Below are 288,358 nucleotides of genomic sequence, written 5' to 3' on the forward strand. Positions count from 1 at the left end.
CACATGAACTTTTCCATAAATCAGTGGCCTCATTATTAAAAAAAATGATTAGGTAATTCTTATTCTAGAATTTTGGGATATAGTAATCTTAAATAAACTCATTAATTTTGATAAATTGGGGTATTTTTCCTGAGCTAGAGTAGCTGCCACAACATACATCATCTTCCTCTAAGGTTTTTTTCTTTATTATTTTTTCCAGAGTCTGTACACATTGGAACCCAGCCGGCTTGTTTTGCACACAGCATTGGGAGCCACATTTACCCCTGGAGTAGTTCCATTCAAGCAGAGGGAATTACAGGAGGCTGAAACTGGTTCCAGCATGTTAGATGGTTAAAACATTCCTGGTGTTGATCGACTGGCATTTCTAGATCCACATGGAAACGACAGTCCCCGGAGTGTGGCTGGTCTCCATGCCTCTGGGGTTTTTTTTCCTGCTGCTCTCAGCTCATTAGTGGAAAAGGGAATTCAGGAAAAGTTTGTCAATCCCTTTACAAAAAAAAAAAACAACCACACACAGCAATATACTAGTCTAATTTACACTAATAGAAGTCTTGGTCTCCATAACCACTGATTATAGCTTCAGCTGGAGTGGAAAGAGAACAGTGGGTACTAAGAATCTCTACTGTAAATGAAGTGAAGCCATAGGGCTTGGCTGTATTCAAAGGTGACCTAAGGCACACAGAATTCATGCTAAAGGTCTGCTGGTTTTGCTACAACCAGGACATTCAGGGAGTGAAGTCTTAGAGCTGAAACATAGTCATGCACTTTTCTACATGAAAAACAATAAAAATTCTGAATCTGGAAGTTGTTAGAAGCGCTTTCAATAGTTATCAGCTCTGGACATTGATTACTTGAAATGGATCCCATTTGGTGATCTCAGGCCTAAATAGTGATGTTACTATGCCAGCCCTGCCTCTGTTATGCGAGCAGGATATTTTTTTCCTGAATAAGAAATAAAGTACTGGGTTTACAAGCAAGAAAGAGGTGTTTTCAATATATTTGTAATTCAGGCAAAACCAATCCCTCTTTCACAGCTAAAGGAGCTTATATCGCATCTGTTGAAGATGAGAGTTTAATGTAACTTTAAGTTATATCTGACAATTTCTCAGAAGAAAAACCAAAGCTATTTGGAAACCTGAGGTTTTCTCAGTGGAAATGTAAAGTGAAAAATGTCAAATGAAGCATCTTTTTTTCTTCAGGAAATTAAGAATGAATTCAAACAGGGGAAAAAATATTTCAACTATAGGATCTTCTTTTTCTTTTTCTCCTGAGCTGAAAATGCTCAATGCTGTAAATGTTTAAAATTATGCTATTATTAAGATTTTCCATAGAAAATCTAGATATTTTCACCTGAATCAGCATCTTCCAGTGAAAATTAAAAAATAACAATACATGGGATATTTTAATAGGAAAGCTTTCTCTGGAAGAAGTTGCAGCCAACTTTAAGTGGAAGCCATAGAAAGGAGCTCCTAGATTAATTCAGAAAACTGGAGGAGAACTTGGGCTGGGCTTGCATGGGGCATTGTCCCATGGCCATGTCTCTCCATACTCGTTAACGCACAGCATATTGCCCAGCACCAGTTTTGGCCATGTCAACAAATGGACACTTTCCTGGCCCCTGCCCAGTCAGCACTCCAGGGATTAGTGAGTGCCAAGGACCACTGCCAAAATGTTCCTGTCATGGGGTGAGGTGGGTAGAGCCCACTCATGCCAATGAACAGTTCCCTGCTCCCCTGTCTGCAGGGCTACCCAATGGATCTAGACAGCTCTGTTCAGGACAGATGTAGCCTACAAGCCTGAGGGCTGCAGGGAGAAAAAAATGTTATCAGATACAATGGAGTGTTGAAATTACACAAAACTAACCTGTAGGTTTCCTGGAGTAACACTGTTTAAATAAGCTGACTGTTGCCAAAATGCCCCCTTAAGCCTCTAACACATTTGCTTTCCTGCAAGGAGTTTTTCCTGCTGATCCTCTGGAGCACGGGTGAGCAAATGTGACCCAGGCTGTGCATCTGCCTTGCTGGATGTGGGATGCTGAGCTGGTTTATGGTGGTGTATGAACTGCTTGGGCCCAGCATGCAGCTCTGGAGCACTTCTACGACCTGTTTGTGCAGTGCAGCTGGAGTAGAAACACAGGAGATGTGATGGACACTTGGGACACTGATGGCTGCCCTGTGCACATGGTAATTGCAGCAAAAATGAAAGCTTCCTAAAAAACACTGGGCCATAAACCTTGCCTATAAGCAAATACACTTCAAACAGAGCACAGGCATATTCTCCCTCCTTTTGTTCCCCCTAAGGTGGCAGCCATGTCCCTTATTTGGGTGGAATTTTGTGTTACTGCAGTGCTGAAGTCATTAAAGCAGCTGCTGACCTGTGGAGAGAGCTGGGACAAGGCTGGGAGAGGGGCAAGAGAGAGGCCAGAGGAGTATGCAGCTGCTGGGGAAGCAGAGGGTGGTGCATGTGATGGAGGAGACACATGCATCCTACATACAACTGCAAAGCCATTTTTCTCCTCTTGAAAAGGAAGGGGTTAGAGCAATATGTACAGCATGAGGAGAGGGTCCCTCCCAGGGCTGCCCCTCTGCCTTCTTCATACATGGACCTTCAGCCCATCCCATTACTCCCTACTAGACCAGGTAGAAAGCATATGCTCCGCAGCCATCTGAGCTTCTGACCCAAATTCCAGAGCAACCACCGATTATCTTGGGGTGGGTCAGCAGGCCATGTCACATGGATGTTTGCATACCATTGGCAACCATGCACATCATCAAGGCAATTTGCCACAGCTGCTGTATGAGAAGCAACATATCACTTCTCAGCTCTGATGGACAGTGCTCTACCATATTAGTGGGTTGCTTCCAGCAATGTTTTGAACCTTAGCCTGAAACGGAAGAATGCTATTTGTGGAGATGAGCTCCAGAAAAGAAAAGGCAGAAGTGGGTTCAATATCATAGCACTATCAAGGTGCACTTGTACGTTCAAAGAACATAAAAGGAATTTTAAGCCGTAGCCTATCCTAAGGAGAAGTCTCAGTATATTGCTGCTTATTCCACACTCAACTGTGAGCACGCACAAGAAAAAATGCCTTTTTGTATGAAGAGATAACATTCTGTAGTTTAGAAAGTCAAATACTGCTTTTGGATTAAATCTCAAGGAGATGCCAAGGGAAGCTTTGCCAAAAGCATAGTTGTCTGACCTGGGAGGCAAATCACATGAGTTGCCAGACACAAGCATGTCACAGCCGTTCTCTGAACTTTTGCTGCCGGATACCTTTTTACATTGGGTTCAGCATCTCATTCCTTAAGGAATTAAAACTAAAGAGGCCCAAAGGAGATTCAGATTTAGAGATAATGATGACAGGGAAAACAGGGAGCATTGATACAGATGAGGGTATTTGAAAAGCACATAATTCAACACGAGTAAAGGTGTCCAGGTGTTGTGTGGCCTCACACAGTCCATCGGTGGCTGTGCTGTGCCTGCGAATGCCCGCATCTCCCCAGGCTGCTGCTTCTCTGCTGCTCAGGGGCAGGCAGCACAACACTCCGAACATCTGATGACTGAACTTTCAACCTGTGGGGCTTGCAGGACCAAGCCAGGCCTGATTAGTGAAGCTTAGATTATAATAAGCACTGTCCCACCTAGGAAGACTGAAATGACAGATAATCACCGAAGAGAGGAAGACAACTCCTTCAGAGGAACTGTCCAGGCTCATTCCACTTCTGGGTTAATTCCCAGGCAAATCCAGGAGATGTCTGGAGCTTTCTGCCAAAAGCAGCCCTTGTCGACATTATCTCCCAAAGCACACCCTTGGGAAGAGAGATAGAGCACACTGTGTCCTGCAACCACACAGAGAAAGCCAAGCATGCTGATAAGAAACCGGAGCATATGCCTTGTTTATGTTCATACTCCCTTCTCTCTATCAGAACTTCTGAGCTGTTACAACTACACTAATCAAGTCAATGTTGAACAGCCCCACAGTTAAGAGATTATTTAAATGAGCAAATTAATAGATTTAGGATGCTGTAACACTTAAATGGCCACTCAGTGAAATCATATGGGATTTAACCTATTGTTGGTAGCAGCTCACATAACTGATGTTCAGTCCTACCTGCGAGTGAGAGAAGAACACATTTACAAAGTGTAAATATAAATACGTTGTACTGAAAATTGGCTGTGATTTCCAACAGGAAAAATGCCAATTAAGCTCCAGCTGCAATCACATCACTAGCATGAGTCATCCCTGCATCTTGAGAGAGCAGCAGAAAGGCCAGTTTCTGCTTCTTCAGAGCCTGGCTCAGTAGCACGAATACGGCCTATTTTGTGACCTAGTCTCCATAGCTAACACAAAACTTTCTCTTCAGATGCTACCAGGTTCTCACTTTGATTTCATTAACTATAGAGAATAACACAGAAAGAGAAACATGGGTTATAAAAGAAATCCATCAGACAAGAGAGGCACAAGAGAGAGAGCTGTGTGTCCATGTGTGCATGTCATTTGCTAGGTGTAATCACATTTGCTAAAACAAAAGAAAACCACACTCATCTTTTCAGAAGAGTGTTCAGCTAAACACATATCACCTAGCAACTGGACACTGATTTCTCCTCATGCCCTGAAACCCATCACTAACCTCCCACCGGCTTTTCAGCTTTATCAACATTTTTACCCATCACTAGGCAGAATTCATCCATGGCTGCTGAACCATGGAGTTATATCAAGAACTGATTCGCCCTCCAATCTGGGTCCTGAAAATTACCTATTAACCCTCCTTTTCCCTTCCTCAAATTAAACAGCAAAGTAAGTGGCTTTCTGTTTAAATTTTCATATTTTTGTGTATTGACTTAACCCAGATAAGGGCCCCTGGCAAGTTTGGGGAAATCAGATGAGCAAATATGTGCAAATTATTTTGCTGGGGAAAGATAAGTGGGGAAAGATTAAAGCTGCAAAGGAACTCTACAGCTGATTATTGCCAATATCACTGTAGAATAAAAACCTAACCAAGCAGCACAGGGTGACATGTCAACTGTTATCTAACCACCTAGAAGGCATCATCCTTTTAAGACCCAATGAGTAGGGTGAAGGTTGCCATTCAGCTGTTGAGTAATCCCACCAGCCCGAGTGACACTGAAGCAAAAAGCCAGGGAAAGCAGAGCCGATGCATCTCATTGTCATTCTGCAAGCACGGTGTAAGGCTGTCACATCCCACCTAGGAGGCAAGTGTCTACCTGTACCACTGCTAGATAACAACCACCTTTCTGCCTGCAGAGCCAGGCCAGCAGACCTTCAGCTAGCTCTTGCAGCCAGCTCCGATGAGGCAGGCAGGACTTGCCTGGCATGACAGATGAAGCTGGCGTTTACCAGTCTATCCACACTGCTATTTAGAGCTCACAAAATGCTGTAGAGTGGTCAGGCCCAAAAAGGGAGTGCCCTCTCCTGTGTGATAACCACAGGATAACATCTCAAAGGCAGCACTGCTCCGGGACATACCCCAAGACCCCTTCCTGGTGCAAGGAGAGAGGACCTCTCTGTGAGCTTGCCCTCACCCTGCAAGCTTCACTCTGCTTGTGGGCAGGGCAAAGTGATGAGAGTACTAAGCAGGCTGCATACCAACCTGAGGAAGTGCAAGCTCACTTCTGGGGTCCCCCACTGCCTCCCTGAATACTCTCTGACCTGCTATGGGCAGGAGTGGGCCCCACCATTACAGAGAACATCTGCAAGCCACTGATGGCTCTCACCAGGAGAATTCAGCTTGGCTGACAGATTCCAGAGTGAATAGCTGTGAAAAAGCAACCAAGAGACTGCAAACGATGGGCTATTCAACCACTGTGAATATATTTGTCCAAGTCTCCTCTGTATTGCTGTTTCTACTTGAATCTTAACATTATCTAGCGGAGTCAGGAAGCTACCCGAGTTGACCAGCTCAGAGATGGAGTTTGATTTATAACCACAGGAGTCCCACATCCTTGTCAGCTTTACCTATGACATGAAGTTGTTTCTCATAGCTAAAACAGACAAAAAATCATGTCTATTCAGTCCCTCTCTGGTCTCAGAACCCTCTGATTCAGCTCTTAATCAAAAGAAACATTACTTTTCTAAAATCTTGTTACAGCTTTCAGTATGGGTTACTGCAGAGCTTGCATCCCTTTGGGGTAGCACGTTATTCCTTCCTCCTGCTCAGCCACTGCATCCAGCCACTTTCTAAGCTACTTCTCAACCTGAGCAGAACTCACCAATTCCTTTTAACAGACACCAAAACAACTTCTTCAGCTGAGACTGATAATAGAATATTTCCAGTTCCTAGCACACACACAGCTAGTGTTTAATCACTGGTCTGGGGCATGAACACTCAGGCTGACATGTGATTTTCAGTTACTGGAAATGTCATGTAGGTTTTGTAGCAAAGGGGTAGAGCTGGGCAAAAGGATGATTCCAGCCTGGGTACTGCTCCTTTGCAGGGGTTGCCTTGAATACCTGATGTCACTGAACAACGCTCAGCTCTCTAGATGTGCTTTTTCAAACAGTTCTCTCTCGCAGCAAAGCATCAATAAAGCAAACACATGTAATTGTTTTTAACAAGGAAAGACCATAAACAAAGGCTTTTCTTGCTGTGAATGATACACTTTCATTTTCATGATTTAGAGAAATATGTCACCATCTATGTATATTGCTCCTGGTGTTCTGTCGTTTCATCACCAGAAATAAGTAGCTAGCTTAGTAGGCTGAGGTTTCAAATATGCGGTATAGTACATAGAAAGCATACCAAAAATATCTCACAAAAATATAGCATTTGTTAATATGCATCAGGAAAATTAACAAAAGATTAGATCATCATTTGATAAGCCCAGATGTATTAGGCTATATTTCTGCCACAATCTTGCTAAATTAAATTGATTTACATCACTAGATAAATCTGAACTCCATAAAGTAGCTATTTTTAACTTAATTTATTCCCTTTTACAACTTGGTTAGTTCTCTACATTTTATTTGAGATATTTGCTTTGCTGCAAATAGCATTGGTGGTAAGGCTTTATTACTGGGATTCTGTTTGCAAATAAATTCCAGTACTACTGAAGCCCTGGAGGAAGGAAGGTATTTGGAACATTTGAGAAATAGGATATTTGGATCACTGAGAGATGAGGGCTTCTATCAGCTCTTCCCCTCAGTTAAGTGTATGATCAGGTAGTACGATGCTGAGGGATAGCGCTGCTCTTTGTGTAATCAGGAGGTAGAGTACTGAGTTTACTTTTAAGTAGAAAGACCACAGTATGCTTGCTCAGTCATTCACTGGTGTACCACTAGACTATTTACAGTCACCAGCCTGCTCACTTTAAATTAGATGTGGGTCCACCCTAGAAAGCCTTTTGCTAGAAATTCCAGTTTGAATTTTGGAATGAATAGCAGCCCCACAGTTTCCAGGGTTTGTATCTATTGATCAAGATATTAGTCTAGCAAGTTGTCAAAGATTAATGTCAGCAGACTGAGAAGTCACAAAGGCATCCCTTCATGTGCCTTACAAACTTGTTCTGAACTCCTTTCTCTTCAACCATACCCAAAAGCCAAGTACCAATCAAGGGCTTCATAGTGAGAAGTGCATTTTGTGATAAAGCAAAGTTGTTCTTCCTGCTTGGTGTCATTTCAGTCTACAGAAGATGTATAGAATTAATACAGACAGATGTCAGCTGTCCTAGCAAGACCTATGAGGAGGACCTACAAGAAGCTTAAGCCTGAAATAAAGGTGTCAGAGATGCTCAGAACACATTTGGGGTCTGGTCCTGCTTTGTTCTGAAAACACATTTGATACAGACAAACTCAAAAGCTGTTGCTACCTGCCCAGTAAACTCAGCTGCAAAGATGTATATTTAACATCACCAGGAAGTCTTTGTATTTATTGCATGAGAGATCCTACAGGTAATTTGAACTTTGTACCAAAACCCTGTTGTAAAGTATTTCTGATTAAACAGTCACTCACACACGAGATGACAGAAATCTTGACCAAGTACAGCTGATCAAGTTTTGGTGCAGAAACAAGGCAAGGGATTTTAAATCACATCAGATCATCTTATAGGACAGTTACAGATGCTGTTATATTAAATGTGTTTTTGCTGCTCCCAGTGGAACAACAAGAAAGCAACACTTTAAAAATAAGTGTTATGCTTTAAATTTTTTGGGGTTATTTTCCTTATACTATTATACCTTGGTTTTATTACAAATCTAGCACTGTCTGATAGCAGGACACTACATGTTCTCCTTGGAAGGCCACTTTCAGCCTTTACAAAATGCTTTACAGAACCACAGAATGGTCGGGGTTGGAAGAGGCCTCTGGAGATCATCTAGTCCAAGCCCCTGCTCAAGCAGGTTCACCTACAGCAGGTTGCACAGAGTCACGTCCAGACGGGTTTTGAGATCCCAAGGAGGCAGGGGAGAGTTTTTTCTTCTCCAGAGAAGAGGGCTCCACACCCTCTCTGGGAAGCCTGTTCCAATGCTCTGCCACCCTCAAAGGAAAGTTTTTCCTCACATTCAGGTGGAACCTCCTGAGTTGCAGTTTGTGCCTGTGTCCTGTCGCTGGGCACCACTGAAAAGAGCCCGCCCCTTCTCCAGTCCCCAAATCATCTTCATAGCCCCCCGCTGGGCCCTCTCCAGCAGTTCAGTCTCTCCTGAACCGGGGAGCCCAGACCTGGACACAGCAACCCAGATGCAGCCTCACCAGGGCAGAGCAGAGAGGGAAGATCACCTCCTTCAACCTGCTGGCCATGCTCCTCCTGATGCACCCCAGGATCCAGTTGGGCTTCCTGGCCAGCAGGACACACTGCTGGCTCATGGGCACCTTGCTGTCCCCCAGAACTCCCAGGCCTTCCTCTGCAGAGCTGCTTCGCAGCAGGTCAGCCCCAGCCTGTGCTGGTGTGTGGGGCTGCTCCTCCCCAGGTGCAGTTCAACACTTGCTTTTGTTGAACTTGGTTCAACAAGTTCAACTGTGTTGAACCTGGAGGTTCCTCTCCACCAAACTCTCCAGCCTGCCCAGGTCTCACTGAATGGCAGTATAGCCTTCTGGTGTATCAGAAACAACAAGGCTGCAACAAGGCTTTTACCATCCCATACCAGGTTAACGTCTGTAAGTAGTTCCCTATGCCTTGCCCTGGCACGGCCACCAATCCCCACAAGGCTTCATCAGTTCACCTACTGTTCATGCGGTTTCTTCATCCTCTTCAGGCCAGTCCACCCTGTGTCTTGCCTCTGCTGCCCCTCCTACACCCAGGGCACTCTCTCTCCTCCCCCTGCTTCTTCCTGGTCTCTCTTCACCCAGGGCTCCCCTTCCATACCCCTTGGAGCTATTTAACTAATTAGCAGGAACCAGCCACAGCTGCACATCATCCACATCAGCCAACCCACCGCCCCTGAAGCCAGCCCACAGCTGTATATTATCAATGCTAATTAACCTGCCTTCATTCCTCTATAATTCCTCTACAAACATCCACTGCTCTCTCCTTGTCTACCCAGCCAGCCATTCTATTGCAGAAGGCTGTCAGGTTGGTCAGGCACAACTTCCCCTTGATGAATCCATGTTGACTACTCCTGATAACCTTATTTTCCTCCACAAGTTTGGAGATGACAAAGCCTTACAAAAGTATTACAAAGTAATAATACAAAGTATCAATACAAAGCATTACAAAAATATTTAAATGAATCAACAAACTTTTTATAGTAAAGCATCTTTTCCTTCAAAAGTAAGGCAATGCTTCATCTATACACCCTTTAACTTCAGATTAACAGCTCCTTTGGACCACATCATTCTCTTAAATCCCAGACTAGGACTAGGTATAAATCTGAAACAGTTTAATAGCACTGCTGCCTTAGGTCTTCATTGAAACATGTTTTGTTTGCTTTAGTTCATTTCAACTAGAGAACAAGTACTCTCTTCTAAACATGAGAAAAGACATTTTCAATTTTAGCATCTATTTGTAAAAGCAGTAAATTCTATCACTGCACAGAAATAAGTCAGGATGTTTATGGCGGAGTGGCTGCTGTTCGTTTCTCCTAGTTTTCCACCTTCAAGGCTCAAGCCTAGAGTGAATCTTTCTTCTCGTCTGAAATATGTTGCTTTTCACCCACTATGCTCCTGGTACTATTTGAATTACTTCAGACCCTCCAATGCAATTAGCCCACAGGAGCTGAAATAAAAAAGACAAACAAAATGAGTTTTCTCTCCCCTACCTTCTTGGAATCAAACCTAGGATTTAATAAATTACAAATTAAAATTACATTTAAAATTAAATTTAATGAATTACCTGTTCTTGTAAAATGTGGTTTGCATACAGAAGTAGACATCAGTCTTCATTGACCCTTCTCCTTTCTAAAAAATAACAGAGCAGAAGTTGTTTCCAGCCACCCAAGGCTCATGGAAAAGGGAGTGCTTATTCAAGCTTTTATTCCAGCATGAGTTCTCATGCTGTTACATTTAATTTGGTTCCAAAATTCACTATCCTTTTATTCTTCATTCAAGTAATAAGATGGAGACTTTTGTACTAAGTAGTGTGGAGCTGACTTCTGCAAGTGTTTCTGAAAAAAACCCTGAACAGTAGAGCTGAAGCTTTCTAGAGCTCAGGTGATTTTTTCACCATCACCACTGACTTTAACAAAATGTAGAACTTGGCCAAGACAGTACACATGTATTGCAAGCTCTGCTGTTTCCATTAACCACAACCCAAGGTCTTTGCAGAAAGGACTGTACTCTGGTATGTTTGACTTTCTGACTCTGGGCCCCCTGAAGAATCACATATCATAGCTTAAAACCTGTTAAAATATGTCTTGGTTTCAGAGATTAAAGCTGATAAGACATAACTCGGGATCTGAAAACACACTTATTAGCAAAAAGGAGCGATCCATAAAGATGGCAGATGAATGATGAAAGGTATTTTATTTATATGGCTGAGATCTGCTCACATCCTCTCCAACAGCAATGCTCTCACTGCTGTGGGTAGATTCAGGCTCTGCTTCTTTATCCCCTTACAGTAAGACTCTAATACTTTCTTAAGAGTGTTACAGAGCTTTAAAACTTGGCTTTTCACAGAAGCTCGGTATACCAACGCACAGCAAAACAGTCACAACACATGCTGACACACAGCCCTCTATTGCCCTACATGATGTTCTTGAGCAAGCTCCTTCCAATTTGTCATATTGCAATAAGAGGATTGGAAGTTCAGGCAGGCAGAGCTACATTTTTCACTTTAGCAGTAAGTTTGTGTAACACGTGTCTCATAGAAAGAGAGACTACTTTAAGGGTAAGACTGAAACAAAAGGAAAAAAACACAAAGACTAGACAGATGTCTCTCCCTCCGAGGCTGGGAGGGGTTGTTGCATGTGCACAAAGCAGCCCTTGGAGTTATTCCTCAGTAGATCATCTGGTAAGCCTTCCACTTGTATTGCAATGCTGAAGACCCCAAATCCAGAGTGGTTCTGGGCTTTCTTAATGGCTCTGTAGTTGTGCTAGGTAGGAAATCATTTTGCATGATGTCAAACGAAAGACGGACCTTACCTCTACCATCACAGGTCCACACTGCAAAATGTGTGTGGCCGGAGGAGGTGTCCTGGGGATCCCGAAGTGTCGTCCCCCCCCTAGAATGGGTGCACCACAGGAACGTGCACCCTGGGTGTAGGGGGGTCACTTCCCAGGGTGGGGTACTCACCTCCATCTGGGGTGGCAGGGGTGTGGGACACAGAGGGGCTGCACAGAGCTGGGACACCCACACCTCCCACAGCAGGGGTGTGCGGGCAGGCGGTCCTGCACACCTGGACAAAGGGGTAGGTGTTGTGATCCCCACCACTTGGGAGGGGGATGCGTGTGTACACACATCTGTGTGCATGTGGCACATGCTGGGATCAGTTACAAAAGGTGATTTAGGAATTTGTAGTTGCATGTTACCATGTGTGGCTGGTATTGTGGTTATCTGTTGTATGGCTGATGTATTGTGATTGCCAGTTTATTACATATCATTAATAAATCGATGCGCCACTTCAGCTCTGATTTGGCTTAAACTGTGTAAATCAATCGGGATTCGCTGCAGTGTTTAGTCAGTGAGAGGAGCAATGAGCTGATTTTTGTCCGATCCTTCTCAATTTGTTTGGATGACCAGGCTGATCAGCAATGAGAAATGAGTTTCTAATGCATCCATGGTGCCATGAGAAAGACCACTACCTTTTTCCTCCTGTCTTAGTCCTCCCTACGTGTCCCGTTGCAGCACACCCCTGAAGGCAGCATTGCAGGGTTTCACTGCATGAGCACAGTTGATCCTCTGCACAGGCAGCATGTGGGTATTTCAGTCTGAGAGCAGCTGGCCAATTAACGTGACAGCAATTAACACAAACATCGTTCTGCCAAAGTCATTGACCATGATATCTGAACTACTTGCCTTAGACTTGCTCAATTTCTCCGTTTGGTGTTGTTTTCCACTTCTTTCCCCTCCAGTGAAGCAGGGTAGAGTGCAGTAACCCGTGTGCTGCGGCGGAGCTATGGGCACGCCACGCAGCGCTCTGTGTGCGCCAGCAAGTGCTGCTCACGGCGCTGCAGCCATTTGTTTGCAGCAGTGGGTTTGAATACAGTCTCTGTTGAGCTGTGCCAGTAGGGGGGATGTAGAGGAAGCTCTCATTGCCATATCAGCATTCAACACTGACTGTAAGTTACCTGCAGTCATTTTGCCCAGAAAAGGGGACATTTTTATCATTTGCATATTTACGCTCAGCAGTAACCATCTTACAGAGAAATGGGAAGCAGTTTAACTTTGATGGCTGATTTTAAGTTTTCCCACTCTACCCTATGAAAATACAGTTGGCAGAGTGTGTTCTCAGAGAGCACATTAGCGCTGAATTCATTCAAAGCTCCCCGCGTGGGCAGGAAAAGGACTGGAGCTATTCTTACATTATTCATGATAAGCTTTGGCAGCTCATTTGGTGTCAGCATTCACAGCTTCTGCTCTGTAGTAATTCCATTGTCCCACACATCTCCCATGCTCAGGCTCAGCATTTCTAAGAGTAATAAATATGTTACAGGCTTCCGGTGCCATTATGCAAAGGCAGGGAGGAAAGCACTAAGGCGGCCTGCATGCCGAAAGGATGACATCTCCTCCATCTCCTTCTTTTGCTCGTGATCCTGCACCTCTTTTTCTGTCCTTTTGGCAGAATTGGACATATTTAAACTCTCTCTGATTCTTTCACTTTCTTTTGCGCCATTAAGCAGCTGCCCTTGAACTTGTCTCAGCTGGGCAGGATCGTGCAAGGAAAAGACTTGGGGCAGGGCAAGAAATGACAACAAACAGACCTGGGAGCAGTAAACAAAGGTGTGTGAATGCCCATTTCAAAATTTTTCCATAGGTTCCTCGTTTTGTCAACTCATTGTTACTCCAGATCATCCTCTGTTCACCCCTTATCATGTATAACTCATAGTTGTTACTTTTTTGGTTGGCATATGTATGATAATTAAAAACTCCCCAGCCATTGAAGCATAATAATATATCGATCCACCAACAGTACCCAGCTGAAACAGCAAGTTATTAAAAAATATATTTATTTAGGAATGCCTTTTCTGGGCTGACACATGATATTTCTGGTACCAGCTGGATTCCTTTGAGAATAAGGTACAGAGTACAGATTGACTTTTGAAGAAAAGGCATATTGGTAGGTGGTCCGCAGGCTCTGGTTTCGGGTGAGACGTTGCCCCTCTCTAGGAAAACAGACATTTTCTTCGCTGCCTCCTGCTTCCCCCCTGCTGGCTCTGGTGCTGCATCTGTCTTCAGGGAAGCTTTGTGAGGGCAATCTTCCCACTTTTCCTTGAATATCTCCTAGTCTGGAGTGATGGAGAAATATCCACACAAAATTATATGGTTAACATTTCCAAAAGCCACAAAGTGGCTGTAAAGGACAGGTCCCCAGCATGGTGTTGGACTCCAGCATCATTTTTTGGATGATTTTGAAAATGTTTCCTTTTGTATCACACAGCTTTTCTCCAAAGCACGTGATTGAACTGAACTTCAATGGCTTTGTCTGGGTCCCTGTTCACAAGTTTTCCTCGTACTGCACTTGAGATGAAATAAAACTGCCAAGGCTCCTTTAAAGTTGCAGAAGTCTGAGACTGTTGCCCTGGGGTTTGGTGTGGAAGAAAGACAAATGGAAAATATAATTTTCCTTAAATCCCTGCTGTCCTTTGTATGAGCATTTGACTCTAATCCTCCTTATTGTAAGAAGTTTGTTATTTAACGTTCCTTTTGAGCCTCTGAAGATAACAGAATTAGGAGAAACAGGATGATTAATAGCTGCTCATAGAAATAATAAAGGAAACTGACAGCTCCTTCCCATCAGCGTGGTGCTCAGACCAGCTGCACAGGGAGGCCATGGGGACGGGGATGCTGTAAAGCCATGGCACAGGGAGCTCATGCCCATCTTTGCCCCAAAGACCACAGCCACAGCACTAGGGACAACTGCAGCTGCCTGAGGCTTGCACCCTAGTTCAGACCTAATTCAGACTCAAGCCTCACTGCCATGGCCAGGAGACCACCAGTGCTTATTCTCGGGGAGGAGTGAGGGCCTAAGTGCAGTGATTCCCAAACAGAGGGCTCCAGGATCACCACCTGCGGAGATGAGTTTATTTCACGTCCTGCTGGCTCTCCTCCGGTTTGTTCAATGGCTGTCTGAGGTCTTCATTTAATGAAGCTAGTGGCCTGTGATGGCAACTGAAAACACATATTGCTGTCTTCTCTGTGGCCACCAATCTACCAACAAGTAGAATCCAATTTTATATTTAGTGGGTGTCCCAGAGGAAAAAGCAAGATCTAATAGACTTCTTTCATTCCTAACTGCTCTAATGCTGTTCTCCTTCTTCATATCCACTTGGAGAGCAAATTCAATTAAAACGTCCTTGCCAATTTACAAAATGATTAACATGTTAATGATTTTGCAGTTTTACAGAAGGGGAACAAGGAGAGAGGAAATAGCTTAGCAAATCCGTCTACGCCGTTGCAGAGGGCTGTGGGCACTGGGTTGCTATCAGAAGTCTCATCCCCAGGCCAGAGCTGCCTCCAACTCTCCCCTTGCCTGGGGCAGAACCATCTCTTCCACCACTAAAACCAAACCCAAGCAGTGCTAGGACAGCAGGGAGGTCACGAGGCAGAAGTAGATGAGGACAGACAAACATGGGGTAATTCTTGTCAGCAGATGCATGAGAAGAGCAAGTACAGTGGCACTACACCCACAGCAGCTCAAGTGAACATCTTTCCCTCACACTGAGAAAGAAGAAGATTTATTGCACCGAGTCCAGCAATGCTGCACTTCTTTGAAACCCATGTTCGTAAGAGCTGGCCTGGGCTCCAATTTCTGCACACATTTTAGTAACACCTTACAAGCAGGGCTCCAGCCCATTGCTGTGGGTGACAGTCCAGTGTTGGCAAGGAGTGGGAGACTTGTTTCAGATGACACCAACTTCAGCAAATTATTAAAAATGAGCAGAAAAAAAGCCCCAAGCCCAAGTCTGGTGACTGCACAGCTCCCTGAAGTGTTTTGGGAGTGCCTGGCAGCTGCTTAGCAGTGGCACACTGTGAACCTGTGGTGTAAGAAGTGGCAGGTTTCATCTCCCCCTCCCCGTGTTGGCTTTGCCTCTGGTATCCAGGGCTGCAAAGGGCCAAAAGTGATCCCTAGCACACCTCTATGGGCTGATGTCATGGTGGTTCCTCCAAAACATCAGGGGTTTCTCAAAGTACCCCATGGCTCAGTGAGTGAAGCACCAACTACCCCCTGTTTTGGAAAAGAAAGATTTCTGGTTTGTTGGTTTGTTTTGGGTGGTTTTCTTGTTGTTTTGTTTTGTTTGTTTTTGTTTTTTAATTAACTCCTTGTTAAGTTTCCACTTGAACACCAGTGGTGGTAGTGGGGTGAGCTGTCATTTCAAAACCTTCCCCCTCATCAACTGCCCTTACTATTGCCCAGAAAAACATTACAGATTTGGGAATGGTGGGAGCATGCTGTTTCCTTTTTATTTTTTCTGAAAGGAAATACTAACAGTACTGCCAAACCTCAAATCTAACGTGCTATTATTTATGCCTTATGCAAGGAAAATGTAGGAGAGTAGAGCTGGAAACAATGTCCGCTGATGATCCCCCCATACTTTGGCAGTGGGAGCAAGTTGGGTGAGGATCTGCCTGGTATGTTTAAGTTGTGGTGCAAGAAAAAGGAAAGAAAAAAGGAAAGAAAAAGAGAGGAAGAAAGAAAAGAAAAGAAAAGAAAGAAGAGAAGAAAAAAAAAGAGAAGAAAGAAAATTCAAAGAAAAGAGAAGCTCCTATAAAAAATGACAACATGAAGAGCAAAGACATTTGTGCCTGCATGATGTTGCTGAGATCGTGGCAGCAGAACACATGTTCTTGAGCCTCTTTTTTGGAAGAGCAGAGGGGGGGAGCTCTGAGGGCCTTGGCTGAGCTCAGCTGCTTGGGATATCACTGTGTCTCGGCTCTCCCTAGATTTGTACAAGAGCACACTTGTACGAGCCTTGGCACTTCACACAGGGGCTATTTGTGAAAACAGTGGCCAGTCTGGAGAGCACCAAATGCACATTAAACTGATAATTTTCCCTTGCTTAGGACTTTCTATGAAAATGTCCTACATATTCCAGATTACACAGTTTGTGTAAATTAATGGCAGCTGACGGATTAACCCAAAGGCCAGATTCAGCAAACTAAGCAAGACTGTAACACTAAACCATAAGTACTCTGTTAGGAGACATTATAATCCATCAGGTTTTTTAAAAAAAGCAAGCGCGCGCACACACACACACATACCATTTTTAAGCTTTGTAAAATTGGCTAATTAGAGTATATTTTACAAGGACTTTTGGCAGCAGCATGGACTTGCTAGCCAGATTAATGTGACAGAGCGTGACAATGGCTTCTCTCTGAAGTTCGCCAGACCCCACAGCTAGATCAGGGCTGTACAGTTTATCTTGGGCAGATGCAGCTTCAGCACCAACAAAACAGTTCAAAGAAGTGGGAGGTGATTCCGAAGACACGGATGTCTGAGGATATTAATGGCAATGCTTGGCTGCTCCAGCTTGCAAGCCTGCCTTCCTTCTGTGTCTCCAAGAGCTCTGCTCGGCATGGCTGCGCTTTCCTGAAAGGCCTGACAGGCTTCAGATGGAGCTCTTTCTTTTGGTTGGAGAAATTACTTGGGACATAAAGATGGCTTTTTTTAACCCACCTGCCTGCTGGGATGTCGTTAGAGACCACAGCTGAGGCTGCCACCGATTATGCTGAAAGCACACATGGAGAGATGCAACCCCTACCCCAATGGGTGCACTCATTCTGCTGGTCCACAGTTTTCTTTCTTTTAGAGAGGAATCACATTTTGAACACAAGGGACTCAACGCTTGGAGAATTTAGGGCAGAAGGCCTGGATTTGGATTACTCCTTTGCAGAGAACAAAACGCTCACCTGTTGGGAAGATGGACAGCCCTGGCATACCAGGCCTGTGCTGGCTGTCCCAGATAAGCTTCTCTGTCCTTCAGAAACCTCCTGTGACTGTGGGTTTCTCTTCAAAAGGGCACAGGTAGGAAGGGATGGCTGAAGAGACGGACTCAATATCACTAAAAGGATGATAGCAGAGGCGGGGCTTCTCCCCACTAGCAGAACAGCCTTCTTCCCCTTTCCATACTGAAGGTGCTTTTCAGTTATATAGCCCTTTAGCTATCATTTATGGACAAGAAATAGAAATGCATGCCTGCATCTGGAATTAATTATGAACCACGCATCTGCAGAATGCAGAATAAAGTAGGAAAATAAATTTGAATGAGTTGGGATTTCCCCCGCACCCTTCCTTCAAGCTGGAGGAGCTGGGCTGTGGGATTTTGAAGAAGCCCCAGCCACCCCAAAGAACTGATGGCAGCCTGGCCATGTTCTGCAGGTGTTCCCTGAAATGGCCAGAAAACAACTGTCCTCTCCTGGTGTGCTCTGAGGAGCCAGTCTGCCTCAGAGACCACATCCCTCTGGTGCTGTTTGAATGAGCTGTGGTACGTGGGTACCAGACTTGCTGGGCCAAGGCTCACGGGTGACTTAACCAGGGAAGAGTAAAACCACACACAGAGATGCATTTTAAGACAGTGACTGTTTTTTTCTGGCTTAAATTACAAATGAAATTGTAGATGTTACCTTGCTTGGGAAGATGCTCATTTTTTAAACACCAGTGAGCTGACTGTACTTCTACAAAGATTTTCTGAGCTCTCTGAATGAGTAATAAGAACAGAAAGAAAGAGAAATGGTGCACTTTAAAATAGACCTTTCTGCCAGTAAAATGTATATGATGAATGCAAGTAAAACACAACTGAAGGGGAAATTTTTCCCTATGAGAAATTTTACATCAAAAGCAAATATAGGTCATTCCACTGGAAGAGAAGAACAAATGTGTTAGTCATAGAAGTCCTTTGTGAAATAATAGGGTTTATTGCTTTCTGGTTTATTCCAGGTAAAGCCTTGAATCTGGAGTAAGAATTGACCTGGGGTCAGGCAGCCACATTAACCAATGCCCCTTCAACTTAAAAAAAATAGATTCTTACATCAGATCTGCCCTTCTATTCCAGTATAACCTGCTCCTTCCCAGGAAGCTCGTGTTGGCTGACAGACTTCAGGATTACTGGCATAACTCAGTTGGCCACAGTTTCTTGCCTGCAGCCCATTCAGTGGGGTCTGGCATTTGTGTCAAGAGAGATAAACGCTAGTTTGAATGATGTGAAACTACAGGTGCTGCCTGGTCCTGCAATTCATAAGCTGAGCTGAATAATTTTACTTACTTTTGCTCAGAACAGAGTGAAAAAGGGGACAAGATGTCAGGATGGTGTCATCTACTGCAGCAATGTTACACAGGACTTTACCCTAGTTTAAATCACGCTGATGCGAGGGACAGTGCTGTCTCTGGTGCAGGTGAATGTGGAAAGCCTCTCAGAGCTTCCTAAAATGCTCTGCTTCATGTGGATGCTCTCCTTGGGACAGCACAGAGGAACCTTCTCTTTCCCATGGCATACCATTCAGTACAAAACCACTCCAAAGAAAACCGGCAAAACTCCACCCCAAACCAAATGCCTCTCGCTTCATCAAACGGTATTTCAAGAGGGCAATGTCTTTAAATAATGAGGACAGATGTCCTTCCCTTCCACCTCCTTCAGCATGCACCATGGGCTGAGGCAAAAAGTGCAAAGGGAGCTGCTGCCCCCCCTGCTGCATTTGCTGCAGGAGCCAGGGGTGCAGAGTTTCAGCACTGTGCGGTACAGCCAGCCAAGGCCATGCATTGAACTCTGCAGATAAAAATACATATTGAACAGCTGCTCTTTCAGGCAGCATTACTCACTCTGCACAGCAAAGGAGGCAGGGACCCAGAGGAGAGAGAGTCTGTGGTTGTGGCAGCGATGCATAGAGGATGCTGCAGGTGTGGAAGGGGAGATGCTGTGGGTCCATCTCCTGGCTTTTCTTCGCTTCAGGTGCCTGTCTCATACCCTTAACGTGCTCTGAATGTGAAATGTGGTTGGAACTGAAAAAAAAAGTTCTCTCTGGTGTGTCTTTGTCACTGCTAAAATAGAGTATAGTGCTGCTAAAAGCCCTGATTTCATCACTCTGCCATTTCACGTTGGTGTGCCACATTTTTCTTTCTGAGCTGTGTGACTCCACTCTGTCTTCCCACAGCTTGTGCTGATTTCCAGATCTTATGCTATTGCATGAACCCCTGACATATTCCCATCCTTACCTGCTTGATACTAGCAGCCCTAAAAGACTTGCCAGGGCTTTTAAATGCCTCATTCCTTCATGTACAAGTGTTGTGCTGAACTGTTCAAGCCATCCTTTTATAAACACTCTCCACAGACCAGGGTACACCAGCGCTTCTCAGGCAAGCTGAAGCAAAGAGTAAAACAAATGAGGGATAGGGAAACTGTCGGTCTACCTTTTCCCTCTCCTGCTCATCCTTCTGCCAGTATCAGAGGGGAAATGGCCAAGGCTTGATGCTTTTTAATGTGAATGAGGCACTTTGATATTGCTGGAGAGGGAGCTGATCAGACAAGCTCTGCTATTCTTAATTCTGGTGAACAACGGAGCAGTATGTTATCGACCCCTGCCTCAGGCAAGGCCAGCTTAGATCAAGCAGGAAACCAAATGTTGATTTTTCAGAGATTTCTTAGCTCTGAGGTACTCTAACACACTGAGATATTTGTGCCATAGAAATGAGATTCAATGCACACACTATTTTCTTACACCGTTTGAACACCCACGAGGGGTTCCCATGAATGCCTGCCTGAAAACAGGCAGGGGGGTGCTGATGCCGTAACTGTCTTGAAATGGTTGCATTGCTTTTTTATTGGATTAGCATTAAAAGCCCAAATATGAGCTTTCTGTGGGATGCTTCAGTGTAATTAGATGTTAGAAGACATAGAAATGTATATATGCCAGGGCAGAATCCAACTAAATCCATCGCTTATGAGCAGGCAACAGCGTCACTTTGTCACCTCTGGATTGCGTAGTCACTATGTGACCCCTAAGCTGGAGTTTGGGGTTGCCAGTGAGCACGAGTCTATTTAAGGTCACTTAGGACAGGAGCTGAACAACCGATTAATATGAGTTTGACAAAAATAATGTTTGAAAATGTATTTATTCTGTCAGATTCCATGAGTGGTAGCTATTGCTCCATTCAAGTTGAATGATAGCGTTCAGCGTGTGCACTTACTCATCCTGACAGCTAACAAGATAAACATGTCAGCATGTGATTTGCCAAATATTTTCCTGTGGAATTCAGGCAGGAGTTGCCAGTGGAACTGGCTTTTGAGCGGAGGGACCCAGACATTCGAGTACGCGCACACGCGCCACGCATAGCAAGCAAAACCCACACCCAGCCTGCGAGGGACCTTTTCCACCACACCGGCCATAACTTAGGTTCGATGGTGCTCTTCAGCTCTGCCCAGCGTGATGCTCTCTCCTGACGGTTTAGTAAATCTCCCCAAATCCTGTTTTTGTGGCACATGATAATGGCAAGCGCAAGATCCGGTATTCATGCAAGCTCAACAGATGCAAGGAGCTGGGCAATGTTCATCCGGCCTTGGCAGCAGCGGATGAAAGGGCAGTACTGGCAAGCCCCAAATTGGCTTTACCTTTCATTGCGGCGTAATTCTTCCCAGAGACTGAGCTCATGACCTTTATCATAGTGAGTTTTATTTACAGATTGGGAAATGGCAGGGTGTCCTTTAAGATGAAAGGAATCAAAACACAAGGGAAAAAGAAAGGTTTTGCAGAAGCAAAAGATCTGACTGGAGAACTGTTTAGAGAAGTCTGTATAAACAGACCTGTTAGGCTGATATCTCACGTTTTAGCCACAGCTTTCTGGAGCCTTTAACTAGATAATTAAGGGATTTTTAGGCTTTGGACTTGTCGGTGCATCTGTCTTTTAATAACAACACACCTATTACCTCATGCGTTTGCAGCTGACTCTGATTTTCCCCTGCCTCTCCTGTTTTATGTTCCCTCTCTGTCCTCTTACCAGTTACCAGCAGGTAACAGCCACTGCTTTAACAGTTTCTGTCTTGAAGGTGTTCAAAAGCATTTTGCAGCCTCCTGGCCTCCTTCAGGTGTCAATCCCCATCTATGAAAAAGGATTAATTGCTACGATGCTAATAATGGCCCCTGTGTAATGGGTAGGGATCATCTCCAAGCTAAATGATTCTATGATTCTGTGTCACGCCAGAGAAATGAATCCACGCTCAGCAAGAGGCAGGTGACCATCACAGGCACCGAGCAGAGATGTTCCCTGCTAGCCCCAGCCCTGCTGCATGGCGCACGGCATGGAACGAAGAGCAGACCCATGCCGGGCAGCCGGCCAGGACCGTGATAGCCTGGCCCATTGCTAGAAGTCCTCCTGGTAACCCAAAGTGGGACCTTGGACTCCAGGCTGGGCACCACCATGCTGCAGTTCCTGGCAAAACCCAGAGGGAAGGAGCCACTGCCCGCCCCTGCCAGTTCAGGGGATGCTCAGGAGAGCAGGGTCCCCTCCTCTCCATTCCTCAGGAGACAACACATCAGCACGGAGTTTGTGGCAACGGCTGAAGTGTCTCCAGAAATGCACAAGTCAAGGGCTGATCTGAGGAGACCTCCTGCTGCCTCAGGCTGTGCTGGAGAAAGGGGATCTCCTCTCTCAAGCTGCCTCCTAAGGACAGCACTGGGATGATGGGCAAGCCGCTGGCTTTCTCCTTCATGGCTTGACCTCACAGCAACTGGCTGTTTTAAACTGAATCCACTGCACCATTAATTTTACTGAAAGAAGACTTTAAATAGCAACAAACAGCTATGCATTATACCAAATAAGAACTAGGAGGATAAATCATGATTTACTTAATGCTCCACTCAAAGGTGCAAATCTCTCATAAACGCTGCTGGTGGTTAACAACAAACCTACCTTTCAGGCAGCCCAGCGTAGCCACCATCAGTACTGTTCACAGAGCAGTGAAGGTTCCTGGCATCCTACAGACATGGAAGAAAAATAGTTTGCATTTCTACAAGTAGGAAAGACGTGAGCTGATAACCCTGCTGTGAGGTGTCCCCAGCTGAGGGAGGAGGGGACCCTGTCCATAAGGATCTCGTTGTTCCCAGCAGGTTTTGGCTTAGCTTGCTTCTGAAATACTTCATCAGCGTTTTAGTGGAAGATGCCTTTCATAGAAGCTCACCCTCTTCAGCTTTCTAACAGTCCTAAAAAGACAACGGCTCTTGTTCCTCACTTGTACAGCCTCCCTCCAACCCATGATGTATCGCTCCCACAATTTCAAGTGTTCACCATCCTACCCCAAAGCCACATCCCACACCCTAGCCCAGCTTTCTGTGCTGTAAGAGTGCCCCAGAGGCCAAACCAAACACATTGTCTTCACCATGCTCTTGAGGGTGTCACAACAGAGTCTGCCCTTCCAGCCTCCCCTCTGCCTACTGCCTGCAAGAAAAATGCCTCCTCCACCACCATACAGGAGGCCCAGGTGATGCAGGCTCCACAGAAGTGTCGTGTCAGCTACCTCAGTGAATCTATGTCTGCAAACCAGAAAATGCTGAAACTGGCCAGCTCTGCAAGACTGCCCAGCACCCCCTATTTTTGATCTTGATTAACCAGAAGACAGCATGCAGAAGTACTCCAACAGCAGCTAGGTTTGCATATGGACCATCCTTCTGGCTGTACTGGCACATCTGCCTTCTATTGATACATCCTGGCCTCCCCTTCCCATTCCTCTGACCAGCTCAAATGCTGATAAACTGCAGCGGTGTGTAGATATATGGTCTCATACAACAAATAAAAAGCGCTACCTTACCTCACAACCAGGCACCAGTTAGCCTGGTCTCCGGTACACATCAGAAATCCACTTCAGAACAAGTGGTCTCATCTCAAAACGCCACATTTGCTTCTCTCTGGTGGACAGAATGGTGCCTGTGAGTGGCAGTTTCTGTACATTTGGCATGCCCTTGCTCTACAGATCTCCTTTTCCAGCCCTCCTGCGACTGACCGCTGGTGAAGCCATCATGCTGAAGGAGCAAGGCTTCCCCCCAGCTCCTCGTGGCCTGCTGCTGGCTGGAGAGGGGTGAGGGCTAAAGCCTTGAGCATTGTCTTTGGTCAGTTGGTGGAAACCAAAGGTCCTAGGGGTGACTGAACCCCTCAGGCCCTGCTTTGGACCAGCCATAAGACCAACTTCAGTAGAAAATTAACACAAGATCCCAGTAACCCAACCAAGGGAAAGACTTTGGGGTATAGGCAGAGGCAAGCGACTTCCCTACAAGCCCTAAGGTGTGCTTTGGATGTGCTTTTATTTGGGTGTTTCTATCGACTGGGAATTCCTTCATTTGGAAAATGACCTGGAAGTCCCAGAAGGACTGTGGGAGACCTAATGGCCCTGAGGATCCTGGGACCTTCTGATGGCCACTATGCTCCTGTGCTTGCCTGCATGCTGCTCTCTCAGAGCTGGTGCGAGTGCCTTTCCTTTGCGCCCGGGGAGCGCTGGGGCATTTTGTACGGTGCAGATGTCTGGGCAAACCTGCAGGAAGTGCAGGCAGTGTCGGGGAGAGGCATGCAGAGGGTGTTGGCTGAGACACAACTAACAACTGTCTTTAAGGTCCAGACAAGTGTGTGCTGCTGATGTCCTGCTTTCACTCCCTGTGCCAAGAGAGGCTCAGGAAGGGGAGTGCGGAGGAGAAGGGCTTTGCAGGGAGATTGGGGGCTTCGTGGTACCCTGAAGGGGCAGTGTGGGCACTGCACACCCTCACTTGGGTATGGATTTGCTCAGTCTTCTGGCTGCAATCCCACCTCATAGATTTGTTCCTTAGCTTGCTCCCAGAGCAGCTGCAGCTGAAGGCTTTGCCTCTGCTGGTGGCAGTGGTGTTCAGATCAGCCCTTTGGGCTCAGAGAGGTTGTGCTCAGTGCCTCTGCAGAGGATGGGGAGGCTGCTTGTGTCCCTTCCCTGTTTTTCCCGTAGGATAAATAAACACTCTGGCTTTTCATTTGATCCAGTGGTATTTCTGGAGGAATTTACACAGCCTTTAATGTGGGTTGTTTCCCTGAGTTAAACTGAAAAGGGCTATAAACCGAGGTTATGCTTACAGCAGAAATCAATAAGCTGCAATGGAGATTTATGGAAATACACTGTGCTACATGCAAAGGGCACAGACTTGTAAAAAAAAAAATCCTTGAATTGGTTTGCGCCAGCATGGTTTTGGATTGACCTGAGGACACAGGTATTTACTCCCAGAACGGTCCAGGAGGGTGCAGGGCTCTCCACCAGTGCTTGCACAGAGAGGCAGTCCCAGGGGGAGAGGACAGGCTGTGCAGAGGGTTTTGACAGTGTTTTTGATCTGGTCATAATAGATGATGAATTGGATACTGCGCAAAGTTAACAGGAATAGCTTGAAGTTTGTGACTGCTCAGGCACTGGAGAACCAGCCATCAGCTCCCATTGCGCTGCGCTCGGATCCACCCCACCGCTCAGCGAGCCAGACAGTAACATACCTTGTAATTACGGGCTACAAACAAGCAGTACAAGATGACAAACAGGGAAAAGTATAGCCTATCAGAAGCAACTCAAATCACAGCTGTAAGTATGATTGAAATGTAGTTTAAAATTCAGAGATTTCCTGTAACTCTAAATGCACTGGTAATGTGTTGTATTATATTTGCAATTTTACCATAATGTAATTTAATACTAGGCTATTTTTCAATGTTTCAAGACATTGTCAAAAGGGTGAGCTGAATAAAGGAAGAAAACGATATAGTGGAAAATTTCAAAGAAATACAACACCTAAAGAGAAAACTTGATACACGAATATATATAAAAAAAGAAGTTTGAAATTTAATTTGTGAGCCTGAATGCATTAGAATAGATAATATCAGAGGAATTTTACCTTTCAACTTCATCTTCTACTTCCACATTGTTTGAAAAGTTAGTGAGAGGGGAATAAAAGAGAGCAGAATCTCATAATCCAAAGATTTACTGTGTCACGTTCAATGACAGAAGAAAGGGGGAAAATGGAAAGAATAAAAACCATTTAAGTCTCAAATTTGAAAACATCCAAGTGTCTGCTTGGGGGGATTCCCCTTCCCTCCCAAACTTTAGAAGGAAATGAATTCTTTTCATAAATGTCACTCCTTCTTTGTGGAAAAAAAGAAAATGATTCATGCAGAAAATTTCCACCAGGTCCAGTTGTAACATCTTTGCTATTCGAAGTGGTATGTAATCAAACTGCATTCTCACATCCATTTAGGGATATTTATGTCATACAGGGTATGCAACCTTGACCTTAGCCATTCACATACAAGAATATGAGCTGATACTTTGTTTATTGATTTTACATCATCTTGTAAGGATATTTCACTAACAGGCCATTTAAAAAAAAAAAAAAAAAAAAAAGAAGTATCTTGACAAGTAAAACTAGAACCAGTTATGGAGATCCCACTGAAATTACAAATTGAAAAGGATTCATATGGGTGGAAAGTAACACAGCCCAGGAAGAGGAGATGAACATTACAAAGTATGAAAATGGAGCTATTTTGCAGGAAAGTCATTCCACAGCAATTTCTCTTTATAGGCATGTACCGTACAAGTCAGGAAGTACACAGTGTGAAGCTTGCACTGCAATTTTTTTCCACTCATCATTCCCAAAACAGTGTTCAAATCGATGGCATTTTAGATTTCTAATCCGTATTCCTTGTGTGTTAATTTAAAAAAAAACACAAATGGTCAGCGGATGTTTAACTATACATTCAATTATGGAGTTTCAGTTCTAAATCCCAAGGCCTGATGCTGAGGCTGGGCTAAGGTCCCACAGAAATTAATGAAATGTCTGTCTAAGGAAAAACCCAGGGCTAGCTCTGGAGGTCAGGTGCAAATTGGGAGCTTAGCTTGTATCACATCTGCTTACTTACAGCTACGGCCAACAGTATATTCAATTCCTGTTTGGACAGGGGATTGCCTGATATAGCGAGCACACAAAGCACAGGTCCAGAATGATCATTTCAGTTTAAAAGGTGTTTTCTTGCTTTCACAACTTTAATACTGATGGTGCTGGTTTTTCTGCATGCACATACTTACACAGACTTACTGTACCAGAGAAAGTCTTACTGGTGACTCACAGGTATCTACATGAATTACAGCTTATTACAATAATTAGGACCTGCAGATCTACTCTAATTTTGAATGAAGGTGTGGGAAGGCAATGGAAGTGTATTATTTCAAAATACTGTAACTTTCAATGCATTTTGGTAGGAGAGGTATGAAAAGGCAAGACTGGGTTAATCCCACCAAGATTTTTAATACCCTCCCTGATGCAATTAATATGTTAGAGCTATGAAAAATAAACAAATAAAAAATGTTGTCAAAAGTGGAGAGGGTGAGGGGGGAAAGAAACCTTTACCAAGTCAGTCTCTTGGTGTTCCTATCTGCAAAATAAGTGATAGCCAGTCAACCAAAAATATCCAGTCTGTACACCAGATTCCAGCTAATTTTTAACATTTGGCATTATTGACACACTCTGATCCATTTACTTATCCTAATTAATACTACTTGTTTCGTCTTTAAAGAATTTGTCATTAATTCAGCAGTTACTGCCTAGATTCGGGTGCACATGTAAAACATCACGCTTTACACATCTCCAGTAAGATCTGCCTGTATTTCCAGCTGCTACACTGGTCAAGCAAAGTTTTGCTGTACATTCAGTTACTTCTTCAATAAATTAAAACCTCGGAATCATTTTTAAACGGGTATGCAATCCAAAAGACACCACCTGAATTCTAGGAGATTGCACTAAGGAACACTTCTTTGCTTGAGCATCATTACCAGTTGCTGCCGATGCCAATTCTCAGGCGAGGCGGTGAGATTTAGCCCTTTCTCAGGAAAGGGCCGCCAAGCTGCACAGAGGGGTCTGCCCTGGGCCTTCTCTGAAGTGCCACAAAAGAAACTGAAAGAAGGCAAAAACTCTTAAATTTTCACAGCATCTTTTGGGAGCAAGCATTATAAGAATGAAAAATCGAGGAGTAACTTGTATTAAACACCATGATCAGCTCCTGTTGCAGCCTGGTTTTCTCTTTGCTGGCAGTGACCAATTGTCCTTCAGGCTGATGCATACACATCCCTTAATGACTTCGATATGCGAAAAAGCCAAACACAGAAGGTGGAAGGGAAATTCTCTCCTCATTTCTATATGAAAAAACACCCAAACATGGTGCTGGCCCAGCTGAACACAGGGATGTGGCCAAAGGGCCTGCCATGCTCTGTGGCTCTTTCCTGCTCACATGGGGACAAAACAAAGACAGACAGGCTCCTGAGGCAGAGCTCCATTTACCCGAAACCAGGATTCTGCAGCTGGGGGGAGCTAAATGAATAGGCAAGTAAACTCGGTTCTGTCTCCCCATTATTTAGACTCCTTTTCACAACGCTTGTCCCCACCAGTTTGCCTCTTCCAAGGACTTTTCTGTTTGTTATCTACACCGCCTTGTACACATGGAAAAAAGTTCACTAGGTCAATCGAAACAGTTGCTACTTACCTTCAACTACTTCTCTCCTATACATTAAAGAACGGGTAACCCTATTTTGATTTGCTATTGAAAAACTGGTTTTTGAATGCATTTAAATTAAAGCAAGTTGTGCAATTCATAATTTCTAAAATTGTGTGATCTCATTTTTCTGAGACTTCACAACCCCTCTACATGTGTACCAGTAAGTCAAGAACGTGTCTCCAGGTACCGCCTTTGTACATCTAATGACTTTTATCACAGGATCAAAAACATGATGATCTTTGTAGTATTCATTTGCAAGCAAAATCTGCGTTTTCCATTTAACATGTCTGATACAACAAACCCACATCTTACATTATCTTACAGAGTACTTTTATACTTCGCTATAGACTTCATCAACATTGAGGTAACCAAGCTAAATAAGTTTCCCTCTGCATGGCTCTCAACAACTGCCTGTTCTCCCAGCCTGGTACGGCCTGTGAAATGCTCTCACAGCCATGTCTTTTTATTGTGGTGGCAGAGAAGCTTTATTTGCTTTAGTATCATGAGTGTTGTTCCTAAAGACCATGTGTAACTGTTTTCTATTAAAAAAGCAAAGCAGTAAATAAAGATTAACCTTAAGTAACCAATTTGCTTTCATTTCTCTGTGTACAAAACTGCATGGGGTCCCCTACCAGCGCTGGACAAGGAACTATGCCGAGGAATAGTTCGGAATAGTTTTCAGATTACAAACGGGTAGATTGGGGTGGTCCTTCACAGGAGCGCACTTTAATGCTTTACCAGTTGACATGTCGCAACAATGACACAGGTTATCTCAGGGTGAGAGGAAGGGCTGACTGCTGTCACTACACCCTTGTGCTGAGCCCAAGCAGCAGCAGCAGCAGCAGCAGCTCATCAGCTGGAAAACAAGTCCTTGGGGCAGAAGCCCGTAAACTCATGTACAGCAGCCCTTAACGGCAGTTGGCCCTTTTCTGGCAAACTGCATTTACACACTCTCTGTGGGCTCTTAGGAGAGTTTTCCCTCCCAGCACTGCCCAGGCACTGCAAGGAGGAGAGCACAAATGCCAAGCCCCTGCTTCACCACAGCCGTGCTGTCAAACAAGTCACTTGGCTGCTGTTGACGTCCAGGATGCCCAGACAACACACTTGGAAATGATTCCCTCTTCCCAATCATTTGTTTGTTGGGACAGACATTAGATTAATTGGGTGAAGAAATAATGTTGGAATCAATTTTTCTCATTTCAGAAACAACCCAGGCCACGGGTGCCCACACCAGAAGTCCTTTTCCAGCACTGCCAGGGACAGTTTCAGATTGCTTTTTGCCCATAGTATAAGTTTTTCAGCCTTATTAAACAGTGTTTGCAGATCAAACACAAGCACACCAGCAGTGGGTTGCCTTAGGTCTTATCAGCAACAGAAAGCTGCACCACTAACCTAAAATTTGCTTTGCAAATAAGCGCAAAATCTTGGGTAAACACTGTTCGGTTATGAGTGGCTGCTTTCACTGGTGTAAACTGTGTGCTACAGCTCACTTAGGTTTCGACTTCAGAGATGCTACTACGATTTTGCACCACTTTCTGTAAGTCAGTGCAACTTTGAGTGTTACAGCACACTGGTGCAAGATCTTGTGTGGAGAAGATATAATAGGGTACATATTTGGATTTGGGAATGAGTGGAGCCAGCCTACCTGTCTGCGTTCAGGATCTATGTCTAGTTTTATTACATCGTCAGCTTTGCGCACTCCATAAAATACATTATAGGACCTTCGTAATAAAACCTGAAATCATACTGAGTGTAACTGGCTTTGTGCCTTAACATATATTTCATTATCAGGTTTCCTAAGCTTCCTATGCCTTTACATGAAACCAGGTCTATATATAGTGACAACCTACATTCACTGAGGAACTTAGGTTTTCCACTGTATCTTCTCCGTGAAGCCAAGAGAAAAGCACACTTGTCTATAGGGAAATCTCAAGGGACAGGCTCTTCTCTGGTTTTTGTTTTATTTCTTTTTAACATTTAATTTTCTTTCCTAAGACACAATCAGGATTAAAGGGATGTTTTCCGGCTGTCACCATTCAAACCTAAAGGGATCAACATGGAGGAGAAAAACTTGCAAAAACCTTCTGAAAAAGGAACCTTCAAGAGCTTTGCCAGTTGCTAGTGAAACCATGTTATGTTGCACCAGAACAAAACACTACAGAGCTGCATAAATACGTTACAGTTGATCTCAAGTGTTCAGAAGGCTTTACTGGAAGATGGGGATGGAGAGGAGCCTCCTGATATAAACAGCTTGAATCACAGAGACTGCTTGTATTTGAAAGCAAATAGCTCTTTGAATGAGGAGAGAAAAATATTTCAAAACCTTAAAATACAGTTGGGCTTTTCTTGTTGTTGTTGTGTTAAACACTTGTTGGTTTGAGGTCTTGTTGGGCTTTGGTAGCCAGGTCTAGGAAATAGGGAGACACTGGAAATAAAAGACTTTTAACAACACAACGAAAAACAATCTGTAGTATTCACAGGAGGGCTTGTCTTTGTGCCAGGCACAGTCTTTTCATTTCACGTATTACAAAGGAAAGACAGTAGTGGGTTTTTCTCAAGACCGAATGAAACAGCCTGTCCCTCTGCAGCCAGTCAGAGAGAGAATGCAACTTTTTGTGAAACAGTGCCAAGGATATAGTTACATTGAGGGAATGATTTTCAATTTCTTGTGAAAGCTCCTGTTTGGCAGAAATTAGTGTTGTAACATGTTGCTTTGCTTCACAGAAGTTTTGATCATCTTTTTCCCCAGACACAAAGTGCCCAGGATGTGAATGCTTGAATGCTTGCAGGCATAAGAGCTTACATTATATTGCTCCCGATTTAATGACTTTACATTAGCTTCCAGGAAAGTCATGTATTGATTTTGAAGTTCTCTTTATTAACTGCCACTAAGAGACTTTCAGAGGACTTGCTACATAACAGCTCTCTGATCTTTTTGCTATTTATTAACCACACCATTATTTAAAATGCAGATTGGCTGGCTATGTAATTTGACCTAAATTTATGGATCCTCACAATGTTAAGGGGAGATTTGTTATAAGATGTATCTTCAGAAAAATTCAATAGTGAGAAAACATATACCTTCCTTTTATCTCACAGAACCACACCTTCCTCCTGATGGGAGATGTCTCACTTCATCTGTGCAGTATCTCTTGCTTTAATCATGTACGAAAATGTGCAATCAGTTTTTCTAAAGATTAAAGTGTAAAAACAATCTTTGGTGGACTTTTATTACTGTTGTTTACATTAACGTATTAGGTAGTAACCTATTGTATTAGATAGCAACCTTACATAAAACCCTTTGTGGGGAAGGGACGCAAGTCTGGATATTTCAGAACATCCTTTGTAAAGAAAGGTGAGGCATAAATGCCCTTTGGATTTTGTAAGCCTTCTCTGGATGTGATGCTAAGATATTGAATTTGTAGTGACATACTGAAGGCAAATAGCACAGCAATCGGATGACCAACAAGCCCTGTTTACGCTCTCCCAGGCAGCAGTTTTCTTTTCACCTGTTATTCCCAGGCTGCTGCTGAGAATCCACAAAGATGATGACCTCAGAAGGATGGAGAAGCAGTGAAACAGTTAGGGTTTGCTTACTCTTTTTTTCGTTTTCTTTTTTCTTTTCTTTTCATTCCTCTTTTCTTTTTTATTTTCTTCTTTCTTCTTTTCTTCTTCTTTCCTCTTTTCTTTTTCCCTTCCCCTCCCTTCCCTTCCTTCCCTGTTCCTATTCCATCTGCAGTTGGATGAACATGAACATTATTTTCTCCTAGACAACAAATTGTAGGGCAGGTTTTTCATGCCTGAAAATTGTGCAAGGACATTGAATGCCAGTGTTATCCCACTGGTAAGTTGCAAGCTCCAAGGAAGTTTGTAGAGTAGATTCATTGCAAAGAAAACTTGCTCAGGGGAAATTGTGGGAAACCCATCAATTTCAAATGTTAAAGTAAACCTTGAAAAAAGACACATCATTGACTGCATGAAACAATCCTCAGCAAAAGGAAAAAGAATGATGAAAAGCCCTGCTACAGCAGTGTTACACGCTGCAGTTTCCAACCTCAGCTTCACACAACAATTCTTTTAGTGAGCACTGTTGTTCCAGACTTCACTTGAACCAGAATTGTACTAAAAGTGCACTGAGATGAGCCAGTTTTCCCCTACTTGGGTGATGAAGGCTAATGAACCCATAAGTTATACATTTCTTCCACCCAGCTGGCTCAGGAAGTTTAAAGCAGCTTTAAGCTTCCAAGCCTGTCATCAGCCTGGCCCAACTCGTGGTCCTGTAACAACATCTGAGGCAATTGCAGTGTTTCCTGGATTATAAATTCCTTACTTTTTATATAGTCGTGCTGAATAAAGGCATTTTGCTCTTCAGTTTCTTTTTTCTTTTTTTTCCAGCTACCAGAACAGTTGAGTGCTTCAGGTATCTTGGCTTTGTGTTACTTTACTTGGGCAAAATAGAAACTTCTTATCTTCCCATTTGTACTTCTTGATATTTTACCTTATACATCCAGTTTCCCTAAAGATGTTAAGTTTTCTTCCACCCTAAATACAATAAAAGAATGTTTTTCATGACTCGAATGGCAGCATCTCTGGCTTATTGTACATAATTGCTGGTTCTGCTTTTTAACCACTATTTTTTTTGTTATGTTGGTGCCTGCAAGAATTAAGTCCTCCCCGTGATGCTTTCTTTTGGCTGTGGGAATTGTGAATATCTGTACTAGCAGTGACAGAAATTGAAACTGACTTGAAAAAAAAAGTATTTGGAGAAAATATTTGAGGGTAATGAATAATATAAAGACAGTTTTAGTTTCACCTTAAAGTACAAAGAAAAACAGTTTTACACAACTAAGTTCTGTTGTAATTTCCTTTAGCAAAGGGATACAGTTAATACCACGTATCAAATCTAGATGTGGGGTTGGCAGGTGAAAAAGCGAGTAATTGATGTACTGGGCAGTTTGAAGACTGAGCTATCAGTAAACTGTCTTTTTATGCCACTGGCATCATTTCAAATTCTAACAATAATTTATACCCTGAGAAGCCTTCAATGTCATTAACTGTATCCACTAAGAAAACTGAAAGGATGGCAGATAAAGTTGTAATAAAACCAAACACAGAGGGAAATCCTTTGACATTTCACTAACTTGTAAGTGCCTTATGAGGGATGACTCCTAATTGTTTGTACTGAAGTACTCAGTAAGCACCACGAACAGAAGCAGAATATGTGAGATTCGTGCAGATTTCCATTCAGGGTAATGAAGAAGGGTGGGACTTTATTTCTGTTTGTTGCATTTTTTCTGAATTGACTTCCATACGGCTTATTTCCTACAGCCAAAAGAAAATTACTTTGGATTAAGAATAGACAATTTATTGAACTGACTCTGCAGTTTTATTATCCTGACTCTTATTTTTGAAAAAAATAAACAAATCCCAACACTTCAAATCTGGAATATACTCCCTCTTTCCAGGCTCATGCTATTACTACACATGATGGTTTTTATACTAAGCATTTCTATTTTTTCCCCTCAATGTTATTTTCTAGAAGCCTCTGTGCAGAACTTTGAAGGGAAGCACCTACAATTTCACATGCAGAGGGTCCCATTTTTTTAACGAACAGAAAATACTCCACAACTCCCAAGGGTTCATCTGTTTTGAGGTCAAAACCCCCACCAAATTCTGACGTCTTTTCCATTCCAAACTGTGAATCAGCCACAGTGAAGATGGATGGCAACAGTATTCGAATTTCAGCCAAGGTGGAGTACTATTCAGCTGCAAGGTTAATTTACCTCTTTTTACAGAGTGTAAATTAGAAGATGCCCAAACCTCAGCTGTTCAGAGGTTATGACTGAAGAGAAAAGATACCCTATTAGAACAAACAGTGCCCCACACCTCTGGCTTCATCCAGGCTTGGAAACAGACATATTTGGTTTTTTTTTTTTTTTTAGTTTTTGACAAATTAAATCTGCACAGAAGGCATACCTTTAGGGTGTGCCAAGACCACCCAGCAAGACAGTTACCAAGGCAGAATTAGAACTTGGGAGTTCCTGGTTTATTGTCTTAAGTTAAAACCACTAGACTGAGCTTATTCTAAGGGGGAAAAAAAAGTGGCGAGAAAGTAAACCTTTACAGCATGGTAGTAAATGTAGAGCTTGTTAGAATGTTGGAGATTAATGGCAATAGGGGGATTTTTGTAAAAATCAGGATAACTTTGGTGAAAAGAAAGAGTCTAATGTAACTGCTTGCTCTGTTACAGTCCAGAACACCCGACGCCATCTGCCCACATTTGTAAATGTTTTTAAAGAAATTCCTACTTAGTTGACCAATGTTTATCTGAAGCTGCAACTTTTGTTTCTTCATATTTTAAGCCAGTGTAACTCAAAGGAACTCTGGAAGCTCTTCCTAAAGTTATTTTAAACTGGGCCGATGTTTTGGGTTTTTTTTCCATAGAGGAATCTAAAAGTGGTACATTAAAAAAAGTATTCATTTCCCTGGTTAGTTTACAACAATAAAGTAACAGAGGTCTTTCAGAGCCTTAGCTGGTCAGCAAAATGTTTCTGCAAATACTGCAAAACTCTTATACTTGTGTTTCAAAGGATGATCCACTACTGTGTCAATAAACACTGAGCCATAAACAACGTTGCCACATTTGCAACTTCTCTGAGGTTTGCCAGATCCTGATGTCTCATATAATCTTACACCTCAAACCAATTTAGAAGTATTGTAGCAGCAACTCTAAGACTAACTGCTGCAAAAACACAGGGCAGTAATGTTTTCCCCATCCATCGCTTCACAGATGAGGAAGGGAGGGATAAAACTTTCATTGACACCTAATAGAGCACACACAGCAAATGTTTACTCAGTTCTTCTGCTTTGAAGATACTGTCAAGCACTCCGCTGACAGCCATTACTGTTCCTGCTTGTTTAGACACAGCTCTGAAATGTAGAGATATGGAACATGAGAAGTATTAGACTTCAGTGATTTCACAGTGTGATGACAATGTTATATATCACAAATCCATTGCAAATCCAAGCCTAAAAGACATACAAGTACTGCAGCAGTTTGAACTGCAATTCAGGCTATTTGGGAGGAAAAAAAAGAGTCTGTGACCCTGAGCTCTTCCTGAACTTCTAGCATTTGAAATGAAAAAAAAAAAGAAAAAAAAAAAAAGTATTCACCTCCACACCATCACCAGGCATGAAAACTCCTCATTCCAGCTCTATGGGAGCAAAGATGCAAAGGACCTCTGCACCCAGGGGATGAGCAGAAAGATTCTCCGTGGCAATTCTACATTAGGTGTACAGAAAGAGGTCAACAAAACTCCTGGAATCTGGTTAGTGATCTTCAGTTCCCCTTCCTTTAGATGAAGCCTGGAGTGACTACCCTTTCCACAGGACCACAAGGCAACCACCCAGGCTGAGGTGAGTGGCTGAGCTACCAACAGCCGGTTTATTATTTGTCACATGAAGATGTGGTATCAAGAACAGCTGCGTCACACACTTCTTGCAGAATGTGCCCAACAAAGGCTTCTGGTCCTCACCCTATAAATTCAAACTCACATAGTTAGTTCTGGGAATACAGCGCACCCAGTGTGTTATCAAACATGTAGGGCATGGAGAACCCCTAACCAGAGAGCTTCCGATGTGCAGCAGCCTTTACTGATGCTAGCAAGCACTGTCGGGATTTTGCTCAACAGAGAGACATACGCACATTTTCTCTAACCTCTCCTTTCAGTTCAATCAAACTCATGATGTGAAACACCAGAAATGAATTTTTGCTCAACTGAAAGCAGAAGTGTACACTTCCTTCTATCACATCTGCTTCCTTCTAACAACTTGGAAATTAATCCTCTCTTCATATTTAAAGATTTGTTCCTGTTGATAAATGGATTCATTTTTTGTAACTTAGATAGGTTGTTGTTTAATACATGCGGTACTTATACAGTTTACTGAATTATGTCATTTATTATCTTCTCATACATATGGAGACACTGCTGTTTATTAGAGAAATGAGAAGAGGCTTCTACAACTGTACATGCCAAAACCTAAGTTCAGCTATTTCTGCATTAAAAAACCACCACTTTCATCATTTTATGAAGATCTAACGAGACCAGATTTTTAAGTAATTTCTTCTACTGCTCGTACTTATCCTTCCAATAAGCTTGCCATATAGCCAGAAGGGACCCCTGCTTGGAGGGACAGCAATACCAAAGCTAGGCTGAGTTACCAATAGAGCTGTTCCCTGTCTTCCGTGACAAAAAAAGCATACAGGCATTCAAAACTAGTGTGCATTTGCTTTTTGAGGTTTCATGTTAAAGGTTCAGCCTACATTATAAAGGCTTAAAATAACTACTGCACAGAACTCAGCATTGGGAATCACTGCTGAAAAGAAGCATGCATTTTCTTGTGGATATTTATAGCTTTCTCTGTTTCTATGATAAGCAATTTGGAGGGTAAAGCTGTCAACATTTTATTTCCATTCAGAAACCATGCAGTGATTTATGCCTGTTAAACTTTCCATGGTTAAATGTCTCATGACTCACTTTCTAGTAATTCCTCTTATTAAACTCATGTTACTGATGAGCTAAAGCTTGATAATAGCTACAGGAAGAACAGCATGGCAGACTTATGTAAAAATGTGGATATTTTGTTACCTGCTTTTGAACAATCATTAGCCTCTACATTGTGTATTACATTAAAAGCATTTAGAGCAAAACAAAAAATGATGACTTGAAGTGCAAAAGAACTGGGGAAGTTGCTTTTAAGTACAGGCAATGATATGAATTCTCTGTAGCTATACCACTGCCATAACATCCCTGGAAAAAGCAAAAGATACAGACAATCCAAGATAAGTAACATATTGAATAATCACATTCACAAAGGTGAAGTCAAAATATCCCAGAAATTATAACACAAGCCACAAAGAACCTCAATGAAATCACAGTTTCAAAGACTTTCCCAAAGATTCAGTCCACGCACAGGACATCAGTCTTATCAAGATGCTTGCTGCACTATTACCTGAATTCCTACTGAGACTAAGAATATAGTTGCTACTCTGTAAATCCAGATATTTTTTGGCAACTTCTGCTTATAAAGTACACACCCTGATAAAAAGAAGAAATGAAATAATCATTGATAAGAAAGATTTTCCGTATTATGCATAGAGGGAGAAATGTGTGTAGGTGTGTGTTAATATGTTTTAAGGTCAATATAAATCACTAGCTTGGTTAACTGAGAGAAAAACCACAAAAATAATTTTCTCATTTCTCTCTCTTGAATTTGCAGTCCAGTGTTGCACATGCTCAGTCAAAAATGTCACTTTTGCACTAAATGTTATACTTCAGCTTCAAAATCACCTCAGTGGTATAAAAACAAACTAGTAACTCATTTATGGGCAGCACAGTTTGGCTGAGGTAGGAACTTCTGTATCTGAAACTTAACTTCAGGACTGACAGGCTGCATGGCTATTTGAAAACCATTTAACCTATTCCCTTTGCCCATACTGCCCCACTGTACGGCCACTGATTTTGTGAAACAGACTTAGCATGTGTGTGATGGTCCAAAGCTGTGAAATTATATATATAGATGGCATTGTGTGCGACCATTTTGCATACATCATACCACACCATTCCTGGATGCAAAGTACTATTAGTTTAAAATGGATATGCCTAATGTCCAAATTCTGTTTTGAAATGGCAGTATCTGAAGGAGGAATATTTCTTTTTGTTTGTCATGACAAATAGTAAATGCAATTAGCAAATGTAAATACAAATAATGCAAGTAATGTAAATGCAAACGGTAATTAGTAAAAGACACATTTTACAGATGAATTCTCATGCAGCTAAAAGGCATTAACCCCTTACTCCTCTCCTCCAATAGAACCTCACTTCTGCTATGAACTTATGTTTTACACGCATCTATGTTTTAACACACTGTTGTTAAATCAGACTACATCAAACATGAGCAGCAAACACCACCACCACCATTTAGCAGTGAAACTCGGGCAGGTTTAGGTAGAGCTCCCGAACTCATCCAGCAAAGCAAAGTAAAACATCGGTACTTGAAGCCACAGCCCCTGCCTCAGTGTTACCTTGCTCTAATTTTTGTGGTCTGTCCTCCAGAGCTTCCCTCTTTGCTTTCTATAAACCTGATTTTCATGGAGTTATATAGAAAATCATGACTAGTGATGAAAACTCATTGCACTGATCACAAAGCTCTGTCTGCCAGTAACACAGGCCAGTGGTAATGGCAAGTGGTGGCCCTGATGGAGCTCTCACCCATGTGCTTATGTGTTGCTCTTCAGAGTCATCTCAATTGCGTCTTGCAGTTCCTGAGCCCCAAGGCACAAAATACGCAGATTTTTTCAGTCGCATACTCATTCCTGATATCCATATCACAGTACAGGTGCTGCAAATGACAGTGAAAGACCAAAAAAACACCCCCAAAATAAAAACTTAACATAAACTAAAGGTGTTTAATCTGTCCTGAAGTGAAATCAAACTGCAAGCTAGACACAGAGCTGGATATAAACTTGTCATTGATGTCCCTCCTCCAAAGGCAAAGAGGATTATTAAGAAGAGAGGAGCCTAAAGACCTTAATCAGGTGCTAACACAATGTATTTATTGAACAATTGTAACTATAAATCACAGCTCCATAGCTGGTCAAACCTTTGGGCAAAAGGGCTAGAGCTTCCAGAATCAATGGCCATGAAAGACTATGGTGTGCGTTGGACAGTGCTTCCATGCATCTGCTATGCACAGAAGATTACAAAAGGTGTAAGTTAAAACATTTCTGTAAGTGTGGTGCAAAGATAAAATGGACTGTGCACAAAATAATATTCCCTTCTACTACATATGATCCATCTCCCCTATGATTTAGCAGAAAAAAAGAAGAAAAAACCCCCAAAGATGCTCCTTTTCCAGAAAGTCTTGAATTTTCCCATTCAAGAGCTGTGATGCATGCATCATTAATTTCTATGCAGAAAACATTGTTCACTTCAACCAGCAATTAGTGGTAACATTTCTATCCTGTGCAGTGATGAGATTTTTATGCTAATCATTACACAGCAGTAAATTAATCATTTGGGCACATTTAGATGGTATGTATATTTCATGAGACAGATATAGATATCAAGATCAGTTTGATATTTACTTATGGTAAATGGAAGTGTCTTAAACTGTTACGGGGGAAGCATGCTAACTAAATATACAGCCAAGGATATTTGCAGTGTAGCAGCAGCAGAAGCATCACTTCATCTCTTGTTCCAGGAAACAGCTCTCTTTCTTTGTTTCTAATTATTTTAAAAGGAAGTAAAGATCTTGTGGGATCACCTAGAACTGAATCATTCAAAGAGACAGTGAAACTCCAATAATGTCTTGACACATGAAGGACAAAAGCGCCAACTCGGTTTCCTATCCTGCAATTCTTTTACTACTCAGAAAATTACCTATGTTACATTATACAGTATTGAAAAGAGACTTTTCATCAGCATTTGTGTTATAGTCTAGTTGGGTAAATGAATTATGTATTGGCCCTGTCCTTCTTTAACTATGTCTGAAACCTTCGAGCTGCAGCAGAAAGGAAGGCTACCCAGGGGCCTCCCTTCCCAGCAGATGCAAGAGATTTGTAATACCGTGAGGAAAATGTTTATTTGAAATTTAAATTTTTAACATATATTTAAATGCTGCTGCTGTTTTTTCAACTCTCGGCTCACACATCTATGCAGGCAAAAAGCAATCTAGTCAAAGATAGCATTTTATTTTAGTGGAGGGAAATGTACACATGGACCCTTTACCTTAGAATGTCATCAAAATACTTATGAAAAGCACAGATTTATGGCAGCTGACCCTGACAATCATAATAATAAAAATGGTATCTTCAGCTATTACTTTCTCAAGTAAAGTTGAGAAACATCCTCCAAGATCAAAGGGGGCATGCCAGTGGAAAGCAAAGTTATGTTTTCTGGATCGCTTTAGAAGTGCTCTTGAACTGAAAATTGACCAGCCAATATATGTTTAATTGCCACTAATTGAAACAGTATAATTGCTACACTGAGCAGGGATAAAGATGAGCTACTGCACAGAAGGTAAAAAATCCCACTGGGAAAGGAAAGAAATGTATTAGCATCTCTTCATTTATGGAAATTTTTGAGAGAGGTACATCTGAACAGACAGGTTATGAGGAGAGCACTGTGAATAGTTGGACTTTTAGGTCTGAGAACTATTACAGATGAGAGGAATCAAAAAGCCAATGTCTTATTTTAATGGAACCTGGTTTTACATGTAAAAAATTCTTTGTCAATTTGAAAACTAAAATGTTTTAAATTTCACTATTTCACCATTTCTATAAAAATAAGTTGGCAATTTTTTGATTTTTGAACATTTTTTTCCAAACCCACTCTGTAAAGCTTCTCTCCAGAGAAGTGTATCTGAAGTTGACATGAAGGTTAGATTTTCTTCAGGGGCATCACAAGTTTTAATCTTTGAGGCTTATCTTATGGATCATAGGAGCCAACAAGTACATCTTGGGATGTGCTGTGGTGCCACATGCATAACGCAGTGTTCTTCTCCTCTGCAGAAGTATTCTTGACACCAGAGATTCTCCATTTGACTTGAGGCAATGGAGAAAACCACAAATAAACTCTGTTTCCATGTGAGCAGAGGTTAAGATTTGTAACAATAAATGTAACTTCATGGAAAACCCTTCTGAATCTCTGATGTACAAAGTGGCATACCTTGAGAGTGAAAGACGTGGAATGTAGTTCAGGAAATAGTAATATCCCATGAAGGTCAAAAAGCTGGATTTAGAGACAGCTGAGGACACGTCAGTGGTGAGCACCACCAGCTGTGCTCTTGTCTAGCAAACCAGGAAAAAGAAGCATAAACATCATGCCTTGGAAGCAGAGGAAATTTTGCTAACTTTATATCAATACTAATTCTTTAAAAAGAAAGAGCAGAGTATCTCCAGGCAGCCTTTATGTTCCTGAAGTGATTTGGAGGGAAAATTGAAATATTTAATAAATTTGATGTAAAACAGCTATTATCATGGTAAACAGATATCATGGTTATTAATTCTATAAAAATGAATGGCTCATCACTCAGCTACTGCTCAACGACAGAACTGATTAACAGCACCAGGGACTGCCTGCCATTTGGTTTAATACTCCATATTGTTCGTTACATTAGTTGTTTGGTGTTGATTATATTGCAGCAGTTATTCACATCAGTAAGCTTGCTCATTGTAAAATTTAAAAGCAGAAACAAGCGCCATGTCGCAAAGAAATGAACAGAAATCATACAGCTGAAAATATTCCCCAACACCAGTTATATCTTCTCTATAGATAGCCCTGAAGTTATCTGAATGGTCATAATTTTTGAGCAGGAAAAATACCAAAACCCAACAAAGTATACAAGAATGAAATTCCCAGGTTAATTCCTCCATCAAAGTGCATATGTACCAGTGTCCTCTCACCCAGCTTCCAGCAGGAGAGCATCTCTGCAAGAGAGGGGCAGTTGGGAACGGCTTCAGAAGTCGGAATCAAAATCTGCTCTTATGCTTCGTTTGGATATCAGCTGGCAGGTAGTGAAGGTCACAAATCACAGCTGTGATGCCGTTTCTGAAACATCATGGCATTTCAGAGAAAAACTGCCACATGAAATTCTCTGCATGTCACTATGGTGAGTCTTCCATCAGAAAGAAAAGGACATGCACAGCTTTCTCCTGAAGAAACACAGGAGACCTGGGAGTCCTGTGGCTGGCTTCTTGTCCTCTACGCTGTGTTTTATCTGAGCCTCACATCAAGTGACCTTTAGTAAAATTTAACAGCAGGAGCTGAACAAACTATTAAAAGCCCTATTATTTTAGCATTTTGACCATTATTTGACCATTTTACCATATATTACCATTAAAACAGCCAAGATGAATTTGTCCAATAACCTGAAAACTGTATAGAAACTACAGTATTATCTTATGAGAGTAAAAAGGGCTGCTTCATTAATAGTATTTCATTCTAATGCATAGAGTGAAAGACAGAGAACAAAATCATAAATGTGTACACTAACTCAATACATTAATTATTCTGATGCAACTAATTTATTTGGTATATTTTTACTGCAGCACAGGACCACTCTGCATACAAATGGTTATTATGTCATAGTCAAAGAGGTATTATACCTGCATCAGAAATTCAAAAAGTACTTAATAGAAGAAATTTTAAGTAAAAATCACAAATGGAAGATATCAAAACAGCAAAAAGGAACAGGAATGTGTAAAAGAGCACATGAGTTTTGAGGAAAACTGACATCATAATACACAAAATCAGGGTAAAAAGCGGAATTTCCCACAGCTGTAAACCACATGCATTAGTGGACTCACAGTCTTTGCTGAAGAACAGAAATCTTCTTTCTTGCTGTTTTATTACCTTGGCAACATCTCCTCCATGTCAGCAATTACATAGGAGACAACAGTCCAAACAGCAGCACACAGATTCATCTGGTTTGGATCCTGAACTGTCATCGTGTCCCCGTGAGAATGATGAAACCAGAAGTATTTACTGAGGTCATCACGCAAGCTGGCACCTACAGAGAAAAATGGGCAATATTCCTTTATAGGAACACAAATATTTGAAGAGGAATATAAACTTAAATCCATTCCTGGGTTTATGATTAAAACCACATGCAACCGTATAAAGTTCCATATAATAACTGCACAGAGCTGTGGCATCTGCAGTTTGCAGGGTTTTTGTTAATTGACTTGAGTGAGCTTGAGGCAGCAAAAATTCACACTGGGGAAAAGCCGACCTTCCCCTGGGAGACTCACTTCCTCAGCAACAGTATACATCTGTTTTCCTCTAGGACTACCAAAGTCCAAGCAGGAAAATCCCTACAAACCCACATGTGGTGGCGCTTCCTCCATTCCTCTTCCCACTGCTCTGACGATGAGTTACGACTGAGTTACAGATCCTTTCCTTGCTGTTATTTGTGTTGTGGAACACTTTGGAATTTGCTTCTACTTTTGAGCCCCTGTTCGTCACAAGGATGTGCGGTTTCAAAGCAGTTTTCTAGACAATCTAGGGTAACCCAGGTAGCCCCCAACTACATAACCCTTGCAGTCATGACTCCTCATCGGCTGGGGCAGAAGCACCTGGGGTGAAACCGCAGATCTTCCCATTTGGGAACAACTGACTGCCTCTGGGAGCACACGGGCAGGGAAAGGACTACTCTTTTGCAAGCCAGGTGGGCTCAGGGAGCACAACTAATGCCAGTGAGGCATCACTCAAGGCCGCAAGGCAGACCAAAACCAACAGGAGCAGGAGAAAGTGCCACCCCACCGGGCACAGCAGCAGAGACACTGGTGGGGGATTTGCACCCCGGCCGTTTTCTGCCTGGTCCAGTCCCCACTGATCCCCTCTATCCCCTTGCAACTTCTCTCCCAGTTCATTACTCTGCCTCTTCTCTGGTTCTATCAGCCTCCATCTGCTTTGTTTTAATCTCATTAACCCTGCCATCGTTAACAGAATTCCACCCCACATTTCGAAAATAAGTAGATGTGATATTTTCCCACACCACACAGATCCACTGCTTGCAATTCCTTTGTGTAGATTCCCTTGGCCTCCTGCTGACTGGGGCTAGGAGGTGCACAGCTCCCAGGGTAGGACCCACCTAGCACAACAGACCCCTTCCTCGCTTGGTCATCAATCCCAGAGAACAAGCACTGATGTGAATTCACCAGTAAGAGCTATGGGCCCCAGGCGGAAACAAACAGAGGCTAAGCCTACTATGCCAAGGAAGACAGAAAAAACCCAGGACTGTTTGATTATAAAGACGATGTAAATAAATTATTCATATACTTATTTACACTCAGTGGAAATCAGTATCAGATGATGAAGGCTCTGATAAACTCATGTGTGCTCGTAAGACTTAGTTATGATTTTTCTTGGGTTTCCCTGAGATGCCTGAAGCCTTTGAAGAGAATGAAAGCAAAATTTCTGACAGCATAACTGTACATTCCTATAATACGTATCTTTTGATCACTTGTACAGTCATTCAGGACAGAGTCCAGCTCTCACTGTGGTTAACAGGCATGTTTCTATTGCTCTAATGGGGACTGACTTGGATGGCTTGTTTCACTGCCATTTCAGAAAGAAGGAATGGAAAGGTAATGCATTTTATAATTCTATCCAAGATGAAGATCCCTTCGTAAGATAATACGCAGAAGGCCAAATGCTGTAGCATATGGTTATATGGTATCGTGATTGATTTAATTTTAAGAGGCTCTTCTTGCTTTTAAGACTTGTTTGCTACTGAGTTGGAGCAAGACAGGAGTCACTGGGTAGGTTACAGGTGCTGAATTATGGTCCAATAATTTTAGCATTGAATTTATGTCAACTCGTATTCACTTTTAAAATTTGATTCTGAATTATTTAAAATATATACAATGATAAAAGGGCTGAACAACAATAAATTCTTTAACTGACAGACTTCTGCACTAAGGACACATTACAAGTTAAGCCACTGAGGCAAACCCATTGCAATTTTTGGACACTTTTGTACGACTCAAGACAAAAATTGGTTGCCTGGAATTTGTTGCAAACATTTTGCTATTCACATTAACTACGGATTTACAGAGTAGTGTTTTATCTCTGTGAATGGAACAAGGATAAACACCCTTTGCTTTGAAATGTTTAAATCCCTGAAATGCTGAAACAGATTTATTTCTCTAAATTGACTTTAAAAATCAGAAAATTATCTGACTTTGGCATCAAGCAATTAATGCACAAGAAACATCAGAGTGTGAGTACACAGAGTATCAAAGGGTTCGTAAACTGGCTGTGCTGTCTCTTTCATGTCTTGGGCTAGCATTAAAGTCAGTGAGCTGTAAATATCTTGTGAGACTAAGGAAAAGACCCTAAGAAAGCAGTTTTAGCCTATATAATTAGAAACAAAAGTGAAAATCCATGTTCTTGGCTTTGAGCACAAGAGCAGTTTACAGCCGAGGGCCTCACGCAAGCCTCTAGACATGAAACACCCTGTGGCACAGATACGACTGCAAGCAATTTTTATGTCTCCTGCTCCAAACCTGAGACTTCTCCATGTTGATGTTAGCTGCCTGGAGATATTTATGGCTTCCAGAGGTCGCCAGGCTGTGGGCAAGACACTGGCTAGTGCCATTTCACTGGTAAATGCATCTAGGACTGAGATCAATCCCTGCAGATGACCGTAAAGAGGGAAGTTCTGTGGAGCTCCATGGTCTGTGGTCATGCTGGGTCACCTGAGTAAAGTCCGTCGGATCCTACAGCCCCTTTTCAAAAAAACTAACAGAAGCAGCAATGCTGAGAGCACAAGCAGCCATCCTACAGAAGGCAGGGACAGGGAGAGAAGGATTCTGCATCACACTTCAAACAGTGAGGTTTCAAAGCACATCAGCTGGCTGACTGTACTGTATCCTCGATAGCCACTGAATTGTTAACCCTTCTCAAACAAAATCTTCCTGAAAGCCAGAAATGCCACTTCCAGAAGCTTGAAAGAAACTGGAAAACTCACCTAGATATAAGTTTTAAAACTCCAATTACTAGTAATTTTGTTCTTTCACCTAAAACTGATCTTAGCTTTTGTTTTATTGCTATTACCTAATATTTACCTCAGGAACAACAGCCAGCAACAAATGGAGGTTTATTTTTACCAGCTACATAAGCCAGCAGTCGAGTAAAATAGATGAGTAGCCATGTTTCATAGACCTATGAATTATTCACCCATCTCCATGCCAGCCACCGAGAAAGGGGATAGCATACAGCCTTACAAGAGTCTGAAAGGTCTAATTAAGTACTTAAAAATCCTCAGATGGGAGGTGTTACACAGGTAGAATCATAGAATGGTTTGGGTTGGAAGGGACCTTTAAAGGTCATCTAGTCCCACCTCCCTGCCAAGGGCAGGGACACCTTTTACTAGACCAGGGTGGTCAAATCCCCTCCCCAGCTTCCCTTAGGCCCCCTTCAGGTACTGCAAGGCCACTGTCAGGTCTCCCCGGAGCCTTCTCTTCTGTAGGGTGAACAACCCCAACTCCCAGCCTGTCCTCACAGCAGAGGGGCTCCAGCCCTCTGACCATCGTCATGGCCCTCCTCTGGGCTCGCGCCAGCAGGTCCTTTTTATGTTGGGGGCCCCAGAGCTGAACGCAGGACACTGGAGGGGTCTCACAAGAGCAGACCAGAGGGGGAGAATCACCTCCCTCAACTTGCTGGCCATGCTGCTTTTGATGCACCTCACGATATCATTTGCTTTCTGGGCTGCAAGCGCACATCGCTGGGTCACGCTGAGCTTCTTGTCAAGCGATACCCCAAGTCCTTCTCCACAGGGCTGCTCTCAATTCATTCTCCACCCAGCCTGTATTTGTGCTTGGGGTTGCCCCGACCCACGTGCAGGACCTTGCATTTGGCCTTGCTGAACTTCATGAAGTTTACACAGGGCCACCTCTCAAGCCTGTCAAGATCTCTGTGGATGGCATCCCTTCCCTCCAGTGTGTCAACTCCACTACACAGCTTGGTGTAATCAGCAAACTTGCTGAGGGTGCTGTCGATCCCACTCGTCCATGTCGCCAACAGAGACATTAAACAGCGATGGTCCCCCAGTACCAATGTCTGAGAAGCGCCACTCATCACTGTTCTTGGTGGAACCAATACTCAAACAGAAAAGCAATAGATAGGCTGGGTGCTCCACTGTCACATCTTATGCACTTTGCTGCTTTCCTTTGTTTGCAGAGCACTGATTTAAAAAAAAGATGTTTGCCAGACAACCCTCTTTAATTGTCCTTTTTCAGTCTGCTCACATTTACAGTGATGTGAATCACTGAGGAACACTGCTGGCCAGTTAAGGCAATCAGTGAGAAACTGCTTCTAGCTGGATGTAGTAGGTGTTGTGGCATGAAAACAAGGAATGTTAAAAACCACTGCCAAAAATGCTGTACTTATTATTTGAATGCATCGAAGACGCTGGAAATGAAAACCTGAAAATAATAATTTACAACTTTAATAAGGTAATAAACAGATAATTCATAGTCCCATTACAAAGTGGCAGGAAACCCTCTTTAGTACAGGGGTGCTTTTCAGATACTTAGCAGCAATCTAGTGCCACTTGTGATCCCTCAGGTGCCTGGTGGGACTCATTGACATGGGTCTGATGGAGGGACCAGAGAACTTATGTCTCATGTTTGGAGCAGCTGCTGGGGCCAAGCAGTCCACTATTTGGTAGCACAATGTGTGTGTTCCGGGAACTTAAAGCAGGGTTCTCCTTGGCACACCAAGGCACGACCTTACTTGCCCTTTGTGGGAAAGAGTTGCATAAGTAGGGTCAGAGGCAAACACTCAGTAATGCCTCTAACATCTCAGGTTGGGCTTTCTGGTTTCTTTGTTGTGGAGGTTGTGGGTTTTTATTTTGTTTTGGTTTTCTGCTTTCAACTCCTTCTGAGCTCGTTTCCTTATACTTGACCTGTTAGTGAGTCTGTGTGCTGAGCAGGCTGCAGATGAAACAAATTTTGTCATCAGGTTATAGAGCAGGGCCGAACTTGCCAAACAGATCAATTTACTCCATAAATGTAATAATTTTAAAAACATGCACAACCAGCATATGCTCTTGTGTGATCAAATGCCTGTTGAAAGCCCACACTGCACTGGGGGGTTTGGGGTGATACTGATGTCATCTGAGCTGACAAAATCATTGATCACAGGGGTACCCTTAGCACAGCAGGCAGGTGTCCTGTGATCAAATCCAGCTCCTAGGAAACATTAATCCTAGGTATTGCAGGTCTGCTACACACAGTTCAAATAAATATACAGTTTACCTCTTCTCCCTTCCCCAAGTGCTGCACCTTCTTTTAAGACTTGCCATCTTCCAAGCTTTGCCATCAAGTGCAAGTGATTCTTCATGAGTTGATTCACTGTCATGCAGTTGTAAGAAAAACAAGGCAATGGTATAAACCTGCACCAAAGCAGTCCATTGCTTTTTTGGTTTATTAATGTGAATTACCAGAAGCAACAACCAAACACAACAACTGTTGCCTTCCAAACTTTTGCTGCTACTGTTGCCAACACTGCCACCCCCTCCATCTGCCCTGTTTATGACTTGCCCAAGGTACTGTCACGAACATGGCATCAGGACCTTGTTTCCTAGCCCCAGGTTGTGGCTACCTCATGGAGCAGGAGTAAGATACGCTACCTCTTGTGCCACTCCACTGGGGGCACCATCTCGAGAAACGGCATCTCTCCATCTACCCATCTGGAGCTCCTTACTGGAGTCCAGCACAGGGATTAAGGGACTGAAGCATCTTTCATATGAAGAAAGACTGACAGAGCTGGGGATGTCCAGCCTGGAGAAGAGGTCTGTATAATACCAGATGGGAGGGAATAAAGAAGAAGGAGCCAGGCTCTCCTCAGCCTTATACACTGACTGGACAAGAGACAATCACCATGAATCAAAATACATTAAAACACACCTGAACACCAGAAAACACTTTTTAATGAGAGGGTGGTCAAACACTGGGACAGGTTACCCAGAAAGGCTGTGAAGTCTCCATCTTTGGGGATATTCAAAACCTGACTGGACATGGTCCTGGGCAACCTGCACAGCTGACCCTGCTTGAGCAGGGGGGTGGACTTAGGAGCTCAAGAGGTGCCTGCCAACCTCAACCATTCTGTGGGACTCACTAACCCATGCTGCTGTCTCCTTGGCTCATTCAGACATCTCTTATAATTGACACACCATAAACAGATTCTTCAATTCAAGCTCATTCATGTCTTGAACTCATTTCATGAGCCTCTGAATAACCAGCTGAATCATACACAGTGTGATGCACTGCATAAGGCAGGTAAAAGCAGCTGCTTTGGTAGTCGATACTGACAATGTATTTTCAGCGATCAGCTGTGTAAGAGTATCTTGATGAAAACACACACACATACGTTAAGGAATTGCGAAAACGAGCTCATCTTATCTAGCTTCTGATCTCAGCATGAAATGCACTATGTGAATATTAATTAGCTGATGATCAGAATATTTACCTGCCCTACACTACCACATTAGACACCAGTTCTTCGTATGTCAATAAACTGTCTACCACATTTTTTTCTTGCCAACTTCAGAAGACACGTTGCTGCTATTGAGGTAAAAGGACGAATGAACCACAAAATGAATGATGAGCATGTCAGTGATGACCACTGCTTCTTGTCAATTACTGTCAGGCACCACTGCCTTCATACACACTGCCTTCATATATATCATTAGAATTAAACTTTATTGCCAGATATTTAAGCATTAAAATTATTGTCACTTGTGCAAACAATGACTGGAAAAGTAGTTATTGATTATCAGAATGATTAAAAAGGCAGTTTCCATAAAACACATATCTTCAAGAGGGAAAGTGTATAGTAACTCCAGAGTATTTTTTCAGTGTAAAACATTTTGCATTACATTCCTCCCTACATTTTCTTTCTTCTCTTTTTTATATCCCAAATAGCATTTAATTGCCAAAGCCAAATGCGAGTCTTGAAGTCAATACATGTTTGCTGTACAGTCCTATCAACAGCTTGCCAGTTGTCTTCACTTTCAAGTAAATCTCACAAGACAATGATTCCATGAAATTTTCAAATATGATGGGAAATTCCCCACTGTTTGTATAACCTCTCTTGGGTGTGGTGGGTCTTCAGTATTACAGTTAGATCCTTGAGATACTGACTTCTACATGTACATTGCCATATATAGTGAAGTTAATATGGTAATGAATTACAACAATGTGTAACTTTTTTAGGTTTCATTTTACAGTAATCCCTAGAGGAGCTGACAGAATTGCCACTCCACTATTTTACACAGTATATATACCGCTCCAAATAGAAAAGACACCAGCTCAGAAGAACATACACTCTAAACAGACAAGAGGGACTGCAGGATGAGAGAGGCATGCAGAGATGAAACAGCACATTCATTTTCTCACAGCATCTCAGAAAGGAATAGATGCCATGTATCCAAGCCTAGGCCAGTGCACCGTTGAGCAAGCTGTACTACCTCCTACACAGCAAAGTTGGAAATGCCTTAATAAGGGGTATTTTTCTCAGTATTTCCAAAAGTTTATGAAGCTAAAACAAAGGCTTTGCAAGGTAACGCATGTATTTCTTGCATCTTCCAAGCGCCTACGTGTTTGAGCTTCATCTCCCTGTCAAGACAAATCTGCATACTATCAAAGGTACTGCTTGTAGTACGATGTCAGCACAAACACCTGATCTAAAACTTTTATTTCTGCAGTGATTTTTCTGCATACAAAAGACAGATTCCCCCAACCCCCCTTAAATATTGCTTTTGTTTCCTGCTTTTTCCTCAGGAAACAAGAAAAAGTCCTTTAATTCATTACCAAGTTTATTGCAAACTTGGACTTTTTAATACCAACGACACTGTTCAGGAATGTGCTAAAAAACTGCAATGCATTGGAAATAGAAAGACTTGATGAAATATATGTCCTTTTCCTTTACAACGACTACTTAGAAATAGGAAAAAAAGAGGCAAAGGGACACATCACAGTCTTCACGCAGTTAAAAACTGCTGTGTACCATGAAAGCGTAAATACTGATGATAAAAGCATTCTCCTCCTCACACCAGAGTGCTAACTCAGCTTTGTACTCCTACACACCCTATGAAATGGGGGTGTGGGGTTACACATACATCCATACACTAACAGAATCAACAGCCTCTCACTTCTCATAGCTGGAGCATTGCTGCCCTAAATGTTTTGAAAGGTCAAAACTGGAAGGCTCCCCCCACCCCCACCCCTCCCCCCGTGCCACAGCATCCCTGTTGCTGCAAGCCCTGTGGCGTGCTTGGCTGCCTGTGCTAGGTGTTGCACAGACGTTGTGTCAGCTGCCCTCACTTAACTGCAGTCTTTATACTACTACTGTAATGAAAACACAACTATTGCAGACATGCGTTGCATGTATTTTGGCACACACATTAACCTCTTTTGTGGGATAACCTGTAGTTGATAGCTGGCTTTAATGCCAATTATTTCATTAACCATTTTTCATGTAAGCAGAGGCAATGGAGAATGCTAATGGTGTTTAGTGGGGCGCTGACAGCATTAGTTCTCCTGTCATTTAGTCTCAAATGATGAAATTACAAACTAAGTTGCTTGAGTTTCATGGCTACAGACACTGAAATAGTTTCCAGTACAGAGCTTATAAATTTACACCAGAAGCCCTGCTGTTTCACCTCCTGAGTCATTCTCTCAAAAGTCTTTAAAATTCATGATTCAAACAACAAGGCAGAGGGGAAAGCTTTCAGTCAGTTGTTTCAGTGGCTAATTATATGAGACTAGAGTGTAATGGAGACAGTATGAAGTGTGCATTATTTCTTGTTTTGCTTAATGCATTTGAGAATTAATCCTCTGGATACAGTAAACAGACTAAATTACAGCTCAGGATTATCACAGTTACTTTTGCAATGCATTAACCTTTCACTCATTGCAGCAGAGGACTGGTGACAGCTGGGGATTCAATCTAAACTCACACGAAATCCTGAGAAATGAGGTCTCAGGGAAGGAAGCAGTTCTAGTCTACAGAGCACAGGTTGACTAGACTCTAAAATAATATCCTAAACAGTCCTTGACTGGAGAAGAAAAAACCCCAAACTGATGAAGCTTCAACAGCGAAAGGCGAAAGGCACTGGAAGCATTTCCTCCACTTATCTTCTCTGGGTCTTAAATCAGTAAGGCTCTTTTTTGAAGGGGGAAAAAAAAAAAAAGAAAAAAAAAAGAGAAGAAAAAAAAAGGGTGAGTCTTGCTAGCTGGTGCTGCCCAAACATGACCCCACACTTGCAGGCTGGCTACCTAGGATGGAGAGATCCTCCACAGGCTCACTAATCTCATTTTTGAACCTATTCACACCTCTGCCTGCCACAGCCCCCTGTGGCAATGCATGGAGTGCCTGAGCATTTCATGTGGGCACCCTACAGTTCCTGCTTTGTGAGCTGTAGTAGTAGCACCCTGCCTTTCCCCGTTCACCTTCTTTGTACCATTGATGGCTTAATACACTTTTATCACATCCTAACTCAGCAGCTTTTTCCCAAGCTGAAGAGTACTCTTCATACAGAAACTTTCATACCTCTGAGAAGGCCAGGCTGCTGGTGACTCTTCTTCTTCCTTTTTCTAATGGTATTTCAATGTTCCTGAGATGAGAAGCCCAGCACTGTCTGCAAACACCAGCGTGTGAATGCACTTGTGACATGACTGTAGCATACCACAACACATTACCTATGGATGCTTTCTGATTCTTCTTTCTTCCTTCCCCAGCTGCACAAAACACTGTGGTTTTTATAATCCCTGGACACTGAATTGACAATTTCAGACAATTACCCACAGTGATTCCCAATCATTCTTCCTGAAAATAACTTATGGGGATCCTGTTGTTGCATTTGCATAGCACCTATACTGCATTACCCTGCATTTATTGACACAAAAATGTCACTGGTTGTTGTATTGCTTAGGCATTTTCTGCTATAAGATTCCTGTCACATTTTCACAGTCAGCATCAGTTTTGATATGAAATATTTGAAGTAGTCATCAGCAAACTTTGCCAACTTGCTATCCTTGCTATTTACTCCCTTTGCAGCCTAACAGGGAGTTTTCTGAACATCCAAAGTGCCAAAAAAAAGGTGGCTGGGCAGCCTAATAAAGCCTTTCTCCATTATGAAGACTGACAATTTATTTCTCCCTTCTTTTAATCAGGTATTACTCTGCAAGAGGAAAACACCTCTTATCTCACAGTAGCTTATTTCTCTAAAGGTCTTTGATCAGGAGCTTTTGAAGACTCAACCGTACTTTGCTGAACAGACCCAGTTGCAAAAATGGTTATAAACTCCTCTGAAAAAGCCCTGCTAGATTGGTGAGGCCTGACTCCTTTCTCAAAAGCTACACAGCCTCTTCCATTACTTTTGTATTTTCTGTCTTTGCAGCCCTTCTCTTGCCTCTGTGACCACCACATCCCTATTTAGGGGATTCCCTACTTAGGGCATTTCAATTTAGAAGGCTTATATAGCCGTATTAGATGTCTGTATAAGTATGTACATCACAGAATCACAGAATCTAAATTCTGTATATTTTAATACCGTTTATTTAATTTGTGCATTCTTCAAAATGAAGTATATGACTACATACATTAAGCAAAGACAACAAAGTTGATAGTTTTAAAATTGGTTGTTGGATTTATAAATCCTTTACATTTTGCATTCTCTTTTAAATGCTGTGTATGAGGGATGAAAATCAGCAATTTCTCTAATTTAGAATTCTTTCTCATGTGTTTGTTTATGCCTCAGCTCAGCAAAGCAGTTAAAGTTTAAGCATGTGATTTATTTTAATGCTATTAAGGTTTAAATGTCACACATGAGGGTCAAGTGAAGACTGGGACCCAGGCAAACCATCTTTCCTAATCAAATGCATTTCTGTATGTCTTTGTACTCTCTGTATAACTGCAACATGTAGCTGATGTTATAAAGCTGCTTAGAAACCCAAAGTATTGAAGTACTTTCTTCAACGTCCCCTGCTAGCCGAAAAGCTTCCTGGCAATGCCCAGGGGTAGACCCTTGCTCCATCCTGTGCCAACAGCTTCCAAACCACCCCAGAAATTCAGTGGAAGCAGGCACCCCTGGATGGTTTGAACGTCGGATGTGGGGAGTGGGAACTGTGAAAATAAGCCACATTATTGGGGTTTTGAGCAGCATTTCTGTTTGCAGGATCTGTTCGCATTTATTTACATTTTCAATCTGTTCAAGAAGCTTCCTTGTATTTTACAATCAATGGAGCTATTTCCTACGGTAAACTTGCAATCCAGTTTAATGCAAGCCTTTAGGTTTGCTTCCCCAGAGGACACTGGAGATAGACAGAAAACATACAGGTTTCCATTGAAGTTCCCTTCGAGCCCTAACCTCCCCTCCTAGATACAATCACAACTGGATGTTTAATGACAAAATTCCTGTAGGGCCCTCCATAGCAAGTAGCTGACTCCTAGAAATGCCAATATTCATAGGACCCAACCAAGCAGAGCTCACTTCTGCCCAAATGGTGAACAAAGCCTGTTAATGACCATGATGGTGTTTAACTAGTTGTCTGTTGTATTTTATATCACATAAACAGAAACTGCATTTATACAACCACATCGACAGGATGAGCAATGGTGTTTACTGTCTCTTTACTGTCATACCCCATTGAGACTACCAAACTCTTCAAGGTCATGGTGGATTTTAGTTGTAGGACCGTTATAAAAGGCTGGAAGAATACTACGGCTATGAGCTACAACAACAAAATATCCTTCGAAATACCTGTGGTTATTTTGATTAATGCATACTTGAGTTTTAAACAAATATATGTTATTTCCTAATAGATGTTAGATGCTCCAGATACTGGTGGTGCAATACCTCTTTCATTTGATCTACAAACTAGTGTATATTTAGCTAGTTCATTATTAATAGAAAAAACGAGAGGTACTTGAAACAAAGTTCAGATCTGATTCTATTGCAAGGTTCAGGGCTGTTCAGATCTGGGAGCTTTGAGTAATTTCTAAACCAAAGCTGTAATAATCATCCCCATTCTGGTTTACAGATCACATTGTCCTACAGGCTGTGAACACAAAGTAGCAGGAAGGAAAATAAGCAAGGCTAACAATTCAATTTCTTAAGCAATAAATGGCTTATCTTTGTCAACAAAGCTGCAAAGAAAAAACATATTTTAACCAAAAACAATTTTAAAATTAGGGTACAGTGAAGACACCTGCTGCAACACTGTTGTCCATAATCTCAGATTTTTTCTGTTCTAATATTTTATGAAATTACATGGGGCCCCATTTGGAAAAGAAAAGGGGTAATTAAAGAAAGGATTTCTGTCCTTTAAGGGAGGGAAGGACAGAAATTCCTCAAACCTGCTCTGACTCTGCAGTGTATCACTAACTGTATGCGGGCTACAGCTAATCCACACAGCAGAACTAATCCTAGAAGAAGACACAGTAAATAAAGCAATGTCCCTAACTGGCATGATTCTTCCAATCTGTAAATTTGAGTCGCTGTGATAGCTGTTTCGCCACGGTCTAAACACAGTGAGTGACTTGTCAAAATGCAAAAATAGTAAGAGTGAAACAGAAGTGATATAAGCTTAGAAAGAACACTAAGAGAAGCTGACAACTGATTTTAAGTTGAAAGGTTAATCTGCTTGCTTTCAGTGACAGAGCCTCCATCCTACCAGTAAGTGTAAATAGCATTTGCTTTAGAGACAGGCTTACTGCATTCTCTGTATTACCGTGCACTGAAGATGCTATTTTCTTATGAATCTGAAGGGGGTTTGTGTTCATTCGAATTATATCTGTATGGGCGAAAGCCCCATTTAAAACATGGAAAGCAGACTGGTTGGGTGAAACTTGACAGAAGCAGAACAAGGCACCAGTGTGTCCAGCTGCCCTGAACGCCAAAGTGTGAGTGTAGCTTTGAAAATCCTCCTCCAGATGCCATCTGACTACCTCCATCACAATCATATTTTTGCACAAATCAAGGATCAATATGTATTTTTCACCATTTGGAAATAAAAATGCCCAACGCCCCATTTTCAACTATATGGCCCTGTTGCTTAGTGCAGCTTTTGCAGAAATTTCACAAGCAGCTCCAAATGGCACAGTTTTACATATGATGCAACAAATGCAGATAATTTGATAACAGTGACCAGACTCTACACAATACAAAGTAAACAAACCTTGATTAAACACTCCCTACCACCCTTCTGATACATTGTGCTCACACTAAAATATACAGCAGTGTTTACAGCTGTATAAATCGGAGCCATTTCAATTTGGATTTAGTCAAAGAAATCAAGTGTAAGCACCCTCTTGCAAAGCTGTTAATGGTGCTACATTCAAACACTACCTATAGACTAATGCAAAAGGGAAAAAGAGCCAGTGATGATCGTTAGCAGCCTAGAGCAAGATTATTACCAAATGATTGTAATTATTTTAATATAGAGATGTTAAAATTGAATACATTCCTTCAAAAAAAATCTTAATCCCTGCATTGCTACGCTTGCCTTTTGTAGGAAAAAGATATGCTTCCCAAATACAAGTTTTCATATCCAGAAGCCCACTTGACAGGCATTCAGGGCATTAAATCCAGAATAGATGGATTTAGAGCTCTATGCTCATCAACCTGCCTTCCTTTTGATTACTGTACTAATATTCACTTCTCAAATCAATTAAAATGTTTCCTATACTGTCCATCACTAAATGAAGTCTGAGAATACAGATTAATTTTATAGCCTATCAAAAAGTTCAAAATACTCAGTTTTCATTGGAAAAGAGCAGATATGACCATTGGTTCCTTTCACATATATGCATATACATATACCAACCCACACATAATTCACAACCTTTCAGGAGCTAAATGTGCACTTGCTAAACAGCATGCATGCAATAAACTCAGAGAACTGCAATGACTAGTCAGTCCAACTGGATTTAAAAGCCTTACCTAAAAATAAGATCTGCATGAAAAATTTTTACACTTTGGCCAATGTTTATTTTACTTTTAGATCCTCACTTTACTTTCACATGCTCACTTTAAAACTGACAGGCATTTGATGGTAAAAAAAGAAAAAGAGGATGATTTTTCTCTCTTTAAGATCTATTGCTGCAAAATACTCTTGCATGATTATTGGTTGAATAGTTTCCATTCCCCACTCCTACAAGGACTGACACCGAGGGATTAAAACTGGCAGGTCTCATTAGTCCCGGGTAGCCCAACCTTAGCCTTAGCTAGTATCAGATTCCTCAGAAGAGGTGAAAAGAAGCACCACCTTTACAGAAATGCAGCCACTGAAATCAGAATGCATTGAATGAAGAAGGGAAAATTTCCTCTGTCACATATTCTTTTCAGGGTCAAAAAATAGACAAGTGAGATTTTAAATAAGTAACTCCTTCCAGGTAAGTACAGTCAAATTGTTCCCCAGCTGACAGACTGCCATCACATCCCACTGCTGCCAGCAGGGTCCACAGCTGTGACTCCAAAGGTGGCTCTGGGTTTGGAAAAACACGGTGTAGCAGAGAAGGCAATAATAATTACTTCAATAATTAGATTCAGTCTTGTGCTGTGTATCAAGAGCTTATCTGGAATTAGATGAGGCACCCAGGAGTGCCTTTACAGCTAGCTATTTTAGTGAATGGAGCAGCCAAATATCCTCTTCTTGAAACAGTGGAAGAGCAATCACACTTTTTCCTGTCTCAATGAATTTAAAATGCACTGCAAATCAAGAAGAAAAAGAGAACGACCGAAGAAAAGCAGCAAAAGGGATGGAATAACAGTATCCATCACGGGGACACGTGTTCAATACTGCCCAATTTTTTTGCCGCAGAAAGGATGCTCTATACCTTAATAAGGGAGGCAGATTTTTTGCCCAGGTAAGCCATAAGGAGGGCTGAGACAGGGGCCCCTGACCTGCACAGCTTGAGGAAGTGAAGCCAAGACACGGCTGGTTGGGGAAGACCGACACAAGACAGAGGTGACACAGCAATCCTGCCCATTTCCATAGAGGCAGAAGAACTGGCTTGGCAGGCAGGAGCTCTCACACCTTTTAAATTATTACAAGACTGTTTCTTAGCACTCTCATAGCTCAGTCCCCAGGGACCATGCACAGTCCCTTCCCTCTTGCTCTCTTATTAGAAACATAAAGTCACTACTTGAGACAAAGGACAGTGAAATGAAATTGTCACTAGGTTGAGTATACCGAGTGAAAAAGTTTTTAAAGATAACAAGACAATGTTCCCAAAAACATTGCACCATGTCTCAAAATTATTTTACCATTAATCAATTTCCTGGCAGCCACTTGTCTGAGCGAAAGAGAGGAGCTGCATGGACAAGAAGAAAGCAAGCAAATGGCATTTTTAACTGTGTGATGATCCCTTCTTTCCCCCAAGCATCTTGAAATAAAAGACACAAATACAGAGCACTTGGAGGCTTCAACAGCATCCAATGCATGTGCTTTTAATCATGACTGCACATGAACATCTGCCCTGAAATCTAGCCAGCAGGTTTTGGTGGACAAGAAAAGTACACATAGTAATTAGGAACTTAAGGAAGAGGCAGGCAGACTAATTAACTTTCCCCCATGCTTCCCATGTAGCACACCTTAGGGATTTAAAATTAGAGACCTGTATAATATGGGATGTTTTCAAGATTAAGAAGTCTGAAACTTGATTAGTTTTAGCTGCACAATGAAATCTGCTTCTTAGCTACAAGTTAGAAGGACTAAAATTGTTCAGTCCAAGAAAACAAGCTGCTGCAGCAGTGTCAAAGCCCTGACGTGTTCAGCCTGTGGTTCTCACATTCCTGTACAGCAAGAGAGCAAAAGCTGCCCTGTTAGACCCAACCTCCTTCATACTGCTGGCAGTTACAAGCTTGAGAGCAGTGGTGGATGGAGAGCTAGTAACGGTTTCAAGGCTGGCAGTGGCTACTTCCCTGAAAACAGCTTAGGAACCTCCCTAGTACTTCTGCATGGCGAAAAAACCCCCAAGAATTAACCTAGCCTTTGACAAAACTAGGGATTTTAGCTATTAGTGGCCATCTATTTCTGCAGCTTTCTGTGCACAGGCTGTGAACAGAGACAACAAAAAGAGAATGCACTACGGCTTACCTGAAACTAATACAGACTGTGTAGGTGCATACTGCAGCCTACAAGACTGCTGCCTGTTTCTCCAGGGGCTGCTATTAACGTAAGGGCCCAGGTCAGTCTGCAAGATGCACTGGTTAAAGCCTGAGTGCAAGAAAAACAACTGCCCAGCCTCCTGCAGTATTTTTCTAAACACTTCTTTTGGTGACATCTGTAGCATGTACAGGGGCCCTTATTTCTGCCCTGAAAAACAAATGAAAAGACACTTTTCAAAGTTTTTTTTAAATTTCAGATCGATTCAGCTGATTTCAGAGCCTCTGTAATTTGGAAGCGAAGTGCTGCCGCTGCAAGTCTCACCTGCCTGCAGATTCAGTTAGCATTTTTAAAGTACAGAACAGCTGTTACACACAAGGAGTCAATAGTGATTGTTGGTATCAGTAACGTTTCCTGCTTATCTCCGGCCTAAATCTGCAAATCAACTAAAAGATGCTTTCATTGGAGAGCAGCTACCCTGGAAGGCCGAAAGCCTAAGGCTCCACACAGCTCTGCCCCAGCCATTTCACCTTCCCTCTCCCCTTTCCCCTCCCACTGGCATTACACTGCCTTTCAGCTCAGGAAGACACAGGCACCTGGCTTCAGGATGAGGTCCTTGGATTTATATTATAGGGAGACAAAAGCTCGAAGGAAGGACTGCATCATAATTTACATTTAACACTTTAAATAACACACACAACACTCCTGCATCTAAAAGGCCACTGACTGTATGCGGATTATTTAGCACTATGCAGAGTAGCACTGCTTAGAACATGAGAACAGCTGAACTGGGGAAAAAAAAACCAACAAGGTTCAGTCAGCCTGCTGCCCTCTCTGGTAGCAGCCAATGTTGTGAGAAAGAATGGGAGAAACAGGGTCTCCTCCTTCACTGTACCTTCAGTACAGACATCAACAGACAAGGACTTTCTGAATACAACTTGCATTCGTATCACTGTTGGACAGCCTTTGCCAGACCTTTCTCCCATGCAGCAGTCCATCCTTTTTAAGTTTGTATTTGACCCTTGTCTCCAAAACATCTTGTGGTGCTGATTTCTTTTTATCTACTGTCCAGAAAAGTGTGTCTTTTTGTCTGAACCTGTTCTCTGGTTAGTGTTGATGCTCTGATACTCTGGTTATGCTATAAAAGCTGAATTGTTATTCTCTATAACATAATAGAGCATTATCTATAATGTAATATTATGGAGGAGAACTGTTCATCCTTTTTGTGCTGTTCATATATGTCTCTCATACTTTTCATTTTTCTTTCTAGAGACGACGATAGTTTTGTTGGTGGCTTCCACTTTAAATCACGACGGGACAATCTGATAAAACCTGGAACTAGCCTGGTTTGTGTCTGCATCGAATTCCAGAGAGTAGCTTGTACAGCATAAAGATTGGTTTCCTTTGATTAAACCAGTACTTTGTAACCCATATTACCTTGATACAGTAATACATGATGCAAAGACCTGCAGTTTCATGGAATCCTAAGACAGGCAAGATAACAAAAGGCAGAGCTGGAAAAGCAATGACACAACTCTGCTCTTCTCTTTTCCCAATTCAAATGAAAGCAAAAGGCACCCACAATTTTTCTCACAAAGTGAAATAAAATAGTAAAACAAAATACTCCAATCATTCACATTTTCTTGACTTTCTTGATATAAAAACCTTAAAAAACTAGTTTCTATCATTGCTTTAAATTTTAACTAAATGTTTATTCTTAATAGAACTCACCATTCTGTTATTTTCTATTCTAATTTCATCAAAATAAATCTTGTTTATACAAATCAACATTTCTCAATATCTTTCTTTCCTTAAATACTTGAAGAGCTAATTTACCTATAGAAACTCTTCTGCAATGCATTCTAAGTAAGAAAAAAACTCAAAACACACCCAAGATCAATACTTCTAATGTCAGAAGCAAAAGCACTGTGATCTCCAGATGCTACCAGAATATAGTATGCTCCAGCACCTGAGTCTGTGTCCTCAGTATACATGATAGCTCCTTTTGGACTAACTCTCTGATCCTATAAAACATGTTTAACAGTTCAAAATTATGTTAATCACTAAGGACCAGAAGAGACAAATAAAAGTATGTATATTAAAAGGGTAATCTAAACTGGATGGACAGGGTACTCAGGGAGTAAAACTGGAGGGATGTATAGAGTGAGGAACTACAGGGGTCTAAGGTTATTTGGTATTTCCATTATAGACCCAAACAATGGAGGAGAGACTTCCTCAGCCAAGAGATGTCACTAACCAGGGACATATAGCAGGGACACTGAGAACACAATAAGAATTTGTTAAGTGATCTTCACTGAGATACTTGAAAAAAACCCCAAGATGATCATCAGTAGGGGTAAGTATAAACTGCTACACCAAGAAAGGAAAAACCGAACTTCAGAGAAAAACCTGCTCCAAGAGGAAAGAAATAACCATGTCTCTGGGTTTATAACGGAAAGAAAAGAGAGTTAATGCACTTAAATTTCAGCAGGAAAGACGCAGGTTACATACTAGAAAAACCTCCCTAAGTACTCAGAATAGCACTGGGACAGACTGGCTGGTCTATAATGTTTCCATTATAGTAAGTCTTCAAGAACAGCACAAACAAACGTGAAAGAAATGACACAGGCATTGGCTAGACCATGTTGGAACCGAGGATGTTTAGAGGCTCTCTAGAGACCTTCTTGCCAGCTCTGTGGTTCTTTGAAATCTCGTCTGTTTGTATGCATTTCTGAAATAGCTCCTTAACAGACTACAGATCTTCTTTCTCTGGCGCTTGACTTGACCCGTGGTTACAGCCAAGTTCAGCCTGTGAGGCAAAGGGAAATTCAGGATCACTATTCCAAGTGATCCTTGCATGCACACATTAAACTAGACATCGAACTTTTGGAGTAATCTTGTTGCATTTCACAAACAGTCTAGAAGTAAGAAATTTACATCAGAAAAATGTCCTGCTCCTGAATATTTCGCATGAACAGCAATGTGTGTGTGCATGTGTAAAATACTGCTGAAAGTCCTTTCTCTAGAAACTTCCCATTTCGGGAGTACAAGGCATAAAGAATTTTCAAAAAATCACTTCTGTGACTCCACCGGTGCTAAGTTTGGTTTTCATTTCTTCATGTCTGCTCAGAGATGGGCAACTAAGCACTGAGGTTTCTCAGACTGCTCCCAGTACCTTCCACTGTCCTTTAGATGTTGTTGCTGTTGGTTTGGATTTGGGGAGGGGGAGAAGCTGGCAGGCAATCCAGACAACTCTTTTTTAGTTAAAACCACTTTAGGATTCTTCACAACAACCTCTGTTCTCAGATAATTTTAGTTTTTCTGTCTCATATCTCTAATTTACTTTCGTAAATTGCTTCAATAGCTTCCAGCCAGTGAGGTGTCTGTATGTTACACATCCCTGAGGGAATCTGGGATAGCTATAAAATGCCAATAGTCTGAACTCTTATGTTTTCGCTTGTAGGGATGGAGAATCTACCTTTTGAGAAACCAGGCTGCTCTACCTCTTTCCCCTGCACAATGCCACATTAATGGTTTTCAACTTCTTCCAATTTTAAAATCCAATAACATTTTCAAACACATGGATGATCCCAACCAACAACAGATGGATAATTAAGCTCACTGACAACAAACCTGCTCTCTTCTTAGTAGCAGATGAAGTTGTACATTTTTAGGACTAATCCACAATCCTTCAGGAGCCTGGAGACAAGAGTCTGAAAATCCCTGCTTTCAGCTATTTCTTTACTTTTAACTTTCTTTAAAAACAGCAGCAACAACTGCACAAATTCTGCTGTCCCAGAAGGTCATTGCTCAGGTTAAATATAGTTAATAGAACTGAACTGTTTTAAAATCCAGTTTAGCCAGCTAAGCAACAGGAAAACTGCCCATTTTCTTTGGTGGATTTCCAAGCCCTACATGGTGATTGAGACAGCACTCTGTCACAGGCACTGCAAACAGTCGAGAGCTGTGGACAGGCTGGCCCTGATGGATAGTAATTCCTAATTCAGTTTTCTGGCTCTTTGGATGGAGAATTTGAATAAACTGCTGCTCATGTTGAGGTGCATGCTTTGTCCTTGCAGACAGATTTGTTTACATGTCCCTAAAATATATCTGTAGAAAGCTTTTTCCACATACACTGCTATTTTCTTTACATGCATCCATAACATTTGATCAAGTAAAGCTGCTCTTGTGCTAAATTAATGCAACGTGTCTGATGATTTCAGCAGAAGATGGCCCAGCTTAATTGGGAAGGTATTGAAGACTCCTCTTTATTGCACCTTACAGACAAAAAGTAGCTCCTCAGCATCCCTCAGGTAACTTCTATCGTTAGTGAAACCAAGGAAACATGAATTGTTCAGTGAGGATGGCAGCTGGTGTCAGAGCCACAGCAGTAACCCCGCAGTTTCTCTCTTGCATTTCTGTGCAGCCCACGACCCTTTCTTGAGGATGTGGCACTACAAAATACAAATGTATATTTGGTTTCTTTCACAGTTAGGTGTTTTTCTGTTGTCATGGCTGAACTGACTGGAATTATTGCATGAAAACACATATAATGTCACTGGAAAAACAGATATCTGGCAAAAAAAACTGGTGAAAAGAAACTGCCACTGAAACAATTTTGAACTTGCTCCTTTGAGGAAGATGTCTCTATAAATGATTTCCGAGCTTTGTATTTATTCAGCTATGTCTACATCAAAAGCATTCTTCAGAAACCTCAGACATTTACACCTAAAATGTCACCTGCAAACGAAAGCGTGATGTGTTTGCTGCTTAAGGAAGGGGCAAGTTTTCCGAGTAATAGCTAAAGCTCTGTCACTAAAAAGCTTTCCAATCCTGGATCAAAACCATACTTGGTTCAAACCTCCAGTGTGCCCTGTGCAGTTAAGCTGTTTTTACAGCCTCCTTTCCACGTAAAACTTTAGACTGCTTGGGAAAAAGTGCTGTGGAAGTGCTATATTATTCACTATATTGCCTTTAATGAGTAATGAAAAAATAGTAAGAAAGTAATTGCTACGGTTTAAAAGTAACTCAGGTTTCTGGCTGGCAGCAGAGTCGGTGTGAAGGGGAACAAGTACTACTTATGGTATAGGAAGATGAAATTGAGGGTCATTTAAGTAAATGGGCCAAATACAAATTAATGGTACTGGATGGGCTGCATGAGTGAGCTGGCCAATGCCACTTAGAGGTTGCTTTCCATCATCTCAGAAAAGCTGTGGCCATCAGGGGAAGTCCCCAGTGAGTGGAAAAAGGCAAATGTTATGCCCGTTGTAAAATAAAAAGCAGCAGGATCCAGAGAACTGTAAGGCAGACAAACTAACCTCAGTCCCCAGGAAAATTACGGACTGGAGGGGTGGAATAAAAGTAGGTGGAAAACCGTTACAGAGTGTTGGGCTCAAAGGGCGCCATCAACAGCTAGATGTCTAACTGGTGGCTGATTATGAGTGGTGTGACCATCAAGGGTCAATGCCAGGCCAGCACCCTTTGCATCTTCAGCAATGACCCGGATGACAGAGAGGGCACATGTCCTCATTAACTTTGTGGAAGGAGCAGTTGTGGATGCTGGAAGGCAAAGATGCTGGAGCTCAAAATCTAGGACTGGCCTGACAAGGACCTCAGAAAATTTCAGCAAAGGCAAAACCAAAGTCCAGTACTGGAACTGGACAACTCACTGCAGCAGCATGGGCTGGAGGTGCACTGGCAGGGTAGCAACTCTGCAGAACAGGTCCTGAAGGCCCTTCTGGGCAAGGGACACCAGAGAGACCTTGTGGCAATGAAGGTAATGTATGGATTACGTTAACAACAGGGTAGCCAACAGGTCCAAGGAAGTGATTTTTTCTAAATCTTGCATCTTCTTTTGGGATTCCAGTTCGAGAAAGGCGTAAACAAGGTGGACAGAGTAGACTCACACTAACATAATCACCCTGGCCAGATGATCAGCTTGTTCTCATCGTTCTTCATCATTCCAATAGCAATTACATCAGCTGTGTTTTGTTGTAGTTTTAAACTTGATTCCAAACCACCAATGGAAACTCTGAATAGTTGAGGATGTACCAAGCCCTGAAGAATCCTATTAGAAACAGTCATCGTATGACTTCATGTAGGAAACTACTTGGAGAGCTGCAAGCCAGATCTTAAATCCATTTAACCTGTGTCCCTCCCATCAAGAGCAGCTTATGCATGGTCTTCCTGGAATGCTACAGAATGGTTTATTTTTTTATTCAGTTTTTAACACTGATGCCATTAGAGTTTGTTTTCCAGGAATGAAATCCACGAATCCAAACATATTTCAGCTGTTGTTCCTGATTGTTCTGGATCATTACACATTTGGTGAGACATTTCCCAACATTTCTGCACTATGAATGTGTCTTATTTTTCATACAGTCAAATTTAAAAAAGGTAAAAAAAAAAAGAAAAAAAGTGGAAAGAATCACATTTAACTTTCACACTTCCCCATTGGCAAACACTTTCCACTTCCAACTTCCTTACACAAATTAAACTCTCTATATTTTTTTCTGTTTACTTCATTATTTGCATGAGCTTCAGTGATGTCGGGGACAGTTCTAGGAATGAGGCTTAACTAACTTGTAGTTCCAAACTACATATTTAACATGTTAACACTGAGCTCTGTGTATTAATGTAGGACACTTGGTTTTTTAGGATCAACAAATGGCAAATGCTTCCATATGAAAATGCATATTCCCACCCACAGAAACAAAATTCAGCTTTCCTACACAGCAAACAATAGAGAATTAGTATTCCTCTCAGAGGCACAGCCAGAATAAAAACAACCACACCCCAAATCCCAATGAGATTCTCAGTTAGATATTTTCAGTGTTTCTTCTCTGAGACGGAACATATTCTCCTACTAACAAGGTGAGTGACAGGAGATATTTTATTGATGGTTTTTGATATGTTTAGGATTTTTGTGTGCTTACAGAAGGAACCTATTTAATAACAGAGTCTTTTACACCAATCTACCTCATAATTTTTTGAAGAGTAAGCATCCAAAAGTAAGGAAAAAATTCAACCTTACTGATATTCACAGAATGAACAGTGACAAAGTATCTTTAAGGGAAAGAAATCCACTAGACAAAAAGGGCAAGAATCATTAGAATTTGTGATTTTATTTTAAACATCTTAATTTAAGTTTTCATTACTAGATTAATAAGTTTATTTAGTATTTGTGCAGTGTTGAATGCACTTCAACAATTTTACTTCTTCTAGGATTCTAATAGCCAATCAGAATGTCAGTGCATCAAACTAATTTATTACAATATTAATACAAGATTATTCTAAATCTGCCTTGCGTCAGGTTTTTGAAAGACAAATTTAAGCGCTATGTAGTATCAGCTGCTTAATCCATGTGCTGTGATTCTTAGCTTGTGACCACTTAGCTCGTGACCACCAACAAAACATTGTCAAATAAACTGCATGAGATACTGAAGAAAAGAGAAAAACCAGGAATACAACAAGAAATTCAAGCTGCTCAGCAATGTATGATAGTGTTTTGCAAATATTTTTGGTTTCACAGTTCAAATTTCCTCTGGGATTGGCAAGTTAACGATAGTTCTGGTTTTTTAATTGTCATTAGGATTATCTAAATGTTGTAAAAACCAAAGACATGAGCTTTTGATAGTCAAAAACCTAGGCTGTTTGAAATGGGTGAGTCTTAAATGGGGAAGGAGACATTTCATTACGGAAAATGCTTGTAATATTTACTGGCAGATTCACAGATGTTTTAAGGCCAGCAAGATCCATTACCATCTAATCACACCTTCTGAATAACACATGGCAAAAACCCCTCACCTTTTATCTATTGCATATTGCCCAGCCCTCCTGCTTGAATTACCATTTACTTTTTGGAGGACACCCAAGTGCTGTTTTGCACATTCAAAATTATGGAGAATCCACCAAGTCTGCAAGGTGTTTCTGTAGCTCACTAACCTTATTGGAAGAAGGTGTTTGCTTTCTTCCACTTTGCATTTGTTTAGACTCAGGTAGACTCAATTGTTAATGGACTATTTTTTAAAACAATGAGAAATGTGCTGTAATTAGACAAATCTCTTCCCAGCCTAATATGTATGCTGCAGTTGAGTCAACACTTAACACAGTTTTGCATAAACGGAGAGAGATTTAACATCTCCCATTTCTCACTGTAAGGTATGATGATTTCTAGACTTTCAAGTCTTCCTGCAGTATTAAAACATACTACCAAAGAGTGGGTGCCCATAGTGAAGGCAGACTTCAGCAAGTTCATTCAGAAGTAGTCTTCATTTTTATCAAAATAATGTGGATGAGCACTTATGAAGTATTTGCTACAGTCATGAATTATTTTGCCCCAAAGATAACACATTCTTCTTGCCTTGACAAAACCACCCTGTCCCCTTGCATTAGACATGTACATGTCCTAATGAGAATTATATTACAGAAGCCCTCTTATTAAGCTACCAGTAAAATTTGCATTCAGGCACTGTGTCTAATCACCCAACTCCATCCCTCTCCCCAACAGTACTATCCTAGCTCAATATTTACATGATCTGTGTCTAGTCTAAATGAAATAAAAAAATCTGCAGTTCTGGTGTTTCCTGTTGATTATTAGAAGTAGCCCCATACTCTAATATGCCAAAACAAGACTCCAGCCCAAGTAGAACAAAGGCGAAAGGAATTTTATGTAAAGCATGGTCAAACTTGTCTGGTAGTCAAATATCACAATTAATAAGAAAACATACCATAATTTACAGACTACTCCTTTCATTAAATGATTAGTCTCAAAGACTTTAACAACTTTATTAAAAGCAAAAGAGTTCATATGAAAGGCTAATAAAAGATATTATGTTAAACTATGAGCCTTTTAAGGCATCCACCTTCATAAAAAGTTGCAGCATATTAGATTTATTACTCTAGAATAATTTCTAGTTTCAAAAGCCTATTTTTATGGAACAATGATAAATTAGTGCATAGATGAATTATTTTACAGATTAATACACACAGTTCCTTCTGCAATCAAGATTTTAAATGTTTCTAATAGCTGTAGCACTTACAGCAGGTTCTCTAAGTGCTAAGCAATTATAACTGTTCTCTTAGCATACTGGTTTAATTTAATACCTCCCAAGTTGCAGAAAATTTGACTTCTGCAGTGGAACATACTCATTCACTATATTTACTTTGGAATGATGAGATATTTAAAAGGAAAGGAATTACTTGGAAAAAACAATACAATACAAATCCTAATTATCACACAACAGTGCTGGTATTATCTCAGATCTATTGAGATCAAGACTCAGGCAAGACATAGGTGTATACCATAAGGCCCTTACACCTCACATCCACAAAAAACATAAATCAGCCCCATATTGGCTGGTGCTGGCAGTGTGCTTCAACGTATGTCCACAGCAGTGAGAACTCAGAAAGTACAAAAATGTAGCACCTCGGGAGTAACTAAAATTATCGAAGTACTTATAACACGATCTATAAAGGTAGTTCTGTCAGTAGTGTTCAGAAGTTTTGTCCAACTTTCTGCTCCATGGGTGAGCAGGAGATATTTCACTTGTGTTAGTCAGTCAAATAACTAAGGCTCTCCACATGATACCGTACACTAATAGTCTGAGATCACAAATCACACAAATGTGACATATTAAAGTGAGAAAATCAAGTTTAATGTCTATTTTTAAGGAAAACTTTTTCTCTCTCCCTCATCTTGTGAGAAGGTCTTTGTCAAGTGCAATATCCCTTACCTGTGCGCAATCAAGGCAAAGCCTTTTCAGCTTCGGCCTGTGAAGTCCTAAACCATGTGAATCTGATTTTTCCTCTTTTTCTTTACAGTTTTTATTCTTTTGGCAATAAAAAGAGGCTTAGAAACTAGATCCAAAGAGTCTGCCCAAGCCTGTGGACAGTATAAAACAGGTACACTGAGGTGCAATGCCTCATGCATCACAGTGGAGTATCACGAGTATCACTTCCGAACAGATGACCCACTTATGGGAAATAGAGTTTTTATCCAATTCTTCATGCCCAGGTGGCAACCTCAAGTCAGGGAGTTTTCCCATTTCACACTTGCTCAAAAATGCCCCTGGCTGACACTGAGCAGAGGACCAGGCTTGGCTCAAGCATGCTGGCAGGCTCATACTGGACTTTGGTGCTACAAAGGATGATGGGGACAGAGGGATAAGGGGGGAGCATGCACCAGAAAAGGAATGGAACTGAAGGATTTAACTTCTTTTGTAATAAGAAAGGAAATAATGCATGTCAAAGCCTGGTGTCTAAGGCCAAAATACATCTTATTTTAAAGGAAGGTAATAAATAAGCACTATGAAAATATAAAAATGAGAGAAATGATATATGATAGTATTTGTTTGCCACCTCTGAGAAAATTACTAATAGATTGGGTTAGCAAATGAATTTTTGATTTCTGAAGAAACATTAAAGTTAGATGAACTACTGGTTTATTAGTTTCTGGAAGAATAATTCCTCCTCTTGTCTAATGTAACAAAAAAGCAAGACACCATCAGTGTGGAGACAGAAAGACACAACCAACCATCAAGGTTCAGAGTGACACTGTAAAAAAGGAGTTTCACCTTTAGGTCACTGGTTGAATTTTAAATAAGAGTTGCCACATGCCTTTGGGGAGTTGTTTGATGTCCTGGGTCAGCTTGATCTCAAATACAGCTCAGTTCCTAACAGAAAGTGTTCCCATCATAAGCACTGCAGCAACAGATAACCTCCCTGACGAATGCAGCAGAAAGGAGCATCCCTGAACCATCTCTCCTGGAAATAACTGTCTCCAAGCAGCCTTCCCTCTGCAAAAATAGGACAGCACCTGTTTTCCTCTTCCCTAACATCTAAAGCTGAATTAATGTTCACTGGATACCATAATACAAATATAATCACTTTGTTTGCCTTTTTTACTTTCTGAAGGTTTGCAGGGAAGGCTGACTCGACCCCCGGTGCTATTACCTTAGGTACTAGTTTAAATCATGTTCAAAGCATCCTTGTGATCATCAGATACCTTGCTTTTTCAACAAAAATACCTGAGTGCTGGTATAACAGGGCTTGCTTAAGGGTTTTTTTAACCCTTTCAGATACTGAAGAAGCCTGTTGTGGAAAAGCACGCAAAGAAAGCAAACAAACCCAACCAACCTGTATTTGCAAATCTTGGCCAAACTTGACTAGAACTTACTGTTGAAAAGGAACAAATTTATGTGACACAGTTTAGATGTATCCCTAACTAAAAACAAATACGTAATTGAACGCTTAAAAAGAAAGCTGAGGAAGATAATTGCATAATTAATAAAGGAGCAGTCTTACGACCAATGGTCACCTCAAACTATAAAACCACAGGATAAAATACGACACCACAAAAACCTCATTTCACTTGATTTATGCTTCATGAAAAAGCAAACCGAATGTTACACAAATATTTTCAGTAGCTGAAAACTGGCTATCACTAGAAAAACACAGCTACAGACATTCCTCACTGCTGGGCTGAACTGTTCTCAAAATAATCCAATGTAAAGGCCACTGATGAAAATATTTCTAATACTTGGCAATCACAAAGCACTAAACTCCTGTTTGGTGCAGATCACTTTGCTCGTGTTTAGAGTTATTAGTTAAGCTTCAGTCAATGGTTCACAAAGCACTCTGAACTCTCCTGGCCTCCCTCATCCTAAAATCTCAGAATAGTCACTGCTGTTTTCTTGCAGATATGTTTAAGTAACTTTACAAATAGCATGTAATTGCCTGCCCATTAAAAATAAACATACTGGAAACAGCAGAGAATAAGGAGCCTGAGACATTTCGCCTGTCTCAGGAGCAGCTATGAACAGCTCTGAGAACACACATGCCGTTGCCCTCTGTGGACCTTTCAGACCGAAAGGAGCAGGAGGAACAGAATTTTAATAGCATCTAAAAAGGTGAATCCCAGAATCTGTTTAACACTAAAAAGGAGAAAAATTCTAGAGAAATTATGTCAGAAACCATTCTTACTGTTCAAGAAGTAAACCCTATTTTCTCTCACTGTTGCAGAAACAAAGCCACCAAGTGTATTTTCAAGAAAATATTTAAATAAAATTGATGAAGTGTCAACACTTGACTGCTTGTTTAAATTGGACCAAATTATAAAAGCTGTTACAGTGTGTTCAATTTGTTCCAATGTTATTATATACCATAAGGGCTCATTCGAGCAGTGAGGATACTGGGGACAAGGCATGAAGATTACAAGATGTCTCAGACTTCTCCCTGGTACAGCCAAAATTCTTTTAGTGGAGCTAATTCCTTCCCACTGGGGCTCAATGGGGAAAAAAAGAATCGCTGTTCCTTTATGCTGCAAGAACACTTTGTTATTTGCTTAACGGGAAGTTAAATGAACCAAAGCTTCAGACAGAAAAAAACCCCCACCATCAATTAATGTGCCAAATTTTTAATAGGAAAGCAGATCAGACTTATTTAAAAACTGAGGTCTCAGTTCTTGTGTATTTATGTTTTCCCAAGGTTGAGCTTGTAGTTTATGATACTTTTCATAGTTTATGGCTTCTGAGGAGTATGGGTGGCTATGGGAGAGGGCTCCCATTTCTGCCTTCTTCTTCTGAGTGTACTTTACACATGTAGTCCTGGTGAATCAAGAGGACCACGGCAAGCTGTAGCTGTTTATGTTCCAGGTGCACCTCAGCTGATGAAAACTGGTGTACAAGAGCTCATTACACACTGCCATCACAAGCACCACTCACGTATCAACTGAAAACAAGACATTTGAGTGTTAAATTTTTCCCTCTTCCATAGTCTGTCACACCAAGATGGGAAGCACAATGGAAGCCCCTGAGGATCATCTGTAAGTGCTCCCAACACTTTACCTAGGAAATAATTCTGATACATTCACATTTTCTAAACACAGGCTGAGTGGTGAGTTCTCATATTCCAGCTACAAAACAGATATGTTGGTCTGAAATTCTGAAGGATGATGCACGGCTACAGTCTCTCAACAGTTCTTATGGTCTCTCAACTCAACTGAGCACACGGCCCTAACACTCATGTAAGATGCACCCACAGAAAGATGCACCTGCAGACACCTAGGTACCTGAGTGCACCCAATGTCACAGCTGTATGACATTGCACTGAACCACACGCACCTCACCCAGAAAGCAGCACACCAGCTGTAGATGAATCCCTGGCTGTTTAACAACATCCATTCATCCATACTTCTTGCCCAGCACAGATATTTTGCTTTGAAAATTAGACACCCATTTATTTATCTAGGCAGGCAACTTTATAGTAACTTTGTACACCCAGGTGAGTGAGAATCAAAGGGTTCTGACCATAAATAAGAAGCATATATTCTGTGACTCACTGCATCTTCCACAAGACCAGGTAAAAGACAAGGCAGTTAATAAAATAGTAAGAGATTCTAAGCATATAGTAGCTACTAGTAAAACTAGCATGAGCGATGCGCCAGTCTACTCCAGTCATAAAACACCAGAGAAAAAGAACCTTAAAATTTTAAAACCGATCATAATTTTTTAAATATCAGTGTTATGAAACTTTTATTTCTACTATTATTCAAGTGTGGAAACTACCATGGAAATTAACTAAGGCTTCACCCAAGCTGGCCTTTAACTGGGACTCTTGTGCTCTGCAAGCCCCCGTGCTAGTGTGGGGTCTCCTGCACCAGAGGGCTGCCAGCAGTGGATCTCTCTTGCAGCCTGCAATCCTCTTTGCCAACAAGCTGCTCCTCACTGGGAGCCAAATACAATATGCAAAAACCCCTCTCAAATAATTTCAAACTTTGCATAATTTTCCCCCTTTAGCACACGTTAATGCCCCATAACCTTTTAAATGTTATGCCTCTAAAAACATTGTTTCTTCAGCATATAAAACAGAAAGAAAAAGCCCTGTATTTCAAAGTAAAAATAATAATAATAATAAAAATAAAAAAATACTTCTTTTACATTGGAGAATTCTTCTCTGCCTTAGTTTACTATTTATAAACCACCAGTCTGGGATTAATTATTATAAATCCTTAAAGCTGAAAAGACGATTTTAGGCATGTTATGCTACGTATAATCTATACCATTATTAAACCGCAGCTCAAACGCACATTATGTCCTATTTCTGTTGGTCACCTTTTAGCACTTCCACATTTCACCTACAGTGAATGTTACTCCTTGAGGGAAAGCATTTCTCACTGTTTTCAAAACACCAGACCACCCATCTGATGTGCCACTGCATGGAAGGAGCAGTGTCATCTGTAAAGCATGCTCACCGGGCACCCCGTCTCTCATCCAGTAGTCAATGTCTGTTCCATCTGCGCTGTCATAAACATCTGTAACATTGATGGGCTGCAGCAGAGTCATGATCTCTTTCACAATGTCCCGAGCTTTAGCACTGCCAGTAAATCCCAGTCCAGATGGCTTGAAGGTGCCCTCATCAGACTCCATGACGATATCAAAGTTGGATATATTTTCCTAAACGTGTAAGGAAAGAAGATACTGTTTTGTGATTGATATTTTTGGCACCATATACTGGATTCTAGATGTCAGTGTGAGCAAACTGTAACAAATCTGTTAAGAAGCAGAGAAATGCTTTCTGTGGTTGTATGTGTATAAGCATAAATGAAGTGACCTAATCTTTCTGTATGAGAACACTGAAATAGTTCAAGTTCAGTTCTGAGGCGTGAATATTCCATAGGAGTCACAACATGACTGGCCTGCTGTCCCCAAATACTTGCTTTAAGAATTCTGAAGTGTCACCCAGAAAGGCAAGCTATTACCACCGTATTTCAGTTTTTACTTGTAGCTCTCACTTTCTTCTCAGACCTGAAACTCAGAAATTCTGTCGCTGGGGGGAGGGTATGCAGCCTGGTTGACTTTAAAATTAGAGGTATTCAAAGCTCGCTTAGATTGTGAAGGCCATTCCCTTTAAAAAAACAGCTGCTGCCTCTTCAGAAACACATTATTTTCAATATACCATGTAGTCAACCCTGACTTTGGTTGGTCTGAAATACCAAGGTTGCTCCTGACCTGAAGGAATAATGTCTGTTTTAAGGGAGGTTGTACTTCCAAGGTAAGCCCTTACAGGAAACATGAAATTTTAAGATTTTGTGTACAAATGGCATAATAATAATGTGCTTTTCAAGTGCACTAAAGATTCTTTTTTGCTAAAAGAATAAAAAATTAGAATCCAGAGCCATTTATTTGCTTCCCATATGCCCCAAACACTCAGTCACAAAGGTTTAATTGGAATAAAATACTTAGGGACTTTACATGAAGGGAAGTCTCACTTTTTTTGAGAGGCACACAACTTTTTCACAACACAAAACAGTTCATGGACAGGTCAGGCAGAAAAAAACCCTGTATTTCAGACTCTTGAACGTGACTAAGAGAAGTCCATGCAGTTTTTACTCCTATACCCAGATCTCATTCCAGAATATTATGGCTGTCATGGGTTATTACACGAAAATCATTACAAGAGATATGTGATATTGGTGAGTAACAGATCCATGTCACTAACAGCTTATATAAGCCCACAAATCAGTAAAGAATTCTTTCACATTTTTCTGGATGTAAAACTAAATATCAACTACAGGTGGCTGTGAATGTGATATTCACATAAGTTTTCAGAAATTCTTTAAAGAATTTGCCAAGAACTGCATTTTATACTCTAATTTCCCAAAACTTTTCTCTTTGGGTGAAACAAGTTCTAACATACCAGAGGGTATTCATTTCTAACTTAGAAATACATCCAGCATTTAAAAAATTCCATACAAAATCTTTGCATACAATGAAGTAACCTTAAAATAACCAATCTACCTATCCACCCATCCAACTACTGGAAATCAAGGTGGAAATAACCAATATTGTCACCAAATTGGCAATTGCTATTTTTATACAATGAAAATAATCTTCAGTTTATAAAAGACTAAATGTAAATAATTAGGATATATGTGGTGTCTAGGCCTATCATCAAAAGCAGTATTACAGGTCATGAGTCTTAACATGAAATTGTGTCCATGGATCCTCTGAACACAGTGGGAGAGAAGCAGATCAAGAAAAGCATACTGCATGGTAAAAGGGACCAATGATGCTTCAAAGTCACAGCTACAACAGTAAGTGTCTCAAATGTAAATCTTTACATCACAAGCTCAGGGAGCAAGACTTAGGGAAGACAATACACATTTTGGTGGTGAATTGCCAATGAAAGCTAACTTAAGTTATGGTGAGCTCTGCATAAATACCACAATAGAAAACACTCAGAAACGGCCCCTTTGGCTGAGTCTTCAAAGCAGGACTTCTGCTCATTTTTAGAGAAGCTGCAGTAAGTAGGAGTGATAAGGCAAGTGGAAAGGACTATTCAGGGCAACAAGGTGAGAAGAGCAAGCACGGAAACAGTACAGATACTGAGAAGATATCTCACCTACCGCCCTGAAGAACAGAATTCCTAAGTTCCAAAACTTCATAAACTGCTAGTATAGCAGCATTACTGCAGTCTTCAGCTGTGTTTTCTCACATAAATGTTTGCATGTGTTTTTAATATGAAACTGAGGAAACAAACCACCCACGATACATTACACCATATTTTTGCTCTGTAAGAAAGCTGTTCAGCTCTGAGAACGTGCTAGAGTGGCATGAAAACAGGATGCCCTGGGGAGAGAAATTAGACTCATTGGGGGACAAAAAAGAAATAGGTCCCAACTACTTGAAGTACCATCTGTCCTTGAGAAAGCTTTTTCCCTATTTTGTCCACTAGAAGATAGGATTAATTATAAAACATTCACTGTCAAGTTTGGAAGTTGCAATCTTAAAAAAGGGAGTTAGGTTGGTTTCACCACACCCATTTTTATACATATATATTGGTGTTTCTACTTACACAGAAAGAAGTATGTACTGGAAAATATGCTATAGGGAAGGTGCTGTGTTGTCCTTTGATCTCTATGGTGCAGGAATAGCTGCCACTTAGCAAGGTGAGGTGAGACCATACATTGATCCCTTGACTAATTCAAGGGAACAGCACAACAAACCAGTACGATTTCATTAAGTAACTGCAGTCTCAGCTGTTTCCTCCATTTTCCCTCATTCATTCCTCACAGTGAATTTATCATTTAGAGAAGTATTTTAAATGCAGTACGCAATTTTTTCAGAAAGGAATCCCATTTGCTGTGCCACTTCTCTTAGTACATACCAGAAAATTAAAACTTGTTGATGTTAACCTGCTGCCTAATTCTCTGAGCATCACAATGGGCTTTTATCCTTTATCCTCCTATGACTCAGCCGCAGAAGAGGTCACGTCTCTTTATCTTATCATGTTCAGCTGTTCAACTGCACTTTTAAAATGAAATATTGCAATAAATACTGCATGGGAAAATTGGCTTTCTATAGCTTGCTATTTTCACTGAATATGCAAATAGGCACAATCCTTGCCAATACTTCTGGGTTTAATTTCTTTATTTTAATTCCTTTTATTTCTGTTTTCTCTATAAACAATCTATTTTTATCTCTTCTAAGCAAAACTAAAAATATGTGCTTCTCATCTCTAAGGCAAACACTTGAAAACATGAAATTACAGCAAAATCTTTTCATTCAAGAAAACAAACCCTTGCAACATGCACGACTGGTACTCCTATTGACAGGACACCTGTCCCATCTAGCGCAGACAAAGGAATTCCAAGGAGGTACACCCTACCCTACAGGTAGCTACTTAGTCAAAATCCCAACTGTTAATTCTTACCAAATGTTAAACTAGTGCACTCAAATTCATCAGACTCCACTTAGATTCTGGTGTGGAGCTGCAAAGCAAAGAATTTTAAGATTATTTTCAAAATTACGGGAATTTTCAACATCTCATGACTAATCTATTGAGTTGCTGATGGCTGATGGCAATTCCTCTTACCCAGCAAAAGCTGTGAGATACCTGAAAGGACAAGGGAGAGAACAGCTGTCCTAAAAGCCTTCAGCAATTTGGTGCTATTTAAAATAGAATGTTATTACTTGTCCAATAGCTCATTTACTGATTTGGGTTTTTTTTATTCCACTGAGAAAAATCGCCACTTTACATGGAAAATACTGAAGTTTATAATGGCAAAGCACTGTTCTTGACTAACGGTTAATTTGTTCCAGTGATAAGGGACATTAGTTAATCTGACAGTGCATTTTCAGCTTTCTGTTTGTGATTTACAGTTAACTTTAGGAAACACCAATACTTATATTCTTGCATTCCAGTATTTGACTCAGAGCAGTTGGGATTCAAGTATATGACGGTGACAGCCATGTTGCAGAACTTAAGGTGAAATGATGGTCATCCCACTTGCAGTACAAGAAGTGTATTTAAATCAACACCCAGCTTTGTCATGGTGGCACCTGAGACTACAGGAAAGACAAGAGAAAACACCAGAAACACCTAAGTGCATGTGACAGCTGGAAAAGAAAAAAATAAATCATATCCTCTAAGCATTTAATAATATATAAACATGGGGTAGTGTAATTTTGAGTTGCTGTTTAGGTTCAAGATTATTTAATGAAGCAAAACAGCATAAATGGAAACTAGAGAAAAACCACCAAAACAGCTGTTAGGAAGCAGAGATGCGCCAGCATCAAGTCATAATAACCACCAGCCACAAGCATGATCATACGGCTCACACTCTTTTCAAATGAACACAGGGAAAATCAGGAACACCGAGTTATACATTTCTGTAAATTACCCCATCATTATATGGGATAAAGCTGCTGTAAAGCTGAAGATTAGCACAATTTTTGATAGATGAAAAGGTATGGGTAAAGGGCTCATGCTTTTGTCAAAAGATGAAATATTTTTCTGCCACATTTTGTAGGAAAGCGGTCTGTAAAAAAGTCCAGATTTTATGTCTTGTTCTCTATCAGAGCTATAGAGTTCTGACCTCTGAGAAGCCAATGACAAAAACCCCAGCAACTTCAATAGTCCTGGAGCAGGATTTGGTCATGTATTTTTTCACATTTCACATAGTAAAAACATACTACTAGCATGTCCTGTCTTGTACAATACCGCTACTGTTTCCTCTGCAACCACTGGCCAGCACTCACAGAGATGACCATTCAGTATTGTAAGTTCTCTGGGATGACAGACAAGAAAAAGCAGACCGCTCTGAAGACAGCAGCAGGCTAAGGAAGGTATGCACCAGGTTACCTGAAGCCTTGTCTTGGGAGGTATTTTTTTTGACAAAAAGGAATACCAAAAAGAAGCGTTCTTCCTGGAAAATGTTCCATAACTTAAGCTTTTGCTGCTCAAATACAAGAGTATCAAAACGTTATGACTCTGAATGACTATCCCACTGCTGTCCTTTTTTGAAAGATTGCAGGTTTTCATCTGAAAACAGGCAACTGCCAAAATTAAAAATTGTGGTTTACATCTTTCACTCTTTCTATAAGCAAATGAGTACTTTTGTAACTTTCAGTTAAAAATAGATGAAAATAAATTGGCCACACCTTAGAAATTATCACAGCACAAACATTGTTAATATTTCCTGGTTTTAAGCAGAATGCTTTTAGGTTCTCAGCTGGGTAAGATGTGAAATGTTAACATGAAAAGAAGTCAATGAGGAGAAAGTTCATCATGGTGAGTAAACAAGAGACAACAGTTTTCTGTGTCTTGCACAGCTGTGGAGAGTTTGGTTAGAAGGAGCCCAGCTTTCTTACATTAGAACATCCCAAAGCACCAAGGACCTGCGGTTGAGTGCATCTGCCTGGAGCAGCTGTCCTCAGAAGATGTTTCCATTATTTCACGTTTCAGACAACAGCTCTGCTACTTGCATGAGGGGAAGGGAGGAAAGATGCAAAGACAAAAGCTCTCCTAACACTAGACGTGTATGAAATTGGCCCACATGAAACAAAGACTAGTGGGCCAGGAGACATGCTGTCACAACTGATCCTGGATCTTCCCTGCTTCAGGCAAGGAAAGGAATCAACCTTGGTCAACTTATTTTGCTGAGATAAAAGAACCGACATTTAAATCCTTGATGTGTTTGCTTCAAATCAGACACAAATCCATGTCTTATATTTCACCAGAGTAATTGGTACCTTGGGGAAATAAACAGGATGCTGAAATACATGAGTTTTCTGAAAACTCTGGTTTTGAGGAGCCAGTATTTTCTGGGGAAGAATCATTTCACCTGAAAGTGACAAGAAATTTTTTAGATATTTGCTTCTTGGAGAAAGTAACTCATTAGAAAATCATGTAGAAACCTCACGTGAGCATCAACAAAAGTACTTAAGTTAGCAACAATGAGATAACCAGCATGTCAGAAAGTCCTGTTTTCATGCAGTCCCAGTTTGGGCAAAGTATCAAATCTTCTTTGTAATAAACACAAAAAGGAAACAACAGCAAACACTGGTGATTGATATTTTTCATAAAATTAAATCTTTACTAAAAAGTTAAAACAATGTGTGGCATTTGCACCAGAAATTTAGGTAAGTACTGTAAACATCATTAAGATAGGAAATGCAGAACTAAAAAGAATGCTTTCTCTAATGTGGTTTGAATTAAATTGGTAACACATTAGTGTCTCCAATGATCACAACAGAATTACTAAAGTAAATTTGAATGTGGCCTAGGATCTCTTAGTCCTCTAATTAGAAAATGTATTTGCTTTCCCAGGAGACTGTACGCAATACTTCTATTCCAAAATAAATACCATCAGCCATTCATAGTCCCTTAATTCAGCTGAGTAAATAACTGTAACCTTGTCTTCATGGTACACAGATCTCTCACAGAAACTAGTCCAAAGCAACAAAAAGGAGGCCAGACACTTCATTACATATACTTCTCTCTGCCCTCATGAAGACAGCATAAGACTAAACACAAAAAAACTTCAAAACCCTTTTGGGGGGCATTCAGGTACCATTGTTAAAGGTAGGAGAATCTGTACTGAATAGCTGCAGCATGAGGTCCTCCAGAATTACTTAAACTATGCTCCTCCTGCTGCTTCCATTCAGTTTGGAAAGGAACACAGCAGTTGCAATGTTTCATATTTTTGAAGTTATTTACTGTATTTTCTGTACCTAAGAGCCCTACTCAGCAACTGGGTCACACAACACTAACCACTTGGCAAACACTTCAGACGTAGTGTTGAACCCCAAGATCTGGAGCCTGATTTATAGTTAGATCCTTTAATTTCATTACCCTTCATCAAAGTAAACAGTCTTAACTGTAAAAGAAAATGAAGATTTTTTCCAGTCTGGGATTAAATCTAATTATTGCCTAACAGTTAAAATCACTTCAGAAGGTACCTTCTTTGGAAGCAAAGGTGTTGGTGATTTGCCTGGGAGGCTTCTACCCCATAGTCAAAACTGAGCAGGTGCTCTGTGATGTACTGGGGTGGCAGGTACCCCTGCACTAAATGGAGGCATTGAAATTGCTGGATGATACTTGGCTTTCAACTCTTGAAATGTCTTAGAAAAACCGTATTGTGAGGACCATGAGATGCTCTCTAGAAAAATACTAGATAAAATGAAAGCATGGTTGTGTAATCTATGTGTCTGACCTTATTGTGACTGTAGCTGTGCAAATATGCTTTCCCTAAGCATCTATTTACTAGATGCTATCAGAAATGGGAGACAATAGTGCCAGACTGAGCTTTTGGTCAACCCAATATGGCAGCTCTTACATTCTCATAAAGCTCTGAACAGCCAATATACCCTATTGCTAGTTTTAATAATCAGAAACTGTAATACTGGGCTTTATAGAAAGACTTATGTGATATAAATAATGCTATTACGCAGGGGTGTGAGTTAATTATTGGCACCACAGTAAAGCCACTATGCTGCTGCTATCTCAGTTATTTCTGCAGTAACTCATCCACTTTCTAGCAGTGGCAACGTGCAATGACAGATGAGGAAGAAAGACCTAAAATTAAATTGAAAGAAATAATAAATAAGCTACAAAAGGAAAAGTATTTGTACTTGTCCAGTACTATATTGTCTTCATTCCTTCTCCCTTGCCACATTTCTGCTGACATAAGGAGGTAATTTACAATGTCAAGGAAATCCATGTCTGCCTGTGCCGAATTACTGCATTTGTATTTCTACTTGTTTGTAGTGAACTAAAGTCATAAGCCCAGGTATGTAGATGAGTCATACAAGCCATCTTTCATTTAACAAGGCATCTTTAAATACCACTTTTATTTAACTTGTACTCATTACCATCAGCAAGCAATGTTTCTGCCATACTATCCTAATTGCCAGAAATTTGCACAAGTAAATCATTAAAAGGTTAAGCTATTTTTCATGCTAAATATAATGTACAGTATTAATCTGCTTTATTTTGTTATTATGAGTAATGAGGTGTCCTATAGTTGTATCAATTTATAATTATGCCAGATCACATGGCAGGAGGGAAAGAAGAACAACAAACAACAGACGGATGTCATTTCTGCTTAAATTCTCCATGTAAATTGCAAACTGTTAAGTTAGACTGGGCTTTCTTTGTGGAGCACACCATCCAGATGGAATCACACCAGTAGAGCAACAATTGAGAGGCACCTTTGTGTCAATTTTTTTAAAAGCAAAGTAACCAAATATCTTTCAAACAACACCCAGCCTGCTTTATATTTCCCTATTTGATCCTTAAGCCTGCTTTTTTATATTACTTCAGAATATAAATCCTAGAGACAACAGTTAAATGCAGACACTTTGGCAAAAGATGAGATGTGCATGAGACAATTTCATGTGTTGCTGACAACACTACCATAGAACGGACCTTATTACCCAACATGGAAATCTACGGAGAAGATGATACATTTCTCATGAGTGGTGTGCATTAGGCACAGAGCACCCCTCCAGCTCCTCCAAAATGAACTGTACATGAGAAGCATCTCGTTCCTGTGCTATATAATCCAGAGCATTTCATTCTAGTTTAATCCTGCTGAACAGCAGAGTGCCAGTGGTAAATCCAGACGACTCATTATATACTAAACTGCAACATGTCACCTCCCTGAAGCTGAGAAGGCAATCCCTTAGGTACCTCTTCCACATGAGAGAGCTGAGCTATCTCTATACTTTGGAGAAATTAAGGAGGGACTACAGTATATATGGGTAGTTAAATACACTGCTTAGTAAGTGGGAAGTTGGTGGGAAATGACTGTTCATCATTTAGACAGAAAACCATAACCACTGTAAGGCTATCTCTCACAATTCTATTACAGATGCAAATTGATTTAGTTTTTTCAGCACAATGAATTTAATTAAAAATGAAATTTCCATTTATTTGTTCTGATAGGTTGCTTACCATTAAAAACATACTCTTAGGAATTGCTTGCAAGTCTGCTTTCATACTACTGTACAGCAAGTCACTTCCTAAACACATTTGCATTCATCTTGTCTCTGCCTTGGATATATTAACCATTGCTGAGAGTAACACTACTAAATCAGGGAAAAGAACAAAAGATAGCTACTTTAACTTAGTTATACAGATACAGCATAATTTTTTTGGGAAAAAACTCCACACACATATTCCATAAAATAGTTTTATGCAACTACCCTTGATGTCATGATGTACTTTGAAAAGGCAGTCAGCAGGAGAGATGGATGTGACAATACACAATATTTTTAACTTGATAACCAGTCAGAGTTTGTGTGTTCCTTGGATCATCAGAAATCAACCATTTAAAATGTTCCAGAACCCATAACATCGATGATTGGCAAAGAGCATTTTAGATTACACACTACTAAGGTAAGATAGCAAAGATTTTTCTCCGTATTATTTTATATTTTACATTGTAAAATATTATGGGAAAAAACAACTAAGCAGAAATATGTAAGGCAAACAAAATTTATTTATATTGCAAACATATGTGGACCATTCATCATTCATTCTCAGAAAGTTAGCTATGTTTGAAAGCTATGGCAGGTATCATCATGAAATACCTGTTTCAGAACAGTTTTGTGACAGAATATCTTAGGTCAAGCAGAACATGTATACTTGTGGTCGCATCACTTTCTGTTAAACGTAAAATTAAGTTTACATTTATGATTAAAAGCAGAAAATACACTTTCAGGCAGAATTGGAATCACTATTTTCAGTTAGTTATTAAGCTGAACATTTTGACAAAAATCATATGCAAGTCTCGAGACAAGGGAGAAAAGTGCTGCCAAGAAAATAATCTGAAGACATCATTTACCTTGTGCAACTGATAGTATTGCTCAGCACCTATTCCTCCTTGCTCTTCTGCTGTCCATAGCACCAAGCGCAGAGTCCTTTTTGGCCGAAGTCCTAAAACATAATTTTAAATACTGTTTTTAGTATTAAATACCCATATATTTGAGCATTTTTTGCTTTGGTCTCTGCCCTCAAGTAGGTGAAAAGCCTGGGTTTCCCTTCATTCATCTCTACCTTCACCAAACGCAAGCCATTTCAGGGAGAGAGACCATGTGAGGAAGGAGTGGGCTGTTGTGGTACTGCTACCAGTTGCAGGGGCACAGTAGAAGCACATTTCAGGGACATACTGTAGGTGTCTGAAAACCACACAACATAAAATAGCTACCTTGATAGATTTCTGAGACATATGCTAACTGACATTCTGGTGGTCTGCAGTAAGTAATGCGCATCCACCTTCAGCAGATCCAAATCAAATTTTCATGAAAATTAGAATTGTTTTGTCATGGTTAATTTATTACAATTAATTGAAAATGAGCTGCTGGATTTTTCTGAGAAATGTTTACCCATTTCAAGAACCGAGGGGCCCTGCAATATTATTTTGCTTTTTATCAGAGAAATGAAAAGCAACAATCTGTACTTAGGAATCTGAAATACAATCAACTGCTGAAAGCATGACTTTTAAAATACGGCAAACGCAAGGCCGTTTTCTATTTTGCTACGGTAGCTGAGTAAGAAAGATAAGTTCTTAGATACATTTCGAAACTGTTTCTGCCACAGCAGAACTGAACAGATAGAAGTTGTTGCCCTTTATTTATTTGATTGATTCTATTCATAAACAAATACATTTGAGACATCAAACCTGACAGCATGGAAGAGCAAACAGATCAAGAACAAAAAGTGTTCTCTGTGCAGTGTAATGCTAATTATATTCAAGCACAAATAAAGCCCCCAAAACTATTAAAAAAAACTAAAAGAAAAACCAGTGAGGAGACTATCACAAGTGATAAAGCATAAATTACCACACACTATTCTGTGCTGAGGAGAAATAATATCAGTATCACTGTCCAAACTTATTTAATTTCCTAGCTGAAATGGATGAAGTTTACAAATAGACTTGACCTTCATTTTTGTTTTCTCTCCACACAATGTAAATCAACTGAAAGATTTCTTTCCTGAAACTATACACTAGCAATCCTCATAACTGAAGGCAGCATATACAAGGAGTACTCAAAAACTGAAGAAAACACCTTGGAATTCCCAGTATTTCATAATGAAGGAAGTGCAAACCAGTGGTTTAAAGGCGTATTTTCTAAATGTTGATTTGCTGGCTGTAACCAGAAAGGTTGTCAAACCTCATCACTTTAAAAACAACCGTCCCACACACATCCCAGTAGATGCCCTGCTCTTCTCCTAAATCATGACAGTACAGGATTAGCCTCCTTTGCTTTTCAAATTAGCCAGCTGGCCAACGAGGTAAAATTAAGGTAATAAAATAGCGCTTGGGTTAATGTTAGGAAGATTTTAGACCCAAAATAACCAGTGCTTTGGTTAGAAGAGGTGGATCTAAAGAAGAAAAGGTGCTGGGTGTAAAGCACAGAGCAGCTGGTCCTGTAGAATGCTCCAATGGCACTGCGGTTTAAGCATAAATAGAGGCGTTTGTCATACCACCAACTACAAAGTACTGAAGCCCAGTCTCCAGCCCACCACACCAAGGCTGCGAAAGCAGCTTTGGTAGGAGATGCTTGAGACAGGGGAGCAGCATCTCCTCCCTCCTCCCAGGCAAAAATCAAGGTGATTTAGTCTGCCACTACTTCCTTAAGGGGGACTCAGGTCAGCGATCAGGGACATCGGGTTCGGCTCAGACAGGCTGTAACCCCAGCTGATCTCTCCTGCTCTGCAGGAGCTTGAGTCGGTCTCAGCTCACTGGCGGAGAAGAAGTTTGAGATTCTTGTGGCCCCTTCCCAGCCCATCATTGCATCTGCCCATTAAAGCTTGGGAAATAAAAAACCCTGCTAAGCTTTGCTCTTTCCAGTCCCAGAGGTGCTGTATCGGTTCTTCCAGTCTCACAGATTTCTCTCACTGCTGACAGAAATACTTATGTGTTCTACTGAAATTCAAGGGACAAGCTAAAAAAAATAATAATAAAAAAATATATATATAAGCTATGGAGGCAGTTATTTTAAATACAAAACAAAGTCTACAGAGGAAAATTTAATTTCCTCATTACCTTAATCTGAAAGTGATAAGTATTTATCTACCTGTTATTAGAAACACAGCTATTCTGATCAAAGAATATCAGACTAATCCAATATTCACAAGTAAAATTGCTAAGAATATTCTCAATACACACTGTTATTAAAATATATGAAGTACTATACTTAAGTTACGGTATTTTTTTTTCATTAAGTTTACTATTTTGGCTCGCTTCTTACAAACTACCAGTTCCTAAGCAAGGTATCAGCTTCACAAAATCAGAAGTCTTGTAGATCACAGCCCAAATACATATTGAAAAGGCATGATAAAATAGCACTCAGACCAGAAAACCATGTTCTGTGATGGCTGTACTGTGTAGAGGAGTAGGTAGAAAATTTTACAATGAAGGAAAACTTTCACAAATAAAATAGTGTCTCTTTCCTTTCTACCTATATAAATGACATATCACATAGTCTAGGAAAAAAGGTATCAGAAGAAAAAAAGAATTTTACCCAGACCATTTATGCAGATCATTTTGGCAATGTGCAGCAGGTTATAACGGCATTCACTGATGCATCAGTGCAGGAATACTACCATGTCCTCCCTGGGTCACTGGGATCTGAGATGACGTAACTCAAATGAAACTTGCAGAGCTCAGTACCTGCTCAAAACCACTGTAATCCCAGCTTCCATCCTACCCCTGCATCTCAATAAAGAGAATAGCAGCTCTATTACAGGAGGATAACACCAAAAAGGTGATAGGTGGTACTCAAATAAATTGTTCTTTCTAAGCTCACATAACTAAAACAAAACCAACCATAGATTCTGCTGCAGCTACAGATTAGCTTACAAATCTCCAATGTTTTAGAAAAACGAAGTTGCTTTTTTTCCCTGACTACCTTACTCTTAACTGGGAAACATAACCATAGTTCACCACAAAGGCACGTTTTATTGATCAGCCTCCACATGGTTATACTTTATCCTAAGCATAAAAAATACTAAAGGGTGCCTAGACTTCTAAGATAGAGAATGAAACAAAAACATTGATATGGTTGATCTCTGACTAAGGAAATGTGTGTAGTGAGTACCACAGGACACTCGATGTATTATACTCCCTCTGTGCTGTAGTAGCTACTAGTCTTTTTGTTGTCCTTGGGTACCACACAGTTCAGTCATACTAAGATGCTGCTCTTACTAACGCTATTCTGTGTTTCTTTTAAATTGTCACAGAGCACTCACACTTGCAGATGCCAGCAGCAAGCCTAGATTAGCCAAAATACAAAATGCCTGAGAAGAAAAAATTTGTAACTAAGTGGTATTAAGTAACCAGTTTGACTTCAACCTCAACTACAATGAAGTATTTTATCAAAAGCTTTTCTTCCATAATGTATGTAAAAAATAACTGTCAGCAACTAATATGGTATTACACACACACATGCACATATATATTCATATATACACATTTTATATTAATTTAAAATCTAAAATCAACACTTTCTAGACATGATGCGTATTAGATCCACACACTTTTTACACATGTGGATGATCTCCTTGTGAAAAGACACTTAATAGGATGCTACAAAAGAATTTTATGTCCTACATGTTTTGCTCATGCTTGATAGATTTGAGACATTCCCACACAGTGAAAGTGAAATGTATGGCTTGCTACAAGCACAGACAAGTTATGCTCATCTGTCACATGTAATGTAAAAAAAATAAACCTGCTTTACCCTCAAGACAGCACATAAGCCAGGAGGGGGACTTGAATTGTGACCCTTTTTAATCAAAATAGAGATCAGTTGTGTAAATACTAAATTTCCTTCAGTAAATATTTTCCCACTTTATAAACATAAATTCTTACTGATGGAGAGGATTAAATACAAAGACACAGTATTTCCTAAGAAGACAGTTAGCAGATGGCTAATCAGACTTCTTCAAGAGAAGTCATCATGCTGTTATAAGACTGATCAGGTCTTGAAAATTTAAAAAAATTCCATCTTTGTGAAAAAGGATTCTCTCCCCTTCAAGCCAAGGCAGTGGGATCACCCACAAGCAAACCACATAGCTGTTCAGCTTACATGAGGCATATAAACAAACCGCAAATGGCTCTAAGTAGATTAACAGATAAAGTATTTTAACTTGCATTTATAGTGCAATCAGTGGTAAAATACTATCTTCTTGGTTTTAATTTCTAAAGTCTATTTCTATTCCTTCAGTCTGAAAGCTGCATTTATTTCCCACCCCTCCTGATTTTTAAGAACATTCATAAGAAGTTGCATTAGCTGAAGAGAGGAAAAGCTCCTTAGCAGTGCAAAGATGGGGCTAAAGCTAATCTGTACCCAATAAAAAGGAAAATTACTGCAGACCCCCACCATGCACTCTGAAACTGTGAAAATCATGAGGTTTCTTAGAGCTTTGCCAGCTTCACCTTCCCAAGACCCTGCACAGATGGCCCAGCAAAGCCTCGAAATAAGCATTAACACAGAATAAGTTGCACTACCAGTTGAGGGAGGCGATTCTGCCCCTCAGCTCTGATGAGAACCCACCTGGAGCACTGCCTTCAGCTTTGGGGTCCTCAGCACAGGAAAGACATGGACCTGATGGGAAGCGTCTAGAAGAGGGCCACAAAAATGATCAGAGGGATGGAACACCTCTCCTATGAGAAAAGGCTGAGACAGTTGGGGTTGTTCAAAATGGAGAAGGCTTCAGGGCGACCGAATTCTTAAAGGGGGCTTATAAGAAAGAAGGAGACAAACTTTTCAGTACGCCTTGTTGCAACAGGACAAGGGGTAATGGTTTTAAATTAAAGAAGGGCATAAGAAAGAATTTTTTTACAGTGAGGGTGGTGAAACACTGGAACAGGTTGCCCAGAGGGGTGGTAGATGTCCCATCCCTGGAAACATTCAAAGTCAGGCTGGATGGGGCTCTGAGCAACCTGATCTAGTTGAAGCTGTCCTTGTTCATTGCAGGTGGTGTTGGACTGGATGACCTTTAATGGTCCCTTCCAACTCAAACTATTCTATGATCACTTACTCTGTAATACTGCTTAAGTCACTGATTTATTTGCTTCAGTAGCTACTGGAGAGTTATATACAGATATATCATTCTCAAGTCTTCTCCACTGCTGCATTTAACATCGTAAGCTAGACATTTTTCTGCATTATTACCCTGTGGCCTGAAATTTCTGCAAAAGGGTATTTATACAGAAAGTGATAAGATACATGATGATGATGCTGAAAATCATTAAATTTCTAATACACTCCCTACCTTTTCCAGGTTTGCAGTTTATTAGACATAGGGGATTTACTGGGTGACATTAGATGAGCTATTTCTATCATGCAAGCATTTCTCATAAAATGCCTGGAATTTTTAAAACCTCTGCCACAGCATAAAATAAAAATAAAGTTAGTATTCCACATTTTGCAGAAGAAGAAAAGAATTTATCATCAAACACAGTAGTACAATTTGCTTTCATTTCAAGCAACTATTACCTAATTTATGTACTCTGTGGCATGGGCAAGCACTGTTCTAGACACCCCTAGCACCCCGTTTCTCTGGCTAATTTCAAAGAATACACATATAGCAATAAAATGCAATTTATAGAATGACAGTAGTAATGCAATTAATCAAAGATGTCCAGACCTTTTCCTCTGAAGACCAAGAAGAAGCCTCCATTCTAAACCAGCAGGATTTTAGCTTTTCATGCTATTAGAAATACAATCCTCTATTCAGACAACTAATTTCACTACTTGTGCAGAAAAGTGTCTGTCTAGTTAGTCACTTACTTAAGAAGAGAAGTTTTTTTATTTGAGTGAAAAATAATGATTTAACAGAGAAAATCTAAGGCTATTAAAGCTGTAAGCTTCAAGAAGTAAGGCAAAGCACACCTCAAAAAAACCTTTTAATATTAATTAAACCCTGACTACAGTATATTTCTAATTCTGTAGTGAAGTTCAAATTAGACATGGGAAACAGCTTTTTGCTTGAGAAACTGTCTTTGCTTTCTTCTTAAAATAGTCTAATGCAACGCCATCACCTTGATTTTTTCTCTGTTGATAGGGGTTGTTTGCAGCACTAAGGATGAAGCGAGTCATGAAGGTCTGGAGTAGAGAAATGAGGTCTCCTGGAGTAGAGATGTGGCATCACAGGAAAAAAGACAGAAAATGGGCAGGTCAGGGGCTGGAGAGCAGGAAATGAAAGTGCAGGCAGGAGCCATGCTGGGCACTGCAGCTTGACCTCACCTGAGGCTGGCAGCATGCCCAGAGCCAAGTTTTGGGTGGTAAGGGGAGACGACACCGCCACAGCCACAGAGCATGAGCAGCTTTGTGGACAGGTCCTTGCAAAGAGGACACAGGGAGACAGCAAGGCCTGAGCTGGGCTTGGGAAGGATTGGGGCTTGCAGAGCTCCAGCGGCGGGCCACTGGCGTCAATGGCAGTGCAGCGACACACTGAGATGCATCCAAGCAAACTTTTTTTCCTGTTTTTTAGGGAGGCTGACGAGATTATGACAGAATAGGAAGGGAAGATTTACAGAAGAGCAGAGGTGGGAAACATGAGAGGTTTTAGGTAGATTTAGGCAATGGAATATCCATGAGGAAATGTCCAGGAAGAAGCTGGGTATACAAGACCGAAGGGGAATGATTTGCAAAGCAAAGTAACAAAAGCTGTGAATGATTTGCAAGTCTAGTAACTAAAAATAATGTGGATTAAGCCTTTTGGCTGGGGAGATGGGAGGAGAAGAGGGAAGCCAAGCCCAGAGCCTGGTGGAATGGGCTGCAATCCAGCCAGGTGGCAACGCTGCCAGAGTAAGGGTTTCTCTGGGGGACACATCATTGCCACCTGGCAGCATAGATCAGGGACACGCTCAGATGAGAAAAACTGACAAATGTGCTCTTCTGCGCATGGGGTTTTAAACAAAGAACCAGTTACTGCAGTGTCATGAAGTCAATACAAGTCATGTCTACAAAATAAAAAAAGAAAACCTGCTACTTATGTGTCTAAAACAGCAAAGTACCAAGTCAGCAGAGGACTCCTCCACCCCCTGCCCTGCTATAATCCTGTTGCCATGTTGTCCAAAGTCCCACAAAAGGAAAAGGACATTGTCCACCCTTAAAATGCACCTTATCCCTCTTTAGAAACACCTCCTTCCTTAAACGTATTTAGAGATCTCATCAAATTTTGGAGCAGAAAAGGCCCCGCAGGGCCCCGCTCTCCAACTCTTTGGCATTATAAGCATCAACCATGGTTTGATCTTACTGGGTGGTGGCTCTGCCTTCTGCCTCTGCTGCCCCACTCTTTGTATCAGAGAAATCCCAAATCTGACTGTCCTCAGAGCTGATGAGTCAGAAAATACACTAGCCATACTTGTGTCTCCATATTGAAAAGATACACCTTAAAAACCCCGACAGTATAGACAAGATGGCCCTGACTTCATCTGGGATGGATTTCAGCATTTCACCATGTCAGCCACATTACAGATTTTAAAAAGAAAACACCATAGCCTCTGTTACCAGGTTTTTAAGATTTTTACAGATAGACAAAGCACATATTTTATCTTGAATTTCCTGGGTAAATTAAAGCTTGCAGAGAAGCAGCAGTCCACAGGACACAGAGCAACATTGTTATGGAGGGCCGTATGCCTAAATTTACTGCCAGATTAACAACTTTGTATGTCTGCAGTCACCCCTCTGCTATGGCAAGCTAGTGTGGAAATTGAAGATTTAATTATTTGCCAAATATGCATTCAACCAAATGTTGAACTGAAGCAATAAATGCAGTTGTAGTGTAACAGCATATGCAGATATTTCATACCAAGTAGATTTAATAGATTTGCAAAAGGTGAAGGTCAGAATAAAATATGCAACTTTGGGGAAGTGGAAAGAATGTAAGAATAAGAAGTTAATATCAGCCATGTTTAATTAAAAAAGCCCCAACCCTACAGCAAAAGCAGTCATTTAACTGTGTTTCACAACATATGTCCTGCACAGCAAACAACTACACCACCACAGCTAGAGGAAATTCAGAAAAATGTTTAACAAATTTTTTGGCAAGTAGGTTAAAATTTCAGTTATATGACTTCAATTAAACTAGCAGAAAAGGAATGGCTCCAGTGATCATTTTTTTAATAAAACGTATCTTTAGTCCTCATATATTAGGCAGTGAATTTGGACTTGAGAAATGTAACTTCATACAAAGACTACAGTGAACTGCATAAAAATCTGTCTTATGGTTTTCCAGTCACATTAGTCACAGGTATAATTCAGATGAGAGTTAAAATTTCATTTTTAAATAAGTTTTAAGGGAAAAAACTGTCTAATCAACTCCTTATGAGTTACATAAAATGTACTTCAGGTAGTACCTTAAAATTCTTATGTGCATTGCTTTAAAAACATTTCTGTAGTTTTCTGTGCCTTTGTCCTGTGAAACAGAAATTTGGTTGTGCCAGATCCATGTCTACACCTATAGGAAAGTTGACCCATGAAACTCCATACCCCGTAACAGTGGCAAAGAGAAGAGGGGGAACTATGCATGGCACCTATCACCATACATTTCTCTCTTTCTCATGTGCATATAGGTCATCTTCTAGGAATGTAGGAAAGCCATGTAAAAGGTGTGATGGCTGGGATTAGCCTTTGTCAACAGTCATCCTTCCTTCATCAGGCTGCTCCAACAGCAACGGCAACAGGCATCCTGCCCTGAGTGCAGAAGAGGAAAGCGTGCCCTGTTCATCTACTTGACTCCTGGTATTCACTGGCTCTGGCAGCTCCCCATAGCAAATATTTTTTCACATGGAAGAACAAGGGTTCCCAGAAGCACTTGGAGGCACAGTCCGAGCAGGAGACTTCCTGGTCTAATGTGGAATGCAGACATGACTGCACATGAGCTCAGTGAACAAGACAACAGCAAATGCAGGGAAACATTTACTCAGTACCACAATCCATCATTATAGTGGTCTTTGGAGTGCAGCCTTCCCTAAAGTCTACGCTGACTACTTCAACACAGGCAGGAGTTCAGATAGCAATAACTGGCGATGCCTTACACTGCTGTGGTTCAAGCTGTTCTAGAGAAAGAGGGTAAGTTTGTGATTCGGCCAATTCACAGCACTGCCACTGGGCTTCTTCAGAAGATGCACCCTGTAAACACACAGACTGGGCAGTAGCTGGTGGACATGTGTGCACCTCTGGGCTTGGCAGGGCACCAAGAGCTGACTAGCGATGAGGCAAGCAAGACCCAGACACAGCCAGGGAAAGGTAGAAAACACATTTCTGGACAAGGAGAGCAAGCTTGTGGGTAAATGTTGCTGAAAGAAACCTGGGATGTGAACAAAGGACCTGTTGACTATTTGATTTCTCCTGTGCTAGACAAGATGAGACTCTGAAAATGAACTAGACTGTAGTTTCAAGTAGCAGCCCCTATCAACTTCTCAACAGGAAAAAAAAATGGCTCCAGCTGTTTTAATTAAGAGACTCAACCCAACAATTATCATATCTAAAGTTTTTCAGAAGAAAGCAGTGAAATTTATCCGTCAAAATTGACTGCATCTCTAACTCCAATGGGCTGCAAGTTAGGAGGCTTAAAATATTATGCTTAGAAAGCCGACACTGCCATACAACCACCTTCTAAAGAGCATTCTCTATTATTGTCATTATTCAGTTCCCTCAAGCTCCCTTTAAGGATAAAAGTCCCATGTTTCTAGCACTGGAGCATGAGGTAGCTTTGGCAGGGTGCTCCCCAGGGTGGGAGAAGGGCAGAGTGCCTGTGGCCTCGGCTGGGAAATGCCCCTCAGCCAAGCGATGCAGGAACACAGCTGGATTAGGAGCAAAAAGACAGCACTGACTAAAGCTCTGAAATCACTGGGTACATGCTGCCTACTTCTTGCTCAAATATACTGTAGACAAGTTATTAGTCTTGAGCAAGGCCAGTATGGCAGCAGCCGCAGGCTTGAAATGGTGGGAGAGGAACACAAATACCACCTTCACAGAAACTGGCAACCAACATCCAGAGCTGGATTGAGTCCCACAGGCCGTCTGTCCAACTTGTTTAGCCAACTAAAGGCAAAATATTGCATCAAAATAAATTCTGGGTAATTTTATGGTGATTATTTTTTTTTTAGTAGCTGCTTAACTAGTCTTTCACCTCACCTGGAAAGGCAGATTCTTTTGTAAATCTCACGTGACATGGGGACAAGAGGAACTGTGTTTCAAATTCCAGTAGAGTATTAACCCAACAAACACGAAAATGCTGAGGCAAATGGTGTCAGCCATCTCCAGAGATGCCCTTTTTTGCACACAAGCTAATAAAAGTAAAATTTGAGAATTGTAAATGCAACCTGAAAACAAGTTGAGTTTGAGGTTTCTATACTGTAATTAGCAACACAGCTGGTTCAGTTTGCTTGAGTGCTGTCTCTTCTACAGCTTCCAAATGTCCTCACACCGCTTCACAGCTCATGCAACACCCTATGGGTTTCCTCAGCTTACAGATGGGAACCCCTCAGCCCTTCCCCCCTAAAACACCCCTAGTGCCTTCCCATGATCTCTGAATTAACCCAGACAACATTCTCACTACTACTGGAGCAATATTTGCTACCGATCACATAGAGACTGCAAACAGATTAAAAAGAAAGAGGCTCCAGTGCTTACACCAAAGCTACATGCGTGCTGATTAACCAGCATTTGTCATCAGAGGGAAAGGATAAAAGCTGAGTTCCTTCCTGCCTCTCCCTCAGCCGGGACATCAATGCACTTGCCCATCTCTCCTCAATCACCCATTTGCAAAGAACATATCAGAACTTCATATTCTAAATATTTCTATGCCTCTATCAAATTTAGTTAAAATTGATCAAAAGGTTAAAGACTGCAGAGGGCTGGGGAGGGCAGCAGCTGCCAGACACAGCTGCAGGCAAGCTGCACATTGCACAAGCTTACTGCCTCGGACACCCTGCCTGCAGTTATGATTGGTAATTTCTTAAGCATCGGAAATCCTCAGCTAATTGCAACAGCCCTGGCTCCACTGAATGAAAGGGAGTTTACCAGTTCATACCAGCCCATAAATGCCTCTAAAGACATCTTCATTTCCAGAAAAAGGAACAAAGAACAAGGACCAGATGAGACTTTAGTCTTTCTTCTCATAAACAACTTCTGCGGAAACACTTTCAGTTTTTCGTTTTTTAACCACATAAGCCATAAAGCAGTTCACCACAGATCTTGCTGATCATCAGCATGTATAAGCTTCAAGGGTTCCAGGGAAAAAACCCTGGTTTTCTTTCCTTTGTGCTTCATTAAACTTCAGCGTTAACTGGGAGGAAAGACTCCTTTGGATAACATTAGTCAATATGGCCACCAGTTGGTGAATTTTTCTGAAAATGAGTTACCGGCAAAGCAAGCAGCTGCGAGAGTATAATTGATACAGAGAATGTGATATGGGTGCACTAAGGAAACCACTTCTGTTTACTCTGGTCAGGAGATGTCTACAACCAGGGCTGTGACCAACAGGTGCACAAGCTGGTGCTGGCATTTAACTGTACACTGCTGGAAGGGATGTTTCACAAGTGAAGCTCCAGCTGCTTCAGAAGAGACAGAGTTGAGTTTTCTGCACAGGGTGGCTGTGGAAAAGCCATTTGGAGTAAGATTCACCTTGCTGAAAGGTAACCATCTAAAAGCTGGTGTTTGCTCTAAATTTGATGCCTGGACTTCCTCCCTGGAAAAGGTGGAGAGGGAACCGCACCCCCAGCAGCTGCCCCCCTCCCGTCACCCTGCTGTGGAAGATGGGCAGAGAGACAGTACCACTATTAGAAGCAAAGTATTCCGCCAAACTTGAAACTTTCCACTTTTTAGCTCTTCTATTTTCCAGGGCTAACTGAATCATTATCTCTCTAAACCATATTCAGAAACTACAGTAGTTTTTAAATGTATTTTTTATGTTTATATTATAAAAAGCCTATGTTTTTAAGGTAGTGCTCTTTTGAAATGTATACATGGGGATTTTATATGAATTAAATCTTTTTATTCCACTCTTTGGCAATATAATACAAAAATATTTCAGTGCAACCTAGTTTTCATGTAATTCCCTTTCTCTCAAAATGAAACAGCATTCACATGAAGTCAGAAAGTGAAATGGGAAAAAAAAATCCTACCAAAAGTTTGAAGTTTTGAAGACTTCAAATTGTGCTACTACTTCAGATTGTGCTATTGTCATGTGTCCTTGTAGGGAACATGTAACTATTACAGTGTCTGAAATTCTACAAAAAATAAAACAACCACAAAAAAAAAAAAAAACAGGAAGAAAAAAGATAAAAATACAGTACAGAAACTGCCAGTTCAATTAAAAATAAAGGCCAACACTGAAGATTCAGGAAATATAAAGGCTTACACATTAAGTAAGTGATTTACTTAGAAATAAAAGCAAAAACTGTTTAATTTTTTTCTTGAGGCAAGAAAACAAACTGCACTGCTTAAAATAAAATGCAACAATTTTAAACTCTAATTTTAATTTTTCAATTAATTTCATGTATTTAGTCCTAAGCCAATAGCTATTAAATGGTTTCAGGAGAACATTATGTTGAAAGTATGGAATGTTACTTAAACTGTAGTAATTCTCCAAGTACTACGTGGAATTATCAAAATCTTAATTAACAGGCGTAACTTGGGTCCACCAGCCACATCCAAGGGTCAAAGTGATACCATGATGAAGGGCTATTAGATCAGCATGGAAAAAACCTGTTTAAATAGTGTAGTAATATCTTGCTTTCATGGAACCAATGGACCATGACAGAAGTAGTGGCAGTATTTCTCACTACACAATGCAAACTTCGTATTCTAGAATTCATATTTCAGAAGCTTGCTTCAGCTTTAAGATCATATCATCATAGCTGTAAGGCTGTAAGATCAGTTACACTTTGGTAAATGCAGACATAGTATTTATGGCTAGACAATGCACCATGGCTTTAAGACTCCCAGTACACAGTACAAAAATTCCACGTGTGCATACAGATGAGCCAGTTGAGTTGACTTATCCCCATGTCAAATGTATTTGGTGGGCTAGTCTAAGATTAAATTCATCAGGGTCCACAAGGATATTAAACCAAATCTCCACAGTTCAAAATATAATGCTTACTCAAAAACCACAATCTGTGGAATTGATTTTAAATAAAACTCACTAATTTCTCTCACAATCTGCACATCTGTTACTTTGCTGTCCTTTTTGTCACATTTCATGTGTACCGTAAAATATAAAATCTGCATTAACCGATCTGCTACGGCAGACAGGTTATGAAAGGCCTCATCCCCCGTGCTTATCTACAGGTTACATGTAATGACTCACAAGTCCTCTCCCAGCCTTACGTTCCTGTAGAACACTGGTATAACAAGAAGAGCTGAACACAACAGCTGGCCAGAACAAAGGGCATCAGCAAAGGCTCCGGCATTTCCCAGCTGAGAAAACAGCATTTCACCACAGGTCGTATACCAAACACACCGGCTACTACCAGAGGAAATCAAATATTTGAACAAGCAGAAAGTGATGCATTTCAGTCATGCGTGAAGGGAAACCCAGTGAATAAGAATTATACAATGCCACCATGAACTTGCCCTTAAGAGACACAAACCAGTTTATTGTGAATGGAATAGAGTCAGCAAACGCAGAAGCATAATTTTTTTTTCCTCAAGGTGGAGAGAACATAGACAATTTTCCAAGAATTACAAAAGAAATGTAAAAACACTAAAAGAAGGAGTAGGCTTTAGTTTACTTTTAAAAGACTAAAAATTACAACAGATACTACTTGGTTTTGGTTACAGACTGATACTTCATTCATTCTGAGGGTGGGAAAGTGAGATGTAAGAGGTTCAATTAATGCAAAACAAAGGAACAGGAATTCACAGGGATGTCTGATGTTTACCACTGCAGTATGAGAGTGGCTGATCACATAACAGAGCTTGTCTACAAAGCGCCCTTCAAGAAACACTGAGATTGTTCAAGTGCACAAATCCTTCTTATTGGAAGCAGGGAAAGCTAGTTTATTATTTAAACTCTGCCAGAGCTAACAGCAGGAGTAGCAGCAGATTTCAGCTTTTAATGAATATGTGATGCATTCGTCTTGACCACAGGTTACAGTTCTGGAAAAAGGGAATGATGAGGAAAAATAGATTCCATCTAACGAAGGGGGGAAAGCATCCTTGGATATCAACTTCACAATCTAAGTAGTCTGTTTTGAACTAGTTTAGAGAGTGACAAAAGCCCATATGGAAGTAAGACCAGCAAAAAACTACAGATCAAGCAGTAAGACTGGAATTTGCAGTTTGGAGACCAGAAATCAGACTAGGCCAAGGCAGACTGGGAACAGCAGGACAGCAGGCCAAACTTTGAGAGGCTGGGTGTTGAGAGAACACAGGCAGATGACTGTGCAACCATAGCTCCCTCTTGCCCATGCACTGGCCCTATCTCATCTTACCTTGTGGACCATCTCTTCTACCAAACACACCCTATGTGGGCATATGTAGACCATGCCCTTCCATAATAACACTCTGTTTGCAGCCCAGTTCTACCCGCAAGTCAGATGAAGCCCAAAAGCAGAAGAAATTGGCCTTTCGGATCCCACACATAGGGTCTATGCAAACCAGGAGGCAACAGGCTGAGCAATTCCACTCTGTATTTTAACCATAGCACTACTAGAACAGACATATCCACACTAGAAGCCACCTTTTCCTCTTTCTCTCCTTCTTTGTTTACCTTTAGCATTGTCAGCGTGGGAGTTCAATTCAACTTGTACTTCTGCTGCACAGAAATTCTGCAGGAGGGAGACTAGCAAGTCCAGTGTCAACAGCCTGTGTGCTAGAGTATCAGCTTCAGAAGAGCCCAGCTGATCTGCAGCCTGAATTCCAGAACCCAGTCACCTTGTCACCCTGCTGATTACCCAGGATTATTCAAAGACGTGATCACTGGAATCAGAACATTGCTCTGCATGCCACAAAACTATTGTAGCAGGATACTACAGTGTGCAAGCCCTCAGTGTCAAATGTTGCTTGACAAGACACATGAGCTCACAACATCTGACAGGTCATCATGGTTAAGCTAAATTTGGCAGAAGTGTATCCCTATAGTGATGAGACTCAAGTGTGTGCTTGCTCTGACCTGGATTACCTTTGTGTGGGAAACTGGACCGATGAGACCCACCATCGCCACAGCAGATGTATTATCTTGACATTGCTATGGCAGGAAACTCATGCAATCACCACTGTGAATGACTACTGCCAGAGAAGAGATTTAAGGCAGGAAGATAACACCACTGCCACCGCAGCGACTTACCTATACATTGTTAAAGGAGGAAACCGACCGATGCCATGGAGCAACAGGGCAGGCTGATCCTGCAAAACTTGACCAAGCCCCTGTGCATGTATCCAGACTTGGGGTCAGGGGGGTCAAGGTGCCTGGAGGCCCCTTGATGTTGGGCACGTACACCATTGTCAAGTGGAGGTGTGGTTGAGCAGAACGGCTTGTAACAACCCTATAAAAAACGGAACCAACTAAGATTGGACAGGACGTTCCCCCACCGGACTTGGAAACAAATCGGACTGTCAGGATACCCCAGCTCCAGGGTGGTAGCTATTGCCCTGAACTCTTCCCTTTTCTTTCCTTCTTTCTTTCCTTCTTTTCTCTCTCTTTATCTTTTGCTCTCTCTCCCTTTGCATTCGCAGATTTATTGTTGGGAAAATAAAGTTCCTTGGCTCTTGACTCCGTTTTGAGTCTTAATTCTGTTCCCGAGAATACAAACAGAACCACGCTCCGGTCTCAGACCGGCATGCGACACTTTGCCAGGGAAATCAGCTGTCACAGTCCAAAGCAGAGCCCAAGTGCACAGCAAGATAAAAGCACCATACTCAGGAAATCAGCTCTCTAGTACAAAGCTGAGAACACACCAGTTTGATGGTATAGATGTATCTATCCATCAAACTGGTGTAACAACTCCAGACAGGATATAAACTTATTTAGGAAGAACATTCAAGGAAAAAACCAAAACCACCAGAATATGTACGTTGGATTTCTGTGAAGTTCAGAATAATTTTTGCTGAATACCTTTACATGCAGATGAAAGGGAGAAGACCAGAGGCAGGATCATTGTCCAGATCCAGTCCTACTTATGGGCTCTTGAGAGGGACTTAGATGAAATTACCTTGAGAAGTCATCATGAGCAAGGTAAAGGACTGGGAATTAGATTAACTGAGTAACCAATGTAAAAGCAACATGTAGGACAGTGAAAGAATTAGGAACATGTTGAATGACAATGTTTGCTTAAAAGGCAGAGAACAATATCAGAAGGCTATGGCTATCTGTGACTTCATGAAGCTTCATCTTCATTAATAGGGAGGAACTCATTAAGACAATATGAAAAAGACTGACTTCATTCTACAGTACCTAGACAGTATATCTCACACTGAATTTTCATTCTGTGATGACGGTGACCATGCAGGCTCAAAGCACTTTCTAGATCACTGATTGATGTGTTGCTTTTGGATGACCCCTGTAATGCAAGAAGGACTTTAACAGACAAACCTGCAAATACTTATACTAAGTATGAATACTTGTGCTCAGAGGAATGGATAAAATAGAAAATCCAGTTTTGACAACATACAAAATGTCATGGAAATGTAATGCATTAAAAATATTTAAAAATTATGTATTTACCCAGATCCTTAATGAGTGATAATGCTTCCCATGATATGAATGCTCCACCACCATCATCCATAGCTCCCTGCCCAACGTCCCAGCTGTCCAGATGTCCACTGACCAATACAATCTGGAAAAGATTAAAAAAAAATTAAGAGAAAACGTATCTACATGAAAACACTGAATTAGAAAAGTCAGTTCAGTATTTAAGCATTTTAATGATTTTGTCATAAATTTGGCTGTTTAATTTAGAATGGGAAGAAGGAAACATTTCAAATAAAACTAAAACATTGTTCTCCAGTCACTAAATATAAATCTGGGATGACCAAATCCATCCTATTGCTTCAAACCACTGCCTAAATCAAACTAGATACTCTGTGAGAAATACTTAACTGAAAGGTTTTGGCTTGAACCTTAACAAAGTGCATACTTTCCAGAGAAAGAAGACTACTGCACTGTAGAATGGTGAAAATTTCTTTCATATTCCAGTTGTTTAAGCCCTTAGGCATGAAATTTGATTAACCCTATTTTTGGGTGCATAATGAAGAAATATAAACTTAGACTGAAGTGTTCCCAGACAAAGATTGTTGGTTTTTATTATATATCTATGGTACTTGTCACAGAGGACCTCTAATTCATTACTGGATCCCCTATGTGCTACAACAGTGACAACGTATTTTATAGTTCCATTAGTCATAAGGATATTTGAAATTTAAAATGACATGGTAGCAAGTCCCAGATGGGTTTTCTGCAAAGAAAGTTTTGTGGCCACAGTAGAGTATAGCAGTATACGTATCTCCAGAAACACCTGCTTTCAGATCTGAACTCTTCAGAAGTCCACAAGCAGCATCAGACCAATAACAGAAGCAAGACCGTTCCCTAACTGGACCTGAAGCTGAAGGGCTGATAAATCTATGATTGCGATGGAAAGGTCAAGGAGGGACAAGAACTCTGAGCTGAGCAGGCAGTGTGGTAAAATGATGGAATAGCATAAAAACAAGAGCAGTGCCCTAGAAATCTTTAAAAACTGGTACCAGTAAAGAGTGCCCTTAGGACAGGGTGGAAGTGGAAGTGTCCAACCTATGACAGCTCAGCACTGTGGAAAAACTGAAGGAGACCCTGGACCATCCACCTGTGCCCTGCCCAGAACTGGTCATACTGGTTATCATGAAGGCATGCTTCCCCCTCTCTGGTTGGCTGACGTCAAACAGGTCTCACAGTTATGGGATCTAGAAAAAGATGAAAAATGCTCATTCCTTCTGCCACCTTCTTCTCCCTAAGGGATAAGGATCTCCCTGGCATATCATCTCAGCTTTCACTCATTGCAGGACAACTACTCTAGCACTGAAAAAGTGAACATAATGGGTTTCTTTCCTATTATTAACCCTGGAGGGTGAAAGCCTGTGCTGTCAAGTGTGCAGGTAACATTGCAAGAAACTGTTGCACAGTACTGGGGTGCAAATACTAAGACCTCTATTTTTCCCTTTACATAAGAGACATCTTAGTACGTTTCACCAGTTATTAAAAATAATGGACAAACAGATCATGGAAAGACAAAAAGCATCAACTGCTCATCAAACAACCACGTTTTTTCATCCAATCAAATAAAAACTCAGGTAACAAAACTAAAAGGCCCCTTTGTATTAAACAAGGGCCATGATAGATTATTAGTCATATCCATTGTATTGCCATGTGTCCAACCACGATGCACCAAACCCCTTTAAATTTAGCAAATACACCATGAAATGTTATAAATGTGTGTATTATAAAAAACAGAAGTGTCATGCCTTAGAAGCTGGAAAAGCTTGTGATCAAAATCTGAAGAGCAGCTTAGTCTCTCCTTCTCAGATGTTTCAACTCTCTTTATTCCTTACCAAGCCTTAACTCAACATGTGCTTGCTTTCCAGCACAGACTGATTTTCTTGGTAGTAGAGATATACTGCAGCCTTTATTCCAAAACCTCCCCTCTTTCAAAAGCACTTAAATTTAGATGGCAGGCCCCTCTGTAAAAGCCTCAGATTTACACAGGAGATATTTCTGCAATTTAATGTCATGATCCTCCCAGGCCCGGCATGAAAGACTGCAAACAGCATGTTTTCCAGGGATGCTGCCCTGCAGTACAAGTACATAATCTGTGGCAGCCCTCTGCTACAATAGCAATATAGCTTAAAACCAGGCAATCTAAGAAAAGCTATGCTTTGGAGGTAGAAACCTTTCTGAAATGAGAACAGGAAAAAAGTGTTCATTGCAGTACTCCTTGCTCATTTTTGTTTTCTTATAAGGGAGGACTAAGCACAAACACACACACATGCTCAGTCAGTGAAGGCAACGCACGAATGAACTCTGCTTTGAGTTCATTCATGCATGTGCAGACCCTCTGCAACCCACCTGTGGAGGACAGAGCTCAAACACCACCACACTTTGCAGCTGACTGATGCAGACTCATTACTGTCCTCTCAGTAAGGAATTTGTAAATAATAGTATTTTTAAAAAAGAATAGAAAAGGCTCCAAGTGAAAGCACAACTGTCTGCTGCATAAAGGACGTCTGTTCCACCACTTCAAAACCACCATGTGGTTGGTTTGTTCTTAAAGCAAAAATTGGTTTAAAGAAGATAACTATTCACTCTCCTGGGAAACAGCTTCAAGCTGAAGTGAATTATTTAGAACAAGCTTGTAAACTCATTGAGAGATAACTAAGTTTACAACAGAAGCAACACCTTGTCTTTAGCAGTGAAAGAATACTTCGCTAACTCTGTTCCCTGACAGCGATCTCAACAGGAGTGTCTGAGAGGGAATTACTCCTCATTTCTTTGAAACAACACACACTGTAACAGCAGGAAATTCTGAATCAGAAGAAGGTGGTGTAATCCCATTTGGGATTACAGACTCCATTCATAAAGCATCTTTACCAACTCCAGAACATTACACCAAAACAGATCAAGGTTCAAGTGGATTAAGAAAACCAGATAATTTTATGGATGACCTTTTACTTAAATTTACTTAAGCTAATGCCAATAGCAATTACATGAACACAACCAATGTACTTCTATGTGAAATTTTTTTCACAACAGTTGCTTTTTTAAACTATCATACTTTTGTAGCAGCTGCTAAAATGAAAGTTTCAGTGATCCTGCTGACAGCTAGCCATAGACATTCTTAAAATAAGACACAGTCATAAGTAACAATACCACTATGTTTATCTTGGTCTTTAAGTATATATAATGTGTCTGGGTAATGAATGAAAATATTTCTGCAATTCACTCTAAACCACTATATTATTTAATACAATATTATAAAATAATAATATGATAATTCTCTGCACAGGTAGGCTAATAACAAAGGCAGTTAAAGCTATCAAGGACATATGATTATTGCATTTCCCACATTGCTTTCAAATCTGTTATGCGGTTCTCAGCTTCAAATCTACACATAGACTAATCACATTCGCACAAAACATCCCTATAGAAATGTCAGTACATGCTAACAGAATATAAGCATTGCAAAGCAATGTAAGTGAGTGTATGTAAGTATAAGTATTTGTTTTAAATATACAGAGAAACCACAAGCAACTGTATAGGACACTACAAACACAGCAATATACATTTGTCAAATTGACAGGAATAAATAAGACAGCTTGCATGCAACATGACACCTTAAGATTCGGCTGTCCTGCAGTGACACAGCTGAGAAATGCTACTCTAGACACTGTCCTGAGACAATACAAGAGAAGTGAAACTGCAGGAAACATTTCAAATAGAAGATGACATTTATGACATTATTATTATATATGACATCTATTTCCTTCTGCACCAGCTTTATGACCTCTATTGGATGTCTTTCAGTTATAACCAGCATTTCAATTGCATATTGAAATATTTTGAAATTTATATTACATTTTACATACTTATATAAATGTATATGTATACATTTTATGTTTTAAAACCGAGAAGATTAGGAAGAGGAACCACCCTGTCCTGGTTTCCGCTGGGATTGAGTTAATTTTCTTTTCAATAGCTGGTACAAGGCTGCGTTTTGGATTTAGTATGACAATAACATAGTTGATAACACACTGATATTTTTAGCTGTTGCTAAGTAATGCTTATACTAAGTCAAGGGCTTTTCAGTCTGCATACATTTGCATATGTCATGGAGTTATCCTTTTCTAAGCAGGATAGTTTTTGCCACTAAAAATAATCTCCCGTTCCATATGTAGTCACACATGCCTATTGCATTTGTCATGCAGTAACTTCAGAAAATGTAGGTGAGCTACCTTCTGCTTGGTTAGAGGGAATTTTAAGAAGAGTTTATTCCGCTTTTAGTCTCCACAATCTCACTTGCTCCTGTAGAGGTACAAGGCAAAGTCTTCTTTCCATGCAACATTAGAAATCATAAATAATCACATTAGGCAAGAACTGCAAGTAACATTTTCAATCACAGAATTTAATCTATAATAATATTTGTATCAAGTTGTGAACATCAGCATGCAAAATTATTTCATGTCACTGAGGTAGACGTAACAGAAGAGTAACAAAGTCATCATTCATCTTTGCTCTTTATGGATGAAGAAGACTTGGATGGAGGTTAGGGTCCACAAAGCAGGACCTTTATTGATGGAATGTGGCTACCAACACATTCTCTTAGAAAAGCTTAGCAATAACTTTCATTATCCAAACAACTGAAAAGCACTTTTCCTTATATCTTCCTCCAGCAGACAGGGAAGATAAGGAATACCTTAACTTGCATGGAGAGGACACAAAACTAAATAAGAATCCCGTACACAGAGAACGGCATGACAAAGATCTAAACAGGGTATTAGAACCAGATCAAGCATGTTTAACCAAAACACATTCAAACTCCAAGTGTCTGTATGCCGAAACTTTAAGCTAAAATGGTGAAGTCCTCTAGACTGTAACAAGTTCTTTTCAACTGCTCATCCAGATTTTCAGCCAAATACTGCTAAGTCATTTGCTCAAGCAGTACAGGTCTACAGTGTGCCAACTCAGTTCCCAGTTAGCTGGAAACTCATGAAAAGCATTTCTATTCAAATTTTGCAGTTCTTTTTTCTCCAGGTTGCTTCTAAATAGGTCCATCTTAAGCTCTAGGTACCACAATAAGGTCTTACATTATTTGGATATTTTTTCTACATTAATTTCCTCCCAGTGCATAGGATATTTATACAATAAATTTACAGAAATGAACACCACATACAGTTATTTATGTTTGGACCAAAATTAGAGGAAAACAGAAGTCAGACAAGAATTAGGATCTCCTAATCCAATAAAAAAGTTGCCTATAAATTCTCTGCTTCCCCAGATACTCATTATTCTTTACTCACACAAACACTCTCCCACTTGCCAATTTCCTGTTTTCCTCAGCCCCAAGCAAAATTTTTGATGCTAACCAAACCATGACCGAAAAACTCTTAATCCCCACTTCTCAGACAGATGAACCCAGCACCAAATTCAGGCCTGCTCTCCTAAGCTTAGGGACTACGTTTTGAGTAATCTGCCCATTTGGATAGCATGGCAACTGTGAAATGCCAGATGGCTTCAGTTTATAAGGATCTAAAGATTTTCTTCATTTCACTGTGTAACAGCATGAGAACAAGGGAAAAGAGAAAGGCAGCATATCATGTACCTAACTAGTGGGCAAATAAAACAGCTGGCAGGACTAAATTTAAGCCCATCATGCTTAACTTGCCTTCAAAACTATGATTAAATAAAGTCTTCAAATACACAGATTTGTTTAATTAAGAGTAGTAAATCTGGCACGGCAGTTTTAGGATGTAATAGCATCATCAATACATTCTGGAAAATGGCAACACCAAGCAATATGCTTTTCTACTGCTTACCCACACAGCAAAGCTGGCACTAGTGTCCACAGTAATCTTCCTCTTCTAAAGTAATTCTTAGCCTGCAGGCTGTACTCTCTTTCCCCTTTTTTAGGAAAAGCTCTGTCATCTTAATGGAATAAAATGTTGGCATGTAATTAGGCTTTTTGCTCTGACCCATTCTCTTCCCTGCTTCACCTCAAACATTTTTCTCTTCAACTCACACAGCAAAACAAATGACAAATTAAGAGTTACCAGCTCTTCCTACTTGGTACTTCATGTAAAGGCAGAACCACATTCCTGTATACAAACCAACATTCCTCAAGTTTTAAAATATTTACAATAGTTATTTGTTTGTATCAGGCAGTAAGATTCTGTAAATCAGTCCCTTGGCTTTTCCATCAAAGGCCATCTGAAATCTAAACAATCAGAACTTGTAATCCTATGTGCTGTAGCAGCGCACAGACTGCAGCAAATGTATCACACATCATCTTCCTTTCTGGAATCCAACCCAGCTCTTCCAACAGCTGGACAAAGAGTCGAAGGAAACTTCTCAATCACTGCATAATAAAGACAACCACCTAAATAGCTCCTGCAGGGACACTGCATTTTGTATGTATACTACCATTATTTCAAACCCAGCATCTCAGCATCTGGGGAAGACAAAACTGACAAAGTGGAGTTCCCATCAGCGACATAGCATTATATAGCATGGGATTAGAATTAGACTTAAATGCAAGCTTAGTTACATTATATATATATATATATATATGAATATAAATTCTCTTGTATTTAAAAATGTGCAGTTCATTACTACCAGAAAAAAATACTTTGTCCAGTTACATTTAAACACAGATCTACTCTATAGTTTGTCATTCCATCAACTTCAACAGCTAAATTCAAGCACGGAGATATATCAGAGATATTCAGTTGTAAAAAACACTTACTTGGTAAAAACTCTTCCTGAAAGTCTACCCTGACCATTTCCCAAATATTTGTTTTGGGCCACAAATATGTGAAAAAAATTTGTGAGTTTCTGCACTTGCCTTTAAGAAAACACTAACTGCCTCCAGTTAAACTGCAATTGGATTAAATCATGCCCTAAATGTAAATCAGGAACATTACCACATTTAGTGGATTTTATTTTGTATATATAAGAATATTTCCTCAAATTAGTTTTTAGCTTTGGTGTCCAAATAATATGACTTCACTGTACAGCTCCTTTTATTAGATTTCACGCACATTAGAAATGGTTCTTAAATAATCAGTCTAGCTGTCTCAACTAATTTACAGTCCTAAAGATACACTGAAGTTCAGAAAGAAAAAAAATATTAAAACAAAAACTGTCTTTTCTACTTAATATGCAGTGTAGCAAGTCTTCCAGGCTTCCGATTAAATGATAGATCTGCACAAGAAACTGTAGTAACTCACTTAGTCACACAAGAATCCAACCCTATTACTGCTAAAAAGCTGATTAACCTTCAAAGACCCTCCGGGTCACAATATACAGTAAACTCTTCAAAGCTGAATCTCTGCTTTGTAAGGGTGATTGAAAATAAAGTGTCCTCGGAAAGTATTGCAACGAAACCTCCCTGTTTGCAGTGAATCTCAAAACCACTGAGGAGTTAAATAGCATGGGCTGATATCATTTATGGCATATATGACAGTGAAGGAGAAAATTAGTCTGAAGATGAATTATTACTGATAAGGGAATTGTAGTAAAGGTAATGAGACATAGAAACTATATGAGCATTCAAAAGATAACCAAGTCTTGAAATGACTATCATTTTTGTATTAAATGTTAGATTTTAAGACATAGTATTTCCATATTTAAGTTCCCTCGAATCTTTCATTTTTTATTTCCTGAGCTGCAACATTTCAGAAATAATACCACTCTTCATAATACTGTATTCTGAAAACAAGGATTTTAATTTATGTATTTCAGCCTACTTCTAGAGGGGTTTTAAGAGGAAAAACCGTAACGATAACTACCTCTAAACAAAAGCAGGTATCACTGAAATATCACTTACCCTTCAATAAAGATGATATTGTAGCTGCTATTTTTCTAGTTCAAAGATTAGCAAAGAATCTCTGCAATACTCCTGTAGAAAAGCTGAAATGGCGTCTGACCTGATGTGCAGAGAGAAACAATCCTTTTTCTGCCCTTACCAAAGGAAGACTTCCCTTACACATGCAGTAGATGATTTGTGTACAAAGAAAGGGATTATTTAATAATCTAGAGGCTTTGTATTTATATATTTTTCACTTTAGAGTTCTATGATTCCACATTACTACAGATCTAACAACATTACCAAATGTTTTAGCTTTGAAATTTCTTTTATCAGATACCAAAATTCATCTCAGCTAAAATAAACACTAATGTGTAGTGGTACTTCTTTCACCAAAGCATTTACAAAAACGGTCCTTCTTGTACACTGTGATACTATGCACTATTGGCAAGCATACCTTTCCAAAACTGTAAAAATTCTAGTTTTCTCCAAAAAATTATAAAACTATTGTTTCCTCCTGAGAACACTAGAACCCTTAAACAAGACCCATGCCCCACTAGCACTGCCTTAGTGCAGTCTGATAATCTTGAAAGCCATCCTGAGTAGCCACCTCGGAACTGTCCTCAAGAAAACAGGCTTCATTTTAAAAATCCCCCAAGAGGACTGCTGATGGAAACAAGTCAAAACAACCCTTAGATGGCTGTTAATAACATCAGAGGACACAAGAGAGGAGGCTTCAAAACATAACACTTAAATCCCCATGCCAAACACCAAGCATCAGAGAATACTTGAGGTTGGAAGGGACCTCTGGGTGCTCAACAACTTCCAGACCCTGCTCACAGCAGGCTCAACTTAGATCTGAACGCTCAAGAGTTTTCTCCAGTTGAGTTCTGAAAATTTCCAAAGATGGAGATGCCACAACCTCTCTGGACAAACTGTTTCAGTGTTTACTCTTCAGAAAATATTTTTCCTAATACCTTATTATAACAAGCTTTTTCAAAATGTGCCCTAACTAGCCCTCACTGCAGCATTCAGAAGTCAAACTGGATCCTGAATGCTGTCAGCTCACAAGCCTGCCTCATAGTTTTACATCTCCAGAAGCTTTTACTTAATTCATCAACACCAGCTGAACACAATGGAAATTAAATTCTTGCCTTTTCCCACACCACTGTCCCTCACCATCAGACATACTAAAAGCAGTGCTGATCCTGTAATCAGTTCACCCAAAACTGTCTCATCATCCCACTTCTATAGTCACAATGATCTATCAGAACTGGTGATGCCTCTTGTCCTCACTGCTCTACAGTGGGAGGTGGCTCCATGCCTTTCTGCTGTGATGGCAAAAAATCCCTCCTCTCAGGGTCACAGATTCACAGGCCTGCATTTCACAGCTCTAACTGCAGCCTGCGACAGAGGCTCTTCTGATCAGAGGCTTTTCTGACAGAGGCTCCTCTTGCTCCACAAATCCACACGTAGGCCAGGTTCTTGCCATTTCTACCACTGCTACTTAAAGGATTTCATTGTATAGTATGCTAAAACACTCAATCTTTCATTTGATTACTGTAACCCTTTTTTATCTCTATGGCTTATTCTACTTCCCTGGCACCTGCACAAGTTTTCTCAGAATTTTGCTAAGATTATCCTTCTATTTGTCAGAAGGGGCTTTTAAGATCCTTTTACTCCTCACTAATTTTTTTTAATGTGTACATAACATTTTTATTTCTCTTTCTCATACACACATTGCTTCTCTCTTAATCTGCACAACAAACTACTCAGTGCATCGCTCATTTCATGCATTTCCAGAAAGGCAGCAACCCACCGTGGGGGTAGGAAGTTACTACAAAGTGATGACTGAAACACCTGCACACGGAGCACATGGAGGGAACAGGCAGGAGGAACTGAAGTCTGTGTGCAGCTACAGGGCTGCCATCTCCTTGGGGTCCCAGAGGCATGGCGGGATGGCTCCCATGACCAGAGGGCTGCAAATGATGTGTGCAGGCTCTTTGGGAAGGACAGGCTGGGAGGGTGATGGGGGGAGTTGCCCTTTGTGTGAGAGCAGTGGGATCTTCTGGAGCTCTGCCTGGGGCTGGATGATGAATCAGCTTGGAGGTTGTGGGTCAGGATTAGAAGGCAGACCGATGTGGGTGACACTGCATCTGCTACAGATAGCCTGAAGAGGAAAAGGAAGAAGTAGATGAGGCCTTCTTCAGACAAATGCAAGAAGTCCCACATTTGCAGGCCCTGGTCCTCATGGGGCACTTTAACCACCATGGTATCTGCTGGAGGGCAGAAGCACACAGCAGGGCACAGGCAGTCCAGGAGGTCTCTGGAGTATACAGAAAAACAACTTCCTCACAGAGGTGACTGAAGAACCCATGAGGGAGATGCTCTGCTGGACCTCATACTTACAAACAAGGAAGACGAAGACTGACTGGGCATGTGAAGGTCTGCAGTGAATGTAAGATGGTGGAGCTCAGGATCCTGAGAGGAAGGAGCAAGGCAAACAGCAGGATTTCAGCCCTGGACTTCAGGAAAGTGGAGTTTAGGCTGTTCAAGGACCTGCTTGTAAGAATCCTATGGGAGACAGAGCTGGAGAGAAAAAGGGTCCGGGAGAGCTGGCTGACTTTTAAGGATCATTCTGGGACTGACCAGCTGGAAAGCAGCTTGGCACAGAAGGAGCTTGGGGTCCTGATGGACTCGCTGACTATGAGCCAGCAATGTGCCTGTGCCATAAGCAAGGCCAACAGCACCTGGGCTGCATCAGGCTGAGCGCTGCCAGCGGGTCAAAGGAGGTGATCCCTCCCCTCCACTCAGCACTGGAGAGATACATCTGGGTGCTGTGTCCAGCTCTAAGCTCCCCAGAACCAGGCAGACATGAATATACTCGAATAAGTCCAACCAAGAGCCACTGAGATGATGAAGGGACTGGAGTATCTGACAGAGCTGGCACTGGAGAAGGCTTGGGGATCTCATCGACATGTATAAATACTTGACAAGGGATGTAAAGAAAGTGGAGCCAGACTCTTCTCAGTAGTGCTCAATGACAGATGACAGAACAAGGGGCAACAGGCAGAAACTGAAACAGAAGAAATTCCATGTAAAAATAAGAAAAAAACCTTTTTTCCTGCAAGCGTTGTAGAACACTGGAACTGCTACTCAGAGAGGCTGTCAGGTCTCCATCCTTGGAGACGTTAAAAACCCAAACCCTACACAACATGCTCTAGTTGTCCTGCCTTTGAGCACAAGATTAAACTACATGACCTCCCAGGGGTCTCTTCTTGTAATTATGACACTGATTCCAGAACGAATAATTCACGTTTTCTTCTGGCTCTGTAAATAATCCACATTTCTTCTGGCTCTATAAATTTTGTTAGAGACACAAAAAGCAGAATACAACTTGGAAATAATTTCTGCCAAACCCAAGTATGTCTTTCCAGATCCAGACAGCTAAAGTACAATTGTAATCTTCAATATAGTATTTTACTGGCACAAGACAAAAGATGTCTTTTCTACTTAGGGCCATCAAAATCATGGTAAAAACTAAAGTTCCTATTAAATCCATTTTATGGAATCATTTACAATTTTTGCCTAATAGTTTTATGAACTGATGCATGAACCCACAGAAACAGGACACTACTTGGCTTGCAACATGAAAATAAGGTCTTTATCCTACACTGACCCTAAAAGAGTTGCTTTACATATTGTATGAGGCATGTCTTCAAAGTTGCAACATCACTTTCAAATTATGAGTCTCTAACCAATTACAGTCCCTTCAGTTTCTTTTAGTTTCTGATAATTAAAACAACACTTCTATTGAGGCTTAAATGTGGACTTAGAAAATCAATAATTTCTCATTTATATATTCAAATTAATTATATTGTGTTGATCAGTAAAATAGGACTAAACAACTGTTTATTATGTAGGGTTACAGTGAAAATTAACATTTGTTCTTGCATTTACAAAAGCATTCATGGAAAACACTAAGAAGTGGAGACTTACAGCCCCTGCCTTACGTTGAAATTATTGAAGCTGTATCTCCTTACGCAAATCAAAATTAAGTCCACAATTTCTAGTACCTGTCAACAGCCCCATAGAAACCAGTCGTATTCACAGAGACACAGCCAAGTACTTGCAAGTAACACTGACAGATTTCCCTACTCAGTTCCCATTAGTTTATCTCAAAAACCCAGAATTTTGATACAAAAGGATAGCTTACCCTTCACATTCATCTGTCCTTAGTTTCTTTGTTTATATACTATTGTGAAATCTAAAGTGTGTTTGACACAACCCTTTCACCAAGATGAAGAAGAGGCTGATTTTTCACACTCAAACAATTTCTGTAAAAGAGCAGGTAAGACAATTCTTGTCAGGATAATTCCCACAGCAGAATTTCTGCTCAAAAGGGATTCACTTTATTGGAACCCATAACACAAGGGCTCTGGAATGCATATGGAGTGCAGGGAACTTCAGAAAACCTGGTGCAAAGTACAGCTGTGACAAAGCAGGAAAAAACAGTGGTAACATGCACTTCAAGTCATTTGGCATACCAAAGGCTGGAAAACCGTTCAAGTGCATGAGTTGTCTGGACACTGTGTGGCTACTGCCCCTTGCCATCTTGTAATGCATGCACGTGTGTGTCCAAAGAAGGGCAAGGGAAGCTGGGGAAGGGTCTAGAGAACAAGCCTTGTGAGGAGCACCTGAGGGAACTGGGGTTGTTTATCCTGGAGAGAAGGAGGCTCAGGGGGGACCTTCTCACCTCTCTAAAGCTACCTGAAAGGAGGCTGTAGACAGATGCAGCTTGATCTTTTCTCCCCAGTAACAAGTGATAGGACAAGAGGATATGGCCTCAAGTTGTGCCAGAGGAGGTTTAGATTGGATATTAGGAAAAATTTCTTCACTGAAAGGGGGGTGAAGCATTGGAACAGGCTGCCCAGGAAGGTGGTGGAGCCACCACCCCTGGAGGTATTTGAAAGACGTGTAGATGTGGTGCTTAGGGACATGGTTTCTTGGTGGACTTCACAGTGCTAGGTTAATGGTTGGACTCAACAATCTTAGAAGTCCTTCCAACTTAAATGATTCTATGCCAGGCACAAACCAGTGCTTCCCTTGCACAGAACAGACAGCAGATGGGTAACTCATAGCTTTGGACAAACCCTGGAGAAGGATGAAAAAGCAAGTCAACTGCACTAAGAGAAAGGGAGGAGATACACAAGGCCCTTGTCCTGTCTCTTTCCAAAATCATGGTGTGATTACCACAGGTGGGGTACCAGAAAATGGAAGTTATCTCATTTGGAACTGGTCCAGCTTGTGTGAAACATTTGAGTTTTCATTGGAAGGGACACGCAGAGTGATTACAGCACTCATCCCAAAAGCAGGAGAGGTGTCCTCTCATGGCCACACTCTGTAATCAAGCTAAGCCATGCCTTGCACATGGGCCTTCATCTCCCCTCTATCAAGCCCCTAAGGAATGGTTGCATGTTGGTATCATTTCTGACATTCTCAGAGGCACAAACTTCTTCATGTCCTCCACAGCAAGGGAAACTTTTTGAGCCTGTGAAAATGTTCACAGCAGAATTTGTTTTCCCCATATCCAGCTACAGAGAGGAAATCAGAAAGAAAAACACCAGAAATGCCAGCTAGTTCCGGGTTATATAGACAGGTTTGTGTGATGTGGGTTTCTGTCTACTTGGACTTAACATCAAATTTATGTCCCTAGGCCACTCAAAATCTGCCAGTGCTAAATAATACTGCCTGTCACTTCACCCTAGATTTGAATCCCCGACCTTCATCTGAAAGGTTGTGTGTCTCATTGCCAGTGCCATCTCCCTCTAGTTTCTCTTCCTACTGCTGCAAATTAAAATAACGTAGTTACTTAACTATCCCTGCACCCCTCAATTTCACACATGACAGAGGAATGCATGTTCATAGAAATTTTGACATCTATACAGCACTGGCTAACCAGCTGGCAAGCACCCCTGACCGCTATTAGACATCAGTCTTCAATCACCTCCAAAATATGCATTAAAAACACCCTATATTCATTCAGTCTCCACATCCCTGGCATCGAATGCAATACAGGTTGTTGGATTTTTTTTTAATGAAGCCTTGTGTCATACTAAAATTATTACTGCTGTTCTATTTGTACTTCATTTCATATCTGTTTGTGTTGAAATGAATTTAATTTCTCCTTCAGGCACTCTTCTCAGAGGCTCCTAATCCAATTTTATTAGGCTTTGTGCCTTTAACTTCCAAAATTAAACACAATGGTTATCACAGTAGTACACAAAACTGATTATATGTCCTGGGTTAATAAGCTTGAAAGGCATTTTTAGTTAAGATTATATCAGGGCTGTACCTGCTTAAATACTTTAATGTTTGAATCTTAACAGAAACTTATTCTACCCTTTAAATAAACTTCTGACAAAATTGCACATAGAGAATTAGGGGCATGAGGAACAAGATTCTCCTAATGCATCCACTCTAGTCCTTGTTATCAGATGTAACTGCATGAAAAATCTGATTCATATGCTTATCATTTTATTACATTCAGCAATTTTTATTCCCACATTAGTGGATTTAATAACACAACAATTTCAAAATAACTGATAGGAATCTGTCATTCTCTCTAAACACTTCCCCTCCCACTGATGTCTTATAAAATTTACTACTGACTTTCCAAGCCATTGCTGGATGCTTCATTCCTGTTGAAAGAAGAAAAGATGCTCAAAGTTTGGCCAGCATTTCTTATGTCTACCACATTCTTCTCAAGAGACCAAAGCCTTTATGCAGACGGTTCCCTTTTCATCCACATATGGCAGGGACAGACTGAAGGGAATGTGAGCCGCTGGTTGGCAGAAAGATGGTACCATTGGAGAACATTTTAATTATGCCTTTGAAAAATGCTGATTGCAAAATAAGGTCAGGACAAGCAGGAAACTTGAATAGTTGTTAGACCGGTCTTCCTGAACAACAGTAAGCAAGAGTGTTCACCTGGATTTTGCATCTTACAAATGAAACAAAATGCAAATTAACTTGTTCCATTACTAAGAGAAAAAAGGGCAAAACTACTCAGCTAGTGGTCTGCTACTCCTATCACACGGAAACCCCTCAGCCTGGCAGGATAACTGACTTGAACCAACAGGTGTCAAAAACCCTCTTGGAAAAAGCTGCTCCAAATAACAAGTCCTCTGCAATGCATATATCCCCAAAACAAGTAAGCTGCATACTCATTTTCTGAAACCACCTACATTCACATAACCCAGATCTCACTCTAGTAATTAACACTTTCTCTTCCCAGCTGCAGGACACTCAATACTAACACTGCTACATTAACTACAACATTATAATTGCAACTGAGCCACACACAAAGCAAAAAGACACAGAACCAAAATATTTCTAGGACTTTGCCTACAAACTTTGCAATCTAACAAATTACTTACAGTTACTTTCTATTCCACAACTGATTCAGAGTTATTCTACATTCTCCAGTAAACATGCCTTTCCAAAGAAAGCTGGCTAATGTTTCATTTCTTTACAAAGACACAAGGATAGAAGTTAGTAGAAACAGTAAAGAAGTCAAATGAGGTAAAGAGAAAGCTGCAGATAAAAAGTTTCCACAATTCTGTAGAAAGGGCTGACTCCAATTCAAGTATGTCATCAGAATTAACCATGACTTGTTGCCAGTATCCTCCAATCAGCATAGGTTTGAGGAGAAGAAATTTATATAAACTGCTGCCTGGGAACAGATATTAGCTGGTGGTGTTGTAATGTATCCTTTGTTCCAAGCATGTCACCAGTGAAAGCACGAGTGAGTATCAGAAGATCAGGAAACATACACAAACACACACAAAAAGTGTGCTAGATTGCCTCAGCAGTGGTCTCTGTCTATTGAGCTACAACAGATTCTTGTACTAAGAACACAATCTCCAAATTACCCCAAGGAAACACTAAGAAACAAACCCGGGTCTGAAAACCAGGCTGTAAATGTATTGCAGAAAAACTTTTAAGTGCTTATGAGAGACTTGAGTTTCCTCTGGGGAAAAGGACAAAGCCTAAAAAAAGCTCAAGGTACATTCAGCAGGATCCACACTGGCAAAGGATGGGTGTTAAAAGAGACGTTTTATGTAATAACAAAAGTTGTGCTAGAGATGCCAATGATTTTCCATCACAGGGTCATCTTGGTGTCCCCACACACCACCTTCACCATAGCTGCCATAGCAGCACCTGGAGAAATTCTTTTGCTTGCTCTCCAGACCATCTTGATTGGCAGTTGCACCCATGTGTCCACACTGGCTTTCACAAGTAAAAAAAAAAGCTTAAGTATCAGGTTGCAACCAGGATCTCCCTTCCATCCTCCTTACTCCTATTTTTTAAACTCCAGGGTAGAATCTGACAGGGTTTCCCTCACAGGTGTGAGGGGTCAGCCACCTTTGGTGTGTCACTGTGGCTACCAGGCAAATCAGGAAGAACATTTCTCTCCTTTCCCACTGCCCAGCTCAGGCTGAGTCAGGGCAACTTTACCTGAAAGATAGGAAAATGAATACTTATAGTAAGGACAGAGGGCAACCTTCATTTGGCAACCAGATGGTGAAAATGAGATATGCAGGGATTTCTTCACATTCCTGGAAAGCTACTTTATCAACCAATTTCAGTCTCTTCTGCCTGTCCGATATACAACTCCAATTCTCTCTCAATTAATTGAGCCCTGAGAGCCTATTTATTTACAGCTTGACCACCATGGAGGACACAGAGAAGAAAACCAGAAAACACCTTATAAAGCACCATTCATCTCCAGAACTTCGTAACGTGCCATACATCAGGGAAAGTGTTGCTCTGCTGTTGGGCAGGAGGCTCTGCAGAGGGATCTGGGCAGGCTGGACCGATGGGCCGAGCCCAGTTGTAGGAGGTTCAACCAGGCTCAGTGCCGGGCCCTGCCCTTGGGTCACAGCAGCCCCAGGCAGCGCTGCAGGCTGGGGCAGAGCGGCTGGGAAGCTGCCTGGGGGAAAAGGGCCTGGGGGAGCTGGCTGACGGCCGGCTGGGCATGAGCCAGCAGTGTGCCCGGGGGGGGCAAGGGGGCCCACAGCATCCTGGCCTGTATCAGAAACAGTGTGGCCAGCAGGACCAGGGCGGTGATCGTCCCCCTGTACTCAGCACTAATGAGGCTGCACCTCGAATGCTGGGTTCCCTTTTGGGCCCCTCGCTTCAGGAGGGACGTTGAGGTGCTGGAGCGTGTCCAGAGAAGGGCAACGGAGCTGGTGAAGGGTCTGGAGCACAGGTCTTGTGAGGAGGGGCTGAGGGAGCTGGGGGTGTTTAGTCTGGAGAGCAGGAGGGTCAGGGGAGGCCTGATCTCTCTCTACAGCTGCCTGAAAAGAGGCTGTAGGCAGGTGGGGATCAGTCTTTTCTCCCAGGTAACAAGTGACAGGACAAAAGGAAACGGCCTCAAGTTGAGCCAGGGGAGGTTTACATTGGAACAGTTTCCAGTTGAAGTTTCACTGAAAAGGTGGTGAAGCACTGGAACAGGCTGCCCATTGGAACAGGGTGGAATCACCATCCCTGGAGGTATTCAATGTAGACATGGTACTTAAGGACATGATTTAGTGATGGACTTGGCAGTCGTGGGTGAACGGTTGGACTTGATGATCTCAAAGGTCTTTTCCAACATAAATGATTCTGTGATTCTTCAGATATGATGTCTGCACACATTCTAACCAGAACATGTAACATTTCAAGTACCCTATAATGGTCCGCAAGTTACTGAAGTTTTAGTTTTCAGAATCTAATTTCAGATCATCAAAGACTTAAAACAACAACAGTTTATAAATAAAATGAGATGCACACGGTTTTCAATATGAGAAAGTTCATGCACATACAATAGTGTTACAAGATTAAAGTTCAGTTAGCATGACGTTTGTAGCAAATGCCTTTTCTGAAATAACATTGCAGAACCCAGAATTACACTAAAAGCAGAGAAGTACATTTTCTTGTACTTGAGGGAAAATACTGATGGTAAGATGATCTAGGCCAATAGTAACAATGTATTGGAGTAAAAAAAAAAATATCTGCCCTCAATGCTTCTGCATCTTGTTTTTGCAAAGTGTTTTCCTTTGCCCTAAATCCAGGACGTTACACACAAATTTTCATAAACCCACAATATACCACATACTATATCATATTTCTTGACTGCAGACTACTAATATATGATTTTAATGGTATTTTCTTCATGCCAATCAGCCATAGCAAGAAAACTGCTTTTCCAAGGCTCTCGGTAGAAGGGAAATTACTAAGTATATTACTGTCACATTAGGAATATTTAACAGTGACCGTATGACCAGTGGTAGAAATGCCAGTGAAAGTATACCCAGGTTTTGTTTAGATGTAGGTGACAAAAGACCTTCTGAACACAAATGTTTTTAATCCAGACAACACACAACACCAAAGATAATCAAACAATGTGAGCTAAAAATACGTTACTCCCAGTTCTGCCTCCCACATGATCCTCAGTGTCTGGACTGTATGCTGAGTGTGGTTTGGTTTGTTGTTTTTTGGTTTTGTTTTTGTTTTTTTTTTTCTAATTGAACCTATGACCAAGGACTACATTATTTCATGGAGTTTCCCAGAATCCATCACATCTGAATAACTTCCACGGTGTTTAGTGATGTGTCCATCATCCCTGTGTATTCCCTCCCTCTCCCTATCACAGTGGGAAATCATTTGTTGATTAAAAAGCACTGTTTGCATATGTTACGCTTATTTTAGGCAATGTAATAGATGTGTGCTTTACATCTGCAGGTGACGATTGGATTTGATGCAGTATGGAGTTTGATTCCCAAGAAAGCTGTTCCCTGCATATACTGACAATATGCTCATTTCTCTCAAAATGAAGATGCCTACCATGACATACTGCAAGTTTCACCAGAGAAACATGAGTTTCTACAGAGAATGAGTCCAAGAAATATCCCGTGCGCAGCAGGTTAGTAAACAAGGAACATGGTCACATTTTACTAATTAGACTGTAATTTTTTGTATTTTTTTGGATATATTTACTGAAAAAAAAAATAGAGTTTTCAGTGTCAAGGGCTTTTGCAATGTATCCTTTACAAATGAAAGTACTAGTTAGGTTTATTTATGTTAACCACAGGCCAGAGACGCCATTGTGTATGCCTGGTGGTTTGGTCTTAAGTTTCTTGTCTCCCAGTGCTTGCTGGAAGGATGGTTCTCTTATAGTATTTGAAGGAACTGAGCATTAGCCACATATCTAAATTGTAGACTAGATAGCATGTTAAATAACATCTTCTATACCAAAACAAGAAAATGTAGTTTTTGGCAGATTTAATATAATTTTGACAGATAAACAAATAAAAGTACAAAGGAAGCAGGGGGCAGTGCTAACAGATGACAAAATCAACATTTGAGTAAAAGATGTACAATAACCTAAAACATTTTTTTCTGGACTAGCATGCCTAAGGGTAGGAGCCCCTTCATTTTTAAGAAAGAAGAACGCATACGATAACTAGCAAACAATGTATTCAGGACATCAGTACAAGTAATAACATTCATATCAACAGAGCAGGAAAGCAGAGAAGGACACAGGTTTTTTCTCATGGCTTTTATAGAAGGGACATATAAAGAAACTCTGACCCTGTGCAAAAGCCTTTGAAACTGGATATAAGCCTTCTCTCCAGCAGTCAATAAACAATTTGTTAGATCTTGTCTAAACACTTCCAGTTAACACAGTTTAAATATAGTTTTGATTAGTCTGGCTGCATCCATCTGAACCAATCAATGTTTACAGTATTTCTTATTTCTTTTGGTTTATATAACATGCTCCATGCATTAACTTTCCATGTAAATAATCAGCAATTAAGACCAACATCCAGAAAATGTCCTGAAATTTCCAGTATCCTCATGATCTAACACTTCCTAGGCCGCAGATAGTCAATTCATCTCTCTTTTCCGTAAGACGCTTAGATGTAAATACAGCTAGATCCCACTTTATCCCCAAGTTGGACAAACTGTCTTTAGAAGAATTTCATTGTAGCTTTCACATAACTCAGCAAAATGCATACAGTTTGTACGAGTCACTCTTAACATTGCCCTAAAATGCAGAATACCTTGCCTTGACTTGGATTTTACTACACCACTGAAGCATTTGAAGGAGTCCTAGAAACAGCTCACCAAAATGTATATTGGGAGAAGATGGATTATTTCAGAAGGTGGAAGACATCATCTCCAAAAAGCTGCTGAAAAGGGTCCAGGCTAGTTTCAATTGCCATCAGAACAGAAGAGATCAAAAGATTGGATGAGCAAGAGGAAAACACACTAACTACACATTGTGAATACCAAAGCAGCATCAAAGATGTACAAGGCTGTAAGTGCAAGGCCAGCAGAAGTTCAGCAAGTTCCAAAGTGTCTTATAAAGATAACTGCACTGGACTCTTCTCCTAACAGCTGTATAATTTCTGTCACCGCTAACTTTGGCTCGTTCACTATCTACTATGTGGATGGGCAATTATCAAATAAAAATCATCATTCTTTTGCAGGCTTCACATAAAGATATTTTAGAAACACTTTTGTTTCTTCTCTGTGCTTTTCTCCCAAACCTTCCAGGTCATAGAAACAATCCCACATTAAATAGACAAAAACCTCCCTCACTAGCTCTGACATGCTTCTGTAATGTTCACTGACTGCAAATAAACCAAAACCACTGGGGTAAGAAAAAAAAAGAAAATTCAGCTTTGAGTACAAGCAGCAGTTCCCAACTGCAAGCGATTTGGATACGACAGCCCACAATCCTGTACCCTTTCTCCTCTTTCGACCGGGCATATCCCAAGGCCTCTCTGATAAGATGACAGCTGTGCAAAAGTTATTTATTCATACACTGGAATTTGTTTTGCTTTAAATAGAAGTTTGTTTAATAAGATAGTGGAAATACCAAAACCAGACTAAAAACTAGAGGCAGAAGAGATGGAAAATGACAACAAACTTTTCTCCTTGTCAGTATTTTGCAGCACCTGAAACATTTAAAACACGAACCATGGAAGCTCAGGGAGCTAAGTGATTGGCCATTCTGTAGACAGCTGAATGTCTCTCTCAGGAAGCTTTTCATGATATTCCATCTAAATATTCCCTGCTTAGTTTACCTCAAGCAATTATTCACACTATATGCAGACATTTTGTCCCCCTCCCCACTAACCCACTCACTTCAGAAATACCTAATTATTCTACAGTCATTCTCCCCTGTCATTCCCCATCCTGTGCCTACATTTTGTGTTCTTTCCACTGAATTCCTTTAATCAATACTATTCCTTTGCAGGACTGAAAATTGAAAGCTAAAGATGGACTTCCAAATTAAGTCCCATTGAAAATACCTAAATTGCAACAAATCCTTGCAACTGCATTATGTGGTGATGTGGCAGCTCCAGTAAATTCTGTTTCAGAAAGCCTCTGTATTAATTGGGAAAAAAGCGATTAAAAGGAAGTACCTGTTCTTGAAACTGTTAGTCATGGAAAGGGCTGAAAAAATACTACGTATAGAGAATTTAAATCTAGATGCAACCATCAAGAACAAAGTATCTGAAGAGGAGTTAGTGAGAGCACAAGGACAACTGGCAGACACCTCTAGGATCTACATAAGCCTGCAAGAAATCCTAGCTATGAGAATAGACTTTGGTTTCAGAAGGCTGAGTAGTTAGAGATACTCAAATTTACTATCTTCCATTTCTTATAATTTCTCTGTCAGGATTTAAAAAACTTAGGTCTCTTCTGTCTCACTATCCTCTGAAGTTGTTCTTGTTTTAATTCCCTGTGTGTGTGATTCACACCTCTCTCCACCCTTTTTTGTTACCCCCCCTTTGTAACCTCCTTTTCTCTGACATTCCTAATTCCTCAGTTAAACATGAGTAAAAGGATTTCTCTTTCTACTGACCAACCATATCACTCTCCATGCCTCAAAATCCTCTTAGTGAGTTTAATCGCTCAGCTTCCCCCACTTCCATCAAACACCTTTCTGTATTTGCTCTGAACTTCCGGAACTTTTATTTCAAAACCTGTACTTCCAAACTTTTACAAAGCAGTATTTTAATTGCTCCCTATGTGTCATCCACTTAACTCTTCTCTCATTCCCAGTTTCAGCTGTAAAAATCTTTGGGAGAGTAACTACTCTGTTGTTCTATTTAAGTGTCCTGAAAACCAGGGAGACTACGGACATAACTACAGCTACCTGAATACAGCAAAATTAGGAGAAATATCATATTACTTATTCTAGATAAGAACACCACTCAGTCTCCTGTTATTGCTGGACCATAAGTTTAGCAAGTACCAAATACACAGACAGTAACTGCATGCGGATAACTGTATCTGGGTTGCAAGAACTGGATACGTGACCCCAGAGTTTTCAGTGCCCGTGAAATTCTACCCTTCTACCAGCACAGATGGCACCTTTTCAGCAACACAGACTAAAGCCAAAGCACTACATCCATTTCATTCATTCCTCTAGAACATCTACTCAGCTTCAGACTATCAGTCCTTATTGCAAGATGCCTAGTGATCTGAACGTAAAAACTGGCAAGAATGGCTGTGACGCAGCTGCAGCTGGTGTAGCTTAGGAACCAACAGAACAGTTGAGGTCGCAGATGTGGTCACTGCCAACATTCAGTGTGATGGAACATTTACACAGTACTGGTTAAAATACAACTAACTTCTATCCCCTTTAATAAGACTGAAAGTTGCCCAGGTTAACAGGACCACTTTCAGAAAAAATCCTTTCTCCCAGAGAGTCTGAGTGCCTGACCCAACACATGCAAAGCAGTTTTGGTTCCCACATTTTGATTTTAAAGTAGCAATGGGTGCTAAGGCTTTTTATTACTAACTCCTGCAACACACTAGTTTGATTGAACCTTTCGTAAGTTCATAATCAAAAATTAATTACTTTTGTAGCTCAGCAATGATAATTATGAACTAATAACATTGACTATTTCAGCACAATTTTTAACATATTTCAACAATGTTGAAAGTAACAGTTCATTCCTACTCTCCCTCCTTAAGTCTCCTAAGTAGTTTTACAAGCACAACATGCTGGAAATTCTTTTGGGATGAAAAGTAGTTTCCTCAGTGGTTATTTGTAAGGATATTTGCTAATAATTCGGTAGTCCAAAGTTATATTCCATCACAGTTTCTTTCAAATGCTCAGAAAACTGAAAAACAAAATAAAATGCATTTTTTCCCTAAAATCATTCTGCTTTGCCCACTTCATATCATGGCATCTGCATTTCTGTCACTTTGTTTTTAATTCTTTATAAACAATTTATAGAAGCAGAGCTGTTTCCATGATCAGATTTTTAGATATAGGTACAATCTTTTGCCCTCTGCTTAAGCCCTATGTTATACAAACTGCAATCTTCCCACCCAGTTTTTAAAGCATGATTGTTGTCCATTATAAGACATAACAGAAAGAAGCCAGGACCATTCAGATGATAAAGTTCCTGCACTGAGGACAGAATGAAAGCTACACCAGATTCTTCTGCCTGTTTTTTGCTTATAAAAATATCACACTTAATTAAGGGGCGCTTTTAAATTTTCTGACCAAGCATAATATTGGCAAAAACAGACCAGGCACCAGTCAAAACAAAGCCTTTGATTTACTCCTCTGATGACTCTAACTGGTTGAGTGTAATTCATTCTTGAAAGAATTCTGCCCCCAAATCCCACACTGTGAGTGGCTTTCAGCCCCATGAACAAAGTGAAGCGGTCTCTGGTTTTCACAGGGAGGCTCAGTGATGTGGAGAACTTTGGCAGGGCTACAAAGGCTCAGCAGAATGGAGGCAGTCTAAACAGATACGGCTGTTTGGTTTCTCTGCCGGAACTGCTGAATGCAGAAGTAAACCGTATGAACTGTTTGCTCACTTGAAGTATCAGAAAAACTACAGTTTACAATTAAGTCTGCTTTCTACTGACAAAAATGTGCAATAAAACCCCTTCAACAGGCATGTATATATGTTAAGTATTCTGTACATACAAAAGAACTTAAGCTGAGATTGCTAAAAGCTTAGAGGAAATGTGATCAGCACAAAGGAGACAAGCCAAGTCAAGAAATTAAAACACAGAATGTCTCTGGTTGTTCTGCCTGGAAAATACAGGCAGAAGGACCATTCTAGATTAGACGCTTACTAGGAATCTTGAAACACTTGATCTATATCTTTTCACTGAAACTTTGCACTTTATTTCAGGGAGGAAAAACAAATAAGGATCAAAAGACTCTTCAAATAAAACCAGTCTGATGCTCCAGGTATAAAACCGTCATGAAGTAAGCTAACTGCTGCTTCCTGAGCATCTGCCTCAGTTTTCCCAGCTTCATGGAGACACTGCCAGCACTGTGAACTAAAACTGGAGCAGACTGGGTAAAACCACACTGGTGCAACTGTGTCGTGATGCCTTTCCACTTGGTCTCATTCCCCTCACTGGTCAGCTTCACAGAGCACAGGTTTAACTTCACTGAGCTGATCCTGCAGCCTTGCTATCACAGCATGGCAGGATGGGTAAGAGCTTACTAAGGTGATTCCAGTACTAAAACTGCATTGAAAATGAAAGGGGATGCAATTCTCCAGCACAATCACTTGTGGCATCTTGATAAATCTAGTGCTCCACAATATTCTAATTCGGTATGATATCCCAAGCCTCCCCCTCCTAAGCCACAGTAACATGATTTTAATCCATTAAAAAAGGTACATTAGCTTGTCAAGTACCAAAAGCACCATTCAAAATATTTAATTTCACTGTAAAAACCTCTTATTGTTGTTGCATGAATTTTCTAGTAATTCAGTTACAGCTAAAGTGATTCGCTCCAATTTACTAAACCAGTAATTTATTAATCATTCTGTCTAGCCTAGTAACTGCTGCACAAAATGCTCTAAACAAAAGTCACAAACTCTTTTTTCCTTTGAGCAAGTTTCCCTGGATACACAGCAATCCATTACAGCATACAGAAATTAGCTAGTGAAAGGATTATAACAATTTCCTTTATCTTTAGAAGAGTTCCTGAGTGTAGCATCACTGGGAACTTCTTTAACATACACTTTCAAATGAGATGGTAAATCATCTACCTTCAATTGCAGTATTTTTCATTCTTAAAAAGACACAGCAAAAACCTGAAAACAGTGTGACTGGTTTCAAAAGAATTCTCTATACAGTTAAATACTGAGAGTATGTTCATTGAACATAGAATAATGCAGAAAACACACTGCATGGGTTACCAATGTCAGAGGCAAGGGAGAAAAAATATACCCCAACAAACAACAAGTGAATCTGTCAGATTTAGTCACTGCACCTTGTCCTCCACACAGCCCCTTGCGTAAATAGCTTTAGAAGCCTTAATCAAAACAGAATTTTCACATATTATTTTGGTTATTAGATATAATTTAAATAAAAATCTCTACTAAGAAACTCAGTGGATTAGAATTTCAAGAAAAAGTGAGTTGCTCTTAAGTTATTGTTTCATATATGTCCTCTGGTCCATTCCCAGCTCTGACAACATTCACTGAATATCTTCCTGGTTAGATCACAAAGAACAATATAACTCAATACCCAAATATGTCAGATATATATTATTTGTGCGCCATCACACCCAGAAGCAAAGCATCTTATGCAGCAAAAATTTCTCCCAAAGTTTTCCTACTGTTCTTGGAATAAGCAGGTTTAAGTGAGCAAAAATATTCCTAATTCAGTGCAGAACATGTATTTCCAGACTACGATTATTCTCAAAAGTATGCAAGACAGGCTGTGCAACACAAAACTTTCAGCAACCAAAAGAGGACTCAGCACATACCACTTCTGTTTTTTGTTAATAATAATAAATTTAGAATACATTTTCCTTGGTACTTCAGAACCCCCTCATTGTTGAACCAATGCATTCCCATGAATGTAAAAATAGAAATCTCTTCCTCCTAACCCTCTTCCTGAGATTGGAAGTAAAGAAAAAAACCACATTCACTCAGAGACATGCTTGGTTGGGAAAAAGAAGATGCAAGCAGAAGGGAAAGTTAAAATTCTAATAAATGGATATGAAGTCTGATTTTTTTCCTTGAGAAAATCCACTTCATCATCTATATTCATTTCCCCTGGTAGTTGTCTCCTACCTGTCCACAGTCCGACAGACTAACTGTAGATATTTTGAAGAGTACATTTTAAAATGGACAGTGGAGTCATGTAGAGCATTAAAATTAAGGTGCTATAACATCAGATCTTGATTTTGCATTCAGCAGAAAACTACTGCAGTCAGCAGAACACTGCGATAGGATCTCAGCACATAGGCTGCTCCTATTTGGTATTCGCTGAGTCTTTGAAAAGCTGGTTAATTTCCAGCAAATGAAAGAAAGAAAAGGAAGAAGAAGAAAAAAAAAAAAAAAAGATAACACTCATCATGAGTCATGGATCTGGCCTACTGCATCTTTTGGCAAACTAAGCTTAAGCCAGTGTTTACTAGCATCGTTAATATTTGGGCATCCACAAGGACTATGAAATCCAAGAGAATCCCCAGGCAAAATAATGATGTCATCCAAGAGCAGAACTTAAGAACACTTGGACTGGGACCTTGGGTTTCTTTTACTTGATGGTTCCCTTGAGCGAACCCTCGCAGGGACAGCTGCTCTGGGCTGTATACCACCATGGACACACATTTGCCTGCACGGGGAAATACAAATGCCAGACTACTCCCCAGTGATTTTTAGTCCCAAGTGCTTGATCAGTCCAGATGCTAGAGCCAGGAAGAAGACAACGTCTCCTCAATGCTTCTGCGGCCCAGACACAACAGTAAGCTTCAGCCAGGTGCCATTTTCCTGCTTCTTATCCTGAGTTCACCTACCAGTTCTCTCACCAGCTAGCCCCACTTAGGGGGAGGCCCTAAATTTTAGGTACAGATTTTCATGGGATTGGTGCCCCTCAATCAAGTGAACCCCTTACTCCCAAAGCCTGATCTTTCCCTGCTGTTTAAGACAAAGTAAGGGACTAAAATCTAACACTACATCCATCCTTAGCCATTTTTTTAAAAACTAGAGAGTTAAAGAAATCTTTATTCATAGCTGTAGTATTAGAGTAGCCCCGACTATCAATCTCTGTAACGAGTACGTGTTAAACACCCACTGGCAGCGTATCATTCTGCAGGATGAGGATCTGTCATATACTGTTTGTCCTTTAACCTATTCCAAGGGGAGAAAAACATGTATTGGAATGTCTTCTAAAAAGTTCTATTTATTTTTGCTGGAGGAATAGTGCTTGCAGATGTACATGCTGCTGTATTTCTATGGCAGAGAAAAGTGAGGTCAAAGGAAGCTGCCTCTCTCTGGAACAGAAGGTCGGTGAAAACACGTATTCCCTGAGGAATTTAATTCTACAGGCTTGGACCAACTTTGAGAAGTAGCATCTCCTCAAACAGTTTTGTTAGAATATGGCCCGTCATACAGGAGGAGCATACCTACCGAGTGTACGGTTTTTATCCTGTCTTTAGATAGCACAGGCCTATAAAACTGAAGGGTAGAGAAGGATGTCTTTTTGTCTTTCCCACCAGAGCTCCCCCATGTCAAGTTCACCTTCATCTAGCTGCTCTTCATTCATGAACTGATTTATCTAAGCACACGATCAATATGATCTTGGTCCTATTACTACAGAAATACATAGTGAGGAAGAAAGAATATGTAGACTTGTCTCATCCACCCTGGTGCTTGAGTCCATCCCACACAGTTCATCCCACAATTCTCTGAGGTTGTTGAAAAGCAGGAAGAGAGAACTGAATGACAGAAGTTTCATCACCACTCATGGGGACTGTTTCAGGAAGGACTCGAAGCATTTTAGCAGATAACTCGGGAAACCATGAATGTTGTCTCTCTTTTAACCATTAACATTGCAACACACGTGGCTCATCATCTGGTCTGAACACCAACCATGCCAGTTCTAGAAAGTTAAATTCTGTCAGACAAGCTTATAGTAGCCTTTGAGTAGTCCCTCTGTAGTTTGGCTTGGGAGTGAGAGGTTCAGGACAGAGCAGCAGCAGTCACATTCAGGTTTTTTGGAGTTGCTATAACGCATAAATACCTGAAGGAGAATCTACTCTCTAAATACTTCTCTTTCCCATTTCCTTTCAACACATAAATCAGAAACGAGATAACCATAATGGGTAGAGAGGGAAATACTCTGTAGGTCACCTTGAACCCTGAGAGAAGTTCCTTCAAATCTGTAGCTCAAATACACATGCCTCATATAGCTAGCACTGCACAGATTACATCAAGTGGTCAACTAAGGAGGAAAAATCTCTTTAGAAACAATCAGTGACAAACCCCCACCTTCCACTGCCTTCACTTTTCCCCAGGACTTGTCATTGCATAGTCAGCATGCCTCAGTCCAAACAAGCAATGATGGGGTAGGTGTGCTCACCACACATGCAGGCACTCAACAGGGGAACAGCAGAGCAGGTGCACAGTTAAAGCATCACAAAAATAAATAAGGTTGACAGCAAGAAACAGAATGGGTATTTCAATACAGCTCTTCATCCAAAAACATGTTCCTGGCCCACAAAATGACAGCCTGTTCGTGGCTGAGCCAAAGAGCCACAGGGGCCACAGTCTTAAGACCTGCAAAGTACTTCCTTCCTCTTCCCAAAACTTCAGCCTGCCCACCAGCTGACTCCTTTTGTCAACCACCAAAAAGGTTTCCATCGTTTGGTACTCTGCAGGCCACAGTGCAAGATTTTGGCTGTAGCACACAGCTAAACAATTCTTTCTGCACTTAATTTCAAACAAATGGGAGAAGGAGGAAAGACTATCCAAACCACTTCAAAAAGGGACTGAAGTAAACCAGATGGTGTGGATTACGTCTGGGGGAAGGTTGCTGGTTTATGATGGTAGGATGTGAGGGGAAGGGAGCTAGAAATTTGGCATCCTCACCAATGCAAACTTAGCACTGTAGTTCATTACCTGTAGTGGGGGTAGTGTTCCAGTGGTGAAGGACACAAAGACTGAAACAGAAGGTCACATCATGGTATCTTGAATTCACATTTGCTTTGTTTCTATAAATCCCTGATAGGTAGGTTATCTACAGAGTGTTTTTATTCATCACAATTAAATATTTTTGTGCCATTTATTATGCCTGTGAAAAAGCGATGCAGAATTATTTCATTCCTTTGCTCACAGTATGAGTCATTTTGCTATGCTACCATTTTTCCTTAATTTTTATTCTTTTCAAAAAGCATTAAAACAAAGAGTGTAAAAAAACTGGGGGAAAAGGCTAGTTAATTTCAGATCCCTTTTCCAAGGTTCAAAGATGACTGTGATAAACATTTTAGATTTATCACTTCTTAAAATATTGATCTTATGTACCGATACACACATCTAACTAATTCCAATTTCACCTGCAGAACAAAATCATTAAAGATGCATGTTTGTTAAACCCATACTAGAAAATCATTTTATTTTCTTCTAGAGGCAAAGGTTTGACTAATCCTGAGATACTGCAGAGAAAACGGAGAGTGCCCTAAAAAAAAAAAAAAAAAAAAAGGAAGTTCTTCACAGTAGTGTCTAGAAAACCTTAGATAAACTGAGGTTTCTTAATTACTAATTCAGTAGGTCAGCTTTAGAGCAATTGCACCGCATTATGGTAATTGTTTCAGATAAATAATTTTTGTGGATTATCTTCTGGTAGAGTTTACAACTGCAGCCAGTTCACCACAGAAGAGGGAGACAAAGATGTCTCTTATTCTACGCCACAAGAGATAAAGAGATGGATGCTTTGAGTTATACGATGGGTAAGACACACTACCTACTGTCACTACACCCACATCCCAGGTCAGTGTTGCATCCATACAGCAACCCGCTGTATTTATTCAACACAATGCAGATAATCCCTTGATCTCTAGTTCTGCTTCGTTCAACACCCCAGTTTTAAATTGGTATTAGCAATTATCATCCACATCACAATTAAATAGGTTGTTTCAGATAATGGAAAAGAAAAAAAAATATCAGTTCTCTGTTTCAAAGATTCAGCAAGAGATTTCTAAGTGCTCAAAGAAGAAAAATTAAATTATTGCAAATATGCTAGTATCATTTTGCACCACCCTGACAGAAGAAATTCTTATCTATTCCTAAAATGTACACACTTAAATTAAAATGCAATTATAGGCAAAGAAGATTCTTTCAAACCACTTAAACTGTATTTACAGCAATTTAAACAATTTCAATGCCACTAGATTTAAACAACTAAAAGCTAGCTTGCTTTCTTCAACTTCTTAGTGGCTTTCAAAGATCATCTTAATTAAATGCATTAAGTGATCCTCAGTTAAGCAGGGAAAGGTTTGTTTGGAATTTTTTTTTTGTTTTTCCTTTAAATATACACAGCTTTTCCCAATTACGGAAATAAATGTCTCCTATTAGAAAACAAAAATGAAATTTCCTTGTGTTTCCAACACAAACCTGGATTCCTCTATCCTTTAACAAAACTGAATTTAGCAGCAAGTGATTTAATTTGACCAACATGCAAATTATGTATTTTCCCATCTGTATATTATTGGCTGGATCTTAATTAGCTAACATTCATGCTTTGTGATATTGCAGAATCCTGTGCTGAAAGGTCACTAAAAGAGCTTTAAATAGGCTACATAGATAATTAGAAAAACAAAGCCGTCTCTTTAGTGCAGAGGCTTTTGAAACAAACTGCAGCAATTACAGCACGCTGAATGATGGAATGCTCTCTCAGGAGCCTGAGCTTTTTGCACTCAATGAAAGATTGTCTAGATGCCTCCATTCATCTCTGTACAAACACGTTCTTCAAGTGTGACCCTTCAACCCCCCAACTTGTGGATCTGTCTAAAACACGCTTGCTCACCAGGCACTACAGTTCTTCCAAGGAAAAGCTGGATGTCATCTCATTACTTTTATGCCACAATTTGTACCACACCTGCTAATTCCTAGTACTTTACAACTGTTCTCAGCAGTTACAGCAAGGACCCTGTTAGGAGCCACCCTGCCAGGGGCACACTGTACACTCAATTTCTGCTTCCTAAAGAAAAGCAGATCACATTTCAACCCGATGAGTATTAATGATTCCTATGAATTTGCCAAGATTATTCTGAACCACTCTCTCATCCAGAGTATTTAGTACTTTATCTTTGTGACCCTGCCAACACTTGGAATCACATTCTTTATTCCTTCACCCTGGTCCAGTCACCACCAGATTCAGAAGGTCAAATTAAAGTGCAACTGTGAACATCCTCCAAGGAGTTCTTAATTCACAGAAACCCTGTTACAGACAAATGAAAATGGAAGTAATCTGAGTATTAACCATTGCTGACTTTGTACAATGAATAATCTCAAGCATTCTGAAAAGCTTGCTGTGTATTTTGCAGGGGAAGTGAGGGCTGTTGCATTGATCTCTAGCAGGAAACTGTGTTTTTCATATAATCTAGAATATTATCCTTACTAATTTTGTTGAAATTTAATCAGCCTATCAAAGCTAGCTTATTTGTATTTCTTTATACTTAGCTTTATCTCTTCCCTGAAACTCAGCATTTAAATTTGTCTAGGCAATTTTAATTTAAACTACCAAATCAATGAAAAGTAAATGCACCATACTTAGTGGGTAAGGGTGCAATCCAATTATTTTGTCAAACTTATTTTAAGGTTGGAAACTTTAATGAATGAGAAAAAAATTGTCAGACTTGGGCTTGCTATAAATAGTCTTATTAACTATAGCCTATTTATATGCACAGCTGCAGTCTTCCAGAAAGACTTGCAGAACGTGTTAAGAGACAGTCAAATACAGTATCATCTGAACATTAATTCCAGCTAAGTGAACAGATCCCTGGAGCACTTTAGCATATAAACTGAGGTCAGTGGACCTCAGGCAGAAGTGGAGAACATAAATCCAAGACTTCAGGTTTACAATGCCAAGAAACAAAATCGTACAAGCAGAACAGACCACAAGCTGTAGTATCTGCTTTAAGATAAGACAGAGAGGAACGTATTTGTCAATAGTTCAAGATAGTTTTTCATTTCCTTCACAAAGAATCACGTAACCTTAGGTCCTCTTCCTGATCATTTGAAAGGGGAAAGAAGAGGATGGAGGACATCACGTTTTAGAGCTCAGTAATCACTCTCCTGGCAAGAAGCTGGATGACAGACATTTCCCATGTGGAATGGCAGAATATGCTCTTACTCTGCTGAGCAGCACGCCACAGAAGGTGGTGTCCTAAAACTATCATATGTATATATCTATATATATATATAGCTTACAGCAACAAATTCCATTACAGTGAAGGAATATTATTTCATTAAATATCTTCTCCCACAAGCAGCACGTTAAACTTGGCACACGGAGATGAGAAAAATATTTGTCCAGTTGACATCACTGAAAGCAGAAACTAAGCACAATGATCATTTGGACCAAGCACACAATTAAAAAATAAAGCCCAGAATTTTAAGCGATACAGAAGTACCGAGCCAGCATTAATATCCTTCTCTGCTGAGTTGAAATATTTAAAATACAAGGAAAATCCTACTTCTCTTTGCTTATATGCACTCTAGGAAAAAACAGTGATTTGGTACAATTTCCAAATGTTTCATCTTACATCATGATATTATTCCATTCAACCTCTATATGATAATGTATGTATGATTAGATGAACATAGGAGTTTTTTTCCGAGTAACTTACACCAGGACATTGTACACTGTTCTTGAGACTAATATTTCACAATGATGGCTGTAAATTCAAACACTGTGAGAGAAATCAGATGTCGAGGGACTATGTAACTACCAGAAAAATATGTATTTTAGTTTATTTTTGTTCAGATCTGTAAACCAATCTATGGAATAAATGACAGAACAAAAACTAGTGGGGAAAGGAAATGCAGACTTTGAGGAACATACTTTTCAGCACGTATAACAAAGCAAAACTACAGAACAAAATAAATTTTCTGTTAAAGACTCTGTAACATGGGGGTTTTTTTCTTTGCAACCTCAATAAAGAAGAAACTGGATCTCAGTCCTAAACACATAAATCAGTTGACTTTTCGAACAAGTACTACTGAACACAGTCAACCAGATGAATCGGGAGTTTGTCCAAAATTTCCATTTACCTGTTAGAATAAATCAGAATTGTATTTGTGCAAAATGAAATTCTAAATACATCGTGGTATACCATTGGTATAAGTACTGACAATATTTGAGAAACTCCATGAACAAAACTCGTTCTTTGATTTAATCAAGATTTAACAAGTTCTTTAGCATTTTATTAACAATTATTTTGGACAAATTTTACTGCTATAACGTGCTTTACAGAGTATTTTGCTTTGCCAAACTAGAATAAATATTATTGCATCAATGTGACTACATTTGCAAAAAAGCTACAAAGGCAAAGTGCAAGATCTTCACAGTCTCAGAAGCCTAGGGGACTCCTAGGCTGATGAAACTGTATAAAAAAACTACATAACAATGGTATTAAAAAAAAAGAACTAATTATATTTACGTTCTGAAGCATGTGCTAACAAAGCAAACCAAGCTATTGTGACAAATTTTCTTAAATATCATGCCAACTGTGGTCAGCTTACCGTTTTTACCATCTCTCCCCACTCCTTGCTCTCACAAAGCAGCAATGCAATGTGTGAAACCCTAACAAGTGTACCCACAATTCTGCAGCTGGTTCATTGTTTCTCAAGAATACTGTGTCTCTGCCCACTCAAACTATGAACTCCGCCAGGTATTCTGCTACCTCCTTGAGTAACCATCTCTCACAGCTGCTGCAACTGCACCTTTCTTAGAATAACATCTTGTCAGTATCTTAGTAGGACTGAGTAGAGACCAAGTTCTTTCCCCCTTTCACCTCAGCCCCAACCTGACCATTTTATATTTCACTGCTTTTAAGATTTTCCGGCCACTCCACTAGCAATGTTAGCTCAATCCACCATCTAAAATCTCAGTCAGATCTTCCTCCACATTAGTCCTGTGTGTGAGAACCTCTGAATGTGTATCAAACAGCCCTCTACATCCAACACACACACTCTCAGACATGCAGTTTTCCATTAGCTTTGCATGGAAAAAAGGTATTTTTTCAGCACTCCAATCATCGTTAGGGCAACAACTATCTTGGTAGTCCTCCTTGTGTTGTACATGTTTAAGCATACAGTCTGCACCTAACAAATACAAACACACTACTACAGCTATTTGACTATTTCTGCAGTGAATAAACTAATCCTTGAATTTGTTTTCAATTTGTTTTTAAACTAATCCTTGAATGCTTGGCACTAGTGTTTCTGGCACCTACTTATTCATAATGAAAAGTATGATATGGTTTCTTTCCTCCTTCCTCCTCAATATTGTGGGTTTTTACTTCATGCCTCAGGCAACTATCACATCTGCCAAACCCAGGACTACCCTTCAGACACTCTGGCGTATCAGAGTGCAAGAAAGATGCAGTGTAATTTTAGAAGATAACTTTTTCAATATGGAGAAAAAAAGCTTTCACAACCATTCTGTAAATCCTATGTGTATTTGTAAATTATTACTGAAATAAAATCCCACAGTAATTCTTTAAACTGCTCCGTGGGAGTAGAGACAAAGGAATGGGTGGGAGGAAAAAATATTACAGTGTATCTGCTTATACTCACATCATCAAAAGGATTACAAAACTGCATGCTTAGATAAATTTGCTCGCCAACAGCACAAGCACCCTAAACGTTACTTTTTCATTTGTAGTCTCACAATTTAGTTGGTTGCAGTTTAGGAAGTAGAGGATTTAAAACCCAACTGAACGCTCTGAAGACTAGCGCACAGAGAAAAGGTCTAGCAAGTAGCTTTGGGCAGATACCAGCCTGGATTCCAAAACAGATAGGAGCTGGGGTGGGCAGCCAGCTGTTGTGTATGTGGCAATATCTATGCCCAAGCTCAGGCGGAAGGCAGAATGCACACTGCCGGAGTTTACATCAGGAGAATCCAAACAGAACATGTATAAAAGGGTGACAGCAGCATTCAATTCCTCCAGACTCCGCTTGACTCTAGTGAGGAAGGCCACTTAGATGTCTCAACCCTTGTCACTGTCACCCTGGTGCTGCTGTAACACAGGATATCACCAGTTGCATGCCAGAACACTCTAAGAAGGGTCCTGCTCCCTGTGGAGACCAGGCGTTGATGGCAACTAAAGCTAATACATCTTTCCTTCATGTGGCAATAGCTCCCATGCAGTGACAGCTACTGTGCCTCAGCTGGCAAGAGGAGATCCCTTTCAAATAGCTGCTGACTGTGCTGACCCAGTGGAGTACATCCCTTGGCTCTGCTCTGGCATCACCAAGCTGAGACACACACCAATTTCAGGAGACTCCAAGACCAGCAGAGACTGCTACCACCCCGGCCCTCTCCTTCACTCTCAGCTGCCCGTTTATATATGTGATCTAGCCATTTTGAAAATATCTGAACATTGCAAAGGTCACATTACACCGGTGAACCTGACCTGGTGCCTTCCAGCAAAACTGTATCAGGAAAATAATTTTTTAAAACATCTAAGTTATTTTGAATCTTTCTTCCACTTATATACATTCACTTGTTCCACCAATATTTCAGACATATATTTTAAGTACTACAAAGATTTTTAACTGTTGCCCCTTAACCACATCAACCACATATATACAAATTACTTTTAAGATGTATTTGTTGCATACACAGATACTAAGGTTTCCAAAATACATGCCTACTTTAGGCTGCATTGGTCATTCAGAGTCAGAAGGCAAACTACTGCCAAGTTCTCCCTAGCACAACTAAATGCTTTCAGTCAGCTTTTGGGTTTTAAATGGGAAATTCAAGATTTGGGAGGTTTGCCAAGCCTTACACCGCAAATTTAGCATGCACTTTAGTCTTAAAATTTGGTAGGCTTTCTGGCAGTTAAAAAACAAAAAGGTCAAGTTACAAAGAAAAAAATTCCTCCATATCAGTTTCACATTAATTTGTTTTCGTCATGACAAGACCTCTGTTTAAGAACAAATGATGGCAATATTGCCACTCCCACAAGACACATTATAAAAAACAAACCCCCAAATTAATAGTGCAAAGTCCCGTTACTAATAAAACACACGTTTTTTTCAGCAAGTATCAATACAAAACCTTCAAAGAAAATACAACATTTCCTAACAATGCCAATGTTTCTAATTCACCCTTTCTCTTGTTTCTTTTTCACCATTTCTCTTTCTTCCTCTTCTTTCCCATCAGTTCACTATCACGAAGTAACAGGCTGGCACCCTCGAAACCCAATCTCTATAACAATCTCTTAAACTCTTTTCAATTCTCTTAAATTCTAGCAGTGACAGGCATCATCTTACAGTCACAGAAGAGAGGCTCACAGAAGTGCACTTTACAACATTTTGGAATGAATAGCAAAACAATCCACATGGAGAAAATGTGATAATGGAGCCATAACGTGATGGCACCAGGCTCTTAAAACATTTCTACTCAAAGCTCTATTGTATGCATGATAAAGTTTGAACATAGGGATATCTGGAAGCCACATCAAAGGGCTAATGGATAGACATTTTGTTAACATATGTAGAACTGATGCCAGGCCATAAAACAACATTATACCGAGTATTACACATCTTCAGAGAAGTCTTTCTTTTTTTTTTTTTTTTCCCTCCCCTGGGGCTGGGGGTCTTTTTTTCGTCTACAAATTATTTCTTCCCTTATGTGCATGAATGTCTAACAGGCTCAGAAGCCTGGACAATTTTCATGTTCTCTTGTTCCCTGGAGCTTTGCCCAGTACCACAAATTCCAAGACACGGCCAATTTTTGAAATAAGGAAAGGAAAAAGAATGAAAAAGTAAATAAGCTGCTATTTCCTTTGTAGAACAGGTTCTGTTACATCAATCACAAACTGGTAAAGAACATCACAATCTATTACCTTAGCATCTCTGTCACTCTTAGGTCATCCCTAGGACTGCTACTTTCAAAGTGCTGCCCAAACTTGGCTCAGAGCTACAGTAAATTCTTCAATGATTTGTTATGCCTGTGGTGTTCAAAATAGAGTAACTTTTCTAACGGTACATTTTGCAGATATGACACTCCATTAAAACAGGAGGCAAAAAAGCTGTGTTGAGTGAATTCCTGGAACAGCTCTTCAGGATTCCAAAAAAGCCACTTATGAGCTTCTCTGTTTCTTCTCTACAGTATTTATGCTAGATCACAGAATAATGAGCAACCATTAAATGTATGTACTTTGTAGGGCACTTAGAAAACAGTTTTCCCATCACTTAGTAACTCTAAGATAAGTGGAACAGCACTGCACACCAAGAAATGCACAGTATGGCAAAACACTGCAAGTCAGGCTTATAGAAGGGTTATATCTTTATCCACTTTGATACCTTTTCAGTTAATCAAGTATTTTGTGGTTCCATGTTTGGCATATTAGGTACACTGAAGCCAGACTAACAACAAACAGCTGTTATTTATAGCATTTCCCCAGAGATGGGAACGGTTGCTTCTGCACTTTAAGACCAATCATGTTACATCTGTATTAAAATGAGAGGATAAACACGTTTTTACTGCCAGCTCTGCCTAAATTTCAAATAAAACCCACGAGTTAACTTGTGAATTACTCAGTCAACCAATCTCCAGCACCAGCTTACACAGTTTAAATAAAGCATCTCACCAATACACAATACAGAACAAAAGGATGTTAACAGCATGGTCCCAGGTTCAACAGTGTGCTTCAAAACCTCCTCCACGATAAAAGTCAGGAATGGACTGCAGATGTCTAACCTGCAATAACCTAGACTTCAGCAGGCTCTGCTGCCATACCTTCCTCATTTCACAAACTCTTTGGCTCAACTGTCAGCAGTCATACACGATTAAATATGTTAAGTTCCACAACCTACAGGTTTTCCACTCTCCCTGCTGTCCTAAGCACTGTGAGAATGGGATCCCAAGCTCAGAGAGGCATCAAGCCATAGCATGTTTGGTCCTGTGCCTCCAATCTGCTTATATGAAGAAAAGCTTGATCTTGAACTCATTATCTTATAGGCACTGGCTCACTCCTTTGGGGATATATGGGTATTCAGACCTCAGCAGGCACTGAATGAGGACCTGCGGACTGAGAACAAGGCTGGTGGATGTCTCTGCTCAGATCATGCATGGTCATGCCCGCTCTGACATTAACAAGGGTCCTGTCTGGGGAGAGCAGCCTTTCACTAACTTAGAAGGGATAATACAAAGATAAACAGAACAGAAACACCGGTGAGACACTGAACTTTACTGACAGCATGACTAAACCCATTTCCTTTTCTGTTCAAATGCTTCCTACACCACCGGAAAATTTGGTAGTGCAAAGCTTAAACTTACAGTAGGTTTCAAAGTCCATTTTTCTTAATTGGAGCAATTGATACTAAAGCATTTGCTTACTGCTGCTGGCTGGTCAAACAGAAAGGATAAAGGAGAGGAGAAATCTGAAGTGTCAGGGGTTAACTTTTCAAAAGTACCTGTGTGCCTTGGGTGCAGAGCTGCGGCAAAAAGCAACAAGACTGCTGCACCCATGCCATATCATCGCTTCTGAAGATGAAAGCATCCCTGAGAGCTCAATGCTTCACAAAGCAGTAATTGCATTTCTTTTACTGCTTTAAGTTATTCAGAAATGTAAATGTGTTGAAGTTAAGCATAGGTGCCTAAACAAAGGTTTGCACATTTGACAATTCTGAGGATCAATTCTGATGATATATCAAACATTTCTTGCAATAGCAAAACAAAGCATGTATTACAAGACTTTAAGAACACTAAGCCTAAAATACAGCAAACTTTTAGGAAAATATGTCAGAAGTATGTTAACTACTTTCTTTCAGTTTTCCTTAATATTTTGCTACTTTTTCTTCCCCACCCATTGCTATATGCAAGAATCCACACAAAGCACTTGGGAAAATTACTTAAAAAGGAGGAACTGGACTGGACATGCTACATGATGGTCAATTAAAAAACTAAAAATGGAAAAAAGGTAAGAAAAAACTGTAAATTTTTTTCTCATAATAATATGCTTTTATATGCACAATAATATATCTCATAACAATATGCTCATAATAATAATGCTTTCAACAGATAAAATTTTCAAACAAATATTTTGGTTCTTGGTGATTATCTTTAATAAACATGCTAAAATCTCACAGGAGGAATTAATGAGTTATTTATAAATCAAGCAATATATTAAATTCTGGTCAATATACAGATGAGCATAAACATGCCTAATGTGCAGTTACATCTAAAACTGTATCACTTCTCACCAGACTTCTTTAGTATCCTACAGCGATCCTCATTTTTAATTAAGTTGTGGTTTTTTAAGTAGCAATTTGCTGCAATACCTGTGACCAGTCATGTTTCACAGACTTCAGCTTCATTTCAAACTGTTTTGCTTTAGACCTTTGTAACAGCAATACCACCCGCTGCTGATTTCTCACCCAGAGTTCAGAGATCCAGATTTGCTTTTATTTCAATTCAAAACTTACACTGAAATTTTGGCCCATGGAAATGGCACCTTTCTATTCCCCTGGATTTGTACTGCATTTTGAAACACTTTGGCATAAAAGGTATTGTAAGAGTTTGGGTCGGTCTGCAATGTATTTCATTGCCTAAATAGCTAGCTGGTTCCCATTTTTACCGGAGTAACGCAGTGGAATGAGTGTGGTGAAGCATCCATTAAGGCTTCCAGAGGAACTGAGTACTAAAAAACCTAAACATTCACTTGTTTTATTTTTCTGTTTCTTGGTTACATTTTCAAAGTGTGTCCACTACCACTCCCATTAACATCAGCAGGGGGCTTGTAAATAAGTCTTTACCCAGTGTTTCAAAAAACTGAGCTTCTCAGTGGAAGAAGTGATCCCAATCCATTTCATTACTTAAAGAAACAGAGCAAGACAGCAAAAAGAAAATCAAGTATAGACAAGCACCTTAACACATCTTTGAAGGTTACATTTGGACGCTTCATAACCTCAATTGAAATGTCGATTTTTTCTATACCAAACATAACTCAGGAAAGATAGCCTACTGGCTGGTTAGAAGCATGGCTAAAAATTCAGGTGACAAAATTAAATTAACTGTACCCTAATTAAGAAATTGGGGCATTGTCTTTAACTTGGTAAATAGGTGTTTCATGAAGCCAGACTCAGAGGTGTGGGCAATGTAAGTGAATCAGCCATGTGGGTAGTTACTTTTACTTTTTCCCTGCCCAGCGATCAAGCTTCTGAAACCATACATTCGTTCTAACACTGAGGATCAACAGACATCATAAGCCAGCCCTACAGAACTACCACCTCACAAAAGATGAAATCTTTTAAGAGCTATGCCTCATTTAAAGGACAGAGATAGTCATTCTTATTTTCCATTGAAGTTAGAAAACTACAACGTTTGGAAAAGAATCATGGCTGAGCAGATGTACTCTAGCAGCAATTTCTAGTGCTGCTGTAATTGAGGTTGCATGAGCATTTTGACAATAAACCATACTGCCAGAAAAATCATTCCGTGTTGTAATCTGACATAGAAGACCTCATACCAAGCACAAACTGTTCAGCACCATGAATTCAGTTTGTATGATTTTTGGCTAAGAGGTTGGAAGAAAAGAGAAAGCAAGAAGAAAATTCTTAAAATGGAAGCCAACAATTTAGGATTAACTAGTGTTCAAACAGAATTTGCAGATACTTTTTAGCACAGATGGTTTCTTTCTCCAAACTAACACACATACAACTCCTGCTAAAGACAGCAATGATTTTCAACAGAATAAACATCTTCTAAAAAGCTAAGCTGACATCCTGCATTCACTTTTATATTGAGGAAAAACTCAGGCAAACAATTTTATTTCCAGACAGCAGAACCTGGTTTACTTGCCTGATCAAGAAACCACTTGAAGAATATTAGCAGAATAATAAGCAAACCCCAAGCACAAATGATTACGGCAACCTTAACCTACTGCTTGTTATTTAAAACAATAACCATATTCGTTCCAGTGCTAGGATTTCACTTCTGCTTACATACAAGCTTTGTGAGCCTATGCAGATGGTACTATTTAAAGTGAGCTTTAAGCCAAGGAAACAAAAAGGAGAAGGTTAAATTGTATACAGTTTAGATGAATTTCCTGTTCTTGGTAATCCTTACAGTTTTCTAAAATATATTCTAGTATGTTAGAACTGAGCCTGGTGGTTTCAAACCTGCTACCTGAAAAAGACTGAAAAGCTGAGATGTCTGAAATGTAGAAGAGTAGGTGAATAAGAGTTACTCGTTTGAGGGATTTCTTAGGAAGGGTTGTTCTTTGGGCTTTTGTTATTCAAAAATATGGGGGGGAAAAAAAGTAAGTTTCTTTTTCTATATTCTCACTCACTTGCTCTGGGTACTTGCTTCCAACTATCTCTGCCACAGTGTTAAAGGAAGGAGAGTCTGGATAGGTCTTAGCACCCATCTTCAGGTGCACAACAATCTTAGTGCCCCGGAAAGACATTCGTGACATCATTTCAGCATCTTCCACAGAGATACAAGCAGTGGGAATCCGGGGCACATCACGCTGGTAATTCTGCCACCCAGTATGTGGGCTGTGAAAAGAAAAATAAAAACACAATGTTAACAGCAGCTCCATAAGTTATTATAATTATTACAGAATTATTAAAAAGAACACTTTCTCTAGCATCCCCAGCAGACTCTCAGAAAGAATACAGTAATGATTTTTTAATAAACCTTCTGATAAAAAACATCAGGTGTTTTTACACCAATCAGAATATCTTACTGTTAACATTCTCTATGTCTGGAAAGCTAGTCTGTGTCAGGTCTATTTAGGTCATTGTTCTCACTAGACTCAAGATTTCAACCACTACCTGTAGATGAAAGAACTAAAAAACAAACCACCAACCCCAACAATTGTTACACAAATTACGCAAAGAAGAAAAATATGCACCACCAGATGTAAGGCTTCAGTGTCTTCAATTTCTGAATAGCTATGCCTTGTGAAAATAAAAAAAAAGGGGTGGGGGGGAAACCCGAAACATAATCACAAAGTTCCTCTGACATTTGCAGTGCAATATGGAGCGACTTCTTTCCTCTCAGAAAGCTTCAGACTGTTTCATGACTATTTAAAGCAATTATTTGCCTTCCAGAGGCTCCTTCTACCACCGCTGTGTGCAGAGCTAACTGGAGTGAGTGACTCCACATCTGATTTAATGGACAAGTTCCTTAGTAAGTCCCTTCAATGTTTTTTTCACATTTGGCCATTATTTACATATTTCTTATTTTCCAGTGCTTCTGTTGAGATCTTGGGATCTGACTTACAGAAGTACTGAGCATTACAGCTGCAGCTGAAGTCAACAGTTTTAAAGTCACGTTGTATATAAAGCCTGATACGGCAGGAAAAAAAAAACAAACCACGTGTGGGGAAAAAAGAGAAATCAGGATCTAAATCTATGCTCAACTTCACTGATACTCCCAATATTAAATCATTCTCTGCCTCCATTTCCCACTTGCAAAATGGGAATAAAAATGCTTTTTGTTTCACAGACAGGAAAAAAAGGGGGATAAAAATACTCTTTGTTTCAAGAGGAGAGACTCAATGGATACTTGAGAACAATTCTGATACCACAATAATGATCAGAAATCAGTTGGTATACAATGCAACATCCTAAATCCTAAAATAAGCTTAGAACTGCACATTGAATATTAGGGTAAACTGAGTAAGCAGATCTCCAGTATTGGCCATCCTCTGCAGTAAATCTGTAAGCTAAAATAATACATTTGCAACCCTTTATTTCAGTCTGCTTTGTAATTCCCATGTTTCAGTCACTACTCAAGAGGTGTTTTCAAAATACATACAATATTTAGCCATCTGAGGCTTCTTCAATATTCTTCTATGCTATTTGTCTCAGTTACTAAATTCTGACTTTATCAGCGAAATGCCAGTGAATTAAGTTTCCGAAGGAAATCTCTAAAGCTCAATCATATCTTTGCCTACATGCTACCCTATGAGAAACTGTTAAGAGTTGAAGCTTTCAAACCAGATTACAGACATTCTTCACATCAGCTGTTACAAATTTTAATGTTATTTATCCATATATTGATAACAGAATCACAGAATGGTTGCAATTGGCAGGGACCTCTGGAGGTCATCTGGTCCAACCTCCCTGCTCAAACAGGGCCACCCAGAGCCAGCTGCCCAGAACCATGTCCAGTATGTGAAATTCATCACCTATGAGCCTACTTACAGCAGCAGACACATATTGTTATACATTTAAATAAACATTTTTAAAAAAATTGGGGATTTTTAAGTCTTCTAAACTAGAAAAAGCCACTTAATTCCTGGAGGAGACGTGGTGAGGAAAGAGAAATCCACATTGTAAGGATATAGATTAGGTAAACTGGGAGAGATAAGTCAATTCTATTTGTTTAGAGGAATAAATCCTTCTCAACAACAACAGGTCATATTGTAATCAATAACATAACCCACAGAGTAGATAAGTATAAACGTTTATTTGAAAAGAAAATACTAAAAATCAGTTACCGTGGTCTTAAGGGAGCTTATTCAGAGTGTAGACAGATCTGTGTACTAGGTGGCAATATTTTAGGAAATTATTGTTCACAGTTGTTTATAGTTGAAGATCACACAAATGCCGGTGCCTCTTCTCATCAGCTTTGCAGTTCAGGTGACCCATAGCTCACCTTCAAAATAACAGCTACCCTGGTACTCAGAATCTCTTGTGCCACATAATGCTGAGCAGGATAAACTCACACAGACTTATAAATTCAGATATTTTTTTTCCTCTTTGTCCTTTGGTAGGGGGTAAGCCCTCCTTGCCCTCACTTCTACACTATGAAAATTTGCTGCGTAGGTTTAATATTTCTTGGAGTAAATGGGGATATACCTAGCATGTTAACCAGGAGACTTTCCAAAAATACAAACACTATACAAAAAAAAAAATTATGAGAATTTCATGTATTAGTGTTCAAAAAATCCCCTACATTCAACAACAGAGCAGAAACAGTTCCTGCTCATTTTAAATTAATCTATTCACCTGTGTCTTCTGACAAGATGTCTTAGTACTAACACGCCATGTACACTGAACTGCAGTAATTCAAGTTTTATCACTGATTTCACTCTCGCTATTTCCCAGATGCTCAAGAAAAAAAAAAAAAACAACAAACAAACAACTATAACTGTATTTGTTCTTCCAATATAAGTACCAATTACATTTCTTTCAGATGCTCAATCCCGACGCTCCACCACAACTGTGAATAAACCTTCTGACAACCCACCGAGATGAATGTATGCTTACACACCCTAAATGAATGAACACTTGCAGGTACAAAATTAATCCCAGCTAGCCCAAAAAAATAAACCTTGAATTAACCTGGTAGTCCTGCCTTTTTATGCTCATACTACTATTTTGCCAAGATTATAAAGATAAACCCGACTACCCAAATTAAGACATTTTGGCACAGGCAGGCAGAGCCAGCAACTGTTCAGATAACGGGACCTGAAGGGAATGGATGACTGTCCAAATGATGGCTACAAAAAGGGAAATAGACCCTAAGCATTACCAATACAAAGGCACAAGGCAATACCACAGTACTGTACATTCCCAGTGCTACAAGATGAACTCACATAGAAAACATTAGTGGCAGACACTAAGTGTCCTGAGGTATACCTGATTAAAGTTTACATGCATGCAAAACACACCATGTGTTAAGCATATCTATATAACAGATTGCTTAAGTGTCAGAGTACATAAAAAAAATTCTGTGTAAATGAGCCCCCTTTTATGCAGAGATAACCAAAAACTGAAAAGGCTGATGACCATATGGCAAGACCTGAGCAAGAATTAACTGAACGAAATGGAAATTACTAGCAGACTCTGTGTGTAACAAACGAAGAGGGAGAGAAGAGTCATGAGTTTGGCTCAAAACAGGGCGAAGAGGATGCAGCTCAGGAGAAAACATTTTGGTACTAGTGGAAAAAGAAGATTTATTTTTTTAACTGAGCCTGAATAAACATGACATTGTGGTTATCCTTTCTGTAGAAAAAGAGTTTTACTAAAAAATAAATCTGACTTGCATTTAACATTCCCTGCCCCTTGAAAAAGAAAAAATGAAAAGCATCACATAAAACCAACTAGGGATATCATAAAGCAACCCTAGCTCAGAATCAGCATTCAGCTTTGCAACATTGGTACCTACAGGCAAGAAAGGTGCACCTCTGGCATTTCCTACTAACACCTGGGAGAGATGGCAGCTTCTGCTGCTTCAAATCCACACTCTCTGCAAAATATTGTAACCCAGCAAAGCCTGAATTCATCTTTTGAAAACATTAAGGGTAATTAGGCCACTTAATATCTATCATGTCCACACTCCAATACCATAGTCCGGTGTTCAGTAAAGGAGAGAGGGTGGATGGTTCTTTTATTATTTTTTACTTATTAAACAAACTCGCCTATTCTTCTGATGTCAGATCTACTGGATCACAATCTCCATATTTAAACGACTAAAATAACTGAACAAATCTAGTTAGATTAATCCTTTATAAACCTATTAATGTTAATAAAAAATCATCATCATTCTCCTGCTCAACAGCTGACAAGATTAAGATAAATGAAGCAGTTGGGTTTTACTTTCGATAAACCCCTAGATTTCACATCTTGGAAAGAATTTAAGAGAAGTATCAGTGTGATTAACACAGCTGAGGAAAGGCTCCAAAACATAAAAGCATTTTCTCCATTAGAAGTGCATGTCAAATGAGTAGTAAGAAACAGATGTGGCTTCCATCTTACAGAAAAATGTAAAGGAAGGATAAAAAAAAAAAAGTCAAGAAGCAGCTAGTTAGTTTCTCTTCTGAGTAAAATAATCAAATGTGGAGAAACTAAAAGGCATGGATGAAAAGATGTGCTGCTGGTGTCAGGTCAATTCTAACTCTTGTTACTGTGGTAGCTGACCTTGCATGCTTCATTACTTCCTTCCTGGACTACCAATCCTTATCTCTAAGATAAACTAAAATGCTCAAGGACAAACAAACTTGTAAGAACCAGTGCTTCAAGCTAAACTGGATGCTCTGATGGAAAACACATTTCAAATTGAAGCCTCAGGCAAAGATAGCAATCTGCTAAAGGGGGAAGTAAACATGGTGTTACAAGAACTCTAACATGACTAAAAGGAAAAAAGAAATCCGAAAATCACTTCATTATATGAAAGCTTATAAAGATCTTTTTCAACCACAACGTGTATACACACACCCCTAATGCACAATTCTTTTCAGCAACCTCATAAAGCAACCTAGGGTTGGGAAATGCAAAATGAATGTTGTCTAAGTATCTTTACTCACTCATACAAACACATCATGAGACTCTAATTACATACATGACCACCTATTTTATACAGGACCCACGCCATATTCACTGTACCAACAACATGTAGACTAAACATTCATTTCAGGTCAGCTGGTGTGTTATTATTGACTTAAATCATAAAACACATTCTTGAACGGAACCATGATTATATTAATCACTAGCTATACCCACAGCAAGATCACAGCCTTAAATCTTGGTAATAGGCTCACTTCCCCCTCATACTTCAGTTCTGCTTTTTCATTTGCATATTCTACATATCACAGAAAAAACTCTCACACACAAAGCTTTACACTTGGAAGGAATGACGGGCCATCCTGTAGCAAAACAGAAGGGAAACGGTACATCTTGATCATATGCTTTCCTACAGAGAATAGCTACTCAGGAGTGCCTCACTCCTGTATCAGCATGCAAGAGAGCAGCATGGCAAGGGCTGAGCTCCATTCAAGTAAATTCCCTTTTCAAGCACCACAAAGTCCTTACAAAACAAAACTTGTCCTTGTGTGCACTCAGACTGTACGTTCTTTCAAGATTCTCACCATTATCTGGATAGAGAGGCCAAACTGTAACAGAATTAGTCAAAATGTCAAAAGTATTGTTAATCTTCTCAGAAGAATCAGGCCTTTAAAAATAAAATTAAGACTATTCCCCATTTACAACCACTTGGCAAAATATAAAAGAAATAAATTCAGCCTAATTTTGTGTTTCTGTCATCACTTGTCCCACGATTCTCTGGCTTTCTTTGCTTCTTATATTGGCTTTGTAGGATTTGATTTGTTGGTTTACAGTAAGTTGAAATAATAGCAAGACTGCTAAATTTGCAACAAAAATTGAATATGCACAGAAAATTTTAAGAAGCTAAGGAGACAAAATATGATGTGGTACAACTATGGAATCAAATAATATAGCAGTCTGTTACCAAGGATAGAATATTTGGAGTCTAGTTTTACAATCTCTTGCAGATTACTTTGTACCAACCTTTAATTGATGTAGCATCTGCACTAGTGTAATGAAGTGTAAGGGAGACTCCAGAAACTATTTGCCTTACCAAGAAAAACTCCCTTTGAAAAAGAGTACGGCATTACTGTTACCACATGGAGTGCATTTTCATTAACGTTTAGAAAACTGCATCTAATCAGTGCTAGGCACTCATTAAAATTAGGCTTTACCAAACAAGCATAATAGCTTTGACATAATTACATATATGCTAGGCTACAGAATGCAACTAACACGTATATGTTTGTATTTCATTATAATATTCAATACCACATGCACCAAGGGAACTCTATGATAACCACAGAAGTTTTTTAAAAATAGTGTAGATTAGATTCAGTTTGTCAAACAAGGAACAGAAAACAACTATGAATGGTAAAATGATCAAATGAAGCAAGTCCAAAGTATTCCACCCTGGGACTATCCAACTGCTGGGAAAGTAGGAAAGTCTGCACAATCCTTTCCAAACGTCTGTAGGAAATGGAAGCATCAGCTGCTCTTCAAGTGGAAAAGAAACTTTCTGCATCTTAGAGACATGAGGATGACTCTCCAGCAGCTGACTATACCTTAAGGGAACCATTTAAGTCATACACCTGTTTGGCCGCCTCCTGCTCAACAGGAACAAACAAACTCCCTCCTCCTGTGTTTACAACCCCACCTTGTGAGAACACAGCTGCCTGCTGCACACTACCATAGGTATGCTACCAGAGGGCTCCTGGAGGGAACACCAGTGACAATCCTAATTACCAGCAGCTGCAAGGCTTCTGGCTTCATGGGGTTTCTTTTTATTTTTTGTCGAACTCCTGGCTTCTCAGCCTTGAGCAGAAGCCATATTTATATCTTCAGTGACCCCTCTATCACCAGAGACTAGTGAGCACACAGGACAAATTCAAAAATCCTCACTGGAAACAGCTGTTCTATTTTATACTTACAGGAAGGATATAAAAAAATCCAAACAAAAAAAAACCAACACCAAAACAACAAACCCCCACATTTTCTTTATTTGGAAAGCAGAGAATCAGACAAAGAGGCATCACAGGGCTAGCAATACATAAGCAAACTAAGTAACTGCTAGCTGACCTGGCCTTTGTACCTCCTCCCTTTACACTAACAAATGTCAGTTTGTTATTATTGGTAATGAATTCTTACATTAAAATTATCAGGCACAAACAGGTGTGAAGAGGCATCAGAACCTTCAGGGTAGGATCAACCACCTTATCAGTGCTTCCAAGCCTCTGCTTCATTGCAGACAGTAAGTAGCAGGGAAGATCAAGCTCTCCCATACACAGGCATATACATTAAGCCACACCAAAAACTTGAGCCTCCTCTGGCGCTGCATACAATATATCATGAGAGAGTATGGGGAGGTTCCTCCTCCTTTTGAAAGAGAGTCATGGTAAAGGGTAACACACAGCCAATTTAGTGAGCTGCAGGAAAAGGGTAGAGATGGAGGATACCATAAAACCAAAACCACAAAGCTGTCCACAAAGATAAATAGAGGGGAGCGAGGTCTGAAAGGAGGCAGGGGAAAGGTTCAGAAGAGGGTATGGATAGAACTTTTCTCATTCCCCTCCTTCTTCACACCAACACCATTCAAAGTTGTACACTCTTCGGGACACTATCCTGCATAAAAAACCCTGAAATACAAACCTAACTTCAACACAAATGTATTTAGGAATAGCTTTTCCCTACAATAGATTGGAGCAATGCAAACAAAGTCTCATGTTTACAGTGTACAAAGTAAGACTTAAGAGTCAACAAGGCAAGCTAGAAAAAAACCACAAGGTAGAAATGGGAATGACAGAGGGAAAACAAATCTCTGAGAAGAACAGTATCTTAGCACCAAAGGCAACTGTGTAGACAGATAAAAGGGGAGACCTTTTAAACACTAGACAGTAGAATACCTTAGACATTATCACCATAGGCAGCATGGAAGTAAATGCCGGGAGTAAAATAGAAGAGAGACAATAGAGAAATCATCATCTTTTCTGTTGTTTGGGAGTATAACCCTGTTTCCAATGAAAATCAGTGGCAAATCTTCCATTAATTTCAATAGAAGGGAGCGGGGAGGAAATGCTTTAAAAATTGACTGGTTATGAGAAGAAAGAGCAAAAGTCCTGACTGGATTCAGTCTCAAGCAGTGAGCAAACCAAAAGCCACTACACAACACTTATCTGGGTGAGCCCCTATATTTTCTGAAGAAAACTGAAACTCAAACATTTTCACTACACAAATGCTTCTTTTACTCCCACAGATCTAATTTTTATAGAATATTAAACTCCTTTTTGATGTTCCACTAAACAACCCAACACTTTCGCTGTTCAAATAAAAAAAGTAATTTCAGGTCAAGAGAATAAAAAGTACGTTAGTAAAAATAATACAGAGGGGGTACCACTTATTTTTCCCCTTAAGTGAGAGACTTTAATAGTGCCACGTGAAAGGAAGTATTTTAACATCACTTGATCATTATATATGCCTATGTGGTTCACATATTACACAACATTCATGCAATGTGAAATGCAATGTAAATGCTTAAGTGATAAGAATACATTATCTAATAGTGTATTGCACTAATTTGATAAACTCATTCTCCAATAAATGGTACGGTTTTATTTTAAAACTCAGGCAAGTCTTGCCTGTTGCTCCCAAAGTTACAGATACACCCTGAATTTTTCAGTGTCAAACTCAAAATCCACCATAAACAGAAAACCTCCTGTTAGCAACAGAATATACTTTTAAAGCTTATTATAACATTATAATAACTCCTGTGAACTAGGACGAAATATTGAACAGCACTGCAAAATATCACGCCAAGCATGAGCATTCTTTCCCCAGCTGCGTTTGCTGACTGTGGCAGATTCTCCCAAAAGCTTCATAATCTACATCAGATGAAATTCAAAATGTCTCAATAGGTACGTATTTTCTCGGAACAGCTCCTTTCCTGGCAATTAGTGTTGTGTCTGGGAAATACGAGTGTTAGGCTGAAAAAAAAAAATATCTTTCTAGTGCAAACCATGGTTCGGAGAATGATTGAATCAGTTCTGGGGATCTTCCCATGCTGCTCGTTTCTTTGGGAGCATGCAAGAACACCCAGTGCACAGCAGCTGCCGTGAGGAAATGAATGTAGGGGTTTCCCAAGAAAACAGTTGTCTTGAGAATTCAAGTCATTTTACCTTCCTCAGAAGGAAAAGAGAAATTGCTGTCAAATGGCAACACTTCCTCATTGTTTTGTTTTAGAGATCAAGTTTGTTGTGCTCTTAAATACATACTATATACTCATACTACTTTGCTTATTGTTTGAAGGTTTGCGCTCTTCCTATTTAATCCTGGAGATGCGCCAATTCCTTCATCATCTGCTGAAGGGGAGAGAAAAGATTATTCTCAACCCCACTTTTACATTTTATGGATTTCTTTAACATCTAATAAAGAGTGCCTAGGAGAGTCTCTGGTGAAGAGAGACTGAAACAATACCATTTTCTTTCATTTTCATTAGTCGGTCTGTGTTGCTGAGGAAAATGTTGTTGGAAAAAAGGTAGCAGGCTGGAGGCTTTTGTTGGAATGTACAATAATGATCATTACTTTTAGAGTCTGTACATAAATTTAAATACACAAATTCTTTTGGACCTTAACCACGAGATACAGGCACACAGCCAGTCAGACCAGATGCAGTGTGGTGGTGTAGAAGATGAACTGGATTTAGGGACATGATGAGATTCCAGACTACCTGAAAAGTGACAGCCACAGGAATGCTGAAGCTCTCCGAGCTCACCTCTGGTACCTCCAGAAGAAGAGGGCTGTCAGATGGGACCATGGTCTTCTCCACTCCCTCCTCACCTGTCTGTCCTGGGTGTCACTCTTCTGCTCAGACAGCCTCCACGAGGAAAAGCATGCAGCAAGCCTCCCGCCTTCATAGACTTGTGCATGCACCACAGCCTTAGACCTCAAGATAATAAAAACACTGAAGCACACCTAGCGCAACACTGCAAGACAGTAACATAATAAAAAGTGGGAATTTTCTTCCCGGTGTTCAAATGCTAACTAGGAATAATTTTTACCCCCTGAAGAACACTATGCAGGAAGATTATCTTACTGATTGTTAATGTTTAATGTTAACACTGAGACCATGCATGTAACTTCATAAATATAAACAAAAAACCTGTTAAAAACTTGTATCTACTTAGAAAGAAGTGTATCATATAATTTTAGAAGCAGAACTGTGTTTTACAAGCAAACACGCACAGGCTGAATTACCTTGCAGTTGTCAAGGTAAAATTTGTTTATGTAAAATACTCTGTACTACACTTCTGTATAAGCATAGTGGAATGACTGCAGTCATTCACTGGAAATGGTACTTGTTTCAAATCTAGCTTGTGTATAAACTGATACTGAAGTTCGCAGAACAACTCTGTGTGTAGTTCATAACTATTTATCGCTTAAAGCAGTTGGTAAGTGCAGTCCAAAGATCAGTTGCAGCTTGCAAAGCCTTTGTACACCCAGCCCCCAAAGCACACTTCCAGTAGTTTCATCTATATGAAGATAGGGGTTCACTGACCTGCACATGAACCTTGTGATGTAGCCCATAAAGACTAACAGTGTTATCAACATAACTCCTGGTTTTACAGGACAGTGCTTGATCCACAACTTAACCACTGAATTACGCACCTGCAGTGAACACTTGATGGTTGACATGAGCCATGGTACACTGCAAATCACACATTATCCCTTCTTGCTGCCAGAGCTATGAAACTATGGAGTGGCCTGGCTGCAAAAACGTATATAAAACATTTTCTTTCTTGGATATTAATGATTTGTCAAACATTTGGGGGAGACAGACCTGTCTAAGAGCATCCTTTTGACACTGCAACAGCCAGGCTGTCCAGCTCATGAGCTCTGCTCCCCACTAACCCTTGCAACATCCTTCTGAAAAACTCAGGTGGAGGTGGAAAAAACAGTGTACTTGTGGTTAGAACTTCTCAGCCATAAACATACTTGGACTAAAAACCCCTTCAAGCCTCACAGATACTTTCTCTAATACCCAACAGTTACCCAAGCATACCAAACTGATCTGTGTGCTTTGAAATCCCTTTACATTTTCCTTAATTGGCTAGACTGACTTAAAAGTAACAATATCCTCTTCCTGTAGCTGTCCTGTTTGTATAGATACACAGCCAAGCCACTGCATGATGAGCTGACGCTGATTGAAGCATTTAAAATTGTTCTTTTTACAGATTTTGTATTACAGCCATGACCAATTACACTAGTTATATTAATTTAGACACCTTATGAGAGAGATCCTCAGAGGAACAAACAGCATTCTCCTTGCCATTCTCAAGAAACTTCTACGGACAAGTATTACCTGGAAATCTGATGCTTTACTACGGTGCTCCCCAACTCCTAGTCGTCTTTTTGCAGTTCCCTGGATTTGGGCATCTTTTCACGAACTCTTAAATCATTCCACTAAGTCATATTGAAATAAAAAGGAATCAAAGGTACTGCTCTACATGGGAAAGGGTTAAAGGAATCCATCACTGATTTTTGAAGTACCATACAAAGATGTACATGACTGAAACCTAATTTTAGGCACTGAAAAACAGATATGTTTCTAAAAATCATGAATTGCAGCTGCACTTATTATTCCAAGTAGCTCTGCTAAAGTTTTCTCATGGGTACGCCTATTCACATTGCATTTCTGGCAAGACTGAAATGTTAGAATTCTCTCAGACACTGCAGCACAGCATTTCTGTTTTCCTAGGTTGTCAGTATTATAAACTAAGTAAAGCAAGAGAGGAAAAAAAACACATAGTTTTGTGGAGTTAGAGCTTTGGATAGTCTCTCAGATGAATCGCACAGCCCAGGATTCTGGACTCCAGGTGCTGGCTGCATCTGGAGAGTGCTGAATCTCTCCTCAAGCTCTTTGGCCTTGACACAAATATAGAATCCTCTAATGCCCTTTCTGGAGATAGAGAGCATGTACTCAAGCTGCCTGGTCCCTTCACGCTATTTCTGGCTCTCCCATGTCCACCCAGCAGCCACTGCAGCTTTCTCAGAGCCTGAAACTGGGACTGGGAGCCCAGAAGGTTGTTTCCTTCTCTGGAGAGCAGGGAGAGACTCTCAGAGGGAGACATAGACCACCTCAAACAAGGATCACAGTCTACTCCCTGAAAAGGTGCAAGCAATACACAAATTATAGAAGAATAGCTAAAACTTCCCTTATCTCCCACCCGTGAGCTCACTCTTTCCAAACCTCAGACTTTTGGCAAAATAACATTTGAACCCCAGGATGTGATTTCTAAAGTTCATGTTGTTCTTGATGACAATGAGGTGTTACTAAGAAAAAGCCCTGTACTTTTATGAAATTCTAGCTCCTTCATGCTCTTCCCAATGGCTGCAGCTCTCTCACAGTGAGTTGTTACTGAATTGAACTCAAAACCCAAATGTTCTGAGTTACAGTCAACCAATTGTTACTAAATATTTAGATTTGAAAATACAATACTCCAAGGTAACAACCTGTAGGCTCTGTCATTCACCTTCTGCCAGAACCTTCCCACAGATGTCTGTTATAACAACCCAAAATCTCAATCTAGCAGAAGTTAACAATCAAACTCACTACATTTTATTTCACAATAAACCCCCCATGTTTATATAATGGATTACTTATAAGCAGCAGTTACCCACTGTTATTAATACTATCACCATTACTTGGTTTTGGTACAGGCAAATTATTGCAAAATCTACTAATGACTACCTAATCACAGTTTAGAAGAGTCTGCTTTTAATGTGTCTTCTTTACAGCAAACACTGTACAAATGTTACACTAAATTAATATTCAAAAAAATATTACCACTACTTGCAAACAGGGAAATAGAGAAATAACTGTGAGCTACTAAAGATCCCACAGGTACACAAGGCAAAGTTATTAATGGATATTCAGAATCCCTGGTTTTGGTAATTCACATGATTATTCACCCTCATCTGACAAAAGTATCTTTTGTTGTCCAGTGCACAAATGTCTAGAATCGACCTGGATTTTCCAGAGCTAAATGGCACAATAGTTTCAGTAGCTATTGTTGAGGTGTATTTTGTGTGCTTCACAGTCACCAGCTAACTAATGTGATGAAATCCAAGTAGAAATAAATAAATCGGAAACTACGTGGCTCCTTTCTGTTTCTTATTCTTAGAATAAATGTTCTTCTTTTGTGATCACAGTACATTTAAAAAACAGGAATTGCAGTCAAAGCTCAACCCTGCTTAATAATAATAAACAGAAACGTACCAAAGGCAATCCCTGGTATTAGACAGCCAATGCAGAAGTACTGTGGACAGTGACTAGGAAAGCAAGGTAACGGCGAAACAGCGTAGCAGAAAAACCAGATCCTAGTCACCTACCCAGCTAATGACATATGGGAACGATCTATAAATACTAAACCAAAGGTCAGACTTAAAAAGGAAAGTTGGAAGAGAACAAAGTTACAGCTTTAGGTTTGCACCATCCTCCTAAATATAGAAACAAAATGAGAGAAAGTACAAGGTGCCTGAAGGAGAGGACAACAGGCAAGTAATCAAAGTTGGCATCACTGGCAGAGCAGAGACAGGAGTTGGCACCTCTCATTCAATAAACCAGATGGAGAAGGATTTTCACCATTTAGCCCTACCCTGCAGGCAAAACCAGAGGATTAGTATTTGATGCAACAAGATGGACACATTGAGAGAGGCTCAGGTGACTGATTGGATTTGAAGGCGAAAACAAAGCTGGAGAAAAGGATTAAAGTAATTGAAATGGTTACACAAGACATTACTTCTGCAGGGAAGAGCCCATTATTACTGCTGACCATAATATTGGGCTACATTTAGAAAACAACCCTAAACAACAACTGTGGAACAATTGGCTTTGATTTCCTAAAAACACAAGTCAAAATTTGTGTGCCATAATTAAGGGGTTTCATCATACAAACAGGTCTAGCTCATGATACTTAAATGCCTGACATACATCATAGTAGAGCTAACACAGCAGGGTGAGGCCATCCTATGTGAAGGCAACACTTAATGAAATAACACAGAAATACCCTACCATATGGACAAGCCACAAGCAAGACTGTGGGAAGTGGAAGAACCAGGGCTCCCTACCCCCTGAAAAAGCATGCAAGCATTCTTGTAAAGAGAAATCATAATACTGTGGAGTAAACCATACACATTTGCTGAGATTTTTAAGCAAACAAGGCAAAACAAAATGAGGAATTAGCATTTCCAAATCTTCTGCATGCCTGGGGCATAAACCAGAGAGACTGTGGATATTAACAGTTGACTAGCACATTAAGTGTATTTTAAAAATGGCACATATATTTGTCTGATTTTTAGTTTACATGACATAAGCAAAATGTTACACATCAAAACAAAACATATTGTATGCATGAGACTGATTGTGAAGCACACAAATCCGGACAGCATTCCTACATAAACCTGTGTTCACTTTTGGAAATCAGCAGTAAACCTTGAAAAGGATACTTCAGATATTTTACAGCAGACAGAACATGTTTCATAAATAAAACTTTAATATATACATGTCAAAACTGTGCTGTAATATGTAGACAATTGTTAGTAACACATCAGATTAAGAACAATATCAAATAGATTCTGAAAAAGTACGTGGAATAACACAGGGAGTAGACACAATACTAAGTGGGAAGTACAAACTGGAAAAGCAGTTATAAAACATGAAAAAGATAAAATTGGATAGGCAGGTGAATTTATATAGTAGACCTCTGTACAAGCTGTTTCAGCATTGCCTGGACCAAAATCAAAAACAAAGTTGCTGTGTAACTTTAAATTAATGGGGTTAATCCTAGAATACATCAAGAAACAGAGTCTTTACTCTCTTTGGCTTGGTGGTTTGGTTTTGTTTGTGTGGGTTTTAACAAAAAAAAAAGGGATAGTATTAGGCTAGGATACCCCAAACACCAATTCTGTACCATTCTGGCACAACCATTCTGGTACTATTTAATCTCTTCCAGTTTTTCAGAGCCATGTTCTCATGTGCTCTGGAGATGAACACTCCAGATAGAGTCCTCAGTTGCTGCACTTACACAGGAAAAACCACAAAGAATTACAGAGAAATTGAAATGACAATCCACATATTTCTCAGATCTTAGCAGCAGCTGACAATAAATACACCCATTGTGAAAATAATTCATTGTCATTGTATTACTCAGATTCTTCTCTGTAATCTTTATCTGCATTTTCATTGTCAGGTTCTTCTTCAATCCTCTACACTTATGGTCATCACATACTAATGAGACACTTGGCAGTGTAATCGAGAAAATTGGATATTGTCAGAACACTAAAACAGAACACGCAATTGGTGGTTCAAGACACTACAATCATGTCAGATGGTTCTGAACTTACTAGCGAGGCTTTCACAGGCACAGCAACTCCTACAGGCTCAGAAGGAAGGGCTGGCAGCACCAAAGAAAGCCAGAGCTGATCAGGGAGTAACAGGAAACCACGGGGAAAAAAGTTCCCAGTGCTCAACTCACAGCAAGCACAGCTGTACCTCCTTAAAGATCAGTACAAGAAAGCCAAAACTTGGCAGTTTTATATGATCAACATCTTTATATACATGAACTAGTAATGCAAAGACAGAATAAAGCTGTTCCTTTAAATCTTACTAACTCCAGAATATCACTAAATCTAATCAGTGGGTGCTCATGGTACCCGAAAAAGACCAGAGTTAACACATTATTCATGATATGGGTGGCCACCTAGCCATCAACAAAATGTATGAGTCAGTAATGTTATGAGAGTGGGTGGGCTGGAAGAGAAGAAACCAAACCTCGAATACTACATTAATAAAGGTTTACCTTGGGAAGCTATTGTTGACAAAGTGAGATTTCAAAAGGACTGTTACCCTCACAGCATCTTTTTGGATAGCACAGTCTACTGACAAAGATTTTACGAGCCCTTTACCCGCCTCTACCAAAGTTACAGGACACTGCTTATATTACTAGACACTAAATGGATGAAACTCTTCCCAGTTACATGAACATATTCCTGAACAGGAGTAGCCAATACTAGGAGGAGGTAGAGAAAGCCCTTGTCAGTGTCATCAGCATTTTACTGACTTTGTAAGAAAAAGAATATGCCAGGTGTATGAAATTACCCAGAGGTTTCAGATGTTACACCAAACCCTGTCTACTGGTTTCGCAGTAAAAAAACACTTATGCAGTTCAAAGCAAAAAGAGGCAGAAGTCTGGCAAAAGCAAAAGAGGGACTGGGACTTAAGAAACATCATCTACAGACTTCTCACTATTAGGAAGTTACCTGAAATTGGACTCCTTAATCACTGCTCAAATAGCAAGAACCCACTGTACAATATGATTATCTCCTAAAGCACAGGCTCCATTTCTTCTGAGGACATCTTAAGTTCTCTTGCTGACAGCTAGGATTTGGCCAAAAGTGAGCACGAAGACTGCACTGCAGAATGCAGTCTGGCATGTTGACCTTCAGGGAACACAGGAAGCAAAGTAAAGATTAATGAATTGTCAATCAACAACATATACAGAGATCCTGGAGGGAAAGCCCGTAAGTGCAGGGCAAGAAAATAAATCCCATAGCCCACCACCAATTAATATGTCTAAGGGCAGCAAGACAACATGCACAGCACTATGAAACATAACTAGAATCTTTCATGAGCTCACCAGAGACTTATAAAACATGGCCTGCTTTTATTTCCTCATTACACCACAAACAAGGGTTTTATCCTTGTTTTCTGGTCCCTTAGTAGAACACAAGACAATATTGCTGTATCCTATTGCCACAGGATCTTGCCTCAGGACAGTCTCTCATTGAGATGTCTCCCATGAACACTTCCCACAGCTATACTGATCCCATAAGTGAGAAGTGTTCCCAAATAATCAGTGGTGCTTCCTGATTTCTTCAGTCAGGCTACAGCATTACTGTTACATCTCTACAGTTATCACCCAGCTTCCTGCTGCCTTTATGCCTCACGCATTCCCCAAGCCTGCACAAAGCAGACAGAAGATACTTCCTACTTAGGAGAAACTTTTAATAACAATTCTGCAGTGTCAAAAGCGAACACACACAATATCAAGCAAGGGAGAATCAGGCTCGTCAGTTATCAATTTCCTCAGAGATCAATTCTAAACTACCCTGACTGCAACTGCATTCTCCTCCCCACTGGAAGAAAATAACTGTTCAAAGTACACATTCATCACTTCACCTTGGGCGCACAGAACTCACATGCTAGGAGGAAAAAAACCCAACAATTAAAACCCACAAGGCAATAATGAAAACAGGTACTCTGTCACTGGAAGATGGTAATGAGCAAAGGAAGTTTATCAAGTACATAAATGAAGGCATCAGATCCTTCATTCAGGTCAGATCCACACAATATAAGCAAACTGTTTCTTTTCAGTACATCCAGCATCTAGCTCCCTAGAAGTAAGAGTGGTGGCACTGCTCATAATAGCATACACCAGGACCAGAGAACATTGCATTACAAGCAATCAAGAAAAACTCCAGATACCAGCTTACCACTGTCACAGAAATGAGAAAGGTAAATATAGTAGACACTTTTACCCAAGGAATGTAGAAATAGTTTACTTTTACACTCACAGAAATGTCTTGTGCCACAGACATCCTTTGAAAAACATTATTTCTGGAGACAACTCAGGAACTTTCTCCCTTTAAAAGATCTTTCGCAGTGCTTTTTCTTGACAAAAAGGCAACCTGGTTTTGTCATTTCTATCAAAAAGTATTCAATAATAGTTATGTTTGATTTTATGCACATATCAGCATGAAGGAGACCTACTTGGCTGACATGCAGTGAATATCCCTAAGTTTGTCTTCCCTGACATAGAGAAAGCCTTGTCTCTGTCCCTGTACTTGCTCTTGGAATTGCCATTTGGAATCAAGAGCCACAACCTGCACTGATGAAGTGAATCTTCCTATCACAGAGGGCACATCTCTGGCCACTATAATAGAAATTACACCACAAATGGTTTAAATTATTATATAGATTATGTGACTTTCAAAAAGGTCTCACATGGTATGTCCATATTAGCCTTTTAGTTTGAATAAAGAATGAGCTTTTGAAGTGAACCTCCCAAAATCCTTGCCTGGCCGATGACCAAGCAGTCTCTGAGCACCAGGTCAGATTGCTGTCTGATGAAACTAAAGCAGAAGATGCGCTCAGTAAGTGCACCTAGCACGGCCCAACTGCTAACACATGCCCAGTATCAGCTGTTGCACCTAAATCTTCAGGAGCATTTTGGTTTTTTTTAAAAAGTGATTTTTACTTTATTTATAATAACAGATGGAAAAACTCCATTGCAACACAAGGATTTTTGTTTTGAAAGATGTAAAAATGATTTGCAATTAGAAGTGGAAAAAGTTAGGACAACCAGGAAAATATTTTCCCTAATCCCAAGGGAAGACAACACAAGATTATTTCATTAACAAAAAACCAAGGAAGCAGGTTTACAGATGGACTAAAATACATCCCATCCCTGCAGACTTGAGAGCCCAAGGCTAGCTAAATCAGGAGCAAAGAAAAAATTGAGAGGATTGAACAGAACTGCAGGAAATTAACTCACATACTACATGCTCTAACAGGCTAAAAGCCAAAGTAACTGCAAATTCCTGAACTGACAGCACTTGGAGAGGATTGGCCAAAATTCAAATGCACCCACAGCACCAGCAGCTCACACACTCTAAGCCTGTACACGCAACCAGAGATGATACATGTCTCCAGCTTCGATCCAGCTATGCATCCTGCAAGCGCCAGCCAGGCTGGCCCCTGAATGTGGCCAGACATGCCAGTAAGGCTGCATGGCTTCAGCGGACCAGGAAATCATGTCACCAGGGTGCCATAGGCAGATCAGAAAAAGGTGCGCATCAGCATTGCGCAAAAAGATGGAAGTGAAGCAAAAACTTACAAAAATTAATTATACACAACCTCCTACTTCAATTTGTACACATAAACCAATTTAATTATTTTCTTTTCAATGGTGCCAGAGGCAGTGAACAATCTTAAACTCAAATACCTGAGGAAAGCTAATTTTTTTGAGTTGTGCAGCGGTCTGTATGACCAGTCCCATACTACAACAGACAAAGCTACTAAAGAAAAAGTGATGATAAACCTAACTCTGATTTTGTGCTATCACAGGTTCACTTGTTCACAACAACTGTTTTGTTTATTAAATAACCAACATGAAAGAAGACAGTGAAAATGAATTGGTTAGCTGAAGAGCTCCTGAAAGTACTTTAGAATGTAGGTTAAGTTTTAGATTTACATACATGTCAATATTTTTTGGCTGAAAATAATAGCTGATGGTCCAGGCCTTTTAATGGGTGACAGGGGCAGCTTTCTAGGGCAAAGTGACCCGTCTCACCCACTTGACTCCCCACCTATAACACACAAAACTGAATACAGGTCTGCTTAGCTAGACCACATGCACACAGAGCAACAGAGACTATCATGGACGTGACTTACAGGTCACAATCAGGCTGGGCTCAGGTTATGTCGAGTCCCATATTAAAAGAGGACTGCTCTCAGGCTCACATACAAGTCTTAGCCAGTGCTTACCAGCTGAAATACAATGCCACATGGACACAGCACTGCTCCCCCGCTATGGACAGGTCATAGAAAGAAAGACTCCTAAGATGGTACCAAAAACTCAGGTATACTGGCATCCATCATGGAAGGAGGGGTAGAACAGGGGGGAAAGCAGCATTCAGGGCTCATGACATAGGATACAGTATTTCAAAGACCAAACATCGGTTTTAAAGGCCAGATGCATTTCTTTGCCATAAAAAAACAAACAAAAGCAAAAGAAATCCTACCAAAACTACAGCACCATCCAAACTTCAGAAAACTTGGTAGAACAAACAAAAGTTGAATGTCTGCCACTACTGACGTGAATAAGCCCTTTCTTTCCTTAGAGATGGAGTTTCAGTGACAGAAGGAAGCTCTCCTTAGCAGGTAAGTCTCACATCTGGAACTAAAGGCACAGACCAAGCATTAGGAAGAGGTGATGTGGTAAGAAGTCACTGTGCCAGCACCTGAGAGCTGAAAAATAACACTAGTTCACATACATTGCCAGTAAGATTGAGAAGGGAATTAATTGTTTATAAAGCAGTGAAGAATATAAGGGGAAACAGCAGGGGAAAAGAAAATACTCTTTGAGAGTACAATGTATATAGAAAAAGGTATACCTGACTCCACGTGGTAGAAGAAAACAAATCAAGTGAGGTTACAAAAAGGGGAAATGAAGATAAAGGAAAAGCAACAGTTATCATTTCATTAAATGTATGTGAATTTGAAATTCCAGCCCTGGCATGCCTGCACTTAATTGCGTTATATGCATCCACTCAGGCTATCTAGGCAACCTCTGCCATAAACCTGGAGTTGCACCATGCCATTCATGCATTCAGCTTTCATCCAGACACAGCTTTTGATTAGGGTTACTAGAGCTTCACAACCTGACATTGTGTCTTGGCCACCTGTAGCCTGAAGAACAGGAGAGAAAGTGAAGGAAATTACTTACTTCAGATGAGTCTAAGATGCTGAATTCATCCCAGAAAGAGAAGAACTTGACCAAGTATTGGTCAAGTAACTTGACCTTGTTAACAGCTTCCAGACTGTCAAAGTACTACTTGGTCTATTTTGGCCTTGTAATATGTTCCCTGTTGGATTTCTTACATTTTGGAGAAATTGTTCTGCAGCATCAAAAAAATTAGTAATTGGGTTCTTGGCATTTATCTCTGAGGATTCTTGTGATCTTTCTTTTTGAGTTCTTGAAAAACACTCAATTTTGCTTTCTTCTAGAGCCCTTCAAGGGGTTATTATTACAAGACAGTGTTATGACTTTACTAATCTGTGGTTCTTGAGGAACAGAAGGATTTACTTATAGTTTTAGATTCACATGAGTACACATACCACAGGATAAACACTGGACCATTTCAATAGCTAAAGGATACCTTTTATCTATTAAATGTTCTAAAAACATACAGCTAGGAAGCAAAAGAACCAGATTTATGGCTAGCTTATTACAAGCACAATTTTAACCATGCCTCATAAATTAAGTATTTTTGCTGTAAAAACATGCACTACAAACTGGGAAATACTCATCAGTTTATTGTATACAACAGTAAATGTACATATCACTTTAACATGTACAAGACAATCAATCACAGTACAGTCAAGCTATTAAAGCAAAAAAGTCAACATCCAAATTTCTCCAAAAAGTCAAATACTATGGATACTGTTGACCAACTACAATAATATGTATTATTTGAGAAGGTAGGTTAAAAATAGTTCAATTACTCTTAATTCCTAACACCCATGTTCAAACGTTTTCACCACCAAATTGCCAGTGCTTCAGGAAATTGTTACTGGGAAAAAGGCTGTCATATACACACCATTTCAGAGGAGGGCAGGGAAAATTACCTACCTGTTACAGTGACTTTCTCCTAAGTACAAAATCCCACTCTTACATGATTCCTATAAAGTAGCAAGAGAATTATTTGACTCTAACACAACATGATGACAATGCCACAAGACACAACTGCCACACAACTTCGTAATACCAACCATGTAACTACTCTCATCTCTTTATAAGCCAAGGGAGACATTGCTGATTTTATTTCCTATTCACTTACCATTTCTGTCCTAAATAAATGAATTCTCTTCTTGAAACTCAACAACAAATCCTTCAAGTCCTTCACTGTCACCAGGGAGTTGGCATGAGCCCTAATATAAACACAGTACTGAGTTTTCCTGAATGTATTCAAGTTCACCCCTTCTTGCCCTCGTTCAGAGCTGAGATACCAGAGTTCCCAAGTGTTTTCATTTACTCCACAGCGATACTACCATACCTTAAAGAAAAATAAACTGCCTGCATAATCCCTGCTCAAAGGCTCCCTTCACACTTCTTGCCCCTGACAATGTGGGAGCCACTTGCCATCTCTGGAACAAGGAACAGTCACCAAGCTGCCAGCCAGAGAACAGTTTTAATGCACGCTGTGATTTTATCAATTCAGTAAGCTTTAGTAATCAGGCCTAATTAGCCTAATATGTTAATCCACTGGAAAGTACCTAGTTTTAACCTACCAATATTATTCACATTACAAGATCACCTAGAAATCACACCACAAAGTGGCTTCCATTGTCCTAGTAGTCTGCTTAATTCATTGCAAATAAAGTAAATAATAATAAGTGATCCCCTGTCGAAAAGGGGTTAAAATACAAACCACGCCAAAGCTGATATAATTTAGGGAAAATTGTGAAGTTCCACCCTTCGTTTACCTGATGGAAATGATAGTGCAGTACTACTGATAGTGCAGTAGTAAAAGGAGGATACTTTCTTCTAAGGTGTTTCCAGAATGTGTTGGAAAACTGCCACAATTGCATTATCAGTTATTCATATTACAGGTGCACATGCACACAGGCTCAAGAAGTAAAGGTTCTGGTCAACAAAGCAGCAGTATATATATATGCACATAACTATAAATGCAAGACTGACTTTCACACCATTGAGAGGTAAAAAGCAGATAAAAGACCTCTAATCTCTCACTCTTCCAACATGCTACTCCCTGCAATGATGCAGTATTCCCCATCAGTCAATCAAAAAGGCAAGTGACTTGAACAAACAGTGCCCCAGCCACTGATGGAGAAGTACCACATCCAGCACAGCACATTGGTAGGACAGACAAGGAGACACACAGCTAATAATGAAGAGAAAACATAGGAGAAGGCATGGATAAGAAAACCCATCCTGCCTACAGCAATACCTATTTTCTGTCAGAAACAAGACAAACAGATCCAGGCATCGTGGAGTGGCAGAAGTGACAAACTGGACCTGAATACCTCCCATATTAGAGGAAAAAATAGATTAACCAATCCCTCCCACACCCCAAAAACACCCAAAAGTGAAGGTAAACAAAGAAAGGACAGAAAGCACATTTAATGAAAAACGCTTACTGGCAGCATATAAATTTGAAATTGCTTTTGGGAATGACACCTCAGCTCCCAGCCCCAATTAAAGATTCAATACTTCTAAACAAACATGCATTTGGCATCTGTTTCTCTTCTCTTTTCATGCAATTCTGAAATAGCTGTAATGCCAGTACCCAGACCTAATAAATAAGCTTTACTACCTTCAGTCTCCACCTCTGTTCCTCACCTTTAAATCTTCCATTACATGTTAAAATGCACTTCCATAAATAGTCCAGCCAACAGAAGATACAAAGAGCTGCTTTCAAATGAACACCTCTGCATGGCACCAGAACTAAGGACAGCATTAGATCATATTCTGGTTTGCAGATAATCAACAGAACATCTTTGTTGGCAACATGGACAGTGGAACTGAGCACACCCTCAGCAAGTTTGCTGATGAAACCACCAATCTCTGTGGTGCAGTCAGCATATTGGAGGGAATGTATGCTGTCCAGAGGGACCTTGACAGGCTTGAGAGGTGGGCCCATGTGAACCTCATGAAGTTCAACAAGGCAACCCCCAGTATCAGTACAGGCTGGGTAGAGAATGGATTGAGAGCAGCCCTGAGGAGAAGGACTTGGGTGTGCTGGTGGATTAAAAGGTCAACATGACCTGGCAACGTGCGCTTGCAGCCCAGAAAGCCAACTGTATCTTGGGCTGCATCAAAAGAAGCGTGGCCAGCAGGTCAAGGGAGGTAATTCTCCCCTTCTGCTCTGCTCTCATAAGACACCACCTGGATTCCTGTGTTCAGCTCTGTGCTCCCCAACATAAGAAGGACATGGAAAAGAGAAGGCTCTGGGGAGACCTTACAGCAGCCTTCCAAGACCTAAAGGGGGCCTACAAGAAAGCCGGGGAGGGGCTTTTTATGAGCGCATGTTGTGATAGGGCAAGGGGCAATGGCTTTAAATTGAAAGAGGGCAGATTTAGATTAGGTATTAGAAAGAAATTCTTTACTGTGAGGGTGGTGAGTGGTGGGCCCCTGGAACAGGTTGCCCAGAGCAGCCGTGGATGCCCCATCCCTGGAAGTGCTCCAGGCCAGGCTGGATGGGGCTTTGGGCAACCTGGTCTGGTGGAAGGTGTCCCTGCCCATGGCAGGGGGGTGGGAGCTAGATGATCTTTAAGGTCACTTCCAACCCAAACTACTCTATGATTCTATGATATGACTATGGATTGCAATATTCTTTGATGAAACCAAGTAAGACTATTTTGAAACAATGTAATTTTTTCATAAAACTGTTTTTGAAACATATTCTACTATCTGTTCATTACTATGAACTTTATTAGAAAATCGTAAGTATTAGAAAATGTATCATAAAAATCACGCATGTTGGGCATCAAGAAATACAGTAGTGTAGTTTGGATAGTATCTGAATTCTAAGTATTTTTGAGAAAGCATTTTAAACAGGTAATATTGGCTTCTTTAGGGGGATACAGAGCATATAAAGATGCTATCAAGCAACTACACTGGCAGCAGAGCTGTCCTCTGCACGTGATCCAATACAGTTAGTTGGCATTACTGCGCTTCTCAGACTTCCTGAAGCATCACTAATAGTGATGCTTTCACACTTCTCACGCTGCTGAGATGTGACCACTTATGTTCTGTCTGAAATGGTGGAATCAAGCATGCTTCCAAGTGCCTGACCCAGCACTTCCCAGCCCCAGCCTCAAGCAAGACCCAAAGTCATACCACCCTGTCCCACCTACCAACCTAGACTTCTGTAGAAAGAAAACCTAAGTGCAGAGATTAAAAAAAATCATGCTGATATCTGACCAGAACACAATTCCAGTTTATGATGTGCCACACATTCGGGGTCAGGTGAGCTACCACCAGTGACTCACAACTCCGTGGGTAAAGAGCTACTGGGCAACTAGGGGAAGGAATAAAAAGTCTGTACTGCTCTAAACATGTATTTGCCAAAAAAAGAACAATGTTACAAAATACCACACTTTTTGTATAAACTGCATGAGTCTCTTCCACGCTATCTTAAGGAAGCAGTTCTATTAACACAGCTCCATGGTTTAAACAGTCAAGCTTTGTGTTTGGCATCACTTAAAGCCCCTGCCACTCCTGCTCAGACTACAGTACAGGTTCAGGAGGGTGGGCAGGAAGATGGTTCTGTCCTGTCTGCAGTTCTCAGTCCAGCTCTTCTGTCTAAGTCTGCATGACCAGAACTCTCATTGCAGACAGTTGGCTAATACACAAAGCTCACTGCAGGCATTAAGCTCACCAACAACTGTGTAAAGTTTTAAAAAAACTATGTTAAAGGACAATTTGTACCTGTCACCCTTTTACCTTATAGCTGGACTCCACTTCCTCTCTATGCCTCAACTAATCTTTTTCATAATGTACGAGCATTTTCAGTGTAAGCTTTTGTCAGAGTTGAAAAAAATCACCAGATAATATAAGGAATTCTGTTACCAACCAGAAGGCTAAAAAAGCTCTAAGACATCTAAAAATACTTAATTTTTTAAAAATCATTATTTTAACATACCTTACTTAAAAAGCAACATGAGAATTACAAACCTTACTGCTAAAGTGTTCTAGATAATTATATTCAGACTACTCCATCTAGCCAAGTCAGTCTTGTGCTAGGAAAACGACCAATACGATAAAATCTGTAAACTTACATTCTAGACAAATATAGAGAATGATCAGCTCATAACACCACTGACAATCTAGTACATGTTGTCACCAAAGACATTTGATTTTGGTTGATCTCAGATTATTTATGGCAGCCTTGAGAATGCAGGAAGTTCTTTAAAACAAATATACAAAATTTGGATCAGTAATAAAAAATGAAAACATTTTGAAAGAATGACAAAGCACAGGGGAAAAGAACAATTGTGCAGCCAACAGTTTCAAAACCAAACACCCACTCATAACCGGCAATATTTAAGTCACAGAGAACAAAAATGCCTGCCCAGAAATGACATGTGAACTAAACACTGAAATGCAAGTCACGGGGAGAAAAGGGGAAAATGCTTACCTATTAATAGAAAAAGTAGCAATGGATCTAATGAGGGATGCCACTGCTCCAACTTTAGCAGCTTCCACTGCTCCCTGTGATCTGTATCGCACAGTTTCACCATAACTGATGAAAGGTTTGTTGTAGACAACGATTTTCCCCTTGGCCTCTTGAGCTCTTTTGTGCAGTTCATCAAAAGAAGCTACCACTATGACTTCCGCCGTAATTCCTGAAAGAAAGTATTACAATGGCTTTAACATTGCTTTCCTATAACTTATAACTTTTCTAGAGCCAATTTTAAGAGACAGAAAAGCATGCAGTGTGCAGAACACAGGTGAACAGATCTAACTTCTTACTGGAAAAGGAATACTATGTGAAATACTTCATAAGGGATTGGTACTAAGTAGATGTAATAGCACCCCAAACCAAGTACACACAGTTCTGTAAACCATGCTATCAGGTTGGTATTACAACATAACTTGAAGGGCAAGAAGGATACACAGGGAGAATTCTGTTCTGTGCATGTACTGTAATGCTTCACTGCAATCATTCGTAGTACAAAAACATTTGCAAAAACTGCCTATGGGATTAATAAAAAAAGATAGTAATCTTTTCATGGAATTGTTTTGATATGTTGCTAAACAACTTGGCTTAACGTAAGACAACTGGAAGCACATATTTTTAGATTGAAACACAAAATTATTTAATGCATAAATGAAATTAAATTAAAGCTCTGCAGTTTCAACAAATTTTGCAGTGTGCTTATAAAAAAAAAATCTTCATATTTAATTCAGGAGAATGCCACAGTTCTACTGGATCTCCATCTAGGGGTTTTCCCAAGGAGCCCATCTTTTCCAGTTATGATACAGACAATATAGGCAGGTACTTCTGCAGAACTGTTCCCACATGGTAAGTTAGATCCCACCCAGCTCTTTGTTTTCAATAGTTGAAATAGTTTTTAAATGCTGTATTATCTTGCTTGAAAAAACAAAAGATTTTATAGATAAGCAGTTTTTCCCAAAGCCACAGAATCCTTCTAACTCTTCAGAACACTAACTGAGGACCTATATTTCATAGCATAAAATGACCACTCCACTTAAAACCCAGTTTTGTTGATTGGTTACAGCGATAAGTAGAAACTGCTTAACAACTTGAGCTGGTACTTCTAAATATAGAAGTAGTAACGGATGTCTAAAATTTAGCGTTGTACATTTCACCTACAAGCCACAAAATACGTCACTGAAAACTAAAACTAATAAAAAATGTTTAGAACAAGGATTTGTCGAAGAAGTCAAACTAGCATGTTTGTAAGAAGAAAATGTTTCCCCTTGAAAGTCGTCTTTGTTTCTTTTTTTTTTCCTTTTTTTTTATTTTTTTTTTGGTGGCGTAAGAATTATTTGGAGATTTCAAAGGCTTGTATTTGAGACTGTTATACTTGAGAAGACCTGACAGAACACTAGGAAGATCATCTCTCCCAGCACCAGTGCACCCAGGCTTATGGCTTCCTCAAGATCAAACTACAGTACACTTCAAAACCTTAACGAAACTATTTCACACAAAAAAAAGTTTGGTTTCTTAAGAGTTCACCACTCACTAAAAGTGCAACAGACATCTACTGCTAGAGTAAAAGCCCATGACTTTTAGCTACAGAACTTAGCGTGAGCAGTGTAAAAATTTTAACTGAGTAACTATTCAGATTCTTAGCTTTACAGAAAGAGGCACAGAGAGCCAACCCAGAGAATCACATTCAAATTTTACTAGTTGTTGTTGGCAGGCAGCTGAGTGTGCTAACAGACTCCAGCTGCTTCTGATGAACTGCAGGTTCAGCTGCCTACCTAAGGAGCATCCCAGCGACAGGATCATTCTGGGCATGGAACTATGCCACTGGAAGTAAAGCCAGGTATCTGCAAAATTTTGTTTTCCACAAGAAAAGTCATGGTCTCAGTAGACTGATACTGCAATCTGTATTTCATATTAGCGCTCCTCATTGCTCCACTTGGATTGCACAGCAGGCACTGGAAGGGCACATACTGTGTTAGTGACTGTCCATCAACAGAAGCAAGGAATGCAACTCTTCTAGAGCTACACTTTACTGCATTAATGAACAAGCACCAATTTTTTGGACAGTTTTTAAAGAATGTTACAGACAGCTAGTAACTACCTATAATCCCTAAAAAAATTTCACGGAGAAGTATATTTACGGCCCTCCCTAGACAACAGGCATCAGGAGTTTGTACAGTGAGTTTTGTAGGAATTAAAGCTAATGGAATAAAAACAGAGCTGCAACCTCCAGCCCAGTATCTCTACTTTTGAATGTTCCAAAAAAAGCCAAATAAAGCTATCCTTTGACAAAGCAAAACAAAGGTTCTCTCTGCAAGTTTAACTTAACGGCTTCATGGTATACATAAAACATTAACTACTGTGCTCTCTTTACTTTGCTTAAAAACAAGGTTAAGTTAACAAAGTAAAACTTCACTCTTGTATAATTTCTGACTAATTCAATGACTTATTTGCATTTTAGTTCCATTTTATATCATTACAGTCTCACCTACTGAAGTGACAAGAGCAATGTTTATCTTAAATAAATATGTGGACACGCATACACAAACCACCCTAAGACCTCCTGTTCAACGGGAGAAATGAAACAGAAAAACTCAATGGCTTATCAGTTTAAGGGGAATTAATTATTCCTTTTAAAAATGGGAAATGCCTCACCTTACTGAGCCTTTAACCAAATTAACAAAACTCTGTCTAGCATCTCCTACCAATTCAGTGCCTCATGGCTCTGCTTCCCATGTCAAAAGCTGTTCTATCTCTTTCCTACTTTTGCTGTTGTCTGATCCAGAGCCTGGCTGTGCGTTATTGAACAGAAGTCTTCAGAAAACCCATGTAAGTAGGGAGCTGGGTTGGCTGCTTACTTAAGCAAAATACAAAGATTATAACCCACAGTGCAGAAGATGAATATGGAGAATCTGGGGAATTAGCTAAGCAAAGGGCATGAAGCATAGAAGACAGAATTATGAACGTGATAAACTTGGCTGACTGTATGAAGCAGAAGATTGCTTATTTGTTCTTGCCATGTGAAACATTACACATATTGTTGGGTCGGGTGAGTGAGCAAAAGAACCTATGTAGTACTATGCGTTTCTTCTCATTCCTCATGTTGAACAGTGAATTGTAGTCTGTCACTTCTGAGAATTAAGGTACAGGAAGGGTGTTAATGGTGGGAACAAGCAGGCAACTTTCAATTACCAACAAAATTATGTATTATAAAGTCCTCTGTACACAAAAATGTAGGCTTCTATCTAAACACTCCGATATGTCACAAGTTTGATGATCACACTTGAAATAAATGGCCAGTTGAGATAAATGGCATGGTACGCATTAGCAAACTCTAAAATCTGTCTCAGGCAGGATGGAGGCAAGACTGATTACAGTTACTCTATTAGCTACAGAAAGTCCAATTATATATATACACATATATAAAACCCTGTAAATCAGCTGTCTGCAACATTGCCATACATCAGAAGTCTGATTCCTGGTGTGAAAAATTCTGTCTGGAGAGTTATCTCCTAGCACCTGCCTATCTACCAGCAATCATGCCAGAAATAGATTAGTTCAAAGGGAATTCCTCAGGAGATAATTTATTCTTGCCAAGATTTAATGCAGTGAATATTTAAGCCATTTTAGTATCTGAGCTATGCATCCGTCTGTGTCAGTAACAGGTTTCAAAGAAGAGTAAGGGGGGGAAAAAAAGGGAAAATCCACCCTAAACTGAAAGAGGGTAGGTTTCAATTAGATATTAGGAAGAAATTCTTTACTGTGAGGCCTGGAACAGGTTGCCCAGAGAAGTTATGGATGCCCCATCCCTGGAAGTGTTCCAGGGGCTGGAAGGGGCTTTGAGCAGCCTGGTCTGGTGGAAGGTGTCCCTGCCCATGGCAAGGGGTTGGAACTAGTTGGTCTTTAAGGTCCCTTCCAACCCAAACCGTTCTGTGATTCTATGATTTTAAAAGCTGGTGAATCTCTATTAAAATGTCAAGGAAACTTCCCACAGAATATTGTTGCTGTTCTTGGATACACCAGGGCAAGACATGGCAAGACTTTACCACAAGTATCAGGAATTCCTGAGATTTGTGAACCCAGTCCCTACTGGGTTTTATTTATTACTAACTTAGAAACACTCAACTCAAACACACAGAAATTCAACCTAGTTAGCTATAATCAATTGCTGTATTAAAAGAAGAATGTAGCAAACCCAGGAAGAAATATCATTTGCATACTGTTGAATCTTACTGGATACTAATTTCCTTATTACACAATTATGGTCTTGCTCTCTTTTTTTCCCCCAGGCTCTTTTTTGTCATCCTGTTAACAGCAACAGTCCCTTGGAGACCTAGTTACAAAGCCAAATGCAGCCATCGTTAATCTGACAATAATTTTTTCCAGTAACAGCAAGTGAAACACTCACCCCTATGTACCTTCCAAACTCCATTTACTTCACACTGTGTTAACATAAGAATTATGATTTCTCTCACAAATCACACTATGGAACAGCAATGCTGCCGATCCATATGCACTGAAGCTGCCACTGCCAAATAGATAATTTGATGTGCAAGGCATTTTTTTGTTTAAAACAATTAAAATACGGTATTTTTAGGTCTATATACAACAATGGTGGAAACTACATCAACCGAGTCTCTGCTAAACTTCCCTGTGTGTTATATATTTAAAGTTTTTGCATCCTGAGCATAAAATACTGCCTGAAATACCAACACAAAAGGGCAACAACACATCTAGTTGTTCTGGTACTGGTACAGATTCTGAAACTGGGAAAAACATATCTGAAACATGACCTGGTCTCTGTGGTTATAAGCGCAACAGGGAGACAGAATGCTACCTCCCCATTCATCAGAACTAGGCACCATGACACCAGGACCAGGAAATCAAGACACTTCTTCAAGGTAGGAAGACAGAGTAGGTGCACCAACACCCCACAAGATCAGTGCATGAAGCCTACCCGATGATCACAGTCCTGCCTCACAGACCAGCAACATCAAACCACCCTCATTTCTTGTCTACTGGATGGCTGCCACTTCACAGATTCCTCCATTTCCACAAAGCTCTCCTACAAAGCTAATTTAGCCTGGAAGCTGCCGCATCAAGGTATACTGTATTCCATGCTGACCCTAAGCACATGCAGGTGGCAGCCCCGGGCTTTTCTGACCTTAGCCTGGCTAACGCGGTTATCCTTCAGGCTTGACCATGTCCCCAGGATACAAGTACCATGCTGCTGCTTCTTCCAGAAATGGCCCACATGCACTGTCTTGTGCCTGTTTGCAAGGTAGCTTCTTTCCCAGAGTTACATTGAACCTAGAGGTTTTTTTGCATGGCTCACAGGAAAGATTTGCACATACAAAGTTGTAATGTAGCAGCTGGGATGTGTAGTGCTCCTGTAAAAATGGCAGTCTTATACCCTGGATGCCACATCTCCCTCCACAGAACCAGAGCAATTAAGGCTTGGTGTCAGGCTGAAACAAATGAAAGATTCGTATTATCCCTTTTTTTTTTTCTCCCTCAAAAACTACTAGCATGTACTGAACATCTGAAATAATTTAACACCTAGAAAAACATTTTCTCTATCAACACGTATCAATATTTATTGATACAAGAATTATAATATGAAGAAAAGAATAAATATTTTAGGGGAACTGTGAAATGAAGAAGAGGGCTTTTATCAGGAAGAAAGATTTTGTAAAATCTGAATATACTCCTGGAAAATGTGACCTCATCTACTCTGTGGAACAGCAACGAGAATTACTTCACGGAACTAAAATTACATAGGAAAGTTATCCAAAAGGATATGAGTCTATTCAGCTCTGATGCACAGCACAGAGACTAAACGTATTACTCTTTTATTTAAGAACACAGAGAAAAATAAACACTATATAATAGTACATTTTCAACAAATATGACAAACGTTTCAGCAAGTACTGGATCTCATTGGAACAGTTTGGTTTCAATAACATGTAGCTTACCATGCAGCAGTAAATCCTAGCAGCAAGGGGGTTGGACCCAATCCCCAGCATGAAGCCTTGGACACGGAAAGAGTGGGGGCACCAGCTCTGGCTCTCCCAGGAGCAGGCCTGCACCTGGCACAGGCTTGCTATGCAAGTCTGGGGACAATCAGGTACCCAAGAATGGGATCCAGAAGAGCCAGTTTCAGAGCACACAGATGCCCAAAGCAGGAAGTACCAAGGGCAACCGTTCCCTCCTTAGCAAGTCAAGATGCCAGTCACTGCTGGCTATCCCCTGGGAGGGAAGGTGACAGTGCCACCCAGCTGTGCAGGCATTCCCCATGCATGCAGAAAACCATGTTCAAGTCCTGTCTCCATTAGTGTGAGGCAGAAGCTTCAGCCTGGGCTTATCCTTGAAGTCATCACCCTCAACTCAGTGACACTGAAAAGGGCCAAGATGTGAAAATGCATTTTTTTGCCATTGCCAATCCATACAGTTCAGTAAAGCAGCAACTGGAATGCATGTCCTTCCCAGACAGCACGTCCACCTCAAAGCCACACAGCTACACCTACTCTCTAAATCTTTGAAACCCCACTGCACTAACTTTTGGCCCAGATGCCAGGCCACTGAACAACACAGTGTCTGAGGTCCTTCATGGACATCACCTTTTATATTCCAAGAAAAATAGCAGCATAATTATAATACTGCAAGCAGCACTGTTCTAAGTAATAATAAACAATCCAGGCATGCAATACTGAGGCTCACGGTCTCAAGATGTGAATCAATAGCTCCTCATGCACAAAGAAAGGGATCCAGGGAAGACAGGAGGGCTTTACCATGCACTGCGCTCTCATGCCTACCACTCTCCCAACCCCTGCTCTCAGCACTGAACCCCTCATCAAAAGGGATACCCAAATCCTTCCAGAAGGATCTCTTTCTCCCCCAGCAGGTCAGTGGTCCAAGATCCTGACAAGTCAAGGGTAAATCCTCCGATACACATGAAAATTAACTTTCTTGTTGGCCTTTTGTTAATCTAGCTGAATTCCCTAATCCACCACCGAGAAACAAAAAAGGAGGGTCAATACAGGAGAAAAATACATCAGCCAGGACTGGGGCCACACTACTTCTTTCAGCAGCATCCCTGACTTAAAAAGACTGTAAGCCTAAAGCAAGAGCACATGCCTTCAACAGCTTCAAGATATTATCCTCATTTTACAAATAACAGGCTGGAACTATTTTCTTATTAGCTAAGTGGCAAAACTCCCACCGCCTTCTGTAAGACCAAGACTGGACCAACTGTTGTTGATAGTTAAACAAAAAAAAAACAACCCATGACTCCACACAAAAACTAGGGAAAAGTCTGCCAATACCTCATCTTCATACTTACATTATTTCAGTTTTGCTGCAACAAACAGTACATAGAAACCAGAGACTTCCTTTTTTGAGGTGACATTTTGGGCAGGCTGCATTCTGATGTTGGTTCTACTTGTCAGTATTTATTTAAAATGAAAGGGCAGAGACACCCGTCGGGAAAAAAAATGCATTTTAAAAGACATGCAAAAAATATGAATTCTTTGATACTTTACGGTCAAACATCTGCTAAACTACTACTTTCCTTCAATTATGGGATTCTCAAAGCAACAATTATATCTATTTTCCTCAGAATTTGGGGGATATAATCAGTACTACCAGAAATCAGCACGGTCTCTCTATATATATCTGTATGTTTTGCCAGTGTTGAAAACACTGGAATGAGACAAGGTCATTGACTAAATATGGTAACCTCCAGTTCGTCAGATCCCTAAACCGAGCACTTTCTAACATAGCAATCTATTTGTTACTTAGGAATCCATTTCTTCCAGATAGTGACCATTTCAAACTCTGCTGACTACTGGAAATCCAGTCACACTGCATTTCATGCTTCTCCTCTCCCTGCACTAAGATGGGCATGAAAGTTACTCCCTTCTTAGAAAGACAGCAAAGGAACTGAAAACTTTCTCCTTGACCCAATACGTTCAAATCTGAGATACACTGAAAGGGAAAGCCTTTTTTTTCCCTCAATAAAAAAAAAAAAATATCTAGCTTTTTCTGTGCTGTCCCTTTTTGCTGTGTAATCAAACTCAGTCTGGAAACTTGACACCCTGGCATGTTGCCCAGTCCTGAAAAAGAAAATAGGGAAATGTGAATTCTATCCACAAGATCACAAAGTACCGAAAAGCCTCCTGCACCTCATCAGAATGGTTCCAACCTCGAGTGAGCCAACCAGCTCTACGCCAAACTCATATCTGAGCAAAACGGGCAAACCCAGCAAATCCAATAAAAGGGCACACTCTGTCCACATCCCGTAAAGTTTCAATCCCTTAGGCATGGGTTAGAGAGAAGATCTGCAGGAAGAGACACTCCGTGTATGCTGGAGTCAATGCTGGCTCAGGCTCTACAACTAAAATACTGGTACTACTTAGGGCTTCCTGCTCCTGTCCCAAAGGATCATGGATTTTCTTCCCACAATCACATGGCATATGCTGAATGGAAAGTGAGCAGCCTCAGCATGTGCTCTGGCCATTGGGTCCACTCTTAGGAAACACCGGTTTGAATTTCCACGGACAGAAGCAAAAATAATCCCTGAATTTCCAACATCCAAGCCAGGTTTCTAACTGCTGTTAGGCTTTTGCCATGCTAATAAAGAGTCCTTCAGAGCACTGTTTGGGGAGCTGAGCTTCAGACGGAGCTCTGAGGGCTAGGGGCCACCAAGTCTGGCATGAAATACTAAGCACACCCAGAGAGCAGCAGTGTTTTCAGTTTCTGCCAATGTTTCCTATTTTCTTAACTCATCAGGTCTCAAGCTTAGAGGCACATAACGGGAAGGGAGGAATACAGGACATAACTGAGGGTAAGAAAGCAAGAAATGGTGTCCTGTATCTCCTGCTGGGATGGGGGAGTCACCCCCTCTCATCTTAATCACATCCCCAGGCCTTAAAAGACACAAAGTCCAGCCAGTGCTGCCCTCTGACTCTAAGTAGGCATCAGTAGTGTCAAGGAAGGGATCTGTCAGGTCTCTACATAAGACAGTGGTGTGTAAACTGAGGGGTCCGAAACATATCCTGGTAAGAACACTGAATTAAAACACGCAAAAATTATCAAGCTAATACTAAACGCCTTCGGGGATCACCTGCACAGTCCACTTTAGAGGCAGCTTTGAAGAGTGCATCTGCCCCTGAGCAGAACCCAGGCACCAATGATCAGATCATGGAGTTGACATCTGAAGCCAGTCCTCGGGCTTTAACGAGTCTCTCTGGCAAAGCTCAGCATGGCAACAGTAGATCTCCCTTGTTTGATCCCATACAGCAACAGCAGTGCAACGCCAGGAGAATCAGCATCAAGCATCTCACACTGAGTTGCATTATTTTGATTACAGGATGACTCACACTCTCACAGCTTCTTGGCTAAAACAAGACAGAACTGTCGATATTCCCTCTCTGAGGGAAATTTTTTAAATATTTCTGATGTGATTTAGAGCAGTTGTCTATCCCTTTTTCTCAGGGAATAGGGCATGGCGACAATTGCTGGTTAGAGCAGAAGGAGCGGATCTGGAAATGAATTCCTGAAAAGCAATGAGGCAGTGGTTTTAATAGTCTAACCACATATTTTTTATTCCATGCTTGGTATGACTGTGAGTTTTAGAACAGGCACTTCCCTGAGCAGCACACCTTGCAATTCTCTTGCCCAGAGAGGCTGGTGATGAGCAGCTCTCACCAGACATTTCCGTCAGCCAGGCGGTGGGTCCAGCGATTGGAAGAATGAGAGCCAAGAGCTCACCAGGAACCAGCTACCCCACATAGCCTTCTCAAGCATGAAAACCTGTAACAGCTTGCATAGAGCAAGATGAAACCAGCAGAAACTGTAACAGCCACAAACAGTAGGATAGATTTTAAGTCAGAGGGCAAGTAATTTAATCAAAATGATTCCACCAAGTGTGAGAAACTGCATGCTCTGCTGTGAAAGACCTCACCGCCATGCAGTCTTCTAGCACCAACACATACACCCTCTCATGGCAGATCTCAGAGGAAAGTAAAAGGTGAGGAAGAATACTGTGGATTTTTTAAACATTACTCAGTATAAACCACACTGGTAATACATCTTAACTTCCAAGACATTACCAGCAACAGGTACTAGCCTGACCATTCAGTCATCAGTATACTAAGATCTTTACAGACAAAAAAGGAGGACACCAGTAACCTCTAATAAGCCATTTTTTAACATGTAAATTCAGTATCTCTTTAAATCAAAAAAGGCAAACCTAGAAGTAAGACCAAGCACGTGCAAACCACTACCCAGCTGATAAAGGGAAGTGCAAACCAGACTTCTCGGGATGTGAAGATGTGTTCATCAAGATGAAATTGCAGGTTCTCTTTGCAGGTTCAGTAAACACTTGCACAGCACCAAAAAGGCCATTTTAATTTTACTTTCCTTTTTAGGAAGCTTGAAATAGGATTGGAAAAGGACAGAAAAGAAGTTGTAGCTTTAACTTTTGCTGTAAATATTCCCCTACAAAAACACTAAGTCTTAGACATATCATGGGATAAACAGGTATCATTAATGGATTAGTTGTTTGGGGTTTTAGGCATGTGTTTACTTTAGTAATATGATAGACTACCTCAGACAAATTTACAATAGTGGTTTCCCCAACCAAGTAAGATTTATTTCAAATGTATCTTAAATTACGCAGTTTTACTTTGTTGTGTTTTGAAGGGGCTGTATCATTTTTCTAAACAAAACAGCTTTTATACATTATTTGTTTCATTTCAAACAGCTCACTATCACAAAAAATTATAATTAATAAAATATTTATAAGTATCATGTTACCTTTTATTTCCTAAACTGAATTTATTTTCTCATAAAATGGAATAAGAATGCTTCTAAAGCGGTCTAGGAATAAGTCTATTGTTATTTACGGAAAGCAATCACAAACCAAGGTTGTCAATCCAGCCTTTAAATAGCAATCTTGAGAGCCCCACATCAATGCGACAAAGAGAATCCTAGAAATCATCTCATTTGCAAGCAAGCTACTCTTTTGGGGCTCAAAACACCTGATTGTGCTGAGCCCAGCCAACGATCATTCCTGTTCTCTTAAGAATGCATCACACATGGTCCACTAAAAGGCAACCACACAGTAACGGCAAGTTTCAAAGACTTTTCCAAGATGATCATGAGACGAGGAAGGAAAGGACATGCAGATACCAATTGCCAAGCTTAGCGAGGGGCTGGCACTTTCCAAGTTCAGTGCAAGATTCTCTTCTTCCTGCTGTCCTGGTTTTTGCCAGAGTGAAGTACCGAGCTTGGCAGGACAGGGCACAGCAAGAAGAGCAGAAATCACCTGTCAACTGAACACCCCATGGAGAACTTCTGTGGCCAAAATTACAAAGAAGGGCTGGAAAACCCCAGATCACAAGAACAAGTCTCCCACTAACCTCAATGGAGGAGCAGAATCTCTGCAAACAAGGTTCAACAGTGTTAAACAAAATGGTATAGATTTAATGGGGTGTTCAGGAATCAACTCTAATTTTACAAGTCGGTTCAACCAAACTGCATCATTCACAACCATGTCATACAGAAAAGTTCCAGAAAAATAGCATTCTGTCTTGCAGAACTACTATAGCATGAAGAAAACTTCAGTTTGACCATTGAGAGAAGTTGTTTGGGGTATAATACCATTTGGCGTTAAAAAGCAAGAGATACTTAATTCCAAAATGAAAAGTTACCTTTTGGTGGAGTTGCAACACTGCTCCCAAGTCCCAGAACAGCAATGCTGTGATTCCTTGGTTCCAGCATCATTGCAAACTCTTCTCCTCTTTCCCAGTGTGGTACCTTCACAGGCTCCAGGTGCACATTTTCCAGCCTGTCTTCCTGCAGGGCACTGAACATATACTTGATGGCTGCATCTAGATTTTTTGAACCGCTGAGTCTAGGTCCTATGGTATCGGCAAAACTGCTAATCTTTCATAAGATCTGTTCTGAGCTTTTCCGTGAACGGCAAGATCAATAATAGCTTTAGCAATATCACTATAGCCAGCTATCTCATTTTTAATGTCTTCCAATGTTTTTGGGTAACTGTCATCTCTTCTCAAAGATTTCCCAGGATACTGTGGTAATAAATTAATGAAAAATACTAAGAATATGTACTTCATTTTTCTCTTTTTTCTTTCCACAGATGGCCTGTTGGAGAGACAAAAAGGAAAAAAAAAAAAAGAGAGAGAACAGTATTAAAGAAAAAAAGTCATACAGCTATCAGCAACACTTTTCTTATTTTCTTATTTGGATTGGCATACAGGACCAAAATGAAAATTAGTTTATAGTGAAAATGCGTTGATCAGAACTGGCAGGAAAGTAAACTCAACTTGGAGACACAATTATTGAAAGCAAATGAAAAAGATACTTAGACCACTGGACACAATCTTTGTTGTGGTCTTCAGAAACATCCCTGGAATGCTGCATCTCTTTAAATAATCACATCCTTCACTGAATCAAAACCCAGAGTTGCTGCTCCCATCCAGGAGGAGCTTTGCATCTCCTTTCTGTTAGGAGCACGATTTGCCAGAAATGCCAAATCAAATGTCTTCACGCAAACATCTGGACAGAAACATATCTTAAACCATTCACGAATAAAAGTGCTTCTTAATATCTATCTTCATAATCAGGAAAGCACTTTTATTGCACTAGAAAGATGTCAGAGCAATTTAGATCCAGTGCCCCCAGGAAGAAAATATGAATTTCTATACTGCATAAATCCATGACCATTTCTTATTAACTGGTGTATCTCTGAAGGACTAAATTCAGCAGCATCATAGAGAGGTACAGCACCAGGGGTACTGATCCTGTGTTGAATACCAGAGACTAATGCTTAATAGTTTATCCATCTTATCATTAAAAGTTATAATTTTTAAGATACTACAAATTTTCAATCCCATAAAAGTGACAGGTTTTCTATACTATTAATTGAACTGACAAAAAAAACCCCAAAAACCTGAAATCAGTTGGAGTAGTTGCAAAACTCTTCTATAACACTGGAAGTAAGATAACCCAACCCAAGATATAAAGGTCTTCACCAAAGGAAAATGTAATTGTCTCATTTTCCTTTGAATTTAAATCAGGCTGCAGTTTGGGACGATAAAAATTAGCAATAGGAAATAAGACCTTTAAATCAGCTCTATAGCTGCAGCTGTTATGGGTACTTGAAAAAACAGTAATTAGTTACACCCAAGTGAAGTGAAAATTACAACTAGCTCAAAAAAATTTTGATTCAGCACTTTTGCCATTTTCATGGACTTTCATGGCAATACCTGTATTTTTGAAAAAGAAAGTAATTTGCCTCAAAAAACAGTAACATTAAAGGCAAATGTTAGCTTCTACTCTACAAAATATGTTTTACTTGGAAACAATTGTTCTACAAATAGCAAAGGACTTATTAATTGGCTAACAGGGATAAAATATGAGTAAATCAGACCTGCACAGCAGAATTATTACTAGATTTTGCTGTTAAGATTTCCACGCATCCTTCTTCTCAGTATGTATTTATTTAGTATTTCTGGAGAGCTATACTTTTCATTTTATAATCACTGACCTGAGGAATCATGACAATATACTTGTATTTTTGGTCTGTGATGTTAAATGCATAAGAGCCGGTACGAAGGTAGGGGGGAGGTATGAGTGTGTGTATGTATATACACATGTATTTGCATACATTATATCCACATATTATATTCACATGCAAAATAAAAAGAAAAATCCTCCTTTATTTTCAGACAATTGCACACTACAGGAGCTTTAGTTGAGGCACTAATTCTCAGTCATTTTATGGAGTAGGCAAATTTCACAATAGCTAAATAGCTTTGTAAATCATAATACCAGAAGGGACTAGAGTACCTACCTCATCTGATTGCCACAGAACACTGATTGCAGGATATTCCTGAATTAACCTTGCACCACCAGAAGCCACACAGCAACCAGCAGTTGAGCCAGCTCTTGAGAGAGTAAAGGTGAGGTTACACCAGTATTGTGCCTCTGGGAGTACATGCCACAGTTGTATTCAAAGCTTCTGCGAGCTGCATTCTGAATGATCTAAGCTAAGAAACCACCTTTCCACTTCTGTTTGTTACAAAGAACCAAAAATAGATGAACTCATTTTCTCAAGATGTCATTCTGGACCATTTTCCAGCATTTGCTCAAAATAAATAAAGAAAATAAGCCTCTGACATAATGAAGTTACCTTAATATACAAAGAATTTCTGACATAGATCTAATATGTACCCTGTCTCATTTGGTTTCCTGTCCTCTCTTAGTTTCAGCATGTTTTTATTTCCACCAAGAAATCTTTATCTCAGTGTAGGTTGCAGGAACTACTCATTGGACTTCCCCTTGTTCAAGAAACATGCTGAGATAAACAAGAATCTGGAAATTCAGATCTAAGTTAGGTAGATGCAGTTGCGACTTCTGATCGTTCTCCCATTATTCCCCCAAAGAAGCTTCACTGTAACAGTGGCAGAGTATGCTAGGAAAAGCTGAATTACACAGGCACTTAGAAGCACAGGTTCTATCAAGGGAAACAGAAGAGGCAACCCACACAATTTTTGTGAGAGCTTCTGATCAGCTCCCAAGAAAGGGGGGCGACCCACTAGGCATGCACTCATAAAGGCCATCTGAAATGCTGGCTGTGTAATGCAGAATTAAGACACACAAAAGGTGAAAGGATTAAAACACCATTTTTAGGATCCATAAACCAGATAAACCAGCGAAGAATTGGGGGGGTGGGGGGGGGGGGTGGGGTGTCAGCACGGGGACGGACACCACCAAAAAAACCCAAACAACCCCCCTTAAAACCACACGCACAACGTTTTGGAGTCACCAAGCCCAGCTCACATCATAACCAGCACAAACTGGAGCCCTTCACAGGCCTTTACGGGTCTTTTCACGGGTCTTTTCACAAACAGCAAGTTAAACAATAGCTTTAGCAATATGAGAATATTAAGCTACCCTCCTTAACTATTCACATGTCCCCTAACCTTGAGATCGAGGCAGCAACAAATTCTTCACAGTGAAGTGTCATTTTCCCAAAAGAACAACAAAAATCATCTGTGATTTCATCTATGAATAAAAAATTTATCACACAGATATCTTCTCTCTTTGCAAGACAGGCAGGTCTTACACAACCAGGAACAGAAGACGGGTTATCTCAGGACACTAACAGAGAACTGCAAAATGCCTTTTATAGTCTGAGTTACTGTTTATTTGTGGTTATACTACACAGACAGTATTGGTGTATTTTTATTGCTATGCTCTGTACTTTCGCCATGTTCCTTCCCTTTGGACCAGTTAATTACATGCTCATAGACATCCTCTGCTAGACATCAGTAATTTTCTCAGGATGACCATGCTCATTCCCTGAGTTTTGCCAAGCTCATCCACAAACAAGCAAGCAAGATAAACTGATTTCTGCCATAAGACAAATTCTTGCTGACTGCAGTAAGACAACAACTTTGTAGAGTTAGGTTCAAAAACTTAAGGTTTGGGGTTTTGTTTAAGGGTTTGCAGAATCTACCAAAGCTGATACATTTAGTTATTAACAGAAGGCAACAGGGGGATTGTTTAATTAGCATTGGCCACCTCAAAGAGCCCCCCAGCTACCAACTTCATGCATTTTTTCAATGGAGAAATGCAACCACAGTTATCACACTGCCCGTAACGAAGACATACTTCCTTTGCTCTTTCTGGCCTCATTCAAAACCAGCAGCACCCTTACTCCAAAGGCTGCCCCAGAGGAGATGCATTCACAAGACAAACTTTCTCCAAGAACTTTCCACTAAACACTGAGAACATACATGTCTCTGCAGCTTTTATGGATGTAACATACTCCTGCCACGCACAGCATTTCACTAACTGCCACTGCATTCTAAGAGGAGTGTAACTGAATTCAAACCCTGGGAAAGGACAAAAGAATGGGAACGTAATTTATTGTGCTTTTCTTGAATAGTCCAGCATAATCTGTCCAAAAGTTAGCAGCATTCAGCAATAATTCCGTGCTAGGTAAAATAACGTCGTACTCACTTGGACTGCAGTACAAGAATCACTCCACTGCTAATTCAGGGAAAGAATAGCACATCTGTTGTCCCAGTCTCTGCACAATTATCACTCCAACAAATCATCGGGAAAAGAGACTACTGATTTTTGCACATCTTGCTAATTAGGACTCAGCAAATGAACATCACAGTGCAAGCCAAATTAAAAAAAAATAACAGGACAGTCACAATTGTTTGATGTGTTTAATTATTCACTGAATTTCTTTATAAGTTTAGAGCAAAATGAGATAGGAAGAAAACACACTTTGAGGAAGTACAGTCCTTTCTCCCAGTCCTATTAATGCATCGCACTTCATGTCTCTTCAGTATAAATTAACCACTTTCTAAACTATGGATAAGAATCTGGGATTCCCCTTGCCCTTCCAGGAAGCAAGGATGCTCTTTAGAGGGTTACAATCCCTCTACTTTATTCCTCTGACCCTGTAAATGTCGCATGCATGGGAAGGACACAGAATGGTGCCATTTCGATTTTGCTTGCAGCCTCATGTGTAGGGTATTCTCCTAAAAAGTGAAGCTCTCAAGATCATATGAAACCTGCAACTCCCACCTTTCACTTCTTCAAGGGGACTTCTAATCACTAACATAACAAAGCAAAAAGTGGGAGCCACCATTGCTCCTCTCCCCATTTTGAGCAGAACTGAAAGCCATTCACATATTACACACTGCATGTTTATGCCAGATGAATCTGGCCTCTTCAGAAATTTCAGCAGGGCTCAGGGCTTAACCACCTCCAGCTTAAAGGGCTACACAGGCTCTCAGCTTTCCAGGATGCAAGAGTACACTTAGGAACCGTGGAAACTCTGTGGTCCAAAATGAGGATAAAGCTAAAAGGCAGTAATGTAAAACAGTTCCAGTTCTTTTAGCTTCAGGTGAAGTGGATAGGGGGCATCCAGCCAAGGCCATACCTGGATCCATATACAGAAGGAAGGATGTGGTCTGAATATACTCCATAGAAGAAAAAGATTTCTTCCTGCAAAATCCTAGCAGAACATTTCAAACGGGAAATCTGGAGCACAGAAGATGTACCCTTGGTGGGGGAAGATGAGGTTAGGGAGCACTTCAACAAGCTGGACATACGTAAATCCATGGGGCCTGATAGGTTGCACCCACAAATGCTGGGAGAGTTGGTTGATGTCACTGTGAGGCCACTCTCAATTATATTTGAAAGGTCATGTCACTCCTGCTTTCAAGAGGTAAGATGTAGGGAACTAGAAGCCAGTCAATGTCACCTCAATCCCTGGCAAGGTGACAGGAGAAAATCCTCCTGGAAATTATTTCCAAACTTATGAAGGACAAGACGGTGACTCAGAATAGTTAACGTGGATTTACCAAAGGGTAATCATGGTTAATCAGCCTGACAGCCTTCTAGGACAAAACTACTGGCTTTGTAGATGAGGGGAGAGCAGTGGATGTTGTTAGCCTTGACACTAATAAGGCATTCAACAGTCTCCCATAAGGTCTTAAGGAAGCTGATGAAGCATGAACTGGATGAGCTGACAGCAAGGTGGATCAAAAACCAACTAACAAACAAGCTCAGAGTGTTTTGATTATTCGTATGACATCTAGTGGGGAGCCAGTAACTACTGGTGTCCCCTAGAAGCCAGTACTTGGTCCGATACTCTTCAATATTTCCATTAACGATCTGGATGCTTGGACAGCATGCAGCTTCAACAGACTTGCAGGTGATACAAAGTTAGGAGGAGTGGCTGTACACACAATGGTTGTGCTGCCCCTCAGAGTGAATGGAGAAACAGCCAGGCATGAACCTTATGAAGTTCAACAAGAGGAAATGAAAAGATCTACATCTGGGGAAGACCTGTCCCCATGCACAGAGATAGGCTGGGGCCACCCAGCTGGAAAGCAGCTTGGCAGAGAAAGAGCGTGGGGTCTCGGTGGACAAGCTGAGCATGAGTCAGCAACGCAACCTCATGGCAAGGCCAGCAGCCTGGTGGGATGCACATTAGGAAGAGCGTTGCTAGCTGGTGGGGGGAGGTGATCTTTCCCCTCTACTCAGCACTGGTGAGGCCACACCTGGAGTATTTGTCCATTTCTGGACTCCACAGTGCAAAAGAGACATACTAGAGTCCAAGAAAGGGCCATGAAGATAATTAAGGGACTGGAGTACCTATCCTGAGGAGAAGCTGAGAGAGCTGTGACTGTTCTGCCTGCAGAAGAAAAAACTCAGGAGGGGTTTCATCAATGGGTATAAATAGCTGATGGGAAGGAAAGAAGATGACAGAGCTGGGCTCTTCTCAGTGGTGCCCACCAACAGAACAAGAAGCAGTGGGCACAAACTGAAACATATGAAATTCCATCTGAACACAAGAATCCACTTTTTAACTGTAAGGGTGCTCAAACACTGGAACAGGTTGCCCAGAGAGACTGTAAAGCATCCATATGAGGAGATATTCCAAAGCTGACTGTGCACAGGTCTGGGCAACCTGCCACAGCTGACCCTGCTTAAACAGTGGGTTTGGACTAGATGAGCTCAAAAGATGTCTTCCAACCTCAATGTGTGATTCAGAATATAAAAAGAAGCCATAAACACAAGCTGAAAAGATTTAAAAAATCAAGGGAGACAGGTTCTAGGTCTCCCTTGCAGAAGAAAATGATAAATTAAAGGCAGAAAAAAGTGTTTTCCACCTCCAATGAGTATGAAAGAGAATAAAATGTACAGCACAATGCTATGTTGGTAGTGCAATGTTTAATAGTAGCTAAACAGCTACTTTAAGGATGCTTCCACCTATGTCCTGATCCATTCGTATGTAGATAACTACTGTCTTTGATGCTAAAGGGCAAGATCATTGGGATCTTATATAAGGGCACCATAAAAGATGAAAAGAGCTTTAGCATACCTATATCTGTGTGTGTATATATATATATATATATACAGATATAGCATATCTGTAACAAGGCTAACTGGTGTTACCACCATTAAAATCATTACAACACAAATTACCTAAATGTAACAGATGGAGAAGAATGAGAGAAAAAGGATAAAAAAAAATCTCAGATGAGAACACTGTCTACAGCAATCAGATAACTGAAAGAGGAGCAAAGGGAACAGAAATAGAATAAACAAAGCTAGAGCAATGCTTCTTCTCCAGTGTGGCAAAGTTTTCCCAAAATCCCAGTTGAAAATACAGACAAAAGAATACAGAGAGTTCACAAAAGTCATGGTTATGGGAAATGAGGAAAGAAAACAATAAATTGAGGATATTAACCACTTAATTGCTAGAGATCTGCTAAATCTGCAGAGTATCTATAAGTTTCCTAACCATGTACCATTTGATTTTCCTCCAAGGAATGTAGGAAACCTTGAAATCACACAGTGGTTTTGATAACATGAGAATAGACTGAAAAGCCCCAGGGTAACAAACTCACATGCTGCAAAGTGATGTCTGATACACTTAATAGCATCTGAAAGAAAGTTTGTTGTGACAGCTGTGGAGTAGGATAGCTGGAAGGCTAGGTGGACTTGCAAAATGAGGAGGAGATTTCTGCCTAAAAATAAAGTCATCGAGTTTTTCCATCACTAAGATAGATAAGGGAAGTGGGGAAGAAAGCTTTATGATCTTGAAGAGTGAAGCAGAAAAGTAGACATTCCTCAAAGACTGCTTTCCAGCATTGTCAATATTCCTTATCTGGGAGAACACTTAATCAGTTGAAAAATCTTGGCTTTGGGAACACTCACAGTCAAAGTTATCATTTACATTACATTACATTTACTTAAGATGAGCCTTTTAACATCTAAAGCTAAGAAAAAGATGAGTACATCACAATATCGATACAAGACTTTGAATACAATACAAAATCTTACTACTTGGACCAAAAAGTCTAAAACTCCAAAGGGAACACCTGAGCTGCATTACCTTTACCAACTTCAGAAGAACTATCTTAATTTGCTACAACTGAAGATAATGTCCTGAAATCCTTGACAAGATAAGTGTGACCTAGTAGTGTATGACCATATACACCCAGGTAGTGATACTGACTTATGTGGACAGTGTAAGAAATGAAATGTTTAAAGAAGACTACGGATTAAACCAGAGAAAGTCCAAACGTCCCCAGAGATACTGCACACATAGCTCCCCATTTGGCAAAAGGAAAATTTAACGGCCTATTTATACTCTGTATAGTGCAAGTACTGTAGCTTAACATAGGAAGGAAGCGGTGGAAGGAACCACACTTTTTCTTCACCTCCAAGCCTCAGAATAGTAACAGGCTATCTTAATATAATCTTATTCAGTAACTGCTTCTAAACCGGATGGCACTAATCCTGAAGAATCACACCATAATCCATGTGCAGAGTACTGTATCAGCAAAGCTACAGAAACACTAGTCTGCTACTTCCCTAAGAAGCAGTGACGGCCAAGACAAAAACTAAGTTTAAAAAAATAAAAAAAATAAAAATAAGACATTACCACTGAGCAATGCTTAGGCCATGTAGCAGCTGATATTACCCTTAACGAGCATTCAAAATACAAAGAGTTCTCAAAAGGAGTACATTATCTTTTCAGATGCAAAAGATGGGAATTCAGTGGGATTTTTAGATGAGAACAACTGAACAGAACAGAAATATTTAATGAAAGGAAGGCAGTTAGGAAACAATGACACCGAAATACACAATGTTGTTCATATTACAATGAATGCCAAAGTACATAGCTAATGCCAACTGATGGCATTGAAAGACAGCTTGGGGGAGGGTGCAAAAGATTATTTTGGACAATTAAATCAAAACATAACAGAACAGAGCTGCATTTATCTGCTATTCTGATGCTCAACTTCAGTGACACCTCCTTCAAGTCTGCAACTATTGCTCTAGTGTGAAAAAAAAGACAAGTTGCCTTCAGATGTAGAAATACTATGAAAACTATGAAAAAAATAAATATATTCACACACACACACTCTGAGACAAAACATTAATGGCCTCTTACTAATTTAAGGAACCTTTCTTGACTGTAAAGGCCCTTGGGATAGACACATATCTTTGCACTAAAAACACACATAATATAGACACAACCGCACCTTTTTCTTTTAGCATTACCAACACGAGAAAAGCACACCCTTTTTATTAAGGCAATATAATCACAGAAATCTTTTACAAATTCTTCTGTATTTTCTGTACTTTCTTATGTGAGCTGATGAATTATGCTATAGAAAAGAATTAAATACCCAAGAGAGAGAAACAAGAGGCGCAAATTAAGGGGCACTTAAGAATTGCCAGCAAGGCCCCATACTTAAACATCTATCACCCAAAATTCTAAACTAAAACACGTTCAACAAGACATCTTGTATGCTGTTATTTAGTTAAATTATTCCCACAATTCTGATGCTAAATATTTTCTTTTCAAGTTTTTATTGAAAGACTAGCAGCTGCATCTGGCCAAAGGATGAAACCTATCGTCATACCAGGAGAAAGCCTAAAACAGAAAGTATGAGCTATGAGCAAATGATCAATCCATATCCCTGGATAGCAAGAGCTGCTAAAGTTGATGGATGGATATTGTAACAGGAGCAAACCAAGTTTCATTAGCAATAGTCAGCGCAGGGCTGTTCTTGTCACAGGTTGGGTCTGCTAGGCCTTTGAAAGCCGAAAAGGAATCAAATTGCCAAGTATCTGGCACCTGCAGGCACTTCTTGGTGCTCCTCCAAGCAGCGTTCCAGCAGAAGGCTGTTCAACCCTACTGAACACATGTATGCTTTATGTTGCTCCAGATTTTGGCCAGAAAGTACAAATACTTTGACGTCTCCTTCCAACAATTAAATCTGTTTTAAAGGTGTCTATATGTTATTAACGGTCAGAATATTTGCCAATATGAACCACCAAAATAAGTAACCTTAGTTAATAATTATGTAATGGAGTGCAACAGGCCAAGTTTTCTGCTATTTTATTCTATATACCTACAGTCTCATTTTACAGACTATAAGTAGCACCACAATCCCAAATTAAGTCAATAATTATTCAGCATTGCTAAATATGATGCGATATTTAAGAATATTATAAAAAAAAAAAGAGGTTAAAATCACTGTAACTTTTCTGAACATCTTTTTTATTTGCTAGTTTTTTTCATGCAGTCTACTGTCCCAAGAAAAAGTATGCTCCTCATACTGCTATAGTAACAACATTCAAGTGGTTTTGTGAAGCTGAGAAATCTGGTGAACATATTGCTAGACTCGTTAAGAAAACTGATATTCTAGTCTTTTGCCTCCATACTGTACGATATGCCCACTGAGCCTTCCCTTTCCAGAGCAATAAAGGATGAATTTGTAAATACAACTATATGAAAAAGGCACAGCGTCAAGAATTTCTCATTACAACTGACAAAAAAACCCGATCTTTATAATGCACACATTTCTCTACTTATATTAAGGGTGGGAAAGGATATTAATTTCAATGATATGTTATGAAGTATGTCATTTATGATTGCATCATATTCACTAGAGCATAATATTGGCACTTAAATATCATACTGTATTCCAACATATCAACATCAGACACAAATTGCTACAGATCAGTGGCAAAGTACAGTTGGGAGCATCATCCCATCACAGACTGCACTGCAACATACAAGCAAAAGCAAGCTTAAGAAGTTTAAACATAAAGAACCAAGGCAAAGAACAGACTGTAAACAAGATAAATACTCTTTACTTAATGAGCTTGATAGAAAACTGGTTTTCAGCCAATTCTGAGGAATAAATTAGCAAAACCAGATCTCCTCCTGATGTTGAGGAAAGTTCCAACACCATTTCTTCATCAAAGCTATGCCGCAGTGCAGCACACATTTGATCATGGAGCACTACAGCTACCATGCATGAGGCAGTTCTGATTCTGCATTTAACTTCTAAATTCTCCATTTTACTCCCATTTAAGAGACCAAAAAATTATCAAACGATTTTGCTACTGCAGGACAAAAAATGTCAGTTATGACAACAGACATCCATCTATATTCATTAATTTCAGACCATTTAAGACCAGGGTCCACAGTACTACCCACTACACAGATATACTGAGACAAACATGCCTTTAGGAACTTATAACTACAGACAGACAAAATGGACAAGCAATTGGAAGAGGACAAACCCAGAAGTGACATCTCCAAGCAATTCAATTGCCACATGAAAGACATTTCAATTAGCATGACCACTCAGCCCCCTTTCTCCTGACAGCAATAGAAGCCAGTCAAAAGCTTGCTGCAGTGAAGCAAACGGTCATATTATAAAAAGTGATCTGGAAAACAAAGTGGAAAAAAACCAAAAACACCACCAACAAAGCCCTCAAAGAACATATCGAGAGTAAACACACCACCCCAGTTACAGAGAGGGCAGTAACAAATGCTGACAGCAGTGAGTCTGGGTAAGACAATTCCTGTTTTTCTGAGCCATGAAATTCTACTTGCAAAACTGAATTTTTAAAGATGTGTTTCAGTTGTATTGTTGGGGTTTTTTTTAATAGAGGATAGCAAAATAGTTATAAATGTAAACAATTACTGTATCTAGCTTGCTAGCAATAAGTATTTGAAAACGTCTGTTCTCAAATTTTTGTTCGCACACTCACACAGCTGGCACATTTCTCTCCAGAATTCTCATGCAGTGAACTCAGAAGATCTCTCATGCAGGTAACCCATGAAACAACTTACACTGAGCTCAGATAGGTTGGTAAATCTCAGATAAAAACTGACAATTTTCTGTGTAGACTAAATCCGAGCATGAGAAAATATGCACAGGGAAGCCCGGATGTATAAAATTTTCATGTGAAAGTACCTCAATGCAAAATTTGAAGGTAATTTTGAATATTTAGTTCCCAAACATACATCTTGCTACTACCAGCTACAGGTGCTTTTTTTTTTAATGCGGAAGAGAGGAACACACTGTGGAGAACCAAAGAATAGCTGAAACCTGAATGAATGAATGCCAATTTCTTAATACCTTTTGATGAATTACCATTCTAAGAAAACAGCTGAAACAAAAGAAACTTCTCTCTGAAGCAACCAAAAAGTGACAGCATAAACCTGAGCAGATGTTCAAAGTCTAATCAAGAGTCTAAAACGCCTTTTAGAGGACTGTGTTGATTTCTCAGTACACAGAATTATCACCAGGAAAAGCAGCTATACTAGCAATTTATACGTTTGAACCCCATTCATGTGCTTAAATTAGAGTATTTGAGTGCAGCAGCATTGGACTAATGACATTATAACAGCACCTTCAGAATACCTGACGGAAGTACCATTGCCAAAACCTATTCAGGAGCTACCCTAGAGATAGCTTTCCAAAATGGGAAAAAATATTTGTGAGAAGGAAGGTAGTTTAATGAACTATGAAACTCCCGTTTCTCAACACAACTATTGCTTCAATGTCATGGTATTAGAAAAACAAATAGAGATCTAGCCTTCAAAATCCTCAAAGGTTCTTCATCCTAGCTGCCAATCTATCTGTGGTACCATATGGTTGATTCAGGTGCTTAGCAGGGTCTTGAATGTGACAATACAAAAGCTGATACTGTACTTGAGTGTCATGCTAAGGGAAGAGACTGACTTTGGCAAACATAAGCTGACTAGGTATACATATACGTCATTTTCTGGCACACATTTTACAGCATCTGCAACACTATTGAAGACAGAATGTGATCAATCTTCTCCCTGCAAATACGATATTACAGCATCTTACTGACTTTTCACTGACACGATTCTGACCCTGCACCTGACCAATAACACTCAGAGATTAAACTATGCCATAAAAGTACAGGAGAAAACAAAACAGCCAGAATATTCCTCCTAGGTCTTAAATACTTCTGCATAGTTCAGACTGCATGAGGAAAAGCTGACACACAGGTGTCAGCTCCCAAACTCCAGAGAAGTTTTTACACAGGCCATCTTTGAGAAAACAGCTCACCACCACTGCCAAGAACATACCAGGCCCAGGTGAGTGACTGCACCTGAGCTCAGGAAGCACTTCACACAGGGCCTTCAGCCAAGCAGAGCCCAGAGAGCCCACAGCTCCTTTTCCAGAACCCAGTTATACGTCCTATGCTTCTGGTATTGCAGGTGACAGTCACAAGCTCCTGGGTCTGCTGAAGAAGTTATGCCTGGAACAAAATAAAAAGTGAAGCTATTTAGACACTCTTTAAATTGCTATTTAGATCCAGTGTCACTAAACTGGGCAGGGACCCTGGGTATGAGGACAGCTCTGGCTTTTATCCTACCTGCTAAGTAGTCCTCTGCAAGAACAGCTTTGGGAACACAGCCTTTTAAGTGTTGCTAGTCTCAACACTAATCATTAAGGAGACAAAAGCTTGCAGAAACAACCAACTTAAACCATTTTACTTCGATCTAGCTATGAAATGGTGATTTTCAAAACCACGTATTTGCCCTGTCATAATCACATAAGATTCAGAGGGCTTTATCCACAGCATGAGTAAAGAAATTGTTTAATATTTGGGGCTCTGGTGTTACTAGTATGAGGAAAAAAACAGAGCCTCCATCTCCTTCAGTGAATCCAGATGTTGTAAATGTCAGTTTCTTCATGAAATAAATGCAATTCCAAATTAAAATGAAACTGGTATTGGAGGATTGCTTACACTTGGTTTCGATTTTATCACATAAATCATCTTGCAAGCAGGAGCAGTTGATAAGGTAGATTTCACATGAAGTTACAACTGCTCCTTCATTCAGAAGCAGCCAAAAAGTCATCTTTGGCTTCTCAGTGAAGTGCTGATCCTTTCAGGATGATGGTCTCACTGCATGTGCCCAGACTTCCATGATTTCTATATTTGGGTCACTCCTCAGAAAGCTCTTCTTTGAAACCATTTGGAAGATGGGCCGGTACACAAACAGTGCTTTGGGCAACGAATTATGTATTAATCCTGCTCCCCGATTACAATGACTTCCCAGTTATCCATTGGAACAGATCTGACGCAACACTAATCCTACACCCCTTACTCCATGTTTATCAACAAGGTCTAACTGTTAAGAACAGCATACTTAGCTATAAACACCTGGAGAGCAGGCAAGGTCAGCAAGAAGTCTACATTTCTTAAGTTTACTATCTCATTTAATTCCTAGAGTAAAGCTTTTTCTATAGCAAAGTTACCTTCTGCTTTCAGATGAGCAGTTGAGCTTGCACAGACCACCACTCGCAGTTGCAGCAATGCTTGCAGCTAACAGCCCAGCTGTTACCTCACCACAGCTAAAAATGTTTTCCAGAAGAAGAGCTAGTATTAGCTGACTTTCATCCTTCCTATGCTGCTTGTCTGTAGGGACAGGAGATGTTAGACAGCATGTTTCATTTTGATAAATTTGGGAGGCTGCATTAGACAGATGCCTACTCTAATTATTATTTATCCAGTGTGCATCTGTTTTTTTTATATACAGTTCACATACTGATAAGCTCCCAATAGTTATTTTTATATAACATTCTTCAAAGGAACTTTCCCATGCTCCTATTCCTGTCTGCATGCTCCTCAACTGGGCTGTGTGTCCCAAATTTTCAGAAAACAGTCATCGTAGAATAGTTTGGGTTGGAAGGAATCTTTAAAGATCACCTAGTTCAATTCCCCTGCAATGAGCTGGGACATCTTCAACTAGATCAGGTTGCTCAGAGCCCCATCCAGACTGACCCTGAGTGTTTCCAGGGACAGGGCATCTACCACCTCTTTGGCAACCTGTTCCAGTTTCACCACCTTCATTGTAAAAAAATTCTTCCTTATATGTAGTCTAAATCTATCCCCTTTTAGTTTAAAAACATTATACCCCTTGTCCTATCACCACAGACCCCATTAAAAAGTCTCTCTCCACCTCTCTTATAAGCCCCCTTCAAGTACTGAAAGGCCACAATATTCTCCCTAGAGCCATCTTTTCTACAGGCTAAGCAACGCCAACTCTCTCATCTGAATACATTTAATTCTAATACCAACACACTGAGAACAGAAGTTACAAAGTGCCATATCTTCCAGCATTACAACAATGAGGAAATGCCAAAGGAGATAAAGCAGCATGTGAAAGGGGAGAAAAAAATTTAAAATTTTACTACTACTGCCCCAAAATATAACTGTTCTGACTTTGTTAAACCCTTGAGACCTGTAAATGCATGACAGTGGGACTGACAGGAATGTGGTTTGTAATGTAATGATGAGATAGCTGAGAGGGCTACACCACAATCACAAGAAAATGGTGCTGGTTTGAAAAAAAAAACAAAAACAAAAAAACCCAAACACCTAAAAACATTCATAGAAACATCAGATATGCTTTACAGACATATATACCGTGCATTTTTTTAAGTGCTGGGCTCATCTCCTGACTTGAAGTCAGAGCCAAAAAAACAGGATTCACTTTATATGTTTGTGGGGTTTTTAAAGCTTCTACCTTAAATAAACCTTGCCATATGATCTGATTGAAGAAACACAGGATATATCACTATTGATAATGACAGTTCCTCAAATAAAGCTTAAAACATGCATTTACTTCAGCCTAAAAGCTTAAACCATAAAACACTTTTCAGAAACTTGCTTCACAAATAACATCAGATGGGAGAGTATGATGTGAGGAAAAAAAAGATACCATTTCTAGCCACATCAAAATTCCCATACTAGAGAAAGCATAAAGTGTTGTTTGCTTATGAACACAAAATAACTTACGCTGTTGTGTCAGAAGGATTATCTTTCTGGGCCAAAAAGTCAGACATACTTTGAGCAATGAGAGGACTGCTAACAGAAACACCACTTAGCACTGGGAAATAGCTTTTCCTCTAGGGAAAAAGACTTGCAAATGAGTTTCCATCTCACCTACTGCAAGATATAAACACAGAAAGATAATCATGTTATTCCAACCACCCCTTTTTTCAATGAAACAAAAAATTCACTGTCCCAGTCAAAATACAGATGCGAGGCTGAAGACACCACTGTCACCTGCTAAGAGCACAGCAAACTTTTAGGAGATGTTTTGACATTCAATGTAAGCTGTTCTCTCCAAGTTTCTTCAAGTTTGACCACCTTCTCTTCTCTCAGATTTGCCAGAACAGTCCAAAATTGCATGACTACCCCCATATGATCCACCTCTATCATATATGGTGGGTTTGGCTATGCCAGGTCTGTTTAATAATCACAGCTCTAGTGTACAGCAGATAGCACCACAAAGCAAGATGTATCTGCCAACTTGGGTGGCATCACTTGCTGGAAAAAAGCACATCTGTCCTCATTTAGTTACTCTCTGAAGGGCAGCCACAGAGATAATCCTGCTCATTACCACCCTTCCTGTAAGTTTTCTCTTCAGCTGTAAAACACAAGAACAAAATGAAGCATGAATCACAGACCATAGCTGCAGTCATAATGGATATTAAAATGAGTGTTAAGTGTATTTTACCAGCCTATGGACTGGGCAACAGAAGATTTGGATCAGTTGTGGCTTAAGTCCATCTAGGTCCCAGCTACAGTGGCTCTGCCCTCCACTAACTGCCATTCACCTGCACTAGAACTTCATCCATAGAGTCAGCAGCAAGCTGGTTCTGGGAACCAATCCAGTAAAAAACATTTATTCTTTGCAGAAATTAATAATGAGCATTAGTACCACGAGGTTACTGCCAAAGAGAAAATGGGGATGTACTACCCAAAGGAAGATTGGACTGTGGCGGTCCCTGCAGCCTGAAGAGCAGACAACTCTGCTCGTTCCACCACCTCTCCTACCTGGGTGAGGATCACTGACCAAGGGACAGGTGGGTGGGTGGGGTGGAGACCTCTGCAGCAGCTGCAGGTAAATTAGACAAGGGTAGTTACTCAGAGCCTGCATAGAATTTTCCAAGCATATTTCTGAGACTTTTTTACTTCCAAAAACCCTCCAGAGATTCCTTACCCAACAACTATTTCATGACAACCAAACTGAACAAGTAATTAAAATCAAGTTGACTTTGTTTTCTTTCTAGGATATCTTACAGTGCATCACTGAGGTAGAAATTGTCTGCTCTGTGTATTTTTCAGCAGCACTGAATACATTACCTGAGATTAGTAATGTACTTTTCTGCCTTATCTAGTTGTCATAAGAGAAAATATTAATAGCCCACTGCAGCATATGATCAATCTTAAAGAAATTAGTTACTTACAATTCTTTCTGCTTCCAAAGCAATAAAGAATTTCATTAAACTAAAACTTCAGTAAGTGTTTTCACAGTCCACCACATTAGAGCTCTCATGTTTTGTATGGGAGAACACGACCAGAGAGGGCACTAGAAGGTGAGCCCTGTGATTCAGAACAGTAAAAATCAACAAGATCAGAAACACTAACCTCAAAACCTGTGGAGAGTAGAAGGGGAAACCATTACAGATGAATCAAATTTATGCTTTGGTCTTCAAAAGTTACAGATAAAAAAGTGGATGCTTTCCCAATGGAGTCTATTGGCTCAGCTCTCATTTTAAGGCCTCAGAAAAGCACATTTCTTTCTCAATTGTCTATTGGTACATGCATAACATTACATAAGCCCCTTTTGTGGGGCTACTTGAAACATAAAATTACTTTTGACTCACTTGTCTTATGTAAATTCACAGTCAAGTGCCTCTTCTGAAAAATACTAACACAAAAATTAAAGGCACCGGATATCAATATACATGTAGCAGATGAAAGTTAGAAAAATTGGGGGAAGGCAGAAGAGTGATCTCACTCCCTTTCATACAGAGTGTTCTAGCAGGAAATGTACTATCAGTGCATTTAAGTGAAAGATCAGACACCATAACCAGCAACTGGAGAAACAGAAAGTAAAAAAAAAACAACAACCCAACAGACATATACTTAAACCCAGAACTGTTTTCTCACATCAGAACTAAACCAGGCCTCACAGGGGTGACATCAATTCTCAGATGCACAAGATGCTGCATCTGTGGGGTCACAAAACAGGTTTGGGCAAATCCTGAGCTTGTGGAAACTGTCACTGTTGTACTGAATGCAGGATGGTCACTCAGGCACATTTAAAATAAATCTTGTGATGTAAGAGATGTCTATGATAGGTGATCTGAGATGAACCTCCTCTCATACAACAAAAGGATCACTGATTTAAAATTGGTTTTGATCATTGAGATAAATATGACTGGAATTCTAAAACAGCATTAGGATCTTTTAAAGTCAGTTTTTAAGATCACAGGTCTTTTACCATACCTCTGATTGAAACGGGTAGTAAAGAGGAACATTTTGCCAAAATATATAAACAACTTCTTTGAGATTCATTTTAATCTGTATGTCTCTTAATTAGATAGTTCTATCAAAACCCTCTTGGCAGAAACAGCACCGAAGAGATTTTCACATTTTTCTCTCACCCACTGTGGAGAAAATTCATCAAACACTTCTATGTTAACTAGATTTAAAAGACTCTTGAGAAAATATTACTATTATTAATACCAGGACAGAAAAAAATAATCCAAATGAGCTGGGTGTTTGAACGCTCTCCATTTCAAATAAGCAAATAAACAGGCAAACATTAAATAAATCAATAAAGTCTAAAAAGCAACCCCACCACCACTGGTCCATTCCCTCTGTCTCAAAAACAGAAATTAATCCTCTTGTAAGATCAAGGCACCCAAATTATCATTTTTTAAAACTACAGGCTAACAAGGTTAACATTTTTCTCAAGCTGACATACAATTTTTTCTTGTATTGTAAAACCTAAACAAAAAAAGAGCAGAGCATTCTCTACAGATTCTATCAGAAATACTGACTTAATCAAGTAATTGGCATTTAGAAGATTACAAAGCTGAGCTGAAAATTTACCATTGCCATCACAATGAAAATGTAAGTGACTAGGGTCAACTGAAGAACTTACATTTATTTCACTACTTCAAGATTATTGCAGACATCTGGCAACAAAAACGTGAAAGATTACTGCAATGCAGTTTTTGACAGATAATATTTCCTGTAGAGACAGAACAGAAAGAACTGTAGAGCTTCAAGACTGTAATCATTTTGTACATTTCTATGTACAAAGTACTTTTTAAAGAAATATTTCACCCCTGCAGGTGTTATCCCTTAGATGTACTGCCATCCTTCATCCTCATCCTCCCACAACTGGAAAGGAAGGAAGAAATGACAAGACAAAGTTTTCAATCTTAAAATGAGAAAGTTTTATACACTATAGCAGGGATAGATAAAAGAATCCCATGTGCATTATGAGTTCATGCAATTGTATCAACGATGAGAGACTCTGTAAGTTGCTTTCCCAATTTGGCATTGAAGACAGGCAGACATTTGCAAATCCATGTTATAAAACAAGTAAGAATTTATATGAGCTTTTACTGACAGAGGTCTCCCAACAGGGGTCAATGCCAGGTTGGTCTTCCCCAGCCCAGATCTGCAATCTGTTCTTATCTGATTCAGTATTTAATTGTTCTGCTGTTCAAAAGAATCATATATATTTTAAACACCAAGAAACAAGACTGGGTAAGTCAAAGGCTTTGTATGAATCTCTAAAGTTGCGGTGGGTCTGATCCAAGTATATCTGCACAGAGTTCATCTGAAAGACTGAAGTTTTGGTAAAGTACAACTGATTGCAAGGCACAACTCATAGTTGTTACCCAAGCTAGAGTGGATATGTCTAAAGAAATGAGTCAAAATTTACAAGGAAACACGAGATGTAAGAACTCTTACTATGGCAGGCTTTGTAGGGTTTCTTTGGGCAAAGAAGTGTTTGAGGTTTTATTCAAAGTAATAACCTAACAGAAGGAACACCAGACAAGACTGCAAGATGATTTCAGAATAGTAGGTAAGCATGAGAAAGGCTCTTAATAAAAGCCTTCATTCTCTCAGAAAAATAACCAGAGCAAAATCAAGGCCAAACTGTGTCGCCCTAGCTTAAATATTACGAATTTCTCTAGCTAAAATAGAGAGACGCATTCTAGACAGACACAGATGTAAGCAGTTCTTCCATTCCCACACAGGGGATCTGTTCTACGTTCATACCAAGCATTGCTTTGTAAGAAACACCCACGTGCTCCCCTTTCATCGACAGATTACAACACTTACAGTCTTTTGATACAGAGGAGTGAGCAGATGCGGAACTGTCTCAAGAAACAGTAAAAATTAATTTTGAACAAAGTTGAAAACACAAACAGGCAAAATTTTGAAAATTAAGGCTTACAAAACAAGTAATCAGGATTTCAGGTGTTGCACATGTGTGGCCCTCTGAACAGGTGCTTTGGGTGCTCATGCAGCACTTCGGATCAGGTCCCAAAAATTCTGCAGTTTGAAGGAAGAAACAAGTAATCAACAAGCAAACAGAAATCCAGTGCTTTTATTTTGAATTTTCTCTTCAGTAGTTCTGAGCAGACTTTGTAACTTGTCAGATGCAACCACTAGATTCAAAAGGCTCCTCCCTATTTAATACTTCCTTACCAAAGTCTGATTCAGCTTGCAGAACTTACATTTTTCATGCTTTTTTCTCTTTTCTGTCCCTCATATATATTTTAGTACTTCTATAAAATATGTATTCGCATATACACATATACAAAAATTGTATATACATATATAAAAATGCCTCTCATACACTCTTCCCTTTTGCATCAATTTGAAAAAAGTAGTCTTTGAAGAACAAAGTCCTGTCAAAACAAATCAAATGAGTACTAGTTACTAGATTTTCCTACTTAGAAGCATTAAACCACTCTACATGCTGGGACCTCTTCACTATGAAGTGGGCTGTAAAATGTAATTAAATATCTAATGCATCCATCTGGTATTTATGGGTTTTATCCATTCACAGTGGCATAGCTTTCAGCCAGCGGCTGCTGTGGGCTTTGCTGGTTTCAAGGTCACCGCAGCGCACCATGCCGCACCTAATGCCAACCATGCGTCCCCCGAGCACGTGTGCGACAGCCAGCTACAACTCAGGGTCAATATTTGTTTTTAAATTAAGAGGAAGGACAAGGCTAAGCTGGCATTTCTTGTCACATAGTGGAGCGGCCACGTTCCTGAAGGGCAACCAAGCTGGTGTCCCCCTCCAGAGAAAGGCAGGAGGGCGGCCATGAAGCAGGCCCAGTGGCCCGCGGCCAGGCTGGGGGCTGCAGCCCACCGACCTGGGGCAGGCCCGGCCGGGCCCAATGCTGAAGGCCCCATTTCGGGGGGCTCCCCAGCATATGCTGGCAGGGCTTTAAAGCCAGACCTCGGCGTGAGGAGACGGGGCCGGGTCCCGCGTTCCCCTCCTCGCCCGAGCCAGGCAGCGGAGCCGGGCCCCCCACGGCCCCGGGACAGCGCCGCAGCCCGGCGGAGGGGCACGGCCGGCCCGGCAGAGCGCGGGCCGCCGGCCCCTGTGAAGAGGAGGATGAGGGGACCAGGGGAAAAACACGCACCTTCCCCCTGCAGATCGGGCGCCAGCAAGGCCCGGCCCCCTGCCCCCGCCCGGCTGGGACGATGGGGGAGGAGGAGCGTCGGCGCGGTGGAAGGGGCGGGCCCCCGGGCGCGCCGAGGCCGCCTGAAGTAGCGTGGAAGCCGCTCAGGGCCCCGGCCCGGCGCTGCGTTGCGGGGGAGGCCGGGCGTTCCCCCCCCCCCCCCGCCTTGCCGGCGGGTCAGGCCGGGCCGCGGCGCCTCGTAGGACCCTCGGAGGCGAGGCGGGCCCGAGCCGCCCCCGGCCTGTCGGGGAGGCGGCCTAAAACCTCGCCACGCACTACCGCCAGCCCTTCCCGGGGAGAAGCGAACGGGCGAGGCGTGAGGCGGCGGCCTGGGGGCTGGGGCCGGGGGGGCGGTGGCGGCGGCGGCTTCCCGCGCTGGGAAAAGCGGCTCCGCGGCGCCTCCCGCACGGGTGACATTGCGCTCACTGAAGTAAAGGTGTGCTTATAAAAACGCTTAGGTAAATGAGTGCTGCTTCTGTAGGCAAGATCTTAAAATACAGATGTGGGTCTTAACCCGCAAACGCTGAAGCTCTCGATTGGTTCTGTTTAAGTCAGTAGAACCCAGGCGCTTACAGGTGTTTTTAGGATCAAAGCCCTTGGTGCATTTCCAAAAAAGCTGCTGTAGTAGGAAGACAGTGAAGAACTTCACCCTCATTCAACACCCTGTTCCAATATTCATGAACTTTTTGCCCAAGTGAAAGGACTGTCATACCGATGAGCTTTGTGGGGTACCTTGAGGGTGATTTGAAGCGCATGTTACAAGGTAGTGGCTGTCCCTGCCAGCCTGGCTCCTCCACCCATTTGAGGTCACTCGTTTGTATTTTTTCACTTGTATTTTTCAGTGTACCATCTGGATGGTACATTTTTGCGGTTGGGGATGTCCCCTGCTGTACAGCAGGTCACAGAGTGGCGCGTGCAGGTGGGATGCAACAATACCTGCGGTTCCTCTCAAATTGCCCCGGCCTTTGGCAGTCCTGTTCCACTGAGGGTAACAAAGTAACTGTTTAAATAAAAAAAACTACCCAAGAAAATGTCTTTAGAGATCTGCCTACCTGTCTGTTTCCTGTGCATTCTGTATATTCTTTACGTATCACACCCTATAACCTCCAAGTATCTGTCTGGGATTGCATCTCTAGAAATAGATTATACACAGTAATTAAGTAGTTATGTGTCACTGTAAGTCATGCAAGCAAATATTCCATCCTCAAAGGTCGGCTGTTGCACCCACAACATCTTGAACTTAACCACCAATGTATACCTTCCTGCTTCCAACGAGAGAAAGAACATGGGACAGGTCTGCATGAGCAAGCTCATGTGAAAACTGTACTTGCAGGATTTGAATTTAGGATTTTGGTTGATTCCTGGGAGTGATTCCTTCTCTCTTCGTTTGCTCCCTTTACAAGTAAGTTCCCAGAACTGGTTTCCCAATAATTTTTCCTGATTACCTTCCTTTGTTAATCCTTCCATAGCTGAAGAGTCACAAGGTTGGGTGATAATAAGCCATCTTTTTCCCCATCATCAAATAGTCACAAGGATGGAGAAATCTTGGCATTGCTGTCATTAATCCTAGGTCAGAGGGAAGAGAGCACACTGTTCATGGCTTTTGTTGTCCTTGCCCAGGAAGCAGTAAGAACAAGTAATGAGTTGTAACAACAAAACCTACCTCTCTACCCCCCAAGCCTCTTCAGCCAGCAACATGCACAAATCTACTTATGGGTTTGAAGCACATCAATACCAACTTAGCCTCAGGAAAGGTATTTCCATCACACCCATCTCTTACATTTTTTTCTCATATTTTGCATTATTCCCTAAATGCATAGTTTTGTTTCCCTTTAGTTTGCAGCTTCAGGACTTTGGGATTGCTGTTATTCCCTCCTCAGGATTGTAATTGCAAATCAGGGAGAGGCTGAAGCTGAGGAGGCCTGTACTCAGTTTCCCAGACTTTATAAGCAACTATGCTGGGCAAAATCCTAGCACCCCTCCACCCCGCCCCATTTACAGAAATCACCTGTGTGACCTATCTTGCATACTTCTGAACTCATTAAGATTATTCAGGTGCTTGAAAGTCCCCGTATGGATGTATCTTTTCAGGACTGCTGTGATTATACTGGTAGGAACAGTGTCAGAGTCAAGAACATAATATTCAAGAAAGGGATTGGATATATATGAATGTCAAAAATAATCAGAATTACCTGATTGTAACTTGGTGCTTCGGGGCATAAACTGGTATCTAACTCCAGGAAAGGGGAATTAACTCTAATGTGAGGACAGATGACAATTCTTACTGCTGGATTTTTTTCCACTTTCTGTTATGCCATACATGAAGCAACTGGTAGAGTGTGCTGTTAGGCACAGGAATACTGCCTGAATGGATCCTGAATCCCTTCTGATAGGCCTGTCACTTGGTACCATGCTTTACCCTGCACAGAATGGGGGTGATGGTTGATGCTATTTTGTTGTGCTTTGCTTTTCCAGTCTGTTTAGGCTGCATGTTTTTTGGAGCAAGGACTACTTTGGTAGAGCTCTGAAATTTATTAAGTCTCTAGAATGTGAACATATTAAAATAACAAGAAAAAAATCACCAGTGTATTCACATATTAATTATTATGCAAAGTAGGGAGGGGGAGGGAAGAAAGTACAAGATTCCTTTGAAAAGCTGCCAGCACAGGTCCAAACACAAAAGGTGTTTGAAGTGGGAACACACTGTACCAGCCTGAAGGAATTACCAATATACCAGTTACCCTTGTTTAGAAGCATGCTCTCAGTTTTAATTTTATGACATTTATTTTACCAAAGCATTTTGTTTTTTGACACAGTCTCCCAAAAGTCTCCTCCAGGTCCACATTTTTCAGTACCACTAGAAGGTGTATTCTTCATTTAAAGTTTTTCTTTGTTGTTTTGCACTGCAGGCAGATAAATATGGACTGCTAATTAGTGCAAAATTCAGCTTTTATTTCCTCTTATTTTTCAGTTAAAGGAGCTGAAAAGAAATATTCCTAAGTTTCCAAGAAGCACTGTTTTTCAGTTCTTCCTAGGAAGAAGTGTTCGAGCTTGGCCCTGACTTTTATGTCTTTCCATTTATGCATCCTGGCAGCAAATAACTATATCCTAGTAGTGCATCGAATGGGGAAGAAGACAGGGACATTGTGAAAGAAAAACATCAAGCACCTCATGGCATGTATTCTTCTACATGGTTCTCCTAGCTTTTCCTCTGCTGTGTCAGAGTCTCGGGTTTTTTCAGGTGTCAAGAGCAGCATCAGCCCAGAGCAGAGCGTCTGCCAGCAGTGGGTTGGTAGGGCATGCTTGCTTGGGACACATCTCAGCTGGGGCCTGGCCGGTGCAATACAGGTTCACTGTCAGAAGTCAGCGTTAGTTGCCCTGAGTTTCTGTGCATTCTCATACTAAGCTGATGTAAGCTAATAAAATTCAGCCTCTCCTGCTAAAGTGGAATCTCCTCTCTGAACAACACAAGCCAACATACAGCTACTAGCAAAATGCCACTGCATAAGTGCTCCAAGAATGCAGCAATGTTGGCAGCTGCAAGCTCTGGGTCCTTACCCAGAGAGCAGCAGCCCTTCTGCTGTTACAGCCTCTTGCAGCAAGGGCATGCAGCAGCTCAAAAAAGCAGTCATGAACACACATGCTGCAGCAACATAAAAATGCCAGGAACTCGTGACTCCACAAACGTTACAGCAGCACAATTTGCTAGTAAGACATAGCCTGGCAGTGTTAACTTCTCATGCAGAATACTACAAGTTTACTTACAGGGGCCATGGCTTGAGAAGCCACAGAAACTTTTTTGTTAAGCATTAGTGGAAAGTGTTCCCACTTGAATCTCCTTATAAATGTGTGACTTGTGCTGCCATGGGCAGAGAGCAGAGCACAGGCACCTGATGTAAAACCAGAGATGCGAGGAGCCCTCTCTGTGCATTCCTATGGATCTCCAGTCTTCAGGTAGCAATTGGTCCAGCAATATACATGAGTCTTCCTTCACTCCTGTGTCTACAAAGCAAAGGTATTTGGATGCCTAACATCAATTATCATGCATTTGCATTTAAAATACATTGAATACTGCTCTAAATAACTTTCCTTATGATGAAGGAGTTAAGTTATAAATAGTTTCTCTCAGCAGCTCTCTCCACTACAGCTTGGTATTATTCATCTCAGTATTTTTTGTGAGGATAAAATCCAAGTTCAACTTATTCAGCACATACTTGTCCCAAACAAGTTTAAATCCATAGATACTTGGAAAAATGCAGATAAAATACACCTTTTATTTCTGGATATATGGACACAGCGTAAAGGGAATGTCACCCCTACTGCGTACCAAAGCAGCCCTTTTTTCATAACACGCCTACCGTAATGGTGAGTTCCAAGTTCAAAGGACATCTAGTGCAACCCCACCACCCTGCATGAAAACAGTTACTCCTTAGGCACAGCTTGGGCTGGGTTGGACTGTGTTGAACACATTACAGACTGTCTTCATACAGGATGAGCCAATATAATATACATTTCACAGAGGCAGATGGGAGGCTGAGCGGGAGTGTGACTTCTCTGTGTAATGCTGCTTCAGCCAGCCATTGTGCCGGGGAGGGGAGCGTTCTTGGAGTGGCAGATACTAGACAGATGGACGTAAATTGAGTGCCAAAATAGCTTGTTACCATCTGAACAGGCCCGAAAGTGAGAGGTGTTTGATTTTGTGTTGGGTTTTGAATGCAAACAGACACAACTCCCCACTGAGTGTGTGGATTCATGCTTTGAGACGCAGCTTCACCAATATCTCATTCTAGGTTTAACTACAAGATGCTGAACAGACTGCTCAAATCAAGCAGAGATAATATAACATTAACCATTTAAACTTAAAAATAATCTGATTCTGTAAGACAGCTAATGTGTTACTATCAAAACTAACTAAAGCCTTGGAGTCCTCCTTTAATCCACTATTGGTATACATTAGAAGATGGTGTAAGTCTTACTCAAATTTGCAAAGTCTGTCTTATCAGTTTCAAAGCTTTGGTACACTTACTGAAAAGTGAAAAGCTGATATACTAAGAACTTGTGTGAAAGAATATGTTGCTTATTGAAGGACAGGTACAGTATTTCTTAGAATCTAGAAGAGTCAGAACTAAACAAGTCTATGGATTCAGGAGCTGCATTAAAAGTCCCATCAAGACAGGCTGAAGTAAAAGTCTACTTAGCTTTTAGTGGTTCAATGTGTGTTATAAAAAGACTGGCAGACAAAAATTGATGATTTCTACTACCAGAGCTGTTACAAAAATCAAACCATGAATTGGGAGAAGTAACATGGCTGAGCACCTGTAACCAGTTTTTGAGATGATAAAAATCTTTAGGCTCTTTGACAGCTCTTCTGTAAGTATAAAATTCTCTTTTTTTTTTTTCCCCCCAGGCTTTTTTTTACAAAACCACTTAGAAGCTGAAAAGGCAGGAAAGCTTGTACGCTTCCAACCTGTAGGAAAAAAGAAGAAAGGTTGAGACCTACTGGTTTTAAGTCTTAACAGACATTGTGATTGGAATTGCTCAGTTCAATTCAGTAACTAGCAAAAATGCTTTTGCCTAATAAATAAGTTACTTCCAATAATTACATATGCTTTAAAGTAAAAATGTTTTTGCTAATCTTTGTTCTGATGTGCTTGATATTTTTTATTTTATAAGAAGTGCTAATTTTATGCATTCTTTTAATGAATCTCAATTTCCATTGAAAAGCAAGTTGAAACAAATAAAAACTATAAACTGAATCAGCTGGTATCTATTCACCAATTTTAACATAACAGAATGGAAAAAGTAGAATATAAAAACAGAAGTTAAGCTTTGCAATGGCATAAGTATGTAAATAGTGTGTGCTCCTGCAGAGCAAAATACTGTAAGGATGAAATTAAATTACATGTTAATAAGTCATCTTGTTTACCAGCCAATGAAAACCAATTTTCTTTAGGAAAATATCTGAGCACATGCAAAACAAACTGAAAGCTGATGATTTAAAGACAGGTTTCTTGCTACTGCTTTGATTGTAGTTAACAATTTAAGCTGACTGTGATTCTCAGGGAAGGTTTTCCTACAGGATGGAGCTCAGATAATGAAGATTTACTAGAACTGCTCCTGAAGCCTTGCCTCACCACCACGAAGGTGACACAGCCGCTAGCCTGGCAGTGAGGCACCGGGTCAAGGTCAGGTCCTTCATTCAAGCTTGTCGGTCTGAGCAGGAGGTAAGCCATGCCCTCAGCCATCTGAGACTTGGCCCCAAAAGCTGTTCCTTCCCAAGAGGAAGTTTTTCCCCAAGTCAGCATTAACTCAGCTGGCACTGTGGGCTGGTACAGAAGGAAGCACATGCTCCACTTCTCTTCCTTTCACAAGAGACTTTTCTCTTAGCTCTGTGGTAACGAAAATTATAGGGACGAGTGATGAAAACTGAACTTTGAACTGTTTTACATTCTTTCAGTACTGGTTAGTGTGACGGTTTTTGACTACTCTCCTGCCGCTATATTTAGAGAGGGGAGTAGGAAGAAGATGAGCGCTAGTATTATGGGTTATGACACAGAAACATCAAAAAGTAAGCCTGCATTTCTGTTTGGTATCCTCTGGGGAGCCAGAGTGTTTAGAGAAAGCTCCTGTTCCACCACAGGAACTCATGAAAATGGGCACCAAACTTTTTTTAGACTCTGGGACCACATATGGCCGTACAAGGTGGGTGGGTAACTAGGACACAGAACTTTTTCCTCCACTGAGCTTAGTTTCCCACCACAAGATAAGCTTCAAGTAGCTTGTCTGGTGGGATTATTGTTCCTTATACGTCAGTGCTTGGATTTAAAAGAGGAAAAAAAATCAGAAGCTTCCTCTGCATTCAACAAATCAACAAAAGATCCATGGGAAAAACATTGCATAATGCCCCAGAAGAAATCTAAATGAATTAAAGTCACCCCCTACAGAGAACTTGGGCTCTGTTTATTTTCAACAAACTATTACAGGTTTTGCAATATTTTTCTGGAAGTTTTTCACAAGCATTCCTGCTTCCTCTCACTCCAGGCCAGGGCTGAACTGCCAGGCTGGAGGAATTCTTTGGACCTGACCTTCAGTCATGAGAGACAGCGGCCCTCCGCCCCAGCCCAACTACAGCACAGATTTTAAGCTGCAACATGAATTAAAAAACTTGAGAGCTGTGCAGGCTACACCATAAACACATTTGCTATCGAAGGAGTTAGGGGCGGTGAAAACTTGACATCTCCCAAGCACAGAAAAGAAACAAAAAGTTGCTTCAATACACAATGGCACATCTCAACTGCAAAGCCCTGGCTGCATCTCATCCATTTCTTCCCACCTCCTACGGACAGCCCAGACCCTTCCAATTGCAATGCAGCACCCTAACTGCTGCCTCCTGCCACCCTCCCGGCACCTCCCGTGGGCAGCAGCAGGCGTGCGGGGTCACCCCTGCGGGTCTGCGGCCCGTTTTGCTGCAGCAGCTCCTCTGCAAAGCCACTGGCAGCCGCTGCAACAGGCAGCACAGATCTCGGATGCGCTGGGAAGCTGTGTGCAACCAAGAGCGTCTCTCAGGATGTGACACCAACACCTGCCCACTCTCTTGACTACAGATCCTCTCCGTTAAGAGTGAATTCAGTGCGATGGCACAGCTCGGGAAAACAAAATGCCTTGCAACTTCAGTGGAAAACATGGGTCTGTCAGGGCAGCTTCTCCTCCTGCCTTCCTTCCACTCACCCCAAATTAATGCCTGTAGCTCTACACAGGCCCTGTCCCACCGCCCTCCCTCCCCTCCCTGCCCCCACACCTCCCTGCCAGAAACCAAGCTCACATACTGTGAGTGCACAGAGCATTATTCAGATTTCCACCCACGTGAGCAGCTACTCTGCACATCCGATACACATTTGAAATTGGTTCACAAGGGTCAGGGCAGGAGCCCATGTTTCCATTTCTAGCTCTACTGAGCTTAAGTTTTATCATTTGTTTGTTTTCAAGGCAAAAAAATACACAGCTTACTTCACTGGGGAAGAAATCTCAGCAAAGCATCTTTTCCACTGGCAGGGTTGGGTTACATCTCCCCCACTCCCACCCACACAGCTGAACCCAGCGCCTGGTCAGCCCAGTCAGGAGGAAATGAAATGCACATGTCAGCGTCCCCCTCTCCTGCTCCAGTTCCTTCGTAAAACCGCTCTTCGGCTTCAGCCACGAATCATCCCAGGACCAGAAGGCATGCCCGGGAGGGGGATACTTGCTGTATCTTCTCTCAGACAAACTGTGCAGCAAAGTCATGCTTCCTCAGCCTGAAGAACGTTTTGGAAAAGCATTGCTCTAAAAATTTACAGCACAGAATTTTCACACTAAGGTTCAGAGCCCTGTGATACACAGGCAAGAGCTTAAATTTGACAAAATTAATATTAAAGCTCATTAAAAATAGAGAACAATATTGCAAATTCCTTAAAGGAAATGATGTCAGTTTGATTAAGCAAGGGCTAAGCAACAAATACAACTGATTGCAAGTTTAAAAAGAATTGCTGTATTATTTCCATCTGTAAGAGTAATAGTTTCCTTAAGAGATCTTTTCCCTCTCAAATTCCTTTTCCCTTGTTGTTTGTTTATGTCCTGGTTTTGGCTGAGTTAATTTTCTTCTTAGTAGCTGCTGTGTTTTGGATTTAGTATGAGAACAATGTTGATAACACACTGATGTTTCAGTTGTTGCTAAGTAGAGCTTACTCTACATTAAGGACTCGCCAAGTTCCCCATGCTTTGCCGGTGGGGAGGTGCACAAGGAGCCGGGAGGGAGCAGAGCCAGGGCAGCTGACCCGAACTAGCCACAGGGATGTTCCATACCACAGATAATCATGCTCAGTATATAAACTGGGAGGAGCTGGCCACGGGCTGCTAATCACTGCTGGGGGACTGGCTGGGCATCGGTCAGCAGGTGGCAAGCAATTGTATTGGGCAACAATTGTTTTTTCCTTGGATTTTGTTCTTTTTATAAGTATTATTACACTTCAATTATTAATTTTTTCTTATTTCAACCCACAAGTTTTACCTGTTTCCGATTCTCCTCCCCATCCCACCAGAAGTGGGAGAGTGAGGTAGCAGCTGGGTGGTACTTAGTTGCCAGCTGGTGTTAAACCACAACAGCTTACTTGAGCAAAGAATATAATATTCAGCATACTTTGATCATCTCACACCAACAGTTTTTGTTTAATGTTTATCTGGATACTTATTTGCTTACAAAAGTTTCCTGTATTCCATATGTTGCTTAAAAATAGTATCTGTAATTTAAAACAGCACTCCACCATCATTTCAATACATGGCTCCAAAAGAACGAAAGAACAACTAGCCAAAGTTACAAATAAGCTATTCTCTTATTAGGAGATACAAGAGGACAGTTTTGGTTTTAATTTAATTTGTCTTAATTCAATGAAGTGCAACGCTCAAAGTGAAGAAAAAGCTGCCTATGCAGCCTGTAAACATGATCCCAAACTCACTTGTAAAGCTGGCAAGCAGAAGCACCAGGAACTCAACCTCTGAAGTTATTTTTCTATGAATAAAGCAAAGGCGAGAGACTTCTTTTAACATAAGCATTACATTACTTGCGTTGGCCTTCATTTGCAAAGAATCTAAGAGGAAATAACCATTTATAAGTCAGGGTGAATGAAAGCAGACTGGCATTTTGATAAACAGTGGAGCTCATCAATCACAAGGAAATGCCTTGTGTATCAGGTCGTGGAGGACTTTCAGAGCTGGTACAGTGTCTCCAGCAGAGAAGAGCCAGAGGTCTCTAGGAAAAGCCATCCCAGAGGTACAGATGCTGCTGGCTAGCTGCAGGCAGGCAGCGCAGCATCCACAGCCTGGCACCAAGACTCCCAGCTGCCCAGCAACATCCATGAGTAGCCAGAGCATTGCTAGAAACACATCCAGGAAGCGGAGAACAAAAGAGAAGCAAAACCAAAGACCAACTCATGCTAGGGAGCCTCACATGAGAGATGTATATTCAGCTGCCGATTTCTTCTGAACAGCATTGCTGGAAGCCAGGTGTCTGCATCAGCCCGGTTTTGAGACCGATGAAAACTGAACCGAAGATTACAATTGAGATGATAGCTCTGATAGAATTTTTCCCTAATAGCATGGTTTGGCACTGAAAACAGAAAGGCAAAGAGATCACGAGATGATAAATGCTACCATCACGCCTACTGCATGCTGAAGAAGTTTCAGGTTTTAGTTAGGGAGGGTGGGAGCACTGTGATACTTTAAGTCCGTGTACATAGCTGAAGCATTAAACCTCTCCTGCATGTAACAGAGCAGATAATGGAAGTGTAGGGGAAAGAAAGGCGAGTGGTGAAATAGAGCTGAAACTTTACCATCGCTTCTGCCTGTAAGCAGATGCAGGAAGAACCAGACAAGCGTAATATTTGGTAGCCTGCATAATTACTAGTGTCTGCGTTGGATAAAGTGTCCTGTACGTTAAGTATAGAGGCAGAGTCTAACCTATATAAATAAAAAGAAAACAGCTTCTTAATATCAATTTGCTGAAGAAGGAGGAGACAATTTATCTGGTGTTTAATATTTACAGCTATACTTACAGTGATATTCATTGCATCCTTAAAGAAAATTCAGATCTACTACCTTAAGCGAAGTGGGCTTCAAAAAACTGGATGTCAGACTGTACAAATAAAGTATTAGTTTAGGCATGGTAGACTTTATTTTGGCACTTTAACAAATGCTTTATTTTACAGCAGTGGCACAGCATTTGCCAGAAATTTTCTTTTCTTGGCACAGTTATTTCAAGCAGTTATTTTACTAATTGAATTTCACTAAATATTGCACAATAAGATATACCTGTTAAATTCTTACCCTGTTTTTACTTGTTGAACTTTTATGGCTTTGAAAAACTTGCCAGTAAGTATAAGTAATTTAAAAAGCAATATATTAAATATTTTAGCACAGGATAGCATTTGTTTGTTCCTAAATGACCACTGAACTTGGGACAGCAACAAATACAAGTTACGCAACTCTTATCTGAAGAGCTACCAGATCTTATTTACAATACATTGCCATTTCTGAGAAGCAGTTCAGCTTGACATCCTGAACACCTACAGTTTGGAAATCTCAAAAATAAAAAATGAGGAGGTTAACAGAGCAGAAGACGAAGCCATTTGTCTGTTACAAAGCATAATATAAGGAGGCAGACTATCGTCTTCTCCATGTGTCCCTCTATCCAACACCTATCTGAGGTCTAAGCAACAAAGCCTTTTCTCTTCTACTCGGAATATTTCTTTCTTCTCTATGAAGATATTCCACTTGTCAACTCTTCTGCCGGAGTCCGAGTAGAATAAACCCAAATTCTCCAAAAGGATGGGGAAAAAACAAACCCAAACAACAAATCAAAAACCAATATACACAATAAATGAACCCAGGTACTCCTTTGAATTTTACAGTACGGAAAACAACATTTGCAGGAAGAATAGGTCTGTGTCAATACTGCCATTAAATATTATGCAAAGGTCAAAAGACTCATAACTCATACACCAGATGCAAGACTTAAACATTCCTGCTTTTCTCCACCACTTCAGCAATACATCTGGTCCAAGGATCAGCATGATCAACAGGCTTTTTTTTTTTTTTTTTTTTTTTTTTTTTGGTCTGGATTTTGAAGAGCTAATAGTTGTATTCTGTGACATTAAAACATAAGCATGTAGACATAAAATGAAAAGCATACAAAAGTATATCACAATGGAATTCTCAGTATTAGGCCACATGATTTATTCAGTAGTGTTTATGTTCCCAAATTACAATTATGTCTATCCATGTAGGACTACAAAAGTTACCATTAGAATTGTCTGTGCTTATAAAATACCAACATTTTCTTTTACTGTTATATACTCATTAACACCAGTCTGCGACAAGTCACATATAATCATAGGCACTTCAAAGGCTTTAAAAGACGTTTACAACTTAAATGCATTTTTAAAGAACAAAAATTTAAACCCCTACTTGTACCTTCAGATTGCAAATAATTAACAAATACAGTGGCCATAGAAATCTGCAGCAACTTCTCAAAATACTGTTAGAGTCTTTGGGTTTGCTTAGGTTTGTCAGTAGCTTACTCCAAATCTTCCTCACAGGAGATTTGTTTAGTAAGAATACGACTATACAGTTTGTAGTAATAATCCAATTTTACACATTAATTTGCTGTTACAAATCTCACTGAAGCTACAGGTACGCTGAGAAACAATGCAAAGTGTAAAATTGATATCCTGACACAAATTTATACAAAGTGGAGGTTAAAGTTTACATAGCTGAAAAATTACATTTACACTAAAAGTTACTGTTATCTGAATTATCTGAAGACAAATTGCACCATGACAACTACAAAAAGGCATTTTGTGGAAACAGATAAATTAATGAAATAAGAACTAACTTGTAAGATCAATCTGAGACATGCCGACAAAAATTAAACAACTTTCATTGAACCATAGGATAAAACAATAATTTTCATTATTTTATATTTATGCATAAAGTTTTAAAAATGATTCAGTGAACATCAATGGTTTTATAAAATAATGCTTTGCCACTGTTATTCACAGAACACTGCAAATGTTAAGTTTTAATTTTACATTTTTAAAGGAATACATGGAAAGTTTTAAATACAATGGGATTTTATCATAAAGGTGCCGTAATGGCTCTTTAATGAAAAACAAAAAAAAAAATCTTCATTATTCTATGCAAAAGCTTTATTTAAAAAAGTTCAGTGATCTCATAAATAGAGACACTAAATAGGAATTTCATGCGTAAAACTCCTTAGTAGGTGCCTTTTGATAGGCAGCACAGGATGGTTTACGTTCACCAAGGTCGTAACTGCCTTCATCCTTCTTTCTCATGCGATATACCAGCAGCAGGATAAGGAAGATTGCGAAAAGAAAACCAATAACTCCACCAGCAATAACAGCTGTAATCAAAGAAACAAAGATTCACAATATGCCAGAAAAACAAGTTTAGCATCATGTTTCTTCTTCATCTCACACTATCAGTCCGTCATTATTTTCAAGTTATGCAACTGTCTTGATTATTAGTACCCTGAAATATATTCTCAGAAAGCCTGTTTGTGTTTATGAAGGCAATCATTTAAAAGGGCATTCCACCTACAAGTCAGTGATCCAACAACCCACAGTTCTAAAAAGGTTATTAAAAGTTTTCCAAATCCTCAATTAGAAAGCCACCAATACTGCCAGAGCATAAAGTTGTCTTAATTTACAATAATAACATTTAAGTTTCTTTCAAACTCATTTTCAACAGTTAACATTTTCCGCCTTAAAAGAACTATTTTGTTACACTGGCTAAGAAATGAGTTTTCTCTTTTCTCCATCAGTTTTCACTCTGACCTAGACTGAAATGAATTTTCTTTTGATGAGTAATAGGAGAGAACATTTCATGGAGCTGTAGGAACGGAGGCATTATATTCATCATGCATTTGTGAATGTGTAGGAAGTATCAACTCCAACTAGACTTCAAGAGCAAACCCACATGCTTCCACTGATATGGATATCTAGGCTACTTCACATTTTCATGCTTACAGGAAGATGCAGTCCAAAACTGACTTTCATGCCTCCCAACAGCCCTTCCAAGGACATGGGGGAAAAGTATACCCATAAACACTGTTCTTATAACAAAAAAACTCACATGCAGTGAAAACATGGGTGGCCAGCCTGTGCCTCCCTAGGTTATGCATGGAAGTAGACCCACTGTATCCTAAGGGCAGTGCTCGTCCATCCCTCTCTGTCCACTCATCCACCCACCCCTGCCGTGAGCTCCTCCCACGCAGGGTCCATCTGCACAGGATGGACCAGACAGCGATGTGCTCTTGGAGTGTGGGTAAGAAATACATTTCTGCACTATAAGCATCAATCCAAATTGCAACTCCCTGTCTGAGCTGTTGAAGCTGCAGATAGTCAGCAAGCAGTATTCAGCTTGTGGGCATCAAATCAATTTGCAACCGACTTCACGATTAAATAACTCCAGAAGACATCCATTTCATTCTCATCAAATCAACCACTGGCTACCCACTACGAATGTGTTTAAGAATCTACCAAGAAAACACAAATGCTGAGTTTGCACTATTTAATATGGATCCCCTCTGTTTTCTGTGATATTTCTGGTGAGATAGACTTTGGCAAACACTGCCTCACCTGCCAGAACTTCTGTTCTCTGGAAGAGGTTTTCTGAATGCTTCTCGGTGAACACGTCGGTGTCATCCCCTGGCTCATCACTCTTCTTCTTGGCACCCGTCTCGGGCCTTTCCTCTTTATCAATTTCTTCAGGTGACTGTGGCACAAAAAAGAAAACAGCGTCACTTACAAACAGGGCGCACCATAAGTCGGCACAGTCACTGTCACTGCCCATCACGGGCAGCCACAAAGCTGTGGCTCCATGTGCATACTCCACAATACCGACAAACACACACAGGAAGCTTTTTGACCGTAGAAAGCTATGCTAGGCATTGTAACTGGACCTATCTGTCATCACAATGTTGGAATGAAAAACACTATCAGCAAGTTTAAACCCCCAAAAGCGCATTTAGCGAACAGCTGTTAAGTATTGCCTGTGTTTATCAGAATAACAGCCTCTGAATGAAATAACAAATCTGAAATTAGCATGTCAGGTATGTTATATTCAGAACACCTTTGAGGGTAACTTAAGTATCACCTATGGTAGTAGAAGGAAACAGTGAAATACTAATGGAACCTGGCAAGTATTCAAACTACAGCCAAACCACACAACACTCTCCTTTGAGAAAGGAAGTTTCATGCAGCATTTTTTAATAACTCTTTGAGAGACTTAAAAAAGGTACAGCTCAGACTCAAAGGTATCATGAGAAACTATCTTGTGTATCATGAGATACTGTTTTTTGCATCTCTCTTCTTTTGTGTGAAAGCCAGACGTCCCTATGTAGACTTTCTAGTAGAAATGAAACTGAGCAGCTCTGTATTCAACAGGCTGCAGTAGCATTCATTAAAGTTTGGGGGGGCTTTTTAATCCATATAAATCAAAGTTAATATCAAGCCATCAATGGGGTACAGCAGAACCATTTCAAATGGTATTGCTCTCCAGCCACACACCTTTGTTTGTGCAGGCACCTTGGTCTGCATTTTCACCGTGGTGGTCTCAGCCCTAGATGCATCACTAGTTGTCGGTAACTTTGGAAGCGTTCTGGATGTTGTTATCACTGCACTATCCTCATCTTCTTCAGCACCTGGAAACAAAAGAGGTGACATTTCATTGACCTGTGAAATTCTTCCAGACTAATTACGTTTTTTGTTATGACACCAAGGTAGGGGTGCTTGCGCAGCCCACCTTAGGGAAATGGTTTAGATGACAATGCCTAAGATAAAGGTGCGAGTGCAAACAGTGTGCCCCAAGTGACCCTATGAAAGAGGAAGCAGGAAATTACCTCAGTGTTTTTGAAAGAGAAGTAGCCAGCCTGAAAAGAAGTATGAAAAAAGCATAAACACTTGTAACCTCTGGAGCAGGAGCAGCATCAGGGCTGCTGTGACCCTGCCTGACATGCCCCTGTGCTCTGCTGGGGCTTGGCAGCACCACCCCCACCCTGTGGGTGCCCCCAGCAGCCACCTCCCACTCCCCCACAGCCACCATGGGGGCACCCCTGGAACCCCCACCCTGGCAGTGCAGGGTCACCTCCTGGGGGTGGCAGGAGGTGGTGGGGCCCCAGGATCACAAGGGGCGGGGAACACCTGTGTCTCCCACAGCAGAGGGGTGTGGGCAGAGGGTCCTGAACATCCAGACGAGGAGAGCTAGCACACCCCCACGGCTTGCGAGAGGGGTGTGTGTCTGTCTGTGTGTGTGTGTGTGTGTGTGCGTGTGTGTGCACAAATCTTGTGTATGGCGCATGTTGGGATCAGGTACAGAAAGGGGGGTCGAAATTTGTAGTTGGATGTTAAACATTTTTTAAGTGGCTCGTATTAAAGTTATCTGTTGTATTGCTGATATTAAGCTCAAAAGTACAGTTCAATGATTGCCAGTTAATGGCATATCATCAATCAATCAACTTCTTTATCTGGACTTGACTTAAACTACATGAACTGACCAGGTTTTCCCTGTAACACAGTGCTTCATCAACAAAATCTCTCCTCTACAGCAAATCCATTAAACCCTCAAACATAAAAACCCAAGTAGTTTCTATCTGCAGGAAGACTGCTATTTCTTTATGTTTCAGTCACCAGGAATTCATGTGTTTTTAAACTCCACATAATTCAGAAGCCTTTTCCTTTTGAAATAAAGAGTAAGAAGACAGAAAACTCCCTAAAGATGACCTTAAATTTAATTTCCTCTACATTCAAAGCCCTGCTGGAGTATGAAGGCTTCTTTAGAATAAGATAATGGACATGTCTAATAAATATCCTGTAGTGATACTGGAAGGAAGAAGACACAGACAAGAGACTAAATTACTGCAAGGCCTGAAAGAGGAAAAGAATCAACCTATTCTTGGACCACTCCTTAGGAATCTCAATGTGTTCTGCTCATTACAGACACCGATTATCCAAGTAACTACTGGGTAATAAATCCAGCAAATGTGCATGAGAGTAATTCCTAACAAATAAAAATATATCCTCTTACAACAGAATAGTATGACTCACTCATTCCAAACTGACTTCTTATCGAATTTTTATAGAGAAATAAAACAGGTTGAAAATACAAGTGCAATAAAGACATTTTGAACCCACGATCAAGAATTCTATACATTTGGCATTGAAAGGAAAACTATTTCTTACTCTAGAAAAGAAAACTTGGAATCATGAAAAAAAGTACTACGTTCAAGCTACCGGCATGGAATAATACTGGAAAAACCGTCAGAGATAGCAAACTTACAGTGCAGCCTCCAGAATAAAGACCTCACAACAAGAATCGGGTATTTTCTTGAAATGCTACTCAAAGATCAAAAAACCAACATCCTGCTTCAAAAGAGAGATGAGGAAAGGCATCCAACAGGAAAATTTTTCTGGCTTTGCCTCAAGAGTTTTCTTTGAGAAATAAAGGCCCAATGGATATCTCAGCCTGCTTTACCTTCCAAAGTTCCTCCAAATTACACAAGACTTTCACAGTCAAGGAAATTAAAATTGATGATCAGATTAGAGATCTGATAAAACACACTTTGAGAACAGAGAACTTTTATTTTCTTCTTTTTATGAAATGATAAATCCCACTTAATCACAATTGCTCCTTCAAGTCCTTAAATGCCACCTTTGCTTCAGGCAACAGTTGTGTCTGCCAGATAAAATGGTGAGTGTTACAGGTCTGAACCTCACTGGCTAGAAAGGATGCAAACCTCTGGTCTCTCAATAAATGGATGACTAATCTAACTCCTGAACTAGTTGCTAGGTTTGCACTAAAAGTACCCAGCTCCTCTTCTGTATGGCCTCAGGGGAATCCCGACAAATCCAAAAACATCAGGGCACCTGTCATTTAGGCCTGACTTGGGTACTGGCTCAGACACACCCCCACAGCTCCTGCTTTCTAATTAGCTTTATCTAGACAGGTCTCCGCTTGGCATGGAGTAGGTCTAAACAAGGGGAAGGCACTACTAACAGTAGTGTTCTCAGAATTACTTGTAAATAGGACTGAAGGATCAAAAAACCTCTCTAATGCTCTCCAGAACACAGCAATAGCATTCCACATAGTATCATTTTCCCTAAAAGGCAAAAAAAAAAAAAAGAAACCCACCTCCCTCCCTGAATCCAAATAAGACTGGAAATATAAACTATAGAGTCTATGTCATGAGCATAACTTCCAAATAGGTTGTTAAGATGAATACTGTGAAATGGTTGGAATATAAGAGCTTAACCTCTTCCTCTTGAAAGTATTACTGTCTCTTTAGATGTTTTCTGGATTTGGCTAGCTTGGGTGGCGGTGCTGGGTATTAACTGCCATGAGTCCCTCTACAAATAGATACTGCCCTGTTAATGAGGGCACCAAAAAAATCTCTGCAGTAATGAAACTCATAGCCATCTCTGTGGTAAAGAGTTGAGAGCTCTCGACCATCACACACTGTCTTATCCACTGCAACTTCTTCAGGATGCCCAATTGCTGTCTTCATAGTGGTCAAAATAGCTCTAAATTGTGCTGTACTGTTGGAAATATCCATTGTAGCTCTCAGTGATGTATCTATTACCTGCCTCTTGGATAATGGAAACACAAATGCTCTTTCACAGTCTTAGGGCTTGAGGAAACTTGTCAGGAAATCAAGACTGTGACAGCTTAAGTTATTGTATACTACAAAAAGCCCATGGTAGCTAGCACTCTTACTTGCAAAGCAGCCCGTGACTGATTCTTCCTACCAAACAAATCCAATCATTTCACCCTATCTTTTGTCATCACGATTATTTGCTGTTGCACATCACACTCTGGGAATACTACCATCACAAACTTGTCTTAAGGTGGGCACACACATACCCACCATCTCTTTCACACCTTCCATCTCTACGATCCATGTGACACCTACCAGAATAACACATTTTTAGCTGGCTTATCTCACTCCCATTCACATGAAAAGTCCCCAATGCAACCTTTAATCAACATAGTGTTAGGCAAGAGACGACACTGTAAACATTACTAGTGCCATATCAGGGAACTGCAGCTGAAATAAATGGAGACAGTGGAAGGATGCTGCGTCTCTGATATTTCTCACCTGAGGAAGGAAACTTCCCCCAACAAAACTTGAAGAAAGAATAAAAGGAAGCATTCTAACTATACTGACATATAAGATTCTGCCCAGCACCACAAACCCACACTTTCAAACAGTATCACAGTAGGGTTTTATGTTAATATACCTGGAGAACCAGGCAGTCAATGTCACGAGACATGTTTGGGGCTGGTATAGCAGGTGGACAGAAGATCTTGCTCCAGGCCAATACGAAAGACACTTATGAGTCAGTCCAACCTTAGGAAATGGAAAATGAATCCTTGCTGTGCTGCTGCACCCCAGAAAGGGAAGCACCCCAGGAGCACCCAGCGTTGGCCATGGCCCTCCTGCTGGCTCCTGTTCAGCACCTGGGAGAGCGCCCGTGTGTCCCCGGTCCCATTCCCCCCCGCCCAGAACCATGGCCCCCCTGGCCATGCCACCACCTGTCACCCAGCCCCGTGCCACACTGCCACTGGACTCCTGAACCGCCTTCCAGCCTCGGAGCGTACCTTCAGCTTCCTGTTGAGTCAACAGCCAAGAGCATTGTGTTTCTTGGAGAAGCTCCAACCCCACCACCATAAATTTCCTCCAAGAATAGTCCCCAGCTGCAATGTCAGTCTAGACCTAGTTCATCCTAAGCCAACCTCAACTCAAGCTGCTATTGACTGACAAATATTAGGCTGGGGAAGAAAAAAAAAGGAGAAGGAAAAATTTGCATGAGATTCTGATATATACACCGCAGTGACTTGTCTACCATGAGTAACTTAAGACACAAGAAGCAGAGTTTTCTAAAGAACTTGTAGATAAATCTGACAGAGATGGTACCTTTCCTTAACGTAAGGGTAGTTGTGCTGCTTAGCAGCTACTTCCAGGTACCTGCAAGACCAAGGCTCAGTAAAGATCTTTGATGCCAGAGGAAAAAGTAACAGTAGCTATAAAAGCATTTCAAGTTGTATATAGGCAGGAAAACTATTTTTACTCTTTTGTTATTATCATTATTATGCTATATATAAACAACAGCACTAAAAAGAGTGATGACAGTCTGAGGCATGTCCTCATAGATGGAGACCGTAAGAAGGAAACAATGGAATAATGAATTCACTACAGACGTTCTGCTATTGATACAGGACAATCAGGAAGCAGGCATGGCTCCTTTGGAAACTGTTGACCAACAGATTCAGACTGAACACTTGGGCAAATGCACAACAGTAGCTGAACGTACATGAAGACTAAAAGCGGCTATGAAAGGAAAGAAAAAAAGAACACCATTACCTTTTTTTCTCCTTACAATAAGCCCTCAGCCAATTTCTTGTTTGAAATATGTCATGCCTACAGTGACATTTGTCCATGTTAATGCTGCTTGAAGATCTGCAAGGGCATTAATGGTGGTGCTGACAATTCCTGTTTATCTCCAAAGGCCTGGTGGCAGCTAACAATTTTCATAGCAAGGAAAGGAGTCAGCATGTTGTCATCTTGGATCTGTTTGCTTGGAGTGGAATCACATAGCAAGAAAACCACTCTTGAGTGTGAAGGCTCTTCCTGCTGGAACACTACGCCACTGAGCATGCAGTAAAGAGGAACACATTCAACATAATATGAGGAAAATTGATCAGTGGTACATCTGCAGGACACTTTCTACTTCATAAAATGGAGACAGAAGTAAGTATAGGATGAGTAGGGTGCAGGGGATCCTAATATGCTTCCCTCCTGAGACTTTTTTTTAAGTGAATAAAACTGGGTCCACAGATTGCTCGGAAGATTATTTGAACTTCTTCCTTTGTTCAAAAGTAGTAGATTTAGGTACTGCCACATGAGCTCTCTGGAGGGGCATCCAGCTACTCTTAAGTCTACATGAGACTTTTCCTGTTTTCTTGTAGGAAAGAAAAAAGAGACTGCCAGAGGCAGCAAGAGTGCATTATACACTCTATCTTCCACCCACAGTCAAGGCTGAGCACAGGAAAACAGAAGAGAAAGCCAAGGTGTAATTGTTGGTGCATTACTGTTGGTGAAGTCTAGAGGTAGTTTCTGTCCTTCTGGCTCCACTTTTACCACTGAGATGGGTTAATAAAATCTGAAGCCAGTTCTTGTATACTCCTTTCCACTTCAAAAGCAGGGCTGCATTTTGAATCATCCATATTAGAAACAGCCAGACTACACAGAGGGATGGAAAAAAACCCAAATCAGACCATTCTCCATACCACTATTTATTGTCAACCTGTCTCCTTCCCTGAAGCTTACAAAGTCACCAGCATCTGAAGACATGACAGAATGGGATGCTGACTGAAAGGGCAATTTTCCTGTAGATCAGAATTTTCCTGTAGATCACAATTTTACTTAGACAGTCCTAGGAACTGGATGAAATCAATGACTTGTTAATTTAACTTTTTTTTCTTTTCAAATGAAATGTTAAATTTCCCCTCAAAGAAGTCTGCAGCAGGAACGTCCAATTAAGCCTCTGATCACACTGGAATGTCAATTTGCCCCTCTGGAGGATTCCCCAAAATGCAGGATATCACCTGCATTTAATATATCTTTGAATCACCAAAAGACAGGAAACACTAAAAAATCCACCCAAAAAATCTCAGCTGTGGCTTACAAGGTAACAAAGTGCTACAAGAGGGGGTCATCCTTCAAAAATCCACAACTATGTATAAACATCAAAAGACAGATTACAAAAAGTGAAATAACAAATAAGTAACACACTTGGGAAACAAATGGGATTTCCACAACAGCTCAACAAATACAATAATAAGGAAATCTCTCTTCCAGAACTACCATAAAATCCTGCACTTGGCTTTTAATGGCTGGAGCCTCCCAGCTAGTCTAGAAGATACTTCACAAAGAAGCTTTCTAAGAGAAACGATTAATGAGGTTTCATTGACAGCTTTTTGAAAAATTATGAGCTAGCTACATGACATGTCTCTAATGAGTGTTTAAGAGTGAGAACTCAGTATGTTATGCTTAAGAACTTCTTTATTCACTGTATGGATGTAATTACCTCAGAGAAAACCCATGGTTTTGGCAGTATCTAGACTTCTAAATTTAAAACAACAAGAAAAAGGAAGAGATACCGTGTTTATGTGAACCTGGATGCATGTAAGAGAAAACAAGATTGCTGCTGCTATGTTTTCTTACAGACTGCTAAATTAGCATTATGTCATGGGAGAACTAAGCCTTCTCTAATCCTTATTTCTAAACTCCAGAGAGAACTACACAGAAACTAGAGGGAAAGCAGAGAGACAGCAAAGAAAAAATAACGCTGTGAAATGATGCAACTAAGGAGTAAGAGAAAAAGAGCAGAGAGTTAATATTTAAAACTCAGCCCCCAGGGATGCTCAGTGCTCTGTAAACAGAGCGCGCCAAGAACTTGTGATACCGAAAGTAACATCTCCAGTTTACAAAGGAAAACTGCACAGCTCTTGCTCAAATAATTGCATTACTTCTTATGCTTTTTAAAATCAAATTGTGACATGTTGTCTCACCTGAACCTGACCCAGAAGAATAATCATCATCATCAATTGGATAGACGCCTGATGCTTCTTCAACAGAGCTGTTGTCAAGGTATAAATCTTTATCAGAGGTCAAATCTGCTCTCTGGAAAACAGATAAGAAGGAATGGTTAAAAAGATAACAGTTCTCTAGCACAGCAGTCTCTTAATCTTCACTCCTATTTCCAAAGTTGATGATGGCACACCGAACAGTTTATACTTTCAGTTTATGCAATACATTCATCTAAGCTGTTAAAGAAATTTGTAAGAATTACATCATAAAGAGAAATTCAAGGCTGCACAATGAAAACTAAGAAACCACCCTACCTTTAGGAAGCAAGCCCCCCTGCAAATCACACTTCATCTCATTAAATGCATGAATGAATAAATAGGATTTGCAATGTACTCTGCAGAGATTCTGTAACAAGAAAGCAGCAAATCCCAGGACTGAAGCCCTCTGTCAAGATCTCAAATATACAAATCTATAGGCTGTTACGTGAAGTCTGTCATTTGATTTCACATGGGAAGCAACAACAGTGTGTATCAAAAACCATCTCAGAGATATATTGAGCCAAACCTCATGAAACTCTTTACAAGTTAGAACAAACAACTAGGACTACAGAATACAAATGTTTCCAAGACAGTAGTGTTGATTAAGGGTTATGACACTTCCAGCCGGATCAGACAGCAAATCTCCAAAATTTTGGTCAGACATGATGCTCCAATTTTAAATGAACACATCTCTTCTAAAATTTAGCTGTAGCTTCAACAGGCTAAAAAGTTGGCTTCTTGTGACTTTCACCACATTTTTAGAAGTATTTCCCTACTAATGAGAGATGCTGCTAAAATGAGCTGATACTAGAACACGGTATCAGTCATCCTTTTAGACTGACAGTTCAAGCTTTGAAAGACTGGAAGCTGTCTTCCCCCACAGCAGCTTGTGCTTTCTCAGCAGAGCATAAACTTCCTTATGGGAGCCATGTATCCTCGATGACCGAGATGGCACCTGCCGCTATTACTACTATTACTTTTACCAGCATTTCTGTGAATGCCCATTTGCCAGGACTTGCTGAAAAAGTATGACAGATGCAAATGGAGCTTGAATTCAAGAAGCCGAATACCAAAATACTACACCAAAAAGCATTTGTTCTGTATCTCATTTAAGCACCCAAACCTGCTATTCTGAGTCCCAAGGTCTCCCATCTTACTTTTTACTGCACGGCATTGATTGCTCATTTTATTCTATCTAACATTCACTGTAGCTTTCCTAAAGGGGTAGCAAACTGTGAAAGGGATAACTCCTGTATGCAAAGACCCACACCCACATCTGACTTTTTGAGGTAAATTTTTTCCCAGAGGCCTAAAGAATATTGTTGAAGATGTGTGATTTTTTTTTTTTTTTTTTTTTTGGGGGGGGGGTTGGCAACAGATTCCTGTTCTAAGCTTCTTCACAGCAGAAAACTGCTCTTCAGTTTGATCTACAATAAAAATGGATTATGGAAAGCAGAAAGGCCATCTTGACTATCAGAGTATTTAAGAGTGAAAGACCTTTGCACTGGGGGTACCTGACACTTCTCTGAACAGCTCTGAACTAAAACAGTGTTAGCCTGTTTTTCTTCTACAGAGGAAAAGAAAAACAACACAATACTTGGTCAAAGTCTACTCTTGCTACAGCAGCTTTGAATATGGCGGGGAGGTAGTAAAAAAGCCCTGTTTTTAAGATAGGTTTACAAAAGGCTTGCTCTCATCTGCTGCTGCGAGTTCACACGGTCTGCTTGGAACTGGCTGCAGTCCAAAGCAGAAATTCAAAACAATGTGTGGTCACCATCAAATGACTTAATTCCTTTAAAAGATGTCTCCAAAGGAAGGCCTGAAGTATGTCGGTAGGTGTATAGGTGGTATTGTAATCAAGACGCAGCTGAGAGCGTTTCCATATAGGAAAACAACTCCCTGTCACGGGACAAATATCCTGCTGTTCAGCAGGCTGCCACAATGGGCCAAGCCACTTTGCCCCGTTTTACTTTCAGCCACAATGATGGTACAAAACCACCCACTCTGCAATATCAGGCAGGAAAAAACAAAGCAGATTTAAAAGGAAATGCAGGTGGCTGACCATGAGTATAGAAAAAGCATACAATATTCAAAAGCTATAAGAGGCAATAAATGTTACCCAACACCAAGCTCGGAAAAAAATTTCAAGACCTATTTGGAGAAATTTCCTAACAATGAAAATTGCCAATAACATTTGGCAACAGCTGAGAAAAAGCCTGCATTTGCAAATGTTAGTGCATAAAAACCAGTCTGCATGAGAACAGAAGCATCACACATCCATGCCCACAATTTTTAATGTTGAATAAAAATATGAACTTACCAATCAATTTATTCCCTAGGCGATTTCCCACTTCTGTCTGTATCAGAAGCAAATTTAGCAGATTTCAAAACCCAAATGAAACCCAAAAAAGCCCCATCCCAAAACAAACAACCCTGTTTCCTTGCTCCTTCCAGCTTCACAGGACTCAGAGAAAACAGAAATGATCCCTGATAGTTCTTCCAAAGACTCAGTTTTTGTAAGACAGCTGAGCAGCTAACCCAACCCAGCTGCAAGCGCCTGGTCAGCCAGGCTCCCCACCATCATATCCACTCCCTTTCTTTCAATGAATCATGGCTTTCCAGCTGCCAAAAGGTTTCATTTCTAGCTATGCTGAGATGTTCTCAAGATTTAAACCAGCTGAAAACAGAGGAACAGAAGTGGAAAAAAAGCCTGGGTAGTTTTCTGCAGCAGTTTGAGCATCCATTGTATTTTATTCTGGGGATGAAAAGGATACAATGTGAAGCATTATTTAATATCTGGTATTGTGGATGGCACAACTCTATCAGAATGCAAAAACTATTCCCCACAGTCTTAGAGACCCAGTACAATATTTACTATAGGGGGAAATATATGGTACAGTGAACTCCACATGCATTCAGATCAGACATCAAGCTCCATCTGAGGAAGATGCTCTGCAGCTTCTCTGGCCGCAGCCCCTTGCTTCAGCCTATTTTCAGTATGAATAATTCTTGTCTAGTGGAACTCAGGCAGGACACGAGCACCCTCTCAAACCAAAGGCACAAAGAAGCATACTCAAGCTTAAAAATCCCCAAGCATTTGCATAGATAAATGCACTGCACTGTCCCCAAACAGACTCTCTTTGTCAGCTGGCTAGTAGACTTGGGGTAGGGTCACCCTCTCTACATCCACAGCTTGCACCTCTTTTCCCAGTTGCTCAGAAGAACGTAGCTGCCTTAGGCTACTTGGAATGAAAACTGCCTTAAGGCTAAGAATAAAAAGAAAAGCCCAACAGTTAACAAAAAATGCACAGGGTTAAAAAATAATTCTAATAAAACTCTAAGCTTAGAAAAATGAGAGATGGTTAATGAAAATATGGAGCTTAAGTGAGTATCAAGCACTGAAGCCGTGCTTTGCAATTTTACGGTATGTAAAAACAAATTTGAATTTACTTGCTCTAGAAATGTTTTCTCACTTGTCAGCTGGGAAACCATGGGGGCCCGTGGACTACTTCCAGGGTGTTCACAAAAGATAAGTTGGAAAAATAAGTCTGTTGTCAGTAGCTTGGACACAGAAAGGTCTCTACTAGCACTTCAATATGCTTACGGGGAAAAATAAAAAAGTCTGCAAATTCTAACTACATAAATCTATTTTTAGTTATTAGGAAGGCCAAATATTTAAGGGACTATTTCCTATGGCTAACAACTGAAATGAGGGCCCTCATGTCACTTTTATGTAACAGCCTTACTTTCAGATCTATTAAAACAGCAGGAACACCAGGCAAGGATGTCTCTGTTATCAGTCCTTTAATCTGGCCCTGAAGCCACAAAAACTGCTCATTACCTCCTGACAGAGATTGCATTCTTGTCCATCATTGTTATCCCACTTACGTTTTTATTCCAAGAATATAATGCTGCAAAATCCTGTGACCTAAATACTTCACATGCTACATGCCAATGGTCACTGATTCCTCTCTGGTTATTGACTACACTGACATAAATCTAATTTCATGGATGTAGTTTAGATTAGCACCCATTAAGTACTAGTTAAATGATATTTCCATACCTGTACTAAGTTGAATTTGAAATCTCAAAGTCTTTATTTTACTAAAGCTTGCATTTTAAATTATTTTTAATTTAATAAATCTAGATCATGCAGAACATTTTAAAAAAACACCTCATTCTAACACTAAATGAGAGAGGAAAAAAAGCAAAAAGCTTTTCTGACTCATCATCTCACAAAAGGCATAAACCATTCATCAAAATTACAATGGCAAAAAAGTGAAAACAATCTTCAGACAACAGGAGGGTTGGGCTTCATTAAAAAAAAAACAAGTATAAAGTGCCCTGTCATACCCATTTCCCTTTTCCAGTCCTGCTGTTACAGTCAGTCCTCCCATTACGTGAGGGTGATTTAGGAGTAAGATGTTGAAGACTTATGCCATGGGGATGAAGCCAAGAAAGCTGGTGTGAGAAGCAGTGAAGAAGTAACATCTACGATGGCTGTCATGGCTGTTTGAAACTCAGAAGAGCAAGGAGTAACTGACACATGGAAGGTAACATTTTATTACTTACAGATGCACTCAAATTTCTGTTCTCTGCCTTTTGGGTGTATGTATGGGACAGAGAATTTGAGGTTTGCAGCTGGGTTATTAATGGTACATTGCCTCCTTTTTCCCCAGATGGAAGTCTTTTGGATGTAACCCGTTTAGCATGCACAGAACCAGAGACTAATATTTTAAAAGTGATGTTATATCAAAAATATCTAAGCCAGAAGGCTCTTAAATTTTGCAAGCATTACAGCTGTTAATTAGGCAGAGATCTCATATGTAAGGAGAAAGAAAACAGATTATCTTCTTCTATTAACAGATACTGCTGTTCTATACGTCCTTGTATCAAAGCATGCTCAGCTGCTGAGTCTGAGTCCACTGAAGTGATGTATTCTTCACATACACTACATTTTTGGAAAGCTAACTATCTGAATGCATTCATCTAAAGCCCAAGAACCATTGCAGAGACTCCCACTGAAGGCTGGAGAAAAGGTAGTTGTGAGAAGGAGAAGCTGTATTTCCCTCTAGGCTTCCTGGAAAAGGAACTGTGATCTGCCAGCCAACAGACCTCAGTACTGCCAGACTCAAAGCTGGCAGGTGTCTTCCTATCGCTGCTCGCCATTTCTTTGCTTTCCCTCATCACACCAGGAAAGCTACTTCACCGGTGAGACTGACCCATTAAGAGTTCGTTAATCTTGTCCAGGAATAAAAGTCATGATTTTAAACAAAAACAAAAAAACCAAAAAAAAACCCCACCTCTACAGCACAAAACTTGAAAATCAGATTTACATCTTGGAGCACTAGGTTTTCCCAGAGAAATGTGCGAAGCAGGAGAGCATCCACCTTCCATTTCTCAATGTGTTACGGGTTCTCAGAGATGAGCCTCTGGTGGCTCGGACGATGCTCATCAACCTCCTTCAGCCTGCACATCCCTATGCGGCCCACGTACACCCTGCTGCAAACACGTACTTTTGAACGAGGATTTTATGTTACAAAGTATGTTTGCCACTAACTGTCTTAGTACAGATGCCTGCCTTTCCTGTCACTGACATGCCCGACAGCTGGGCACAGAATAAAAAGAGAGAAGTCACCCCTATTATTTCCTTCCAAGGTGGTGGTGGCCACTTTTAAGGACTCGCAGGCCAAACTCTTCCCAGCAAACCCCACCTGCTGCAGTGGGCCCTTTAGCAGAAGCAGCGGTGGGAGGCATGGTGGCAGGCAGTTGTGGGATTCTTTGAGAAATAATACACTAATAATTAGTGATGTAACTGAAGCACAGCACTCTAAAGACTCTCCATTTTCTTCCTTGGAGAAACTGTACTGCCTGCACAATGGTGATGTTAGTGGAGTGGGTACTGGCTGCAGGAAAGCTGCCCTATGCCACGGTCTGTGTAACCGTGATCACAGCAAAAATATTACTTCCATAACAACAGGCCCCAGATTGAATTTTCCAAGTTTGAGAGCAAGGGTTTCATATAGAAGCCAACATCTGCAGTGCTCATTTCCCCCACATCATTTTGACATGGTTCCCATCCCCCAGTTTTACCTTGGAACAGCCTAAAAGCCTCCAAGCACACCCTGAGGCTGCTGCCTTTCTGTGCCAGTCCTGCTCATCCACGTGCCCAGTGTGAAAACCACCCTTACGCTGGGGACTGCCTGGACCAAATTTGCCAAAGCTACTGCCACCCCCACCGCTGGCTTTGGCCAATTAAATAACAAGCTGTGACTCATTCTGGAAAGCTAGTTTCCAAAGGTTATTTTTAAAATCTTAGAGGAAGTTTGCTGCCCTTCTTCAGGTAAGGCTGAAAAGTATATCGACTCTGTACAGGTGTCCCTACTAGAGCTGTACGTCGGGTGTTTGCCCGTGGGGACGGCGCTGGTGCCAGCAGCAGTGCAGCAGGCTGAGACCCTGTCTGGTGCAGTGCAGAGCCGCCACCACGGCCGGAGCACATGCCAGAAAGATTATTCACGCTCCTTGTACCTCATGTAGAACTTCCTGATGCTGCACAAAACTATAGCTTTAGGCCTCCAATCTCTCACGACAGATAAAGAAAGGGTTTGACTGCTCGTGGCTGCTGAGAAAAGGCGGAGAGCCCAAAATAAACACAAGTACTGCAAACTGCTTCTACTACCGCTAGCATCCAACAATAGAGGAGTCTACCAAAAAAGCTGATTTACGGAGATTGCCTCATGTCAGAGCCAAGAGTCAAAATATGCTGGCTTTTAAGATGCACACAGTCTGTTACGCCAGACTAATTACCAAAACAGAGGCATATTTGACAGGGACAGCATTAATAAAACAACTCTTGCCGCTGTCAGGCATTTCAGCTGTCCATGTCACGGCTCACACTAAAGAAAATACACCACATCCATGGTGCTCACAGGGAAACACTCCAAGGCAAAGAGTCCCCTGGGGTAAGAAGACACCAAGAAACCATCACCACATCAGCTACTGTTCATTTAACAGCCCCGCACCAAAGAAATTACAGTGCTGCAGTTGATAGATTTAAGTTCTCACTCTTCACAAAGTCATAGCAATTCACGTGCCTGTGTTCTAACAGTTATCTGTGCCTTTAGAAATATCCCCTAATGTGTAATTACATGCCGTATGGTACATTATGTGATAACAGAACTTAAAATGGTAAGAAGAACTTATTCAAGCTTATTTGAAAATGCTTTTCTTCCCATCACAAAGGCTCACAGATCTGTGTAGTGGGTCTTTGGCCTGCTTACAGCTTTGGAGGTGAGGCTTGTCCTGCCTTGAGGAGAAAAATAAATGTCCTCTAAAGTTCTGGCCTGTTTGAAATCAATTCCAATGGAAAAAGCTTGTATCTTTCCACTTTTCACAGGGTCTGATTTCCAGTTGTGCATCATTTGTCTAGTAGATGCACACAGGGACCGAACTTTATTAATCTAATCCCTTATCCACAAACTCTGTTGCCCAGGGTGGGACAAAGGTTGCTGTATGAAGACGTAGGAGGGAGGCAAGCAAGCACAGCAGCAAGATCAGGCAGGGCTTTCTATCCTTATGCACGAGTACCACCAGCATGATTTGTGATGAAGGACAGATCAAACTACTTGCTCTGTGCTCTCCAGCCACAACTGGTATTGAGTAAATGAACAAAAAGAGATCCTCATCAGTTACCCAACATCCCTCCGAGGCTATCCAACTAGGGAAGCAGTATTAAAGGACTACTAGCTGAGTGAGAGCGTAGCTGGGTCTGCTCCTACAAAAGATGCTTTCATCATCCACCCTGCACAATACATGTACATCTTCATTCAGTTATACAGCACTTTTTGGAACAAAAACCTTTACCTCTGTGGATCTCAGCCACCACTATACCCCAGTGAAGAAGAGTACCTCTTCACCTGGGCAGAGACTCCTCAATAGAAGTCCCACGGCCTCATCTCATGACTCAGCAAGTAAAAGCTTGTATCCGGATCACAGGATATGAAACTGCAGCATTTTATTTTTCTTCTCCAGCAATTAAAGTTTCCTGCGGTTCTACAGCAGTTCATGCTGAAATCCCATGCCCAAGAGAGGACCAGCCCCACTGGTCATTCCCCAGACCTACTGCCAGAGAGCTGCGTGGTGAGATCACCTGTACACAGGCTACAGGTTAGGACCAAGGGACCTTCCTAACCCAATGACCACATAAACTTACTTCAAGTTAAAAACAGCTACTTAGAATGATAGAAGGGCCCAGCAAACTCTGATATACCCATGCAAGCAAACAGCACTCCTGTGCTGTTCATGTGAACCCCTTGATTTATCACATTCCCTGACTCCACACCAACAGGTCTTTCCCTGTACATGAAACCCAGAACTGAATACTGCAGTTTACTTGTCTCTTTTACCTTGAAAATGTGCTTAACAGTCAAGGTACAGTACACAGCAATTCTTGTTTCCCACGTAAAAGCAGAAGTTTAATACTCAAGTTTCTCCGGGAATCCCAAAATTAACAGATTCAAAGCCCTTTCAGCTTTCATGCCAAGCATCATTTGGTGCAAAGAACAGTTTATTCTTCAACTTTGCCTTTGACGTAGGCACAATACAACATGGAAACTATTTTAGAAGGGCTATAGCTGAATCAGCTTCTGAACTGCTACTTCAGACTGAAATATTAAAGGGCAATGTGCAGGCGAAACAGCATCAGAAGCCAGCAGCCAGCAATGTGCATCACGGATTGATTTATCTCAATTAGCATAGCAATTTTCTGCACGTTTTCTAAAAAGCACCCTTCGGTCTCACCAAAAATAGGATCAAAACCACCATGCAAATCATTGTCACGGCTCAAAATGCTAATCAGTTTTTTAAGGACACAACAGCCCATGTGCAGACAGGTTAAATTTAAGGCACAGCCGTGACCAAGAAGCTAAATGTACTCCTTTGAAAATGCTGAATGAAGAGGTTAGCCTGTCTTTGAATCACCAGTCACAAGTCTGACAGTAACGGGAGAAGCAGGTAGCTTTTGGCATAGAGGTCATAACTACATGTACCTGCCCCAGTCACTGCTTTTAAATCTAACGCACGCTGGCTCTTCCATGCATACCTCCCCTCTCCTTTCGTATTTTTCTGATCCTCTTCCCTAATCAATCAGAAGAACTAACACTTATATTTTCCTCCCTCCTCTTGAGAATGTGGATGAATGATTAAAGCTGCCAGGGTAACCTCTTCGGCATGCATGCCAATAACTCCCCACCTAATAGCCTTTCCTCTGCCTTGCTGCCCTGGCCCACTGGTGATTACTGCAGCCCCTTGAAGTGGTCAAATTGCAGGGCAGCCCCCATGGAAACCTATTTGGAGCTGTTCGAGCTCATACCAAAGAATGATGTTTTTAATACAGATTGTTCTTTTTAAAGCCCTACAAAAGCAGCTGTAATCAATCGTAGTGGGAGCACTGCAAACCTCCACCAGTTTCAAAAGCCCCATATTGATTCCTTTCCAGCCTGTGGATTTTAGCAAAATAAACCCACGTGATGAACCCAGAATCAACTAGCATGAAATCGTTTAAATTAAGATATTTTTGCCATTAGTAGCAAGAATTGGCAATAAACTGTCTCAATCAGTTACATTCCTTTGGCATAAACAGGGAAATTATAGACAAAACTACTATATTATTAAAGTTCCGTTAACCACCAATTAAATATTACTAGCAAAGGTTATGTATGGCACCCAAAGTTTGTCAAAGGTGAGACAGAATCAGTCTTTGCAGTTTAAGGAGTGAGCATTTCCAGTTCTTGAATGCATAATCTATTATTCAATAGGGACTTACTCGTTCAACAACATGGTCCACAAATCTCTCAGTGGCCACTTCTGTTTACCACCTGCAGTCAGAGGACCCTTGGTGATGTCCCACCAAAGCTCCCCACAGGTGGAAAAATGGCTACTGGTAGATCTAAAATCTGTTTGATCTTTCTAAAAATGTGTGCTATTAGCTGAAGGAACTTCCCTCTCTCCCATAAACACATGCAACCTATTTCAGAGGAAGGTTGTAAACTGCTCTAAATGAAGAGGAATCCTGGATCCTTTAGAACCAAGATGAATATTAGTGATAACACATTCGTACCCCAGGTTTGCTAGACTCTTACTTAAGGAAAGTAGAGTTCAAGTAAGCTTTAAGTATGCTTAAATGAAACACTTTTGACTTTGGGTGCTGACAGAGAAGATTTTCTGCTCAAAACTGGTACTGTCTAATGAGGCAAAATGCAAAGTGAACTGCAGATCAATGTGAACTTTGCGTTAGCCCGCAGAATGTGTTGCATGTGCCAACCTCCTTTCTCCAGTCCATGAAACTGATCACAACTTCATTTATTCAGGTAACAACTTCCAACTTGTTGGGTGGTGGCTGGAAGCACAGAGCTAAGGGATCAGTTTGTCATCTGGCAGGAACAGCATAGGTAAATCCAAAACTTCGTTAAATTAGGCCAGAACCCATGATCTCTGTAGCCAATAGGATAAATGATTATCACTGCTACTCTTTCCACTGGTATAGCCTTCTCAGAGACAGCAAACACAGAAAGCATTGGGAGACCAGGTATATCTTTGAGACAGATCTCTTTGTATCCCAGATCCCCAAACAGCAGACAACTAAGATGACTTTATTGCTGTTTCCAGGTGCCAACTCCCACTCATTTCACCCGTCTACAAGATTAAGTTGTTGGATTTGACACTCTGATCCTGTCTGTCTTAACTGAATTTTTGCTACAAAGGCTCGGTGTTCATATCCTCTTTGATGCATACAAAGATAAGAAATGAGTTTACTTCAGATAGGAATAAAGCATCACTCTAATAACTTCTACTATAAAAGCAGTTGAGTGAAATCAGAGATATCGCGGCTTATACAGGCTACATGGCTTCAGGAGCAGTCTTCTGTCTGGTATGCTGCCCTTCAGGCACTGCTCCCCTCCTTCCACCACGGAGGAGGAACTGGTGCATCACCGAGGCAAGCTTGCCTGACTCCCCAGCCAAAGATGACAGACAGGTTGGGCCTGGGTTGGGGGAGGCACACAGCACCGTGCTTGCTGCACCAGCCAACTTCCCAGCCAGGTGGGGCCAAGGAAAAGAAGGAAGGATTTTCCCTCCTGTCCTCCCTCCATATCTGACTCTCCTGTTGGCTCCCTGGGGCTTGCAGTGCAGTGTCAGACTGGGGAAGGGAACCAAGGGGACTAATTCTTTTGAAGACAAATACAGCCCAGAGTTGCATTTGGAAACTAGATGGGTATACTGAGCAGAACTACTGAAAGATAATTTGAACTATATTTTTAGGAATTTCTCCGCACACAGTTTTGCAGCCGGCTGACTCCACATCAACTGCACAGCAAGACAAAACAAGGCACACCCTTGGTGAGGCAGTCCACTGTGAGCCTCCATACCTGCTGTAAGATGCATCCACACACCATAACTATTAGCATGGATTGATATTCCTGAGAAGAACCATCTAACATATGTCTGCTCTTAAAAAAACTCACAAACGTACATAGAAAACATCAAGCTGAAATCACATAGTATAAGGTACGCTGTAATAAAAGAGTTACTCCATGAGCAGTGGAAAGGCTGACACTGGATTTCCTACAGCGGTTCCCCTCCCCACCCAGCTCCTGCACGTTTCCCCTGGGCTTCTCCCTCCCTATGAGCTGTGCACGTGGATGTGGCAGAACATGGATCAAACAGCTCAGCAGATGAACATATAGGTATTTCTCAAAATAGAAGTTTCAACTGGAGTTACGTAAGGGGCCATCTTCAAACAGCACATTACCATTTTTTGGTTTAAAGCACGGTCAAGAAAGCTGCTGCTTTAACTGAAGGATTAGTGAACTGATAACATAATCTCTCCCAGTTATCATGAGTGATAACCACCTTTAATGAAAACTGTCTAAAATAAGCTTCATATTGATTACCTTCAGATGATGTTTTAAAAAGTATGTTGCATAAAACTAGAACCAAAAGAATTACATTCATAATGAAGGTAGGGATAAATTACACTGTATTTGATAAATTAGCTTTCATTGCTTTAAAGGAAAGCGAGCCAATTAAGTTGTTTGACAGCATTTTTAACAGTCATAGATCCGACTGAAGAGTAAAATACAACAAAGACTCTTAATGGTATTAAGTATCTGTTAACAAAGAACAAGCCTTTCTTGCTAGCATTCATACTTTAAATCAGAGTTCTGCTGAAGGGAACAAAGATTTCAGTATTTCTATAGCCTAATTCTGAATCGTCATAAAACTGTCCCAGCACCATCAATACAAGGTTAGCAGCACACTACAACATTTACTGCCTTATCAACAGTCTAAAGCTTTTAAAAATCCATATGCCTACAAAACCTCCTGGACCTATTACGCATTGAGGATTTCACAGCATTATTGACCTGGGCAGCCTCTTTATCCTCAGTAAGTTATTTTAAGCAACTTTCTGCTAGCAAGCAAGTCTCTTTGTTAGGCTTTGTCTGTATTACTGCTAAAGCACTGCTTACAATACAGCACAAAACAGGGAGGTACTAAGCAGAAACCAGAAAGGGGTCTGTGAAGTTCCCTTTTTTATTTCTTTTTTTCTCCACTTTCCTGATATGTTTCTCTGGCTACACACCTAAGCCACCTCCTGAGAAGGGGCAATGTGAACGCACAGCAGACAAAACAGACCAAATTCATGTATTTCAGGGACCATGCTATTTAACTTTCTTTTGCATTGTTGGCACTTAGTGAGATACGTAACTCTCTATATATCTGTCTTGTAGAGAAACAAGAAGCTGGCAAGTATATTTACCTACTGATTAAGAAAACATATCACCTGGCTTGGAAGGTGAGGAAAGGAAGAAGAAAGGTAACTTTCTCATACTTCAAATTCAAAAACCAAACATTCTGCCTTATTCTTAAATCCCTTATCAGATAAAGGTCTCCAGCTTGAGGACCATATTTCTGTGGCATGGTAGGAAAAGCAAACCTCAACCCAACATGTATCAGCACACGTCAAAAAGCAATCTCATGTTCTTCTGCAGACTCGTGCCTGGAGGTATCAACTGAGAAGGCCAGTGCTAGCACAGCACTCTTCCTTGGATTGTAGTTTATGAATAGCTACAGTCAAGCAGCCATATCCATGCTTCTGCTTTTGTACTTATCAAAAATATTTATGGGGTGATCCTTTGGGGAAGCAACTCTTGCTTGTCCTTTTACTTTGAACTTGCATATCTTGAAAGCTTGAGTGACCCATACTACTCCCTGTTTTAATCCAAGGGCACGCTATAAAATGTATTCAACTGACAGCCCACACAGGCACAGACAGATTTAGATTTGATACCAACTTCTGTGTCACACTTGATAACTAGACTCTCAACTGAGGGCCAAGACATACAGAGGAAGCTGCCCAGGGAGAAGGGTGACAGAAAGAGATTTCAACTGATATAAATCGAGTCCACAAAATCTCTTCTAGTAATATTTCATTTCTGGATGTTGGATCAACTTTCCCATTTCCTTGTTAAACCTGTACCTTGTGGAATGAATGGAAAGAAAGGGTGTTTTCTTAAGTTGTCAATTCAGCAACATTTCCAAGTACCACAAAAACACCTTTTAAGCAATGTCTTACAGAAGCAACTAATTCAGCACTGGCATCTTTATGCTACTTAATATGGTTAAGTGTTGGCAAAAATAGTGGACACAATGGATAAGTAACCTGTCATCCCTGAGTTATTCTGGATAAAGAATGTATTCCAGTTATCTGCACCTTATTTCCAACAGTTCTGCTTCAAAAATACAGCACATAATCTGCTCCGTATAGCCATCAATCAAATGGATAAATTCTCTTAAGGTTTCATTGCAGATATGTCCAAAGCAATTGCGCTTTACAAGGCTATCCCCAGATTAATAACAAAAGTTTAATTCAAACTACAGGTTTTTCTCTGCAAGCAATAAAAAAGGTTGCTACAGTGATGGCATTAGAAAGCTTCTTAGTTCCCATTTCTGTTTGCTTCAATAAAAGGGGCGCTCGGAAATGGAACAAGCAAAAAGGGGTTTCATCAGCCTAAGTGTTACGGATGTTGGCTGCTTAATAGACCTGACCTTGCACAAACCTGCTCACCTACCTGGGTTCTGGGAGCTTAAAAAAAAATCCAAGGACAAAGAGTGAGGATAAAGACTCTGCTTAGAGAGACCATACAGCAAGACATTCAGATCTGCCACAGCAGCATAACACAGAATAGCTTTGCAACGTTACTAGTACACTTGCATACGTATATCTGAGAAAACAGAGCAGTCATAGACTATGTTTCAAATGAGAGCAATGCAAGACAAAGCATATTTTAAGGTATGTATACCTATACAGCTAGATAGAAGAATGCACACGTAATGTGGTTTTAGTAGAAAGCATAGAAGAGTTTTCTATCACACAATAATAATGTATTTCATTTCTTCTCAAATTAGACATTTTGACGGAAAATAAACCTCTCCTCACAGAGCAGGGCATGAAGTGTGTAAATCAGGTTTTCTGATAAACATATCTAAGCAAATTGGAATGAGAACTGTTGATAAATACAACTGTGAAATAATACAAATGCAGGCAGCTTTTTATGGCATGTTGGGGAAGACAACTGCAAGGAGGCAATTGCAACACGCTACATCACAGCAAGCAGCATTTGTTTACTCGCTTTACCAGACAGAAGAGATCAGAAAGATACTTCCATATACCATTTTCAGGGACAATAACTGAATGAAGGCAGATGACAACCAGGAAGCATTTGAGAACCGAGAAGGTGATGATCATTTCTGCTGAAAAGTCAATTTGTGTCAGTAGCTGACGTCTCTTCCTAAAAGTCACTCAGAAGTACATTCGACTTCATAACGACAAGATAAACAAAGGCCATTAGGCAGAAAAATGCAACAGCTACTGGCATTTTGATAAAGCAGAGTCACCAGCTCATTTAATTTCTTTAAAAAAATGAGTCCACACTAGACACATCCCATGAAAACTAATGATACTCGTCCAGTGTGATACATAGCTGCATTCCACTTGCAGAAAAAATTGCCTTATGGAGATAATCTCACACCCTAGGGCTTCTGGTCCTCCCTCCACCCATGGCATGTGCACACACGTGGGGCCCATGCTGCAGTCTCCTGGCGAAAGCTCTGATGGGCTGGGAGAGCAGATCTCCAACGGCTTACAGCTCAGATACGGCACTGTATGCATCTGGACAGCTTAAACCTCTATTTCAGTCTTTGAAAATTAGTTTGTAAGGGGAAAAATGAATGGTTATAGGAAGAACACCAAAATGTGACACAGATCCCCCAAAACACAGCACAAAGCTGTGGGATAATGCCTCAGTTTTCAGTCACCAGGGTGAGGGCAGAGCCAGGAGGCTCTGCTGACAGCGCCATCAGCCACCAGGCCTGCCAGAGAGCCAGGGCTTGCTCTTCATTTTCTGTTCAAACATCACGTCTTTCACTAGCCTGTTTACAATTTTAAAGTGAAAGACCAGGCCATGCTCTGGAAGTCCAGTATTACTGACATCTGCTTTTGGAGGTCACTCCCTCTTCCTATAGCAGGTCACGGAGCAGGAGGGAAGGGCCTGTCCCACCAGCCCCACCACCCACGGCACCGGTGGCCAGCGGGCCCTGGGAACACCGCCGCTCCTCACAGGCGCCGGCTCCCGGCAGGCAGCAAACGGGAGCCAAAGGCGACCCTCCAAGCAAGCCGCGGCCTGCCTGGACAGACAATGCGGCATTTTCTTCGTTACTTTCCCAGCAGGGCCAGTTTGAAGTGGCACATCATTTGCATTCAGAGTGAAAAACCTCATTTTGTCATCAGAAAGCTGAGGAGACATTTCCAGCGAGGTGTCCTCGGGCAAGTGCCCACTGGATGTTAACTCGCCCCAGCCCACCGTGTGTCAGCTCTGCGGCGTGTCCCGCTAGCCCTGACCAGCCGGTGGGGACTGGGCTCTCAAAACCCCATTTTGTGAGGACGAAAGGGGGTTGCGCTGTTCCCCTCTCTGTTGCCACTACAGCCATGCTTTGGAGGTAACACAAAATGGAAAGCTCTTGGGTGTGTGACAGCCAAATGCAGTTCTTCAGTGTCTGCTGAAGCGAAGTATAAAAGTGGCACTTAGAGATCTAACCACAAAACCTCAGTACCTATAGGCTGTATGCCGAGGGGCAAGCTGCAATAGTACTGCTTTTTTTGTCTTTTTTAAACCAATACATGAGATGCAAATAAAGGGATAGTTCAGGTTACCTTACACCACTTCTCCATCTTATGCTATCTTAGGAAACCAATTTCATACCCTATTATTGATTTATATCCAGGATATATAGTATATCCTAGGATATATTCTATCCTATTATCAATTTATAATCAGCCCTGTCAACTGAAAGTTAAAACTCAAATTCACCAAAGGAGTCACTAAGAGGAACAAGCTTCCCCCTCACTTCTAAGCCTTTCCCACTGGATCACTCAGCTGAAGGTTTCCATTTTGCTGGAGAAGGTTGTTGTTCATGACATTATGCAGTGCTGAAGGAGCCAAACAGATTAAATGGACGTCTGCCTTTGCAGCCTACTATAAAAGTGGTTTAACACCAAGCAGTGTTTAAACAGTAAAACTGTCTGCAAGTGCTGCTCTATAATCTGTGAGTAATCAATCAATCTCAATGCTGAGCTTCCATTACTGCTTCTCTGCAAGCAGCTGGAAAAATTTCCAGGGCACATACTCCTTATTTATACCCCAATGCCAAAGAGGAATTAAACACAGATCCATTCTGCATTCCCAGTGAGACTGGCATATGTCAAGTCTCAGGCTTGTATTTTCAAAGCAAAGCACAGAAGATACCGTGAAACCTTCAGTTACAGCAGCTATTTGCCATGTTACTTCCCCTCTGAACACATTATTGCAATAAATACCCTGAGGGCTTGCCAAAGCAAAGCAGAGCATCCCATCAGAGACCTCATCCTCCTACTCTTTCAAACCTCAGCACCTCAGAAGAGAGCACAGGATGCAGCTGTGGTCCCATGCCACCCATGGAGCTTGGCTGCTCTAGCTTGAAGCCATCTCAAGCAACAGCACCAAGCTGAATATCTTTTTCAGACTTGTTGCTTGATGTTGTAATGACTGTGGGATCATGACTGTCATGTTGGGGATTCAAAGGCTTACTTCTTTTAACAATGCAATATGTGTTGACGTGTTTGGTTAAGATGTAATTGTCCCTTGCTCTCAGAGCTACATGAACCCGGCCAGCAAAAGCTATGCACGCCAGCAGCTGACATCCCTGCTCAAGGAAACTAAAGGTGACTAAAGGTGTTTCCACTCAATCAGGAGAAGGCCAAGAAGGAGACGTGGGCACTCTGTTCCAAGCACGGGATTCAGGTTGAAGAGAGGTCACAGCTAGACAGGTAGCTTGCACCTTATGATAGGGTCATACCCAGATTACCCCACTTCCCCAGCTGGACATCAACAGACCCAAGCCATCCCTCTTATGCAAGAAACGGCTTCCAGAGTGGATTAATGCTGAACTTTTTCATGTTCCTTTATTCTGTCATGCACAGGTTGTTGCACAGTGCTCTCTCACATGGTATATAAAGAATATGACTCACACCCACACCTGTTCACCCCCTCATCCCCTCCCCAAAGCCAGGATTTCACATGGCAGAGCCTCTTCCTTTTTCTGGAGTGCACAGACAGTCCCACAAATGCAGAAGTGGGACTTCATTCAATTTAGACAGGGCAAAAGTGAAATCAGTTCTTCATAACAGGGATATCAGTTGCTGATTTCACACTCTCAGCTGACAACTAGTTTAAAGGCAGCTCCTGCCCCATGTATTTATTCATCAATGATTTCTGAGTTTCTGGCAAGTGCCCAGCATGGTGGCTGGTCAGGACAAGGAACCCAGCAGAAGGGCACTGCTCCTCGCAGCGCCAGTGCTCAGCTCTGCTGCTGACTGCAGCCACCTAACCTCAACAGCACCTCCTGCATAGGCGGGGAGTCTCAGACAGCCTGATGAAAAGTGCCATGGACTGAAATGCAACATCAGCCTTGAATGAAACCTGAAGTATTTTTCCAACATTAACTCCATCTACTCCTAGTGACCCTCTCCGCTTGGCACAGGGAAGCAAAGGATCAAAGTGAGCTCCCCATATGCACATTCCTTTCCCTCTCAATATCTGTACAATTAGTATAATCACTACAAATAGACTTCACTTGTAATTTTGAACCCACTGGCCTCAAGCTGGATTATCCAATTCAGGGCTTTAATACAGCACCACTCTCAGACAAGACTAAGGAAATCGGGAGACAGAAAGCCACTGTGTATTTCAGACACCTAACTACTTCAATTCAGAGTAGCTAATTTAGGACCAAAAGGTCCTTCTACAGATCAATGGGAAGAGGTATACTTCCCCAGAGGGCTGTCCACAGTCCTGATTTTACGTCTGAATTCAGACTCCTCAGTTAACAGCTGAACAGTCCTTCCAACACATGCTAAGGAAGGGAGTCAATCTCTGACCGAAATGGCACCTATAACGTCAGGTTCCAGTAGGTCTGAATGAGTTTTGGAATTAACAGTAGAAAGGCACATTGCAAAGCCAGCAGATCTTCTGCATTTTCCAAGGGAACACTTACTGTCACAACAGCACATTTACGAGACTTGGAAAGAAACGTCAGTATCTCAGTGCTGCCATAAGATGTGCTGAAAAAAAACCCCCAAATCCCACAACTTCAGGCTGCAGACCCATACTTTTGCAGCTGGTGGTTCCAGTAAGAGACCTCTGTTTATTTATAATGACACAGTATAACCCAACCAAGTAGGTGACTTGTCCCTGCACTGGGACAGCAGGTACTCATTTCTCTGGATGGTTCATAAGGAAGGAATAAAAAGCAACCACAGCATAATTCCTGACTGCAGAGCTCTTTCAGCAAGAAGAAGCTGTATTTCTGTGGTCATGTACAACAGCAGCTATTTCAGCTCTGAAGTATACAAGCACCCAGACGTCATTGTCATGCAACTGAATGTGCAGACCTGGCTGTATAGAAAACCAATTCTGCTGTCTAATTAGCACAGTACTATGTGCCAAAAAAATTCTTCCAGGTAAACTTTTTACCTCTTCATATGCCGCTTATAGTCACTTGATGACTGCTATGAAAGTTATACTGTTCCACACCTGGAGCACTGCAACTCTCCTCCAGTTACTAATTCTACCCTGTACAGTCATTAAACGAATGGTAACATATATCAGATCCTTTCTCAATGCCATCCACTGTGTACAGGAGCATGCATGCTGAACATAATGCTTTAGAAATAAAATTTTCCACACACCACTTTGAGGAATGGAAAACAAAGGAGTAGCTGCATTGTGATACAGTAATCAAAATCCACAAGATAGCACAAGTCTGAATAGTTGTGTATCTCGGAAGGATGTAATGGTTTGTAAAACCTGCAGACTGTGTATTTTCTCTCATGCACAATGAGAATGAAGTGTAATCTATTAAGGCTTAAAATTAAACATCCCATATCTATCGCGCAAGGAGACAGAAACCAGTCAAACTAGTTCAAAATTCACAGTTCTTTTCTATGTAAAAGAGCATTGTACACCTATCAGTTACAGAATAGCAGAAAAATTCACCTAGGGCTAACCTGTAAATGTGAGATGTGCTTGTGTTAGAAAGTGCTTGAAATTTCTAGTAATTATACACCTATTCTACTGACAGACAATAAGGACCTATTTCCTCAGCGTAAGACAGCACTCCAGTTCCTATTCCTGTGTCACCTTTTTCTCTTTTGAGCCAGGCTATTGATAAATGCCCAAACAGTATGAAAACCCCCTAAGGATACCTGCATATAATGCATTTACAGACAATGGTGTCCTGGTCAGCAAGATGAAATTACCTTACAGTGGCTTAGAAAGCCTTCCAAGAGGGACATATTGTCCTAATGTAATAGGAGGCTGTGGGAACAAACAAGATGAGAACAAAACAAGACGATTATACAAAAGCAACTTCCCAGCTAACATCTGAGAGGCAATTACAGGATATCGCCGTGCTTCCTGGCTGCAAGCTGAAGTACCACTGCTGTTCGTCAGTGATAGGGGAAAAGGAAAAGATAAAAAGCACAAACAGGCATGGAGAATTTTAAACCCATTCCTAGAGAGCCCCAGCTGCCCAGAGTGCCAGGCTTAAAGCAAGGGATTCAGCAGCAGACACCTACTTTTAGGCAGGCATTTGCCTTGAGTTCAGTGTCCAAAATCCTACTTTAATCAGTGGAAATCTAGTCACTGCAGCCAGGGGAGCCCTGTTGAGCTTCCTAAACGCAGGCATGTAGCACTGCTCAGGATGCCTCAGGCACCCTGCTTTGTCCCCAGCTCCTGCTCCAGATGGACATGTGCCTCCTGTGGGTCCCATCACACCTTCCAGGACTGTGTGGACCTCCCAGTGCCGGAAGGTTTCTCAAATGGCGCAAAAAATTAAGATCATTTGTTCGCTTTGCCCACACTGGGAGGGCAGGAGTTGCTGGCAGAAGGAAGCTGTCTCTGAATCAGGGGCTGGTCTGTGGCATGGGAGACAAAGGATCCTGAATGAAGGTTGTGCAGATGTCTGGAACACTTTTGTGCACACACTCCCTATACATAGGTATTGAATATAACATGAGTGAAGCCTGCCTTATCACTCTTCAGTGACGGCAACTCCTGCACAGCAGGGCAAGCTTTGGAGAGAGCTCCAGGGTGCTACCCAACAGGTCTTCTGAAGTCCACTTACACCACCTAGAAACTCCTCGGATAACGAGGTCCGGGCCAAACCACTGGATGCTCCTCACAACAGCAGACGTCAATGCAGACTTCCGTATCCCAGGCGTGCAAGATGACTACACAGGATACACGAACTACACTCAAGAATTCTTTCTCTCAGGTTGCCTTTTTTAACTAAAATGCCAAGCACAGAAAAAGAAAGCTTCCAAACCTTCAACGCTAATTTAAATAACCTGTTGCTTATATTAGTGAGAAGAACACTAAAGTCTTTGTAACACAAACCTATTAAGACAGTATCTCTAATAACTAGAAATCCATGATCCCCAGTCTTTGCCTTCCCTACTACAACTCAGAGTTGCTTACACCAATTCCCCTTGCTGCCGTGGGAAAGACCCTGAGAACCAGCAATATCCCCTGTACCAGTGAAGGGGGTATGTCTAAGCTGTGCAGCACCCTGTTGAGCTCTCCCGCAGATCACTAAGTTCCCCTGCTGCCTCTGACACATCCATGTCAGAGGCTGTGAGAGCGCAGGCTGCTACAGCAGCCACAGCTTCTTGCAGAAGGAACAATCTTCCTCCCTTTTGCCACGATGAAAAGCTAATGAGGTCATGGTGGGAAAGCGGAGGGCACTCTTCTCACCAGGCTTGAGCTGTCCTGGCTCTGCACGGAGAGATCAGCATTCTCACCAGCCCCGGGCTCCACAACTACACAGAAAATTATTTTCAGTCTTACGCCTGTAGACATAGGCATGGGATTAGAAGATGTCACATTAGTCACACCTACAGCATAAGAGCTGGGGAAAATATTCTGATTTGGAGCAAGCTTTACTATCATTTCAGTGCACAGATTTACATGTAGCTTTTCAGCAGTTCTCAGCCACACGGTCCCTTTGCAAAACCAAGGCAAGTCTTCAAAGGCCATTAAGAAGGGCTTGCAGGCTGCAATCCTGAACTGGATCTTGTATTAGATGGGCAGTTGAAGACAGCAAAGTGAAGTCACCAGCTGCCTGTGTTAAAACACCTGTAGATCATCTACTTCCAGAGCTTCTCATTGTACCACAAGCCATATTTATACAGAGATTAGCCAAAAATCTTGGTGAACATCTCATTCTTTCTTCAAGGCCAGAAAGACAGGTCCAGGCAGGATTTGCAAAGGCTGATGCACTGATGCATTATTGCTGATGTTTCCCTCTTGGCTGTATTAAGACAGAAATTGGCCAGCCATGGGAGTTGATAGCAGCTCTCCCCTCCTCATCAAGGTGTTGATGAAAGCTCCAAATAAGGCTTCCAAAATAAATGCTACTATGACACTTTTAGGGTGTAGACACACCCCAAAATCTCATAAACCAACAAGAGGGCTTTTGTTCTTCTGACTGAAGGCCAAGCATTTCAGAGCGAAAGCTAACCAGAACGGCTACCTATTTCCTTCCTTCCCAGGCTCTCAAAAACACTAGCAATGGTATTTTTCTTCAACCATAAATCAGACTGCCTACTAACACACTGCAGCACAGTATGTAGAATGTAATTTGTACAGGCAGTCAAAAAATAATAAATGCATGCATGACTGTACTCCATATTGCACTTACTTCTATTAAAAATGGGCGTTTTCCTTTATTGCAATAATTCTGAAGGGGATAAAAGGACAATTTTAGAAAAAAAATAAAGCTCTGTACTTAACACACACACACACACGAAAACACCCTCACAAAATCCAGCCACCACCAAGGAAGGACAAGTCCCAGATTCTACTTCCTTTATATGCTTGAGCTCTGTGATTAAGTTAAACATAGGAGCAATAAACTTTTGTGCAAGTAACATGTAAGCATTACTGCATATACAACTAGAAAGCCTTGACAGCTTCCTACAGAACAGGCATTCCCACAGGGGCTTTTAATTTCTTTCAAATACAAGTACCTCTTGTGAGGAACAGAAAACAATACACAAATGCCTCATAACACCTTGAGGATCACAACAGGGGCTGGGGGGGGACAGAGGGGTTCTTTTAGTCTTTATGTGGGTAACAAAACTTGCATATATTTCTAAATTTCCTTGATTTCCACCTGAAGCATAGTTGCTGCAATAACAACAATCACAGGTAACTGGAAGTCATCAGCAAGCTGCATACTCCGTGTATATTCTATCCTTCTAAGGCAGAAAACAGGTTCCCAGTTTAAACTTGTACAATGAGCTCTATTATCTGGGCCTAAATTTTTTCCTGTGTGGAGCAAGACATCATCTAAGTGTTTCAAATACCTGGGTAAGATTTGTCTGCATCTTGCTGATACTGCCTTGAACCAGTAGCATTAAATCAAATGTCTCCTACTTTAGGAAGGAATGAGCATCATTTTCAAAATTGCTACAGCAGAAGTACCATGCGTAAATTTACAGTTCTTTGGGGGTAATTTCCCCAATATCGAAATCCTAAGGCTGCTTCTGACAACAGGAAAAAAAAAGACCTTTATTTTGTTGGAACTACTGACTGAGGTGTTCCCTCTTCAGCATCTGCAATGAAACCCACCTTGTGTGGGTTGAACGCACAGCACAGGTAGTGTTACTGCCCTTAGAAGAGGCAGGCTCAGATTATGGAAACCTGTTCCTGATCATTACTGATGAGAGAGGAAAAAGAAAAGTTTAGCTGAATTCCAGGCATTAGCATATTCCTCTAAGGTTATAGGTTGCTGAAAGACTGAAGCCAAACCAGAGGGGGTTTTTTCCCCCTCAGAAATAATTAAACTACATTAGGAAAATACAAAAAATTAGAGCAGAGGTAGCCTAGAAACCTATCTTTTATATTGGACACTAATTGAAAAAGATACAAAACTAAATAAATTTAGGAAAACATTAACCTTAATTATACTGTGAAAATCCATGGCTGTTAAACAATCATCTGCACCTGATACCTACCTTATTATGTGCCTTAAGTAAAACTGAGCACCTAGCTCAAGGGGAATCCCTGCTTAAAAATTAAACATAAGTAAACTGAAGTACAATAAGCCTCCATGATTTAAAAGCAATACTCTTAAGTACAGTCATGAAGCAAGAGTCATGCCACAGCATCTCATTTAAGACTGCATTTAGAAAGATACACCATTAGAGGACCAAATCTCGTAGCAGAGAACGCAGCATTTCCTGCCAAGCTGTCTGACAGAAACCAGGCACTGATATAACGTAATCTGTACAACTTCCCATTACCAATACCACTTCCTAAAAGGAAGGCATTAAGGTTGAAGGGCTCTCCCTCACAGCAGCTACCGCAATTCGCTGCATAGAGCAAAGGAAATCTAGCAGAATTACTTTTCTATGAGGTAAAACGGTCATGCCGAGATGTCCTTCCAAATCAGAATTATTTAACACTCCTTACCAGAGACAGACTCGTAGCATACTATAGAATTTGCAAGTGATTTAGTTATTTACTTTTTACAGGCACTCAAACGGGACTTGTTACCCAGTCCTCCTACTTTAGCTCTTGGCCGTGCTGAGGGCAACACTGCTGTCACTTCTGGTTTATATAAAGAGTCCTCAGTACTCGCTCAGTGCTGTGGCGAGAAATACTCCGACACAGCGCGGATCTGTATTTTTATCTCTCTGCAATCTCATTGAAGACTGCAGCTTTCTTTTACACAGCTGAAGTATCAAGTTTTAGCAAGGAGGCCCTAACACTGAGCTCTTAGTACTCACCTCTCTGGAAACTCAGATTACCAGGATAAAAATGCTCCCCTCTTATTAGCCTTTTATTATGAAATAGCTATTCATGGATTCCTGAAATACCTGCAATTCTTTTCATTCACTATGAAGAAACTCTTATAAAGCTTAATGAATTGCAGAAACATTATACACTAACAAAGGCAAGATACTTCAAGAAACAGGAGGAATGCTCATTCAGTATCGCGCAACACTTGAAGAAAATTACATAGGAAGTTAATGACGTAAAAAAAGAGTACGTTTTATAAAAATTTCCCAAAGAATATACGTAAAGGATATAAAAAAACAAAAAGTAACTTTATAATGCATACACTTTCCATAATTGAGCAGTTTAAGGTGATTTATGGGAAAAGAGTGAAAAATCTGGGTCTGTGGTAAAATACTGTTGTTTCCATATAAACACGTCATAAACTATCAATTACACTTTCCTTGTCAAGATCTTCAAAATGCTGCTCAGGCAGGGAGAGGTGACTTGCTAGCAGAAATCCCACACTGCAGATTATACTGTGGTTTCAAACTCACACACCACCTTTTTTGAGGTACTCCCTTGGCATACCTGAGAGGTCCAAAGCTGAAGCTTCACTTGGGAAAGGGGAGGGGGAAAAACTTCTGCATATTTTGCTTTTATCAACATTACACAAGCAGGTGTCACACACCTTGAGGGACAAACACACGTCATACTGACTGCTGGCACCAGCCAAGCCACTGCACCGATACAATTTGGAAATCTGCTTCCCCAAGTCATGCACGAAGCACAGCTTCTGGAACTTCAGTCAAATGAAACAGCTCCCAAAAAGAAAAACCACTTCACCATGTAGCCCATGCCAGTTTCTCCTACTTTCCAAGACACCACCCACCCTTTGCTGCTGGTGAGGCAGCCTCAGGAGGAGCCCAGCCCTTCACCACCAAGGACAGACCTTCCCATGGGAGAAGCAGGTACCACAGCGAGCACCTCAGACACCCAGGCCAGGGTTTGCCATGTCACATGTGAGCACCCAGGTGCAGGTCACTGCCTGTCGGCTACTCCTCAAACAGGAGGACAGCCTCACTAACAGAGAGCAAACAAGTCTCATCACCTGAGCTCTGAGGCTGAAGTGATATGAGAAAAATGGAGAGAGAAAAAAAAAAAAGGATATACTAGGGCAGGGGTAATAAAGGCGTAATTACCCAGTATAGCTTCTCTTTGGTAGACTACCTCAGATTTTACAGTAGCAAAAGCCACCTAGTAGCAAAGATGAGTGACATAAAGGCTGAGCGACTGCAGAAACAGAACATGATGAATAAAACTGTGATTGCAGAAAGGCAGCTTTTCATCACTAATACACCCCGAGCGGATAAATTATTGTGAAAGTCCCATTACATGGAAATTCAGCCACCTGGGAATTCAAGCAGTTAGCGGCCAGATCTATTTTTAATCACATTCATCTGCCAGGCCTAACGGCAGAGTGGGAAGGATTTGGCTTTGCCAAATCCTCTGGAACAGAGCAGAACTGACTACGGGCTTCAGAGGTACGACCTTACTGCACTCACCACAGCGCATGTGCATATGAATTTTGCCAGCTCCCCAGTCCAGGGGCAGGGCAACAGTTTTGGAGGAACACAGGAGTGAGCACAGTTTCAAGTGAAGTACTCCAATAAACTAGACCTCATCTGTGCCTGATCTATCTGGGACATCACACCAAAGCTTCTCTGGCAGGAAACAAAGAACAGAACAAGAAACATAAATAACTTCCAGGGATGGAGAGTATGTAAGAGCAGAATTAAGGCCTCACTCCATGTATCACATATGGCATCAGCTTTAGAGGACCCAACTCTGCAACATTGCTGAGGTTTACATGCACCACCTCTGCACTGCTAGACCAGTACCTATACCTGGTACGAGTTGGCCAACTCAATGCTAGACCAAAGTCTACAGCTGCAGATTCCCAGACAATACAGCGCAACTCCAGCCCTTGCAAACATCTACGGTCTGTGCCCACAAGCAGGAGCAAGGCAGTGGCTATCAAACAGCCTGGGCTGCAGCTCCAGAGACAGGCAAGATGCCATGGGCTTATCTCTACCCTGTTTAGTAGTTTCAGCTCAGGGCAGGGGTAAGGATTTCATAGCAGAGAAGAGCAGGCAACTGCCAGTTATCAAGTAAGAAAAAAGACTCACAAATTAAGTCTGCAAGGGAGGCTTGGGATGGAAAGTATTACTTAACTGAAATGGGGACACTGCACAAGTGTGCTTTGGTCACACTTAGGAATGACAGGCAACAGAATTCCACAAGCAATGACAACCACTGGCTTCCTTCACATGAGGCACAGAAGAAACATCCTTTCTTCCAGATAGCATGGTGGAAACTTGTCAAGACTCACAGACTTCTGTCATTTCAATTCCCTCTCTGAAGGGCTAACCAAAATAAGTAAGCCACTTGTACAGGACTCTTTTCTGGAGTTACTCATCTTTTCCACTGAGACAATTCCACACTTATCTGCAGTAATCTGCATCCCGCATTCCTAACTTTAATTGCCAAACACAGCACAAAAACGGCTTTCGGTATATATAATTTCATTAATTCCTTATTTTTCAAAAGAAGCAACAGATCCTAGGACAAACTTGAAAGGCAGCCAGCTGCCTCTTCTCTGCATTTGGCAGCTGCTCCTGCTCAGCCAGGGCTACTCAGGCTGCTCCTCCCAGTGCAATACTTGGTGGGTTCTGCTTCCTTCAGCCTCTTCACCAAGATATATACAATACTGAACAAAGCAACCTGTGCAGCGTCAGTCTAAGCATTCATGCCATTTGGTGCTTATACTGAATTCTGTACCATTCTGTCCGCCCTTCAGAGCACTAACATTGACTACATTATTTTGTAAGCTCATAAACAAATAAACAAATCTCCAGCAGACAACAGCATGTTCTGGCCTGTCTTGTATCAGTCCAAAACTGTGAAACCACCTCATGGAGCATTTTAACAGAGCCAACACACCCTCCAACGAACACACTGGGTCAATTTTGGCCCAGTGCCTTGATACCACTTCTGGATTAGGAATTGCACACAACCTGTGACTCTTGAGCTTGGACATCCATCAGATGCCCCCACACGTCTCACTTTATGCACAATAAGGAGTCCCACCAGGGACCCTACTTGGGCTTGCTCAGCATGCTTAACTTGGAACACGTGCTTAAACTGTGGATTGCATCTGATTTAGTTTTTGGGTTTTTTTCATTCATGCTGCAAACAACTGCTCTGAAAATACAGGTTCTCTTCATTTTTTATTTACTTATTTGCAACTCTAAAATACTTTAGAACACCATACAAGTGTGTGCTTGTACTTTAAACCCCTATGATCTTTTTTTTGGCTCTATTAACAATTGAGAGGTCCTAGAAAATGAGACAGATGCAAGTGTAACAAAGAATAATGTGTGGGATCTATCTAACCTGAACATCGCCACCAGCCTCCCCAGAGAGCATCTACTGCACATATCTAACATATGAGGCCCAGCTGGATCCCAGCGTATACTTGTCACCACACAAACTATATAATAGTTGCACAAAGCTTTATTTAAAGGTTGACAACCACCAAAAGCTGGAGAGAGCCTAGTGTGGTGATGGACCAACCACTATTTAGTGTTATGCAACCAAAACACTTTCTTCAGCAGCATCTAGTCAGAAGTAGAGACTGGGATTGTCCTAAATCCCAGCAAAACAAAAATCATCATCCAGTAGAGCAAAGCACACGCACTAACAGATGTGGACTCCTGCAACAAGGAACCACTGCCAGCTCGACCTCTCTCCCTCGATGACTGAAATCCTCAAGCCTCCTGATTTAGCTTGGCTTCAGCTGCTGAGACCACGTGGCCAAGCCATGGGCCCTGGCCCACAGGCAGGTCACAGGCAGCATGGCCATCACATGCCAACAGCTGGGCCACCCAGACCCTCCCCCATGGGAAGAGGAAAGGGTCAGTGAGGCCACAGAGCAGGGACCGCAGGGCAGCATGGGCTCCCAGACATGTGCCCAGATCACCTGCTCCCCAGCAAGGACACAGTCAGCAGCAGAACTGGGGAGCCTCCAAGCCACCCCAGTCCTCCTCTAACTCTGCAGAGGTGCCACTGGGGGCATGGGGCACCAGCCCTGGGGGAGCTGGTGGTGGGGCTCAGGCAGGAGGGCTGCTCACCCCGCTGTTGGCACTAGGGACATACTTGGGAAATTGCCACACATCTCTGAATGCCCTTCTCCTGCTGGTTCAAGCATCCACTTAATGTGGGGATTAATTTCCTTAAGCCATAACCATGAAATAGTCAACACTTCTCTACATTCATCAGAGTGACTGATGGATACCTAGCATGACCGAAGCACTTTCCTAAATAAATGAAGTTCTGCCAACTCTACATCATATGTGCGCACAGATACAGCAACAAAACAGCTTGGAAGAGGGGTGGAAAGCTGTGAGCAAGTAAGGAGCTAGATTTTTTATTTATTTTTTATTTTAAGAATCACTTTGGTGAAGCCTATTTAAAAAAAAAAAAATCTCTTTTGAAAGGCATTGTAATGCATGAAAAGTTTCGCATGCATGCTTATGACTCCACACCCACACAGGATAGACTTCAAAGCATTCCCTCTCTTTGCTGAGAAGCCACCTAAACTTCTACCTTTCTCTGACGTACTATATTTATTTTCATTGCTTCATGTTTATTCCTCTAAAAATCAAAGTAGTAGAGAAATAGATGTGTATGTATCTATTACCAAAACAAGTAACAGGTCAGCTGTCTCTGTCATGCTTTCACTCCGTAAGAAAACCAACACCTTTCTGTATTCCTCTTTCTACCTGAGAGTATTCCATTCTTCAGTGTCTCCAAAGCTACAGTTTTGTTCTTTTTTTTTTTTGGTATGCTGGAGTAAGATCTCTAATTACTACAACACAAACTTCACTCAAGTTGGTGGCATTTGCTCAGGTACAACCAAGAGTAAAAAAGCAAGAGTATCCCAAATTTCTTAATGGAAATTAAGAAATGCTCTAGAAAGTTTTGCCCAGAAGCAGATGAAGAAAAGGACACTATTAACATGAGCTACTTTATGCTGTGCTTCTCAAATATTCAACAGTGAACACTATCTTGAGCCCAACTCTGGTTTTGGTGGCAGTAATTAGTAACACTGATGTGGTAAAGGGAAAGAAACAAATACTGGTTTGTGGGAGAGAGGGAAAGAAGAAAAACACATCACACAGCAGTTATACAAATTCAGAACACACTCATGTTCTGTAAAGTCTGAAGCAATGTATTTCCATCCAAAGGATCCCAGCAAAGTTGAGGTCTGTTCATTTCTACAGCTCTACAACATCAGGTTAAGTTTCCCCATAACTTCAGCAGAATTCGTTTCTGCAAGGTCCGTTTTTACTTCACCAAAAGCAGAGGGGTCCCTGCACACCCCAGCAAGGCTGCCAAGCTGCCCGTGTTATCCTTCGGGCACCTTTCCCACCAGGCGCAGAACGTTAGAGGCTGAGCCAGGAACGGGCACACGAGTGCAGGCACTGCAGCCCCAGTGCCACTATTCACTCACGGCATGCTCAAAGGAGCCATCACCATTTACTGTATTGTATGAATGCCTGTTAGCTATAGGACGAATTATGCATTGGGGATAGCACCGGTTTCTATTTTCACGGTGCTGAGATGGCCATGTGCAGCTGGAGGCCTGAACTCTATTTTCTTCAGAGCAAAAGACTTAAAATAAGTTTGCTGCCTGAGGCTGGGAAAGCAGCTCATGCTATAAAACAAGAACCTTTTCACTTTGTTACTGCAGTTTCTAATTTAATGTATGTGGGGTAATGGGTAGCCAATTTTAAGCCGGTGGTTTTGTTTAAATATTAACTCTGGTGGTACCTAAGGCTTCATTCAAAGGGTAAGTTCAGCTGCATAATAACAGTTTACAAAACAAGTGTAATGCAGCAGAGAACTGTGTTGTAATTACACCCTTGAAAGTTACTTTTAATCCTCAAAGTTTCATATGCTGCAGTCTCTTTAAAAAAAAAAAAATAAAACCTCACACAGAACACACCAACTGAAAAGAAAGTTAATACAGTATCTAGTGCTCCTTATACAAAATTGCTAAGAAGTGTTGACTTCTTTAAATGGTAAAAGCATATAACTAAATCCGGCTGCATAATCCAAGCAGATCATGCTGATGCGTGGAAATCCCTGAACTGCTAGGCAATAGAAACTTTACATTTGAAAAAGTAAAGTCCCTAACTTGTTTTGATTCCCCAAGGCAATTCTGCAGCAAACCACTGCTTAATGCATCAGCAAAATACCACTTACCAATCATTTCTTTTTAAAAGACCCAGCAGCGTATCCCAAGATGTTGTTTGAGGCTAGACTGCTAGGTTGTCGCTGACTATGGTAAAATCCGTTTGACTTTGGGGTGGATTTTGTCTTTTGGCATGTTTGTACCTAGTCTGTTGTCCCTTGACAAATTGACCAATACAATTCTGGCCAGTTCTTTTTAGCTCCCCCTTGTCCTGCCTTTTTTCCCTCCTCGTAAATACATGGTGCTTTCATATATAAATCAAGTTTTGTCTGTGCTATCAAACCGCCATAATACATATAGATGAATTACTGTTTCCCTGTCCTGTAGAAAATCCTGCCCCCTCCACCCCGAACTCTACATGCATTCACATGGCCACCATTGTGCTAGAAAATGGCATCTGTAGTACACCCACACTTGTCATCCCCCAACACGAAAGCAGAACCAGCAATCCTAAATACCCTAATGCTTTATTTTAGTACTGCCTTCCTAGTTGCCTCTCCACGAAGAATGCCTAGTCCTAAAAGAACACCTGTCAATTCTGGATGCTTAAGCCTCACAAATGAGTATATTGATGTTTAAAAGCAGATTTTAAAAAGAAAAATGTGTTCAGAAACTCAGCTGTGTGACATGCATAACATCCACCTCAATTCCCAAGGAGAAATTACAGCATCGCTTGAGTAGATGATCCATTTCAATCCTCCCAGCAAAACAAATGAATTCACATCTCTAAGAGGATTTGTCCTGGCGAACTGGCCCCTTCCTGAGTGCTGCGAAGGGCAAGATACCCACACCTCCATCCAGACTCGTTGACAAGCACTGAAAAGGGACATTCCAACCATGGGCAAAAAGCAGCAGGTGGGAAAGATGTCGCTTAATGTAGAACCGTGCAGAGAGGGCAGGAGCAAGATGCCTTCCTAGCTGAAGCTGCCTCCTGGAGAACCTCATTCATCAGGCATGAATGACTGATACTTAGCAGCTAATAAATATTTATTAGGTAAAAGCTAAACAAGTTTTAATGGCTCATATAAATTATTAGCTAATTTTCACCATATAAGAATGTTATAACCAAATGCTCTGTGATGCATAACCTTTAACTTGGTTAATTCATATGCGGAAAGCCCTGAATCACATAGATTGCCAAAGACAAAACTGATAAAATACAGGTGCTTCTCATCTGAGCAAAACAAAGTGGTAACTGGTTTGCTGGTGTTGCAGCAGGAGCTAGAAATTTCTTATGTTATGCTGAAGCATTGACCTAACAGCCATAATCAGTTCGTGTATTTTCACATCAGTTCAGATGGGAAATACTATAAAGGGGTATGTGGGGGTTTTTCCACCCGAATAGTCAGCTCCACCCTGCCATTCTGTCCCACTTCTAGTGAAAGTGGTCCTCTGCTTTCACAAGAGCTACTTCCACTTCCCAGGATCATCCTTCTGGAGTCATACAAATAAATCCACCATTACCTTTGCCCTCATCTCTCACAGTGTTACTTGCAACACTATCATGCTGACAAAGTACCTATTTGGAGGAGGTGAGCGGCTCAGGGGTGAGACGAGGCAACTCCTTCACCTCCTGGCACATCCGCTGGGAGTGACAGTGCCGGGTACCTGCTCTCTCCCTCCATCAGTGCTTCACTCGGCTCTTGGGCAGAGTACAGCGAGGAACTGACTGTAGTCACATCCTCCATATCACGAAAGAGAACCAAAACCCACAAAAACAAAAGTAGAAGGAATCAAAAGTTAAAGCAAGTGGGTTCTCTTGAGAGTTTTTGTTCCTTTTCAGGGAAAGCTGCCTCTCGCATCCGTTGCTGCAGCCACTTCCAAAGCATGCATAATTTTCTGGCACTGTGTTAGTAGGTTTGAGCAGTCACAGGATGATTTTCAGCATGTAAAGTCACATTCTCGCTCTTCTCCTTCCCTGTGTCTCTCCATCTGACTTTATCAATGCTTTCTGTACCCACAAGAGATCAGCAGCCACAGCACAGGATTATTCCATCCCCTCTACCAAATTTTCAGCGGAAGAAAGTTTGACATTTTTCATTAGTTGAGGGCAGATCCCTCCACAATGGAAATACAAACACCCAAATAAGCTCTGTTAGCAACAGTTTCAGCTGAAAGGTAAAAAAATTAACAGAAGTTGGTTCTCAGCTACCTTTTCCTCCACAGAAAGTCCTGAGGCGCCACTACTGGTATTCCTGGCTACTTCATCCCTAACTTGTGCTAATTATAATAGAAATCCAATGTATTTACTGTGCAGCAATTCAGACCACTGTCATAGAATTAAAAAACAATTTCAAATTCATGAAATACGAAAAAAACCCACCCAAATCCAAACTTGGATTTGACAAGTGTGGTGTTTCCAAGGCTGTCTGGAATTACAAACACAGTAAGGAAGGTATGATGGGACAGATCCATATATGTTTTCAAAATTAGGCTCCTTACCAAAATACATATTTACTTATTTGACCATGACGCTACCAAAAGAGACACACTGTTCTTTCGGAAAATGTAATCCATTTCACAACTTTCCCAAAAAAACACTTTCTTAGTGTTCACTTTTTGTGTATTTTCACTTTTGTGAACACCTTAGCATACAAACACAAGCATCAAAATACAAGAAAACAAACTAAGAGTCACAAACTGCCAGAGTTTCTTAATCATGGGCTGCTTCTCCCAGCATTAGAAAAAATAAATTCTGCCCTGCTTGGCATGCCAGCATATTATTTTAAATAAGTAGGAGGGCTGAAAGAAAGTCTCCCTTCATCTCCCAAACCCCAAGAGAAAATGAAGGAGTTATTTCCAGAGCATGTACTCAATGACCATCCAGTGAAGCCTATTCATTTTGGTCAGGCTTCACAAGTCCTGCACCACACCTAATGAACACACTGCCTTCTTCTGATGCCTGTTACACTGCCGGCAGTAGAGGATTAAAAATAATTACAGGAAAAGAAAACAAAACAGCCCTAAAAGATTCTTATTAGAACAACTCTCCCTTTAATTTCCTTGGTGTTTGTTCCTTCTCCCTTGGAAGAAGCTGTCACCTATGCAAGAGGTCAGCTTTACAATTTCAGCCTCTATTTGCATTGTAAGGAAAAAAGAAACTCAAGAATTTTGCAAACGCAGGAGAGCGGGATCTCTGCTGCATGAGCAGGGACCTGGCACACCGCAGCCACTCTCCTGCAAGGGTTCAGATCAACTAGTTCCACTGGGAAAGCCTGGATGCAACCACGGCTGTCGTGACCTACATAGCTTAGTCTTCTGCTCATGGAAGATTTGTTATTGGGGCATCTAGAGCTCCAGACCTTCTAAGAGTAAAAATCATGAGGTACAAAAGCTGCTTGTCAGATCTTCATGCTTCCTCACTACCGACCAGCTTCTCTGCTTCAAAATGCACGTCTTTCTACATGGTCCCCACACAGCACAGGCTTCACCCAAGTTAGGTGCAACTGAGAAAAGATAAAAGGATAAACTCAGTGCTTTGAAATAACCAAGCAGCTGCAAGCCAGAAAATAGAGTTCATGCTCTACCAATATGTTAAGTCTCACCCGGTTTCTTTGCCCTGATGGGAGTATCAGCACTGCTCAGAGTGTACTCTCAACTCTGGAAACATTTCACGTCACCGACCACAAATGAAGTGATAGACGTGCTTTTCCATAAGCTGGGAAGAAGGCTCTGTAGCTAGGGAAAGGGGAGGTTTCCAGTCACACTGGCAGCCCAGTAAAACAGGAGGGCTGCATGGAGTGAGCTCCTGGCAGCGAAGGAGCCTCCGGCACACCCTGAAGCTGAAGACCCTCCCTCCTGCTGCAGCTCCACTGGCCTCAGCCTTTTACAGACACCTCTTAAAATACACTCAGTGAAACTCCTGGTGCATTTTATCAGACCTGTGTGAGTGAAGTTTAATCCAGCTGATCTTCTCAGTGTCCTTTCACTTCTTGTTCTTGCCTTTCCTAACCAGAAAGGGGATGTGGCAGTCAGCACGTAACAGCTACACTTTCCATACAGTAAGGCTCAGCAATTGGAAGTTCACTCTTGCCTTTCCCCACCACAATTTTTAAGTCTCTCAACCTTGCCGTCTTCACAGACTCAGGTTTCCCAGTTTAACCTCCCTTTTCCTGATGCTGCCTGTTGCAGCAGACCCTTCCACAGAGGACTGGGAATAGGTCCCCCTGCCTCGAAGGAAACCACAGCTTACAGCCCGCTGACTGCTCTAGGAGCAAAGCCTCTGGCAATCCAAAAACTAAGCACAAGAGTAGTTTTCATTGAAGGGGAGCCTATTAAGAAAAGGCTTTGTACCAGAGTCTGATTCCTAAAACTTTAGTTACAGTCCCACAATAAAGCCCAAGACTAGTAATTTCTCACGGTCTTCATTTATCTTATTCTTTCACGTAAACCTCTTCCCCACACATGCTCACCCTTCATCACTGGAAACAAACCGCACCCAAAAACCCAGCAAGGTATTTTTGTGGGGCGTTTTCTGTGTTTAAGACACCCACAGGAATTTTTGTTTAAAATAATATAAATCATCTGGCATTATTCGAGGGGCAGTATAAATGGAGCTCAGAGAGGACTCTTGTAGCTTGCTCCTCAAACACGCCTTCTCCCCAGCAGCACATCAAGGCTATTTCAAGTAGCACCTCCCATTTTTCACTCCCAAGTATCTCAAAGTGTGTCAGCTTAAGTAGCCAAAGAAAGAAATGGTTACTTAAGGGCAAGTGTAAATAGCTTGGAAGGAGTGGGAGGGAGACAGGGTGGTGTTAACAGGTTGCTTACCATGCAGTGTATGGAGAAGCAAGCATCCAGACAGCAGCTGCTGAGCCACAGATAATCCCCCCGGGCACGCTGGAGCCCACCCTTCCTCTTCCCCCTGTGCCACGCTCAGCACCTACAGTGGGTGCACAAGCACCCTGCGGAGAAACCGCTTCCCTCCCCGCAGCGCCTGCCTCCAAAACCTTCATTAGTGCACACACATGCCTGCACTCCTGGGGTAGGTAGCAACACTCAACATTTTCCCCTCCGGTATCCATGGAAAGAGTTTAACACTCCAATATTTCATTAGCCAACAGTGCTAAGTGTTCCACCAACTTGTGGAAACAGTAAAAGCACGGTGGTTAATGTATTTGGTGAGGCTCTGTGGAAGGGTTTGGGATATTTTGTTTCAGTATAGCATAAGGAAAGCAGCTGTCACCTTGATCACAGTGCCCTCGGTAAACTGATACTTCTCCAACTTGTCCCAACTTCCACCGGCTCCCCCTCCATCTGAGCCAGCAGTTACTGATCACTTAAACAGGCAAATGGTGATTTGCACAAAAATAAGTTTTGAAGTGATGCTGTGGGTCAGAAGAGGAGCACCAGCTTTAGCAGCACCTTGCACTCACCATACCCATCCTTCCCCAGTCTGAGAAAAGACTACAAAGCCTTTCAAGAAAACCTGAAGAGCAGAGAGAAATGCCAAGCTGCAAAGTTTGGCTCCACACACTCACTTTCCAAAAAGCAAAGGGGATGAGGGATGCAGTGCTCGAATCATCCACATCTGCTTAAACACTTGGTTCATGTGCTCCAACGCTGTCAGGCACAGCTGACGAGTCAAAGATAGAGCTAGTATACAGTGGCTCTTCCCCACCCCAGACCAGTCACCTCCAGGTTTTCCCTTGAATTATGGTCTGGCCAAGAGGTGTCAGCAGTCCAGCATCCCCTCCCCACCAACAGCTCTGCCAGTACTTTGGTCACTCCCAGCCACCTCCTCCCCACTCCCTCTCTTTCACTGCCACAGGATGAGTGAGCGTAAGGATTCCTGAGGGTGGGCAAAGGACCAGAGCAAGCCCAGTTTTTTGTCTACCCTTTCTTCTGCTCTTGGATCTTGTACTTGCAACATGAGACTGAAGAGCAGTGCCAATCCTAACAGTCACCTGGCTTGCCTGACAGCACAAAAGCAGTGGAGCAGGGAGGGAGATCAGTCTAATGAGGATGGAAGTACAAGAGACAGCAGAGAAAAAGAGCAAGTAAAGAACTTAAGATACAAATTACAATTAGGTGCACTATAGTTACCATGTACTGTGCAGTATTGCTCAGAAACACCATCAGCACAAGTCAAAAAAACCACACTGAACAAAAAGTGACATTTCTAGTAGGAAAATGGTAGTCTCACACCACCACTGCGGTGATAATGGCATGAGAGAATGTATGAGTAACAGGTTAGACAGAATTTAAAACCCCTCTGTTCAGGTTACTTCATTAGTTTCTATCTTCTGATAAAAACAGCCTATACCTACATAGCCAATAACACGGAGCAATATCCATCCCTGCAGTATGCTCTATCATACCACGATTGAAAAATAGTCTTTTTTTTCCCTCCCTTTTCTTTTGAGGATAAAAGCCCATTAAGACATAATGTCATTACATCTGCTTTGATTTATCCAAAGGAAAGCCAAAGCACCTACGCTATATGCTTTGACCAATAAATTTACATAGCTCCATGGACAATGTGTTATAATTTAATGATTTATTTCCCTGGAAAAGAAAACAAACTTTTATTTATAAGCTGCTTCATATTTTAGAGATGTTCACTGAAATAGAAGTCCAGCGTAACACAGTCTTAACTCATACACACAGAGCCAGCACTGCACTTCAGGCTTTGCAGTTAGTCACAAAAGGACCCAGCAAATTAAAAAAAAAAAAAAAAGTCTTAAGGAAAGCTAATTGACAACTGCAAAGCACAGGAGAAGGGCCTGCCTCTGCTTAATTGAAGGTCTTTTCTGTTAAGCTGCATGCTATATTTACCACCTGGCTTGTAATGGCTGTTTTTATTCAAATGTTCTGTGGTAAAATACATGCACGTGTAAGGGATGAAGACTTTATCATCGAAACCTTCTGCAAGAAATTAGGGGAATGAGGAAGGCTCGCACACTTCCGCAGCAAAATTAGGTCAGAATGCCTTTGAACAGCTCCATCTGAAGGCTGTGCCAGACTTCAGATCAAATACTTTTTAGTGCATTAGACCCAACAGCTTAAGAGATGAACTTCTATGCTGCTGATAATTATTACTGGTACTGTGCATGGCTGCTTTCCTCTCCACCTGTGGATAATTATAAATAGCCTACATTTTCCAGTCCCTGACATATGCCACTCGGTTAATAGCACTTCCAAAACCCATCCTTTATAACCATGGGTCACACATTTCAAATATGACGACCGCGTAACTCTACACAGATTGGGAAATTATTACTTGCCCCATGCATACTCTTAACTAAGCACTCCCTGAATATACATGTATAACTAAATGATATTACCATCACAGTAATTAATGATGTGAGGCTGTAAAGTGCCAAGTCGGTGATTCATATACAAACTAGTCTCTGCACTCTGGTGCCTATGCACAGCCCTGAACCGTGCGGCCAGGGAGCATCACTGCCACCAGCCGTCACCTCCTGCCCTGCCCAAGCACAGTCAGCCCCAGGGCTGATGCTCTCCTGCATGCCAACCCCCCCTTCCTAAGGGGCTCCAGGGCTATCCCGAAATAAAGCATACTCCAGTAGCCAAGCTGGGGGAGTAAAGGCCACAGAACTGTCCCCAGATACATAAAGCAGTTAATCATACATCTCCTCCCCACTCAGCTTTACTGCTTACACCCCGAGGAATGGGCAACAGAGCCTACCAGCCCCCACATCCAGTCATGTTTGTGTAAAATTTCATTAATAAATTATTCTGTAAGTAAACTATAAAAAAGCCTAAACCCCTGAAACTACTTCCAGGGAGTAAGAGGGGGTTATACAGCCAAAACAGTAACTCTAGAGTCAAATATACCTTTTGTGGAGCTTAACAGCATAACAAGACTAGCAGTAAGAAAATCGAGGCATTCAGAATTGTAATTCTTTAAAAACTCAGACTTTTCCCTTGGTTTTTTTTAGCTCTTAAAATTCACAGCTGAGTTCACTCTAGCAAGCTTGGCTCTTGGGAGGGTTGTTAAGATACACAGAAACACCCACCTCCAGTTTCCTACTGCTCCTTGTTTTGCTCTCCTGTTAGGTGACACTGCTAATTGTACAGCTGCTACAGCTAGCTGCCAGAGACTGCTCTAAGGAGGTTTTCCAATTAGGTTAGCTGAATTAAATAACAAGGGAGAGAAAGAGATTAGCTTTTTCTGTGCATCTCTAGGAAGCCACAGAGAAATTGCCCAAAATACTCTTGCTAATCCTCCCTTAGGACCCCTTCATCTCTGATCACAAATACAGAAATGCCATGTGAGCTACTCTACTTTGTGGGAACCATGCCAACTCTGATTGTCTGTACAGCCACAATTTTCGTGACAAGGAATCCTACCTACTTTGTTTGAGACTGACAGCATCTGCCAGAAGAAGTTTTCTCCTCAGTCTTCCTCAGGTCAAATACCTTTACACATTTAAGCCAGTGGAGGTAAGATCCTCAGGTGTTAGGTGAAACATCAAGAAGTAACAAGGTGAAGAAGTATCACAAAGACCGCTATCTGTATATTATAAAGCACCAACTTTTTTTCACAGACATTTTTTTGTCATAACCCAAAGCTGCCTAATTCTTCCCATGCAGATAGAGAAGGTCAGAAAAACAAAAAGTAGAATGATTGGTACCTGACCTCAGGAGCATTACTACATATTCACAAACCCAGAAGACTTTTTCAACCCACAAACAAGATTCAGGGTTCTCAAAAAAAGTATCAGAAAACCTTCATCACTACTAAGTTTATCTGGCTTTTATATATGACAATTTATGCCACCAGGCAGAAGACCAATTAGAGGTGTCCACCAGAAGAGACCTACATCAAGATGCCAAGTCACCAGCTCTTGGTTAATTGGGAGAGATATGGTCAAGAAAGCAGCATTAGTGAAAGCACAAAATCCCAGACCAGCTGAGGGCAAAGTAAGTTTTTCAGGTTGTGAATCACAGTAAGAACAAGAACAAAAGGAAAGACAGGTCATTTTCCCTTTCCAATGCCCTATAGTTACAAAACAGACAAGAATAGCATTTTCAGCATAGCAATATTATTGAGTACTATCTCAAACCATTTTAGACCTAATACTCTTCCATCATCAGGAGCTGGTAAGCTCCTTCCATCCAGTGAGTCCCATCACGGTGGCACAGGCACACCTCTGCCTCTCCAACCCAGCAGAAAGGCTATTTATTACTGAGCCTGAGCCGGCTCAAAGGCAAAGAGATGCCCCCCTTGCAGAACATAGCCCTGCTCTTCAACACAGCATTGCTCCTTGAGCTAAACACCACCGGAGAGAAAAGCATTTCCAGTAAGAACCATGATGGGAGACCACCAGCCATACTCAAAGTTGAGTATGTTAAATGTCCTTTCTTCTCCAGCACCTGTGCGCTTTAAGGAGGAAAGTCAGTTTTTAACAGGTGGCCATGGTACCCACTTTCCGCACCCTCAAACCCTGCACAGTCAGGCCTTTAAGTGGCATTGAAGCATCCAAACATTATTCAATAGGCTGGAGATCAGGCTCTGAAATGCTATCAGTGGATCTTTTTTTATGTCAGTTTTCAGAGTTGGTGCTTTTTCAACACTCTTGTGTCACCCCTCCCTTCCGCACACCAATACTCTGCGGGAAGGACCACCAGTCCTACCAGAAGAGCAGAAAGCATCTCGTGGCTTGCCACAGGGCTTCCTCATCCACCTCCTGCTCACTGCCAAACCCTTTGGAAACTTCTAGAGACCTCTGCCACATTTTCACAGAGCAGACAGACGTGTCCACCAAAGCGTTTTGGTCAAAAGGGAGGAAAAGGCAAATTCAAGTGGCCCAAGCTGCAACACGGACAGACAATTTCAGCTGAGCTGGGAATCCATTCAGGTCACAACAGCTCTGGTGTGACCTCCCAGCCTGGCCAGGTCAGGTACAGACCTGTGCCAACCACTATTCCCAGTTTTTCTCTTTAGAACAAATTTTTTCCAACTCATTCACATTTTGCAGTGACCCCTTACCAGGGCTTTGAGGGCAGAGGGAAGGCTGTGCTGGAGAATCAAACCAAAAGCACCTTTGGGAGCTATGGAGGATCAAATCATACTTCTGGGGGAAAACTGTTATGAAATTGTTGTATTAAATCACAAGTGAAGAAGCAAGAAGAAAACCATTTGTAAAGACCACCTCCTGTTTAAAGCTTATTTTTCCTGGTAAGTAAGGTCAGAGAAGCTGCTCCTTCTACACTAATTCGGGCCAAGAGAATTGTTAAGACAATTTTGAGAGCAATTTTGATCTGTTTATTTAACTGGGAGACCTTCTCAAGTTCTGCTGGCCTTTCCTCTCCTGACACTTGAAAGACAGACTGCCTTTTGTAAAAGGCAAAAAAAAATCTTTACTTTTTGTAAAAGATACACACACAAAAGTATATAAAATAAAAATATATGTAACAGAGACATCTGTGTAGAATAAAGATCTATATAAAATACACACACAAAAAAAAACTTTCAAGGGCCTTCCAAGCTAGAAATGCAGCAGCTGCAGAGAGCACAGGCTCTGTGGAAGCCACTCTCTATGAACAGATAATTTCAAATATACCCCAAGAAGTTTCATTTCATGACATTTTAGATGTTACATTCAAAAATATCAGCCTTCACAGATGAGAAATAATCAAAGAGCACATGACTGGAAAACCATAAGCAACTCCATCAAAGACAAGAATTTAGAAGACATACACGGCTCTTCAGTAACTTTTCCTATCTACCTCCAGGACTAGTCATCCTTCTTGTCTACCATGGGGAGAGAGGCCTGTGAGTTCCACAGACTACAGATGCTTAAGTCACTAGTGATCCTAAAGTATTAATCTTCCAACGTAGTATGCTGCCACATCAGTTCTTGAGAACCTTTCACAATGAGACTTACACAAGCCAGTCACAAATACAACCAAATTTCGCATACCCTGTTCACAGACGCTCCTTCTCTTTGCTGCACAAACACTTCCATTCACTGTGCTCGAACTGCCACTAGTGGCAAGTACCAAGTGTCCCTGAGCTCCTGACTGGGAGGAGACACAAGCCAGTCCACGGCCAGGACAGGACCTGCATGTTCTGCAATCCCTCTTCCACAGAAAACTCAGAATCTTGCTTCGCAGCAACATTATTTTATGCACATCCTTGCTGAGATTATACACTATTATTATTTATAGAGCTAAGCCATACCTATTTTTATTTATGCAATGACACAAATTTACATTCAACAGAAGCTCGATTTTCAGATGTCCCAACGATGGTGCATTTCCATTACTTTGAACTAGCTTCACCTTTCCGCTTTGCTTCCCTTGCAGGTTTTCATTTTAAATAATAAGAACACCATCAACGTCACACCCCCACACCTGCATATTTGAACGTGGAACTGCACAACACTTGAAAGGGATTCAAAAGGAATGTGGAGGGTTTCAACTGGTAGTCAGTTTAAGTGACACACTGATTCTGGAATCTCCATATCCTGAGCAAGCATGGATAAAGAACCCAGCAAAGGAAGAATCTGTCTCCTGGACATCTCTCCTCTTCACAGCCTGCAAGATACAACATGTATTCAAACCTGGCATTAGCCTTCCCCTGCAGACCCCAGTCCAAAAAGCAAACAAGACTCGGCTCTTAAAAGCCAAAACAGACCAAGTGCATGGGGCTTTGGCTGGCCACAGCTGTGCCCTCCAGCTGCTGTGTCCAGCCAGCTGTTCCTGCAGGTACTGCAGAGTCACTGCAGCTGGAATAAATGCAGCTCAGCCCAGAGAAAGAGGAAAGCTTGCTTCTATTTGTATAACTAATAGTGGGACAGGAGCAGACAAACCAGAGAGGATCCTGTGGAAGGTAGGAGAAATGGAAGACCTAGTGAAGTTATTCATTCATGTGGAAGCAAGTACACTACATTTTTCTTCTCTCTCAAAACTTACTGAGTCTTGATGCCACGCTGATCATGTACCCAACTGCTCCCCAAGAAGTACTTCACCTCCCAGGCTATATTCTTCAGCAGCACTGTCTCCTACAGCTCTGTGAGACCACTGCAGCCACACCGCTGAAATACATTTCAGCAACTAAGCATGGGCCACTTCACACTGATCTGAAAGGTGACAATTGACCTCCATTAGTGTGGAAGCACCTCTAGAGAAAATTATGCTTTATTATGGTTAATCAAGCAGGAACAAAACATGTCTGACAGCACAGTATTTAAATACAGACAATACATTTTGGTTGTGAACGACAATGGTGGTTTCTGAACATTTTGATTCAGTTCCTGTGTATACCGCAGGCTGTTTGACCTTCTACAAGTCCCTTTGTCTCCTTAACACTAATACAAGTACAAAGTATGTATTTATCTTTATGCGTGCAACTCAAACACAGCCAAACAGGTTTTTATTTGAACTCTCCCAAATCAATTCACCTTTGGAACAAAACAATTTAGCTTAGAAGGGAGATTTCTGTAGAAGTTTATATGTAAACTAAAAATAGTGATTTCAGATGGAGGGTCCAGCTCAAGCTTTAGTTAAGCACAGCTTATACGACACACTAATAGCCTATCTAGACAAAGCCGAGTTCCACAGATTCATCACCACCCTATTAGTCATTATTTCTCTTTAAATGAACCCCCTGCTTGAGAGATCAACAAAAATAATTTGTTCAGCACAAAAGTACTTGTTGCAAACAGTTGTTAAATGCTGTGTTTTCTCCTACTGCAATCAGTTTTCCAATACTTTTGAGGATTACATGTATTTTGTATTTCTGCCTAAATTTCCAGTATGCTTTTGAAAGCATCCCTTGGGGCTGAGCTAATCAAGAAAACAAAATGCATACAGAGAACTGTCATTATTACAGGGTCAAACACTAATGCAGTCTTTACTCGAGAGATTGCAAATTATATTTCAACATGAGCAAGAGAAATCTTGCTCCCAAATCACTGAATAGTGCCATGTAACCTATGAATAAATTACTAGTCCTGAAAAGATTACAGACAGCAGTTTATTATCATCTTGTAAGCATGCACCAAAGATAACCAAACAACAAGTTGTTAGAGAACAGCCTGCAGTAATTCTCTCATGCTAGCTACAACACAGAGAGCAAAGCAACTTGAATGTGGACCAAACCACTTGCTCATGACTTGTGCATCCTCTCTCAACTGCGGCAGCACAGAGGGCATCTTTATGACTTACATTCAAGCAGGGTCTTACATGGGGCCTTGAATAAGCTTGCCAGTCTCAAACACAACATTTCTGTTAAAATTCATAGTCAGTCAGATTTATTCAGAAGACAAAAAGAGTACTTTTCCGTAACTAGACAAGAGCCCTTTGTTCAGCCACTAAGCCTTACTAAAGCTCGTAATTCTTTGCCATAAGGAAAATGTTTAAACTGGTCAATGGCAAAAGTCAATTTGGTGAGATAATGTAATTAATAAATGGCATCCGTATGCCTCTGCTCAACGTTTTATAAAGACAATTGGCCATCAAGAGCAGGGCAAACAGAGAGCCCTGCAAACGACTGGCTGCTCTGCAGGAAGGTCAGCTGCTGCACGGAGTAATGAGCTATTATCCGAGCTCAAGACTCCCTGCCAAAACACTATGTTCCCCACCGAGGACAGCAGGTAGCTCTCCACATCCTCCCTGGAGGCGTTAGATCATGGCTGCGTGTTTGACACGGAGGTTTTCATAACTCATACCTCTGCTAGCCAAGAAACTAGGCTTTGACCTCCATTAGTCAAAAAATTAGGCCTTGATCTGGTCATCCTGAGATTACACTTAAGATTAGCACCACAGATCCATCAAAACTTCAAACAAACCCAAGGTTTACAGCTCTTCCTCCTAAGTCCACCATCTTTATCCCATTACCTGCAGAAATTGCCTCAAACCTACCACAGAGGTGTCATCTGCCCAAGAACAACAATCCCAGTACCTGACTTCAAACCCAGAGATATTTGTTCCGACTTGTTCCTGAAGATGAGGCTCTCATCTGCTTCCTTGATAAGGATCTAGAAAAAAATGCAGAGAAAACATCTCTGCACTTCAGACCTGAATATTAAGTCAGTTCCAATGCAGACCTTGGGGCTAAGATATTAAAAAGAGAAACTGCTTCAGTGTTTGATCTCAGGTCAAGAATCATCTGTTCTTCAATTTTTAAAAGATAAGCTAACCTGGGAGGGAAACCTATTCCCAGAAAGTGGCTCCTGTGAACATCCAGCTAAGGGACAGCTTCATTGCAGCACCAGAACTGTAACTGGTGGTAAAACCCAGAGCACATCAGTCAGGCAGCTGTTGGATGGGAGCACGGAGATACTCAGCTAGAGTAAGGGAAGCAGCCATGGCAGATGCTGCTGACTGATTACAGGTGCTGCCAGGTCACAAAAAGCACTGGATGGATATTTATTAATTCTACAGTGAGAAGAAAAAGTTCATGTGAGTTGGGGAAGGGTGGAAATAAATCAAGACTAAAAAAGCCTCCTACATTTCTTTGGAACTTACTTGGCTATGCAGATTTAACATGCTTAGGAGAGACACACATGGCATATAAATCTGAAACGCCACCCATCTCTTCAGCCCTTCTTCTCTCTTCTCCTCTAATTACTATGTCCAAAGTCTAGCTGCCTTTTTCAGGAAAACAGCATTCCTCCTCCCCAACACGCTATCAATTTTCCAAATTCCAAAAGCAAAATAACCATTAGAAACAAAAGCAGTAAAATGACAGCGTCATGCTTCTAAAATACTAAATACTTCTGAAAAATATACCAACTATTAACCTTGGATCATCCCTCAGTAACTACATTTAGGCCAACAAATCAGTGCTCAGACGCTTGCAGAAGAAGCTGAAAGACTACCTAGTTGACATTGATGCACCAGTGCTCTATTTTACTGAAAGCCTAAAAACCAACACCAACACCACCCCCGACATGCACTGCTGACGCAAAGCAAAGTCTTCAGACTCCAGAAACCTCACAAGGAGAGCGATGATTAACCTTCTGTTAGGAGAGCAGCGCTATAGTGCCGCGGTATGCAGCACAACCTGCTAGCCAGCAAAGTTTCCCAACATGCGCTTGGGCTTGCAGAGAGGATTAGACCATCACACAAGCTCTGGAAAACCGTTCGTCCCACTGCTGCGCACCAGGATGAAACAGGAAGGTTTATCCGCCTCTTCTGAATGGGAGCTGACAAGTACAGCTGGATACTTGGCGCTGCTCTCTGGTGCTATTAAAATCAGCAAGAGCTGACTCCCACCACCATCAGGACCGGACCCAGCCTTTTCACAGGCACATCAGGCCTTTCTGAGAGTTTGCCTTTTTTTCCCAGCAGTTTCATGTCGCTCTCATTCCTTCTCCTACAAGCAAATGAGGAAACTTTCAAGGTAGCTAAAAAGCACATTTTTTTGCCGTTAGCCAAGCCTGGGTGAATCCTCCATGTTCTTCCAGGCCTGCTGGGGTTACAAGACCCCACTCCAACCTGATGTCTCACCGCACGCTGTGCTGATGGCAGCAAACCACCCCACAAGCCCTGGCTGAGACTCACTGGCTTTGATGTGGCCAATGCCTGCCACCATGCACAGGTTGCCACAAACAGGTCGGAGTCCCCATCACCCTCTGCATCCCACCCACGCCCCCAGAGCAGGCACGGCACAGCAGAGCACATCTGCAGCACGACAGCCCACGCCAGGGCGCACGAAGCATGCACCCAGCACGGACAAACCGCTCCCAGGTTCAGGGGCAGGTCTCATTTCCAGTCCATTTTTAACACGGCTCTGACATCTACTTGGCCTACCCCAATAAAAAGGTTTCTTGGTTACATGCAGCAAACACAGGGAACTCACTGCTTTTGGAAACAAAATGACCTGCTGCCTTCCCCCACCTTGCTCAAAAAAAAACTCCTGGATAATTTATTTCATCAGAAATGAGATTTTTTTTCCCTTACAGCTTCGCCTAGATAATAAATACCAGAATCAAAAAAAGGGGAAGAAATTTAGAGCTAAACCCACTTGACAGTGCTCCGGAGAGCTAGCAGGTCTTCTTAAGCATCCATATAAAACTCCTCTTACAACTAGGACCAATTTCTGCAGAGACTACAGATTCGGCATCTATCATTTCCCAGAGACCCGTCTACAAAATCCTACCTTAAGGGACTATGTAGCTGCTGCCAGAATCAGTGAAAGAAAGGGGGGGGGGGGGGGGGGGGGGGCGGGGAGCAGAGGGTGGAGAAAAGGGAACTTTTCCCTTTACTTTTCCAATCTCTCCACAACTTTCTGGCAGCAGCAAGGGCACTGCACCAGGGCCAGGCAGGCTCCCCCCACCTCACTCCCCCTCTGCCCCCCAAACCGCGCTGCCCCAGTACGCCCTGACAACCCGCCTCACGCTGCCGCAGCGTGTTCATCCCAAGGCAAAAACCCATAAAACTTAATACTTTACTAATTACTGTGGCAGTTTAATAGTTACTACACCATCAGAGAACTTTGTAATAACAGTATTTCTATAAAATTAAAGTATATTGTACCTCATTAGCCAAGGGTGTTTCTGCAGTGCAGTCATACTTAGCGGAAACAGGAGTCCGTGTTCTACACAAACCTTTTTTAATTAGTCCTTAAGAAAAGTGTTTTGCAATTGTATCCTTAGAAATCCCTGATGATGAGCCTGATTTCACCAAGGCTGTGACTGGGCTAATTTATACAATAGCTAGACAACTTCCAAAGTTAACCCAAGCTAGTGACATTATTTAGTTCAGTGGAGCGGCTCATTTTAATTGGATTAAATTGTCATGCTTTTTTTTAAAATTTCATACTGAAACCTCAATTTATTATTTCCTAATATTTGCCCCAACAATGCAACGGTGTCGTTCGCATGCCCCCTTCCCTCAATGCAATCGAGGCAACCTCAGATCTACCGATGCAAAAGAAAGACTAAAACCCTGTGGCCCGCCTTCACCGGCTCCGTGCTGCGGCGGAGCGGGAGCGCTTTGCCCAAGAGTGGCTTTTCCCGCGGTACAAATCCCGGTAACCGAGTTAATTGCATTAAGCAGAGGCCCCCGGTTAGCAAATACACTTGTGGCTCGGAAAAGTGTAAACAGCGGCATTACCCCCAGCATCCCGCAGCAAGCCCGCAGGGGCAGGGCCGGCGGGGCCAGCGGCAGGCTCGGGCTCCCCGCAGCCGGCACCGGCGGCTCCGCAGCCGGGACAGGCGGCCGGCCGGGAGGCGCGCAGCGCTGCGCCCCGCGCAAGGAGAGGCGCAGCAGCTCGGCGCACACGACGGTTTTGGGGGCTCCTGCGCCGCGCAGCCAAGGGGTGTTAGTTACCGCTTTTTTTCCTCTTTTTAGCAACCGGCCGGGGTGGGCTCATTTTGCCAGGCGACGCTCCCGCCTCACCGCCCGCGGAGCCGGGGGGAAGCGGCATTTTCCGCGGGCGGCTGCTCGGACGCGGTGCGGGGCGGCCCGGCACAAAGCCCCGCCGGACGCAGCGCCCCGAGGGCTCCGGCCCCAGCCCCGCGCCGCCGCCGCCCCTCGGCCGCCCCACGGCAACCGGGCAGCCCCCCCTCCTTCGGGGCGGCAGGGAACGAGGCACCGGGGGGGCTCCAGGGCCGGCAGGCGGCTGGGTCGTCGCGGCAAACTTCGGCTGCGGCTCGCTGGAGGGCGGCAGGGTGCTCCGCTCGGCTTCGTATGGCTTTTTGGGAGGGAGGTCTCTTTTTCTAATTTTTTTTTTTTTTTTGGGGGGGGGGGGGTGTCTGATGTTTGCAGAGCCCTCGGCTATCAACAGATGCTCCCGCGAACCGGCCCGCTGACCCGGCGGGCGGCGATACCGCGGCCAGGACCAGGGCTGCGCGCCCCGCGCTGGCAGACGGAGCCCAGGCGGCCGCCCCGTCCCGTCCCGTCTCGCCGCGCCCCGCGGAGCCGCCGCCGCCGCCCTCCCCTCCGCCCCGGGACTCACCGGCTGCCCGGAGGCGCAGGCCACGAAGCTGACGGTGAGCGCTAGCCACACGCCCCGCATTATTCCCGCGGAACCGGCGCGGCGGCCGCCTGGGGCCGGGCACAAAGGAGAAACCGGGGGGCGGCGGCGCTCGGCAGCGCCCGGGGGGGCGCGGGGCAGGGCCGGGGGCGCCCGCCGGCCGCCGCGCTCCTTCCGCTCCGCGCTCCGCTCCGCCGCTGCGCGGCCGGCCCGATGCTGCGCGGCGCTGGGGCGCCCGGGCTGCAGGCTGCGCGCTGCCGGCTCCGCCGCTCTCCCTCCGCCCCGAGTGCTCGGCGGCGGCGGCGCGGCTCCCAGTTAAACCCCGCAGAAATTCCTGCAGGATTACAACACAGATTGGCAGCTCCCCCAGCCAGTGGAAGGAGGCGGCACGCCGCCGCCGCCGGCTCTCGCCCCTCGCAAATTCAAGCAACTTTCCCCCCCCGCCCCCCGTCTCCTCCTCCTTCTCCTTCTCCTCCGCCCCGGTCTCCCCTCTCTCGTCCTCCCCCCCAGTGGAAAACATGAGTAGCGCCGCGGGCCGACCGAGGGCTGGCCTCGGTGTAAGAGCGAGGACGTGGAAGGCTCCCTCTTTCCAAGGGCAGTCTGAGCGCTGCCGCTGTGTTTAGTGCTGTGCCCAACTGCGCATCGCCGCTCCGCGCCACCCTCCCCAGTTAGCCGGGCTGGCAGCCTCAACTGTCGGAAAACACAGGACGGAGGCGTTAAAAATCACGGGGAGGGGGGAGATCCCTAAATGCCGGCCCACTTCGGATCCTCACTTGGCTGTCTGCCCCGAGGTTCGATCGTTTTGGACTTTGCTCCCTTAACAAGAAGACTAGAAACTTTCAGGGCTGAGGGGGTGGCATGTAATAGCCGCGATTTGTACCTAGGTACGTGGATCCAGGAGCTGTGTCTTCAAAATAAATATTGCAGGAATTGACAGCACCACAAATGTCTGCCCCAGCAGCCAAAACAAGAAGTCTTGCAATGACTAGCCCATGGTATTTCTCAGCTGGGGAAAATGGTGGTATTGCAGAGCTTAGGAGCCTCAGCGCAATCCACTTGCCTATGCCAGCCTGTTTCCACCGCTGAACGTGTCCACATATTACATCAGTCATTGGACATGGGAAAGGAGCAATAACCAGGAAAGCAAAATATATCAGTCTTGCTTGCAAGCTACCGGTTGTGATTTAATTCAGAAGGCTGCAGGCAGCATTTTATAGCCCTAGTCAAATGGTCACAAGGACCATAATGGCCTCTTCTGTGTTAGCAAAACCTATCCCTCTTAGAGGACCCCAGCCCCAGAGGGGGCAAGAAGAGCCCGGGGAGATTCCCCAGGCAGATGTTTTTCCCGGGTAGATGCTTTTCCACGCCCTTTGCCTTGCTTGCCCTGCTCTCTGGCGAGCACTTTGGCTGACGAGTGGTGTTGAGATCCCTACTGCCTTCAGTTCCCGCTCTGGTTGCCTTCCTATCAAAACAGGAATGCCATGTAAGAAAAAAAAAATAAAGTTAACTTGGCACAAGCGATCTCTCACCCCACTCATCACTCTCCCATCTCTCCCAGGCAAACACACATCCCTGGAGATCCCTGTGCAGCGTGGGCTCAGCGGCTAGCTCTGCACTGGGAAGTGGCAGGACCCTTGTCCCCAGAGGGGTAAGTGGCTCTGTCTGGAGTGCTCTCGCTCTGCGCAGCCCAGTCCCAGGAACGTGATACCTCTCAACAGTTACCACGCTTGCTATTTCTAGATCCACCTTCCGGACATGCCATGTAATTGATTTTTAGGCTGCGTTCCCCACTGAAATCTTACCAGATTTTCAACGCTCTGCTCCTCGTGGGTGTCACACACAGATCGTTTAATACGTTCCTTATATTAAACAGATTGTTTAATATAATCCTTCTCCTTCAAAGTATGTTGCAAATACTTAGGACCCAATTTTGTGTATCCCCTTCCTTGGTAGGCAGCAGGGTTGCAATCCAACCAAGCAACAATTTCGGCACTGTTTGATGTGGGTGCATGAAGTGCAGTAAAGCAAAGGGAGGGAAACTCTGGCTGGGCCAAATCTGTAGGACCTTGCACAGGCACAGGGTCTTACAGGCACCCTGTCTGCAAGGATGGGAGAGAGAAAGAGATTGCAACTTGCCCTGAGTCAAAGTGGGAACCAGAAATAGAATTCCTTATGCTGGCAGGATCCTTAACAGCAGGAAAACAGAACGCCACATTAGATACAAGTAACATAAAAGAACAAATCTGAAGACAGAGAAGTTGGGTACAGGCAACATCTTAAGGGTTGTCAGACGCCAAGGTGCAAGTGATTTACTACAGCATGGTGGGATTTTAGCATTCAGACCTTTCAGACATATCTTTAACAAATAAACCAAGCTCACATTTTCATTCATGTTACAATACGTGATTATCAGGGATTTAGTGCTCAGTAGAACCTATCAGAGACCAAAATATCATCTGCAACCAGTGAAGTATTCCTTTGGCAAAGACAACAGCAGCTAATGGGTTCCTCATGGACCATGATTTTCCATAAGGGCAGTGCCCATCAGGAACTTGGGACTAAGACCTGCAAAACCTCCACATGTTTACACACCTCCTTAAACCTGTGCAGGGGCAATCTCTGATGCCAAGCATGAAGCTAAGCACATGCACTAATACTAGAAGGAGCAGAACTGGAGACCAGAAGCCAGACAGGTGATTTGGAAAGATAGAAACGAACATGAGGAGGAAGAAAAGGAAAGAAATAACCCTTGTAGGTCACAGAACCAATAAAAGATTTTCTTGGGACCTGCTTGCTGCCTTTGCACACTCCTGAGCCCTCCGGCTGGATGCAGTAGGAGCACTTCCACGAGTGGTCCCACAGGGAGCGGCTGTGCTACCGTATCACAGCCAAGTGCTCTGGCACCTGCTCCTCTTTTCGCCCTGATTTTATAGGGATAGAGGCAAGTGGAAAGCCCAGCATGAAGCTGACACCGTGTTTTTAACCCAAAGGAATTATGTAATAAGAACTGTAACGAGAGGGTAATCAGAGCCAGGCGATGAGACAGAGCTGCCAAGAGAAAGCTGCAGGCCTGGGCATTCCTGATACAGACTGTCAGGCAGCGATCACAGCGCTGCCTTTGTGCCACCCGGAGTCCCCCCAGCCCTCCAGCAGACACCGGCCACCTGATCACAATGCCAACATCAAGTCAAAGCAGGCTGGAGTAGGGTTAAGGTGGGATTAAGGGACAAACGTCACAGAAGGCCATTTTCTTACAAAAAGTGTTACATGCTGGAAGGAAGCAAGAAGACCTCGCCTGTAGCATGTGCAATGTGGTTATCAACTACAGAAAAGCCCCAACTATAACCCAGATGACCACCAAATTTGAAAATTCAGCTCTGGGTCTCTCCTAGGAGGAAATAAACCTTCTGCATTTGCAGCCTGTGTTCTCAGCTCTGGCTTATTTTCACTGTACAGTCATAGCACCAAGTGACTTCACACAAATGCAAACACTTCTAAAGCTAGGAGTACCGCAGAGCACAGACAGGGCTTTGCAGGACCCTCTTAGTGGGATGTGCCATGGAGTTACTGGAATTTTAGGGAGGAGTTATGGTTAGAAAGAGATGGAAGCTGTGCAAAAAGCAAGTTTGGAGATCTTGGGAAAAATATTTCCAGCCTATGGCCTATGCTGTTTCTCCAATGAGTTCTGGCGAATACTACGGGGTGCGATTGAGAACGCTTGGCACAAAGCAGCAGTGAACACAGCAAAAACCCTGAGCCTCACGCTGCAGTCAAGTGGATGATGAGGTGGTGTTGGCTGGAGCTGACGTCTGTTGTATAAAATGATCGGTGGCTGTATTTGTGGCCAGGATGGGATAGTCTTGGCATGACATTCAAAGGCCATAAAAGGTGGCAAATTTTCCCAAATAACTTATTCAGAGGGAAGCAGAACCTGTGAAAAGGAAGAAAGCAGCTGACATGAGATCTGTTTGAACCCATGCTGGCAAGGATATGACATAAACTTGCTAAAATATGTCACTAGGACAGTTCAGAGTGAGATTTATAACTACATCCCCAAACTCCTATATTCTATGCTTCTAATTCAAGAACAGTAGAATTACCCATCTCTTCTATTAAAATGTCTCACTAAATATTTGCAAGTGTAGTCGTGTTCATTTCTGTACTATAATCTGGATTCAGGAGTGTGGTAGGATGAGACTGGTGCTCATGGGACAGTTGAAACAGGAGAGGTGAGAGCAATTTTTGGTAACGCATCACTGAACTGTTCTTTTCTGTATCAGTTCTTAAACAGTGTAATTATATGAATGTGCAACCTTCTTCAGCAGGCTCCTATTCCAAGGGTACCTCTCCTAAGCATCCCCAAAATACCCTGGGACATCTTTGTTTCTCTTTGATTCAAAGGCCTCTCCTGCTATGCAGCCTCTGAATCATAGACTTATGCAAGTTATTTATTTTTTATTACATCTATCTGCTTATTCTGATTAGATATGAAATACAAAATATGTCTGCAGAGAAGTGAGTGCCCCCTGATAGTTGGAACAACAGCATGGCAGGAGCTAAGGGCACCATAAGCAACCAGTGCTTGTTGCATCTGCTGGGGCACCGCTGAGGCCATACAGTTGGACCGTATGTGGTTTCTAAGGTGGTTTATAATACTGGGGTTTATATGAATGCAACAGAAAGTCTGAGCTTGGCCTGCAACTTAGCTGGGCAACCAATAACAGAAAGCTTGCAGCAGACAAAACTTTTTTGTTCATTTTCCGTGGGAAAGAAGAGTGGTAGGATGGCCTCATAAAGAAGAAAATAAAAGGCAGAGCACAAGCAGCACCCTTCTAAGAGATGCTGGGTTGGGTGAAGCAGTCCAGGGGCAGCCTGAAAGTGGAGCTGGTTTGTGTTTTTTGCTGTGCAGCAAAAGGAGAGATCATCGACACAGAGAGACAAAGATAAACTTAGGCTGGGGGCTTTGCTCCAGCGATGGCTACAGAGGGGGATGCTGCGGGTGGGCCGGGCAGGGGGGGACTTGGCATAATCTCTTGCTTGGCAAGAACTGCATTAGCCAGCTTTCCAGAAGAGTTACGTTCAGAAAGTCACGGCCCTTGTCTGGAGGGGGACATCTGAACCAGTCACTCATCCAGATTCAAAGGTGGCCTTTACACCTGGCATTAAAGTCCAGCTTTGGCAGCGCTCCTAGAGCAGGTCTGATTCCCTGCTATTCAGCAAGTCGCTGAAGCTTTTAAATGTAAAATACATGCCTCAAGTGCCTTGCTGATTTGAGAGTCCCTTTTCCAGAGGAGATGCCTACCGAGCACCATAAGCCAAGTGAACGGCACGATACTGAAAGCTAGGACCACCGAAAAATTATGGAACTTGGCCAAGGAAACATTATATTCCCAGATTTGGCTCTTGATTTTAACTGCCCTAAGAGTCACTTTGTTCTGGCCTCTTGAACAGGGCAAAATTTATCACTCTGCTATTCTAGCCAAGGCTATTACACTTTTTTTTTTTTTTTAATTAGGACAAAATGTACCTTTAAAATAGAAAAGATAATTCTTTATCTCTGAAAATTTCATTTAGAGCCATGGCTCAATATTTGGCTGAGACATTTGCATACCTGGAAGTGTCTCATATGTGATGATCTCTGCAAATGAAATGCATTGTTGATTTAGTTTATTATCCCAAAAGATGGTATCGTGGTTAAGGTTTGTATGCGGTACACAGGAGAAAAATACGGAAGAGTTGAATTGAAATAGTTTTTAATTCTGCCAGGTATACTGTTGAAGTTAATGAAAGTCAGTTAGACATACATTTGGCTGCTGTTGCTAACTGAATAATACAAGTAATAACAGAGGCATCTATTCAATTCCTGATGAACATGAGTAATTTCCATTATCTTAAAATGTGTAGGAGTTACGAATTATAGGTGCAGAGATTGCCCAATGCTTTTTCATTATTATATCTTGTTGTCAGTTGCTTATACATTTGCCAAAGTTTAATGCATCAAGCTGAAATATCCTATGCTGAGTATCAGCTTCCAGCTGACTTTGTTTCACTTTATTTTTGTTTTCAAAGTTTTATCAAGAATGGTACATCTGTATCCAAGAGCAATGTTAGGAGAAAATATGTTATTTTGTCTATGGTAAGCCAAATTCCTTCAAACATTTCTCTGACAAGATGTTTTATCGCTGTGTGGGGAAGCAAAGAGCAAAAATCTGGCAAAAGGAGTCAACCAAACACCAGAAATTTGCTTTTCAACACATTTGTGAAATTACTCCCAAATCTGGACCATGGCTAAGCATTACTGTCTTTACTGTTTGTACCTGCTCAGTAGAAACTTGTTAAATTCTGACATCTGAAAATGTCATCTAAATCAGGCATGTTCCAGCTCAGAGCCACAGAAACCTCTCTGGGGTTGGTCTCCAAATAAAAGGGCTGGCTGTAGATTTCCTCCCAGCTCTTGCGAGAAAAGGTCTGCTGTGTGTAGCTGCACAGTGAGGGGGAAGAGAAGGGAATTATTGACTTGTGGAGGAATAAAGAGAGGGGCAGTGGCGGTAAGAGTTGGAGAGTGAAGAGTGGGAATATGGGGAGGGAGCAGTGTGGTGGGAGAGGCACAAGAGCGAGGGTAGAGGAAGGCATTGGCACAGAGGGGCGAGCATCTGAGCATCAGACCTGGGGTGGGCGATACCCACAGGCGCAGCGAGGGAGGAAAGCAGGGTGATGTGGTGTCTGGGGTGGCCAGGAGAAGAAGTGGAGGGAGACAGTCCTGCTGAAGATGAGATGATAACTGCCTATCATTGGGCAACTGTGTTCTCCTCCAGACCTCGAAATTACACTGCCGGACATAAGGTTCCACGTTCCTCTGCTGTCAGCAAATAGCGATGGGAAGATGTCTGTCTGCCCCAGCACTCTACATTGGCTGATCAGCATATATAATAGGCCGTGTGGTGTGAGATAATGTTGTCAGTAAGATCCACGCAGAGTTTTGTTGAAGAAGTTGAAAGCTACAGAGAGAATGACAAAGACGACTGTAATTAAAGATGGTATCATAAGGCATTAGCTGCAAGGACAACCTTAATTCTGATGCTTCTCAACTGCGAGCACTTTGCTTTGTAGCTTAAATGTTTTTATAGCAGAGGTTTTCTTAATGTTATTCTTAAAACATAATGCACAACATGTCATGCTTGGGTTAACTACTTTCTACTGTCTGGCCCTGGAAATCTGTACTCATATGAGTAATGCTTGCACATGTGAAAAAATCACTGGAATTAATTGACATCACTTATCACCTCCTAACTTATGGGAGTCAACAGATACTGCAGAACTTGCCATATAATACACTGAGCATACTAAAGTTAGTCCATATTTGTGTATAATTGATGAAAGTATTTTAAAACAGTATCTGTTACCTCTTGCCTGCTCATACTTTATTGTTCAGATATAAATGTATAAATACATTTAAAATAAACATGTATTCCAACAGCAAGGGATCATCTGTCTGCCAAGCCTTATCACAGCTATTTGGGGTTTTTGCATTTCTGTTTCTCTCTCTGTTGGGTGTTGGTTTTACCTTCTCAGGATGGAACTGGATCAGGAGCCAAAAGAATAAAATTAAGATGTGTCCAGGTTGTACATGTTTCAGCATATTTATTCCAATCTCAGGATATACATCCTGTGAGCATCAAAACACATTAGTCTGCAGTACAAGGAGAGTCTGTGGTCCGACTGTTTCTAAGAGAAAACGCAGCTGGACTTTTCATGCTAGAGAAAAAGCTTCATTTTCATGTGACTGCTTTTCTTTTTTGAGTGTACGGGTATATAGAAAAGGCTGCCTGTTAGGGGTGAAGTGAAATGATGACCGATGTCCCTCAGTGCTTGCAGAGCAGCCCCCGGGGGAAGTCTGACACCCAGGTGAGGAGAAGGGCCACCACCTACCACCATGAGATGATGCGGTGTGGGACTTCCCCTGGCTGGAGCATCCCTCATTTGGGGTTTCTGAAATCAAAGGGCAGTACACACATTCTCGATAATGACCAGCTTCCTAATGATAGTAAAATGGGAATTATGCAAGGCTGCAAGCAAAGGACAAATTCTGAATGAGAGAAAATGAGTTCAAAGCATGTGATTAAATAGTGGTAGGCTTAAGGTCTTAATTCTCCTCTCCCACTATGCAAAGCAGGAGTAACTAATTTGTAGTCAGTGAAGCTACAGAGATGTAAAATGGCATCGGAGGAGAATCAGGCCATTGTTCTCTGCAAAACTCACTGATAAGACATTAATTACTAAAGAGAAAATGCCATCAAAAGGATTTTAACTGCTTTGCAGAACTCAGGAGACAAACTCATTAAATGCTATGTCGTACAGGGAATTAGTTCCAAATTTGTGAATGCAGAGAAGGCAAACGCTGCACTACAGATAAATGGTTGATCGTTTTGAAAGCCTTTTTCAGAAGGCCTACTTTCTTTTGGAGGGGGAGCCAACCCCACACATTACATCCAGAGATGAGAAACAATTCCAGATAAAATAAATCATCCTGAACCTTGGTCCATCTCACACACTGAATCCCAGCCAACTGCAGTTGTTTAAGGTTTGTGAAAGTTCACTGGACTCTGTTTCCTGCCCAGCCTGTCTCCCCTTCCTCCCCTCCACTCCCAGCTCTTGCCTTAGGTCAAGCCAGGCTTGAAAGCAGAAAAACTAAACACCAGTCAGACAGCATCATGTGCGGTCTTTCAAGCCATACACCCAGTTAAAGTGGTAGAGATCTCACTGGGGGAAATCCCAGCTCCAGGGGTATGATAAAATCTACAGTAAAATTCTCATTTGACTTCTCCAAGTGCAAGATTTTATCCTCATCCTCTGAATAATCCCCAGATCATTTTGCAGACCCCGGTTGCTGAGATAGAGTGACCAAGTATTTGAGGCTTCTGATTTTATTTTTTTTTTTTTAACAAAAGCCCTGAGCATTAATCCTCCATTAAACCCACCACAGAGGAGAAGCTTATTAATATACAAGGCAGAACAGCAGAGGAATTGTTGGTGAGAAGTGAAAACATGACCGTGTCACGGGGGACAGCGGTGCATGCCCCAGCCCCAGCACGTGCCATGTCCTGCTGGGGGACCCTGGATGCTGCGGCTCCCAGGCCAGCATCATAGATCTTGAAGGCACATTTTTGCCCCAGACTTTTTTGGCCCATCTGCCTTTTGCTTTGAGCATGGACAAAAGCAGAGTGGCAAGAGGCTGGCAGTCAGGATTCTTGGGGCTGAGCACATCCAGCCATGTGATGGGACAAGGGAAGCGCGACAAGAAGATGCACTTGTCACATGAGCCAGGGGCAAGGTGGGGATGCCAGGACAATATGTCCCTAACACATGACCTGTGTGCAACGCTGTCCTGTGATCTGATGGGGTGACTGCGTTCCTTTTGCAGGATCTGTGTGAAGGAGAGAGTCCTTTCAAACGTCCCCTACATCCCAGCTCTTTCTTGTCACTGTTGTTCAAACCCAGCCACTCGAAGCAGGAGAAGGTTCAGACTATGTCATTGGCGTCATTGCGTACTGATCACACTTTGGGACTGGTGGCAGGAGCTCAAAGGGATTATTCACAGTCCCTCGAGCTGCCAAAGAGGCCGTGCACTGTAGAGCAGCAGGAGTGCTTCCCTGGCTCACAGGAGGACACGTCTGCCAGGACAGCAGCAGGACTGCTTCAGTTATTTCAATGGATGGTGCTGCAGCATCACAGACGTCATTTCCAGCTCAAGTGGCACAGCGAGGCTGTCACCTTTCCTTTGCGCATTGGGCTGGATGCTCTTCTGCTACCAGATAGTTCAGAATTCTCCTGCCCCAAGCAGTCTTTGTGTTCCCATGATTTGGCTGCACTTGGTTGGAGTGTTGTGGTTGTCAATCCTGTGGTATAATTCTGGGCAATAGTGTAGATGACACACCCACAGATTTTTCGGATATTTCCTCCTCCGATCAAGGAGATCAAGTCTGATCAAGTGAGCGTGACCGCAAAGGCATGTGGACGGAGTCACCAGAGGTGCAAAGTCTTAGACACAAAATGGGGAATGTCCAGCTGCACAGCTGGAGGACAGTGGAGGTTTGGGTTGCCCTGTTACAATGGTAGCAGTGAGCACCCCTGTGCCACACTGTGTCACTCACTGGGGTGGCATGTGCCCAGGCCATCTGACTGCAGGTGGTGGAGACCATGGGTTGCAGGGAAGTGTGTGCCACCGGCTAAAGAGATGTATAGCATGAGGTCCTTCAGTGCAGGTAGCCACCAGCTATCTGGGGCACATCCAACCTGGCCTGTGCTGTGTGTGATCCCCTGGAGGCAGCAAGAACACCTGGCAGAACCCAGAGACGGTGTGAGCCAGAGGAAATACCCAATGGCTCTAGGCAGGACCAGAAGTGAAGACATACATCAAAGGTCAGGAAAAGGCTTAGAAGCAGCCACGATGGGTTTAATTTAACAGGTGGGTTAATTGCAAGCACGGCCTGGAGCAGCCGATCATCGCTGTAACCTTGAGCTCCAAGGGCAGCCAGGAAAGTGTCCTTATCCAGCAACAGGTCACGGATGGGGTGACCTCTAATAGAAAGAATGTCTTTTTTTGTGAGTGATGTATTTTGAATCCAAATCTACACGGGACCTCTTTTAGTAATGAATTCATACTAAATTAGGGAAAATCTTAGAGATGTCCTTTTACTGTGTTTGCAAAGGCATCTTTTCAAAGCTGCCCCAAAAGTGGATTAATAATATGAAATAAAAATAATTAAAATAGCCAACATCAAAGTCATGGCTGTGCTGCTGCAGTGTCCCATCACTGGGCATCGGCTTGCTGGAACTGTGTCCGTTCCAGTGTTTTGTTAAAATACTGCATTGGGAACAGTAATTAAACAGATTCTGATGATGGTTTTTAACACATGCCAGCTGGCTCCCAGCCAGTGTCGAAGCAGAAACATTGTGCAAACTCATGGTCAATGATGACTTTGATCTTTGAAGGGCTTTGTAGTGGCGGAAGGAAATGGGAAGATAGGAGGGAGGGAGAAGAGCGCAAGCAGTGGGGAAAAAAGAGAGTAACATGCACTAGAGTGGGAATTATCTCCTGCACCTTGACAAAGGCAGTGGGTGCTTTCTTCCTTCCCCTCTTTCTTTATGTGGGGCAGTAAGCACAGTCATAAACATCATCGTAAAAGCCCCGTTTTGTTAAAGGCAACCCATATGAGTAACAGAAGTCCCTTGAATATTCCCACATGTGTGCCATTGGGATTGCTCTGTGAGTGACTTCCCCTGCACATTGGCTTGCAGTAGCTGGCCCTGCCAGTGCATTAATGTGCAATGGACACTGGACAGTATTGGAGTCCTTCAGGACAGAACCTGGGACAAAGATGAAGAAGAGGCCTTCTGTGGCCAAGAAAATCATAAACACACTAACTAGTCAAATTATCTGCTTAGACATTGCCTGAAATGCTGCAACAGTTCTTTAGGCACAAGGAAAATTATGGCTTCTGTCCCACAAAGTTCCCTGTTTAGATGTTGCATGAACAAGTATCAAGGATAATGGATGACTGCGACTGGCAAGAACAAGCAGAGCGGGATGTCTCTACAGTTCTGAGCAATTAGTTTATATTTGGCATGACTTTCCCGTGCTAACAGTTAGCAATGGGCACGAAGAAGGAGAATCACATTGTCCTTTTTTAGCCTTAGAGATATGCAGATGGTTTAGGTAGATGAAGTTGCTGATTTCCAGGAGCAGTGCTAGTTGTGCCTTGGTCAGCAATAAGCCCGTGTTCCCAAACTGTGCTGGAGGACTCTGAATATTGGTGTGCTCTCTCTCAAGTGAAGAGATCGCAGCTGCTTTTGCTCTAATATTCTTATGAAATTCTTCACAGAAGTAGGCTTAACAGTACAAGCTGCAATGCTTCTGTAGTAGCACAGGAAAGCTGGAAAACCTTGCAAATATCTTCACACTGAAAAAAGTATCTTTACTTCCCTTCCAAAATCTTCATTATTGATAGATGATGACACTTAGGATTTTTCCCTTTCTTCTGTTTTGTAATGAACAACATTTTAAATTCATTAATTTCCAGCTCTGGAAGGATGCATTTAGCAGCCATGGGGTTTTGGTGTGACTCCTAAGAATTTCAAAGAATAAAATCCTTAATGAGTTCTCCTGTGCTTTTGCATGCACAAAAGATGCTGTCAGTGAGAATAACCTTTATTTTAGTTTGAGGGCTCCAGCAGACAACTGAGTTAAGTAACCAACCTTGCATCAGCTGATCTCCCAGAGATGTCAATAATCATTTACATGAACTTCTCACCTGCTCTAATTGCAAGGTGAGACAACTCAGCATGAACTCTGGTAGGAAAGTTTTAAGCTAAAGCATTTGCTCCACAACTGAATGACAGTAGTTCAGTTTTGTATCTGAGCCACAAAAAACAATAAGCTGGAAAAGATAAGCATATTGTTTACAGGATGGTGTCTGGCCCCACTGCAAGGAGACCTTGAACTGGAATGTAAGTACAAGCAATCTGTGAATCAGTCTTGCATTTTATACCAGTCAGGTCCTCTGTGTGGACATATTTAATTGATTTACAACTGAGTAATAGCAAAGAAATTTATGTAAATCAGTTCTAAAGCAATTTAAGTGTGCACAGTGTAGCTCATTCTCTTAATTAAAATCCTATTAATTAATGCAGGTTTTGTGTTTATATGCAACATATTGCAGAGTTCTTCAGATAGTACACCTTGAGCTCTAACAGCAAAAATGGCCATGGCATTGAATCCCCCAGCAATATGCAGGAGTACAAATGCCATGCCCAGAAAAAAAGAACCTGGCAATTAGGTCCACCATGGACTTCAGATAATTTCCCATGTGCTTGTCCAATGTACCTCACATAATTTGAGCATCCTTGCTTTCTGAGTTTGTTTGGATTCTGAGCCAGGCTTGTAGAGATGTGCTGAAGGAGGGCAGCAGGAATTCAGGGGCTCTTCCTCAACGTAACTGAGATCCTCCTGCATGTACCCACTTGATCTCCCTTTTGGCTTGCAGGAAAGAGACCCAAAATCACAGCAGGCCTGATTAAAATGCACAGTCCCTTGGTCGTTATTTTAGTGCTATGACAAAATCCTTGTTCTAAAAACTGGGAATGAAGAACAGCTCTTGCTGCTGCAGCAGGAGGGACCGAAGCAGATCAGCAGCCACTGCTGGAGGAGCAGCTTCTTCCCACAGGGCTCCCAGCTGCCTCTGCTCCCATGGGTGCTGCTGGGTCCCCGACACAGGACAATGCCCCTGAATTGTCCCTACACCATGAGGAGCCAGAACCCAGGCCTGCAGCCCAGCCAAAAGCATAAGGATGCTTCAGAGGGGGCATCGGTGCCTCTGTCCCAGTGCTGCCAGTGGCTGCTGGGACGCTGCCCCCAGCACTGCGGGCAGCCACCCGTGCTGCAAGGCTGTGCTGCAACTATTTGCTACCAGCATTTTTAATTGGACTTTTCCCAGATGGAAAGACACATGTACACACAGAGAGATGATATATATAATGCTGAATAACCACCTCACAGGTCATTGATTGACTTCACCTTTCACAGACACATGTAGAACTTAACAGCTTTTACAGTAACAACAGGAGCCAAAAAGAAATGCTACATTCTATGACGCTCTAACTGCAGTCATATGGCTGCCATCATCAGTACTTGCTACACATGCTTTTCTGGGAATGACCCTCCACCTAAAATAAAGGTATTGCCTCCGGCTCCTAGCGACACCGATGGCAGCTTCATTGGCCTGGGACTGCAAGCAGCTCAGTCATTTATATGACATTTATCCATCCAGAGCTCTTTTTCTACAGCAAGGTGTATTTTTTCTAAGTGAAGACAGTAAGGCAGGAGATCTTGGTTGGAATCAAGAATTTGTTTACTGTAAGCACGAAAGGGAAACAAGGTCGAGATAGCTGATCTTCTATAGCCACGTCCAGTGAAGTCACTCTCATGCCAGCCAGCCCTGGGGGATGGAGGGAGGCAGGGGGGTGCCCGTACCCGAGCAGAAGTACAGGCACAGTTGTGATGCTCCCAGGTAACTGAAGTGTCACCCGGGGAGAGTGTGCCTGGCACACACAGAGGAGTGACAGGTACATGGGGATTAAAATAGTCTTGTCACAAGAGCTCAGCACCAGACTGGGAGCTCTGACCTCATGCTTGTGCTCTGCCAGGAGCACCTAGTATGAAGATGAGCCTTTGGGTAGCTCAGCTGCAGGTGGAGAGAGCAGGGCTGGGAGCACTTCTCCACTGCATGAGAAGAAATTGGGACAGCTCACTGAAGACTGGAAGGATGTCACATAGCAAGAGTAATTCAGACACAAAAAACATTTTGCTGGAAGGCCCAATACATAGAGCACTTGAAAATGTTGCCCTGTATAGCTAGGGACGCACCTCTGCATCCCAGTGGAGAGCCAGACAAAGCCTGATAAGAGTAGCAGTTCATTACAAGCTTTCCTTACTTAGTTAAGTATTACTTTCCAAAATACTTGATGAAACTGGAGCCATCATTTTCCTTGAAAAACCAGATTACTGCTGTCATTCTACTGGAGTGCCACTCTGCCTCTGTGAAAGGTGAAAGGGAGTTCCTAGGAGATACTTAGTCACAGCTTTAACAGATCTTGCTTTTTCAGTTGAGTTTGATGGCTCGCAGAAAGTTACTCCTCCCTTAATGAGCCCCTGGGGATCCAGTTGTGTATTTTTTCAAGATCTGTGATTCACATATGTATCTATCTGGCATCCTCCCAAATGTTTTCAAAGATAAAATGTGAGATGAACATCTGGTTCACACTATTACAATATTTATTAAACACTTATTTCTTCTTCAGAAAAGCACCATCTGCCACAACTCCAGCCCTTGTTTTGTAACATGGATTTTTCTTCAGAAGTACACAATGAAATAAATCTTCACCAGTTACCGTCCCCAGAATTTCCTGAGATGAAAAAGCACAGTGACAGTAGTAGGCTCCATGAATTGATTTGCTTCAAAAATCCTATGTTATTATCTAACTCAGTAAGAAACCATATTATCAAGGATACTAGCTCCACTTCACATTATGAAGAGCTCGTTTACGCACCTTGATAAATCCATTGCTGAAGGATTTGATGCTTTTTCAGCAGCTTAGAGCACTGCATCTTCAAGCCTTGATAGTCAAGGTGTGGATTTTGCAAAATCTCCCTTGTGTCTCACAATATTTTTGGAAAAGAGAGACAGCTTGTTCTGGATATGTAGAAAGTTAATTTTCATGCTAGTTGAATCCCTGTCTTTATGACACGTAGAAAGCTAATTTCATGCCAGTTCAGTCCCTGTCTTTATGTTCCCTGTTCTTAAGACCAGTAGTACCCAAAAGCCAGGAGAGAAAACCCCTCTGAGCCATCATCTGCTTGCCTCCTTCAAAGGCAACAGGATTCCCCATGTTTCCCATGGTCCTGAGACACATTTCTGAGTCACTCATTTCTTTTGCATGACATTTGTAGACTCATCTCACTGTGCTGGGGAGCTTGAGTGTCTGAAAGGATTATAATCTCCTGGGCTTTTAGGCCCTTCTTCTTGCCTATTACTAAAGCAAATCTAAATAAATGCTGTTAAGAGGCTAAATTCAATTTCCTGTCTCTTGGTGTTGCAGTACCACATCAATAGGAAGCTGTATACACATCACTCTGTGCCCAAGGAGCACCATACAACTGATGGGCTTCATAAAGTGCCAGGTCCTTAATGTCATGGTGCTGGGTAGCAACAGTGCATGACTCCAGCCCCTCCAGTCAGTCCTGCCTGGAGAAGGCAAGGTGGAATGAGCACATTTAGCTTAATTTCAAACTCCCCCAGGTACTGACAGCTGAAGATCTTTGCACAGAATGAGCTGCTTCTGGGATAAATGTTTGGTTTAAGCTACAGTAAAGCAGGGAGACCAAGGTGGAATCGGTTCCTCCACCTATAGCTGGCTGAGGATCTGACTTGACACGCAATAGCCAGGCAAGCCCCTGCAGAGAGAGTCCTTCTCCACTACAGGCTACTACAAGTCCTTTCTGTCTAAAGAGACTCCCAAACCCTGAATTTATACCTGCTGAACAGTTGGTGACAACGGCAGGAGAGACGATGGGTGAACTCCATGAACACCACACGATGATGCTTTCCTCACATGGATGTCTCTCTGAGAGTAGCTCCCTGCACCCCCAGCTCTCTGTGATGGCAGCATGCAGCTACACTTGTGTCCATAAATTCTCGCTGTATTTCTGCCTCCATAATTTATGCTTTTAATTAACCTGGGCGCTTTTAATGCCCAGGTATTGCATGGTCCATGGTGCAGCACAACATGAAAACAGCCATGGAGACTGGGCCTCCTGCCAGCCTGCTCCTCTGGGTGCCCTCCCACCCTGTGTACCTCTCTCGAGACTTTGCTGGAGTTTGTGGTCACAGCAGCAACAAAAAGGAATAAAGAAAAGTAACGCCATCATGATACGACTCCATGGTGAAACTGTTAAAGGATATTCTACATACTACAAAAATCACATATTTCTAGTCTGGACCTGCTTTTTTTAGAGCATTAGAAAGATGTACTGAGTGGTGACAATACAAGAGATAACGAGTATGCCTTTTTAATGACAATCTGAAATTGATCCCAAATGTGCTGCTGATGAGTGCTTAAACACACCCCCCCTTGAGCAGTACAAATGATGTAGGGATTTTTATCCGAATTAAGACCTAGTGGGTGAAGGTTCACACCTGTATCAGCTTCACAATAAGTTTCCCAAAGGTGAGGGATAAACAGGTAGAATCTGAGATTAGAAAGAGTAAGCAAGCATTATCTGGAGCCAGAAATGCCTGCTCACACCATGGCGGCCATGGAGAAGGTACAAGTGATGGCATGCTGACTTCAGGGAAACCAGAGATTTTCCTGCAGAGGTTCCCAAAATCTGTACCCCTGTGGGGAGGGAAAGGCTCAGACTCCTCGCGAAATGAACACCAGCAAAGAGGACTCAGAAGTGACCCAGACAGCCCATGGCCACAGCTATCCCAGGGAAGAATTACCTTTTCTTAGTGATTTCTGGATGTCAGGGGAATTTCAGTTCAGGTAGTCCTCAC

The 288,358-nt window shown here is 41.4% G+C and overlaps 2 protein-coding genes and 1 long non-coding RNA gene across 5 annotated transcripts in view; all 3 read right to left on the minus strand.

Moving 5' to 3' along the window:
• Nucleotides 1–36,807: 36,807 nt before the first annotated feature.
• CPQ (carboxypeptidase Q) lies at nt 36,808–200,533 on the minus strand. The gene is given in 10 exon segments (XM_037380938.1): nt 36,808–42,640; nt 73,003–73,204; nt 82,882–82,973; nt 99,729–99,840; nt 140,912–141,119; nt 166,896–167,103; nt 178,649–178,876; nt 178,879–179,102; nt 199,126–199,223; nt 200,330–200,533. Coding segments are annotated over 8 exon segments (1,407 nt in total). The 5' UTR covers nt 179,075–179,102; nt 199,126–199,223; nt 200,330–200,533; the 3' UTR covers nt 36,808–42,479.
• A 10,512-nt stretch (nt 200,534–211,045) lies between these two features.
• On the minus strand, nt 211,046–271,645 carry SDC2 (syndecan 2). Of its 2 annotated transcripts, none has more exons than XM_037382072.1 (5): nt 271,230–271,645; nt 222,545–222,656; nt 215,485–215,618; nt 214,555–214,690; nt 211,046–213,317 (listed from the first exon to the last, which is right to left on the minus strand). In XM_037382072.1, the coding sequence occupies exons 1-5, from the start codon at nt 271,287–271,289 to the stop codon at nt 213,154–213,156; spliced, it is 606 nt and encodes a 201-aa protein (XP_037237969.1). In that variant the 5' UTR covers nt 271,290–271,645; the 3' UTR covers nt 211,046–213,153. The 2 variants fall into 2 exon arrangements, with proteins under 2 accessions (XP_037237969.1, XP_037237968.1); XM_037382071.1 differs by lacking the exon at nt 271,230–271,645 and adding an exon at nt 226,955–230,037.
• Nucleotides 271,646–285,103: 13,458 nt separating this feature from the next.
• LOC119145659 overlaps nt 285,104–288,358 on the minus strand; it is a 4,249-nt gene continuing 994 nt past the window's right edge. The window contains exons 2-3 of one of the 2 annotated variants that reach the window (XR_005103480.1): nt 288,305–288,358; nt 285,104–286,208 (exon numbers count right to left, since the gene is read on the minus strand). The exon at nt 288,305–288,358 is cut by the window's right edge and continues 474 nt beyond it. This is a non-coding gene — a long non-coding RNA (uncharacterized LOC119145659). Of the gene's footprint in view, nt 286,209–287,740 lie in introns of those variants that run through there. The other variant, XR_005103479.1, reaches the window with a different exon arrangement.

This window comes from Falco rusticolus, chromosome 3 (assembly GCF_015220075.1).
Source record: "Falco rusticolus isolate bFalRus1 chromosome 3, bFalRus1.pri, whole genome shotgun sequence".
Classification (NCBI taxonomy): Eukaryota; Metazoa; Chordata; class Aves; order Falconiformes; family Falconidae; genus Falco; species Falco rusticolus.

Excerpts from the sequence above, each read along its gene's own strand:
- SDC2 (XM_037382071.1), bottom strand. The coding sequence starts at position 227,092 with ATGTTACTTCTTCACTGCTTCTCACACCAGCTTTCTTGGCTTCATCCC. Across the intron at positions 215,619-222,544 it reads TTCTTCTGGGTCAGGTTCAG|GTGCTGAAGAAGATGAGGAT; the intron begins GTGAGACAACAT and ends TTTTGTTTCCAG. Across the intron at positions 214,691-215,484 it reads AGGTGCCTGCACAAACAAAG|TCACCTGAAGAAATTGATAA; the intron begins GTGTGTGGCTGG and ends TTTGTGCCACAG.